The sequence below is a fragment of the Anguilla anguilla genome, chromosome 9 (genome assembly GCF_013347855.1).
Source record: "Anguilla anguilla isolate fAngAng1 chromosome 9, fAngAng1.pri, whole genome shotgun sequence".
Classification (NCBI taxonomy): Eukaryota; Metazoa; Chordata; class Actinopteri; order Anguilliformes; family Anguillidae; genus Anguilla; species Anguilla anguilla.
The window spans coordinates 38,430,860-38,719,217 of NC_049209.1; the positions used below are offsets into that span (position 1 = coordinate 38,430,860).

At 40.0% G+C, this 288,358-nt stretch overlaps 2 protein-coding genes across 3 annotated transcripts; one reads left to right on the top strand and one right to left on the bottom strand.

Moving 5' to 3' along the window:
• Positions 1–1,951: 1,951 nt before the first annotated feature.
• On the top strand, positions 1,952–222,961 carry LOC118235584 (rho GTPase-activating protein 31-like). 2 transcript variants are annotated; one of them, XM_035433061.1, is made up of 13 exons: positions 1,952–2,427; positions 41,191–41,293; positions 58,103–58,247; positions 97,755–97,837; positions 118,800–118,907; positions 132,142–132,284; positions 140,994–141,201; positions 147,848–147,969; positions 157,406–157,465; positions 158,467–159,108; positions 174,208–174,473; positions 219,608–219,719; positions 220,648–222,961. In XM_035433061.1, the coding sequence occupies exons 1-13, from the start codon at positions 2,328–2,330 to the stop codon at positions 222,135–222,137; spliced, it is 3,582 nt and encodes a 1,193-aa protein (XP_035288952.1). In that variant the 5' UTR covers positions 1,952–2,327; the 3' UTR covers positions 222,138–222,961. The 2 variants fall into 2 exon arrangements, with proteins under 2 accessions (XP_035288952.1, XP_035288953.1); XM_035433062.1 differs by lacking the exons at positions 219,608–219,719; positions 220,648–222,961 and adding an exon at positions 177,648–178,535.
• A 41,729-nt stretch (positions 222,962–264,690) lies between these two features.
• ckma (creatine kinase, muscle a) lies at positions 264,691–273,357 on the bottom strand. The gene is made up of 8 exons (XM_035433101.1): positions 273,250–273,357; positions 271,305–271,516; positions 270,793–270,947; positions 270,565–270,697; positions 266,114–266,285; positions 265,883–266,006; positions 265,336–265,525; positions 264,691–265,167 (listed from the first exon to the last, which is right to left on the bottom strand). The coding sequence occupies exons 2-8, from the start codon at positions 271,495–271,497 to the stop codon at positions 264,989–264,991; spliced, it is 1,146 nt and encodes a 381-aa protein (XP_035288992.1). The 5' UTR covers positions 271,498–271,516; positions 273,250–273,357; the 3' UTR covers positions 264,691–264,988.
• Positions 273,358–288,358: the final 15,001 nt, after the last annotated feature.

The following is a 288,358-nucleotide window of genomic DNA, read 5'->3' on the forward strand; positions in this document are numbered from 1 at the left end:
CTACAGGAGGAGTCTACTGGGATAACAGGGTAAAGTCATCTGGGTAAAATCTGTTATTTCATTTGGAAAACATTCCACCTGAAATCATAATTACAAAGCACTGAATGTCATTTCAGTGTCATTTGCTGTAAATAATGTTTCATAAATGTTCTTGTATTTGTTAAACAAGACAAATGAGAAAATATTTTAAAAGCTAAATGTGTAGCTATAGGCTAAATAATTAATTTACATTTAAATTCATTATGCAGCTTGGATGTGTCAATGACTACGGTCCGGAGAAGACTTCATAATCTGAACTACAGAGGCTACACTGTAAATCAATAGTTAGCCACAAAATGGGATGGCTAGGTTGCAGTTTGTTAAGAAGTACCTAAAAGAGCCTGCACAGTTCTGGAAAAAGGACTTGTGGACCAGAGGTAGAAAGTCCAGGGGTCAGAAAGTAAAAGTTCTGTGATGTGTTTATCCCACCCATGACCGCAGTCAGCTGATTTCACTAATTAGTTCTACCTCCTGGCTGATGCTAATGAGAAAATCCAGGTGATCAACAAAATACTGGGGAGGGGGGGACTTTCACATTCTGAACCTGGATTTTCCACCTCTGTTATGGACAGTTGAGACCAAGATTCACTTATATCAGTGTGATGTCAAGAACAGTGTGGAGGCCAAAAGGAACTGCCAAACATCCAAAGTATCCCCCCCCCCCTTATCTTATCTATAGCAAGACAATGATACCAAACATACTGCTAAAGTTAAAAAAAAAAGCCAAAAACAACAAAATCATTGACTGGTTGACTGGCTAAGTCATTCACCTGATCTGAATCCAAAGTAACATTCTTTTTTTTCATTTCCTGAGGATAAAACATAAGGTAACTAGCCCCTGAAACAAACAGCAGCTGAAGATGGCTGCAGTACAGGCCTGGCAGAGCATCACCAAATAAGATACTTAGCATCTGATGATGTCTGTGGGCCACAGATTTCAAGCAGTCACTGCATGCAAAGGGTATGTGACAAAGTAGTAAAAATAACTACATTCATTTACAAAACATTAATTTGTCCCAAACATTATTGTACCCTGGTCGAGATGGGGGGGGGGGGGGTGTTCTACATGGTGAAACCAATGTGTATAATCACACAAAGTGTGATTACAAATCTGAAATTGTGGAGTACAAAGAAAAAATGTCTTTTCCCAAACATGGAGCTCATTCTATTTTCATAATACATAAACACGAATAAATGATCATTATAATTGTCATTTATGTAAAAGCCATATGCCAGGTTTGAAAAATATTTGTTGCATGGCTTTCATTGACACATTTGAACAAATTTTGCATACACACACAAGTACTTGAATTGGGTATGCCAATCAGTCTCAATCCCAAACCAGCCATGTTTCCTCCAGAGACACAGAACTCACAGAAAATAAAGTATAGTGAACTACTTCCCAGTTTTATCTCTTCAACCTGCTACATGTCTTTCTCTTATGTCTTTTCTGCCTTAACTTTTATGTATTTTAAGCACTTTGTTTAAGCAATGTGGCATCATCAAGCTTGGATGGGTATAGAATTTCTGTTAGTAATAATGAAGTAAAATTAATTTTTAAAAGGGAAATATTTGCAGGTATATCTTCACCAGAAGAGTAGCTGCATTTATATGTCCCCCTACCCTTTTATACTACCCCTTCCTACCACACCCAAACGCACTGCACTCGTTCAGACTAGCTTGTGTACGAAACCATAACTGTTGTTTCAACATTCAGTTGGTTGAAGTCAAGAAAAAATAAGTAAAGAAAAAAAATAAAAAATACATTTCAGTCCCTAATTCCTATACTTTCTCAAACACAAGATCAGACTACAGAAACTGAAGAGAGGAAAAAGGGGCGGAGAAAAAAAACAGTTGGGGAAAAAACAGGAAACAGTTATGTTTTTATTTTTTTGCTGCGTTTTGTGGTATTTCTTCCAACACACATCTTTCTCAAGGACTTTCATGCTTCTCAATCCACATTTGTGGTAACTCTATAGAGCTAAAAGAGTAGAAGAAAACATATAGCCTAAAATGACTCAAAAGATTATTTAAAGGAAAACAGGATGGGAAACTGACGTCAGCAGTGTTGGGTCACTTGGTAGAGGACACTCTGTTTTCCTGGCAGTGTGTCAGACAGGATGTGAACAACTGGATAATTTTTTGGAATTTAAGAAGATTTTCTGTTTTATATACAGTACTTTCTGTTGAATTAAATATTTATTCCTCCCTTAAGAATGTTCTGATCAGTGGTTTTAAATTAAGGGATTTATTTTACTTGTAATATTGGGAGAACACAGGGAGTCCAAATGAAGAACAAGGCTGCTAAGCAGAAATCTAAGAGGAAACTAAATGTGGGTGCTTTCGGCTGTGACTTGACAGAGCATCTTCAAAACTCAGGAAAGGATGGTAAAAACATTTTTCAGATACCTTTTTCTCATTTTCTCCATTAGTATTGGCATGTTATTTTTTAATTCACACATTAAAAATATCCAATATATCCACTGACCATATTGGTCAGTGCAGCACAATAGTCAAGATCAGTATACACACTATAAACTAGAAATCCATGTATTCCTTAGTAAAGATCAAACTAGAATTGAATGCTAAACTAGATTTAGAGTATACTTCCTTTAAAAAGACATGACCTGGTCTAGTCCTGAGAGGGAATGTTTACATTTTCTCTGAAATTGTTTGATAACTGTTTTCCATTACACAAAGCCTAACAGAGGTTATCAGAGAATTTGTTTTCCATGAACACACCACTTTATTTTTAGTCTCAATTGTGGTTTATTTTTTTTAATATGTGATTTCTGACCAACAGGTTGCAAATATGAAAACATATATTTGATTATTCTGCTAAAATATCTAAAAACATATTCAATAAGTAATCTGTGACTTGTGGATGTACACTACTGGTCAAAATCTTTATGAACTGCACTTTTACTGTACTGTGCTTTTGTTTTGAGTGAACTTTAAGCAATCTAACTGCTGTAAATTACCTGAAATGGTACAAGGTATGAAGTGAATATTCAGAAGTCAAAAAGAATCTTTTACTTCACTGGATAGTGACCTAAAATAGTGGAGTTAAAAAATAAATAAACAGGTGAACAAATTCTTTCAATCTTTAAACAAGTGAAGTAAAATCAAACAAGTTTGAGATGAATTGGACAGAAAGGTGTGAAGATATTATTGGAGCAAAACAACTGAGCACCTGTGACAGTGGAATTTGTAGTCACAGAGAAAAATGCTTTAGGAGTTGCAAATTTGTAGAATTTTTTTCTTTCCCACAAACACAACACAACAGTTATACCTTCTCAAATTCTTCATTTCAGGCGCACAAATCCTATTCTATGAATCACAATCTAGAAACTCATACGCTCACATTTTTGCTACAGTTGCTGCAGTGAATATGGTGCAAAACAGATTCACACACCCGTATCAAAAATGTGAAGTCATGGACAAAATCTGCACATCCGCAAATCAGTATGTGAATTCATGCAATGAGAGTTGCACACCTGTAGAATATTTTCTCACAAATACATTTTTTAAATCTTGGATATTTGTCTAGCACAAACACAAGTCAATAACTACAACAAAAAGTCTGTAAATTACCCACTCTTTTACCTAAAATCTAACGATGTGTGATCTCGATAGAGGCTAACGTTAGCGATAACATGTTTGTCGTTAAATTCGGTTTGCTGGTTAACTTGCCGTTTATTTCTCACATAAGAAAAGAAAAGCTGTTTATGGGGGTAGTGTCAAATGACTTACGTTGAGCTTCTTTCATGTGTTTCTCGAATTCAATTTAAACTACTAGTTTATTCCTCTTCATTTAAATATCTTCCCGTCATAGTCAGTTTAAATGGTAACTAAAACTGAACCAGGTTAAAACCTAGTATATGGCTGGACTGAACCAGCCGATGTCACAGACATGCACGGTGTAACTTTATCACTCAGTCAGTCAGTCAGTCAGTCAGTCACAGACATTTGCGTTTGTAGGGCTGGCCCCGATGTTGCGGTCCAGCCAAAAATTCTACAAGTTTGCAACTCCTAAAGCATTTTTCTCTGTGACTACAAATTCCAATGTCATAAGTGCTCAGTTGTTTTGCTCCAATAATACCTTCATAGAAAGGTCAAGGGAAACAACCCACAAGTGCAGCACATCTATGGGAAACTTCTACAGGTCTGTTAGTGTGAACTTTCTGAACTACTGTATGTGACTGCCCTTGTAGAAAAAAGGAAAAACAAATATGCTCAGCAGTTATTACTGCAAAAGGTGACGTTAGATAAAAAGATATAGATAATAGCATACACACACACACACACACACACACACATATATATATACTCACCGGCCACTTTATTAGGTACACCTTGTTAGTACCGGGTTGGCTTCTGCTGCTGTAGCCCATCTGCTTTATATATATATATATATATATATATATATATATATATATATATATATAGATTTTTGCCTCTGGTTGCTTGAAAATTATGGGTGTACTAAAACGTTTTACTGGTAGTGTATGTTACTCCTGTTCAGGAATTTCCAAAGCAGTTTCCAGTTTCCAAAGCAGTGATGCTGTATTTGAATTATGTGTTAAGCTCGGGACGACACGACTGATGCTCAATGAATTACTACAGCAAATTAAAGCCGCAAGCGGCGTTGGGAGGGGTCCAAGCATTGGCGCTATTGCGCCCCCTATGGAGCGATTTTAAAATGGCTTTGTCCTCATGATCATATGCCTTCACCAAACATATCTACTGAATATCATGATGATCGTATAAAATAGTTACGTCGCCATGGATGTGTCTTGGCCGCTTCCCGTAAAGGCCTTTACTATGTCGTAACACTTAGATGGCATGTCGTAACACTTAGATGGTCCGGTGTGTATGCACAGCTGCAGTGTTTCTGCGCCGCAACTAAAAAAGGCGCCACACTAGTGTTGTCACGATACCGAAATTTTGACTTTGATACTGATACCAGGTTTAGTATTATGCTACTCAATACTGAAATGATACTTGAAACTTAAACAATGCTAATTCGATACTCGGTACCTAACGATACTGAAATTACCTTAATAGATCAGAAACGTAATGTCCACAAGGGTTGACCTCATTTTCTAATTCATGGTTTATTAACAACCTGGTTCATTAACAACCTTTAAGTTGAAGCCTCTTCAACATATTAATATGCATAGGCCTATAGTGTTACAACACTGAACAATAGAAAAATATGTTAAATATATTTCAAAAATTAAACAGTTGTAAAACTAAATAATATTTAAAACAGGTCTTTCACCTTTAAATAGATCTAAAAACAGCATATTTTAATAACAATACAGCATCTATCTATAATAAAATATTTCCAAATTGGAACACCTATTGCTACTGAAGTGAACTGAGTCAAAGCTTGCGCTGTATCAAAGAGCTGAGTACACAAGCGCAAGTCACCTCACTTGGCAACCTTAGTTGCTACTGCCTTCTAGCGAAGATTCTGACAAATTACACTTTTCATCCTCTCAATCAGTAATGCGGGAGACAATTTCCCCTGGGTTTTACATTTGACTCAAAACTACCGAACGTCTGAATATTCTAATACCGAACCGTTTATTTTTTTTATTTTTTATTTTTTTTAAGTACCGAGAAAGTGCTGAAGTTTTGGTATACCGTGCAACACTACGTCAGACACATACTCCAATCCATTGCTCAGCTTAGCAGAGAATGCACATTTCAGAGCGCCACAGAGACAGATAGAATAATAACACATAAATGCACATTTCAAATAATAAATACGACATTGAGAAAAATCGGAAATAAAAGACATAATATCAACTCGCGATCTGCGTGCTGCGCGCAAAGTAGCCTACCGTTTATTTAGACATTGGCAGATAAGAAAAATTTTGGTTACGCTGACCTATAAAACGCTATTCCAAAAGCAAAATCAGACATGTTATACATCGTTAAAAAGCTTATACTCTCACCTACTGAATAAATGAATTGTCAATCAAGCCAAATTGCACTAAAAAGGGCGACAACGCCGTAAGCAACAGGTGTGGTATTACGCACAGCTATTATTTAAGATAGCAGACCCAGGCGTCACAGATGCACGTATGTTTCGCAAACGGATTGTCCAAGACAATATATGACCACTCATTCGCAAAAGGGACATCTCTACGCGTAAAACCAATGGTAAGATTGTATATTTATTCAATGTTTAGTCCCAGATATTGACTGTAGAATGACATGGTATAATTTTTTAAAAAGTTAGTCTCGCTTATTTCGTTATTCAGTGAGCAGCGTTTTCACTGCTGTATTGGCATATTTTAGGGCTAATGTCGGATTTATCTTGTTGCTACGGAATATTGCATTACATTACATTACAGGCATTTGGCAGATGCTCTTATCCAGAGCGACGTACAACAAAGTGTTTAACCATAAGCAGGAACAAGTGTGTCGAAAACCCTAGAGGGCAGTAGCCTACCGTTCCGAGTGCAGGGAACAAGCGCATAGTTCAACTTGGACCCTGTAGGTTAAACTGATTAACACTAACACAAACAAGAACAGCAACAACGCAGTCTATGCAAAAATACAAGCAATAGTTAAGACGAGTTAAGTCACCTACGAAACAACTACCTAGTTACAACCCTAAGCTTACAGGCGATTTAGAGATTAAATTGAGAATACGATTTACAGCATAAATTGCGTCTTTTGTTTATATTCAATATTAGTAATTGCAGCGAGAAAAAGCTGTAGGTCGTTATGTTATGGTAGCAACGGAACGAAGCGGACTATATATGTATTAGGCTACCGTCATTGTTTCATTATACCAGCGTGTTTTCGCGCGTTTGCACAGAAACTCAGAACTATAAATAAAATGGTTTAGCTGTTTCTCAGCATAATGACAGATTCAAAGACTAAACGAACTCACCTGATACTGTCTTCAAATGGATGCAGGCTCAAGAACTGTCTTCCATTGCTTCCGCGACGCTCAGACCCTCCCCTCACTGCTAAAAACTAGACCTATGGTGTCGGATTACTTGCGTCGTCATGGATGTCGCTTGCCGTAAAGAAGCTTACTAGATGTCGTAGCACTTAGATTTGGAGCTCCAGCTCTTCTGCACCCCACCTAATGAAAAAGTCCAAATGGCGGGCAAACCATATGGCGGACATAGGTGCTCTCAAAAGCAAAGTTGTAGAGCACATACAGATGCATCGGTCGATGAAGTTTTGTGTTGTTCTGACTAACAGTGTGGGAGTTATGACCTTTTAAACATGACCCTCTGTTATAGCGCCACCATCTGGCTGACATAGGTGATTTTTAATGCCTGAGTAGTGGGGGGCCATAGGAACCCACCTGCCAAATTTGGCTGGTCTACAACCTATGGTTGCTGAGCCTCAGACATTTTAGTGGAGAAAGCTTCCACGCCCCAACGAAACAGTCTAAATGACGGGCAAACAATATGGCGGACATAGGTGTTGCCAATGACAAAGTTGTAGAGCACGTTCAAATGCATAGGTCGATGAAGTTTTGTGTTGATCTAACTTATGGTGTGGGAGTTATGGCCTTTTACGCATGACCCTTTGTTATAGCGCCACCATCTGGCCGACATAGGTGATTTTTAGTGCCTGAGTAGTGGGAGGCCATAGAAACCCACCTGCCAAATTTGGTTGCTCTAGGACTTATGGTTGCTGAGCCTCAGACACTTTTAGCGGAGAAAAATAATAAGAATAATCCTAACAAAAACAATAGGGTTCCACCAGCTTCGCTGCTTGGACCCCTAATAATCCGAACAGATACAATAGGGTTCCACCAGCTTCGCTGCTTGGACCCCTAATAATAATAATAATAATCCTAACAGATACAATAGGGTTCCACCAGCTTCGCTGCTTGGACCCCTAATAATAATCGGAACAGATACAATAGGGTTCCACCAGCTCCGCTGCTTGGACCCCTAATAATAATCCTAACAGATACAATAGGGTTCCACCAGCTTCGCTGCTTGGACCCCTAATAATCCTAACAGATACAATAGGGTTCCACCAGCTTCACTGCTTGGACCCCTAATAATACATTCAACCAAAAGTAGGAGCCATGAAGTGTATACACTAATGCATGTATGTATGGGTGGGACACCAGTTCTGCCCACTAATTTATTGTGGCTGACCAACTTATTTTATTGGTTGTCCACAAGTTTATCCAATTATGTTTCAGGCTGTCTACTTTCCATCTCGTCTGCAATTTTGACCCACATTTGTGGACATGGTTCAGGTGTAAGGTGTGCAAAATATAGAATGGAGTGCCCACTTCCTGCACAAGCACCTCTAGCTCGTCTTTGTGAAAATTTGGCTTGAGTTTTTAACACTCTGTCACCTCTGTCACCTGTAACTTTGAATTAACATATGCTGCTGATGTAGGAAATAAACCTTGAAAAAAAAAAGAAATTGTGACGGAGTCACCTTTGCTTGGACTTAATTAAATTACTGGATTGGCTGTTTATGTATTATAATTAATCTGTTTTCAAGCCCATTTCGGGTTCCCCCTGAGTCTGGTTCTGCTCAAGGTTTCTTCCTGTTATCAGTCAGGGAGTTTTTTCCTTGCCACTGTTGCCCTAGGCTTACTCTTTGGGGGCTGGGGTTCTCTGTAAAGCTGCTTGTGATAAAGCTCTTTTGTTAAAGCCACTATACAAAGAAAAATTGATTGTCTGATTGAAACCCAAGGGAATTTGTGAAACTTTTTATCACCTTTAATATCATTGGATTAAGGTCTCCTTGATTTTCTCACAGTTAAAGCTCATCAAACAATAATTTGTCTATTTCCCCCACTTGTGAAAAATGTGAAGTGGAAAGATATGAACACCTTGCTGAGTGGCCTTACAACATTATCATTTTAAAGCTCTTCATTTCCTCTTCCTTTCCTCTTCATAATGAGGAATTACAAATTAGTAGACCTTCATATAAAATAGTCACTTTGAAGCTGAAAAATATCTGATAAGATAAAAAAAAAAACAGCTTAAAAGAAACAGTAAAACCTTCCTATGTTCAGGTAAGTCTGGGTTTTGGATTTATAAATTAGGATCATTTGAAAAAGTAGCCCATTAAACAAGTGGCAACTGTGTTAGAAATTATCCATTTACAGCGCAGTCCATAAGTTCTTGAGAGACACTTTTTTGTACTGTCTCTGTACAGTTATGTTCTGTGCAAGGACCCAAACGCAAACCAGGGAAATCCAAAAAAAGGTTGTCTTTATTCAGCCCAAAGTTCAAAGCCAGGTAATCAGAGATAGGACGGTACAAAATCGAGTTTCCAAAAGAATAGTGGTAAACGGGCAAAACATCAAAAACCAGGAGATCAGATAGGCGAAGGTACAAAGGAACAGGCAAAAGAGAAATCAAAACAAAGCGAAGGTCAAACCAGTACGCAATCAAACAAAAGGGGCAGGCAAACTCAAAGTCATACGGAAAAGGCGTCTCAGGAATCTCGATAAACAAAGGCTTACAACACATCGGCACAGTGAATACAATCAACGTTCTGACAGGGAGCTGGTGGAAAAGACTGACATTTATACACTGGGGAAGGTAACAATCAAGGAGGGGTTACGTGAGTGATGGTGGAGTAACAAACAACATCCAGGTGAAGAACATTAGGATAACTAATTAAATGACAGGGGACTGACAAAACGCAGACTGGAATCACATAGACAACAATGATAACAGACGGCCTGGGTTTAGCAGGTAAAACACGTGCAGAGAGAGAGAGGTGCAGTTAGAGCAAGAGACAGGTGCAGGAAATTGCAGAACTCAGTGTTAGGGCAGACTAGAAAGAAAAGGGGCGGAGCTACAGCACAGCATGGAAAAGGGGAGAATGGTTAATGTATTAGTACAGTGATTTAAACTTTCAAAAACCCAAAACTAGTGTTTGTTAATCCATTAGTAATATTAACATGTTGGTATATTAATGAGGTTAGTACTTTACAATCTATAAGTTAGTAAGGATTAGTAGAAATGAGTAAAACTAGATATAAGCAGGAAGTAAGTAAAACAAGACTGGAAAGAAGGGGGGAAACCACGAAAACTCGGAACCACCCGAATAGTGAAATCACGCAAATAAAGGGGCGTGAAGCAGCTCAGGGAACACCGAGACGGCAGTGGGCAGACAAGTGACCGGGAGAATGAAAATACTGGGACAGAGGATGTGAAAAATAATAAACTTACAGAAACATAAAATAAACACTAACAGCAAACAGATACTAATACAGACTACAACAACAGTACTCCAGGATACTGGATTTGAAAAGGAAACAATAGAATGTGATGTTAAAGTTCAGACTGTCAGATTTAAGTTGCTAGTATTCACATCAATATCCAGTGAACCATGTAGGAATAGCAGCCATTTTTATACATAGCCCCCCATTCTTGGGGACCAAAAGTAATTGCACAATTGGCTATTCAGCTGATTCTTGGTCAGCTGTGTGTTGTTGTTGCAGCATGACGCAATTATTTCTTGTTTTGGCTCTGTACAGTATTCCAGAACACTGGATTTGAAAAGAAACAATAGAATATGAGGTTAAAATGCAGACTGTCAGGTTTAAGTTGCTGGTATTCACATCAATATCCAGTGAACCATGTAGGAGTAGCAGCCATTTTTATACATAGCCCCCAGTTATTGGGGAGCAAAAGTAATTGCACAATTGGCTATACAGGTGATTCTTGACCAGCTGTGCATTGTTGCAACATTATTTAATGCACAAGAAGCCTAACAAATGGCCTTGAGTTAATTCTAAATATTGAATTTGCATTTTGGCTCTGTTGCTGTTGTCTCTCAACATGAGGGCCAGGGAAGTATGAATAACAGTAAAGCAGGCCACCATGGTGTGGAAAAATCTGAATAATTTGAGCACATAGCCAAAATATTTGAAGCGTCCATGATTCATTTGAAGCAATAAAGCAAGAAGGCATTGGTTTTTCAAACCTACGTTTTTCAAGTGTGGAATTGATCAAGAACACTCTTCAGGATGTAGGCATAAATGTGTCAAAGACTAAAATGGAGAGAAGCCTACACCGGCATAACCTCAGGGGGTTCACTGCAAGATGCACTCATAGGCACTGGTAATTTCTTCCCCCGGTGCCTGCCTTCCAAACAACCCTTCCCCATCCAGATGCACACGTACGCGCACACACACGCACACAGACACACACACACAGCAAACTCAGATTTTTTTTGCTACATGACCTACCCTAGCAGTAGGTTATATATTTTCAACATGAAACTAAACAGCTATCAAAATAACTGAGCTTACAAAATTGTTACTCATATTCAAACAAAATAGACATACATACAGCACCATAATGTTTGGGACAAAGACATACTGCTTTTTGATTTGGCTCTGTACTCCACAATTTTTGATAAGTAATCAAACAATTCACTTGTGATCAAAGTGCAGATTCTCAGCTTTTATTAATGAGTATGTTTATACATTTTGGTTTCACTATGCAAAAATTACAACCACTTTTTAAAAATGTTCCCCCCATTTCAAGGCACCATAATCAATCAATCAATCAGACTTTATTTGTATAGTACTTTTCAAACAAGTAAAATGTAACACAAAGTGCTTCACACTATACAAACCCCCCCTACCCCCCCCCCCCCCCCCATTCCATACTCAAAGCGATAATAATAACAGCATTCAATGAAACAGAAACTGAGGAAATGCTATCAAAAAAACAGATAAATGAATAAAACTCAATTAAAAGCCAGAGTAAAAAGGTAGGTCTTGAGTTTACTTTTAAAAATATCAACATTCTCTGCTGTCCTCAGGTCTTCAGGAAGGCTGTTCCAGAGGTGTGGACCATAGTAATAAAAGGATGCCTCACCGTGGGTTTTTGTTCTGACTTTAGGGATGATTAAAAGGCCACTATCAGAAGACCTGAGGGTTCTAGAGGGTTCATAAGCTAAAAGCAAACAGATGGGACCAAGACCATTAAGAGCTTTATAAACCAATAAAAAGACAGTAAAATCAATTCTGAAGCAAACAGGTAGCCAGTGCAGAGACTTTAAAATGGGTGTAATGTGTGCTGTCTTTCTGGTCCTAGTCAACACACATGCAGCTGAGTTTTGCAGTAATTGTAATTGAGCTGTATTCTTTTTCACATTGAGTTTGTCTCTCTGAGCTTCAGTAGCAATAACCAAGATTTCAGTTTTGTCCTGGTTCAGCTGTAGAAAATTCTCTGCCATCCATAACTTGATATCTGAAATACAGTTAAAAAGGGCATCTATTGGCCCTGAATCATCAGGAGACACAGCAATATAAAGCTGTGTGTCATCAGCATAACTATGGAAATTTATGCCGTGCCTCCTGATGACATTTCCAAGTGGCAGCATGTAAAGGTTAAAAAGTGTAGGACCTAAAATTGACCCTTGGGGAACACCACAATTAATTTTATAGCTTTTAGATGAACATTCATCCATGCTTACAAAACATTATCTATCGGTAAGATAAGACTTGATCCAGTACCAGAGAGGCCAATCAGACTGTGAAGTCTACCTAGAATACTTGAGTGATCTATCATACCAAAGGCAGCGCTTAAGTCAAGTAGTACTAATATAGAATGTTTTTTCATATCCATATTGGACCTGAGGTCATTTACAACCTTGACTAGTGCTGTCTCAGTGCTATGATTGGCCCGAAAACAAGATTGGTATTTTTCAAAAATATCATAGGAGTTCATAAAATCATTTAGCTGATTAAAAACAAGCTTCTCTAAAATTTTACTTAAAAATGAAAGACTGGACACTGGTCTGTAGTTATTAACCTCTTAGCGCAAAGCCCCTGGTGGTCGGCACGCCGGCGTGCCGAGATTACTAAACTCAGACATTCCGTGCTACTGCAACCAAAGTATGAGTTAAAAACAGAAAAGCGTTGTTTTAGTTTCATTAGTAGACGATACACAAGTATGCCAAATACTTGTTTCGCAGCCCCACCATTGTCGCTCTGGTCGTTCATTTAACACGCACCCCCATCCTGCAGTCTCATCTACAAAACACCCCCCACCTTTGACATAATGGACAATAATGTCTATCTTGGCATTCATAAAAATATTCTTTCACCACTAAAAAATCATATTCCGTCATAGCAACAAGATAAACCCGACAATAGCCCTAAGGTATGCCTAATACAGCAGTGAAAACGCTGCTCACAGAATAACGAAATAAACGAGAAAAAGTTTTTAAAAATGATACCATGTCATTCTACAGTCAATATCTGGGACTAAATATTAAATAAATATACAACCTTACTGTTGGTTTTACGTGTAGAGATGTCCCTTTTGAGACTGCGTGGTCATATATTGTCTTGGACAATCCGTTCGGGAAATACAGGCGCGTTTATGACGCCTGGGTATCTTCCAAAATAGCTGTGCGTAATACCACACCTGTTGTTTATGGCATCGTCGCCCTTTTTAGTACAGTCTGGATTGATTGACAATTCATTTATTCAGTAGATGAGTGTATAAGCTTTCTAACGATGTATAACATGTCTAATTCTGCTTTTGGAATAGCGTTTTATAGATCCGCGTAACCAAAAATGTTCTTATCATCGCATTCAATTACACATTCTCTGTGGTAGCAGTAAAACAAAGACGCTGCTAACAAAACGTTGTCAACGATTTTTTGTAAATTCTTTGAAAATACTATTATTATTGAGGACTTCTGAGCATAGCTAAGCCATATGTTTGCTGACAGACCTAGCTGACATCGTTTTCTGGAGCAAAACAGAAGCAAATAGAACAGTATCATTCATTTACTGTCTCGGTCTCCATCTACTGAACATAGATAAGGTTTCATTAATTGCTATGGAAGTATTACTTCTCAAAATACTTTGGTTATATACGTTATTTTTGAAATTGAGTGTCTTTAAATAGGTTAGTGGTATTTTATAATGAGGATATTTCACACTGTAGTGTAAGCGTTAGTTAGGGCTGTAGTGTTTGTGAAGCATGCAACAGTGATGACGTAAGAATTGGAACATTGCCAAAACGTGGTGGACGGTTGAAAATTGTTTTCATGTTGTCCCAACCCCATGCAAGAAAACATACGAGAGCACAGAGTGTAGAAATACATACAAGAGTTTATTATTGCACATTTAGGTACCGTACCGCATTGTGTGACAATATTTTTGCATTATTTTTTAATCTAATGTTTCATCTTAAACCTTCATAAGGGGCTCATTTATATGCTTTATAATAAACAAAAAGCATTTTATTCAATTTTGGAGAGATTTTGGACAACTGTACTGACTGAGAGCTTGTAATTCCCACTTGAAAATTATGCAACAGTGATTTTCTTGAGTCAAAACAGTTGATTTGTAGTGAAATATGTGAATATGTTGTGATTTACAGCAATGCATAATTTATACATTTTGGATAGATTTGGAGATGCTGGGTACACTGCTTAGTTTTTGCTTCATACATCTATAGTAGATATATATGTATTCTACATATCCACCATTAGATTTTATGAACTTGTGGTCAAGAAGTTTTTGATCTAGCACATGTATACTTTAACCTGCTGTATATATGCAATCTCTCAGCATTTCATTGCAAACTTAAAAAGTGCATTTTTGATTTTTTGTCAAAACAATTGCGTTTGTGGCACTTTATTATAAACTAATCTGCGTTAGTATTGTACATTGTACAAATGTCTTGCTTCATTTAAGCCATTTTTCAAGTATCTGTGGTGTTCACATCTGGAGTTATAAAGCTTTAAATAGGGTGCCCCCTAAATGGGCAAGGATTGGCAAGACTTGTGCGCTAAGGGGTTAAGGAGTGAGACATCTAAATCGTTTCACTTCAGCAGAGGTTTAACAATGGCGGTCTTTCGAGCAGTAGGGAAGACACCCATCTGAAGAGAACAGTTTACAATAGCCGCGTTTCCACCAAAATTACCCGGAACTTTCAGTCCCAGGAACTACTTTACCAGGAACTAAAAGGTTCCTTCAGCCAATGGTTGTCTGCGTTTCCACCGGGGTCTAAAGTACCGCGAAGATTAGGCAAATTAGCCCACTGACGTTGTCGTCGGTCCATCTGTCATATGATTTCTTCTGTAACCCCATACTACCACCGACGTAGCCTACATTATTTTCTAATAACCAGGACAGCCCGGAGGGGTTTATTCCACTTATATACAACGGGTTACCAACAATGACTATATATGGTTACTTTTGTATTTATTGATTTTCATATATCCTCTCAAACACATTCATTAACAGCAGAAAACATGCACACGTTGTAAACAATTTGCTGTTTTATTACTTTCTCATCGTCAATTCCATATAGGCTAATCGCAAAATGACAAGAATAGAACGAAAACTCGGACTTGCGTGAAAATGTAAATTAGCAGTGGTACAGCCACCGTTTGCTTTCCTTCGAAGTTACTGCTAGCCGAGCAGCGAAGTGTGCCCTCCAGATGCGAACCATGCACCATAAATGAGTCCATAGTCTTCCTGGTCTTTTCGTGGAATTGAAAAATGGCAGTAAAATTGAGTAAAATTACGGCAGTCTGAAAAAGATAAAGGGAAGATTACTAGAATTAACCTGTTATTTTACCCGGATAAAAAGTGCGGAAGGTGATTTCCAGTTTGCTTGTACTGTATCACCAATGTTAATTATGCAGAACTACCGCATACCTCACATAACTGTATCAAACGTTTTGAGTCAATTACAACGGGCTAACAAAGAAAATCCGGAAGAAAATATTCAGCAACCGAATTAATCCGTTTGAATGTTTTGGTAGCCTACGTAATATGCTGTCCCAGAACGAATGCTTAGCATTGTATAAAACGAATACTAAAGCAAGAAAAGAACAGAAGAGCACACGTTATAATTCCAAGACGTTGACAGGCTATAACCAAAAGTAGGCTACTGCGCCGCATAACATACACGTTTGATTTGAAGTTATTATGAAAATAAATTGGTTTACCGCTGCATATTTTCAAACATGGCGGGTAATGGCGGAAAATAAATACAACACAAATGCTACGAGTACTCGACCAATCAGAAATGTTCAGCGCTGCAAGCTCCACCCAAAAGGTTCCTGTACTTTCGGAAAGTACTACCCCCCGAGCAGGAACGTTTTGGGGGGTAAAACAAAGCCCCCAGAACTAAATTTAGACCCTAGTTCCTGCGGTGGAAACGCACTGAGTTCCTCAAAAGGTTCCTAGTTCCGGGGTATAGTTCCTGCGGTGGAAACGCGGCTATTGTTAAGTAAATCTTCATTAAAAAAGCTATAACCCGTTTTAAAAAAGGATGTGGGAATGGGGTCTAAAAAGCAGGTTGCGGGTTTTAATTGGGAAATAACTTTTCCAAGCATCGCAGCATCAACCAGGACAAATCTCTCCAGCGTTTCCTCACATAAAAACAAGAGTTCTGGGGTATTAAGGTTCATAGGCTGACATTGACATAAATTTGATCTAATAGTTTCTATTTTATCTCTGAAGTGGATTGCAAATTCTTCACATTTGGAGTTGGTAAACATACTGCTAAACTTCCTAAAAACAGGGTTAATTACACGGTCAATGGTTGAAAAGAGGATTTTGGGGTTATTCCGGTTATCGCTTATCAATTTTGAAAAGTGTGCTTGTATTGCATGTTTAATTGCCTTATAAATAGTCAGTTGTTCACAGAAAATTTGATAGTTAACCATTAATTTATTCTTTCTCCATCTTCTTTCTGCTGTTCGACAATTTCTCTTTAATCGATTAGTTTCCTCGTTTCTCCAGGCAGGTGTCAGATTAGAAGTAATCTTTTCCAGTTTTAGTGGGGCCACTGTGTCAAGGGTTGACCTTAATTTACTGTTAAAACTATCTACAATAAAATCACAAGAAGAGGGTAAAATGTCTGCAGGAGTGTCACGTAAAAGATCAATAAAAGTTGCAGCCACTTCAGTAGTAAGATAGTGCTTCCTGACAGTTCGTTCTGGAATATCCCATTGTATAAAACCATTGACAGTAAAAAAAGACACAGAAATGATCATAGATGCCTACATCCACAACTGAAGAGATATTAGCAGACAGGCCGTGGGTTATTACAAGATCTGACATGTGGCCTGTGTTATGAGTAGGCTGAGTAACGTAATGTTGGATAAAATTCATACAGTTCAACAAATTTTAAAATTCCAAAGCAAAAGAGTCTGATTCATTGTCCACGTGCAAGTTAAAATCACCTAAAATAATAATTCTGTCATAATTATATATATTGAGAGTACTTCTGAAAAATATGAAATAAAAGAAGAGCATCCTTGGGTGGCCTATAAACTATCATAAACAATATAGGAGGGCTGCTAAAAATTGATATTCAAAAGATGTGTATTCATCAAATGTAATGTCTTTTAAACCAAGTGGCACTGAGAAGATGGTTACTGTACCCACCTTTTTTACCTTTCCTGAAGGAGTATGAAAAAAACCACTAGTTTAAAAAAAAGAATGGCCAGGTAACCGTTTGATAAGAACTACCTATAATAAATATGTTTTATTACAGGAAAAATTTAAACATCATCAGGCATTTACAGTTACTTTTTTTTCTAAAGATCTTTAAATCTAGTCAGGTCTGTTTAGGAAAAAACACCTCTACAAATTGTAGATCAGTAAGGACAAATAATCCTCACAAAGTATAATCAGCACAGTTAATCACTATCATAAAATTAATTAAATCACAATTATGAATTTCAATATTATATATTAAAACAATAACCAATTATATAACTTGGTAAGTTCTTTGAGGTGGTAGGCTCAAGCATTTATCCGAATAATAATCAGACGGATGGTTTAATGAAATAGAATTTATTAAACAAACAACAATCAATCAAACTAAAATCATTAAAGACCGAACAGAAAATGAAATAAATGCAGTACTAGACTGTTCTGCGCATGTCTAGTCGTGTGTGTTCACCAGCATATGTGGGGCAGGGAACAAAAGCTCCTCTGTTGGAGCGAATTTATGAATCAGTTTAGCATGTGCTGCTAAAAGCTGGCCTGGAATTCAGGGGAACGGCGTGGATAAAAGGCTACTGAAGTTAGCTACGTCCAGCTAATTTCAGCGTACCATTGAATTCTAAATGTACGAGACTATATATAAAAGAAAGACAGACTGTAAGCTAATGTTAGTAAGAGTATACGTTAGCTATGGGGGCTAGGCGGCTGTAGCTAATTAGCAAGAGACGTGATATAATCTTCACACAACATTACAAAGAATCAATGATACAGTTCCTTAAAAGCTAAGAACAAACAGAAGTTTCCTAAGCTAGTTGGTACCTGGATGTTTGTCAGTCTTACTGCTTGAGTGCAGATGGTTCCGTATGTTGCATGCTTGTCCAAGTAAACTCTTGACATAGGCATCTGCTGTAAATCGGTTGCGCTGTAGAAAACCTGGTCCTCGTCCTGGTTCTCTTTGTCCTGGAGCTGGAATTGCACTTTTGCTTTCCGTGGCAGGAAAGTAGGCTACATGGACTACACACGTTCAACTAGTTGCTATGTTGCAGAACGATAGCAAATGTAAAGTTGGTAAACAAATTGATCCCTTGAATGGATCATTTTCATTAGCTTACTTGCAATACAGCTAAAACGTTTACTTTTAGTTATAATCACCGGTCGTTGCTATAACCCGAGAGAGCCAGTGCATCTCTCCATGTGTTCCTTTACAGGCAGGCATTAGCAAGGCTCCAGAGTGCGACCAAAAATCTGTCAAGTGCGACTAAACATTTGCATTGGTCGCACCGGTGCGCCTTACATTTAGCAGTTCTGTCTCTCTGTGTTATGACGGAGTATTATGGCCACAGAGGAAAATTCTGAGATTTCGGGAATAAGGTCATAATATTACGAGAATAAAGTTGTAATTTTGCGAGAAAAAAGTCATAATATTATGAGAATAAAGTCGTAATTTTACGAGAAAAAAAGTCATAATATTACGAGAATAAAGTCGTGATTTTAGGCTACGTGTTATTTTAGAGGGGAAATATCAGAAGAGCAGCCCACCGCCTGCGTTAAAATGAGGAAGGTGGAGCATCTTGTGAAGTTATATTTTAGTATAGGTTTCACAAATAACGAAATACTAAATCTTTTGGCTTATCATTAAGTAGGCTATCAGGACATTGAAAAGATTGTGCAAGAAACTGTGTCTATTCCGAAGAAAGAACCACACGGACTTGGAGGAAATTGCAGGCTCAGGCTGCCATTAGACTGTCCTCTCGCCCGTTGTGTTGGTTGCTAATTATTTTCCGTAAAATTACGACTTTATTCTCAAAATATTATGACTTTCTTCTTGAAATATTATGACTTTATTCTCATTAAATTGCGACTTTATTCTCGTAATATTACGACCTTATTCTCGAAATATAAGAATTTTTACCCCTCAAAGTGGCCGTAATACTTCGTCGTAGTACAGTGTGTGTATGTGTGTAGTGTTTTTCCCCACCCTAATTCTGCAAAGATCCACCCCTATTCTGCCTCGGATTGGCTCTGACTCTGATATTCTTCTTCGCTGAATGCGGGTGGGGAAAAAAATAAGGCGTACGTGAAACCGCGCCCTGTACTCCTTCGGGAGCAGTGCACACTATTGTTTGAGTTATTTGCGTTTGATCTATTTATTTGAGTTTGTCAAGCACTTTAAATATCAGTACTTTTTAAGTTTATTTTTTAAACAGTTGAGGTTATTGCGATTTCTTGTTTGTGCTGTGATTTAAATAAAGAAAAAACATTTATCTGCACCTTTATTCCTGTTTACTATCATTTACATAATGTGTTAAGAAATTACCAATGTGTATTGGAACTGACAAAAAAGGTAACGCTTAAAATGTATTATTGCGGCGCCAAAAGGCACGGTGAAAAATTTTGGGTGCACCTAAATTATGTGCTGGTGCACCTAAATGAAAAAAGTTAGGCACACCAGTGCAACCAATGTAAAACGTTTGTCTGGAGCCCTGCTTAGCTTTCATTAGGCCTATGTCCTTGTCCTATGTTCAGTTCAGCAGCAAAAAGCAGAAGGGACAAGGAGAGACAAAAAGGCACATTTTACAGGCAGCAACAGGAAGTACCCAGTCCATGTGATCAGTATCTGTGATCCTGTGATCATGATGTGACATCATTGCACCAAAATGGCACCCGGTCCTTACACCTGCTTTTTGCCAGCAAGTGATGCCAGCATGTAGTTTTGCTGGGGGAAAGATGTGATTATTACATATAGGACCATAGATTTTTAAAAATGTCAGTTTGAAATTATGCCCGAACTGAGACCAAATCCTGAGAGTTGATATCGCAGAGGTATTTTGGCAATAACAGGGCGGAAAGAGATGTTGAGAAGCAACAGTTTGCTTCCAGTTTACACCAATTTGAGTTTGGGGTCTGTATCCAGTACACTATTTTTTGAGAGTTTGTAGCCTAATAATAATACATTAGGTTGGGCAGTGCCAGTTCCCCCTCTGTGCTATGTCTCTGAAGAAACTCCTTTTGGATTATGCGATTCTTGATGATAATATGAAAATGATAATATCAGATTATCTATGTGTTGAAAAAATTATGTAGGAAGGAAAACCAGAATACAGACATAAAAACCTTGGCAATTATGCTAATTTTAAAACATGTGATCCTACCTGCTTTTTTGATGAAGTCTGCCTTGAGATAATTTATGAGGGGACCAAAATTTGCTTTGTACATATCCTGAAATGTATGAGTAATGTTAATTACCAAATATTTGAATAACGTTTTAGAGGTAGGGAAGGGTAAGTCTGTTTTTAAGTCTGTTTTCACTTTTGGAACGGGACGGAGTGTAGCACAGTGGGTAAGGAACTGGGCTCGTAACCGAAAGGTCGCAGGTTCGATTCCCGGGTAAGGACACTGCCGTTGTACCCTTGAGCAAGATACTTAACCCACATTGCTTCAGTATCTATCCAGCTGTATAAATGGATACAATGTAAATGCTGTGTACAAAGTTGTGTAAGTCGCTCTGGATAAGAGCGTCTGCTAAATGCCTGTAATGTAATGTAATGGAAAAGTTCAATTTATATCCCAAAAAATTGCCAAACCAGTGTAATACGCCTTCAATGTCATGGGTGCATGGCACAGGGTACAATATATAAAATAGAAGGTAATCTGCACATAGAGATACCTTGCATTCAGCACCCTGTCTAAATGATTCCTTTAAAGCACTGTGAGGTTTTAAGCATAATAGAAAGGGGTTCAACAGCTGAGGCAAAAAGCGGGCTAAGAGGACAACCCTGCCGTTTAGCTCTTGACAATGGAAATGACTGAGAGCGCAATTTATTTGTAATTACTGATGCTTTTGGTGATTTGTATAACAGATGGAACAATGAGATGAGCTTTGGACCAAAGAATTGTGAATAAATGTAGCCACTCAACTCAATCTAAAGCTTTCTGCACATTCAAAGAGACCACCACCTCTGGGTTTCCCACAGGATGCAGAGGAAAAAGGTCTTGTGGACAGATGAGACCAAGATTCAGAGCAAAGTGTGGAGGCAAAAGGAAGTGCCCAAGATCCAAAGCAACCATCCCCCTTATCTGTGGTGGGGGTGGTATGGTTTGGGCAAGTAGTGCTGCCAGTACTGGCTCATTTGTCTTCATTGATGATGCAGCAGCAGAAGGAATTCTGAAGTGTAAAAAAATCATCTCATTTGCTCAAGTTCAAACAAATGCATCCAAAGTCTTTGGATGGCAGTAAGACAATGATCCAAAACATACTGCTAAAGCAACAAAGGAGTTTTTCAAAACTTTTTCAAAAAAAAGTTTTTTTTTCAAAGCCAAAATCTGCAAAATTGTTTACTGCCAAGTCATTCACCTGTTGAGTCCAATTGAACATGCATTTCATATGGTGAAAAGAAAAGGCAATTTGCCTCTAAAACAAGCAGGCGCTGAAGACGGCTGCCGTACAGGACTGGCAGAGCACCAAAGAAGATATACAGCACCTGGTGATGTCTATGGGTCACAGACTTCAAGCAGTCATTGCATGCAAAGGATTTAACATGGTGACATGAAATGGGGCTGTGTATAGTGCTATAATTTCTATAATTTCTTTGATGAAACAAAGTGTATAAATACTTAAGTGTATAAAAATAAAATTTCACTTTAATGGAATGTGAAGAGTTTGATTACAATTGTGGAACACAGAACCAAAAAAAAAAAAATCTTTTGAATTTTTATGGAGCTCACTGTAAGTAAAACAAAGACTGTTTGACTTAAAAACTATACTGTGCAGGATTTTATAATATTTTCAAGGTAAAAGCAGTCATGCACACTAAGGCATATGTATGATGTACTGGCAGACTCTGTTTTTATGCACTTTCGCCAAATTTGTGCACCTTCATCTGTATTTATTCTAAAATGTGTTTGGGATGTTTCTGGTTGTGGCATTGTTTTCTGTGTGGGGAGGGGTGGGTGTGGCAGTAAAGCTAGTTAGTGAAGAAGTCCAGATACAGCGAAGCAAAAAGACAACCCGACATGGCTCATTCAAGTACTAGAGTTAACCTTGGAACTGCTTTTCCTCTGTGGTGCCAGCTGAAGTTAGCCAAGGGGATTAAAAGCAACACAGTGTTAGCTTGTTTTCTGTTGGACCTTACTGGCAGAGTGAAGCTGGCAACAATAAGGACTTTCCCAAGGGTCTGACATTTTCAACGTTAGAGTTCCAGAAATAAAACCACCATTACATTCAACATGAAATTAAGCTGTAATCAAATCTGCCTTCTTACTGAGCCACACAATAGGAGTCAACTAAGAATAAACTAGACATGGAGTGGCTATCAGCTGAGGTAGACATGCAAGCAAAGATGAAGACCAAGCACTGAAAGAGGAAACATGGAACTTACAGAAAACAGTACACAGAAAACCAGGTATGCTGCATAAACCAATAAAACTCAAGTGAGACTGATCAAACTAAAATGGCACACTAAGATTGGGGAAATGGTGGCACCTGGTGGAAACAACTCACACACAGGATAATACACCCCTTATTAAAAAAAATGAAGAGTACGTGTGATCAAAAGTAATCCCACTTATAAATTGAGTGGGAAAAGGTAACCTATGCTATTTTAAGTCATATGCTTTACTTTCACAGATGAAAATTGTAGTTCACATCTGAAAATCTAATTCGTGGAATGATCCCATGTAGATCCAATTTTCTTTTCACATGTGAAAATATTACATCTGAAAATACTGATGTTTTCATTAATGTGAAAATTGTTGTTCTGTGCAAGGACCCAAACGCAGACCAGGGAAATCCAAAAAACGTTGTCTTTATTCAGTCCAAAGTTCAAAGCCAGGTAATCAGAGATAGGACGGTACAAAATCGAGTTTCCAAAAGAATAGTCGTAAACGGGCAAAAAAATAAAAAACCAGGAGATCAGATAGGCGAAGGTACAAAGGAACAGGCAAAAGAGAAGTCAAAACAAAGCAAAGGTCACACCAGAAAGCAATCAAACAAAAGGGGCAGGCAAACTCGAAGTCGTACAGAAAGGGTGTCTCAGGAATCTCGATAAAAAAAGGCTTACAACACATCGGCACAGTGAATACGATCAACGTTCTGACAGGGAGCTGGTGGAAAAGACTGACATTTATACACTGGGGAAGGTAACAATCAAGGAGGGGTTACGTGAGTGAGGGCGGAGTAACAAACAACATCCAGGTGAAGAACATTAGGATAACTAATTAAATGACGGGACTGACAAAAAGCGGACTGGAATCACATAGACAACAATGATAACAGACGGCCTGGGTTTAGCAGGTAAAACACGTGCAGAGAGAGAGGTGCAGTTAGAGCAGTGGTGTCAAACTCGTTGCCATGGAGGGCCGTGTGTATGCAGGTTTTAATTCCAACCAATTAATGCTGCCTTAATTGAGTCCAATTACTCATTCAGCCATATGCGTTTAACTGCATTGAAGCACAGAATATAAGAACATTTTTATTTAGACAATGCGGGTCACCATAGACGTCGGGTCACCATTGTGCACAAACCTGCATCCCTAATTCAGCAAATAATTTAACTAATTATATAATCAAGATCTGAGGCTGGAATGAAAACCTGCATACACACGGCCCTCCATGGCAACGAGTTTGACACCACTGCTCTAGGTCATCTTCTATTTCTCCCAGAATGGTAATTATTTGTGGCTGGGTGTTTGTCACAGTCACAGGTGTTACAGATTCTATGATTTTTGCCTTTAAAAAAAAAAAATAATAATTTTAGAAATAAACTTTTAGCATACTCTATTTCTAATAACGTACTGTTACGTTATTAGAAATAGAGCATGCTAAAAGCTAGACGCATCCGTGATGGATAAAAGAGATAATGAGCACCAGCCTGTCAATGCATTTACCTGTATTTTTTACTAGCAGCAACTGCCCACTGATTTTTTTTTTTGTTGAAACTTCAAGCACTTGTTGTTGCTAAAGTGTTATACCATGTTATTTCAATCATTTCCCACTGCAGCATGTAACCAACCATTATTTGTGCAATCCTCCCTTAAATGCAGATGCATTAAAGACAGAAGTACACCTTCCAATGACTCATGTAGTTGGCAGACATACTGTGCTTACATATGACGCATGTTTTTGGGGCAGAATGCATCATATGTGCGCCCGAAACTAGTTGTAAAAGGCTTAGTACATCTTGCCCATTGAGACATATACAGTTTCTTGAGTATTTAGTCTTTTGTTCCTTCCTTTTGACTTTCTTTGGGAGGCATAGAGGCTTTTATTTTTAGCTATCATTGAATTGTTTTTACTGCAAAACCCATTTTGCTTCCTGAAGCATGCTCTCACCAATAAACATTTTTGTACTGTAACCAGAACCAAGCTATGAACCAAACTGTGACACAAAAACAACTGAACCATGAAGTTAGTGAATTGTTACACCCCTATTATGTATATATCGTGGATATGGGTCCCTGTTACGTTTTCAAGACATTTTCAACAAATTGTTACATATAGTCATTAGATCACAATTCACTGCGTACATTCAAAGAAATCATGAAACCCAAAAAAAATTGATATCAACAATGACACCCTTATATTAAATATATTTTAAAATGGAGTGTTATTTCTCAAAATCAGTTTTCTCCACATGAAGATTTCAGTGCAGGAGTAGGCTTGGGTGTGTCAATCTTCCTCTAAAACATACAAACGCTTTCTCACTTCCTGTGAACTTCCTGCACTGTGGAATTCACAGAGGCCAATGGTTAATTTTTTAAGTAAATTTTTTGCAGGGTTTTTAAACAACACATCCTAAGTAGAAACATCTGTTGTCCATATGGTTAATCTAATCATGTATATTACATGACTAGAAAGTATAATTTAATTAACAAATGTTCTATACTTTTGTGTCTAGAATACAAAATAGACACACTCAGACACAATTTAGAATTACAAATTCAAGCAATTTAAGTGCCTGCCATAAATATGAAAATATTATTACAAAAAGAGGGGAACAAAATAAATGTTAAAATTATGAAAAAACAATAAATAGAAGCAAACAAATGTATTCAGAATCAATCAGAATATATATATTTTTTATTGCATTCTCTGATTCACAAGCAGGGCGTCACGGTGGGGCGAGTGGGTAATAATAAATAATAATAATAATATATAAGCTTTATTTATATAGCATCTTTCATACATAAAGTGCTTTACATTCAGCATCCAAAGCAATTACAAAGAATTGAAAAGATAAAAATACAGAATACAGAAATAAAATTTTTTAAAAATGCAGACAAAGAAATCAGTAAAAACAAAAATAAAAACATATAAATATAATTTTTTAAAAATAAAAATAATAAAAACAGTGCTAAAAACAGTGCTGCTCGATATAATCTAGATTAAAAAGGTATGTTTTCAGTTGCCGCTTAAAAATGTCCACAGAGCTAGCCTTTCTGATATGAATTGGCAGGGTGTTCATAGTTTAGGGGCATAATGATTAAAAGCGGCATCCCCAATTTTCTTTTGTGAACTATGGAAACCATTAATAACCCACCTGCAGATGACCTTAGGGCTCGTGATGGGACATAAAACAGCAGGGGAATCTGAAATGTAAGAGGGTCCTAAATCATTAAGAGCTTTGTATACAAGTAAACTATTTTAAAATCAATTCTAAAAGATACAGGGAGCCAGTGTAGTGTAGCTAAAACAGGAGTAATATGCTCTCTCTTCCTTGTTTTTGTTAAAAGTCTAGCGGCAGAGTTCTGAATTAGTTGTAATCTTTCAATTGACTTTTTTGGAAGACCAGTAAAAAGAGAATTACAATAGTCCAACCTACTTGAAATAAATGCGTGGACTAACTTCTCAGAATCCTGTCTTGATAGAAATGGCCGTACCTTGGCAATGTTTCTTAGATGGAAGAAAGCAATCTTTGTCACCTTGTTGATGTGAGGTTTAAAACTTAGATCAGAGTCTAGAATTACACCCAGGCTTGTTACTTCTGTTTTAACCTGGGGAGCCATATTTCCTAACTTATTAAAGAGTGCATCCCTTTTGGCTTTGGGGCCAACTAAAAGTATTTCTGTCTTTCTTAGTTTCATTTAAAGAAATTATTGCTCATCCACTGCAGACAGACAGGTAGTCAGGGAGAATAATGCATTCGGATCATTTGGCTCAACTGCAATGTATAATTGTGTGTCATCAGCATAGCTGTGGAAATTAACATTGTGCTGTCTGATGACATGACCTAAAGGAAGCATAATGAAAAAAAAGGGGACCAAGGCAGCTCCCTTGTGCAACACCAAAAGATATGTTACATTTTTCTGACACGTGATCTCCAAGATAAATATAAAATTGTCTCCCTGTAATGTATGTTCGGAACCAGCGCATTCGGAGAGACCAACCCAGTTTTCAAGACGATTGATTAGGATATTGTGATCAAATATGTCAAAAGCTGCATTCAAATCTAAAAGAATAAGAACTGAAACCTTGTTAGCATCAGCACTAAGTCTAAGATCATTCACTATTTTAGTTAGAGCGGTCTCTGTACTGTGATTCAATTTAAAACCTGACTGGAACTTCTCTAGAGTACTGTTCTCATTTAGAAAGATGTTAAGTGATTAAAGACTACCTTTTCAAGTATCTTGCTCATGAACGATAGGTTGGATATAGGTCTGTAGTTACTTAAAGTAATAATCTCGAAGATTTTCATTAAAATAAATGTTTGTTAAGTCACTATCTATCGCTGAATTGGGTAACACAATGGTGATTGAGCCTATTATTATATTAATTTATATTATTACTATTATAATAATTCATGATTAAAGAACTGGATGTCTGTGGCGACATTCCCGGAAAAAAATCAGAAGCGGCGCATAGATAGTGACGCGTTTTCCATCACCCATCAGTGGTTGGTCCACCAGAGAGGGTAGGCGGAGCTAACGCAACAGGCTTGCTCTTCAACTCACTTGTGTGTGAGCGGCCTACTGTTTTTTCCGGTGTCTCCTAGCATTAAAGGTGGGGGGGGGGGGGGTTATGGAACTCTAATAAGTTTTTGTGTAACATGAGAGGTCATATTATTTGTTGATGTAGATTTCGTATTACATTTGATGACAATGTAACGCTAAATTACTTAGCTATTCGCACAGCTAACGCTAGCTACCGGACCATGTCAATAAAGGCAACATTAGTTTAGACAACGTTGCGCAGAGTATCCATCTCTCATATCAGGTAACGTTGCGTTAGCTAGCTAGCTAATGTAATTAACACAATCTAATGTCAGCTAACAATTAGAAAAAACGCTAGCTAACGCTACCGACCGGTACCGACCTTGCAAACTGTCTCTCGAATGCAATGCTACCTTGTTGCAGTGTTGCAATGTAGCTAACTAAAGACCAGTTCAGATTAATGATTCACAACAAGACTGGATGCAACTTGCAAAATTCCAAGATGTCTGATTGTAAACGTTCTAAAACTGCATTGGCGATTTGACAAGGTGGGTCTTTTGAGACCCTAGGCAACGGCTTCAGAGGCTCTGCAACTAACCAGTTCGCACCGCTGCAATTTTCTCTGCAACATTCTAAAACAGTTTTGTCTCTTTGCGAATCATTGACCTTAACTGACCTTAACGTTACGGTTATTTACATTGCCATCAAGTTCATCAATATATAAGCCGGGGTATAGGTGGAGCAGAGCCAGGTCTGATTTCTGTGTAAAGATGTCAAGCCGGAGAAAACTAAATAACGTCACACAGGCGACACTGGTTGGATCCGGTTGGATCTATGGGAAGTGAGGTCCAAAAACACACCTGCAATTACCGCTTCTCGCCATTGGTACCGCCAAAGAGAACGAAACTGAAATCTTCGAGATTGTAACTTTAAGGCACTTGAATCTAACTTTGATTTCTTCAATAGGGGTTTCACAGCCGCAGTTTTGAAAGCATTGGGAAATATTCCAGTCTCCAGAGATGTGTTAATTATCATTAAATATTATCTTTAGCAGGTGTGGAGACACTCTTAAAAACATTTTTGAAGAATGCAGTAGGAACAGGGTCAAGATGACATGTTGAAGGTTTACTCTGCGCTACTATCTTACAGAGCTCTGCCTCAGAAATGCTTGTAAAGCTTCTCATCAAGGCTGGCTTGTTACAGGGCAGATCATTTAAGTTACCAGTGTTTCTAACAATACCAGCTCTAATGGTTGTTATTTTATTATTTAAAAAATTAGCAAATTCCTCACATTTTGAGGCAGAAGCTTGGTTAAGAAGATTAGAGGCTGGCATGGGATTTAGTAATCGATAAATAGTTGAAAACAGTACCCTAGAGTTACATTACATTACATTACAGGCATTTGGCAGACACTCTTATCCAGAGCGACGTACAACAAAGTAGTACATCAACAAACCATAACCAGGAACAAGTATGATGAAACCCCTAGAGAGAAGTACCGGTCCAAGTGCACTGAACAACCGCATAGTTCAACTTGGACCCTGAAGGTTAAACTGATTAACACTAACACAACGAGAACAGCAACAACGTGGTCTATGGAAAAAATACAAGCAGTAGTTAAGACAGTTAATGCACCTAAGTCACCTACGAAACAGCTGCCTAGTTACAACCCTAAGCTTACAGTCGTTTACAGGGGGGTAGGGAGGGATGGGGAGAGGTGCAGCCTGAAGAGACTGAGTCTTCAGTCGTCGTTTGAAATGGGTCAGTGTCTCAGCTGTTCTGACCTCCACGGGGAGGTCATTCCACCATCGTGGGGCCAGAACAGACAGGAGACGTGTTCTGGAAGTGCAGGTGCGAAGAGGGGGAGGTGCTAGGAGTCCTGAGGTAGCAGAACGGAGGGATCTGGCTGGCATGTAGGGTTTGAATATCTTGTGGAGGTATGCTGGGGCTGATCCCTTGACTGCCTGGTATGCTAGGACCAATGTTTTGATGCGAGCTATAACAGGCAGCCAGTGGAGGGTGGCAGCAGGGGACTGACGTGGGAGTGTCTGGGGAGGTTGAAGACCAGACGAGCCGCAGCATTCTGAATGAGTTGCAGGGGTCTGGTGGCAGATGCCGGTAGTCCAGCCAGAAGAGAGTTGCAGTAGTCCAGACGGGATAGAACCATTGCTTGGACCAGGAGCTGGGTTGAGTTGCTGCCATTCTCTGCAATGACCCTTGAAAAGTGGGCTCTTCTTTCAGTGCGTATGCCATTATTAAATGTATTAATGCATTCATTAAGAATGCTCCGATGAACCTCCAGTCTGGTTGTTCTCCATTTTCTTTCGGCTCTTCTACATAATCACTTAAGCTCACGGATCGTGCTATTTATCCATGGTGCCGCTTTATCACAAAGCTTCTTTTTAACCTTAACTGGAGTGACTTCATTCAACATGTTACCTAACTTGCAATTAAAGGCATCAACCATCTCATTTATCGAGCAATTATCAGTACAGTCATCCAAGGATTTTGCAAGCTTAGAAAACTTACGTTCTACTGTACCATCTAAATATCGCTTTTGAATTCTGATTTCTTTTTTGTTACTGGAGATGTTTAACAGAACATCAAAGTACACACAGTAATGATCAGAAACAGTAATGTCAGACACTGAAACATTGTCGATGCTTATCCCTCGCGATACTACCAAGCCAAGTATATTACCATGCTGATGGGTGGTTTTCACTGACATGTTGAATTAATTCTAAGCTGTCTAATAGATTCATAAATTCCATAGCCTTGGAGTCAGCACTATTATTATTATGAATATTCATGTCTCCATTTAAAATTATTCTGTCATAACTAGTGAGCACAATGGATATAAGCTCAGAAAACTCAGGAAGAAATACTGAGGATTGCTTAGGCGGCCTGTATAATGCTAAAAAAAGCACGACTGAGTCAGCTTTAAGGGTAGCACTGTCGCATCACAGAAAGAAGGCTCTAGGTTTGAATCCGGCCCGGGCTTTTCTGTGTGGAGTTTGCATGTTCTCTCCATGTCCATGTGTATCCCCATGGCTCTCCGGGTCCTCCTGTTTCCTCCCACAGTCCAAAGACATGCAGGTAGGCTAACTGGAAACTCTAAATTGCCCATAGGTATGACTGCGTGAGTGAATGGTGCATGCGCCCTGCAATGGATTGGCAGACTGTCCAGGGTGTATTCCTGCCTCTCACCAAATTTACGCTGGGATAGGCGCCAGCACCCCCCGCTATTCCAAACTATGCATGTCCAGTAAATACACTTGTGAGCAAGTGTGCAAAATCTGAGGGTGATATTCAGACCTACTAAAGATCTATGAAGCCAAATGTAAATAGTGTCAAAATCTATCCAAAATGGCTAAACTGAATTCTGTAAAATATAAAATAATCATATATTTCATTACAAACGACTGGTTTGACTAATACAACTCAGTTTTGCATTCTTTACAAGTGGAAATAATTATTTTTTCATCAGTATAGGGTGATGGATATTTTGAGGTCCAAAATCTATCCAAAACCTCTCAGAAAAAGGAATGAAATGCTTTCTGTCCATTACAATGCATTTAAGTGTATCACTTTTTCACCAGAGCCCCCTTAAAAATGTTAGAATATGAACAAATGGCATAATGCAAAAGGATTATAACACTTTGGTGCACACACCTAAATATGTAATCATACACTCCTGTACTTCAATAAAACGCCACTTTCTCTTGTCCTGTACAGTATGTAATCTTTTGCTGCATGCCCAGGGATGGCATTTCTCTGTATTATGTTTCAGGAAATTTTACATTTATCTAGCACATATCAGTGCACAGTAAATTTGAATAAGTATTTGCCATGCCGATGTAGGCTCTAATGCCCTATCTGTGTACAATGAAAAGATAATATTCCACCATCAGGAAAATTCTGGCAATGTTATAGCTCCACAGCAAATCGGTGCATCAAAAATAAAACATGACTCAGCCACCTACGGATGCTTGTACTACAGCATGTGAAATATCCTCATTAGTGAATAGCGCTAACCTCTTGGACACCTCTTGGCCATTGTGAGTGGCATGAATTCTGACAAAGCTGGCCACAATGAGCTGCGACTAAAACAGTGATTAGCCATCAGCTAGCCCCCAGTACAGATATGCTTAGTATTATTAGCAAAGGCTAACAGTTGTAGATTTTGACCAATGTGAATATCGGGATGGCAGGTATACCATCCAGCCAAGTTATGCCTTGGCGGGGCTTGGCCGATGCCTATACAGCACCGAGAGTCAGGGTTCCCCATAGAAATAACCACAACAGCCACTGACTTTCAGCCCTTAAAACAACATTCATTTCTGTACATTCTGACCCCCTTTCAACACACAGAATTCATTAAAAACTTCACATGTCCAGACAATAAAGCCCCAAACTAAGGGGATTTTGTTCTAATGACCCGACGAGGTCCATGCCAATTCTTTCGAAGGGGACCTCGACCAATAGAAGTGGATGCAAAGGAGCTTTTGGGATGGCCGCTGGATTTACTTTTTGACATTCCGGGCACTCCGCACACCACCGGTGGATGTCATCCCGTATTTCTTGGCCAATAAAATTGAGCCATTATATGGCTGTGTCTTATCCTGCCCCAAATGACCTGCAATCGGATTGTTGTGAGCCACCTGAAAAACCATTTTCCAATGGCTTTTTGGCTGTAAATGTAGTGTGCTATCCTCGTTTGTATGTGGGTCCCGACTCACCCAATACAACTTATCTTAGCGCACATGCCAAATCTGGCCAATCCTTGCCCATTTAGGTACCCTATTTAAAGCTTTATAACTCCAGATGTGAACACCACAGATTTGAAAAATGGCTTTAATGAAGCAAGACATTTGTCCCAATTACAATACTAAATTAGATTAGATTATATTCATAATTTTGGAAAAAATAAAGTGCCACAGATGCAATTGTCTAGGCAAAAAGTCAAAACTGAATTTGATCGTTTTTAGTTTGTAATGAAATACTGAGAGATTGCATACATTTGAGGCCAAAAGTTTACATAAACCTAGGCTAAATACATTCAAACTCAATTTTTCACAACTCCACAGATTTCATGTTACCATATATTTCCTTTGTTAATTCAATTAGGGTACTTCATTTCCATAAGAGGTCATTTCTATATAATAGCTAAGAGACACATTTATTTCAGCTTTTATTTTCTATATCAGATTTTCAGTGGGTCAAAAGTTTACATACACTTTGTTAGTATTTGGTGGCATTACCTTTAGATTGCTTAACTTGAATAAAACACTTTGGGTAGTCTTCAACTAGCTTCTCACAATACTTTGTCTGAATTTTTTCCCATTCCTCCTGACAGAACTGGTGTAACGCAGTCAGGTTTGTGGGCCTCCTTGCTCAGACACGCTTTTTCAGTTCAGTCCACAAATCTTCAATGGGATTCAGGTCAGGGCTTTGTGATTGCCACTCCAATATTTTCACTTTGTTGTCTTTAAGCCATTTAAGCCAACTAATTGGAGGTGTGCTTAGAATCATTGTCCTGCTGGAAGACCCAGTAGCAACTAAGTTTTAACTTTCCAGCTGATGTCTTGAGATGTTCCTACAGTATTTCTAGATAATCCTCCTTCCTCATGATGCTAACTATTTTATGAAGTGCACCAGTCCCTTTTCCAGCAAAACACCCCCCACAACATGATGCATGCTTCACAGTTTGGATGGTGTTCTTTGGATTAAAAGCCTCACCCTTTTTCCTCCATACATAGCGCTGATTATTATGGCCAAACAGTTCATAAAATCATAAAAAACCCAGAACGAAGTTTGCTGTTGATCACCAAGACGAAAACCTAGCCTTTTGGAGGAGTGTTCTCTGGTCAGACAAAACAAAAATTGTACTGTTTGTTTATTTCGTTATTTAGTGTGCAGCATTTTCACTGCTCTGTTGGCATATCTTAGGGCTATTGTTGGGTTTATCTGGTTGCTATGACGGAATATGATTTTTGAGTGGTGAAAGAATATTTTTATGAATGCCCAGATAGACACTATTATCCATTATGTCATGGGTGGGGGGTGTAGTTGCAGATGAAACTGCAGGGAGGGGGTGCTTGTTAAATGAACGACCAGAGTGACAATGGTGACGCTGCAAAACTCCATATTTGGCATAGTTGTCATGTATCATCTACTAATGAATCTAAAACGAATATATTTTCAACTCATACTTTGGTTACAGGAGCAATGAATGTTTGAGTTGAACAATCTAGGCATGTATGGTGCAATTTTGAGTATTCCTGGACTTTCACCACTGCTGAGGACTGGTGAAGCAACACATGCCACAAGTTATATTTGGCAACCAGCAACTGGAAGACCAGGCCATGGACCTACCAGGTGGAGGGGTCAAACATACAGGCAGATAACCCAGCTGGAATACTAGGCTATAGACAATACCAGGCGGTGGGGTCAACAGAGCAGGACAAGACTGGACACTGACAGAAATAATACAACGTTGCAATGTATCAACAGTGCGACAGCACAAGAAATGAGCATGAATGTAGAACAGAATGTGAAAGAGGGGAAGTAAATCTTAGTTTGTAATTTGTTTACAAACAAAGCCCAGACTTAAGCCTAGAATTATTTTTACATTGCTGAAGATATTTTCTGTAGGTTTGTCATCTTTATTATGCTCATTCCGTGGTTTGATATGTTCACATTTTACCTTGTGTTGTAGATTGATATTCATTCGCTGAACGTTTGTTTGCCTTGAATTTTGAACATTTTATCTGCCTGTTTGGATTATACCCATTTTTATATGCCAGAGTGCGGGTCTTCTACATGATTCTACTAAAAAAAAAATCTCACATCTTTAGAAACCTGTGAATAAAGTAACAATTATTGAGACCATACTAGCTAGCTAGAGCTTTCTATCCACAGGACACTTGACTGCCTTTTTTATGTGTGCCGTTGTTTATTTAGATATGAAGCGTTTTATTATTAGCCATGACATCATCTTCCACCCCAACAATCGGCACAATTGGCACAAACCCAGCACAAACAAATGACACCACTTTGGGCCGATTCGGAGCTTGTTGGGGTGGAAGATGACGGCATGGCTAATAGTAAGACGCTTCATATCTAAATAAACATAACGGCACTTAACAAAACAAATACAGCACAAACCAGCACAAATGCAGCACAAACAAACGAGACTACTTTGGAACGATTTGGACAATGATGGGGTAGAAAATGACGTCACTGGTGAAAAAAGTAATGTTTAATATCTAAAGAATAAAAATAGCACATTTGTTTCTTTCAATGGCACAAATGAGCACAAACGTAGAACAAATGACCGAGACTACTTTGAAGCGATTTGGAGTTACTTGGGGTGGGAAGTGACGTCACAGCTCATAAAATAAAGAAACGTATCAAAAACCATACCGGCACAAATTATGATTTTTAAGGCACAAATCAGCACAAACACAGCACAAACAAATGACAATATTTTTATTCATGTTCTGATCACATGGGGTGCCAACTTCACAGAGGTGACAAAAAATCCACTTATGTCTGTGTTTTCTTCCTCCTCACTGATGTAGCAGATATATATATTTACAGTTAAAAAAAAAAAAAATCAGGGTCTCTCTGACTTCCTCTGCACAGCATTCTATGAACTCATTCTGAATCTGGGGACAAAGGTGCATTGCATTTTGGGGGGTGGTCTGCAGATGTTGCTTTAGGGCCAAGTTAAATTCTGCCTTCAAACTAACAAAGTGGTTCTCTTTGTGCTCTTTGATGCCCTGCTGTTGAGTTCTGCTTTGGGACGATACCTCTCTTTTCACCAACAGCATTCTTCTAATCAGTTTAGCCCTTTGTAAGAAAGCCAAAGTTTGAACCCTTAACCTTAATAAGGTGAGGCAATGAGCACAATGCCCAATGGGGATAGCTATGCTGCTCTGTTGCCACCCACCTATTTTGGAGCAAACATGTTTTTTCTTCATCTGTAGTACCTCACCCTGAATGACTTTATTCTTTATTGTCACAGGATGGAAGGGATGTGAAGTGACTCCTGTGTTTTCTTCTGTTTTCTCCTCTCTGACCTGCTCCTCTATATCCTGCTCCTCCCTGTCCTGTTACTCTATGTCCTGTTCCTCGCTGTCCTGCTCCTCTGTTTTCTGTTCCTCTATGCCCTGCTCCTCCCTGTTCATGTATATATTTCACTCATTTTTAGTAGTACCGTAGTGTAGGACTCAATAAAGGCTATTGGTGATAGCTAGCTAGTTAGCTAACTAGCTAAAAGGCAAACACACTAGCTAACAGCAAAGACAGCTGGCTAGTGTTTGCTTGTTCACACTAAGCCATCACCAATAACCTTGAGTCCTAGATGGTTTTTGTTTGGAAGAACACTAACGCAACAAGCATATGGAATGGCACACAATTCTAAACTTGAGCCCTCTAATGTTATATAACGGAAATTGGACAACGAGCATTTGCTAATGTTATGTCCATATTTAGCTAATGTTAGCTAGCTATCATCATCGCTTGAGTCCTACACTACAGTACTAAAATGAGTGAAATACATACATTGGCGTAACTGGTGTTCATATTGTATCTATGTTGTTGATGCTCTAGATAATGTTCTCATGAAAGTTTATTAGCAATAACGTTATGGTGAACTTTTAATGTTACTTTACCACACACAGTAGGCTGCCTACTCGATGCCGAGATAGCCACCTGCCGCTTCTGCATGATACCTGTCAGTTTCATGGAGGTGGGAGGGGCTGCACTAACACGCTCATGACATTCACCACTTTCACACATACACATACACACACAGTGACCCAGCTGGCAGGCAGACTCTCAAAGGAGACGTTTTCAACTCTTGATTATTTATACAGTTGTACAGTTACAATTTTATTTTTGAATATTATATATTTACCGAGGTACGGACCTCGGTGACCTCATAGCTGGGTACAGCTATGGGGAGCATGGTAACATTACTGACATTGTAAACAACCAGGAAGTGGTAGCCACTACACATGGTTATCTGGCTACACATGAATTATGACAATGCAGAAAAGAGTTGAGTTGCCTTATCGATAACTGGAAATAAGCAACATTACTGAATAACTGTCAACATGATCATACTCTAACTCTACTAAGATACTAAGTATTTATCTAACTAGCTGATTTGAAACTACCAAACTGGCTGCTACGTTTCATTCACTTGCGCTATCCACTGGACGACATGTGCTGTCCATTGGACCTATCTCTGGCAAGCCACTTTCAATCGCGCTCCCTATCCACTGGACCACACGCTGTTCATTAGACCTCTCTCACGGGGTTTCAATCTCTCTCGTGGGGTTTCAGTTTCTCTCGCTGGCTTACTGGATCTCTCTCGCTCAAAAATGGTTTGTTTCCTCTCACGTTTTTTTGACTGACTTTTGTCCACAATGGCGCCTCGTACTTTTACTAGCTATTAAGACTGCTAGGTGTACCATGCACCATGTTAGTTTTTACCCAAACCTCAGGATTAAATGTAGCCTCTGATGACAAACACATTTTCAACATTAAAAAATGCTAGTTATTTATATATAGACTACACAGCACTGTCTGTATGTCATTCATTCAAATCTAGGCCTGCCATTAAAAGTATTGATATCAAAATTTTTCCAAGTTACATGAAACAGGGTGCTGGGATATATAGCAACAAGTATTGAGTATAAATACAAGGAAGTTATATCTTATACAATACATTTGTTAGACCATACTTACAAAGTATTGTGTGCAGTACTGGGGACCATACTACAAGAAATATAAAGAGGCTCTGGGAAAAGTTCAAAGAAGAGCAGCCAAATTGATTCCTGGTATTAAAGATTCACCTGATATTTGTAATTACCACTTCCTTTTTTTGTTATTGCCATTTCATTGTTTGTAATTGTTACTTTGTATATCCCAACAAGTATTGAGTATAAATACAAGGAAGTTATATCTTATACAATACATTTGTTAGACCATACTTACAAAGTATTGTGTGCAGTACTGGGGACCATACTACAAGAAATATAAAGAGGCTCTGGGAAAAGTTCAAAGAAGAGCAGCCAAATTGATTCCTGGTATTAAAGATTCACCTGATATTTGTAATTACCACTTCCTTTTTTTGTTATTGCCATTTCATTGTTTGTAATTGTTACTTTGTTTTAACTATCTGTGTGTTTGATTGATTTTGATACACTATATATTATAGTGGTTACTGCCCCCTGTTGGCCCCCTGAGGCTTTATAAGGGGTCACCTGTTTGCCATTAACTATGCCCTGATGAAGACCAGGTGTTTCTGCTCGAAACATGTTGGCGTTTGTGGCGCTTGTGTTCGTACAGTCGTGATGAAATAAAGGCTTTTTAATTCATCTCCTTCGTTTACTATTTTGAGTGCCTGGATCTACATTTCTCTTCAAGATTACTTTGATTCCCTGTGATTCAAGAGCACCTAGTACTCGTGTTTGATAATGTTTTCTCCCGTGTGAGCGCTTGGTTGTCCTCTCCATTGCCTTGTCCTTGCAAGTTGTTGTATTTCTGAGTCAGATAATAACACTATATATTATAGCCTAGACTATTCCATGAATACTCCCATGTACAATAAAACACAAAGGTTTTACATTGATCTCAGTGAAGAAATAAGTCAATTAACTGGTCCATTTTTCTTGGAAAACCTGGCACTCTGTGTTGACTTTTCTCCATTTTGACAGTCACATGTCTCATGTCCCCAAGTGGACAAACCAGGCATAGCAAGGCCTTGTTATATGGAACTTCTCAATACAATGTTAAAGGCATAGCCCACTGTGCAGGAATTGTTTTACCTTGAAAATACTATTAAATAACCATACTAAGGCATATCCATGATACACTAGCAATCTCTGTCTTTATGCACTTTTGCCAAATTTGTGAACCTTTACCTGTATTTGTAATTCCAAAATGTGTTTGGGACCTTTCTGGGTGTGCTGTGGTTTTCTGTGTGGAGACGGGTGGATGTGGCTGCAGAGCTAGCTAGCAAATAAGTCCAGATACAGCAAAGAAAAAAGACAGCTCATTGAAGTACTAGATTTAAAGGCATGTACTGGATGATTTTTATCTGGAAAATATTATAAAATATCCATGCTAAGGCTTATCTATGATCTCTGTCTGGGTGTGTGCTGTTTTTTGTGTTGGGAGGGTTGAGTGTGGCTGCACAACTAGCTGGTGAAGTCCACATACAACGAAGGAAAAAGACCGACACGGCTTGTTCAAGTTAGCTAGTAGATTTTACCTTGGAAATGCTTTTCTTTGGTGTCACCTGAAGTTTGCCAAGGGGATTAAGTGGTGCAGAGTTGGCCTGTTTTCTGTTGGACCTGTAAGTAACATTACTGGTGGTGACAATAAGACTTTCTGGTGGGTCTGAAATTTTCAAATTTAAGGTTCCAACGATATTATGTTCATAATGGAAATAAACTATAATCTAATCTGCCTTCTTACTATCACTCACAGTTGCTTATTATATGGTACTGATGTTACCTTTAGCTATTCAGCTTCCTATGTTAGGTGGGGTAACTTACTCTGTGTGAGTGGGTGGGGTTAAAGGAGACTTCTTTGATTGTAAACACAGGCTAAGAAATCCTGCATAGTATGTCTTTAAAATATTTAAAAAGTATTCCACAGGCCAAATTGAACCCTTTGGCACGTCGTATGTTTGACAGCCCTGATTTAACCGACCTCGGGGTCGGTTGTGGCCATAGGTGGGGTCAGTTGTACCCCTTACTTTAAAATAAAAATAAAAGGAAATGATTAGTGATAAATTGCCACTTTTAAATAATTTTACATGTTCAGAAACGTTTTCTTAGACCTCCAGAAGTAAAAACCATTGAATACAATGTCTAACGACTAATTTCTATTCAAAATACTGTGATGTCAGGTTTCAGTTTCTCCTGTTTTGTCTGCACACAGTTTGTCGGTCTCTCTTTGAATAAAACTATTTGTGACACATCAATATGTTAAAATAATTGTTTATTTCAACAGAACTACTATGGCTTAAACAAGGCCAGTTGGCCAGGACCAATTATGACTATGTCTGGGAATTTAATGCCAGGCATTACATTAGTAGGCTAATAATAAGGAGGCATGAACATCATTTAGTTTCCTTAAAGCTAACTTATGCTAAGTGATAAAGATGTGAAAGCTTTCCATTACTTTTTGGAGTAGAAAAGCACAAGACTTTTAGCTTGTGCTTAAAAAACCTTAACAGTTTAAGTGTATACTCTACCAGTAGTCCCATAGATTTTGGCCCTCACAGATGTCAAATAACCAACTGCACAGACAACTAAAGCTTGTTTATTAAAATAAGACTTTTCCTTTACAAGCATACGAGTAATGTATATACTATGCTTCAGTAACGCAGTTTTTTTGATTTGTACAAATTTGTGATTGATACATAAAACATTAAAACTCTGATCTTTTAGCTTAAATACTTAATAGTTAGCTTAAAAGTTTTTTCTTCACACTGCTGTATTGCAATATTATGTTTTCAGAAAGTGAAAACTTTGGATTGCAATGTGCTTGCTTATGTCAGAAACTGTTGGAGATGGTGAAACACTAACAAATACTGTATGTGTACAAGGGTTCATATTAGGCAAAAATGTATTTCATAAATCTGAGCAGTTACATGAAGCAACCACAAGATATCAGTCTAAGAACAAAAATGATGTATATTCTGCAAAAACAAATGATATTAATTTGTTCTAACATTCTGTGTTCAGACTGAAAATTGATGAATCATACAACATGTAGTTGTACACACACGTTGTTTTCATACCTTAAAGTGGAATAAAACAATTTAACCCTAACTGCAAATAAGTTCTTCAAAGTAATGTATAGCAACATTAAGTTTGGCTTCAAAAATATGATGCAAAGCAATTGATCATAATATATTTGCCCAATATGAATACCAAATGCTAACATCTAAAATGAATGCAATAAATTTAGAATTTACACACGATAGCACTGGCAGGTGGATGTCTGTTATATATATAATATCTATTATATAACCAGACATATATATATGTTAAGTGGCTGTGAGTGCTGGCAATTGTTGCTTGCAGATATATTTTTATATATTTGTCACACTAAACACTGCCCCAATCAAACCACAGACAGGGCCTATAGACCCCAAATTAAAAATGAAATAATAATAATTAAATAATAAATAAAATAATAATAATAATATCAATATCTGGAAAAACACTCATCCATTGTAGAGATTTTAAACCTACTTGAGTGATCAATCTACAAAATTTTCAGAAAATTTGTGTGCCTTAAGGGTTACAATGTTCTTGAAGTGGTGCCCATTGTGGTATATTATTTTCCATTGTCCTTATTCATTTTTAGGTCTAAACACCTGGGTGATTCTCCATTGTGAGGCAATTAGCTCAAGATACTACTTCACAATTCTTCTTCCTCCTGTTCAGTACGATTCTGTTATCTAGATTATCACATTTTTACATAATTTCAAAATGTTTGGCCCCCATATAGCATTGCAAAAACTAGTAGCTGAAAATGAAGCATTGCATATTTCTTATGGATGAGCTGAACTTGGCCTGGAATCTTGCAATTCATAAAATATTAGAAAAGTGCAATTTACTTTTTCTTGATTCATTTCTTGATGTTTATATCAATACATTTAAAGAATAAAGTATGGAGTAGAGGCCACACACCTTTTGAACTAATTTTTTTTTTTTTTTTTGCAGTTCCTCAAGTTCTAAAGACCTGCGCAGAATTTATTGAGAAGCATGGTATCGTGGATGGAATATACAGACTCTCAGGGATCACCTCAAATATCCAGCGTCTCAGGTATCAATCAATCATACAGGAGTATGATGGTTTATAAATAGGGATGTCCTGCTCCGATCCACAAATCAGTATCGGCTCCCGATACCACCATATTTTCAATTGGGTATCAGCTAGGACACGCCCAATCTGATTCTGATCCTGTCTGACACTACAACACTTAATATGCATAGTAATTCTTGCCTGTAACAAAGCTTTGCCTCCAGACTTTCTGTTTACATCAATTGCCTGAATGCGGCGTTACTTCCATGAACAAGCACTATCCATTCAGCATTTGCATTGGAAAATCAAATCCCATCATACCTTCAATAATATGAAAAATATCATGAGTTTGGTCATATCACTTGGCTCTACTTCAGAGTCTGCCGCTTAACATTTGATAATTGTGCACTTGGAGACCAAAGAAAAACAAATACAGCCAGCCGTATTTTATACCTGTATTTAGGCCTATTTATATTCTCAAGCAGAATGATTTATTTATTGGTTGGGTGTTTTGTGTGTAGGCTAGCTGTTTCAATAATTTTAAAAGACAAATCACAAGATCTGTATTTGATCGGTATCAACCGATACTGAATGCTACTGTACTCAGATCGGATCGGGAGACAAAAACCTGGATTGGGACATCACTTGTTTATAAATGTATTTGTTTCATGTGAACCTTTATATGTCATGCAAAATACTGTTGTTTCACCAGAATTTTCTTATTTTAATTAGGAATTCAAGTAGCTAAATTGTTGGAACCCTGTCATTTCTGTTAAAATTCTAATATTACAATAAAAAAAACTATTTTTAGGGGTCCAAGCAACGAGGCTGTACATTGATTTTAATATTAGGGGCCCAAGTACCCAATAATACATTTTTTGTTGACTACTGATCCATGCACCATGGATGCTGGAGCCCAATTGTTTTTGTTAGAATTATTTTCCTTATAATAGGAGGTCCAAGCACCACAGGTTCTGAAACAACATTGATTTAATTAAGATTCCTTTTAGCTGTTCAGGTGCCGCACAAGTCATGAAACCCTATTGTTTTATTTCAGATTCTTATTTTATGGCTATTGACATGAGATTTTTCACTGGTATGTCCAAAGCTTAACACATATTCTAGAGTTATTTGGATGGTTGAACTCTACCACCACACACAGGTTGGACGCCTACTGGCACAATAGTACACATTCTTTTTGACATTCATGAGACCAGCCCCTTATCCTATTTTTCCCTAGAGCCAAAAAATGTGGTACACATAGCCCTTTCCTATGATGCTGATGTTAGCTCCCGATTCGCAGCTCCCAATTAAGTATTTCCAGTCCATCTTAAGTTAGTTGCGTTATACAACTGGATGGCCTTCCTTACGTGTTTGCAAAGGCTATAATGTGCTTTGAAAAGTGAGAAACTGAACAATGGTGGTAATGTGGGGGAAAAAACTAATTTATTTCGGTTACATTCACTTCACATGTCTTTTCAAGGCTGCAATATTAAAAGATCAGATACCCAAGTGTCACATGCATTTTTTCTCCTTACAATCTAATTGACTCAACATTGCATCATGTGTGTACGAGAGAAAAGGAACTAATGTGCATCTCAAATAGTGTGGGTGAAATATTACTGAACCATGTGCAAAGGACACTCCAAATTGTCTATATAAATAAATACAATAATGAAAGACTATTGAAAAATGGACAATGGATGGCAATTCCTCCCAAAAATGTAAAGGTCTCAAACTTTTGACACTTGATTATAAAAGAAAAGATCCTGAAGGTAGCACTGCCCTGATTTGGGTGAAATATTACTGAAGCATTTTCATATAATCCCACTCCAAACTATGTAATCCAATACAGGTAAAGTGAAAAAAGTACCCTTTTGGATTGCAATTTCTACCCAAAATTAAAAGGTCTCAAACTTTTGACACTAGTTCATGACAGAAGGGTTTCCTGATCTACATCCTAGTCCAATTTCTGTTAAATTTTACTGAACAATTTTTGAATAATCCCCAAAACCTTTTATATAATCCAATGCATAGGCCAAATGAGAAGTGAAATTTTGAATTGGAATTTCTCCCCAAATTTAAAAGTTCTCAACTCAGCTTGAGTCCTACCCCATTTCTGTGACATTTACTGTAGTATTGTTGAATGCTACAGTTGGTATTCAGGAATGGCATGGAGTTTCCTTAAAACAGTTTGTTTATATTATTAACAGTGGCATGTATTAATTGAATGGCAATTTTTAAGGACTAACATTACTCACCGCATAATTCCTAATCCTACAGTAAAAATATACAATCATCTTTGCATGCATATCTGGGAAGCAGGACCTAAAAAATCTATTTTTTCTGAAAACAATTTGATTTGATTATTTTGTGGAATTAAAAAAAACATCTGCATTCAACTTAATTGCCATTTTGGAGTATTGAATACTCCATTTTGGAGCATTAATTAATTTATTATTATTATTGTGTGGAGTATCATAATCAGGTTACCATAAAGAGTAATGTAGAACAAGCACTAAAATTTTAAGTGCAGATACAGACGGGTGAAAAATGAACGAAAAAACCAATGTAAAGTTTCTCAGTAAGGTGTTAGGCCAAACTCTCCAATTTGTGTTCATTTGGCTTGAGATCTGGTGACTGTGAAGGCCAAAGCATATTATTCACATTATTCAGTGACCCCTCGTGCCCTGTGGATGGGGGCATTGCTATCCTGGGAGAGACCACTCCCATCAGAATAGAAATGATTCATCATAGAATAATGGTAATTGCTCAGAATATCTTTATACTGATTTGCAGTGACCTTTCCCTCAAAGGGGACAAATGCACCCCACAGCATGACAGAGCCACCAGAACCCCTCAGTGTCGGGGTCAAGCATTCAGGCCTGTATCATTATCATGGTGTATGCCACACATGCAGTTGTCAAGAATATGGTGAAGGATGGCTCACCTGATCTGTGGGGCTTTTCATTAAAGTTTTGAGCGACTTTAACTTAGTTATTGGACATAGCCCAAAACAAAACTTCAAGCACTGTCCTGTTGCTGTGTGCTTAGTTTTATTTTATTGCTATCATTGATTATTTTTTTATCATTTTCTCATTTTCCATGCATCCTCCATTACAGCATACAACCTTTTTCCAGTGAGTGATTCTGATGCCAACTGATCCCTTACTAAAATTCACTATGGTTTACTATGGTTTTTATGAATTAATCATTACATTTATATAGCACTTTTCCAGATGCTCAAAGTTCTTTACAGTGATGAGGAGGAACTCACATCACCCACCTGGGTGATGCATGGCAGCCATTTAGCGCCAGAACGCTCACCATAGAAATTAATGGAGGCGATTATGAAGTTGCTTCTCGACGGAGGATGTGTGGCTTCAACTTTACTCTCGCTCACAGTCGCTCATTTCACACTACTAATGTTACATCTAGCTATCCAGCTAACTACATTAGGTGGGGGAATCGTGAGTGGGTGGGGTTGGAGGAGGAGACTTCTTTGATAGCAAACACAGGATAATAAATCCTGCATAGTATGCCTTTAAGCAAGTAGCTAGCTAACTAGCGAATGTTTCTTAACAACTGAATATAAGAAATTTGCCAGCTATCAATGGGTGTCATTCACGAAATGTGTACAATCACATTTGATCATAAACTGTGTATAAGAACATTTCCAAGAACATATCGGCATTCATAATTTTTTTCTTATCTGTATTTGTTCATGGCTGTTTTTCCTTATGGTAATCACATGAATAGGATTACATGTAAAATGAGCACAATCAGCATTTATATTCTCATTAACCTGGGATATGCACAAAAACAAGATCTGCACATGTGTCATGAATCCCATATTGGTTTTTTGTTGGAAATTTTTGAGAACAATAATAATAATAATTTAAGACATTTTGTGAATGAGGCCCATTGTCTGAACATTCCCTAAAAATAAAATTTAGAAACATGGGGCAGGCATACATAATTTGTATTATATATGTATTCAAAAAATGAAAACCTGGCTCTTCAAGTTTGCTGAGTTTCGCCATTATGCTCGTAGACAAGCGCTGCACATTGCTTCGTAAATCCCCTCCACCACCCCAGCTCCATCCCCATGCGTCAATAATTTGCATTCTCCATTGCTATGTGTTAAGAATTTGTATTGCTCCATCCCCATGTGTTAAGAACTTGCTTTGCTGCTGGATCTGCTCTGTGTGTACCCCTCTAGGGGGGTTTGGCTGCTGGTTTCCCGGCCTTATCCACGCGGGCTGCGTGGTTGGCGGGAGAGCTCCAGAACAGAGCCATACCGCCAAACATAACTGTATTGCCTTTATTGTCAATAAAGTTCTACTTTGATGACAGTGGTCCTGGCAGAAATACCAGTCTATATCAGGCCATACAAGCATCCATGGAGCCACCGCCAGATAAACTACTGAAGGGCTTATCCTCAAATCAAACAACAAATTATTTTACTGTGTCATTCCCTACCTGACCAAAGTTATCCCTCTGATACCTTCCATTCTCCCAGCACTCCTGCAACACTCCTTTTGAGGGGTGAGAATCATTGTGTCCCTGCAGCTTAGCCCAGTAATTTGCCATCAGTTGCATCCTTCTTAATTCTAACGGCATTTCTCCCATTTCTACCTCTAGGGCAGGTACAGGCGATGTTTTAAAAGCCCCACTGCACACTCTCAATGCTTGTGCCTGAATCACATCCAATTTCTTTATAAGAGACCTGGCTGCTGATCCATACGCTCCACTGTCGTAATCCAACACAGATCTTATCAAGGCCACATACATTCTTTTCAATGATGAACAATGTGCTCCCCATTCCCTACCAGACAAACATCTCATCACATTAATTACTTTTTTGCATTTTTCTTCTATTTTCCTTATATGGTCTACGCATGTTAATCGTGAATCACAAAGAACTCCCAAAATTATTTTCCTGGTGAAAAATACTGTTTGAGTTTTTTCTACTGAGAACCTACACCCTCAATCATAATCCCACTCCACCACCTCATCAATTGCTCCTTGTACTATCCTGATTGTATACTCCATGTTCCTTCCTCTCCTCCACAAGGCTCCATCATGCGAAAACAGTGACCTACCTATATCTACTGGTAGCTTTGAGAAGATGTCATTAATCATAATGATGAAAAGTAGTGGGCTTATCACACTGCCTTGAGGTGTGCCATTTTCAACCGTGTACTGATTCTTTCCATGCATTTGGTAATCTACCCTCCTCCCACACTCTGTTATAAAGGTGCAGCAACTTCGAGAATGCTCCTTCCCCAAGATGCTTTAGCATAACTTAGCATATTTGATCTTTCCCTGGAGAGGTTGGTCTTGATCTATTTATTGCTCTCACCATCTCTGCCAATGTAAATGGTACATCTGTTATATCATCTGTTTCTTCCCTCCTATCTAACACACCTGGATACTGACTCATTGTTCTTCCCCTTCTCCTTCTTTCTCTTTCTTTCAAATTTTCTGAACTTTGTATCTTTGTGAATGACTTGGCCATGATCTCTGCCTTATCCCTATTAGAGACTGTTGTTTCCTCCTCAGATGTCATAATTGGATATTCCCATTCCCTTCTGTCTCCTCCCATCCTCTTTATCATTCGCCATACCTCTCCCACAGGTGTTGTTCTTCCTATTTTGTTGCAATAATTTCTCCAACTTGCCCTCTTAGCTTGACATACTGTTCTTTTCACCACTGCCTGTGCCTTCTTATACTGAATCAAATACCGCATGTTATGGGTTCTTTTAACTTGTCTGAATGCTCTATTCCTGTTTCTTACAGCCTGATGACACTCTGTCCACCATGGTACCAATTTTTTATTCGTCCCTTAATCCCTTAATGTTGTGGTGAGGTTTGAGGGAGAAGGTGGAGTGAAGAAAACGGACCCGCTTAGACTCACATATTTAATCAGAGCACAAGTAGGTGAAGTCAAGTTTGCGAGAGTGCTAGGGGATGGTAACTTGCTAATTGGATGTAACTCTGAGAACCAAGTAGAAAAGGCGAGAAAGCTACTGTGTATAGGAAAAGTTAAAGTCGCAAAAACAGTGAAAGTTGGAGAGCAGAGTCTCAATGGGTGTAAGGGGGTGATAACAGGGATCCCCCTTGATTAAGATCAAGGGGATCAAGGTTATTGTCAAAGCAGCTGTGCATCACCTGGGTATAAGAGGGTTAAAATGGGAGGAAGTCAGGGAGGAGTTAAGTGTTCAGGCAAGTCAAGAAACACAATGTATTGGGTTATAGTAGTAGTAATGTTAATTCTCCAATGGAACGCAAGAAGCTTGATTGCTAATGGCCAGGATTTTAAAAAGTTAATTTATAGTCAGAAGGAAAAACCAGACCTGCTGTGTATCCAGGAGTCATGGTTAAAACCAAGTTTAGATTTTATAATAAATGGATACGGGGCAATCAGGCGGGACAGGAAGGATGGGGCAGGAGGGGGTTGTGTCACCTTTGTGAAGGAGGGCATTCCTTATAGAAATATTGATATTGGAAATGAGTTGGAGTGTGTGGTTATTGAAGTGTGGGCAAAAAGGAAGAACCTGGTGGTTATAAATTTCTATAATCCATGCAGGAAATTAGAACTCAGCAGACTGGAAGACATAGAAGGATTAAATAGAGGAAGCATTGTGTGGTGTGGAGACTTCAATGCACATAATACGTTATGGGAGTGATAAAACAGATTACAATGGGCAGGTAGTGGAAGAGTTGTTGGATGGAAAACACCTTGTCTGTATTAATGATGGCAGAAACACAAGGATAGATGTTGTGGCAAGTGAGTGCCACCCCTCCTGGTTAAAAACACACTCACGGGAGACAACCGTTTTCGTAATTAACACTGCCGTGCTATTTTATTCAAACTCTCGTCTTTTTCAGACAATTCTTAAACTCAACACGGTTTCGTAGCCGTCTTGTCATCGGCGCTCCTTCTCTTCTCCGGCTTCCGGTCTCGCTTTTAAAACCCCAGGCTCACTGTTTGAAAGCAATCAGAGGCAACTCAGCGCAATTAAACAATTGACAATTATCGGCGCTGATTACCTCCAGCTGACAGTTGTGACGAAGGATCCGAGAGCCGCTCCTCTCACACTCTCTCTCTCTGCAGCCGAAGCTCAAACCACGCCCACCCCACCACAGATGTGAACACTGGAAAGGAGTCTGTAGTAGATCTGACGTTAGTAACCAATACCTTAGCGCCAGTATGCGAATGGGATGTGTATCAGGAAGGGACCATAGGTAGTGACCATTATCCAATATACAGTAAAATAAATATAGTAATGATACAGAATACAGAGAACACAGGTGGTAAATGGATTTTTGGAAAAGCTAACTGGGGAAATTTCATGACTGAAAGTGATAAACATCTACAGCAGATTAGCGACAATATGAGTATAGAAATGAGTAACTGCAAAATATTGCACAGTATAATGGCAGCTGCAATAAGTTGTATTCCTAAAAGTACAGGTAGGACAAAGAGGAAATTAGTACCTTGGGGGGATGATAAGTGCAAACAAACAGTAAAGAGTAGGAACAAGGCATTTAAACTGTTCAAAAGATCCCATAATTTTCAGCGTTTGGTCCAGTACAAAAAAGCACAGGCAATGGTTAAGAAAACGATAAGACAGTCAAAGAGGTCATATTGGTGGAAGTTCTGTGGGTCAATTGGGAACACCACTCAGATAGGAGAAGTTTGGGGAATGATAAAGAAAATGGGAGGAGATAGGAGGGAATGGAACTACCCTGTCCTGAGCACCGGAAATGAAGTGGCGATAACCAATAAAGAAAAGGCTGAATTACTTTTAAAACCTTTTGTTACAGTAAACAGTTCCTATAATCTGAATGAGGAAGAAAAGCAAGGCAGGGAAAAAACCAAAGCTGGAAACATGGATGCACTAAGGAGAAAGAATACCAGTGGAAATGAACTAGATGTCCCATTTACTGTTGGAGAGATGAAGAGGGCATTAGCCAAAACAGGAATGAGTCCACCGGGAAAAGATGGAATAAGCTATATAATGATTAAACATTTAAGTGAAGGAGGATTAAATAAATTGCTGATGTTATTCAGTAAAGTGTGGAAGGAGGGGCGAGTCCCTATGAGCTGGAAGGAAGCAATTATAATTCCAATCAGAAATCCTGGGAAAGATCCTAGTAAGCCAGGAAACTACAGACCCATTGCTTTAACGTCACATATATGTAAACTAATGGAACAGATGGTTAATGAGAGGTTCATGCACTTTCTGAAGAAAGGGGGACTGATGGCTGCATATCAGAGTGGATTTAGGAGAGGCAGGAACACAATGGATCCAGTTCTGTGTTTAGAGGATGAGATAAGAAAAGCCCAGGTGAATAAAGAGATTATGGCTGCAGAAATGGCTGTGGAAAAAGCTTATGATATGCTATGGAAAGAAGGGTTGTTAATCAAGCTTCATAAAATGGGAATTGAGGGAAACATCTTCAATTGGATTAGGGATTTTCTAAGTGATAGGTCAATTCAGGTCAAGATAGGGTCAGAGGTCTCAGGTAAGCATGTTGTAGAAAATGGTACTCCCCAGGGGAGTGTTGTAAGTCCTACTTTATTTTCAGTCATGATAAATGATAGATTTGAAAGTATACCGTTAGGCATGGGAAGGTCTCTGTTTGCAGATGATGGGGCTTTATGGAAGAGGGGAGGGAACCTAGAACATATAGTTAAGAAATTACAAGAAGGGATAAATCGAGTGGAAAGATGGGGAATAGAATGGGGTTTTAAATTCTCTGTGGAAAAAACTAAAATTATGTTCTTCACAAGTAAGAAAATCAGGGAAGCAAGGAATCTGAAGTTATACGGAAATAACCTAGAGAGAGTAGAATGCATTTGTTTCTTGGGAGTACATTTTGATCCCAGACTAACATGGAAAGAGCATATAAGAAGCATAGTGGAAAAAAGTAAGAAAGTTATTAATTTTATGAGATGTCTTGCTGGGCTGGAATGGAGAGCTGATATAGCATCATTGAAGTATATATATGTAGCGCTAATCCAGGCAAGAATTGATTATGGTAGTGTGGTGTATGGCTCAGCAGCCAAGACTGTGCTGTCAGACTTGGATGTTGTGCTCTGAGGATTTGCCTAGGGTCAGTAAAAACGGCGCCAGTGTGTGCACTGCAAGTTGAGGCAGGAGAAATGCCTCTCTGGATTCGTAGGAAACAGTTTATGGCCAATTACTGGATAAATCTAAGGGGACACACCGAAAGTCATCCAACTAAAGGCGCGTTTCCACCAAAAGTACCCGGAACTTTTAGTCCCAGGAACTACTTTTCAAGGAACTAAAAGGTTCCTTCAGCCCATTGTTGTCTGTGTTTCCACCGCGGTCTAAAGTCCCGCGAAGATTAGGCAAATTAGCCGACTGACGTATGAAAAAGCGACGTTGTCGTCGGTCCATCTGTCCTATGATTTCTTCTGTAACCCCATACTACCACCGAAGTAGCCTACATTACTTTCTAATAACCGGGACAGCCCGGAGGGGCTTATTCCACTTATATACAACGGGTTACCAACAATGACTATATATGGTTACTTTTGTATTTATTGATTTCTATTGATTTAATCACCTGGAATTGAAATATTCTTCTGCAGCCATATTTTAGGGCATATTTTACCGTTGTCAAGCAAACTGTCGTTGGTAGTTGAACTTGGACCGTTGTTATGCAACAAATAGGATATAACAGGCCAATAGTCAGATTGTAACTGTTTTATATATCCTCTCAAACATATTCATTATGTTTTTATGCGAACATTCACTTTCATGTCTTGACATCCGAGGCGACAGAATGCATTCACATTTTCAATATAACTGGCAACAACAGCAGAAAACATGCACACGTTGTAAACAATTTGCTGTTTGATTACTTTCTCATCGTCAATTCCATATAGGCTAATCGCAAAATGACAAGAATAGAACGAAAACTCGGACTTGCATGAAAATTTAAATTAGCAGTGGTACAGCCACCGTTTGCTTTCCTTCGAAGTTACTGCTAGCGGAGTGCCCTCCAGATGCGAACCATGCACCATAAATTAGTCCATAGTCTTCCTGGTCTTTTTGTGGAATTGAAGAATGGCAGAGTAAAATTACGGCAGTCTGAAAAAGCAAAAGGGACGATTACTAGAATTAACCTGTTATTTTACCCTGACAAAAAGTGCGGAAGGTGATTTCCAGTTTGCTTTTACTGTATCACCAATGTGAATTACGCAGAACTACCGCATACCTCACATAACTGTATCAAACGTTTTGAGTCAATTACAACGGGCTAACAAAGAAAATCCGGAAGAAAATATTCAGCAACCGAATTAATCCGTTTGAATGTTTTTGGTACTTAATATGGCTGTCCCCAGCACGAATGCTTAGCATTTTATAAAACGAATACTAAAGCAAGAAAAGAACAGAAGAGCACACGTTATAATTCCAAGACGTTGCCAGGCTATAACCAAAACTAGGCTACTGCGCCGCATAACATACAAGTTTGATTTGAAGTTATTATGAAAATAAATCGATTTGCGGCTGCATATTTTTAAACATGGCAGTTGAAATAAAACACTGCAAGTAGTCGACCAATCAGAAATTTTCAGCGGTTGCGCCCCACCCCAAAGGTTCCCGGTACTTTTGGAAAGTACTACCCCCGAGCAGGAACTTTTTTGGGGGTAAAATAAAGCCCCCGGAACTAAATTTAGACCCTAGTTCCTGCGGTCGAAACGCACTGAGTTCCTCAAAAGGTTCCTAGTTCCGGGGTAAAGTTCCTGCGGTGGAAACGCGGCTTAAGAGAGTATTGGAGGCTAGTTGGGAGAGGGAAAAAGCACAAAAAACAAGCTTTGGATGGGTAGGCAAGGACGTTGCAGAACAAATGCAAATTCATGAAATTGAATTTTGTCCAACTGTGTTGTGGCCTGTGAGACCAGTCTGGATGTTGCAAAATGCTTATGTGGACATGGAACTATTGAATATAAAGCACAGAAATAAAACAGCAGATTTAGTTCAGGAATATTACATGCATAGGGACAGGAAATACAATGACTATTTACAGAATTTTACAGATGGGTCAAAGGATCCAATAACAGAGGTGACAGGGGCTGCAGTGGTGATTCCCAGTCACCAGACTGGAATCAGTAAGAGAACGTCAGATTATTTGAGCATATATGCTGTTGAGCTAATTGCAGTTCTGTTAGGATTAGAGTGGGTGGAAGGAGTGACGGCAAATAATATACTCATCTGTAGTGACTCTCTATCAGCATTGTCAAGCATTAAAACAGGATCAGGAAGTAATCACCAAGACATATTATATGAACTGTTGTTTAATAATTCAAGGATAACTAATCAAGGGAAAAACATAAAGTTCATGTGGGTACCAGCACATTCAGGAATCCAGGGAAATGAAAAAGCAGATAAGTTGGCGATGGAGGCGGTCAGGAGAGAGTATGTGGACCTTAATGTTAAACTTTCAAAATCAGAGGGGAAAAGCATCGTTTGGAGGAGAGTAATCAAACAATGGCAACAACATTGGGATAGTGAAACAAAAGGAAGAGATTTATGTAAAATACAAAATAAAGTAGGAATGGTAAGAAACAGTGGAACCGATAGAAGAGAGCAAGTAATCATAAGTAGATTAAGAATTGGTCACAGCAACTTGAATAGCACACTATTCATTATAGGAAAACATCCAACTGGCTATTGCGATCAGTGCCAGGAATCAGAAACAGTGGAGCATGTCCTGATTGAATGCAGGAAGTATGAGCAAGAAACAAGGGTAATGTTTACAGGATTACAGAGACTAGGAGTGGAGGCAAGGCTTACAGATCTGCTTGAGTGTGGGGACACGGTGGAGGGAAAGAGGGTGATATTTAGTTTTTTGAGGGCAACTGGAATGAGTAACAGGATATAAGAGATCCAGACAGCAGTACATGGTTAGATCCAGAAGGAGGCGGTAATGCAACTAAAAAGGATGCCAACTGCCGTAAAACATCAAAGAAGAAGAAGTTTCGCTCCTCTTTTTTTCTTTCTTCTCCCTTCTCTTTTTCACATTGTTCCGCTCTCGCTTCCATTATCCTCTCCCTGGACTCGCCACCCATCTCCCGTCTCCCTCCCGCGTGAGTCCACACGCCAGGAACAGTTTGCAAGGCCTGCAACGGAGCCAGGCCCGAATATCCTTGGTGGCTGCTGGCGGAACGAGGCGCTACGAAGCTCTATTTTTAGAGGTGGTTGAAGAACCAGGAGAGCCACGCACGACCGATGCATCCTGCAGAGCGAGTCCCAAGAAGCAAGCGGCTAGCGGAGGATCCGGTTGCGTGTTTTGGAAACATTTTAAACAACCAACTTAAAGCAAAGGACACTCAAGTAAGGCTGTAACTCTGGGCTTAGCACAATTAGCGACGGACCGAATTTAGCCATATTTATGATTAGATGTAAGTGGCCGTTATTGTGTTTTAATGATTAATGCAAACATTCCGCTTGTTCGGTTGGCTCTAAACCACCCACCGCGCTGCGTTAGTTTAATATATGTCATGCATAGAAATATGTCTATATTCAAAAACCCCTCCATTCATACTCCATCTTGTTCCTTTGTGCTCCGTGAACACGTGTCCGCTGTACCCAACCCCCACCTAGGAGAACATCCAACATTCCTCACTCACATACTCACACGCACACATACGCACACACAACACCTACACACACATGCACTCATAGTTTGTTATACATCATCATAGAGAATTGTGCTTTGCCTTTTCGGTACTTTGTGTTTAATAAACTCTATTACATTTACACGGTTGTCTGTATTTATATTACCTTGTGTTGAACTGAGTCAGCCGCTGCTAATTCAAAGAACTTAATGAATACCTTCACCCCCTTAGCTAAATCATTTATATTAATTTAGTATTAGCTTAATATTATGATTTGGTTAAGATTATGATTTTGCTTTCACCTACTTGAAGGCATACAAAAACCCTACGTGATGAACCAAAGATTTCTCATTTTGATTCATCAGTCTATAAGACCTTCTTACAGTCTTCAGCATTGCCGGTGCTTCATGGCCCAGGCAAGCCTCTTTTTCTTATTTAGCCATTTTAGCAATGGACTTCTTCTCTTCTGAGAACTGAGACTTGGTTACTTCAACCACTGTTAAGCTGTGCTTGAAGCTGTTGTCCTGTGAGTCACCTATCATGCAAGCTGTAGACTCGCTGAAATTTGTCTTCTGATTCTGTTGTGGATTTGGGTCTGCCAGACTTCTTCACCCTAGCAACCACCTAGAACACCCTAGCAACCGCCTAGAACTTGATAGCAACCACCTAGCAACACTCTAGCAACTACCTAGAACTCCATAGCAACCACCTAGCAACACCCTAGCAACCACCTAGAAAACCCTACCAACTGCCTAGAACTCCATAGCAACCTCCTAGCAACACCCTAGCAACCACCTAGAAAACCCTACCAACTGCCTAGAACTCCATAGCAACCTCCTAGCAACACCGTAGCAACCACCAAAATACCCTAGCAACCACCTAGATCTCCATAGCAACCACCTAGCAACACCTTAGCAACCACCTAGAACATCCTACCAACCGCCTAGAACTCCATGGCAACTTCCTAGCAACACCCTTTCAACAAACTAGGACACCCTAGCAACCACCTAGAACTCCATAGCAACACCCTAGCAACCACTGAAAACACCCTTGCAACTGCCTAGAACTCCATAGCAACCACCTAGAACACCCTAGCCACCGCTTAACCCTCTGGGGTCGAGAGCTCCACCGGCGGAGCTCGACAAGATTAAATTAACTTTCGTTTCTATTTGGATGATTAACTTCACGTGCTGTTATCATACAGACGCAACAAAAACATTGACAGAAACCTTAGAACCTCGCGACTTTCCAATGCGCTCATTGGCAAATAATATAAATTGTTTTAAATGTTCCAAATTTGATTAATTAGATCATGTATGCTTCGCTAAACTTTACTCATTACTATGTGAATTTCGCTCAGCAGGAAGTCCGCCCAAATCGCATTCACATGTTAACAACATTATAATTACTCTCCATAGAAGGAGACTAAAGGAGGGGCGATGCGAGATCCATGTGAGAAATGCCAAGTCTGCGAAAGCGAGATAGAATGTCACAGAGTGTCGCCTAATTCACTTCTTTTGAGGTGAACATTTCGTTTAATTTTGGAAAATGGTCCGTCCGGAAGCCGACACTGATAAAGAGCGGTGTCATTTCGAACAGCGAACTGATCCAGCTGAGGATCAACTTCATGCGTAAGTATATTTCTTATGATCATATTGGTAAATATGTGTACTGTATTGCAACGTATCTGTGTGTTTGTAGGAATATTCAGCAATGTGCGCGTTTGTAAATTCCCACACTACGAATGATTCTAACCATTGCTTCTCAAAATTATAGGCTACCTCTCTGAGTCTGGTTGTGTTTGTTTGGTTCTTTGTTTGTATATGATGTCACATTTCATAAATTTTGTTTTCATTAGTTAGTGGTTTGTCCTTTTTTTGTAAAGCACATTTAATTTTCACCTGTTGAAGGAAATGTGCTATATAAATAAAGTTTGATTTGATTTCACATTTCCTAACAATTTTGTTTTTATTATATTTGCAGAGATGTTGATCAGGAAACACGGCCTAGTTCACCACTAGCTAAGAGGCCAGGCAGACGTTGCAAGAGTACACCAGTCTCATCTCATCTTCCATGCAGTTTACTTCAATAAATGTTCTAAAATCAAAAGTTGTCTTTGTTTCTGTCTTCTAAATGGCTCACTGAGTCTTTGTCTTAGTGGTGGGGAGGCATGCGGCCAGGTGTGAATAGCCTACTTAGCTGGCAGGTATTCCTACCCAATGCATATTCATTACAGAAAGGCTATTTGCCCTCCCATTCTCACCTGGTGTAGTAAAAAAAGTAGTCACAACACTAACTTTTAGCAATTTATTTTATATTTCTCATTGGATTTGCTAAAATATTGTCATCTTTTGATACCCAAGACCTTGAAGAACACATTTCAGTGACCAAAAGTCTTATTCACAATTGTTTACTGTGTTTTATTAACATTCCTGTGCATGTTCAAAACTACTGTTTACAGTTTGTGTGTTTTTAGAGCAGTTTACAATCCACACATTATTATGACCTACTTACTGCTGCCATATTGTTGTAGCTGAGTTTGTGCTGAAAACAAAGATATGAAACACTTTGGAATCACTGTATGTAAAGTTGATGAAATTTACACAAATGTCAGAGCATCGCACAATCACCAGTGTGCCTCATTTTACCCTTAGACCCCAGAGAGTTAAAACTCCATAGCATGCACCTAGCAACACCCTAGCAACCGCCTAGAACTCCATAGCAACCACCTAACAACACTCTAACAACCACCTAGAACACCCTAGCAACCACCTAGAACTCCACAGCAACAGCCTAGCAACCGCCTAGAACTCCATAGCAACCACCTAGCAACACCCTAGCAACTGCCTAGAACTCCATAGCATGCACCTAGCAACACCCTAGCAACTGCCTAGTACTCCATAGCAACCACCTAGAACACCCTAGCCACCGCTTAGAACTCCATAGCAACCACCTAGCAACACCCTAGCAACCAACTAGAACACCCTAGTAACTGCTTAGAGCTCCATAGCAACACCTAGCAACACCCTAGCAACAACCTAGAACTCCATAGCAACCACCTATAACACCCTAGAAACCATCTTCAACTCCATAGCAACCACCTAGCAACACCCTAGCAACCGCCTGGAACTCCATAGCAACCACCTAGCAACACGCTAGCAGCCACCTAGAACACTCTAGAAACTGCCTAGGACTCCATAGCAACAATCTAGCAACACCCTAGCAACCACCTAGAATACCCTAGCAACCACCTAGCAACACCCTAGAGACCGCCTGGAACACCCTGGCAACAGCCTAGAAAACCAAATCAACTACCTAGCAACATTCTAGCAACCCCCTAGAACTCCATAGCAACCACCGAGCAACACCCTAGAAACCACCTAGAACACCCTGGCAACAACCTAGAACACCAAATCAACTACCTAGCAACAGCCTAGCAACCGCCTAGAACTCCATAGCAACCAACTAGCAACACCCCAGCAACCGCTTAGAACATCATATCAACTACCTAGCAACACCCTAGCAACCACCTAAAACACCCTAGCAATCGCTTGCAACAATGTAGCGACTACCTAGCAACACACTAGCAACCATTTAGAACACCCTAGCACCCAAGAAATCAGGGAAATTCATTCTCTTTTTCCATATTCCAAATTGGTATTTTTGGATATCCTCGCTCACCGAATCTGGAGAGGAAAACCGCTGCTCGTGAATACCGCCTTGACAGAACCAGACGTTGGCTAAATGAGGTCATGTTTGGCTTCATGTCAGACACTTTGCATTGGCGGCAACCACACTTCACAATTTCTGCAGGAATTGTCTAGTTTTATTTATTATTCAATATTGTAATATAACCAATGTCCATTATTGTAAGATTCTATAATGATGTATTCCGGTAGGTATTGTAATGCACATTGACTGTCTAAAAAAAAAAAAAAACCGACTGCTCGACTCAAAGAATCTCAGTCAACTGAGAGGTCTCTCACAGATGATTCAAATCGTCAACTTTCAGGGGACAGCCCTACAAAAACCCACACAAAAATGAATGAGTGAGAACTAAATCCGTGGATGGGATGGGGAGTAGTTGAGGCTTTCACACAATTATTTTTCATTATTACTACATTTGCCTTTAGCTGATATAGATGTTGTGTATATGTGTGTATTTGCAGGCAGGAGTTTTGCTCTGAGCTGAGTCCTGAACTGACAAGGGAGATTTATCTACAGGACATTCACTGTGTGGGGTCATTATGCAAGCTCTACTTCAGGGAACTTCCAAATCCCCTTCTAACCTTTGAACTCTACAAGAAATTTATGGTGAGTATGTGCATATCATATCATTACATTACATTTATTTGGCAGATGCTTTTATCCAAAGCAATGTACAATAAATGCATACCGAAGGTTATTGGACTGAGTACAAATACAGGTCCGATAAGGTATAATACTCATTATGTAACAGTTAATCATAGCCATGAACATGTTAAGTCCAGTTCACACTGTAAGCATAGGCTAGGTCAGAGATCAATCAAACTATGAGACAAGACAGCAAGTGACAAAATCAAGATAACAATACAAGTGCAGCATAAGTGCTGGATGGAGGTACATGCATAACATGGAAGTGCTACAGAAACAAAATAGAAGGATACAAGGGATGTATTGGGGGTTCCCTGCAGAGTAGTGATAGTTACTCTAGGTACAGTCTGAAGAGATTAGTCTTCAGACTATGGTGGAAGGTGGACAATGACTGAGTGGTTCATAGAGGAACATGGTAGGGATGAGTGAGAACCAGACACCTGGGTGACAAATTGCCCTGCTGCAGCAGATTGGAGTGGTCGAGCTGGCATGTTGGATTGAATCATGTCCTGTAGGTAGGTGGGGGCTGTCCTGTTGGCTGCAGTGTAGGCCAAGGTCAGGAATTTGAACCTGATACTGATACTAGTAGCTAATGGAGTGACTTTTTCAGCAAGGGGGTGATGTGAGAGAACTTAGTAAGGTTCAAGACAAGTCAGGCAGCATTCTAAATCATCTGTTGAGGCTGTATGGCACAGGCTGGCAGGCTTGCAAGGTGGGAACTGCAGTCATCTAGGACCACTCCCAGGTTTTCTGCAGAGTGAGAGGCAGTCACTGTGGTGCCATCGATAGTGATTGAGAGCTCCCATAGTAGGGAGGTCTTGTAGGGGATGAACAGCAGCTCGGTCTTGTTGAGGTTGAGCTTCAGGTGGTATTCTTTGTGGGCCTGAAACATTTGCGATGATGTAATCGGCAGGAAGAAGAACAAGGAAAAAAAAAAAATCCCCATAAGTTTGGGGATTTATTGTGTGGATATATTTGTTTGTGAATTCTGTCTGTTGACATGAGTCTATGGTAATTGTGGTTATTTTTGTGGGAAACCTTGAAAAGTACTGAACTCTTGGTGCTGTATAGGTATGGGGCATGGCGCATCAGCAAGCCATAACTTGGCAGGATGGCATACTTGTCATCCCAATGTTGGCTTTGCTCAGGTGGTAAGAGCGATTGGTTCGATCCCCCGCCCTGGGTGTGTCGAAGTGTCCCTGAGCAAGACACCTAACCCCTAATTGCTCCCAACGAGCTGACTGGTACCTTGCATGGCAGCCTTTCACCGATGTTGTGTGAGTGTGTGGGTGTGTGTATGAATGGGTGAATGAGAGGCATCAATTGTAAAGCGCTTTGGATAAAAGCGCTATATAAAATGCAGTCCATTTACCATGATGGAAAAGCAGATAAGCTGTCCCAATTCTCTTCACGCCTGCTCGTTCTGTCCTTTCCTCCATACTTCCAGGTAGGAGACCAGTGGTAGTGGGGGGAGTGGAGGAAAGGAGGTGAGGAGTGAAAAGTTATGGGACTTTGAGGGAGACAGAACATTTGATCACCATCTGAAGTAACAGGACGACATGCAATTCAAATTGAAATTTTTAGGCCATTTGTGAAGAATTTAATATTAGTTGTACAGAGATTATTTTATGTTCCTTTTTGGCTCTGCATGTAGAGCAAAATATTTTGGTATTTGTGTTCATACATTTAGGTTAATATAGCCTATTTTTATATCTTTACATTGTCTTCTGAAAGATTCGCAACTATTAAAACTAGCATTTCTTTAATCTACAGAGTTTAATAGATTATTATACACATAGTCAATTTTACATTAGTCAACTTAGAACTTTGCTGGTATTCTAATCTAGATCAAAGGTTTGATAGTGGAACAGTTTGACAGCTTAGGAGTTCAGTTCTGTTTCGATTTTAATTTAATTACAATTAGCCATATCTTTTATTGTTTTTTAAATCAAAGACATTACCAAGATGAACATTTCCAAGTCTCACTTTATCAACACTTAGGGGTCATTCTGAGGGTGATTTTCACAACAATTTTCTCTTTTCTCCACCCCACCCACCCCCCTCATTTCGATAGGGGGAAATTTTCACATTTTTTGGTAGGCAGAGCAAACTGTTGGATCAATCACATGAAATTTAAGAAATGTATTAATTTACGAGTATTAATCTCATCGAAAGATGAACGTTCAACTAAATTAAACAAGGAATGTTACTGACATGGACAGGTTACAGTCATAACAGAAATTAATGAAATAAAATACAAAACCACAAAGTTTGTGTTCGCCTTCATAGAGTCTCTGCGCTTGGAAACAGTTATGCTGCTTGGACCCCGGGATTGCTGTTTGCAGCTATATCTCGGGATCCAAGCAGCAAAGGCCTTGAAAGACACTCAAATTTCATTGTGAGTGGTATGAATTATAACAAAGCTGGCCACTACAAGCTACTACACGATGCTGACATTGGCCAGGGTATGCTAAAACACTCCTATACAAACAGCTTTGCCTGTTATTTAGCCCCCAATACATAAATTTTGAGCATTAGTAGCAAGGCTAACAGTTGTCTCTTGCAACCAATGTGAATATGATAATATCAAAAATATTACACAATATGAAGGATTGACATGTTACAAGTAGTAATACGTATATTTATCCTGGCTAGACTTCATACTTGCTTCTCTTCTGACCCACTCCCCAAAGAATTTGCTTTAGCCATGCTGATGAGTAAGCAAAATTTGGAAAATGTTCAAAAACTTAAAAAAATAATTACTCCTCAACAATTGCTTGTATATTACTGCAAGCTTCTATATTTCTGAATGTTGTGGTTTACAGCACAACGCTGTGATGAAGCAACAGTTCAAGCTGTTGTGCATGGCTTGAAGAATCAAAATTCTTTTAATGAGACAAGCAATACACCGTTCTTAAGCTTGTACTGCCCTATACTGGATAAAAGAGTTATAAATCAAACTAACAGACTGAGCAGAGTTACACCAGTATAAATTGTGAGTGGGGTTTGAATGTGCCCAATTTAATTACCTACCCCCACTTTCTATTTGCTTGTTGATTTCTGAAATGGATTGTTCACAACAGTGAATGACCATTGAATCTTAAAAGGGGCATCTTTACATGTAAAACCAATGGTAAAATAGTATATGTATTCCATATTTAGTTGCATATGTAGTAGAATGACATGGTATGATTCCACAAAAATTTCTCGTTTATTTCAGTATTCAGTGAGCACCGTTTTTCGCCACAGTATTGGCATACCTTTTGGAAATTGTTGAGTTTATCTTGTTGCTATGCCAGGATACAAATTATTGGTATTGAAATTGGCATTTACCCCAGTGTGTCATGTTTGGGGGGTATAGTTGCAGACGACACGTAGATGACATATGTGACAGTGGTGGCTTTAGGAACTCAGATTTTGGAATAGTTGTTGTGTATTGTCCGCTAATAAACCTAAAGTGTTTGTTGTTTCCATTCAGTTTGGTTGCAGGACTGCTGAATGTCTGAATTGAGAAATCTCAGGACACCAGTGTCCTGGCCACTAGGACTCAGAGGTCGACCGATAGATCAGATTAGCAGTCAATATGTTCATGTCATACCATATCAGAATCGGGTACTATGTGCTCCAGTATGGCTTTTTTTAAAGTTAAGGTTGTGCACTCCTGCCGCTCCCTCTGGCATCAATATTATGCTTATTTTCTCTCCCCACAATGACCCCAGTCCATTTGACCTGGAACATTTGCTTGTTTCTACCTCAAGACTATGCTGTTAGCTTGTACCTGAAGATCACTGCTTGCTAGGTTGCAGGTGGAACATGTACCTACAAAAAAGAAAAACAATGTTGAACTTGCTGTAATTTCTTTACCACTTTAATGCAGTTTGATAATTAAAGGCACATTTTACAAATGTTCTAGTCAAATAAGACCTTACAATGTTCCCATTAGTGGCACATGGGTTGACGTTACAGAGCCTCAGTCTGTACATCACTAGCTATGTCATGGGCTAGCGCGACCCTTGTTATTATTAGTCACCTAAGGTTGGCTCATGTTAAGCTGGGCTGACGTCATACGAGTATCATTGGAAGTTGATAATATTGGGATGGCAGGTAAGCCTTGCGGGGCGGCATGCCCCATACCTATACAGCACCAAGAGTTTGGCACTTTTCAGGGTTTCCCACAGAAATAACCACAATGAACACAGATTCTCAGCCCTTAAAAAACATTAATCTCTGTATCTTCTAACCCCATGTGGTAGCAGTTAAAGACACTGCACCTGGTGAAACTTTAGCGCTTAGTTTTATCATTTCTTGGAAAATATTATTTTTGAGAACTTCTCAGCATGGCTATTTTTGCTGATATACTGTTTTCTGGACTGTCAGAACAGGAGAACGGTAGTATTGATTTTCTGTCTCTGTCTCTATCTACTGAACACAGATAAGATTTCATTGTCCATATGTAAGTGTTACTGCTCAAAATATTTAGGTTTATATACATATTATATACAAAAATTTTTTAATTGTGCTACAGCACCACTTCAAAATTTCAATATTCAAATCATTATTGCAGATGTTCGCATACACCAGATTTGGTATGGATGATATCTGAATAGGGTTTGCAGTTCATGACAAAGCATATGTTGCTATTATACATTTTGGCTGAAACACAATGATTTCTCTGATCGAAATTAGTTCAAATACAGACTGAATTCTGTCTCTGTGAGTCCCCCTCCCCTCCGCCACATTGACACTCTGATGGGAGCTGTAATGGTGCATGTCCACTGCAGCGTCAAACATTGCGTGTCGATGCGTTGCTTCACGTCGCCTGGCTGCTTGGGGGCGTGTCAAAAAAAATATGTGGTGGGCGCTGGTGGGTGTTACGAAGTCCTGCTGAAAATGTGTTCCCGTTCATGCAACATGTATAAATATAGGAGCATCACAATATACTTTGTCTAATAAGCTTGCAAAGGAGTGGAATAACCAGAATAAAATTAACATTACTCTCCAAGTATAACTGACTTAATTTTTTTAAATTAAGTTTTTGGGTTAGGGCTAGCGGAGTTAGTGCCAAGTTAACAAGCTAGCTATCTATCGTATAGCAAACCAGATAATTCGCCGCTGATTTTAAATCCAGATAACATCACAATATATCGTAAACCCGCAATGGACCGCAACAAGAAGCTAGTAATAGCTGCTCTATACCTTGTATAACACCGGGAATGCAGATACAGAAATGATCAGTTTTTCCTCCATCCTCAAAATGCGCGGAACTTTTTTTTACCGAACAAGATTTTGGCTAGCCGGCTGAAGAAACAGCAGCACAGCCTTTCACCTGATTGGCTCAATGGAACACGCTCGACGGATTCATTTGCATAAAGTTGAGCTCTGCTCTGCGCTGCTACCTGTCGCTTCAGCGCGCCACTACCAGAGTGCATTGCCGGGCAGATTGACGGTTGTCCCATAGGAAATGAATGGGAGGCGTCAAATCACGCTGCTTTCGACGCTGCAGTGGACATGCACCGTAAGGAGGCCATAAAACCCCCCTACTTCCCCCACCTCCCACACACACAGCTGCATTGTGCAGTTCCTGAGCCTTAACATACAGTGGGGTGCAAAAATTTAGGCACCCCTGGTCAAAATACCTTTTACAATTAATATCTAAGGAAAGAGACACTAACCTGATCTCTAAATGGTGCAAAGTTAAACGTGACAGATTTCTTCTTTCTTTTAAAGCAAGATAACTTTTTATTTTAATTTTTTACAGTTTAAAAATAATTTTAAAAAAGGAAAAGGGCCCTGTGCAAAAATTTGGGAATGCTGTTAGTTATGTAACCCCCCTTCACTGAGTGTAACCCCCTTTATTATTTTATTTACCGTGGGATGAGTATATTGCAATATCCATTACCATAGTAAGCACGGTACCTTTTTTGGCACAGTTAGTTTAATTGGGGAACAAATATATCGAGGAACCAAATTGCCATGTACCACACGTGATGGGGGGGATGGGAATTGGGGCTGCGTCCGAATAGTCTAAAAAATTACGTCCTATGTCTTTTCCTAACCACTTTTCCTTGACCTCGATGGAAAACGTCATGAGGTCAAGGAAAGATGTGAAGGAGGATTCATAAGGCAACCACGGTGCTAAGAGAATCCGTTTCTCTTTCTGGACAACCTGGTGAAAAATATTACTCCATTACCAAGGTTACCGAATGGTGCGTCGTTTTAAATGTTGCTGCTGCAAGGAATTGTGGGACGGCATTATCTCCTTTCCTTTCGTAAAAGATGGCCCAGTGTGCCCTATGCTAAAGGAGATAAGAAAGGAAGCATTGAAGCACCTTTCCTTAGTATTTAGAGAATTCAACCAGCTCTTATCATGGCTGCCATTTCACTCAGTTAGGAACCTTCCTAAGCAAAAAAGACGATACATCAGACCGGCACATCCTGAAACTTTACCAGTTGCAACAGGTCCCCGCCCCTTTTGGAGGAAAACAAATGACACTTGCCATAGACTTCAATGTAAAATAGCAGTACAAACAAAAGCAAAAGAAAACAACCAGAACTAAATTAGTTTATAAATGACCCAAAGACACTATGTCGAGTAAATATATGTCCACTCTGCCTGCCATAGAACGCGAAAGATACATCGAAAAAATTAATTTGATCCGTCTTCAGTCATGCCCCTTCAGTCTCCCAGCATCAAGCTGGTGCAATAACCCCACTCAATGGCCAGAGGTGTCCTACCTGGACATCTACTGTTACCTTATCGAGTCTCCAGGTAAGCAAAGTACCAGTGAAATATTTTACTTTTCAGTCCTGCTCTACAGATAGTATGCTAGCTAGCAATAGCACTGTGCTCTCACAAGTGACCTAGCTATAGCTTATACATTAGCCCGGTCCGTCTAGCCTGAGCCCCAACCGGTAACTGTTAGTAGCCTACAAAGAACGCGGGCCCCACTACAACCTACTCTTGACTTTATATAATGTAGCTTACAGGAGGCTATGAATTTTTATACAATTAGCTACCTTGATTCTGCAAAGTGGATGAGCGCACACAGGCTCCCTGCCACTGTCCTGCCCTTGCAATATATGCTGCGGCTGACAAGCATCTATGCTACTAACATTAGGCTACAGCTGTTAATATTAAATTCATGGAAGTAAAAATGGTTTGTCTTTGCGCCCCTAAGGGTCAAGTAACACAGGTTACTCGTTTTCGCACACTGGCAAATGAGCAGTGCAGCGGCCAACACACAAGCAAATAGAACAGGATAGCATGCCCTACCTTAGGGGCCAAAAGACCTCTCATTAATGCGCTCTTCTCTGCCTTTTTGTCAATAATTCCATCCCAACTGTGTCCAAAGCCATTAGAACATCCCTTTTATTTTCATCAATGCCTGCTTTCTCTTTCTGATTTTGTTAAACTCTTTACCTCACGCACACATCCACTATGGGAGGGGCCACTCCTCACCTTACACCTTGCTCCAGCTAGCCCCAACATCATAGTGACCATTTCCTCAGTAAAACATATGAATACATGTCTGACTACAGCCTATGCTGGGAACTTCCAATTTTTTAAAATGACATGTATCACAGCTTTTGAAGGCTAAAACGCATGTCCTATTGGATTGGAGCCTGGTGAGAGGATGCAGCACAGTGCAAAGTTTTTCTATAATAAAGCAATCAGTTAAATTATGGGCTGTATTAGTTAACATCATGCCAGACAATGTTTAAATAGGGCCTGGGTTTAAATTTTTTTTTTTTAAACCTGTCGTTTAAGTCTATGCAACATGCACATTTCACAGTTCTATTTTTCTTTGTACTCACCTTGCCTTTAGTGTCCTGGAGTATTCAATACGAATCTCAAAGCAGTCAATGATTGATGTAAGATGACAAAATTTTGCTTTCATCTCTGGCGGTACAGTCGTTGAGATACATTCTCTGTCAGACCAGTGGATGAGGAAGGTAATCTTGGCATACATCATGTTTAGCCACCTTGTGAACATGTCCTGTACAGTAGAGTGTCCCATTTTCAGAACTTGGCACAAGAGGGCCATGGATGGATTCTGGCGCAGTTTCAGTAAGGTCAGCAAAAGCTGGTCTTGAGTGATTTGAACACCCTCCTTGGGTTAATGTACTGGACAAGATACTTGTACAAGCACGAAAAAACTGCCCAGCTGAGCCCAGTCATGGCTTTGCATGCAGTATCATCCCCTGTTACTGCATTGGCACTCAGGCACTCTCTTGCCCATCCTTTGCAGCATCTCCCTCTCCTTTTGCTTCATTTCTCTTTTGTCTTAGATTATCCATTGCAGCAATCATCTGAGCCCTCTCACTCTCTGCCAAGGGTCTTTGGAAAACAACTGCGTTGTCTTCAACATTACATTGGGCATCGACGTCAGATCAGTCAGACAAAGCAGAAGCACTTAGCTTACGAAGAGGACCTTCAGACAAAGCAGAATCACTTGGCTCACAAACAGGACCTTGAAACAAAGCAGGGGCACTTGACTCACAAACGGAAGTTCCTCCATCCTCGTTTGATTGCTTGCGGAGTTTCGTACTCTTTCTGGTTGTTAGCACTACATGGGATGCTCGCTTTCTGGCACTGTGAAAGTGGCTGAGTTTTCTTTGAACGGAAAGGGTCTGTCTTCAGTGGGGAAAAATGGTGGGCACGTAATCAGGATGAAGCCTGTCATTTCTTTGGAACCCTGAAATCATGATACATCAAAGTTAGTTAAGGTTAGCATTAACGTGTTAGCCTAACGTAGCGATGGGCTTTCAGTTATCTAAACACAGGGATAGTATTTATAGCTAGCTATCTGGCCATAGCATATAACTGTTAATCAGACATTGCGTTAGCTAAGTTAGCTCTTACCTGATATGAAATGTTCTCCACACACATAAGTGTGTGGAGATGCAGGGTCCCATAGGTTCCCATTGTCTTCCCTTCGTATGGCTTGGAGCAATAAAGCTCTTCTATCGGGATGTTTTTTAGGACATGGCAGGGGAAAAAATCAAATTTAGATTTATTGTTAGGGCAACCAACTACACAGCAACTCTTCAGCATAGAGTTATGTTTCAACTTTCTCTGTTTAGCTGTTGGTGTCTACGCGGGACCCGGTATTGTTTCCCCCAAAAGGGGCGTGGCAATGAGAGAGGCTACTCTGCTTGATGTATTGCCGGTCTGATGTATTCGGACGCAGCCTGGGTTTTATATTGATCATGCAACGGAAGTTAGTCGAGTTTGGGATTGTGAATCATAGACATGTATATATGTCTATGTTGTGAATGGTATGGGACAGACGTATGCTCCGGAGAGGTGGCAACCATGAGCTCCCACGTTGTTAACAGCGGACTGCTGCAACAAGTGTTTATTATTTCAGTTTATTCAGATATTTAATGATATTATCATCCCCAAGTGTGAAGAAAAACCTTCAGAACACACAAAGGAGAGGAAAAAGATCGCTGGATAGGCTTGAACTGAACAAAGTGTTCTAGACGCGGTTTTGTGAGCTAACATTTCATTTGAGCAGTGTGAAAAGTGTTTAGCTACATTCCGGGACTGGGAAATGTCATAGCTAGTGTGTATAACTGCATTTATACTTTTCGAACTTGATTTCTACAAACGCTAACGTTGTTCAGCGTCATTCATTGACCGAGAGGAAATCGTCAGCGATTCAAGGAGTTCATCACAAGACGTGGACCTTGTGTATGTTTCCCAAGGATACCGGGTCGTGCGTAACTTCCTAAAGGAGAGTCGAGACGTTAACTTTGTTTCTGGAAAAGAAAAGAGATTTGTCTCAATTACTGGTGTTGTGCTGGACTCTACTAAAATACTCAATGGAGACACAGTTGATTTTTTTTACCGGTAACGGGAGTGAATGCACTGTGCTGGCGACTCATCAGTTTTAGCACTGGTGCCAGTAACAATTAGTTTCAGCTACATCCTACAATTGGGTCACGTGTTGTTCAACTCTGGTCTGTTAGAGGCTGGATACTGTCCGGGACTGATATTGTTAACATTCTTTTTGCGAATGTAAAGTGTTATTGTACATAATTGAAGTTAAGAACGTGTGCATATTACGTTAAATAAGATGCTGTTTTTCCTGCAGGTAAACTATGTGATTACATGGTAATTTTCATTTTAAAGGTACAGACGAAGGTGTATCTAATTTCATTGTGGTTAAATGCAAAGTGTTGATTTGTAAATGAGTAACTTGTAAATCTAACAAAGCCATTTAATAATTCCAACTGATTGGGTATGTCAAGGTAAACCAATTTACTTTTATACTATTTTTATTTTACAATAATTTCTTGAGTAATAAATCCCGTAGAATTTATCACTTCATACTTGGGTTGTATGGCCTGATTTGTTTGAAATGTAACAAGTGTTATGATATATATATATATTTTCTAATAAGGTAGTTCACTGGGTTTGATCTCTTAGCAGAGCCTTATTAGATGGAGGCACCACGCTATTATCTTGTTGGTTACAGTTGTTTATACAGAGAACATTAGGTAATCATCCCTGTGCAGTCCTAGTTCACCACTATTCCTATCTAAAGCGATCACTCGCACATTAATCTAAACATCATCATCATCGTCATCAGAGGCCGGGCTGTCAATATTCCAATGGGAGCATCAGAATACTCACAAATGAGCGGAACAACACATCAAATATATCCATGACCACAGCAAGTAAGCGTAACAGTTACTATGGTTTACTCTCGTAATTATCTGACTCCAAATGAAATTAGAATTTAAAATTTGGTTTTAACTATACGTGGAGCTTGGAGTGGTTACACTCAACTCTGTCTTGTGCCATCGTTCTTCAATATATGCTCCCGGGATTAGCAATATTGCTAAATCTCATTTCGGTGAAGCCTACAGAGGGTAGAAGGCTGACCACCATAATACATGCATTCATTTTTGCGTAGACAGTTATGAGCCCAGGACAGTGCGCATTTATCGGGCTCCTTAAGGCGAATTTGACAAGAACCAACATATAACGCCCAAGGGTCCTCTTAAGCCAAAAACTCCAGAACCAATACAACACCAATCCCGTTAGCGGGCACTTGAGGACCTCACTAAAGACTTTCGCTGTACTAGACCCCTGATCAGTGGGTCTTAGTCAGAATTGTCCCCTTGAGTATTTAGTCAGAATTTCGGCTGAAAAGAATATAAAATGGATTAGAGTCATGAAGACCATGCAAGTTAAAAATAAGAAGAATTTATTAACAGGCAGGTAGTTCATTAGCTTAGAATTCACAATCAGTTATAAAATACGAAACTTCTAGAACATATATACAGAGTAAAAAGTTCTTACCCAGCCTGTTCAGCTACACATGGAACACAGAGTATGCGCAGCGTAGGAAGTCGATTACAATCTTCCCCGACAGGATTGTCTCCCTTCCTTTTAAGCCAAATCACGCGTTTGATCCAGGCGGCATTGCCATAAATTAACCTGGACGAATGGTAAAATCTGGAATTTAGGCCCCCACCGTTTGGAGGCTGTTGTAAAAACAATTAGTGGGGGGGATGGGAAAAAGAAATGATTACCAGAGAGGACATTCCATTGTGATAGTTTTTCCCTGAGTTTCTGAAACTATGCTTTATTAAATTTTATTTGGTATGAAACATTTCATTCAATTTCTGAATACGTCCACACCAAACATGTTAAAGGGATGTAATATTATGGTGCAGTTGTCATGAAAATACCCTTTTGTTGAACCATTTTACATGCAATCCATGTTATTACTACATAAGATATAATACAGCAATATAATGAAAACATGTGCACGGTTTATAAGGTTTTACGGGGTTTGTCAATATTATAAACAGACGGTTTAGAGTCCAGATCCAGGAAAGAAATAAAAAGTGTAATGACAGAGGGGCCCACATAAGGGTACTGTCAAGAGTAGTTGCCCCACCATTTTGCCAGAGACCTGATGATCTTTTCACCCTTAATGGCCCCAAAACACACACACCCACAACCACAGACAAAGAGACTAGTTCCCCTTATCTCAGTCTTGTCCAGATGGCAACATTCCAGAGAGCCAAAGGCCTGCTCACACAACCATAGACAAATAGTCCACTTCCCCTTATCTCAGTCTTGTCCAGATGGCAACATTCCAGAGAGCCAACGGCATGCTCATCTAGAGGGAGTCCGAGTAACCTATTGTTTTATCACAAGGCTCTCGGGTCCTTTGAAGTATAGGATGAGTCCCAGCCCCCAGGCTCGTTCAAATGTCAGCCTTTTCTGGGTCCCAGTTTGACTCCCCTTTACAATGCTTAGCAGTTGGCAAAGTGTTCTTCTCTACAAATGCTTCAACCTTTTTTCTCCAAACCTACCTTCTTTGATTGTGGTCAAAAAGTTCAATTTTAGTTTTGTCAGTCCAAAGCACATTCTTCCAAAAGGTGCTTCTCAAGGTTTTCTTTTGCATACTTCAGACGCTTAATTTTGTGTTGAGGTCGTAAGGAAGGCTTCTTTCTAGCAACTCTGCCATGTAGGTCTTTGTTGTTTAAAGTATGTTGTATTGTTGTCCTGTGAACAGCTATATCTGTGTAAGTTATTTTTTTGCAGCTCTTTTGCAGTGATGTGCGGGTTGTGCTGAGCATTTCCAACCTGGTTTCAGGCCATTCTATCTGAAATTTTTCTTGGTCTTCCAGGCCTTGCCTTGACTTCAACTGTTCCATTTTATGATGTTTCTAACAGTAGAAATAGGTAGTTTTAAACAATAGCCGCGTTTCCACCGCAGGAACTTTACCCCGGAACTAGGAAGTTCCGGGGACTTTATTTTACCCCCAAAAAAGTTCCTGCTCGGGGGGTAGTACTTTCCAAAAGTACTGGAACCTTTGGGGTGGGGCGCAAGCGCTGAAAATTTCTGATTGGTTGACTACTTGCAATGTTTTATTCTAACCACCATTTTTAAAAATCTGCAGCCGCAAACCAATTTATTTTCATAATAACTTGAAATCAAACTTGTATGTTATGCGGCGCAGTAGCCTACTTTTGGTTATAGCTTGCCAACGTCTTGGAATTATAACATGTGCTCTTCTGTTCTTTTCTTGCTTTTGTATTCGTTTTATAAAATGCTAAGCATTCATGCTGGGACAGCATATTACGTACCAAAACATTCAAACGGATTAATTCGGTTGCTGAATATTTTCTTCCGGATTTTCTTTGTTAGCCCGTTGTAATATAGACTCAAAATGTTTGATACAGTTATGTGAGGTATGCGGTAGGTCTGCGTAATTTACATTGGTGATACAGTAAAAGCAAACTGGAAATCACCTTCCGCACTTTTTGTCAGGGTAAAATAACAGGTTAATTCTAGTAATCGTCCCTTTTGCTTTTTCAGACTGCCGTAATTTTACTCTGCGATTCTTCAATTCCACAAAAAGACCAGGAAGACTATGGACTAATTTATGGTGCATGGTTCACATCTGGAGGGCACACTTCGCTGCTCGGCTAGCAGGAAAGCAAACGGTGGCTGTACCACTGCTAATTTAAATTTTCACGCAAGTCAGAGTTTTCGTTCTATTCTTGTCATTTTGCGATTAGCCTATATGGAATTGACGATGAGAAAGTAATCAATTCAACGTGTGCATGTTTTCTGCTGTTGTTGCCAGTTTTTTGGAGTTTTTTTGTGGAATGTGAATGCATTCTCGGATGTCAAGACATGAAAGTGAATGTTCGCATAACATAATGAATGTGTTTGAGAGGATATATAAAACAGTTACAATCTGACTATTCGCCTGTTATATCCTATTTGTTGCATAACGACGATCCAAGTTCAACTGCCAACGACAGTTTTGCTTGACAACGGTAAAATATGCCCAAACGGCTGCGGAAGAATATTTCAATTTCAGGTGATTAAATCGATAAAAATCAATAAATACAAAAGTAACCATATATAGTCATTGTTGGTAACCCGTTGTATATAAGTGGAATAAACCCCTCCGGGCTGTCCTGGTTATTAGAAAATAATGTAGGCTACTTTGGTGGTAGTATGGGGTTACAGAAGAAATCATGGGACAGATGGACTGACGACAACGTCGCTTTTTCATACGTCAGTGGGCTAATTTGCCTAATCTTCATGGGACTTTAGACTGCGGTGGAAACGCAGGCAACAATAAATCACCTGGGTCGGGGCCTTAGTAATAATCTTTTTAAAAAGTACAGAATAAGAATAGAATAATTCAAAACGGTTCCCAAACCTTTGCACAGGGTCCTTTTTCCTTTTTCATCATTTAAAAACAGTAAAAAATGAAAATAAAATCTGTCTTGCTTTAAAATTTGCAGAAAGGTCTCATATTTAATGTTGTACCATTTAGCGTTCAGGTTTGCTTTTGATCACTCAGAGATTAACTGTAACAGACATTTAACTCAGGGGTGCCCAAATTTTTGCACCCCACTGTATAGCTATATTCTGTTTTCTACTGTATAATGGTCTTGCAGATTGTTCATCCCTGACACCTGGAATACACCAAAACATCAAAATTTACTTTACTTCCATATTCATTCATTCACACTATGACATTTCATAAAACAGTTGCATATAAAGATGACCAGATTTTAAAAGACATTAATTGATTTCCCAGTGGCTGATTAGCTTGGAAACAACTTAATTTCAAGGGGAGCATGTAACTGAAACACTTACTGCAAAAAACTGTTAGATGATTTGCTTTCACTTTCTATGCAGGTTAACTTTTGTAAACATGAAGCGATATTATTCAGAATGTCATTAAAAAAAACTCCTCCCATCAGGACAGCACTGTTTGGGCAGTGGTTCATATTATGGTCCTGATTATGAATGTGTAAAAACAATTTTGAATAAGTTATTCATAGCATCACTGTCACAACTTCACTTCTCTATCTTAAACCAACCTGTGGATGGGAATTATTCTCTATAAACGCTATCACCGTAAGTTGGAGTAAATGCAGGCTACAGCTACATCCCAGCCACACAACTGGTATGAACGCAACAAAATTATTACAAAACTTTATTTATATTTTTCTAGACATTGCAGAAAAGCACAAATTTGCTCAATGCTCTGCAGTTCACCCTGGTGTTTGGCCCCTGGCAATGCTGCGTGCAGCTATGTTTATATTTGAAATGTAAAGGGAGACATGTGGTCAGTAATGAGGTTTTCTCCCTCTCAACCCCTGAGGGGGTTTGTTCAATCAAGGTGACCTAGAATGTTCCCTGATAATTCTCTTTCATCTGAGATGTGTTGGACTACTTTACTAATAATACATGTAGAAGCTTGCCCTCTGAAGAAGTAGACCTCTGCTATGAGGCATTTTGTAACATGCTCTAGAAAAAGATTGATAAGCATTCTCAACCTTTAAACAAAGGTTTTAAGCACCAGTAAAATTTAAATAATACCGGAATAATGAGTTGAAAGTATTATGGACAGATATAAGAAGAGTTGAAAAGAAATTTTTTTATGTAAGGATGACACCATGAAAGGAACTTTAAGAAATGAGTTTGAGGGTTGTCAACACATCTTAAAACGTTATGTAGGCTATGTGGGAAATACTCAATCCTAGCTTAGCTGCTGACCAGCAACCTGCTGATTTTGCTCAAGCAATCAAAGTTGCCGTTAATAATAGCCGGCGTTCGTGGGGGCTGTTTATTCATGTCTCTTTAAAATGTTGCATAGAAGAAATTACATGGTAATGAAATTACCTACCGTGCCCGCTTCCAAACAATCAAAACAATCAACGATATTTTTCTTTCTGTGCCTGTCTATATAAACGACTGTTCCTCCTGAGTTTTTTTTCTTCTGATTTTTGATTGGTTGAGCGAGTAACTGGCTAGAGGGAACACATGTACTGGAGCCTATGAAAACTGGATTGTCACAGTCATTTGTAAAACTGCTGGTCAAAATTATTTATTTATTTACCAAAGGTGGGTGGACACCGTCCACCCGCGTCCAACCCCAATTTAACCCCTGCTCGACATGCTTTTTCATTTTGGACGGCGAGTTTTTGAATGCAGCGATGTAGTTCGTGCGCGGTAAGCAGAGCAAACATTTAAAACAATATCAATGTTTTTGAATTTCACAAATCTCAAACATCGACTTGAGATATGGCCATGGGTGCTCTGGTGGCAAAGAATCATCCTTATCTTCTGCCGTCGCCATCATTACCGTCACTGGTGAAACAAGCAAGCACTTTGAACTTGACCAACAGCAAGTTTTTATAAAATAAAAAAAAGATTAAACTGCTGATTTCAAAGCTATGCTTCAAAGTAACGAGTAACGACAACCTTCATAGAAATGTAGTGGAGTCAAAAGTACAATATTTATCTTTCAAATATAGTGGAGTAAAAGTCATAAGTTTCCAAAAAAATAAATACTCAAGTAAAGTACAGATACTCAAAAAATGTACTTAAGTACAGTACTCAAGTAAATGTACTTCGTTACTGTCCACCCCTGGTTAATAGGGATCTGCTCTTCTGGTTGGCATTGATGGTAAATTTTTATGAAGTAACCAAAGCATATACCATTGCCCTGTAGTTTGTGCAAAAATGAATGAGCTGACAACTGGCTGGTTCCCGACACCCACTAGAGTGAAACTGGGTGATATATGCTTTCACCCAGCCTCTTTGCAATTTTTGTGAATGAGCTAGCCCAGCAGATCAGGTCCCCCGTGTTAAAGTTGCTGACATAATTGTTGGCTGTCTGATTCTGAAGCAGAAAATACTTGATATTTCCAACAAGTGCTGTTCCAAATGAAGACTTAGGATCAACCAAGCAAAACCCAAATTATGCATTTCAGATAAAAGGGGACTGCACAAATGCTGCAGAGTTTTTAATTTGGAGTGTTGCCTCTGGAGCTAACTAATCATTATAAATACTTGGGTTTAACATTGTATGAATATATATCTTTTGAAGAAGGGATTAGTCTATTGGCTAATTCTGCAGGGAGAGGGGTAGGCTGAATAGTGAGAAGTGGCCTAGTGACATATGGACTAAACCAAACCTTAGATCATATGTGACAGGTGCTGGTGTTTTGGTCCTCAAGTAGAGCAAGGTCATTTTTCAGTTTTTTTTTTACAGATTATGAAAGTGCAGATTATAAGCTTTCAAATGATGTGCCATACATTTAAATCTAAAAATAGTTGAAGAAGATATGCTTATTTGAATGTTTTTACTCCTAAAATCAAGTAGCAGAGAAAATCCCCTTGAAAGATCTTGAACTTTTCACACTTCTCACAGGGAGATAATGGGTGGGAACAATAGCTAGTTAACTCCACCCCAACCACTCCCCCACTAGAGTACCTGTCAATGCTTGCCCATTTAGGGGTTACCCTATTTAAAGCTTTATAACTCCAGATGTGAACACCACAGAGACTAGAAAAATGTCTTAAATGAAGCAATACATTTGTACTATTTATAATACTAGCTTAGATTACTTTATATGCCTAATTTTGTAAGAAATAAAGTGCCACAAATGCAATGGTCAAGGCAAAAAATCTAAAATGAATTTGCTCCTTTTTTAGTTCGCAATGAAATACTGGGAGATTGTGGGTTGAAGTATACATGTCCTGGATCAAAAACTTCTTGACCACAAGTTCATAAAATCTAAGGGTGGATATGTAGAACTACTAAAGATCTATGAAGCAAAAACTAAGCAGTGTACCCAGCATCTCCAAATCTACCCAGAATGTCTAAATTATTAACACTGGTCTAAAATAGCTAAGGGTCCAGAAACAAATCCAAAATCTCTCCAAAAAGGAATATAATGCTTTTTGTCCATTGTAAAGCATATGAGCCCCTTATGAAGGTTTAAGATGAAACTTAGATATAATTTAAACATAATGCAAAAATATAGTCACACAATGCTGCACAGTACCTAAATGTGTAATAATTAACTCTTGTATGTATTGTTATACTCTGTACACTCCTATGTTTTCTTGTATGGGAATGGGACGATATGAAAAAATTGTCCAGCCGTCCACCACGTTTTGGCAATGTTTCAACACTCTCCTCATCACTGTTGTATGCGTCACAAAAACTATTACACTACTAACTAACGCTTACATTACAGTGTGAAATATCCACATTACATAATACCACTAACCTATTTAAAGACACTCAATTTCTAAAATAACGTATATAACCGAAATATTTTGAGCAGTAATAATTACATAGCAATGATGAAATCTTATCTATGTTCAGTAGATGGAGACAGAGACAGTAAATCAATGACAGTTCTATCCGCTACTGTTTTGCTCCAGAAAACGATGTCAGATAGGTCTATCAGCAAACATATGGCTTAGCTATGCCCAGAAGTCCTCAATAATAATGGTATTTTCCAAGGAATTACGAAAAATCGTTGACAACGTTTCGTTAGGTGCAACGTCTTTTAATGCTACCGTATATAGAGCGAATGCCATGGTAAGAAAATGTTCGGTTACGCTAACCTATAAAACGCTATTCCAAAAGCAAAATTAGACATGTTATACATCGTTAGAAAGCTTATACTCTCACCTACTGATTGAGCGTCCGCCATTTTAGCAACCTCACACAGTAAGCAAACATAGGCTACTACCACACGGCTTTATTTATGGGCGGTGGCTTGACCGAAACAAAGTGACAATAGCCAACAAAATCAAACATGCTAATTAAACTGCACCCCCATCACGCCTCCAAAACCCGGCTGTAAGAATCACTAAAACAAGCCGACTTTGCTGACAAATTATAAGTATTTAGTGACCCTAAAAATGTTGTTTATTCTATTGAGTGACTTCTTCAACACTCTAACTTTCGTAATATGAAAATTTGGATCTTTTTCCCCACCTCTTTCGTGCAACTCCTCAGAAGTCAAGCACCAAGTTTCTCAATTAGACACACACACCTGCAGAGAGACAGCAAGTGAGAGTTTCTCTTAACACTACTGTGGTAATTTCTACTTTGAAAAAGACCACTCAACAACTTCTTGTCCAAGGATCAACTTTATTTGAAAATGGCCAAAAGCAATATTTACATACAGAGGCTTACACTGCTCATGTTGTAGGGCGGAGGAGCTCTCCCAACACAGCCCGGTAGACCGGAAGTAAAAACCCACAACCCGGAAAACTCCCAAAAACAGCATCCCTAATCAAACAGATACGCCTAGTGGGAGCATGGCTATATTATCATTATCGTAATTAATATGAACTCATTTTTATAATGCTCACATTACAACAACTACATAGGCCAGAGCGATGCCATCATCTTTGGGGACTTCAAAATTAAAATTACTCCAACGTTGTAAATGCTATATATCCTCCTCCTTCCATGACTTTCCTAAATATTTTGGCTTAAAATAACTGCGTTTAAAAAATAAATAAAAACAAAAATAGAGTATAGAAATATAGGCAGTTTTGGCCATTTTCTTCACAAGCCCCCCCCCCCCCCCCCCCTAAATTAATTTCACACATATAGTCACACAAAATTCATTCACTGCAATTGTGCAATGAATTTGATTAAGCCTTCAGGGTGGGGATGAATAATTGTGGATGCTGTAGTTATATAAACGATAGGCTTAGAAATATGTTGGTGCAGATACCACCACCAACATATTTTCAGGTCTTCACTGAAACTGAAACTGAATGAGTTGAATGGAGCAGTTACATGAGAACTGTGTGAAATGTAATTGATTAGTGCACATACAGTCCGAGCAAACATCAAAGAATACAGCGCTTTTTCTGTGGAATTGATAACAGGACAGTGACAGTGTGTAGGCTATGTAAAAGTGCACTCCAAGGAGAAGGAAGGGAGAAATTGAATTTGTTTTGACCAAAGAAATTACTTATATATATATAAAATTGCACTTTGTATTTGTTTAACTACTTTTTCGTGTTTTGTCATGCACATTTTTGCACTTTTCTCAGTGTTCCTATAATATGCTTCTTCACATTTTGCCTCAGCCTATATAAAAAACAGCTTTAATTTAGAAATGCAAACATTGCAATTGATTCAGTTCTTTCCTTTATTTCAAGAAAATATTTTTGCAATATGATTTCATAATCTTTATGAAATTAGGTTGTTGCTGGTGCAGAAATGCTGGATACGTCTGACGCTGCTGGACATCAGTGAAAAATGTGGCCTTTCTAGAGTTAAAACATTATAGACACAGGTTGTTGGCTAATGACACACTCAGTACAGGCTCATGTGGCTCTAAAATATGACCTGCCCTGCAACTAGTGTTCCCTCCAAGCATAGCAGGGGATGTTGTGTCTCTCCATCGCTCTAGACTGCTCCAAGCTCCTGTGCAGTTGGTCTTCACAAAATACAACTTGGGGAAGTTTGAGTAAGAGCAAAATAGCTGAAGATGTATTCTGCCCAGGGAAGCTTTTTTGATTTTTTTCTTTAATTTGTCCAAGCTTATGCAAATCAAACATACAGGTAAAGTGGGGCTTCAAAAAGTATAAACATAAAAAAATCAACAAAACATGTTAGCCTTACATTCTGTAGTTTTTTATTTTATTAGACGTTCATAGCATACCATAGTTCATAATGAAGATGCAAAACTATTTTTTGAAATTATAAAAGCATTTTTTCATCTTATAATTGAATTTGACTGTCAGGTAAGGGTGGTGGTAGGGTTCATGAAGTTTATACAATGCAGTTCAGAATAAGGATGAGTAAATATGTTTTGATTTCTAAAACATTTGCCTATGTTTAAAACTCGATTTGACTTGTTGATCTGTTTACCTTGTTCTAAAAGCCTGTCATGGCTATATAAGTTTTAGGTCATTGTTTGTTGAACAAAGCTTTAAAAAGACAATAATCTGTTGTTAAACTGGATTATTATTGATGAAATTGTAAACCATGACTTTAATGCTTTAATATCCCAACAATAGCAGTCCCATTGAAGTATGCTGCTGTGCCTGAAGAGTATAGGGTATGCACTGTGTGTGATTTAAAAGATGCTGAAAATTAATTTCACTTTGTTTTACTGTGCACTGTATGGTGACCTAAGGACTCCTTTGCTTAAGGTAATGCAGAAAACAAAAACCTAAATTATTCTGGACTGATGGTGGTGAGAAATTACAATGGTTATTCAATAACAAAGTATTTAAGAAGGCCAGCTTTAAAAAGGACTGGAAGAAATGGCAAGCACAGCTCTATGTATAAATAGTAAAGTAGATGTCTGTGTTTATGTCACTGGAGGGTGTACGGCTGCCCAGGCTGCAACAGAGTGTGTATGTGTGTGTGTCTGTTTTGTGTGGGTCAATGCATTGTGTCATGCCTGCACTGTGTCACGCCCAAGAATGACCCTTTATCTCCCTTCTGTTATTTTCTAATCAGGTAACTTTGTTTCCTGTATTATACTGTTGTTATTATTTATAATTTATATCAGTGCCTCTTGGGGAGCATTGTTGGCTAAGTGGTAGAGCTCTCGCCTGCCACACTGGAGGCCCGGGTTCGTTTCCCGGCCAATGCTCCAACCCAGCTACTGAGGCTGCATTCACAGTGCCAGTGCCGGTCCTAAGCCTGGATAAATGGGAGGGTTGCGTCAAGAAGGGCATCTGGCGTAAAACATATGCCAAATCAAATATGCGGCTCGGATGAACCGCTGTGGCGACCCCTAAGGGGAAGAGCCAAGAGAGAGAGATCAGTGACTCTTGGATTGTGTATATCTTTGATTTGTTTTTATTTTAAAATAATGGTGTCTTATAAGCCCATGCAGGCTGGGCATTTTATGATGCATGACATCCAATGAAAAAAAATAAAAATCAATCAATCAAAGACACCATAGCTACCACCTAAGAATGCACTAGCAACACCCTAATACACAATAAAATAAAAATGATATACTGATATCATAGCACAACTAGCAGTTAAAATTGTTTAAACTAAGTAAGTAAACTTATTTTCTTCAGGTAATGTTAACCTTTCCTAGTTATTTAATTCTGGACAGTTTTTTGAGTCCCATCTCCTCCTACAGTTTTTACAGTACCTACTTTATATATCCCAAACAAAATCCCATTTAAATCAATAGTGGAATGCTGACTCTAGTGATGTCACTATGTCCTCTAGCCCTCTCTCAGCTGTATCCCCTGCAGCTGATGATGCAGCCCTCTAGTAGCTTCATATATGTTTATTCCACCCTATGAACTGTATAAGAACTAGAAGGGAAACCTTCTCAAAACTGCACTTTTTAGACGGCCCATAGTTTTTCCTGTGATTGGCCAACATGACATGTCCTTTTTGCACAGTGTAATGGTTGCTGCTGTCATTTGTAGGTTGTGGAAACTGTTCATTTAATAAATTAGCTAGCTAGTTCATGCATAGCATCGTAGCGCAGGGATGTACATCAATTACACTGACAGTCTGTCACACATGCAGTTTTGTTTTATTAATTTTTTTAACTAATTTTTGTATCAATTTCCCATAGGGCTGTTGCAAATTGTAACCATAGGTTTTTTCCATAGTCACTTAAATGAGCCAACCATTTGTGCATGAAGCTAACCACAAACTTTAACGCTAGCTAATGCTAGCCTTTCACAGCTCACTTTAAACAAGTATAAATGAATACCATCAATTTTTAGATGCGCCTACATGCTTGTAAATTTTCATAATCCATCAGCCATCTTTGGTAATCCAGGCAGTAGTTTACCTATAGGTCCCACCATTGTCAGGCTATTCGTGGACCGGCCTTGCACACCTATCTAATAGGCCTAAAGAACGAGAAATCATGATAGAAATGCCCATGGTGAAAAAGAAGCCTATTTCGCAGCCCCGCTATATTGACAGAATAAACTATCATCTTGTAGCTTGATGTAGGCAAGATTGATATCCAAGGTTACCCTATGTTGAGATTTCCTCACTACCCATCCTTAAACACAATTTTGACTGACATACACAATTTTCTGGTAGTCTAACCCTGACATTGACATATTTCGCAAATGAAATGGCCCATTTTTTTTTGGTTATGTAAATGGCCATATGGTGGTTTAGGGTTTCAGTTGATGCATTTACCTCTGTGGTAGAGGTTCTGCCAGGCCATAGGGAAATGCTTGCTGGGTTTTGATAGGAGGGGGTAGCAGTGTTTCCTCATAAGGACAGCTTACATCATTCTGCATTATACTTGATGTCATGTTGCTTTTCATTTTGGGGTGATTCGCTATCTTAAGATGAATTCTTAGCTCTGTGATTTGAAGATAACATTATATTAGTATTTGGGAAAAATAAAGCCCTAATACCAGCTGATATTTGGCTGGTATCAGCATAGAAGCCATTCAAATATTTTTATGGATCCGGTAACTCTCTTATTATAACAGATTGCAAAATAAAACTCATGTAAGACCCTAATAGGGATGCCAAACCTGTTTTGGCGATTTTTCAGAAAGCAAATTTGCCGGTTTATTTTTCACATAAATGTCATAAATGCTACTCAAATCACAACATGTGAATACCTAACTTGTCAGAAAATAATGGTTGTTTTCTTTAATACAATTTATTATCGGCTTCCCTCTCCCTGTGTAATCACTCTAGTTGCAGATGTGACGCTTTCTGCCCGCAATGTATTCATGGGCGTTCGACCCAAAAGCATTAAAACAAAACTGGCATCTGGGCTCACTTTAACAGGTAATTTGACTTGGTTTACGAGGATTTGTGTCCCTGTAGCTAGCGCTGCACCAAAATCAATTCAGTCATTATAAAAAATCTAACCTCATTGAGGGTATTATTAGGCTACACATTTTTCTTACAAGAAACTTGCTGTGAAATTTTTATGTTTTTTGGTTATTATGTATTTATGCTTTCATATATTTAGGTGTCCTAAAATGTTAAGCTGCCAGCGTCCTGAGCAACTTATACAGCAATTTCAGAAGCAAAATGTCACAAAAAAAGAAAAAGAATATGGCATTTGTTATCTTATTCTATAAAACCTCTGAAGGGATTTTTTATTGGTGAAATGAAATTTAATTCAAATTGTAGGCAAGCTCTTTTGTCATCATCCTGGTTGTTCAATTCCGATAAAAAGGGTCTCCCGAGCTGGGGTCTTGCTACCATGAGGAATAAAGCATTTTAGTTTTATGAATGGACATTTTTTAAATTACGGTGAAAAAGGAGATGTGAGCCTGGTTGGTTTGAGTCTCCAACTGCAATGGAATTTTAAAGCCTTGGGGCTGCTATGGTTGAAACTGAGACGTTCTGGCACTTATAGCGGTTTGAGAGTAGGCTACATATTTCTTTAAATGTCACATTTCATAACAATATGAGTAAATGCACACAGTAAATACATTTTATTGAACAAATAACAGCAAATATTGGTTCATGTTGTTGAAGGAAAAATATGAACCAAAAGTTGCACAAACAATGACGCCTTTCCCCCCCAATGATATTATTTACATGCTGAGGGAAGCAGCTCATTTTTAACATCTTATTAAAGGAAACAACTGTTATTTTCTGGAAAGTCAGCAATTGATATATTGTTATTTGATTATACTGTACCATTTATGCCATTATACATGGGAAATAAACAATCAAACTACGTTTTCTGAAAAATCGCCAAAACCGGTTTGACTTCCTGAGGGATATGCATCATCGCACACTGGCAGCAGGTTCGGAACTGGGAATCGAAAAGACTCGTCTCCTTTTCATTGTAATTTTTTTTTTTTAAAACACCCATTTGTAAAAGTAAAATGCTTTCTACCACAGTGTAGACAAGATCTTGGTGAAGCCTAGATAATGAGCACTACACTACATACCTGATTATCTATATCTCTTCAAGCAATCGATAGCATAATGTAACAATTTCTTTGACAGATTGTTCGATTTACACCGCTAATCACTCATTTGTGAAACAAAAGGAACCTGCTTGGTGCAGGGTGAAATGAGATCTCCAAATTAAATTTAGTTAAGATCATTTCACTTGCTTTCTTGAAAATCTTTGAGCAAATAGAACATTAGAAAATGTTTCTATGGGTTTTTATATGAGTATGTATGTGGTTGTTTAACATTAGAAAGGCCGTGTTTTTATTGCTTCCTGTTACCGTCCAAAATTACCGCATAGATTTCTGCTCCCACAGCAACCTAATTTCATACATATTATGAAACAATAGGCTATGTTGCAAAACTAGTTTCTTGAAATAAAGTACGCAGCTGAATCAATTCCAACAGTTGTATTTCTAAATGATAGTTTTTATTATTATTATATTATTATTATTATATATAGGCGATAAGTTATTTATTACCATTTTTAAATCATTGCACACGTTTTCTTTGACCACTGCCCAGTGGCGTAGCATGAGGGCAGGGGGTGCACAGCCAGTTTAGGCAGCCCCTTGACCCAATTATTTTAGAAATATTGCTGTGACTCAACGATGTGCATCCGTTTCGGTATATCGCACTTTGTTACAGAAAGCTACCTCATGACCACAGAAATGCTATATCATAAACACGGTTAGGCTAACAGAAAAAAATGTTTCTGATGCACTAAATTATAGGTATCACCCATAGTCCTTCAATGGTTGAAGATGCAGAACCCTGCCAAGACGGCCACAGACTAAAACACGGCTGGTGACAATAGCCCTGTGCCGTGTGTGTTTTGTGAAAAGAATCACACACTGGAAGAATGTCGCAAGCTCAGAGAAAAACCACATAAGTACAGAGTAGAGTTTCTGAAGAAAAATGGATTTTGCTTTGGCTGACTGGTGAAAGGTCACCTAAGCAAAGAATGTAACTTCTCAAAGCAAGACAAAGGTGCAAAAGAGAAGAAGACTGGAGCATATGAAGCCATCAACGAAAGAAACGCTGCCAGTGTGTATGCACTGCTCTATCAAGAGACAAGTGCTTGCACTGGGGCCGGAGGCAACTGAGTACTTGCTATCGTGCCCGTCAGAGTGAAATCCAAGAAGAGCAACAAAGTTGTGGAAGCCTCCTATGTGTTCATGGACTCGGGCAGCTCTGCAACATTTTGTACTGAGGCACTGGCAAAGCAGCTGAATGTTCAAGGCAGAAGGACAGAGCTTATGTTGAGCACCATCAATTCTAAGAAGCGAGTGGAGAGCTACACCCTTCATCCTTCAACTTCATTGAGCTATCCAAGGTGTTCACACAGAGAAGCATACCCGTTTCCAGGGAGAACGTTCCACTACAAAAGGATGTTGTTGGCCATACCTCGGTGAAGTAAGGTTGCCTCACATTGACGCTGAGGTGGAACTTCTCATTAGAACCAGGGAACACAAAGTCTTAGAGCCGTGGAAAGTGATCCATAGCCAGGCCAATGGACCATATGCGGTAAAGACTGCTCTTGGGTGGATTCTGAACGGTCCACTCGAAGAGCCAACTGACACCACATTGGATGACAATGCACAATCATGTGCTGCAGTCAACAGAATTGCCATTGAGAGCATGGAACAGCTACTCATACAGCAATATAACCATGACTTCTCTGAACGCAATTGAGGTGACAAGTCAGAGATGTCACAAGAGGATCACCGCTCCATGGACTCTGTGTCAGGCTCTGCACGCTTTGTGGATAGACATCGCTACATAGCTCTTCCCATGAAGAAAACAAGTGTCCAAATGCCGAACAACCGAAGTGCTGCAGCGCTAAACCCCAAGAACAAACTGAAGAAGAATCCTGCGTTCCATGGAGAATACACCTGCTTCATAAGTAACATGGTGAACAAAGGATATGCAGCGAAAGTACCGACTGCTGAATTGCCAGGGTGGTAAAGTATGGTACATTCCCCACCACGGAGTATACCATCCACAAAAGAAGAAGCTGCGTATGGTGTTTGACTGTGCCGCCAGCTATCAAGGAGTCCAATTGAACAGTGAGCTTCTACAAGGACCAGACCTAACCAACTCCCTTGTTGGAGTGATGACACGTTTCAGACAGGAAACAATCACCATGATGGCTGATATTGAGGCAATGTACTATCAAGTGCGGGTCCCTGAGGTAGACACTGACCTTCTGCGCTTCCTGTGGTGGCCTGAAGGAGACCTTAGTCAGGACATAGCTGAATTCAAGATGGTTGTTCATCTCTTTGGTGCGACTTTCTCCCCCAGCTGTGCCAATTTCACTCTTTGAAGAACAGCCGAAGAAAACCACTGCAAGTAATCACCTGAGGCTGTAGATACAGTTCTCAAGAACTTATATGTTGATGATCGTCTGAAGTAAGTCGCCAATGACACTCAAGCTGTCGCATTGTGCGAAGACCTCACAGCATTGTGTGCTGGTGGAGGATTTCACCTGACGAAATGGACAAGCAACAGTCGCGCGTTTCTTGCCTCTGTTCCAGTCTGTGAGAGCCAAAGAAGTGAGAGACCTGGATTTGACCCACGATGCCCTTCCTGTGGAAAGGGCTTTAGGAGTGTTGTGGTGCACCGAGTCTGACTCATTCAAATTCATGATCAATCTGAAAGGCTTACACCAACCAAGTTCATTAAGAGCCTGAGCTGGTTTCATGGTCCAGCTTTCCTGCAAGAACCAGAGTGTCATGGCCGGATAGACCTGATGAATTGAAGATTGAAGGAGACGACAGTGAGGTGAGACACTTAGTACATCTCACGCACGCAGCCGAAGACACAAGGGCTGTGAGCAAGCTGATCAACCATTACTCCAGCTGGTACCGATTGAAAAGAGCTGTGGCCTGGGTTCTCAGATTCAAGGATCTACTTCTACAGCGCTGCAGGAAAAAGAATGGAGATTTACAGACAGATCCCAACTGTCAAATGACAACTGCGAACCAGAAAAGACATGATGACAAGTCAACACTGAAGAAGAATGTTCTGACTGTGGAATGTTTGACAAGAGCAGAGATGGAGATTATCAAGTTCAGCCAAAACCAACGATTTCATGAAGAAATCTCCATGCTGAAGAGAGGCAGCAATGTGAAGAGAAGTAGTCATTTGACAAAACTTGATCCAGTGATTCAAGACGGAGTACTGAGAGTTGGAGGCCGTCTCTGCGCGTCTGCGATGCCGGAGCATGTGAAGCATCCAGCCATCATCCCGAAGGACTTGCACGTCACTACGTTGATTCTGCAAGACACTCATGAGAAGATCGGACACTGCGGAAGGAACTATATGCTCTCACAACTGCGTCAGAGATATTGGATCCCCTCAGCGAACTCAATAGTGAGGAAGTTTCTGTCAAGATGTGTGATCTGCAGAAAATTTATAGGCAAGGCTCTAGGACAGAAGATGGCAAGACAGACTGTTACCTGACAAACCACCCTTCACAAACGTAGGGGTTGACTACTTTGGACCATTTGATGTGAAACAGGGTTGCAGCACTGTGAAAAGATATGGTGTACTGTTTACCTGCCTCACGACTAGAGCAGTGCAAGTAGCGCACACACTGGACACTGACTCTTGCCTGAATGCAATCCATTGCTTTGTGTGCAGAAGGGGACAAGTATCCGTTATGTGCTCAGATAATGGAACTAATTTTGTTGCCGCTGAACTTGAGCTGCGAGGAGCCATTCAACAGTGGAACCAGTCGAAAATACAAGATGCACTCATGCAAAGGGGAATACAGTGGGTGTTCAATCCACCTGCCGGTTCTCACTTTGGAGGAATATGGGAGAGACAGATTAGATCCGTGAGGAAGATAATGAAGTCTGTGCTGATGGAACAAACAGTCAGCGATGAATGTCTACAAACATTGCTATTGGAATAAAGTGGAATCAATATTGAATGACAGACCACTTACTACATCAACAGACAATCTTTCAGATCTTGAGGCATTGACTCCTAACCACTTACTACTGATGAAGAAACAGCCGGTCATGCCACTGGGACTGTTCAGGAAGGAGGACTCATACGCACACCGAAGGTAGAAGCAAGTACAATATCTTGCCGACTTGTTTTGGAAGCGATGGGTGTGTGAGTACCTGCCTCTGCTCCAAGAGTGTCAAAAGTGGACTCAGATCAAGAAGAACCTGGCCACAGGAGACATTGTCATGATCATGGACAATTCAGCACCACAGAGCTTGTGGGTGTTGGGAAGAGTCACTCAGATCATTCCTGATGCAAAAGGTCTTGTTCAACATGTGCTGGTCAAGACAAAGACGATCACATTGGAAAGACCTGTGGACAAGCTGTGCCTCATCTGTGAGATAGGCACTTGAGTTTTCATGTTGTAGTGTTTTTCTGTACATGTTCCATACTTCAATAGTGATATTTGCTTAGCTTTGATAAGATAATGCTTTATGTTTGGAGAATTTATTTGGCTCTAGTTTGTTTATTGAGTAATTGTCAGTCTGCATGCCTTCTAATTAGGGGCTGGAAATGTAAGAGCCAATACCAGTGAAAATATATTTTGAATAGATTTCTATTTTTTGTATAATATAATTTAGTATTTTGTCCATAAGTGAATATAGTGAAAGAACAGAGGATTTAAGTTTTTATATATTGATAGTTTGTTGGTTAGTTTAGATATTTATACTGCGCATGTATAGAAACCTAGAACCTAGAGTTAATGATTCAGTGATGAGACAAGGTGCACGCAGTATAGAAGCATACAACTTTTTGACCGTCATCCTAGCCTGTTCTGTTACTGAAAACAAAGACTGTTAGACAAAGAATGATGTACTTACCTACTGAGTCACTGATCCTGTTGGATTGATGATTGCCGAACTTGAAAAATAAAACAACATCAACATTATTCCTGGAGTCCTGAGTAAGTAGCCTGCATCATAGCATGTAGATAATTTGGCGTGTATAGCCTATGGATACGAGTCAGAACCCTTCTACTTCCCACGTTGAGAGAAGTGGCTTAATTAAAAAATGAAACATAGACTGAAAATCTGCCACTACAAGCCCAATCAACTCTTTTGTGAGAGAAGAGTGAAGTCGTAATTGTGCCTTTTGTGCTTTTAGTTGCGTTTTTAGATGCTATGCTTGCATTTAGGTTAGGGAACAACAGGTGCACAATTGTAAAATGTCACACGTCCAACATTTTAATCATGAACCTGAAAATGCGTTCATACCTACGCTGCAATGTCCTTGAACTGACCTGCCAGTTTGGCGTCACTCCATTGAACTCTATAGACCTAATAAAAAGAAACTGGAACTGGTAATGTTGAACCGACCTGGCCGACAACCACTTAGCAAAAAGATGTAGCCAAAACTGTCCATTTGTGATGGATTGGTAGCTCGGAATTACCATCAATGTCGAGCCCTGTAATGCATTTTTATGATGTGATAATATTGCTATGCATTGCATGATGCAGGGTTGTACAACCAGTAAACTTCAAAAGCTAGCAGTGAAGTGATATGCTATCCGTTCAACTAGCCTATCACAAGAAACACTTCTCTGAGTTAGAGTCAGTGAGTCACTTGATCAGTTTTGAGAATTCCTAACCATTCTGAGCCACTGAAGCTGTTTCTAATTATTGTTCTCTGTATTATGAAACGTTCAGCACTTAGTTGCATTGCATTAATGTTAGCCAGTAGCTATGCGACTCAGTGCATTGGGGAGAGTCTGTAACAATGTTTTTCAATCTTCCTAATTTTCTCAGAAAATATTTAGCCTAGCACTGTAAAATTTTATTTCAAACATTGCACAGCATTGCAAAGCGGTGCATTTATCTCATTGACAATAGACCATTCCATTTCGACAAAGATTAGGTTATCTTGCATAAAATAAATGAACATTTTAATTAATTTGTCTATAGCCTATTTATGTATTGAAAACAAACACAAAACTAAATAGCAAAAACAAATAGCCAACTATACAGACCAATGTGTGTGCTTATAAATCAATGCATGTGACCAGTTTCGTTTACATTAATCATTTGGTATAGGGCTACAGTCTTCAAATGGTGACTGTAGCAGCAGTGTACAAACCATTTATACCCTAACACTCTCCCCTGTAAGTGAAACTAAGGGATGACGTTAGACTGTGCTCAAAACTATCTGACTAGGCTATTGTTAAGTTTCACTGACTGACCACAAAGTTAATTGAATAACTGTTTACAGACATACATTTCACTGAAATACACATAAGATTTTACGGTATATGTCCCTATTTACAGCTTATCGCTAAAAATTTACTCTCCTTTCCTGTTAAAATAAGAGCAGCGGTAATTTGACACAAGCCAGTGTTCTAGTTTGCTCGTGAGTCGATTGATGTGTAAATTGTCAGAAATTTTTCAAAGTTTTGAGCGCTCACATTTGCCACCTGGTGGATTTTTGCAAACAACAAAAAAAGGTCCCGTGAAAATACAAAAAAATATATGCAAATTTGCCTCTGCCGGGGAGATCTCTCACCGCGGCAGCGGACTGAATTTGCAACAAGAGAACATTTCCCACTGAGCACAAGCTCAAATATAGATGGAATCTAGATATGTACATTGCATTTAGTTTAGGTCCCCCTGCACATGCTCTGGTGCCAAAATGCCCCATAGTCAAACATGGCAGCATCCATGAATTGGTTTCATGTGTCATTGAGCAGCTTCCATAAGAGTACATGGCACTGAGAAGCGAAAGCTGTCTCCGGTTATTTTTAATCTCAATGGCTGTCTCATACAAATGAACATGTGACGAGAGCAGAATTCTGAGTGAGCTAAAGCCCAAATAGATAGATAGATAGATAGACGGAATCTAGACGTTTTTCATAAAGTTGTGAAACTTTGAACGCACATTGACAGTTAGATCAAGACTCCAGTCATAATGGTTTAGCTCAATCTAACCATATTGGATCTATACAGATCAAAATATATTTTTAAAAATTAATTTAAAAAATCAATTTTTAGTCAGAGATGTCCATAAGTTGATGAACATGGTCCAACCATGTTCATAGAGTCTCTGTGCTTGGCAACTCTTGAGATGCTGCTTGGACCAGGGAGTCACTGCCTGCAGCTATTTTTATGGGTCTGAGCAGAAAAGCTGCTGGAGCCCTATTGTTTTCCTTCTGATTATTATTATTATTATTATCCAAGCAGTGAAGATGACCAATATTTAAACAATCATAAGTTTTGAACCAATTATCGTAGAAAGATGGGGCTAGTGTTTTTGGATTCCTTTCCTCATTCCGAATAAAAAAAGCTATTAAAGTGAGTATGGTTAGATTTTTTGCTATTATGAATTTTCTGAAGTATGCTTAAATGACAACTTCTCTGAAGGTGATCGATTTGCTTGTAACTTGCATTGATATACACTACCAGTCAAAAGTTTTAGAACACCTCCATTTTTCCAGTTTTTATTGAAATTTACACAGTTGTCTCAACGTACTCTGAAATTAAAGCTTAGAACAAATAAACAATTGGAGATTAAAAAGAAATCATGGAATCGTTCTGTTTAACACAATTTATTCAAATTTTTTGACTCATCAAAGTAGCCACCTTTTGCAGATAACAGCTGAACACACTCGTGGCATTCATTCTACAATGGAAATCAAATATTGTTCGGAAAGATCTTCCCAACACTGTTGCAGAAGTTCCCACAAATATGTTGCACTTGTGGGTTGCTTTGCTTTCACCCTTCTGTCCAGTTCAACCCAAGCCAGCTCAATGGGGTTTAAGTCCGGAGACTGTGCTGGCCATGATTTGAAGCCTACCATCTTGTTCTTTTCTTCTTAGATAGTTCTGACATAGCCTGGAGATATATTCTGGGTCATTATCTTGCTGTAGGATGAACCCCTGAACAACTAGGCTTTGACCAGAGGGTATTGCATGGCGCTGCAAAATGCTGTGATAACCCTTTTAGTTCAGGGTGCCAGTCACTCTGTGCAAGTCACCAACTCTGTATCCAGCAAAAAGCCCCAGACCATCATGTTTCCTCCTCCATGTTTGACAGTTGGTGTCACACATTGAGGAACCCTGCTTCCACCTATTTGACGGGGTGTTAAAACCCTGCGTGATGAACCGAAGACTTCAAATTTTGATTCACCGGTCCATAAGACCTTCTTACAGTCTTCAGCACTGCCGGTGCTTCATGGCCCATGTAAGCCTCTTTTTCTTATTTAGCCTGTTTAGCAATGGCTTTCGTACTTCCGCTTGACCTGTCAAACCTGCAGTTCGAAGTCTTCTCTTCCTGTTGAAACTGAGACTTGGTTACTTCGACCACTGTTAAGCTGTCCTTGAAGCTGTTGTCCTGTGAGCTGCCTATCACGCAAGCTGTTGACTCTCAGAAACTTGTCTTCTGATTCTGTTGTGGATTTGGGTCTGCCGGACCGCTTCCTGTCAAAGTTTCCACAAGTTTCCATGTGCCTTTCGATGGTGTAGGAAACTACTCACTAATTTTCAGTGGGCGTGCCTTCTCACAAAAACTATAATTTCAAAACAGTTTGGCAAAAAAGTTATTAAAGTTATTAAAACTTATTATGTCTATTGACATTTAGATCAAGACTGCTACTTAACCGCTTAGTCCAATGCCCCTAGTGGCCAGCACGCTGGCGTGCTGAGATTACTGAACTCAGACATTTGGTGCTATTGCAATAAATGAGTTAAAAACAGAAACGTGTTGTTTTAGTTTAGAGTTTCGCTCTGGTCATTCATTTAACAGGCACCCTCTCCCTGCAGTCTCATTTGCAACTACACCCCCCACCCATGACATAATGGACAATATTGTCTATCTTTGCATTCATAAAAATATTCTTTCACCACTAAAAATTGTATTCCGTCATAGCAACAAGATAAACCCGACAATAGCCCTAAGATATGCCAAGACAGCAGTGAAAACGCTGCTCACTAAATAAGGAAATAAACAAGAAAAAGTTTTTAAAGAATGATACCATGTCATTTTACAGTCAATATCTGGAACTAAATATTGAATAAATATACAACCTTAAAATTGGTTTTACACGTAGAGATGTCCCTTTTGAGACTGAGTGGTCATATATTGTCTTGGACAATCCGTTTGTGAAATATAGGCGCATTTGTGATGCCTGGGTATCTTCCAAATTAGCTGTGCATAATACCACACGTGTTATTTACCGCGTTGTCGCCCTTTTTATTACAGTCTGGCTTGATTGACAATTCATTATAACATGTCTAATTTTGCTTTTGGAATAGGGTTTATAGGTCAGCGTAACCAAACATTTTCTTATCATCGCATTCACTTACACATTCACTCTGTGGTAGCAGTAAAAGATGCTGCACCTAACGAAACATGGTCAACGATTTTTCGCGATTTCTTGGAAAATACTATTATTATTGAGGACTTCTGGGCATAGCTAAGCCATATGTTTACTGATAGACCTATCTGACATAGTTTTCTGGAGGAAAATAGAAGCGAATAGAACAGTATCAATTGATTTACTGTCTCCAACTACTGAACATAGATTTCATCATCGCTATGTAAGTATTACTGCTCAAAATATTTTGGTTATAGACGTTATTTTTGAAATTGAGTGCGTTTAAATAGGTTAGTGGTATTACATAATGTGGATATTTCACACTGTAATGTAAGTGTTAGTTAGTAGTGTAATAGTTTTTGTGAAGCATGCAACAGTGATGAGGTAAGAGTTGGAACATTGCCAAAATGTGGTGGACGGTTGAAAATTGTTTTCATGTTGTTCCAACCCCATAAAAGAAAACATACAGAACAGAGTATAGAAACACATGCAATAGTTAATTATTACACATTTAGGTACTGTACCGCATTGTGTGACAATAGTTTTGGATCTGATAGCAATGTTTCATCTTACACCATCATAAGAACCTCATTTATATGCTTTATAATGGACAAAAGCATTTTATTCAATTTTGGAGAAATTTTGGATATGTTTCTGCACCCCTAGATATTTTAGACCACTGTACTGACTGAAAGCTTGTAATTCCCACGTGAAAATGATGCAATAGTGAGTTTCTTGAGTCAAAACAGTTGATTTGTAGTGAAATACGTGAATATGTTGTGATTTGCAGCAATGCATAATTTAGACATTTTGGATAGATTTGGAGATGCTGCTTAGTTTTTGTTTCATACATCTATAATAGTTCTACATATCCACCCTTAGATTTTATGAACTTGTGGAAAAGAAGTTTTTGATCTAGCACATGTATAGTTTAACCTGCTGTATATATATACAATTTATCAGTATTTCATTGCAATCTAAAAAATTGCTAATTCATTTTTGATTTTTTGTCTAGACAATTGCATTTGTGGCACTTTATGTCTTCCAAAATTATGAATATAAACTAATCTGCATTTGTATTGTAAATTGTACAAATGTCTTGCTTCATTTAAGCCATTTTCAAGTCTCTCTGGCGTTCACATCTGGAGTTATAAAGTTTTAAATAGGGTACCCCCTAAATGGGCAAGGATTGGCAAGATTTGGCTTGTGCGCTAAGGGGTTAATGACTTATTGTATACATGATAGAACTCCTAATTGTTTGTATGTTGGTAGATGATCTCCAGACCTAGCTAAAAATATTTTTTAAATGTGCCGTTTGCAAGGTAGCTACAGTAACTTAAAAAGTAGAACACTAGAACACTGGAAATGGCATAGTGAAACATTTCATTTATATAGTATTTTTTCAGTCGCTCAAAGTGCTTTAAAGTAATCAGGGGGAAACTCATCTCAGCCACCATCAATGTGTGAAAACACATCAGCTGATGTGGAGAGGGTAAGAACAGGAACTGATCTTGTAACCTAAAGGTCACAGGTTGATTCCTAGGGAGGACACTGCCATTGTACCCTTGAGAAAAGTACTTAACCTACATTGCTTCAGTATATCTCGCTGTGTGAATGAATGCAATGTAAAAGTTGTGTAAGTTGCTCTGGATAAGTTTGTCTGCACCAGGGAACCACCTATTCTTTGCAAAGAGTGTCGTGGAATCTGTAGTGACCACAACGAGTCAGGAACTCAGTCCCCATCACTGCACTGGGGCATTGGGTATTTTTTGACCAGAGGGAAAATTGCCCCCTGCTGGCCCACCAACACCACTCCCAGCAGCAACTTAGTTTGCCTTGGAGGTCTCCCTTCCTGGTACTAACCAAGCCCACACTTGCTTAGCTTCAGTCATTAGGCTGGAGCAGGGTCCATGGTGGTATGTCTGCTGACATAATGACAGTGGTCATTATACAAAAAAAAAAAAAATCTATAAATCTGCTGTCATGAAATCCATATGGCTCCCCTTTCGTGAATAAACATACGTATTGAACATTCTGATATGCAATATTGATATTCAAATTATAAGGAAATAAAGTTATAAACAGAATATTAACTTAAATGACTATGGACAGTCAAATTCATTTTTCTTGCTTGTTTGCTTGAGCAACAATAGTACCCAGCTGCAGGTCGGCAGAGCAAGCCTGTGGCTGGGCAAAGCCTGTAATAGTAGCCTGAGAGCCTACCTTGTAGTCATGTAGCTGTCTGAGTCATGCAAACGACAATATGGCAATAACCAAGGATAGGCAGTTTCAACAATGCTAAAAGGTAAGCATTTTATTTACAAAGCAAGATGAACACACACCGAGAGGACTATGTTACCAGGAGAAAAGCAGATCTCAAGTGTTCCTCTGGTATCCCCTTAAATATCCTCCCAGTCAAGCTTTCCACACTCAAGGTCTAACCTGGCCAGTGGTCTGGCCCCCTACTGCCACTAACAGACCCTTCTCCTATAGGAATAGGGGGGCTGCATGGTAATTATACACCCACTCCTCTCCGTGCAGGCGCAGTGGAACTTGTGGAACTCGCAAAACAGCTGACAGCAAAGAATAGACTTAGTATGACTGCATGCTCTTCTGATTGACTCTATTATTTCTGCCTATATTTCATATTCCCCTGTATAAGTCAAAGGCAGTGGCCCCTCTTACTATTATTTTATACTTTCAGATAACCATGAATTTCAAATCCTCTATTCATAATCCACACATTTGGGTACATACATCAACCTTAGAACAAACATGTCCACATATCTCCAACACATAATCTCATTCCTTAAATACACTATATGGCCAAAAGTATGAACATCACACCCATATGTGCTTGTTGAACATCTCATTCCAAAACCATGGGCATTAATATGGAGTTTGTCCCCCTTTCACTGCTATATTAGCCCGCTATAATTCACTTCCACTCAGCCACAAGAGCATAAGTGAGGGAGGGCACTTATGTTGGGCGATAAGGCCTGGCTCATTGTCGGCGTTCCAATTCCTAAAGGTGTTCAATGGGGTTGAGGTTAGGGCTCTTTGCAAGCCAGTCCAGTTTTTCCACACGAACCTCAGCAAACCATTTCTTTATGGACCTTACTTTGTGCACTGGGGCATTGTCATGCTGAAACGAGCACAAGCCTTCCCCAGACTGTTGCCACAAATTCGCCAATCTCAAATTTGTCCATCATACTGCCAGTGAAACGTGATTCATCCCTCCAGAGAACGTGTTTCCACTGCTCCAGCGTCCAATAGTGGTGTGCTTTACATCATTCCAGTCAATGCCTGGCATTGCACATGGTGATTGTTACGTTCGCGTGTGAGACGCGGGCGTGCGTTTTTCTCCCCTCTTTCGTTCTGCTCTCTCTCGGTTGCTGTCATTTCCGCAGGAGTCCGTGTTCCGCCCTTCGTTATTCCCATTGGTCATCCCCGCTGTCAATCATCAGAATTCTCCCGCTCATCCCCCCCCCATCCGCCAATCAACTCCCTCCTGCAATCATGTCTCCTCCAATCATGCCTCAGCTCTCAATTTAAAATATCCCCATTTCGTTCCTGCAGGAGCCTTCCGTTTCCTCATTTGTGCTGTGTGTTTGGGCAAATGCTAGGTTGTGTGTGTTATTTGAGAGAGTTGTGTTGTCTAAAATTTCGTCCGCCCTGGTTCACTTCAGAGACCAGTGTTAGGTAAGTTCCGGGGGCCCCTATACACGTGTTGACACGTAGGGTAAGGGCTCTGTCTAAGCACATTAGTTTAGTGGTGGTGTCGCCCCCTGTATTTATGACTGCTGGTCGCAGTTAGGTTAGTTAGACAAGTTTTGTTTTCTGTATTGTTAATTGGTTAGTTATATTACAAATTCGTAGTTAGGGTATTTGTTTGTTATTTTCGGTACCACTCCCTTTTTTTTTTACTGGTCTCGGTTGTGTGTCTTGGCGTGTTTTATGTTTGGAAATGTCTGTAAATACTTGTAAATAGATCCCCCCACACAGTAAAATCCCCTTCACCGTAGTCCGCCTTGTGTGTCTCTCATTGTTCTCACAAGAAAGCTTATATATTTAGTTACATCTCCCGGTGCCAAACATCATTTAAATATTGCACCCTTAACCCCTAGAAGGGTCGTAACAGTGATCTTAGGCTTCTGTGCGGCTGCTCGGCCATGTAAATTCTTTTCATGAAACTCCTGACAAATTGTTCTTGGGCTGACGTTGCTTCTACAGGCAGTCTGGAACTCGGTAGGGAGTCTTGCAACCGAGGACAGGCAATTTTTAATGCACTACGACCTTCAGTACTTGGCGGTCCCGTTCTGTGAACTTGTGCGGCCTACTGTCTTGTGGCTGAGCTGCTGTTGCTCCTAGACGTTTCCACTAAACAGCACTTACAGTTCATTGTGCCAGCTGGGCAGAAATTTGATGAACTGACTTGTTAGAAAGGTGGCATCCTATGACAGTGCCACTTTGAAAGTCACTACGCTGTTCAGTATGACCATTCTACTGCCAATGTTTGTCTATGGGGATTGCATGGCTGTATGCTTGATTTTATGCACCTGTTAGCAATGGGTGTGCCTGAAGTAGCCAAACCCGCTAATTTGAGGGTGTCCACATACCTTTGGCCTTATAATGTATATATGGACTCTTGCATTGATACACCTATCTAGGAACATACATGCGTACGTACGTACCCATTCCTAACATAAATGTTTTTCTTTCTTTATACATACACAGGCATAATTGGTAGATACAGTCTATAACAACAGATTCAACTTTTTCACACCATGGTAGATCCTGAGGGCAGAGGACACATTGCAAGGTCTGGTTTTCCCAGACAGAGAAGTGTTGGTATTTTGCTCATCATGAAAAGGTCACATGATGGCTCCAAGGATAAAAGTCACCATAGCTGGCCTGGTAATAAAGCCATTTACCAGAAGGCCATCAGTTAATTTGTCTTCATCTTGGTTCTTCCAACTTCTGTCATTTGGGCTGCAGTGAAGTTGAAGTGGTGGAGTGTCCGCTTTGTTGCATGGAGATTGGGAATCCCATTACAATTGCTACTATTGATTGTGACCCTAATGACTTAATAAGCTCTTTCTCTCTTGTCTATATTTCTGTATGCAATTGTGTAAATCAGTCTTTATAAGATTATCTGCTAATTGGCTAAATGGAAGATGTTAATAAAATTAATATTGGAAATATAAACGACTGCACAAGAAACACTGAATCTTTTATTCGGTGGCTCCGTATTCCAATAGTTATTTCAGAATTCAGTCCTGACCAAGTCATCATAGGGTAACTAAATTAACTTTTTTAATGGACTGGTACTTTACTTTAACATTTGTTTTGTCTGAATCCAGGGGCTTGTGACCCTGAATTATAGAATGAAGAAATGTTTGTTCTGTATAGTAAATAATATCTTCTCTAACTTTGTGCAGGATGCAGTCTCAGTTCAAGAGGAGCATGTTCAGTTAGAGCACATTCAGAATGTCATCAATGAACTTCCACCTCCTCACTACAGGTAATACCAGCCAACTGAAACTCCGTACATAAAACCTACTGTTTATTCCAGTGTTAATGCCAAACCATAGCATCTTATGTGTCTTCACTATATTATATTATGGTCCTTATGTTTAGGCTTGCTTTAGCATGTGTTTGCTGAACATTCTCTGAAAACCATTTCTCGATAACAATTTAACTTAAACCTGAACAAAGATCCTTCCAATGCATAATTTTGAGTCCAAGCAGTGATGCTGGCAGAAACTAATAATTTTCCACAAGATTCAATCAAATGTACTTGGTGGTTTCATGGCACATGCAAATGAATCAAACCAGATTTAAATTGTTTTGTATTCAAACAAATAATCCTTAAAATTTTTTAAGAATGAACATTTTTTAAATATTGTACTGTAGCTGGAGGCGGAACCTTTTTATTTTTTACAGAGCAAGTGAACTTAGCCTTTGGAAATAATCAGTGTGCCTGCCGCCAACTTCACAATCATCACTCTTTACCGCAATATTTAAAAAATCATATTAAAAAATAATTGTGATAAAGCAGTATCAGCCAATTCATGTGACTTCTTTCCAATGTGGCTGTTGGATAATATAGTCCTTTCCCACTTTTGCTTTTAATATTTTGGACATTGGTATGTATTAAATTGTTCTGTAAGAAAAAAATAACCGAGGGGCTAGGCAAGATACGCTTTGAATGCCCGATGCGGAGGGCATTCAAACTACTTACTACATGACTTAGTTTAATGCTCAATTCTGCTTGGTCACTTTGGGCATTCTGCAGTAAAATATTTCTGAATACTGACCGTTACTGGGCTCTATTTTAACGATCTAAGCGCACGGTTTATGGCGCAAGTGCATTTAGGGCGTGTCCAAATCCACTTTTGCTAGTTTAACGGCAGATACTCTGAGTGCAAAGTAAGGAGCATGGTTCAAAGGGGTTGTACTTAGTCTCTTAATTAATCATAGGCGTGTTTTGGGCGTAACATGAAATAAACCAATCAGAGTGTCATTTCCCATTCCCTTTAAAAGCCAGGTGCGCTTGCACCTTTGGTGGATTGCTATTATAATGGCGGATTGGCCAAGTAGTAGGAAAGAACGCTTCTCTGCAGAGGAAACGGATCGGCTCGTGCGCAAAGTGAAAGCACGCAAGCAGACCATCTACGGCAACAGCAGGATTCCACCAATAATTATATTATGAATATTATGTTAATATAGGCTATATAATATTATATTAATATTATATTACCAATATTATGACTAACCATTATGACATGTATTTTTAAAAAATATCGCGCGTTGTGCACCCGCCTATGTAGGCGCATATTACTATCTTAATAATGTGCCCTTAAAATAACAGTAAAATACTGCGCCATTGACTTAAGACCAGGTTTTTGTTGGTCAACTGCGCAATCGATTTCCGCTGCCTCAAGATAGCAATGTGCCAACAATGCGCTTGACCACACCTCATTTTAAGACCATGGGCGCTTAGATGGGCACAAGTGCATTTGCTATTTAAACAACGTGGGCGCTGGATGGGAAAATGACAACTGCGTTGGTCTGAAACTAGCAAAGACACTTGCATTGCGCTTGGCGCCACTTTGCGCCGGGTGTAAGATAGAGCACTTTAACTTAGAACACTTTTCCTATCACTCCGCAGTGTTCAATTTGACCATTGTCACTTTTAGAAAATCAATAAATATACTGTATTATGTGCTTTTGTTGCCTAGTAAATGTAATTGTTATTACATTTACAACCTACAGCAATTACAACCTTGAGTCTTCTTTGGTATGACGCTACAAGCTTGGCACAACTGTATTTGGGGTATTTCTCCCATTCTTCTCTGCAGATCCTCTCAAGCTTTGTCAGGTTGGATGGGGAGCATTGCTGCACAGCGATTTTCAGGTCTCTCCAGAGATGTTTGATCGGGTTCAAGTCCAGGCTGTGGCTGGGCTGCTCACAGACATTCACAGACTTGCCCCGAAGCCACACCTGCATTGTCTTGGCTGTGTGCTTAGGATCGTTGTCCTGTTGGAAGGTGAACCTTTGCCCCTGTCTGAGGTCCTGAGTGCTCTGGCACAGGTTTTTATCAAGGATCTCTCTGTACTTTGCTCCGTTCATCTTTTCCTCAATCCCGACTAGTCTCCCAGTTCCTGCCACTGAAAAACATCCCCACAGCATGATGCTGCCACCACCATGTTTCACCGTAGGGATGGTATTGACCTGGTGATGAGCGGTGCCTGGTTTCCTGCAGTCGTGACGCTTGTGGCCAAAGAGTTCAATCTTGGTTTCCTCAGACGAGAGAATCTTGTTTCTCATAGTCTGAGAGTCCTTTAGATGCCTTTTGGCAAACTCCAAGTGGGCTGTCATGTGCTTTTTACTGAGGAGGGTCTTCCGTCTGGCCACTGTACCATAAAGGCCTGATTGGTGGAGCGCTGCAGAGATGGTTGTCCTTCTGGAAGATTCTCCCATCACCACAGAGGAACTCTGGAGCTCTGTCAGAGTGGCCATCGGTTTCTTTGTCACCTCCCTGACTAAGGCCCTTCTCCCCTGATTGCTGAGTTTGGTTGGGTGGCTAGCTCTAGGAAGAGTGGTTCCAAAATTCTTCCATTTAAGAATGATGGAGGCCACTGTCTTCTTCTGGACCTTAAATGCTGGAGAATATTTTTGTACCCTTCCCCAGATCTGTTCCTCGACACAATCCTGTCTCGGAGGTCTACGGACATTTCCTTCGACTTCATGGCTTGGTTTTTGCTCTGTCAACTGTGGGACCTTATATAAACGGGTGTGTGCCTTTCTAAATCATGTCCAATCAATTGAATTTACCACAGGTGGACTCCAACAAGTTGTAGAAACATCTCAAGTATGATCGATGGAAACAGGAGGTACCTGAGATCAATTCTGAGTGTCATAGCAAAGGGTCCGTATACTTATGTAAATGTGATATTTCAGTTTTTTATTTTGAATAAATTTGCAAAAATTTCTAAACCTGTTTTTGCTTTGTCATTATGGGGTATTGTGTGTAGATTGATGAGAATGAGAGCTACATTTACAATAATATTTTTTCTAGCTAGTTTAAGCCATGTGGTCACTAGCCTCCCATGTAGCAAAACTGTGCTAATGGGGCTGGTCGTCACTTGTGACAACCAGCCCCTGACACATGATTGATGTCACAATCTTATGAATTATTCCATTCTATATGTCGGTCATTCTATAGGTCTCTTTAGGTAGAAAGATGGTGAGGACATTCATCAAGAAAACAGAGAAAGGCCAGACAGGGTCAGATGTCATGTTAAGTGCAGCAAGAAAGGTGAAGCTAGAAAATAAAACCATCAGAAGCACAGCTAAGGAATTCAATATAAATTAAAGCTGCAAGCGGCGTTGGGAGGGGTCCAAGCATTGGCACTATCGCGCCCCCAATGGAGCGATTTTAAAATGGCTTTGTCCTCATGATCATATACCTTCACCCAACATATCTACTGAATATCATGATGAGCAATGGATTGGAATATGTGTCTGACGTAGTAAAATATTGATGACTTATGGCCAAATTTGTGCTAAGACAATTTTGTGCTATTTCCAAGTCTGATGACTTAGTTCCGTCACCATGGATGTGTCCTGGCCGCTTCCTGTAAAGGCCTTTACTATGTCGTAACACTTAGATGGCATGTCGTAACAGTTAGATGGCCCGGCGTGTATGTACAGCTGCCAAGCGGCCAAAACCAGACTTCGTTTTTGGAGCTCATTTCCTGGTCTTGTTGTTCCTGGTTGCTCACTAGCGCCACTACAGTTGGCTCCAGTATAGCTGTTTTCATATCCGGTTGCCATGTAAGTCTACGGTACAAATGCGGTCAAAATACAAAGTCAATCATTTTTTCTCATGAATACAAATAGTCACAACATGTGTATTTTATTCGTCTTATGACTGTCCATGGGTCGATTTCATGATTTATTGTGTCATTTGGGCACTGTTATAATATTTGTTGTGGACCAATGAGGTACAGTTTGCGTCACTTTCTGATTACTGCGGAGGACTAAGCTACAGTAGGGGCTACAGTCTATGGTCACTGGGGTGGGAGGTGGCGCCTCTTGGCCTTGACATTGTGGCTCCGACTACGGTCCACCTGTGCGAAGTCAGAAAATGCAGGCATCCCATTTCGTAGTGATTTCATTATGGGGTGTGCTATTTACACCTGCACTAGACGACCATAAAATAATCGTCCTCTGAAGTTTTTCGGTAGCCGAGTCATTTTTACTATTTCCTTTAGCCTACTTAACCAAATAATTAGTTGGCAGAAAGCGTAATCAGCTTGCTATATTTGGTAGTCCAGTAGCCTATGCTAAAACAGTTCGCAACTTCGGCTACCAAGCCATTTGACTAGCTAGCTAACCCTAACCGGCAAATATTCAATCTGTCAAACGTGTTTGACGGCTTGTCAGTCGTGTACATTCTGTAAATGTCTACCTGGGCCATGCTTCACGCATGTGACAAAGCTACTATAATCCCGATTTTGGGATAAACACTGCTAAATTTTCAGTTTCACGAAGCGAATTAAGAGTCTTACGGTTTACTTGGTGGATAACAGGCTACAACACACGATGAAAGCACACACACAGAATTTAACGAAATTAACCATCTTTGTAAGACTGGCATTTAGAAAGGAACATATTCTTAGCATTTAAGAGACCAACAAGAGCATTTAAGACAGTTGTTCTCAGAATCGGTCCTGGGGGCTCCTTGCGTATATTGGCTTTTCTCCATTGGTTTTGATGATCGACAAGAAACAAAAAAAATAATAGCCTAATAATAATTAGAAATTCAATGTACATTATTTTTGTCTTCATGCACCAGGTGGAAAACTTGCTGTACAAAGTGTGTTGTCATATTTACACGCCTGCAGATAAGTTATTAAAATACTTGGTAGATTTGTTAATCACCGCTGACAGTGTTAATTTTTATTCGGTAAAAAGTGATCGGTCAGCTAGCGTCACCCAGTAAGTGAACACCACAAACAGCGATGGAGTAGTAGCAGTTACTGGCTCATTAACTGACTGTGGCGAAAACCTATGACGATAACTTGCTCGGTTAACAGCAGGTCTACCAGACAGTTATACGAAAATTAGCCTAGTCAAATCACCAGTAGCCTACACATCTCTGATTGATTTACCATCAGGGTAGTCGATGTTCTTCCCCTGTGGTTCATATTGCTTATGCGTGAGCTAACCACGGACAGCCTACCTAGCTCACTGGCAAGCTGATATGCTAGCTAAGCATATTCATTTTGCTGAGAAACATAAATTGAAGATAACTGAACATAATTGTATTATTAATGTCATACATATAACGTGATTACATGACACAGTACAGTCACGGATGGAAATTAAACTCCGTAAACAGTTGATAATATATTTCAAAACATAACGGCAGACAGTCAGCTAGCCTCAAGTTCATTCTGCAATCGTTCGTTGAGGTTGATGGGTTTTTCCGCACCGGACTGTCTATCACATTGTAAAATCACAGAACCGCTTAACTCTATGGTTTTGGCTCCAAATCGACAACATGGCCGCGCCCGCCATTGAGCTTCAAAACGTGTTTTAGAGACCCATGGAGAGTCAATGGGTGACGTCACAGTAGCTTTGTCCATATTTTTTTAGAGTCTCTGGCTTCTGCGCCGCAACTAAAAAAGGAGTCACACTAGTGTTGTCACGATACCAAAATTTTGACTTTGATACTGATACCAGGTTTAGTATCACGATACTCAATACTGAAATGATACTTGAAACTTAAATGATGCTGATTCGATACTCGGTACCTAACGATACTGAAATTACCTTAATAGATCAGAAACGTAATGTCCACAAGGGTTGACCTCATTTTCGAATTCATGGTTTATTAACAACCTTTAAGTTGAAGCCTCTTCAACATATTAATAAGCATAGGCCTACAGTGTTACAACACTAAACAATAGAAAAATATATTAAATATATTTCAAAAATTAAACAGTTGTAAACTAAATAATCTTTCAAACAGGTCTTTCACCTTTAAATAGATTTAAAAACAGCATATTTTAATAACAATACAGCATCTATCTATAATCAAATATTTCCAAATTGGAACACCTATTGCTACTGAAGTGAACTGAGTCGAAGCTTGCACTGTATCAAGGAGCTGAGTGCACCAGCGCAAGTCACCTCACTTGGCAACCTTAGTTGCTACTGCCATCTAGCGAAGATTCTGACAAATTACACTTTTCATCCTCTAAATCAGTAGAGACACGTTTCTCTGGCTTTTACATTTGACACAAAAGTACCGAACGTCGGAAAATTGTAATACCGAACCGTTTCTCTTTTTTAAGTACCGAAAAAGTGCTGAAGTTTCGGAATACCGTGCAACACTACGTCAGACACATATTCCAATCCATTGCTCATCTTAGCAGAGAATGCATATTTCAGAGCGCCTCAGAGACAGATAGAATAATAACACATAAATACACATTTCAAATAATAAATACGACATTGAGAAAAAACAAAACAAAAGACGAAATATCAACTCGCGACCTGCGCGCAGAGCAGCCTACCATTATATTTATTTAGACACTGGAATATAAGAAAATTTTTGGTTACGCTGACCTATAAAACGCTATTCCAAAAGAAAAATCAGACATGTTATACATCGTTAGAAAGCTTATACTCTCACCTACTGAATAAATTAATTGTCAATCAAGCCAAATTGTACTAAAAAGGGCGACAACGCCGTAAGCAACAGGTGTGGTATTATGCACAGCTATTTTTGAAGGTAGCCGACCCAGGCATCACAAATGCGCGTATATTTCACAAACGGATTGTCCAAGACAATATATGACCACTCAGTCGCAAAAGGGACATCTCTACGCGTAAAACCAGTGGTAAGATTGTATATTTATTCAACGTTTATTCTCAGATATTGACTGTAGAATGACATGGTATAATTTAAAAAAAACTATGTCTCGTTTATTTCATTATTCAGTGAGCAGCGTTTTCACTGCTGTATTGGCATATTTTAGGGCTAATGTCGGGTTTATCTTGTTGCTACGGAATATTACATTACATTACAGGCATTTGGCAGACGCTCTTATCCAGAGCGACGTACAACAAAGTGTATAATCATAATCAGGAACAAGTGTGTCGAAAACCCGAGAAAGAAGTACCGTTCCAAGTGCAGGGAACAACCGCATAGTTCAACTTGGACCCTGAAGGTTAAACTGATTAACACTAACACAGTTTTGCAGTCTATGCAAAAATACAAGCAATAGTTGAGACGAGTGCGTTAACTAAGTCACCTACGAAACAACTACCTAGTTACAACCCTAAGCTTACAGTCAATTTAGAGATTAAATTGAGAATACAATTTCTCTCAGCATAATGACGGATTCAAAGACTAAACGAACTCACCTGATATCGTCTTCAAATGGATCCATGCCAAAGAAAAGTAATGATTCATCCTCTCAAAAAGCTTTTACTAACAAACTTTTAGTAGCAAATAACGAAATATCAACTCGCCACCCCTGCTATCTGCGCTCGGAGTACCATATTATTTATTTAGACACTGGCAATCTACAGCATAAATTGCGTCTTTTGTTTATATTCGCCATGGATGTCGCTTGCCGTAAAGAAGTTTACTAGATGTCGTAACACTTAAATTTGGAACTCCAGCTCTTCCGCACACCACCTAATAAAAAAGTCCAAATGGCGGGTGTGGCAAGTGAGTGCCACCCCTCCTGCCTTCCAACACACTCACGTGAGACAACCGTTTGGGTTTTTAGCACTTCCGTGCTCTTTTATTAAAGCCCACGGCTTTTTTGGAAACAACGTAACACAGGGTTTTTCTTTTGTTTCTTTTAACACTGTGCACTTCGTTCTTCTCTCCGGCGTCCGCTCCCGAAGACTCCTGGTCTCCGCTGTTAAAAACCCCAGGCTCACTGTTGAAAACAAGCAGAGGCAATCAGCACAATTAAACAATTGATAATTATCGGCGCTGATTACCTCCACCTGACAGTTGTGACGAAGGATCCGAGAGCCGCTCCTCTCACTCTCTCTCTCTCTGCAGCCGACGCTCAAACCACGCCCACCCCACCACAGCGGGCAAACAATATGGCGGACATAGGTGCTCCCATGGCAAGGTTGTAGAGCACATTCAGATGCATCGGTCGATTAAGTTTTGTGTTGATCTGACTTACGGTGTGGGAGTTATGACCTTTTAAACATGACCCTTTTGTTATAGCGCCACCATCTGGCCGACATAGGTGATTTGTAGTGCCTGAGTAGTGGGGGGCCATAGGAACCCACCCACCAAATTTGGTTGGTGTATAACTTATGGTTGCTGAGCCTCAGACATTTTAGTGGAGAAAACTTCCACGCCCCAAATAAAAAGTCAAAATGGCGGGCAAACAATATGGCGGACACAGGTGGTCCCAATGGCAAAGTTGTAGAGCACGTTCAGCTGCATAGGTCGATGAAGTTTTGTGTTGATCTAACTTATGGTGTGGGAGTTATGGCCTTTTACGCATGACCCTTTGTTATAGTGCCACCATCTGGCCGACATAGGTGATTTTTGGTGCCTGAGTAGTGGGGGGCCATAGGAACCCACCTGCCAAATTTGGTTGCTCTAGGACTTATGGTTGCTGAGCCTCAGACACTTTTAGTGGAGAAAAATAAGAATAATAATAATCCTAACAACTTCGCTGCTTGGACCCCTAATAATCCTAACAAATACAATAGGGTTCCACCAGCTTCGCTGCTTGGACCCCTAATTATCGCACACTTGTAAGATACTGCCAAAAGTTCAGTGAGAGAGACATAAAGGGTGTTCATCCTTTTCCCTCCAAGCATGTTGGGTACATAAGAAACAGGCTTATATTTGACAAAAACCAGGAAATGGAATTGGTGAATTATGTAATTAAAGCATCTGACATTTACTTTGGCTTCTCACCCAAAGACGTCCGTGGCCTTGCATATCAGTACGCAGTGGCTCTCAAGCTGCCTGTTCCACAGTCATGGTGTGAGAAGAACCGTGCAGGTCCTGACTGGTTTACCGCTTTTCTCAAACGCCATCCAGCCCTGTCTATCCGCACACCTGAAGCAACCAGTCTGGCACATGCCACTAGCTTTAATAAAGAAAATGTTGAACAATTCTTCAACAACCTGGAGGAAGTCATGAAAAGACATAAATTCCAGCCATATGAAATATGGAATATGGACGAGACTGGCATAACTACTGTGCACAAGCCAAACAAGGTAGTTGCACGCAGAGGTTTCAAGAAGGTTAGGTCAATTACCTCAGCAGAGAGGGGCACCCTTGTCACATTGGCCTGTGCTGTTTCTGCTTCAGGGAACAGTATTCCACCATTTTTCATCTTCCCAAGAGTAAACTTTAAGGATCACTTCCTTAACAACGCTCCAATTGGTAGCAGAGGATCAGCCAATGTAAGTGACTGGATGAAGGAGGAGCATTTGCTGGAATTCTTACAACATTTTGTTTCCCCACACTAAGTGCACTATTCAAAATCCATGCTTGCTTCTTCTGGATAATCATGGGTCTCACCTGTCTATCGAAGGGCTTGATTATGCAAAACGGAATGGCATTGTCCTGCTGTCATTTCCACCACATTGCTCCCATCGTCTGCATCCACTGGACAGGACAGTGTTTGGGCCCTAGAAGAAAAACATCAACACAGCCTCTGCTGCATGGATGATCAATAACCCAGGAAAAACCATGACAATATACGACATCCCTGACCTTGTTGCCACTGCTTACCCACTGTCTGTAACACCAGTAAACAACCAGGCAGGTTCCAGAGTGAGTGGCATTTGTCCTTTTAATAAACAGATTTTTCCTGATTTGGATTTTCTCCCAGCTTTTCATATGTATTGGTCCCTGTTGCATTACACGTGCATGAAAAATGGAGCAACATCTCTCTGGCAAATTCAACATGGGTCTTGCCTTCACCATGCTTCCATGTCCTGAATTTCAAACAATGTGCTTCAGGTACCATTTCATAAATTTTAAGAATTGCATCCTTAACTGTGTTGTATGACAGTGTTTGATCAGGAGTAAGGGCAGAATATGCCACTTGCCCCTTACCGACCAAGGCTGACTGCAACATAATAATATGCTCATCAGGGCCAAGCCCAAGCCTTTATGGGACCCTAAGCAGAATTTGATTTGGGGGCCCCCCACCGCCTCTGCGCTGCCAATACTATTGACTATTGTCAATGCTTGATCATTCGCACACCTACTGTAAATCTAACACACCCATTATCAATTTTATTAGTTGTAGCTGTGTTGCTTACATCATACATATAGTATGAGTACATGGTTGACGGAATAGAATTAGTTTATTTTACCAACATAAATTGTTATACACAGCAGCAAGCAATTTGTACACATAAAACAACAACTCTTAATCTATAACTAGCTAATTAAGGCATAATGATATTGGAATATAAAAGCAAAGACCCCAAAATGGTAATGTAAATTATGTTGTCAGTACCAAGTTTATGGAACAGAAGCTTATTTTCATTACAGAAATATATACCCAGCAACAAGTTATTTTTACACAGAAGAAAAAACCTATATAACTAGCTAATTAAGCCAGATTGATAGTGGAATATTTTACCAATAATCACAAAATGCTAGTGTTAAATAATGTTATGCTGTTATCAGCATTAAGCTCAGTATACAAACACGAAAACGTTAGAATGCTTTTATTTCAAACCAACTATGAATAGCTAGCTATCTACCAGTTAAAATCGAAATTCCTCTGGAGTTTTAATCTAACACATTAGCTAGATTCCCCCCATTAAAATCGAAATTTTTCTAGCTAGCCAGTTAGCTAGCTTGCTATTTAGGCTATGTTGTTAACTAACTAGCTTCTGTTTTCTTCTTTCTTTTCTCTGCTCCAGAAGGATAGCCCATGTCCTTTTTTGCGACATTACTTTTTTGCAGTTTTTTCCATCGACGCAGAGGAGAGGACTGTAACCTAATGTTAGTCTGACTGAGTGTGCTTGCATCAAAATGCAGTGTTGACGTCCTTTACAGTGCGCATGAACGTGACACCAGCTCTGACAGAGGCAGCGGGAATTGATTAAACCAGTAGTATTAGCTAGCCAGCCCGTTAACATAATATTGCATTTTTGTATGATTACCTTTGACATAATATTATATATATATATATATATATATATAAACATTTCAAACTCTCGTGGGACATTTCAAGCGCTCTTGGGGGCCCTCTGGTGGCCACGGGGGCCCTAAGCAGGCGCTTAGTTCGCTTACGTGTCGGGCAGGCCCTGATGCTCATCCTCAGGCTAACTGCGATCATTAGCAAGCTGCTTAAACTGCACAAAAAAAGGTATCTGGGTCCTTTTCAGAGAACTTTGGGACCAGGCGCAGATTATGTGTGTCAAAATGAGAGCCAGAATTCCCATCTAAGGAATTAAGTACAGAAGCATCAAGCCCAGGGCGATCAAGAAAATATTGTCTTAAAGTGCTTTGTTCTTTTAATTTTTCACACTCTAAAGCCAAGTTAGCTATATTCTGTCTAGATCAAGTTTAAAAATTTCAAGTCCAATTTTTGCACTCAAATCCTATTTCTCTTGTTCAATTTTCAATTTTTCTTGTTCAATTTTCTCTTTCAAATCTTGTTCCTTTTACATATTTTTTGACAAGCTGTCTAAAAAAATGAAAAGGGAGCAAGATTTGAAAGAGAAAATTGAATTTGAAAAATTGAAAATTGGCAGGTATGCCATCCAGCCAAATTACGCCTTGGCGGGGCATGCCCCATACCTATACAGCACCGAGAGTTCGGCACTTTTCAGGGTTCCCCACAGAAATAACCGCAACAGCCCCAGACTCACAGCCCTTAAATACATTAATTTCTGTACATTCTGACCCATTACAACAGACAGAGTACATAAACAACTCCACACAATAAAGCCACAAACTAAGGGGATTTTGCAATTTCTCCTTCTCCTTCCTGCCACAAATGCTCCAAGCCCATAAAGAATACGTCGCCCCATTGGTCATTTTACGTATATCAACCCGTAAAAACAACGGATGCAAACACGAAATGATCATATATACAAGTGCGCACTGTCAGCAAGGTGAGGATTAATTGAAATGCGTTTAATTTTCTGAACCCAGCAGTCTTAACCATGAAAATCCTTGCTTGATGTCCAGCACTCTGAATACTGAACACAAGTGCATCAATCGCTAAAAACCTCACTTAAAATATATTGATTTGGTAATTATTATCAAAGATATTAATTATCAATCAAATCGCCAAATTCATTGATAGTGGAGCAAACAGTTTGGATCAACCTTTATCAAAATGTACAACTCACAACAAATGAAAATTAAGAAATTTATTAGGTTACAACAAATATTAACATCTAATCTAAAGGTTCAACTACCTTAAAACAATTAACAAAGGTTACAGACATGGACAGTCACACAAGAAATGAATGAAAGCAGAACTACAGCTTTTGTCCCAAAGTAATCCAAAATCCAGAAACCAAAAGACAGCAGAATAGACCAAAAGACCAAGAGATGAAATGTAAAACAACAGACTGTCACAAACCGGGCCACACGGCCATGACAAAAGAGGGAGACGCACACGACTAAGCCAATTAACAAACAATTTATTAAAGGAAAGAGAAATAACATAAGAACAGAACCTAAACTAACAGTGGCTTGTGTAGAAACACAAGCCAAACGCCAACCAAAAACCAAGGGGTGTCTCAGGGAGGGAAGCACAACAGCAACTGAGGATCTTTTAACCCTCTGGGGTCTAAGGGTAAAATGAGGCACACTGGTGATTGTGCGATGCTCTGACATTTATGTAAATTTCATCAACTTTACATACAGTGATTCCAAAGTGTTTCATATCTTTGTTTTCAGCACAAACTCAGCTACAATAATATGGCAGCAGTAAGTAGGTCATAATCATGTGTGGATTGTAAACTTCTCTAAAAACACACAAACTGTAAACAGTAGTTTTGAACATGCACAGGAATGTTGTAATAAAACACACTAAACAATTGTGACAAAAAGACTTTTGGTCACTGAAATGTGTTCTTCAAGGTCTTGGGTATCAAAAGATGACAAAATATTTTAGCAAATCCAATGAGAAATATAAAATAATTTGCTAAAAGTGTTGTGACTACTATTTTTCAACACCAGGTGCGAATGGGAGGGCAAATGGCCTTTCCGTAATGAATATGCATTGGGTAGGAATACCTGCCAGCTAAGTAGGCTATTCACACCTGGCCGCATGCCTCCCCACCACTAAGACAAAGACTCAGTGAGCCATTTAGAAGACATAAACAAAGACATCTTTTGATTTTAGAACATTTATTAATTATTATTATTATTATTATTATTATTATTATTATTATTATTAATCAAATCAAACTTTATTTATATAGCACATTTCCTTCAGGTGAAAATTAAATGTGCTTTACAAAAAAGGGACAAACCACTAACTAATGAAAACAAAATTTATGAAATGTGACATCATATACAAACAAAGAACCAAACAAACACAACCAGACGCAGAGAGGTAGCCTATAATTTTAAGAAGCAATGGTTAGAATCGTTCGTAGTGTGGGAATTTACACGCGCGCATATTAGTGAATATTCCTACAAACACAGAGAGAATGTAATACAGCACACATTTACACATGATGCAAGCTATCAACAAAACAACATTAGCTAAACTTAATAAACATTGATATTCCTGCTCAACTACACGCAACTCATCAATAACAATGCCTCAATCTAAAGTAGGCTAGGTCTGTTTAGCTAAGTGGTTATTTTATTGCTATTTCCCGAATTTACTTACAGTATGCTAATATCGATTGTGCGAGGACATCAGTTTTAGAATCCTAGCCACGCCACTTCACGCCAGGCATGGGCTATTTACTACCAATATGATCGGAAAAAATACAGTCTACCTGCTACTTCTAACACAACCAGACGCAGAGAGCCTAGCCTATAATTTTGAGATGCAATAGTTTGAATCGTTCGTAGTGTGGGAATTTACAAACGCGCATATTGCTGGATATTCCTACAAACACAGACATACGTTGCAATACAGTACACATATTTACCAATATGATCATAAGAAATATACTTACTCATGAAGTTGATCCTCAGCTGGATCAGTTCACTGAGGGTTAAGGGGAGGTTGGTGTGCTGCATCAGTATCCCATCACTGAGCGTCCCACTCACAAAAATGGCCTTCGGACCCTGTCCTCACTTGTCAGAGGAGTATTCCAGACGTAGACTCTAACAATCACCCATAAGCGCACCCTCACAACAAGCACATAGGTCCATACAGAGAACTTCCTAATGAACATACTGTTCGACACCTTTCTTCGAAGAGGGACAAAAGACAGAGTTACATCCTTAGACTGACACCTTGACACAACACTACATTCAGCTGGAAACAAAACAACTTAATGGACGTAGGTCCTGTGGGTAATGAACCCCTTAGCGCACAAGCCAAATCTTGCCAATCCTTGCCCATTTAGGGGTACCTTATTAAAGCCTTACAACTCCAGATGTGAACACCACAGAGACTTGAAACATGGCTTAAATGAAGCAGGATATTTGTACAATTTACAATATTAACGCAGATTAGTTAATATTCATAATTTTGGAAGAAATAAAGTGCCACAAATGCAATTGTCTAGACAAAAAATCAAAAATGAATTTGCACTTTTTTAGTTTGCAATGAAATACTGAGAGATTGCATATATACAGCAGGTTAAACTATACATGTGCTGGATCAAAAACGTCTTGACCACAAGTTCATAAAATGTAAGGGTGGATATGTAGAACTACTATAGATGTATGAAGCAAAAACTAAGCAGTGTACCCAGCATCTCCAAATCTATCCAAAATGTCTAAATTATGCATTGCTGTAAATCATAACATATTCATGTATTTCACTGCAAATCAACTGTTTTGTCTCAGGAAACTCACTGTTGCATCATTTTCAAGTGGGAATTACAAGCTTTCCATCAGTACAGTGGTCTAAAATATCTATGGGTCCAGAAACGTATCCAAAATCTCTCCAAAAATGAATAAAATGCTTTTTGTCCATTATAAATCATATAAATGAGATGGAACATTGCTATCAGGTTAAAAAATAATACAAAAATATTGTCACACAATGCGGTACAGTACCTACATGTGTAATAATTAACTCTTGTATGTATTTCTATACTTTGTACTCTCGTATGGTTTCTTGTATGGGGATGGGACGACATGAAAACAATTTTCAACCGCCCACCACGTTTTGGCAATGCTCCAGCTCTCACGTCATCATTGTTGCATGCTTCACAAAAACTATTACACTACTAACTAACACTTACATTATAATGTGAAATATCCACATTATATAATACCACTAACCTATTTAAAGACACTCAATTTCAAAAATAACGTATATAACTGAAGTACTTTGTGCAGTAATACTTACATAGCAATGATGAAATTTTATCTGTTTTCAGTAGATAGAGACAGAGACAGGAAATCAATTATATAGTTCTATCCGCTCCTGTCTTGCACCAGAAAACGATGTCAGCTAGGTCTATCAGCAAACATATGGCTTAGCTATGCTCAGAAGTCCTCAACAATAATAGTATTTTCCAAGAAATTCCGAAAAATATGTTTCGTTAGCAGCGTCTTTGTTTTACTGCTACCACTGAGTGAATACGTAATTGAATGCCATGATAAGAAAATTTCCAGTTACGCTGACCTATAAAATGCTATTCCAAAAGCAAAATTAGACATGTTATACATCGTTAGAAAGCTTATACTCTCACCTACTAAATAAATGAATTGTTACTCAAGCCAGACTGTAATAAAACGGGTGACAACGCCGCAAACAACACGTGTGGTATTACGCACAGCTATTTTGGAAGATACCCAGGCATCACAAATGCGCGTATATTTCACAAACGGATTTGTCCAAGACAATTTATGACCACTCAGTCTCAAAAGGGACATCGCAAACCAACCGTATATTTATTCAAGATTTAATCCCAGATATTGACTGTAGAATGACATCATTTTTTAAAACTTTTTTTATTTCGTTATTCATGAGCAGCGTTTTCACTGCTGTCTTGGCATATCTTAGGGCTATTGTCGGGTTTATCTTGTTGCTATGATGGAATACGATTTTTTAGTGGTGAAAGAATATTTTTATGAATGCCAAGATAGACAATGTTGTCCATTATGTCATGGGTGGGGGCTGTAGTTGTAGATGAAACTGCAGGGAGGGGGGCGTGTTAAATGAACGACCAGAGCGACAATGGTGGCGCTGCGAAACTCCGTATTCGGCATAGTTGTAGTGTATCGTCTACTTAAGAAACTAAAATAACGCGTTTCTGTTTTTAACTCGTACTTTGGTTGCAGTAGCACTGAATGTCTGAGTTCAGTAATCTGGGCATGCCGGCGTGCCGACCAATAGGGGCTTTGCGCTAAGAGGTTAAAAGCTGGTGACAAGCAAGGATTAAGTAAAAAATTTTATTTTCTGAATCCAGCGGTTGCTTTTCGGGCTGCAACAACTAATCGATGACGTTGACAATACCGACAATAGAAATTTGTTGGTAACAATTTTCTTTATCGATTAGTTGGATCAATTTTTTTAAGTTCAGTAGGACTGTGTAACCAAAGTATATGGTTGTGTCCTATTTACAGCTTAATAGCCTGAATTGCGCTGGTCTGGACAGATCTATAGACTGTGGAACACATGTCTTGCATGTTGACCGCGTAGTCACTTTGTTACTTCCTCAAGAGAGTGGAAACACACTTGAAAGATGGCGAGGATGGAGGTGGCAGCTCTACTGGCGGAAACTCACGTGCGACCCAAATCTTCAAAGTATCGGAACACTTTACATTGAAGAATTTAAAGAAGACAATTTACAGAAAAATGTTCAAAGCTGAACTTGCGAGGCATGAGAACACAACAGTGATTTTATCACAAATAAAACTAGTTAGCTTCAGTGCTTGAGTTTCGTTTTGAAAACATTTGTGGTTGAATTGCTTGACAGCACCACAATTGCCGGTGGGCGATACTTATGCACATAGTTTGTTTACAGTCTTAACAGTATATTGGATTGATAACCAACCAACGCTCGCTAGAATTCCTGTCTTATCTATGGGCTGTTTCTGTCCCTCCCTACCGATGCACCATGCAATTAATGGCAAAACTGTCTACATATTTATATATTGTATCAACTGATTTTCCCTTTATTCTTAGTGTCCATTTATTGTAGTAGTGATGTAGTGCCAAGGTGTATGCAGATTTTCTTTCCAACCACAATTGAAATCACAGAATTTTAACAAGTTCTTTATTTTTTTTTACTTGGATGCTTACAAAGTGTTACCCTCTTTCAGTTTCTACATCACAGGACAAAGGAAACAAGCTAAAAGTGCTCAACCAAGGAACCAACACCAAAATATAAAGAGGAAAAGTCTTCTTCTCCAAGGCTCTGAAACTAACACAACACAGTGCATCTGCCTTTTCACACTCTGTTTGGTCCAGGGCGGATGGTGCTTTGCCCACTGGAGTCTTTTCTTCTTGTTAACAGCACATAGGAACAGGCTTTTTCCACAGATACACATCCTTTTAGACCAGCAGATCTTAGTTGCTGTTTCACTGTAGTCAGGTGAAGCGGTTTCTCTCTAGTTGTACTGCGTTCCTCCTGTACTTGTGGTCCAGTTTTACAAGGGTTTCTCTTGCTAGACAACACAATATATGGGAGCTCACTGTATATATTGATTTGGCTCTATACTCCACAATTTTAGATTTGTTTTCAAAAGGTTGGTTGAAGTGCACTTTCAGATTTTATTTGATGGTGTTTTATACAGTTTGATTTCATTACAGCACTTCGTATACATAGCCCCCCATTTCAGGGCACCATAATTTTGGAAATAGTAATGTGATGTAAATGTTTTGTGCTTTGTCGCATATCCTTTACATGCATGACTGCTTGAAGTCTGTGACCATTAGACATCACCAGGTGCTGAGTATCTTCCCCGGTGATGCCCTGCCAGGTCTATAATGCAGCTATCTTCAGCTCCTGCTGGTTTTGGGGGATACTTGCCTTAAGTTTTCTTTTCAACATATGAAATGCATGTTCGGTTAGATTCAGATTAGGCGAATGACATGGCCAGTTGAGTTTTTTGCTTTGAAAAACAATCGTGTGTTGCTTCAGCAGTACGTTTGGGATCATTATCTTGCTGTAGGATGAAGCGCCATCCAATGAGTCTGGAGGCATTTAATTGAACTTGAGCAGATTGCTCTTTCCATCACTAATACAAGTGAAACTTGGTCTCATCTGTCAACAATACCTTTTTCCAGGTACTTCTTAGCAAACTGTTACCTTTACATTACATTTAATATTATTATGTGCTGAAAAAAACCTGAGTATGCACATTATAGGGCATTTTTATTTACTGCTGCAGTTATTCCACACCTCTGATTCAATCATACGGACTAGGTGATATGAATGTAACATCAAACTGCATGTACCTAGGTTTTAATTGTATCGGACTCAAATAAATCCAAAAACTGTTACATTTCTCTCCCCTACTCTAACACGCTGCTAATGTCTCCTCTTAAGAATGGCCATTCTGATTTTGTGCTGGAAATGAGTTAACACATGCTTTTCGCAGGCAATAAAAAGCAGACGCAATTACCTTTGCCGCAAGGGCCACCAGCCATGATAAATCATCTGTAGCAGGTCATATGCATAAACTTCCTTTCTGTCCTCCCATATTTTTGCGGTCTTTTCTCTCATTTTACCAGCGCAACCTCCAGTGAGGCCACTTAGTGAATATATTTTACTCGTTAACATTTATAAAAGCCCTGCAAATCCTTAGTAAATATGGACGTAAATATCTAAATATCCAGGACCATGACCCAATTACTACTTATATGAAATAATAACAGGAATCCATCTGGACACTGAAACAAACATCTATCCCAGACAGTCCTGGATCTAGACCGCTGTGATTTGGGGGATGGGGGGGGGGGGGGGGGGGGGGGGGGGGCTTTTTTTATGGGCTTGTGGTCAAGAGGTTAATATCAGACTCAAAGGTCATGTTAATGTAGGATTCTGCATTTTGTACACAAATAAGAAACGGTGGGAAAAATACATTGCGTTCTATAAACGCAGATATTGGTCTGGCATTTGTGTTGCTTATTGATAATAATATTTACACAGCCGTTGTTCAATATCAATGTTATTTGGCTAACAAGCTAATGGCAAATAGAGTGAGGTAATGTTACATGAGTTAGGAGAGCTTGAGCCCAATGTATCATAAAACTTGTGGTGAGTAGTTCAGCGGACTTGGGTCAAAAACTAACCCGTTAATGTGAACTAACCCTTTAAGAAATGCATGTGGATTACGGTTATCCTGATTTGAAATTTAGCACTGCTGTCTTGCCATATAAATTTGAAAATAAAATAATAAAAGCACAGCGGTGGCCCAAATCAAACTATAACTGGCTGGTACCATCAAAAACACTACACAAATCCCCTTGGAAAGCACATTATCTACCCACTCATTTGACGGGTATCCGAGGAGCCTTAATTTCCGAAATTAGCAGCAATTCTCTCCTAGAATTTCAGCTCTCGAACTGTGACGCTCTTGACAGAAAGTAGCCTATAGCCAGCCCATTGATTAATTTTAATTTTAAAATGATTCCTTCATTTAAACAGGGCTCTGGTGTTGCTACTGTGACAGGCAACATCATAACCACAGTATATGCACACCTCACTGAAGGTTGCTGGACAATGTACAATAAGCATTTTCGCAAGTTAGGGGACTGAAGTGTGTGTTCACAATATCAGTTTTAAAACATGCCCTGAATAACAGCAGTTGAGCAAGGAAAGGTTGTTGATATGTCTATGATCCGACAGACTTTTTGGCAATTGCTTTTTTAAAAAGCCATCCAACATTTTCTCTTTTCTCTTCTGAAATCCACTTTTGTGCTTAAGGTATTTTGCTATGCTTATTTGTAGCTAGGGCTCATCTTTACTCTCTTCCTCAGCTAGCTAGCTGATCTTACAATTTGACCACTAAAGCTAGCAGCCTCATTATGGCCTACTTTACTGGTATTGACACTTATTTGGTCCTCGTATTCAGAGACAACAGCAACAGACATAAAATGCAAAGTCTTAGAATCCACTAGCTAGCTTTCTTGTGCATGAACTAATTACGCAAAGCTGGCCACACAGCTGGCCAAAAAACAGCTCAGCAACCAATTGTCCCATTACTTTTGCTCCCCTAAAATGGGACCATATATAAATGATTCACCTGATATGGATGCAAATACCCTCAAATTACAGCTGATAGTCTGCACTTTAACCTACAAAGCCAGAACAACAAAATTTGTTTCACTGTTCCAATATTTTTGTAAGGTCCTTCAGTCAGTTAGTGAATTTCAAGCAAAGATTCATGGAAGACAGGAGCTCACGATGGCTCAGGGATACATTTGAAGAAGGGTGCAACACTACATTGACCAGGCTCTCTAGAACCTCTAGTCTCCAACCCTGGTCCTGGAGAGCTACAGGGTCTTCTGGTTTTCATAGTGACTCTGCACTTCATGAATTAATTAGAGCAGTTGATTACACAGTTAACTCAACTCACCTGGTCTCTTGGGTGTCAATTGGGTGCTGATTTTAAGGTGAAAACAAAAACCAGCAGACCCTGTAGCTCTCCAGGACCAGGGTTGGAGACCACTGCTCTAGAAAAACCGAGTAGCTGGTTAAGATCAAAACTGCTTAGAGAAACCACTGTGAGGCCAATCTTTATCAATCGTGCCAATTATACCGGACCTGAATATTTTTACAATATGTTGGATGCAATTGTATTCTATGGTTATCGAAATGAATGTACTTTCTCTTTTCTCAGGACTCTGGAATATCTCGTCAAACACCTTGTGTACATGGCCACCTTCAGTTCCCAAACTAATATGCATGCTAGGAACCTGGCATTAGTATGGGCACCAAACCTACTGCGGTGAGTAGAAATCATGAAACTACAGCTTTCACTCAGTTTGTGTCTTGCAAGCAAAGAAATAATTGTAAAATAAGTTACTAATAAATAAATTATGTATTACATTACATGTTGGCAGATTTATTTGGCAGCTGCTTTTAACCAAAGCGATGTACAATAAGTGCATACCAAAGGTAGTTGGAACAACTACAGAACACAGGTCTGATAAGGTACAAAATTCATTATGTAACAGTTATTCATAGCCATGAACACATTAAGTCCAGTTCACACAGTAAGCATAGGCTAGATCAGAAGGTTATGGTAAGTAAAACTAGGAGGTATGACGACAAGCTACAACATCAAGGCAACGATCCAAGTGCAATGTAAGTGCTGGGCGGAGATACAAGTGTAACATGAAAGTACTACAGGAACAAATTAGAATTCAAATGATAAGAGCGATCCCAGATTATTCAGCAGCCATACCACCACGCACTCTGCTCCTGCCAACTGGCTGAAGCTAAGCAAGTGTGGGCTTGGTTAGTACTTGGATGGGAGACCACCAGGGAATACTGAGTTGCTGCTGGAAGTGGTGTTGGTGGGCTAGCAGGGGGAAATCTTCCCTCTGGTCAAATAAACCCCAATGCCCCAGTGCAGTGACGGGGACACTGTGCTGTAGGAGATGCCGTCTTTCAGATGAGACGTTAAACCGAAGTCCTGACTCACTGTGGTCATTAAAGACCCCATGACACTATTCGCAAAGAGTAGGGGGTTCCCCGGTGTCCTGGCTGAAATCCCAGATCTGGCTCTCGCAAAAACTTGCCACCTAATCATCCCCTGATTTAATTGGCTAAATAATGTTCTCTCCCTCCAGTGGAGCTGCTCAGTGGCCAACAATAGAGGATTGTGGTTGTACTGGGCAGCTCCCAGGTGTGAATGTGTATGACTGTGAAGCAGGGCGTTGCTGCAAAAGAGCATCCGTGCTCAGCGAACCTACCCTGGGTAAATAAAGGTTAAAAAAAGATTGGGAGTGCCCTGCAGAGTAGGGATAGTTTGTCCAGGTAGTCACAGTGGAAGATGGGCAATGACTAAGTGGTTCGTAGAGGAATGGGGAGTTCAGTCCACCACTGGGGAGCTAGGGTGGAGAAGCTCCATGGTTGGGACAAGGAAGAACAATTCACCCAGATGGCAGGGTGTGCGAGTTGCCCTACTGCAGCAGAGCAGAATGGTTGAGTTGGTTTGTAGGGTTGAATCATGTCCTGTAGGTAGGCGGAGGCTGTCCTGCTGGCTGCAGTGTAGGCCAGGGTCAGGACATTGAACCTGATCCTGGCAGCGCCCGGTAGCCAGTGGAGTTGCCTCAACGGGGAAGTGACTTGTGAGAACTTAGGAAGGCTGACGATAAGGCAGCAGCATTCTGGATGGATCATCTGCAGAGGCTGTATGGCACAGGTGCAGTAAACTAGATGGGAGATGTAAACACCTCACCTAGACCAATGAGGGTTTGTAGCTGGAGGGGAAGGCACCGCGTGTTTTCCCTTGGCTGGTGTGATTCAAAACTGAGATGTTAGTTATTTTTCCTCTGTTCGTAAGAACAGGGCACAATTATAATTAAGAATGCACTGGTTCTGTTGCCACGGGTTAGATATGAAGGCGTTGCTTCATATCCCGCTTAAAACTGGCCTGAAACGGAGCAGTAGCGTTCTGGTTACTCTCCGTTCGCAAACGGGGCTATGCTGTCATCAGAGATATATCTGATCTGTCGCCAGACTGTCAATATTCCAATGGGAGCATCAGAATATTCACAAATGAGCAGAACAACACATCAAATATATCCATGACCACAGCAAGTAAGCGTAACAGTTACTATGGTTTTACCCTCGTGATGATCTGACTCCATATTGAATTATAATTTAAAATTTGGGTTTAACTATACGTGGAACTTGGGAGTGGTTACACTCGACTCTATCTTGTGCCATCATTCCTCAATATATGCTCCCGGGTTTAGCACTATTGTTAAATCTCAGTTTGGTGAAGAATCCAGAGGGTAGGAGGCTGACCACCATAATACATGCCTTCCTTGCATGGATAGTGCATCGATAGTTATGAGCCCAGGACGGTGCGTATCTATCGGGCTCCTTCAGGCGAATTTGACAAGAACCGGCGTATAACGCCCATGGGTCCTCTTAAGCCAAAACACCAGAACCAATACCACCAATCCCGTTAGCGGGCAGATCGTGGTCGCCTATCTAACTTGAAAACCCCACTAAAGACGTTCGCTGTACTAGACCCCTGATCAGTAGGTCCTAGTCCCCCTGAGTATTTAAGCGGAATTTTGGCTGAAAAGAAGATAAAATGGATTAGAGTCATGAAGACCACGCAAGTTAAAAATAAAAAGAATTTATTTAACAGGCAGGTAGGTCATTAGCTTCAAATTCAAAATCAATTATAAGGTTTAAAAACATAAATACAGAGTAAAAAGTTCTTACCCAGCCTGTTTAGCTACACACGAATCACAGAGTCTGCGCAGTGTGGGAAGTCGGTTACGATCTTCCTCGATTGCTTTGTCTCCCTTCCTTTTAAGCCAAATCCCGCGTTTGGTCTAGGCGGCATTGCCATAAATTAACCTGGCCGAATCATAAATCTCGAATTTCGGCCCCCATCATTTGGAGGCTGCTGTTAAAACAATTAGTGGGGAAATGGGGAAAAGGAGATGATTACCAGAGAGGACATTCCATTGTGTTAGTTTTTCCTGAGTTTCTGTAACTATGTTTTATTAAATTCTATTTGGTATGAAACATATTTCATTAACACTCTGGGGTCTAAGGGTAAAATGAGGCACACTGGTGATTGTGCGATGCTCTGACATTTATGTAGATTTCATCAACTTTAGTGATTCCAAAGTGTTTCATATCTTTGTTTTCAGCACAAACTCAGCTACAACAATATGGCAGCAGTAAGTAGGTAATAATGTGTGGATTGTAAACTGCTCTAAAAACACACAAACTGTAAACAGTAGTTTTGAACATGCACAGGAATGTTGTAATAAAACACACTAAACAATTGTGAATAAGACTTTTGATCACTGAAATGTGTTCTTCAAGGTCTTGGGTATCAAAAGATGACAAAATATTTTAGCAAATCCAATGAGAAATATAAAATAAATTGCTAAAAGTTAGTGTTGTGACTACTATTTTTCAACACCAGGTGAGAATGGGAGGGCAAATGGCCTTTCTGTAATGAATATGCATTGGGTAGGAATACCTGCCAGCTAAGTAGGCTATTCACACCTGGCCGCATGCCTCCCCACCACTAAGACAAAGACTCAGTGAGCCATTTAGAAGACAGAAACAAAGACAACTTTTGATTTTAGAACATTTATTGAAGTAAACTGCATGGAAGATGAGATGAGACTGGTGTACTCTTGCAACGTCTGCCTGGCCTCTTAGCTAGTGGTGAACTAGGCCGTGTTTCCTGATCAACATCTCTGCAAATATAATAAAAACAAAATTGTTAGGAAATGTGAAATCAAATCAAACTTTATTTATATAGCATATTTCTTTCAACAGGTGAAAATTAAATGTGCTTTACAAAAAAGGGACAAACCACTAACTAATGAAAACAAAATTTATGAAATGTGACATCATATACAAACAAAGAACCAAACAAACACAACCAGACGCAGAGAGGTAGCCTATAATTTTGAGAAGCAATGGTTAGAATCATTCGTAGTGTGGGAATTTACAAGCGCGCATATTAGTGAATATTCCTACAAACACACAGAGAATGTAATACAGCACACATTTACAAATAATGCAAGCTATCAACGAAAACACATTAGCTTAACTAAATAAACACTGATATTCCAACTAAACTACATGCAACTCATCAACAACAATGCCTCAATCTGAACTAGGCTAGGTCTGTTTAGCTAAGTGGTTATTTTATTGCTATTTCCCGAACTTACTTAGAGTATGCTAATATCGACTGTGCAAGGACATCAGTTTTAGAATCCTAGCCACGCCACTACACGCCAGGCATGAGCTATTTATTACGAATATGATCGAAAAAAATACAGTCTACCTGCTACTTCTAACACACAACCAGACGCAGAGAGCCTAGTCTATAATTCTGAGATGCAATAGTTTGAATCGTTCGTAGTGTGGGAATTTACAAACGCGCATATTGCTGGATATTCGTACAAACACAGAGATTGCAATCCAGTACACATATTTACCAATATGATCATAAGAAATATACTTACTCATGGAGTTGATCCTCAGCTGGATCAGTTCGCTGTTCGAAATGACACCGCTCTTCATCAATGTCGGCTTCCGGACGGACCATTTTCCAAAATTAAACGAAATGTTTACCTCAAAAGAAGTGAATTAGGCTACACTTTGACATTCTATCCTGCTTTCGCAGGCTTGGCATTTCTCACATGGATCTCGCATCGCCCCTCCCCTACTGTCCTTCTATGGAGAGTAGTTATAATGTTGTTAACATGTGAATGCGATTTGGGCGGACTTCCTGATGAACGAAATTCACATAGTAATGAGCAAGGATTAACGAAGCATACATGGTTTAATTAATCAAATTTCGAACTTTTAAAACAATTCATATCATTTGTCAATGGGTGCATTGGAAAGTCAATGTCAAAGGTTTCTGTCAATGTTTGTTGCGTCTGTATGATAACAACTCGTGAAGTTAATCATCCAAATAGGGGGCGGAGCTCTCGACCCCAGAGGGTTAAAGCTCACGCTATTGTAAAAGCTCTGATTAAGTTCTGTTCCACTTTTGGGTTACCAAAATTCATTCAGTCGGATCAGGGTTGTAATTTCATGTCCCGACTGTCACAAAGCAGTTAAACATTAAACATAAAGTTTCTAGCATATATATTATCTGGAGTCTCGTGGAGCGCTGGAAACGTTTAGTCAGACTTTGAAATCCATGCTACAAAACCTACTGCTTAACCCAGGGAAAATATTGGGAGGATGGAATTCCTCTCCCTTCTATATTTTGATCAGAAAACTGTGCTGTTCTCATTGAAATTAGTAGATAAAGTTCTGGTGTTACTGCCTGTCCCAGGGTCAGCGCTACAGGCGAAGTTCTCAGGCACCTGTTATTACTGCAAAGCTTAGTGAGACAGGGTTACTGGTAAGTTCCTTTAACTTCTTGGTGCAATCCCATAGTAGCCATGACACTGGTGTCCTGAGATTGCTCAACTCAGACATTCAGTGCTCGTGCAACCAAACTATGAGTTGAAAAACACAAACTCTATGTCCTAGCTTTATTAGTAGACAACTCAGGACAGCTATGCCGAAGATGGAGTTTCTAATCGCCACCATTATCGTGCTGGTCGTCCATTTACCAAGCACCCCCTCCCTGCAGTCTTATCTGCACACTACACTACACACCCCACTCATGACACACTGGACAATAGGGTCTACCTGGGCATTCATAAAAACATTCTTTCACCACTAAAAATGTGTATTCCGTCATAGCAACAAAATAAAGCCAACAATAGTCGATGTGCCAGTACAGCTGTGAAAAATGATGCTCACTGAACACTAAAATACACATTTTTTCAAAAATGATACCATGTCATTCTGCTGTCAATAACTGGGACTAAATATGGAATAAATATACAAACTTACCATTGGTTACTTACTGAGTGATCATATATTGTCTTGGACAATCCGTTTGTGAAATATACGCTCATTTGTGACACCTGGGTACCTTCCAAAATAGCTGTGCGTAATACCACACGTGCTGTTTACACTAGTGTTGTCGCCCTTTGCAGTACAATCTGGCTTGATTGAGAATTGATGTATCCAATAGGTGACAGAATAAGCTTTCTAACAATGTATAATATGTCTAATTTTACTTTTGGAATAGCGTTTTTTTAGCTCAACGTAACTGAAAGTTGTGAAACATCACTCTGTGGTTGCAGTTAAAGACACTGCACCTGGTGAAACTTTATCGATGTTTCATAATTTTTTGGAAGATATCATTATTCTTGAGAACTTCTGAGCATGGCTATGGCATATGTTTGCTGATAGTCAAGAAAACAGTATATCAGCTAGGTCTAAGTCAGAAGAGGAGAACGACAGCATTGATTATCTGTCTCTGTCCACTGAACACAAATGAGATTTCATTGTCCAGTGTTACTGCGCAAAATATTTCAGTTATATACTTTATTGTTATAATGAGGATATTTCACACTGTCACGTTGGTAGCTTAGTAGGGTTTCATGCACCAAATGTGATGTAAAAGCTGGAACATCAACAAAACGTGGTGGATGGTTGAACATAGTTTTAATGTCCTCCCATCCCCATACAAGAAACATTTTTTTCAAACAAATTTTCATATCGGTGCATCCCTATTTGGCATAACGTGTCTGGAACGTCGATGTTAGGATATTGAGATTACAGTGCCTTCGGAAAGTATTCAGACCCCTTCGCTTTTTCCATATTTTGTTATGTTACAGCCTTATTATAAAATTGATTAAATTCATTTTTATTCTCATCACTCTACACACAGTACCCCAAAATGACAAAGCAAAAAAGGTTTTTAGAAATTTTTGCTAATTTATTAAAAATAATAAAACTGAAATATCACATTTACATAAGTATTCAGACCCTTTACTCAGTACTTGTTGAGGCACCCTTGGCAACGATTACAACCTCGAGTCTTCTTGGGTATGACACTACTTTGGGGTATTTCTCCCATTGTTCTCTGCAGATCCTTTCAAGCTCTGTCAGGTTCGATTGCTGCACAGCTAATTTCACGCCTCTCCAGAGATGTTCGATCAGGTTCAAGTCCAAGCTCTGGCTGGGCCACTGAAGGACATTCACAGACTTGTCCTGAAGCCACTCCTGTGTTGTCTTGGCTGTGTGCTTAGGGTCCTTGTCCTGTTGGAAGGTGAACCTTCACCCTTTGCCTTTTGGCAAACTCCAAGCGGACTGTCATGTGCTTTTTACTGAAGAGGGTCTTCCATCTGGCCACTGTACCATAAATGCCTGATGGGTGGAGTGCTGCAGAGATGGTTGCCCTTCTGGAAGGTTCTCCCATCACCAGCGAGGCATTCTGGAGCTCTGTCAGAGTGGCCATCGGGATCTTAGTCACCTCCCTGACTAAGACCATTCTCCCTCAATTGCTCAGTTTGACTAGCCTTCTTTCATTTAAGAATAATGGAGGCCACTGTGTTTTTTGGGATCTTCAATGCTGCAGAAATTTTTTTGTACCATTTCCCAGATCTGTACCTCGGTCACAGCGACATACTGGGAAGAAAGCACACTTTAAATACCTGGATTAATTATTGATGCACTCCAGGTGCATGTGCCTACTTAACCAGTAGGCGTGGTCCTCCGATTGCCCTGAACCTCTCCCACAAACCGAGCCTTGCCACACTCCTCCACAGCCTGAATTCAGCCCGGTGCTTTCGGCTTGACTGACACCGCCCCCGGGAGAGGAAATCAGCACAAGCGTTAGCAGACCCTGACCTATGTATTGCCCGGAACCGAAACAGCTGGAGAGCCAGGTACCATTGGATAATCCAAGAGTCGCTGTTTCATTTTATGCAACCATTGGAGGGGGGCATGATCTGAATAGAGGGCAAAGAATCAACCCAGGAGGTAGTACCAAAGAGTCAGTACAACCCACTTTATAGCAAGACTTTCTTTTTCTATGGTACTGTACTGACTCTCCCTGGTGTTGAGCTTGTGGCTGATGTAAAGCACCCTTTGCTCCACCCCATCCACCTTTTGGGACAACACTGCTCCTAGTCCTTAATCCAAGGCATCGGTCTGCAGGAGGAAAGATTCATCAGTCAGGGCTAATCAACAGTGGATTGCCACACAAGCACACTTTGATTTTCAAAAACGCCACCTGGCACTGCTTCCTCCACTGACCAGATCAGGAGCTAGAGGAACCCCAGATACCGTACCTCCCTCGGCCCAATTGCACACTTCCTGGAGTTTTCCATGAGTCCCGCCCTCCGCAACGTCTTTAGGATAGTTTGTATATGCCTTTTCCCATTATTACTATATGTGACAATGTCATCTAAATGCTAAAAGCTGTAGTCTTAAAAGCCGGTCCCTTAGTCGTGGCAAGTTAGCATGTGCCCCATGCAAACCGAACGAGAGGGTGACAAATTGGAATGGAGAAAGCCGATTTTTCTTTTGACCCTGGAGACAAGGGAATCTTCCAGTAGTTCTTGATTAAATCCAGCGTCGAAAAAAATGAGCAGTGCCTAACTGATCCAGCAGCTCGTCCATGAGGCATCAAATTTCAAAACTGTGTTTACCTTTCGGTAATCCATGCAGAAACAAACCCACCCATCTGGCTTGGGAACTAGCACGATGGGGCTGCACCAATCATTGTGCCTCAGTCACTCCCATCTCTAGCATTTTGTGCAATTCCTCCTTTCATTTTATGTTCAGGCAGTTGATACGGGAGACTTCTAACCACAGTGCCTGGGGGGTATGTATGTGGTGTTCCATAAGGTCAGTTCTTCCTGGTTGGGGTGAAAACACATCAGCGAACTCTCGCTGCAACCAAGCTACCTCTGTTTGCTGCTACAGAGTCAGATGGCTGTCAATTGGAACCAGGCAGGTTTTTCCCAATTTAGGAATTTCTGGTCCCAGCTCATCTGACCTGACTTTCATTGTAGCAAGCAAAGCAGGGTCTACCTCACTCCACAGTTTTAACAAATTGAGATGGTAGATCTGACGTGCTCCACCCGTCAGAACGAATAATCTCATAATCTACATCCACAATTCGATGTGTGACCTCAAAAGGTCCTTGCTACTGAGCGAGTAATTTCTATGCTGATGATGGGGATTAGACTAGGACTTTGTCTTGCAGTTTAAATATTTGCAATCAAACTCCCCTGTTATATTGCTGTCTCAGCTATTCCTGTGCCTTGAGCAAATACTTGCGTGCAATTTGTCCTAGTGAGTGTAGCTTTGCTTGCAGGTCCAGTACGTATTGAATTTTATTTTTACTTTGGCTTGGACCCTCCTCCCAAATTCCTTTTAACAGGTCCAAAATGCCACAAGGCCTTCAAGAGCTCAAATGGGGAACACCCTGAGGAAGCCTTTCTCACAGCAAATAACATGGGGGGGCAAATTAATTTGTCCCAATTTCGAATGTCAGTGCTGGCAAACTTAAAAATGCTTGTCAACAATTTGCAGTTCCTTTAGTGTTTGTGACATCAATGACACGCCCTGGACCGTGATAATCTCTTTTGGGATTCCCACTCAGGAGAACATCTTCTGCAATAGTCTTAGTCAATATATTGCGAAGGGCTACTACCTCTGGGTATCGTGTTGCATAGTCCGCTAAGACTATGAGGAGGACCATACCAATTCTTTCAAAGGGGACCTCTATTAAAGGAAACAGCTGCAATGGAGCTTTTGGAATGATCGCTGGATTTACTTTCTGGCATTTTGGGCACTCAACACACCACCTACAGCCATCACCCGATATACGTGGCCAGTAAAATCGGACCATTATACAACTGAGTGTTTTATCCTGCCCCAAGTGACCTGCCATTGGATTGTTATGAGGTGCCTGATAAACCATTTTCCGGCGGCTTTTTGTTACTAAAAGCTGTGTATATTCCTCCTGAGTATACGGGTCCCGACATACTTGATATATTTTGTCTTTAATCATACAGAAGTAGGGGTATGTCACTGCCCTCTGCTGGTCGAGAAGCCTACCATCAATTTTAATCACTTGGTCAGCTACTCGAATAAGCGTTTCATCCTGAGCTTCTCGAGGGAGAAGTCAGTCACTCGGGAGAGCTAGGGAGGTCCACTAGTAGTTTCCCCCGGCTCTATGTCAGACATTTCTGCCTCACCAAGATCCGGGTTTTGCCCACCAGACTGCCCCTCCCCCGGATCTCCGTCATTTGTGTGCGCCTAATTAATCAGTAGACGTGGTCCTCTGATTGCCCTGAACCTCTCCCACAAACCAAGCCCTGCCACAGTGACCATAGTGTATGAAATAAATATTCTGAAAATGTTCTCTGCTTATTTGGTGGTATTATTTATTTATCTGTTTGGTCCTGGAGACCAGACCACCCACATCCAATGAACCCACAATCATAATAACAGTGTTACATCTTTCATTTTCATAATTGATCTTACAGCAATTTTTTAGATGGACGTCCAGCACTGTAGCCAGGATGTGTTCATTGATATTATTTCATTGTTAATGCCCTTCATGTTATTATATTATAAAAAGAAAAAGAAAGCCGCACACTACTAATGCTCCAAAATATCATTTATTTACCAAATATTGACCAACGTTTTGGCACACAGTGCCTTCGTCTGTGTGTGGTAAAGCCACACATCTTCCGATCAAATCACCTGGCATCAGTCTTGCTTTATACAATTAGCTGCTTGTGGGCTTTTTTAAAACAATGTTGCTTAAACATATATCCATCATATATTTTGTCCCATATATAGTCCTCCTTAACAGAACCGTGTGGAATGGGAAAATTTTTAAAATCTAAAAATTGTTTACACATTGGATCTTTAATCTGATTGGTTATCGCACCATGTTCCCTGTCCAGGCTCAACTCCCATTTGCCTTGCATCACCAGCTATCCCAGCATGCCCTGCGGACACGAAAATTCGGCTCCCATTAAAATGAATGGAGGCAATTAAGTCGCTTTTCATTGGAGGATGTGTGGCTTTACTCTTACCCTTAGTTCAGACAGCTATGATTTTTCTGCCACCAAGGACAGTTTTTGACGCAATCTGACGAAGGATACTTATCTGATTCTCCATCATCGAGGTGAAATAGGGCTATCATAAGCATTTTTTATGTTTTTTGCCAAGCCAATCAAAGATCTTACACGTGATCATCCATCCATCCATCCATCCATCCATTATCTATACCCGCTTATCCTATCCCAGTGTGCATTGGGCGAGAGGCAGGACAGGCTGCCAATCTATCGCAGGGCACACACACCATTCACTCACACACTCATACCTACGGGAAATTTAGAGTCTCCAATTAGCCTACCTGCATGTCTTTGGACTATGGGAGGAAACCGGAGTACCCGGAGTAAACCCACACGGATACGGGGAGAACATACAAACTCCACACAGAGAGGCCCCAAGCCGAGATTCGAACCCACGACCTTCTTGCTGTGAGGCGACAGTGCTACCCACTGCATCACCGTTCCGCCTGCTACACATTTAGCCTGTAGCCTACAAACATGAACCTGACACTGCAGTTCATTTCAAGACATTAATTAATAGCCTCTGTAATCAGAAACATAAGAAAGTAAATATCTCATAGTATACAAACATAATGATTTACTGTAATTCCTGAATCTTAATGTGTGCGATGTTTAAAGATACAGTTCTTTGGTTTCACATCATATTGGCCTTCTGTAGCTATACTGTTACAGCCTACATACTGTTACCAGTACTTTGCATCTCACATGTGCTAATTTCTCATTTCTACTTTCACGAGCTAATTACAGAAACATTTCTGTAGATTAGTGAAATGGCTGTCACTTCATATTATCTCAGTTATTGTTTCCCCATGTTCAGTGATTAAAAACAATTATTTCCCACTGTAACATTATTTCCCACTGAAATCAAATTTGCTGGTAATAAATACGTCCTTTGGAAATGGTTGCTTGACTAAATTCATTCATGCATATTCACATACTGAAATAATTGTAGCTGCCATGTTTATTTATGTTTAGAGTCATGTTTGTTTTAGCAGCTTTAATGTATAAACAAATTAATAAACCTGCTTGCCCATCTTAAATTTCCAAATTTGTCTGTAGGATATGAGTCCCAATAATAAACTGACATTTTATTATCCAATCTTTCCTTCGGGTAGGACGCGATACATGCTAATAAATTACTGAACCACACACACATTTGGCTAAATATCATAATCAAGGAAATTCAAGATCTCTACCATCTCCACTTTCCTGAATTTGGATAAAAGTCAGATTTTAAGCCGCTTTGTAGACTTTAAAATGTAAGTGCTTATCATCATAGGCTAACTTATATCTTTAAAAGTACTGTCCCGCCAGAAGTTTATTTAAGAAAATAAGTTGCACATACGCAATTGCAGTGTTATTGCTTTGGCCTGCACTCCACCAGGTTCTATGCCAGATATCCTCGATTCACTGTGCCAGTTAACACTCAACACGCCCCACGCCACTAACTCCTCAACAGACTCTACCAGTTACCTTTGACAGACTCACCAGGTAACACTCGACATGCCCCTCACCTCAAACTTCTTGAAAGACTCCACCAGTTATCCTCAGTCCACTGTGCCAGTTAACACTCAACATGCCCCTCCCCGCTAACCCTTCGACAGACTCCATCAGTTACCCATGGTCCCTTGAGCTACTTACACTCGACGAGCCCTACACTGTTCTCAACAGACTTTTGAATGAATGTGCCTCATAATATGGAAATTGGAGTACAGCTTGGCCTTGCCATGTCTGCCTGTGAGGCTCACCGCACCTTCTATTTTACCTTCATGCTCTGAAGTAGTAACTTTTATTTAAGAGAAGGTTAGGCTATGTAAAGAAAGCATTCTTTTGTCACTTCAAAATTTCTTATTGGGAGGAACAGAAACAGGAGTGCATTCCAGGAACTACCGAGATTCCCGATAGTTCAAGGTATTGATGGTTTTTGAAATGTTTACAATAATTGTAGCTTGCCCTAGTTGTTTGTGCTTTTCGTGTCAATAGCGCAGTTATAATAATTTTTTTCTCTCCTTCAAATTACTTTTATTTAGTATAGACCTAGATCACCATGGGGTATTTCTTGAAGCAGGATTGCTGAGTTTGCAGGAAAACTGCTCTGAGTAAATCCCAGAACAGCTCTTTTTACTTCAGTCCATGTTCCAGATTTGGTAGAATTTTATTCAGTGCACTTATCCAGTTAAGTCAATAATCCTGCTTTGTGAAACAGGGCCCAGGATTGGTAGGCTAATTTGGATGCCTGGACCATTGACCCTGTTAAATAATTGTATGGATTTCCAACCTGTTGCCACTGTAGTGCCAATCACAAATTCTGACATTCCCTGATATGACTATATCCTACTTCTATGCACTTTTCTGGTTGATATGTCAGTGCATAGCTTAATAACAAGACAATGAACTAAAAGATGGAACACATAACAGGGCCTTGGGAATTACAGCTTGCAGTCATATGTATTATTGTTCTTTTACCTCTTGTTTGTATACATTATATGTGTCTGTTTTATGTTTAAGATCTAAAGAAACTGAGTTGCACGCTTGCAATGGGGACACTGCTTTTCTGGAGGTCAGAGTGCAGCAGATAGTGGTGGAGTTCATCTTGAATCACGTGGAACAGATCTTCAACTGTGGAGTTTTTTCATCCTTACAGACCGAAGGTAAATAGAATTTTTTCACATTTTCCTGTATAAGTGGGAAGAAAACTAATAATATTTTATTTATATGCAGTGCCCTCCAAAATTATTTATATCCTTGATAAAGCTGAGGAAATAAAACTATAGGTAATGAGCTTTACTGCCAGCTCAAAAACAACCAGCAATCGTATTATTTTATATTACAATTATTCTGAGAAAAAATATCTTAAGTCATATTTTGCACAAAAACGTCACAATTATTCACTTCCCTGTTTTCGGTACTTGATGGACCCTTCTTTCTCAAAGGCATAAGTCATCATGTACAGTGTTTTTTCGAAAGTGGTAAACAAATTGGGGGGGATTTTTAAGCATTCCTTCTTACAGAATCACTTAAAATCTTTCTGATTCTTCAGTACTTTTGGGCTGGCCTCTCCAATTCAAACCAAACACTTTTGATTGTATTCAAATGACTGAGTGACTGAGATAGTATTGCAAATAAAAATTTTGTGGCCAGTTCATTATTTCTTGGTAGATTATGAAGTGTGCTTGGGTTCATTGTCCTGCTGAAAGATCAATTTGTGGGCAAATTTGAGCTTCCTGGAAGAAGGAACCAGGTGTTTTGCCAAAATGTCTGGGTAATTGTTGCTCTCAACAAGAGCCTCAGACCAACATTGATCTCAACAAGATCCTCAGAACCAGGAGATGCAAAGGTCCACCACCATATTTCACCATAGTTATGACCCTCAGTAGAGGATTTATTTCTGCCAACCTTTCCAAAAAACCTGTTATCACGAAAGTGATGTCTCATGGTTGATTTGGCGATTTTGTATTTTGTTGATTGCACAAAAGTTTTGTTGCACTAATGCATTTTGCCTTCCATACCATCTGCTTCATTATGTATGAGGACTAGATGCTCTTGTATTCTGGGGACTAGATGCACTTGTATTCTGTATGCAGCAGGTTTCTTGTGCTTTAAAACTGATTTATTATTGACCAAATAGCAGAAAATGTTATCTTTAGTTTTGTGTTTGTAAAATCTCCTCACATCTGAAAGACAACAACCTTTTGCATAGACTTCTTTGCCTTATGTGGATGTAAACATGAGCTCAGTCAGAAAGTTGTGATTAGTCAAATTAGGAGGTATGACAAGCTACAACATAAAGATAATGATACAAGTGCAATATAAGTGCTGGATGGGTATACAAGTGTAACATGAAAGTGCTACAGAAACAAATTGGAAGCATTCAAGTGATAACAGCGATTCTAGATTGGGAGTGCCCTGAGTAGTGATAGTTAGTCCAAGTACGGTCTGAAGAGATGTGTCTTTAAACCACAGTGGAAGATGGGCAATGACCGAGTGGTTCAGAGAGGAATGGGGAGTTAATTCCACCACTGGGAAACTCGGGTGGAGAAGCTCCACGGTTGGGATGAGCGAGAACCATTCACACAGGTGGCATGGAGTGCAAGTGACCCTGCTGCTATCTCATTACCTCTTACCTGAGTGAAACAGGAAGCAAATGGACATTAAAATATGGTTCTTTAAGGCTGAGATGAACTCAAAAATAGTATGTTAATATGCACTTATTTTTGTTGAATTTTTTTTTTTTTTTTGTATAAGGCTGTGAATAATTCTGACAAATCTTTTTTGGGAAAGAAAAGCGTGTAGCTTTAGCAAACCATATAGCCCATTAAGTTTTTGTTCATTTTATATTGCCTTAGCTCATCTTTATCAAGTTGTGAATAATTTAATAATTTGAGGGGACTGTAGTAATAACTATTTATTTTGTGGTTTTCTGCACATGGTTCTCAAAGCTCTAAAAAACTAAAATAAGACTAAGTGAACAACACAATACAGGGAAATAGCACAGCAACAAACAATGATGAAACAAGAATGAATGTGGATATTTAAATTATTATCCAAAAAAACAAACAATATAATGAAATGAATTAAATAAAAACTTTATCTGAAAATATAACTGCCAGCAGCAGTTGCTTGGGTCCAAGCCCCTGTTTGTCCTTCCATGTTTTCTTACTGACCATCACATCAAGTGTAAGGAAAACTAGAGGAATTTATCTCTAAGAGATTGGAGCTGCTACCAGCATCTCAGTCTTATCGGAATTCAGCATTTATCTTCGATACTACTATTATTTCAGTCTTATTTGAATTCAATTAGGGGAAATTTTGGGCCATCCATGTACAGAGAAAAGAGAAAGGGACCAAGAACTGTCCCTTGTGGCATTTCAAAGTTTACCCCTACATAATCTAAGGACTCATTATTTACCCTCACAAACTGATGTCTGTCAGAGAGATAGGATTTAAACCAGAAAATAGCTTGCCCAATGAGACCAACAGATCTCTCTAGCCTGCAGACAATATGGTAGCCTGTTATATCAATGGCATCACTTCAGTTAAGTCATACAGAGATACAGCCACATTCTAGGGAGAAGAAAAAATCATTAATTACAAAGGCAAAGGCTGTCTCTGTGCTGTGGTGCCTCCTAAACCAAGACTGAAACCTATATTACTCACTGTTAGTCTGTAGAAAAGAAGTTGTTGACCTACACATTTCTGTAGGAGGTTTGAAATGAGTTCCAATGTTACTAATGTCTTTGCTAGTTTCAGACCGACGCAGTTGTTATTTTCCTGTCCAGCGCCCACGTTGTTTAAATAGCAAATGTACTTGCACCCATCTGAGCGCCCATGGACGTGTTGGTCTTAAAATGAGGTGTGGTCAAGCGCATTGTTGGCGCATTGCTATCTTGAGGCAGCGGAAAGCGATTGCATGATTGACCAACAAAAACCTGGTCTTAAATCAATGGTGCAGTATTTTACTGTTATTTTAAGGGTGCATTATTAAGATAGTCATATGCGCCTACATAGGTGGGTGGTCAACGCGCGATATTCAAAAAAAAAATACATGTCATAATATCGGTAATATAATATTAATATTATATTAACATAATATTCATAATATAATATTTGGTGGAATCCTGCTGTTGTCAGAGATGGTCTGCTCGTGCGCTTTCACTTCGCGCACGTGCCATTCCGTTTCCTCTGCAGAGAAGCGTTCTTTCCTACTATTTGGCAAATCCGCCATTATAATAGCAATCTGCCAAGGTGCAAGTGCACATGGCTTTTAAAGGGAATGGGAGATGACACCCTGATTGGTTTATTTCATGTTACGTCCAAAACACGCCTATGATTAAGAGACTAAGTACAACCCCTTTGAACCATCCGCCTTATTTTGCGCTCAGATTATCCGCCATTAAACTAGCAAAAGTGGATTTGGACATGCCCTAAATGCACTTGCACCATGCACTTTAAACCATGTGCTTAGATTGTTAAAATAGAGCCCTATATATCAAAATTAAGAAAATGTGAAGAATTATTCATGGTATACACTTAAATAAAAATAATAATAAAATCTGCACTATTGACACAAAAAGCACAAACAACTAGGGCAAGCTACAAGTCAGACTGGGTACTGTAGGTCTTGCTGAAAATCTGTTGGAGGAGCAGCGTACAGAATCAGTGAACTTACATGCCCACCAGTGGGGATATAGCATTGTCTGGCACCCCCTCTTTGAGCGAATCTCTACTTTATAAATATGAAAATAAAGCCTCTACTTGAGATCCACTTTTTCAAGCTCTTCACTTACTTCAGTCACAGTCTAAAAGCATTTTCTCCAATCAGCCATAATTATAAATACATTTTATAGAACAATGCTAAGTTCTTTTGAGAACTAGCTTGCTTCAGTGTGTGCACAATCTATGCTTGTCAGCACAATCTATGTTACATTACATTTATTTGACAGAAGCTTTTTATCCAGAGCGACGTACAATATATGTTACCTAAGCCCCCAAGCAGATACACAGCCCAATTACTTGGGAGCCACTGACACCTATGAGGGCTCATTTGAAGTTAGTCTTTAATTTGTTCTGTGACTTGAATTACTTAAAAATAAACCTATGGGTGCCTGCTGAACAAAATATGCCATCCTTGTTCTAAATGGACGCTTGTTGGACTGAGTTGAAAATAACACCTGACCTAGCTAACATCTTTAGCTTGAATTTGGGCAGATGCATTTTGGATCACAGAAACAATTACATTGACAAAAGAGCCATAAATACGCAAATGTTCGATATACCGAAAGTAAATTCAAAGTAAGTACATTACACATGGACATTTTAAATTTTTTCCTGCATGATTTATTCTGTGGTCTGATGTGCTATTCTGAAAGCTGAAAGCTTAGAAAGTTCAAAAAAATTATATTGTGATGTGGATTTGTGTGTAATAAATGACAGGGTGATCAGCAGGACCGTGATGTTACCAGGATGTGCTCCTTGAAGGTTGGAAAGAATAATTTTTGTAACAGTTAGAAGTGGGCATCTGAATCATGCATCTAGATCTGGCGTACTACCTTTCATCACTGAATCTTTTGTAATATTCTGTGGTCTTTTGGTTTTTGCATTTTGGATTACTTTGAGAGGAGTAAGCTGTGGTTTGGTATCTTTCTGTCAGGACTCGTGGGGGGTACGGACCCAAAAGCAGAGGGACAAAACTCACAACTCTAAAATGGGAGGGGAACAAAAGACTTTACTAACAAAAAAGGCAAACAAGCAGGGAACAGAAAAGGCCACGATGGGCAAAAACACAAACTCAAAAAATATCTAATAAAACAGAAAACAAGAGGAACTCAAAAACACGGGCAGGGCAGAACACAGGCAGGCAGAGTACAAGGGCAGGTACAAATGGTCAGAGCAAACATACGTAGGAAACAAACACAAGGAACCAGCACCCGAGTCAAGGGGACAAAGAAATTAAATAGACAGGGGGTAACAAGACACAGGTGAACTCAAAAAACAATCAAACCAGAAAAGGAGGGGATAACAAGACACAGGTGGGAACAATGATAGAATAAGGAGACAACAATAATACAATTAACAGGGGGGAGCAGGACACAAAACGGAAGTTCCGCCATCTGGCGGCCCAACAAGGGAAACACAGACAGGAAAACACAGAACCATGACATCTTTCATTCATTTCTTGTGTGACTGTTCATGGTCATGTAACCTTTGTTAATTGTTTTGAGGTAGTTGAACCTTGTCTTTAGATTAGACATGAATATTTGTTGCAATTTAATAAATTTCTTAATTTTAATCTGGTTTCGAGTTTTACATTTTGATAAAGGTTGATCGAAACAGTTTGCTCTGCCTGTCAATGAATTTACCGATTGAATTGATACTTGATCTTTGATAATAAATATATTTTACATGTTGGGTAAGTGAGGTGTTTTAACTATTGATACACTTGTGTTCGGTATTCAGAGTTCAACGAGGGTTTTAAATGGTTAAAACTGCTGGGTTCAGAAAATTATGCAATCTATGCTCACCTTGCTGACAGGGTCTAGCTTTATCCCCATTCTATGGGTGTCAGCACCCACATCACTTGGGGGCAGGAGGTGAAGGGTTTTAAACTGTTTGTTTCATGTCCCCACTTTGAGGATGGTGGTGGGGTTCAGTGTCCATATTTCACCATAACAGTTATTTTTGTTCACAACATGAAGGTCAGGCTATTATTTGTTGTTCTGCTTATTATACCTCAATTTCATTGACATACTTCATTGCAAGAAGATGTGTTTAAAGTCATACTACATGAAGGACATAAATTGATATTTAGCTAGATGTGTGTTCCTCTTGAACGATGTCATTTACAGTTTAAATCCTGTTTATATTCAAATACAAATACTTTTTTCCATTTAACAGACAGCAACAAATAGTGGTATCTCTGCACACCCCTACAACAATAGTGTTACGCCCTGGTCTAGGGTCAGACCGTAACAGGGTAAATGATAAGGGTAATGGGTATTGAAACGTACTGAAAACCAACAAGTAACTCCGGTCCCTATCTGCCTATCCAAATCAAACTGAGTGCTGGCTAGTCTTTGAAGGTTACTGGGCACGGGGTGGCTTTGAACGCTGAACTTCGGACAATTAGCTCATAGGTGGAAACTAAAAGTTCAAATAGTGTACCCCCTACGGGTCGTTAAATCTCCACCCAGAGTCGCTTCAAAAACAATAAATGAAAAATAACGAAATGAGGTGAAATGACTGGAGCTACAAAGGGACTGGACTGAGAGGTTTGCAGATGTATGTTTACATATCTGCTGTCTTTAGGATGGGAAGTGAACAGGTTGTCAATCTCATCAAAGAACCCTTCTCAGATGCCCTGGTGGACAATAAAGCCAAACATTGGACAATGCTGGGTTAAGGAATAGTAACAGTAGTTACAATAGTTGCGTGTGTTCGAATCCTGGCCTGGAATGTTTTGTGTCCATGTGGGTTTCCTCTGGATATTCTGGTTTCCTCCCATAGTCCAAAGACATGCAGGTAGGCTAATTGGATACTCTAAATTGCCCATAGGTATGAGTGTGTGAGTGAATGTTGTGTGTGTCCTGCTATAAAATGGCGACCTGTCCAGGGTGTATGCATGCTGGGATAGGCTCTAACATCCTCCGTGACCCTGGCCAGGACAAATGAGTATAGATAAGATGGATGGATGAAAATAGAGAGATGAGAGAAATGATAGACAGCTGCCACTGCATCATTAAACTGAGACTAAATTGGAAACTACAGTACAATCACTATCTGCTTGAAAAAGGCTAAGGACTAGGCTTCTCCACGGGAAAAGACCATACCTGACTAATACGCATTTGAATGACTGACAATGCAAACACAAGGAAAGAATGAAAAGAAAATGAAAAAAAAATGCCTATTTTGGAGTTGCTGCATCTCAAGCACAGTTGAAGTCAATGCTCAGATTTTTCTATTTTACTTTTGTTTTGTTCCTTTCTTTTATCTTGGAAAAGCTTTGAGTGCCATGTATGTACAGTACTCAAGAAATACAATTTTATTTTTATTATTCTTATGGAATGTTGTATCCTCATTCAAGAAACTTCACTAGCCTGAGACTCATTTATTGTACTTAATGTTACAGTGACCACCATAATTTATTGGACAGTGACACATTTTTTGTTATTTTGGTTCTGTACTCTAGCACTTTGAGTTTGAAAGGATACAATGACAATCTGGTTGAAGTGCAGACTGTCATCTTTAAATTGAGGGTATTCATACATATCAGATGAACCTTTTTGAAATTATAGAACCTTTTGTACATAGTCCCCCCCATTTTCGGGCATCAAAAAATATTGGACAGTTTAACATAATGTAGAATAAAGTAATGATTTTTAATATTTGGTCGCATATCCTTTGCATGCAATGACTGCTTGAAGTCTGCGACACATAGACATCACCAGACGCTGGGTATCTTCCTGGTGATGCTCTGCCAGGCCTGTACTGCAGCCGTCTTCAGTTCTTGCTTGTCTTTTTGCCTTCAGTCTCCTCTTCAGCATGTAAAAAACCCCTTCATTGCTCTAGCAGTATGTTTCGGGTCATTGTCTTGTTACATGATGAAGTGCCGTCCAATGAGTTTGGAGGCATTTGGTTTTATCTGAGCAGATAAAATATTTCTGCAGACTTCAGAATTCATTGTTCTGCTTCTGTCTAGTCACATCATCGATGGAGACAATTGAGGTGTTCCACTGGCAGCCATACAGGCCCAAGCCATAACACCCCCTCCACCATGTTTCATGGATGAGGTGGTATGCTTTGGATCATGGGCATTTTCTTTTTTTCTCCATACTTTCCTCTTTCCATCACTCTGGTACATGTTAATCTTTGTCTCATCTGTCCACAAGACTTTGTTCCAGAACTCTTGGAGCTCTTTTAGGTGCTTTTTTGCAAACTGTAATCTCGCCTTTCTGTTCCTCAGGCTTATCAGTGGTTTGCATCTTGTAGTGTACCCTCTGTAGTCCTGCTGGTGTAGTCTTCTATGTATGGTAGACTTTGACACATCTACACCTGCATCCAGGAGAGTGTTTTTCAGCTGTTGGGCTGTTGTCAAGGGGGTTTTCTTCACCATAGAGAGTATTCTCCGGTCATCCACTACAGTGGTCTTCCTCGGTCTACCGGGTCTTTTGACATAATTGAGTTCACCAGTTGTTTTTTTCTTGTTAATGATGAACCAAATTGTTGACTTGGGCATGCCCAGGGTTTTTGCAATGTTCCTGATTGATTGATTGATTTTCATTTCTGAGCCTTATGACGGCCAGCTTAATTTGCATCGACACTGCTGTCTTCCTCATGTTGTCACACCCCAACAACAATCTCCAAAGGCAATTGCAAAGTCTAGAATCAAGACTAGACATCAACAGCTCTCTTCTGCATTCACTAACGACACAAATGAATACACCTGCCTAACAAAACACATCTGTGAAGCCAATTCAACAAATACTTGTAGTACCTTAAAATGGGGGCATCATGTAAAAAAAGGTGCTGTCATTTCTAAACGATTCATCCAGTATAGATAAAAATACCCTCAAATTAAAGCTGACAGTCTGCACTTCAACCTCATTGTCATTGTATCCTTTCAAACTCAAAGTGCTAGAGTACAGAAGTAAAATAACAAAAAATGTGTCACTGTCCAATGAATTATGGTGCTCACTGTATGTCTGTCAATCTCCTTGAGTCAAATGTGAATGAAATAAATATTGCAATATTTGGATATTATTCATTATTTCCCCTTTTAATTTTCATTAGTAAAATGACATTCTATTGTTTATGAATAAAAGTGTGCGTCACTTCATTAAAATAATTGTAATACTGCATTACAGGGCTGAGCTTAGTGTGTGAAGCAAAGTGTGCCACCCTCCCTACCAGCAGCCAATGTACTTCCATGAAGCTGATGAGCCTGGAAGAGGCCCAGGCCCGTTCCATTGACCAGAGACACCCAGCCCACAGGGATCATCAGTTGGAGAACAGTGCACCTGACACAAGCAATGCAGCCCTTTATCACACAATCATTGACCTGCCTGACAGCCGGTAAGATCATTTTATGATAGATCACATTGGTTGCAATTGGGACAATATTCACAGGCTGGTGTAATACCTTAAATTATAAAAAGCATAAATGATACAGATCAAAAATTGGGTCCAGTTTCCAATACAACTGGTAAAAGCAGTTCTTTCAGTCTGATGTATGTGAGTTGGAACCTTGTAAAATGTTCTGGCTTGGCTCTTAAATTTTTGTTCGCTTTGGCTGCCAATTTCAAATATGTTTTTGGCTTAGTTTCCATTACCCAAAGGGATTTTACATAATTTTGTGGAGCCTACACTATTGTATTTCCATGGCGTGAATACTAGTTATAGCTCCTGCCCCTGCTCACACCCAATTCACTCACATTCATTTTTGGGGCCTCACCAAAATTAATAGTTTTAAAGAACAAACTAACTATGGAGGATACTACATCAGTGTAATGTTTTTTTCTGAAAGGTATGTTATTGTGAGCTGAGAAGCTATTTTCAGGTTTAGGTTAGCTATATATAAAGGAACTATTTTCAGGCTATGGCATAGAAATACAACAACCCATAGATTCATTTTTACTATGAGTTAGGCCTACAGCATGTCACATACCTATACAGCACCGAGAGCTTTCCACTTTTTTTTCCACTTTTTAGGGTTCCCTACAGAAATAGCCACAATGACCACAGACTCTCAGCCCTTAAAATCATTCATTTCTCCACCTTCTTATCCAATTTCAACAGAATTCACAAACAACTTCACACGTCCACACAATAAAGCCCCAAAAACTGCGTTTTTTTCTCCTCTTCTTCTTTTTCCTGGCTGATTACATCAAATGCTCTAGGTTCACAAAGAATATGTCTCCCCATTGGACATTTAGGTAAATTCAGCTAATAAAAACTTTGTATGCAGTGCAATTGTTTAAAAGAACAAAACTTTACGGCTGTGACTTCTGTTTTCCTCATAGCTCACTGGGTAGAATATGTGCTTATGGAACTGTACGAGTGACAGAACTGGGCTCAAATCCCCCCTCGAACTGAAGCAAACCACTAATTCATTAGACTGGCTAGATGGCTAACTAAAAATAAAACATTTAAACTATTGCTTTTACATCTGTAAAATCTTTGCAGGAAACTCATTTATATTTATGAAATCCAAATAAAATACACACATGCAACTCCACTTTCAGAATTTTCGCTGAGTTTAATGTTAGCTGCCTTGCTAAGGAGATGACAGACCAAGTGTATAATGTGATACCTGATGAAAAACATGTTTTCAACATACAAAAATGCTTCACATACACTGTACAAAATACACCATATCTACTCAATAAAATTATGGCAACAGATTACAAGTAATATTATTAATTAAATATAACTATGTTTGGTATTGAGTTAATATCAATTAAATGAGACCTTTTAAAGTTACCCATTCAATATGAGTAAATGCAAATAGAAAACACAAAGGAATGAATTAAAACTTAAACAAAAATATTGAGTTGATATGAAAGAGAAACTACCAAGTTTATAAATAGTACTAATAAAAAATAATTAAATGATACACATGTGAAACATAATTGAGTAATAATTATCTATATTAAATCAGTGCATTATTTGAATTCACTCAGTACAGTTAATTAAATCTAAATATTTCTGAACACAAACTCAAGAATTAACGATGAACAACTCTTCAGTTTATTATGGCGAGCAGCATGGCAGACATATGACAGAATCAAACTAGCTTTCAAACTGTTTATTGGCACTTAACAACAAGGTACAATAAGAAAAAGACTTAGTTTACAATGGGGAACATCACTGAAGCCATGAAACACAACGCGCGTCTCACTCACGGTATAACAATAAAAGAACAGTTACACAGAAACCTAATATAAAAAGAACACTAAACGACACCTACACATAATGAAACACAAAAATAACAACAGTTTAATCATGAAAACAACAATAAACAGTCTCTTTTAGAGAAGTTGCAAGGCATGCTGGGAAACCAAACCAGGAAGTACATGCAGCGTCTCTCTGACGCTACATTATTATACAAGAAAGAACCCTGTGTTGTCTTATCCCAAAACATAAGGACAAAGTAAAGTCTGAAGCAAAAAATGACCATAATTCTACAAAATGGCCTCCACCTGTATACTGTAATCACATAAAATTACAAAAATAGTCATACATGTTACTTGCAAATGTTGAGAATCTTGAGTGCTTTAATGATAAATGGAGAAAATGTAAACAGAGATTAATCCATTATACCCTTGCCAAAAATATTACAAGGGTGGCAATATTGTTTTGGCTCAAAATAGTTTGAATGTCACAAGCAGGTACAATTAGGTTATAATTAGACTGTCACTTGTAGAAGCTCCCTCCTTCAAGATCACAATTGCCATTGTGTGCTGTTCAAGTTCCTCCAAACCCTCAGTATCCTGCAACACAAAATTTTTACAAGTTCAAATGAAAATGACAAGACATTAAGTTTGTTGGTCTCATATCATGTAACATAACTAATTTACGGTACATTTTCCAGGTATAAATTACCTTAGTCAACCAGTATTTGCGAGGAGGTGAAACGGGGAAGAACCATCAAGATAGACACAGTCACAGTGCCAGCTTGTCTGCAAATGAGCTGTAACGCAAATGCGTGCGCACAGGAAATGCTTGTAAATTGAAAACTACTCATTTACATTACAGTGGATTCACTCAATATTTTATCTATTTGGAATTACACAAACAGAATGCATTAGTTTTAAACAATAAGAATAAAATGATTTTATTTCAACAATTTTTAGTTTATATTAACACAAATCATTGCAACAAAATCAAGTACACAATTCAGTTGAATATATTTTACACAATACATTTTTGTAAAATCTACATGACCACAGAATCATTTTTTACAGTGTACAAAGCACTGTCTACAAAGCTAAGTCATTAATTCAAACTCTAGGCCTGCTATTAAAAGTATTGATATCAAAATACCAAGTTACCAGAAACACTATTGGCTATCTTACCTCACCTCACACAAATTAAGCAAGCTGTATTCCAAAGCAATGCTACCCAATGTTTCCTAAATTGTTTCAAATAACTTGACCCTGTGTCTACGAGCATACAGTACTTTAATGGGCCAAACATATGTTTGGATAGGTTTGTAACTGTTAAGATTGTTTTAACAGGCCTCAATAAATCAAATTTTTTTTCTCTGTGTATGTATTTATTCTTCCGGCCTTTCTGTAGTGTGAATGATTGTATGTATGTATGTACAGTATCTATATTACAATAGTATTTATTTTAAGTTGCAAATAAATAAGAACTTTTACATTTTGCAAAATGAACTTGACAACCAAGTATAAAAATATCCTTTCTGGAGAAATATGCTTTGTGTAGGTATTCACCAGCAGTTTCATACATTCATTTAAATGTCTTGCATGAGGCAGCAATTTTTTTTATTTATTTGACACTTGACAGGTTTTTTTTTTTTTTTTACAATTTAGGAAATGTATGTAGCTTTGGAATACAGCTTGTTTAATTTGTGTGAGGTTAGATACAGAGGTGGGTAACCCGGCTTCAAAGAGTAAAAAGACTGACCATGTATTTGCTCCACCACCATACACTAAACCAGCTGATCATAATAATTAGTTCTCCTATCATGCTGAAAAGCTATGCTAATTAGAGTCAGCTGGTTTAGTGCATGGTGGTGGAGCAAATACATTGTCAGTCTTTTTACTCTTTGAAGCCGGGTTACCCACCTCTGGTTAGATACCAGTAACAATATTGGCTATCTGGGCTGAATTTTGATATCAATTCTTTTAATGGCAGGCCTAGATTTTGCCAGCTTGAATTAATTACTTATAGACAGTGCTTTGTATGTGTGAGTGAGTAACTTGGCATTTTTATACGTTAAAAATTTGTTTTTCATCAGATATAGGTTTATTCTATATTCTGTATGTGACTAGCTCACTAAAGATTTGTACCAAGTAGCTCATTATACTACCTGGGGAGCTGCACCAAGATAATAGTTTGGAACACTTTATTTTATACAGGTAAATCCCTCAGAGATAAGTATGGAGTGAAAAGCAGAGACATGGCTTCAAGTTAGAAGCCAAATATGTATTGCTACAATGAAATATTAAAGGCCTACTGTACAGGATTACCTTGAAAATATTATAAAAGAGCCATGTTAAGGCATATCTATGATGCACTGGCAATCTCTGTCTTTATGCACTTTTGCCCAATTTGTGCACCATTACTTGTATTTATTCTAAAATGTGTTCAGGATGTTTCTGGACGTGGCACTCTTTTTGTATGGGGATAGGTGGGTGTGGCTACAGAGCCTGTGCTTTGGGATCATATTTCAGTGGAGTGTTTGTTGCTAGCTAGCTAAAGAAGAAGCAGTTACTGGCAGTGTGAAGCTGGCGACAATAACATTTCTGTTGGGGGTCTGAAATTTTCTAAATAAAAGTCCCAATGATGAAACCACTATTACATTCAACATAATGAAATTAATTAATCTATACTTTCAACATAATGTAATTAATTGATAATAGAATTAGCTTTCTTACTGTTGCTCATAGTCGCTAATTTCACAGTACTTATGTTACATCTGGTTTTCCAGCTTGCTACGTCAGGTGCAGAACTTTGGGTGAGTGACAGAGGAGGAGACTTCTTTGATTGTAAACACGGACCACAGCAAGGCTACAAATTCCTGCATAGTATGCCTTTTAAATACAAAAAATTTTGAAATGATGAATTATCATTTGTTGGGAACATCATTTAGTGATAAAAAGTTTTGGCTTCTGCCACATCTCAGTTGAGCATAGCAGGTCAAGACTATTGTCCATGATGAATTCCAGTAGCACAAGCTCTTTATCATTTAGAGACCTTGTATTGAACAATGCACTTTTACTGAGGTGGTGTAGCAGTGAGAACTCCACCCCTCTGGTATCCTAAAGACAAGCAAATCAGTGAGAATTTGACCAGATGGACACGATCTTGTTTCTATTTGCAGTAGGTTTACGATCTGAGCCCCTGTTTATGCATCTGGGGCAAAACAAACAAGATTTACAAATTTTGTCCAGATCTCATAATTCAGGATGTACAGTATGTTTGAGTGCAAGAAGTTCAGCTCCAGAATACCTGGTTGCTCAAATGCCCAATGAAGCTGATGAGACAGAGTAACCGGGGCAAAATCCACTAAGAGCAGCACATTGATTACACAGTAACAGTTATTTAGGGGAAATACAAGGCCGATGAGTAGACAGGAGAAACATCTGAAAGTCAGACAGCACTGAATCCAGGAACCGAGAAGCAGCTGAATCCGGGATCCACAGGCTATGCAGCTACAGATTATACAGCTACAGGTACCGGTCTGACAACCTAGGGAAGCATCACAGGTGGCTGATGCTGTGTTGTAATGTTCCACCTGATTTATCCAAACATCTGATACAAACATTTCCAGCACTCTAAACATCCTCTCTATTACAGTGCATTCACACACAGTTGTTGTATTGAACACATGAATACATGTGAAACATTACTCGTAGCATTGCAAATACCTGTATTTTGATGGAGTTGGCTGCCTTACAGTTCACATATATAAAAGAATTCTACACAGTTGTACATGTATTCAATCTATGTCACCGAGAACCCCAGGGAAGCCAAAGTTTGCCAATGTTGGCAGGTGTTATGGGGAATTTGATGTGTTCATTGGCATGTCAGACAAGGCTTGAGCTAACTGGATGTATGTACAAATTTATGGAAAATTCGGATATGCCCCCAATCAAACTTAGGGAATGCTGGGGATCCCACTTGCAAAAATATGTAGCACAGCCGTGACTTCATTTCATAGCAATGGGAGTGTATAGGGACAGCAGGCTTTTGTCTCCAGCTCGCCAGGAGATTAAAAATATTTCTTTCAGTTGTTTTTTTTTGTTTGAATACATGCTATATTTGGACTAATATTTTGAACTAAGTAGGCTACCAATAATTAAAGAAAAAACCATCCTGATGTACTTCCTTAGTAAGATCTCTCTTACTTTATCAAAACTATAATCAATAAGTAACCAATTAGTGTAGCTATCCTAACCTGGCAAAACTTTAATGGTAAATTCTAATGTTAGCTGCTGAAATAACATTTACTCTAACATCTACTCTTTAATTTATTTTAACTTACCAATATGTTAATTTCCCTGGTATTCATCATTACATAAAATGTATTTACCACATACCATATTCCCTGAATTTTAGAGACAATAATGGGAAATAGCAACACCATTCAACAGCTTTATTTCTAGAATGTTGGATAAATCCAGTATGCCATTCTTTATTTCAGCTAATTAGGCAAAGAAGCAAACTGACTTTTTTTTCAAAGGGCTCATTTGCAGAATAACTTTAACCATTTTAAGCCAACATCTTTTCCAGTTTCATGGGCTTTTCTAACTTTTAAGCTTTGTTGAATCCAGAAAAACTGAACTTTTGTTCAATTAAATTACATACACCCTTAAATTGGTTTGATCGAGGAATTTCGATTTGTTTTAAAAATATTCTGTAATATTCTTTATGTAATCAAGCTCAAGTAATGCAATCAGTATGATTTCCAAAGCTACCAACTTCTTTACCAAGAGATGTGAAAATAATGTAATGTCTTTCTTTCTACAAGGATGTTTTCTGGAAAGTCAAAAAAGTGGAAGTCCATCTTTAACCTGGGCAGATCTGTGACTGATTCAAAGGGAAAACAGAGTCGAAGTGCCAGTGTGTTTGTGAAGGCACAGACAATATCAGGTAACTACGCTGCCCTTTGATTATGATTATGGTATCTGTTGATATTTTTGTACAGCAAAGTAAAGCACAGACCTGGATTATTCGGCACAAGTGTTGAATGAGAGATTAAACTGTTTTATACCTGCACTAAGGAAGAAACAGCAGGGGAGCCTTATTATGATACCCTGGAATGGGGTGGGGGGAGGGGTCTATGTATAAGTGCTGTAATTTCTACAATTGAGGCCAAAAGTTTACATACACCTAGGCTAAAGACATCCGACCCAATTTTTCACAACTCACATTTCATATTACCATACATTTCCAGTGTTAAGTCAATTAGGGTAACTACTTTATTTCCATAAGAGGTCATTTGAAAATAATAGCTAAGCTAATAGTACATAAAAGCTGAAAGCTATCAGATTTTCTTTTTTTTGCCATTTTTGTCCCATTTTCTCCCCAATTCAGTCGTTATACCAATTCCCCGTGTGGACCAGCCATAGTCCTGGTCGATGCGCTATCCTCTGTTGGTCTGGGGAGGGTGTAGACTGCCACATGCCTCCTCCGATACATGTGGAGTCGCCAGCTGCTTCTTTTCACCTGACAGCGAGGAGTTTCACTGGGAGAGTGTAACGCGTTCGGAGGTACACGCTATCTCCCCTGGATCCCCTCCCTGCTGGACAGGCGCCCCGACCAACCAGTAGGAGTCGCTAGTGCAGTGATCAGGACTCATACCCTCACCAGGTTCCCACCCACGAACGCTACCAATTGTGTTCGTGGGAACGTCTGACCAAGCCGAAAGTACCGCTGCTGGGGATTGAACCTGGGTCTCTGCGGTGGTAGGCGAGTGCTTATACACTACCCAGATGGCCCCTATATCAGATTTTCTGTGGGTCAAAAGTTTGTGTACACTTTGTTAGTATTTGGTGGCATTGCCTTTTAATTGCTTAACTTCAAATCAAATGCTTGGGGTAGCATTCCACAAGCTTCTCACAATACTTTGCTGGAATTTTTGCCCATTCCTCCTGACAGAACTGGTGTAACTCAGTCATGTTTGTGGGCCTCCTTACTCGGACATGCTTTTTCAGTTCAGTCCACAAATTTTATATGGGATTCAGGTCAGGGCTTTGTGATGGTCACTCCATACTTTCACTTTGTTGTCTTTAAGCCCTTTTGTTACAACTTTGGAGATATGCTTAGGATCATTGTCCTGATGGAAGACCCAGTTAGGACCAAGGTTTAACTTTCTAGGTGATGTCTTGAGGTGTTGCTTCAGTATTTCCAGATAATCCTTTTTCCTCATGATGCCATCTATTTTCTGAAGTGCACCAGTCCCTTTTTCACCAAAAAACCCCCACAACATGATGCTGCCATCCCCATGCTTCACAGTTGGGATAGTGTTCTTCGGATTAAAAGCCTCACCCTTTTTCCTCCATACATAGCGCTGATCATTATGGCCAAACAGTTAAACTTTTGTTTTATCTGAACAGACAACAGTTCTCCAAAGGACTAGGTCTTCGTCCTGATGATCACCATCAAACTTCATTCTGGCTTTTTTATGCCCGTCTTGGAGTAGGAGCCTCTTCCTTGTGCAACAGCCTTTCAGGCCATGGCAATGTAGGATCCTCTTAATGGTGGATGTAGATACTTTGGTACCTGATGCCTCCAACTCCTTCACTATTTCCTTTGTTGTTGTCTTGGGGTTCAATTGAACTTTTCGGACCAAATTTCGTTCAGCCCTGGGACTTAATTTGTACTTCCTGAACGATGAAGTGTCTCTGTGGTCCCAAGATTTTTATATTTGTATACAATTGTTTGTACAGATGCTCCTGGTACCTTCAGTTGTTTGTTAATAAAGGAAAAACTTGGCACACTGAGTATATTGCAAATCTAGTTTAATTAGCTGCGCTTTCGGTAAAAAAGACCTTCTTCAGAGCATACATGGATATAAAAGACAAGTGTTTTATATGCACACAGACACCTGCAAACAATTAGTGACGTGTAACAATTAGTAACTGTTAACAGCAAGTATGTAACCACCGGACCAATTGAAGGAGTGTATATATATATATACAGAGGTAATATAGACAATTTGGAAGGCAGACAGTTATACAAGTGACAATATAGATGATTATATACAAAGGTTCAAATATACATATAATGAAATCACAGAGGGTAAAAAAACTACAATTATAACCTCAGTCTCCAAAGGAGTATACAACAAACTGAAGGGAGGCCAGGGTGTGCCTGTAATGTGTATCAGGACTAGGCGGTATAAATACAGGTGCAGCTGTGGCCTAAAAAAATAGAGAGGAACAAAATACACAAGATTAAAGTACAAGATTAAAGCATTACTTTTAAGTCAAACTCGTCATTAAGATCCTGATTATGACAGTCTAAAGTGTGGATCCAATAGAGTTCTCTCTGGAGGAGAATTCTATTAGTGTCACCACCTCTGGCAGGAATGTTAATTTTCTCAATGCCAAAAAAAGCGCAGGGAGGCAACATTATGGGAAAATTTGTTAAAATGAACGGCTACTGGGTAATTGGGATCATTGCGCCTGATGCTACTCTTATGTTCGCTTATCCGTTGCTTCAAACATCTCGTAGATTTATCCACATAGTAGAGGTCACACGGGCACTGGATAGCGTAAATTATATTTTTAGTATGGCACGTAATGACGCCTTTTATAGGGATCCGTTTACCAGACCTGGGGTGACAAAAATCAAAAGTTTTAAAGGTATGATGACATTGGGCGCAGTTGCCACATTTTTAATTACCATCCCTCAGGGGAGCAAGGAGGGATTGTAAGGGGCCGGTTCTCAGGTAGGCACGAACAAGTTTGTTGCACAGATAGGGAGCCCTCTAGTAGACAAACAGGGGAGGATGCATGAATTGCTGGTTAAGGGCCGGGTCAGAGGTAAGGAGATGCCAATGTTTCATGATAGTATTTCTAAACATAAAAGGCTTCGGTGAAAAAGTAGTGATACATGTCACAGAAAAATCTCACTCTTTTTTTGGGCTTTTCTAGTAACTCGGACCTAGGCTTGGCGAGTGCCAGATTGTGAGCATCATTAATGCATGTTGGTGAATAGCCGCGGTCAAAGAACCGGTCTTTCACGGCAGAGGCCTTATTGATAAAGTCGTCAGTCGAGTGACAAATGCGTCGGAGACGATAAAACTGGCTCTTAGGGAGACCGTTTTTAAGAGTGTTAGGGTGTGCACTACTAGCATGGAGGAGTGTGTTCCTATCCGTCTCCTTCTGATATAAAGTGGTGGTGAGACTACCACCTTCAGTTGTTTGGAAATTTCTCCTGAGGAGGAACCGGGCATGTGGAGGACCACAATTTGTTTTCTGAGGTCTTGGCTGAGTTGCTTGGATTTTCCCATAGTATCAAGGGCAAAAAGGCAGTGGTTCTAAAGGTTGGCCCTTAAATACAGCAACAGGTGCCAATTACCTCCCAATTAACTCCTGATTATGACAATTGGCCAATCAGAAACTTCTAAAAATTCATTACATCAATTTTTGGAATCTTCTAGACTGTTAAAGAGACAGTCAACTTGGTGTATGTAAACTTTTGACCCACTGGAATTATTATAGTGAATTAAAGCTGAAATAAATTTGTCTCTAATCAATTGTTTTGAAAATACCTCTGATGTGAACAAAGTAGATACCCTAATTGACTTGCCAAAAGAAATGTATGGTAACATGAAATGTGCGGAGTTGTGAAAAACTGAGTTTGAATATCTTTTAGTAATCTTTTGGCCTCAACTCTACGTGATGAAACTAAAATGTATAAAATACCCTTTAATAAAAGCTGAGAGTCTGCACTTTAACCACAAAATACAGAGCCAAAGTACAGAGCCAAATCAAGAAAATTATGTCTTTGTCCCAAACATTATGGGTGGAGAAACATAAGAAATGCAGATGGTTCCATACAGGTGTACTGTATGATAAAATTAAATTTATTAATCGTGCTGTACAAAACTAATAAAGTGTCAAATATTTACAAAAAAAATCAAAAATAAATAAGCATAAGGCAATTAGTCCTCTCTGTACTTGGCTTTCAGCTAGGTGTTCTCTCACCCACACCCTCTCCTGGAATGAACTGACTGGGGAGCTTAAATAAGCTCTTCCCCCCTCAGATCGTACCATTTTAAAAAAACAATCAATTAAGACAATAATGGCAATAACTGCATTCATCATCTTATCATGCATATGAGGAACATGGAAATAAACAATAATACTAGCTGGCAAACATAGTTGTTACAGTACAAACATAATAATTAATCAAACAATCATCGCGTGTCCTCCCCCATGCGAACCCGAGCGAAAAACTGCATTACCCACAATGCATAACTGTGCAGCGCGTACCTTTGACCCCCAACACTGTGACAGACAATGAGGTGAGAGGAATTGAACAGATGTAAATGGTTGTTTGTTAACCGAAAGATTACCCTGGCTCACTGAATAGTCTACAAGTTAGAGTGTGCACCCGCTAAAATGTAACTAGACAGTTCACAAATGTTAACAGTAAGTATGAAATGTTTGAATATATGTAAACCGACACGAAGCTAGCGCCTCCGATAACATCCTTGTTCTTGTGATAAGTGGGTAGACAGCTGTATTACTTTGCTCATGAATCAATACACAAACGGAAACAAGAAACATATTTTGTGGACATTGAAATTGAAATTAATACTTGAAATGTGTGCTTCCTCATAGCGAGGTGGGACGCAACATTGGGGCGGAGAATCAAAGGAGACTTATTTCTCCGTCACAGGCATGTATACAAACATCTCAGTTGACCTCAATTTTGGATCAAGATGGCAAGAGGAAAAGATCTAAGTGACTTTGAAAGAGGGTTCATTATTGGGGCACAGGTGGTCTGACATCAAATGGTTTGACATAAATTCATAAGATTTGGCAGTAATATTGGTGTTCACAACCAGAGCCAAACCCTAACATATTGGCCCAATTGAATCACATGGTAACACTATAGAGAACAGTAATAAATTCATGAAAATCACTGTTGTTGTGGAGATCAGTTTCCTCATCTGGAACATACACTATATGGCCAAAAGTATGTGCACACCCTTTCTAATGTGTGTTCAGCCACACCCTTTGCTAGCTGGTGCATAAAATCAAGCATGCAGCCATACAATCTCCATAAACACTGGCAGTAAAATGGTTTCTACTAAAGAGCACAGTCACTTTTAGTGTGGCACAGTCATACGATGCCACCTTTCCAAGTCAGTTTCCAAATCAAATTTCTGCTCTGCCCCGGTAAGTGCTGTAAGTGCGGTAAGTCAACGGTAAGTGCTGTTATTGTGAAGTGGAAATGCCTTGGAGCAACAACAGCCATGAAGCGGTTGGACACGCAAGCTCATAAAACGGGCCTCTCTAGTGCTAAAGTGGATAGCGCGTAAAAATAGTCTTTCCTTGGTTGCAACACTAACTACCGAGTTCTGAGTACCTCTGGAAGCAACGTCAACACAAGAACTGTTCATCAGGAGCTTCGTGAAATGGGTTTACATGACCGAGCAGCCACAAACAAGCCTAAGATCACCATGCGGAATGCCAAGCATCAGTTGGAATGGTGGAAAGCTCACCGCCATTGGACACTGGAGCAGTGGAAACACGTTTTCTGGAGTGATGAAGCTTCGCTATCTGGTAGGCTGACGGATGAATCTAGTTTCAGGAGAACAGTACTTGGCCAAATGCATAGTGTCAACTGTAAAGTTCGGTGGAGGAGGAATAATGGTCTGGGGCTGTTCTTTAGGGTTTGGTCTGGGCCCCTTAGTTCTAGTGAAGGAAGATCTTAATGCTACAGCATACAATGCCATTCTAGAGAATTATGTACATAAAACTTTGTGGGGAAGGCTCTTTCCTCTTTCAGCATGAAAATACCCCTTGTGCATAAAGCAAGGTTCATAAAGAAATGGTTTTTCAAGTTTGGTGTGAAAGAACATACACAGAGGCATACACAGAGCCCTGACCTCAATCCCATCAAACACGTTTCAGATGAACTAGAACACTGACTGTGAGCCAGAGCTTATCGCAAAACATCACTAATGTTCTTGTGGCTGACGGGAACCAAATCCCCGCAGCCATGTTCCAAAATCTCTCATTAGCCATTGTGTGATTTTGGCACTGATTAGCCATTTGTTAAATGGAATAATATTGGCTGTGTGTGCCCTTGCAGCTATATTTTAAATTAAATTTGACAGAAATTTATGAGATATGTTTCCTAGTTCATGATGTTTTAGTCGTAAATTAATAAGAATAGCTTCTATCTCTGTGGATGTATATTTGGTGAGCTTGTGTCTTGCATGTAAAAGGTACTTATGGGTATCATTGGTTTGGGTGGCTTTAAAATGGTTTCACAATTATTTTACCTCTTTCTCAAGTTCACTTATTTTTTCGACCTGAATTGGGGTACGGTGCGTTTTTGAGTTCAGTTAATTCCACTGTGATAAAAAACTGTTGAATTCAGAGTTGCATAGAAGTGTAGAATCAGATTTCCATCATTTATTCTGTAGTGAATCTTTCAGTGTTCTATCCCTAGTGCCAAAATGCAGGTATTGTAGATTAACTGACTGCATTTGGCATGCTTTCGACATGTAACTTTATTATTATCTGAGACTAATGTAACCACAAGCCCATGGCACATACTCTGTCTAAACTGTTTTGCAGAATGGACTGTCCTGCCATTGATATAATCATACATTTTATTTCAACTGAAAATAATGTTGGTACCAAAATTGACCCTTGAGGGACCTAACAATGTCATAAAGTGCCACAAGCAAAATAATTGCTAACATTGATTTCCTAGTTCTCATTACCCATTGGGCTGAATTGCAAAAAAGTCTGCATACAAGTGATTTTTAATGCATTTGTTATTTTCATGCACTGCTATAAATCATGTGTACTACAAATCTGCTAAACAAACATAATATAAATTAGTAAATAAATAAAATGTTAGCAGCTACTGAATTTGTAAAAACAATACTTGTTTCTTAAAACTTTATATATACATACACATATATATATATATATATATATATATATATATATGTGTATATATAAAGTTGGACTGGACCGCAGAGGTGGGGGAGACCAGATGACTCTCGAAGCACTCTCGAAGGTTGGGGCAAGAGTCCCGCCGGCAGCGTGGGGAAGAGGGTAGAAACAGCAATTAGGGAATTTGCAATATAGCAGACAGTGGGTAAAGTGGCAGTAGTATGTATTGGGGGGACCCCGCCAGAGATTTCAGTTTTAGATGTTTAATAAATTTGCAAAAAATTTCTAAAAACATGTTTTCACTTTGTGGGTTATTGAGTGTAGATTTGTGGGCAAAAACAAAACTTGCAATTTTATCCATTTAAAATTAAATCTACAACACAATAAAGTGTGCAAAAAGTGAAGGGGTCTGAATACTTTCTGAAGCCACTGTATATACAGTGGGCTCCAAATTTACTGGCACCCCTGACTGGCAATGCACAAACAATACTTTAAAAAATATAAACAATATAATTATAGAGATAAACTCAAAATACCAACATGTGAGAAATATTGTACTTTATTAATGTTCCAATGGAACCAACCAAAATCATTTATTGATTTAATTAAAAATTAATTTCCTCCAAATCAAGGTTTTACAATTAATGGCACCCTTAAAGATTATTGTTAATAACATCTACCAAAATTAAACCAGAAATTAAATTACACTTATTTAAGTGTATCTAAGTCTTAAGGAACTATATTGAGCCATTACATCACTTCCTGTTTCACTAGGGTATAAAAATGAGGTAACATGCAATATCCATTTGTCATCCAACACCATGAAGAAAACAAAAGAACTGGCAGTTCAAAAGAGACAGATGGTTGTAGACCTTCATAAATCTGGTAATGGCTACAAGAAGATCCACAAACGATTGAATATACCACTGAGCACTGTCAGGGCAATTATTAAAAAATTCAAAAGATATGGAATAGTTGAAAACCTCACGGGTAGAGGACGCAAATGCATTTTGCCCACCAGGATAGGGAGGAGGATGGTGAGAGAAGCATCAAAATCCCCAAGAATCACTGTGAAAGAATTGCAGGCCTTGGTGGCATCTCGGGGTCACCAGGTTTAAAAAAAACCATCAGATGCCACCTCCACAACCACAGGCTCTTTGGAAGGGTTGCCAGAAGAAAGCCTTTTCTGACGCTAAGACACAGAAGCAAGCGCTTGGAGTTTGCCAAACATCATTTAAATTATAACTGGAAGAGGGTGCTCTGGTCAGATGAGACCAAAATTGAACGTTTTGGTCAGATACACCATCGGTATATTTGGCGTCGAAACAGAGATGCATACAAGGAGAGGCACCTCATACCCACGGTGAAATATGGTGGTGGGTCAGTGATGTTTTGGGGATGTTTTAATTCAGGGGCACTGGTTAAGATTGATAGCATAATGAATTCCACCAAGTATCAGGCAATTTTGGCTGACAATCTGGTTGCCTCTGCCAGAAGGCTGAGACTTGGCCGTAGGTGGACTTTCCAACAAGACAATGACCCAAAACGTACCTCAATATCCACACAGAAATTTTTCTGTGACAACAAAATCAATGTTCTGCAATGGCCATCTCAGTCGCCGGACCTCAATCCAATCGAAACCCTGTGGGCTGAGTTAAAGAGGGCAGTTCATAAGCGCAAACCCAAGAATGTGAAAGATCTTGAAAGGATCTGCCTAGAGGAATGGTCCAAAATCCCTCCAAATGCATTCCTTATCCTTGTCAAACATTATAGGAAAAGGCTCCATGCTGTTATCCTTGCCAGAGGTGGTTGCACTAAGTACTAAATGAGGAGTACCAATAATTATGAAACCTTGATTTGGAGGAAATAGATTTTTAATTAAATCAATAAATGATTTTGGTTGGTTCCATTGGAACATTAATAAAGTACAGTATTTCTCACATGTTGGTATTTTGAGTTTCTCTATAATTATATTGCTTATATTTTTTTAAGTATCGTTTGTGCATTACCAGTCAGTGGTGCCAGTAATTTTGGAGCCCACTGAATATATATATATATATATATAACAATATATATAAAATGCTAAATTTAAGGTGCCAAATGGTATATAAACAATATATATAAAATGCTGAATTTTAAAGTTGCCAAATAGTTTCATTGACATTGACATTGAAATTATGTGCAAAACTGGATTCACAAATTGTATTTCTCTTTCAAAAATTACCTTGTCTACCTTCTACTATTTTGCCTTCATCAGATAAATCATCAGCCATCTTTACTTTTTTATAGTTCATTTCCCAAACCAATATTAATTAATCTGCTTATTGAGAACCTCTCAGTCTGCATGGTGTGAAAATGTTGTTCTCCATATTCTGTTAATGCGTATGCTTTTTAAAATATATTGAGATGTAATCAAGTGTGCCTCTCACTGACAGAGAGAGATCCTTTTCGGACAAGGAAAAGTATGGACTCCCTCTGTTCATTTTCTGTGGAAGGTAAGATTAAATAATCAAAGACACTTTCTTTGTATCACATAGTTAAAATGATCTATCCCAATGAATGATTGAAAAAGTATTTACACCCTTCTCTCATTGGTGATACACAGAATGTTTACAGAGCACCACCTTTCCTTTACAGAATTTTTCTGCAATCCTACTAATATCTAAAAACATAAAAATGTGCAAGCTAACCTAACTGACAAATTATACCAATCATGTCAAACAATATGTATGTAACAGAACAATCATCATGCTTGTTGCCACTGTTACTTCAAATTTGATTTCTCCACAAAATCATGTTTTCCCTGGACAATGCTATAGCAAATCATTTTGCCACTCATGAGACCATCAACACAAATACATGATGGCTCATTTGGCTGAGGCACCATGCTGTAGTGCATGTCGAATCGAATCCAGATCATGCTTGTGCTGGCTGTGGCTAGTAATTGAGATTGCCTTATCTAGAGTATGGGAAGGTTCAGATGGCTAGGGGTGCACATTGCATCACTCTCTAGTGAACCCCACTGAAATATTAGTTTGCATTTGGGATTTGCATTGCTTTCTAGCAGTCTGAAAATAAAGCATAACTATATTGTGCAACTTTATAATAAGTGTGAACTTAGAACTAGACAGGGGTGGTTCAGGTTTCAGTAGTGTAAGGGGAGGTTCATTTGTGTTGACTACAGTAGCATGTACATCTGAAGTATGCTGTAGCGCACAATGTAAGCTTACGTCCAAACCTAAAGTAACATCAAAAAATGAAATGTGAAATGAAAGCTTTCACAACTCATTTACTATGCACTTCTAGGGGACCTGCCACCTGCTTTTTACACTGTTGCTTTGCATTTCAATGTTATAGCGGATCAGTGATTACACTTCAGTTAGATAGTGAATAATTTTTTTTGTCTTTTAAAAAAATCTGATTTAATTGTTCTGTTAAATTCATATGGTGTGAAATATCAGGTGAGACTAAACTTTTGCCCTCTTTCATACAACAGACACTGATCATGAAGTGAAACAACCAAGTGGAGGAAATGACTTATTTATGCCAGTCTTCAAATCCTGTACACTGGGCTCTTCTGGGACGACCTACAAACTAAATGAGAAGGACCATGAATTTGGGGTAACAGGGGGCAGCCCTTGCACAAGCAGAGCAGCCAGAAAGAGTGGTGGACCCCCACTACATAAAGCTCTGCCAGAACAAATGAAAGTTTTCAAAGGTGATGACAGCAACTGCCAGCCAACTTCTCCAGTAAATGGAAGGATGCTGTATACCAGCAGCACTAACAATTCCTCTAAGCTGGCCTTCCCGGGTAGCCTTTTCCCACCAGAATCTTCCCCTCGGCATTACCACAAAGCCCTAAACATCTCAGAACCTTTTGCTGTGTCTGTTCCCCTGAGAGTGTCGGCTGTCATAAATAGCAACAGCACCCCCTGTAGGGCACAAGACAAAGATGAGGCTGCTTTGCTTTTCCAAAAACCTAACAGGAAAGCCTCTGTGACACGGCAGGACAACAATGGAAGAAACAGGAGTGTATGCAGTAATGCCAGTTCTCTCAACTATATCACATTGGGACAATATGACTTACAGGCAACAGCAAAGAGCACCAGATCTGGCACCAGTCTTGAGCCAACAGAAGGTAACCCATTTATGCGCCCACTCTCTCTCACTCTTCCTCTCTGGACATCCTCATCCACAGTGACGAATATAGTTTACAGTTAACATGCTTTCAGCTGTATACATTTTTCTGCTTGTGCATACAGTTGAAGATTCAGGAAATTAAAGTAGGTTACCTTTTAAACAGTGTCTGTCCTTTAAGATACATACACACACACACATACAGTTGCAAGAAAAGGTTTGTGACTCTTAGAATTTCTGGATTTCTGCATTAATTACTCATTAAATGAAGTCTGATCTTCATTTAAGTCACAGTAATAGACACACATTAAAACATTCTGCTTTAACTAATAACACAATCAATTGCACTTTTCATGTCTTTATTGAACACATTGTCTAAACATTCACTGTTCAGGCTGGAAAAAGTATGTGAACCCTTGAATCTAGTAACTGGTAGGACCTCTTTAGCAGCAATATCTTCCAACAAATGTTTCCTATAGCAGCCAATCAGACTTGGTCGATGGTTAGGAGGAATTTTAGACCATTCCTCCTTACAAAACTGCTACAGTTCATTGATATTTCTTGCATGAACAGCCCTCTTCAGGCCATGCCACCACATCTCAATTGGGTTAGGTCTGACTTAGCCATTCCAAAACATGAATTTTCTTCTATTTAAACAATTCTGTTGTTGATTTACTTATGGGTCATTGGGCCACATTCACAAACCTTTGTCTTGTGGCATCACCCAACTTCTGTTAAGCTTCAGTTGACGGGCCACTACCCTGACATTCTCCTGTAAAATGTATTGTTACAATTTTGAATTCTTTGTTCCCTAAATTATTGCAAGCTGTTCAGACCCTGAGGCATTAAAGCAGCCCCAAGCTGTGGTGTTCCCTCCACAATGCTTCACAGTTGGGATAAGGTTTTGGTGTTGGTGAGCAGTGATCCCCCCCCCCCCCCCAAACATAGGGTTGTGCATTTCTGCAAAGAAGTTCAACTTTTGTCTCAGCCATGCAAAGATCATTGTCCCAGAAACGTTGAGGAACATCCAGGTGGTCTTTTGCAAACTTAACACATGCAGCAATGTTTTTTGGAGAGCAATGGTTTCCTCCATGGTGTTCTCCCATGAATACCATTCTTGTTCAGTGTTTTTCTTGACACATGAACAGAGACTTCTTCAGCTCTTTTGCTATTACTCAAGGGTTTTTTTTTTTTTTTTTTACTTCCTTCAGCATTGTACACTGCACTCTTGACATGATCTTTGCAGGATGTCCACTCCTAGGGAAAGTATCAAAAGTACAGAATTTCCTCTATTTGTAGAAAACTAGTCTTATAGTGGATTGGTGAACACACTGGCTATTGGGATGGCGGGTATGCCATCCCGCCAAGTTACGCCTATCTATACAGCACCGAGAGTTTGGCACTTTTCAGGGTTCCCCACAGAAATAACCACAACAGCCACAGACACTCAGCCCTTAAAAACAAAACCCCATTTCAACAAAAAGAATTCATAAACAACTTCACATGTCCACACAATAAAACCCCAAACTAAGGGGATTTTGTGTTTTCTCCTTCTCGTTCTTCCTGCTGCCTAGCACACAAACAAAATGTCTCCCCGTTGAACATTTTACCGACACCGGGAAATCCTTCACCTACACGAGCCAATCAAAATCTTGCATACAAACACAAAATAGGCATATCTTTTTACTCTGAAACATTTCCTGTCTCAACAGCTAGTCTGTTCATGGCTAAGTGGTCAATGTCACAGTCTATGGATCATAGGCTCCCATGTTCAAGCCCCGCATGAAACAACTTTCTTTAACGCATCTACCCAGCGTTCACCGAACGTACATACTGCATTATGTCATACCATCTGCACATTCACTTAACCGGCTACAATATCGCCAGGCCATATGGATTCAACCGGAGCTCAGCTGTGCTTACTGTCCTGTGTTCTTCTTTAAAACCATGGACACATTTCACCAAGACATTTCACATGTAGAATAGCTATGTCACGGTGGCGCACTGCCAAAGTTACAGACTGGAAAGCCAGAGGCCGAAGGATCGAATCCCGCCTTGCCCTGGGGCAGATATTTTCATATTTTACACTAATGTTTTCTTACACTTATATGTGCTTTACCAAAAGTCACTCACGGCCAGCCATATGCATTTTATGACGTCAAATGTATTGATTTTCTTAAAAAGTTACACCAGCTGACCACTGTGCCATTTCTACTAACTATATTTCTTCACTTGGCTACTGTAGAAAACGTACTTATCAGCAAACGCCACGTTTCTACATTCATGTTACCTCGTCCTGTTCTCTATCTACCCACATACAAACAATTACTACACGTGTACTGTCTGCAACTCCCCATTAAAACATTACATTTAAAATCATGACTCAATAATAATTATAACTACTAGTACTGAACATGAGAAAAGTACATTTGTGCAATAGATTTCCTACACTATACCACACGTTACTTCAGCCACTACTTTAACGAGTGATCCCTTATGCCGTCTGTTATATATACCGTTCAATAAAGAAACTCATCTCGCTCATGGTCACTTCATTCACTTTGCACTATAGTCTCTGATTATGTCAAACTTCACCTACATTCCAATTATGCTAAAAACATATTGTTTCAACTACTCAATTTCATAATTTCTCCTCATTTCTCTCGTACTATTACTATTTTATAATATGCAAAGATTGCTGGGTCATATGCGTCTGCTCCTATTCTCCACTATCAAGTGTTCTAGTTGTACTACTTCCAGTCCTCACGTAAGAACAGTGATCTACCTAAGCAAAACAGCGAAGAGGACTCCTACCCGCATATAAACGTATCAAAATGCCTTATAAACCTTACAAACACTAAAACTGCATCGCCACGAAATAACAGAAAACAGAGCAGGACAGAAGGGTACACAAGTTAGGGAGCTCTAATTCTACGAGCTTGCTGATAATTCAATCAGAGCTCGTTGGATGGCTGTCAAATTCGTGAGTACATACACTGGGCATATTTCAGCTGCGTTTCTGATGCGTTTATACTTACAACACCGCACCCTTTGTCACAGCCACTGTTTTACATATATAGCAAATTGAAAGTGGTAAAGGTACACGCTCATCAGACTGTACAAATTCACACAAGGATAGCCATAATCCACAACCGTTTCTTATAGGGTCACTTCGCATTTCTCACTTTCTCATAACAAACACTTTGCAAAAAGAAATGATATCTCATAATAAACACGTTTTCAACATACAGAAATGCCAAGTTACTCACACATACAAAGCACTGTCTATAACTCATTCATTCAAACTGGCAAAATCTACACCTGCCATTAAAAGTATTGATATCAAAATGATGCCAAATTACTGTACTACAAACAATATAGGCTCTTGTCTCACTGAAATAATATAAGCTGTATTCCAAAGCAATGCTACCCAATGCTTCCTCAATTGTTTCAAGTCACTTGGCCCTGTGTTTTTTAATCTTACCATTTCACAATGTCATCCAAACTTTGTGTCACATCAAAGTGTCAAATACCTCTAATTGCCTCGTGCAACACATTTAAATTAATGTACAAAACTTCTGGTGAATACCTACAGGAAGCATATTCCTCCACAAAACATGTTTATACTTGCTTGTCAACTTCCTTTTATTAAATGTACAAATTCTTGCAGTATTTATTATAAGTAGCAAATATACATGTAAAATACATATTGTACATACATACATACTTCTGTATCCCCATGGGGACATTTCCCTCGCAGTATGTTACATTCACATTTACGAACAAACATTTATACCAAGAAACATAAAATCATTCACGCAACAGAAAGGCTGGCCAGCCAAATACATACATACCCATACAAATTGGACATATTGACACCTATTCAATCAATCTTGACTCTTACAAACCCATCCACACATATGTTTGGCCTGTCCATGTACTGTATGCTTTTACACACAGGGCCAAGTGACTTGAAACAATCAAGGAATACAGCCTATATTGTTTGTAATACAGTAATTTTGGCTTCATTTTGATATCAATATGTTTAATGGCAGGCGTAGATTTTGCCAGTTTGAATGAATGAGTTAAAGACAGTGCTTTGTATGTGTGAGTAACTTGCCATTTTTGTACATTGAAAAAAGTGTTTTTTGTGAGATTAGAACTCTGGTAGCCTTTTGAAGCTTTATGCACCTCTACAGTTCTTCTATGTTTTGAAGCATGGTTCACATGAACAGATGTTCCTTGAGAGGAGCAGACTGTCAGCAACCAAACCTTGTCTGCCTTTTTTATAGGGCAGGGCACCTCCAACCCACATCTCCAATCTCATCTCATTGATTGGAACACCTGAGTCCAATTAACTTTCAGAGATGTAATTAGCCTAGAAGTTCACATACTTTCCAACCTGGACTGTGAATGTTTAAATCAGTGGTTCTCAACTTGGGCCAGAAAGGGCCGGTGTGGGTGCAGGCTTTTGTTCCAACCAAGCAGTTACACACCTGATTCTACTAATCAAGGTCCTTAGTAAAGACTCCAAAGATTGATTAGTAGAATCAGGTGTGTAACTGCTTGGTTGGAACAAAAGCCTGCACCCACACTGGCCCTTTCTGGCCCGAGTTGAGAACCACTGGTTTAAATGATGCATTCAGTATTGACAAAAAGTAGTAAAAATTATATTATTAGTTTAAGCAGATTGTGTTTGTCTATTAATCAGGCCACATTTAATGAGTAATTAATGCAGAAATGCAAGTAATTCCAAAGGGTCCACAAACTTTATCTTGCAACACTCGATTGTGCTGCAAAAATTTGCCACACAAATTTTATTTGAAGTATTGAAATGATCATTTTTTCACTCCTGCCTCCAGCTTGTGCACCACAAATTTACCAAGACATTTCATGTTTCACACTTAGGGCCAGATTCAATCAAGGGCATAAGAAATTCAAAACCCTCAGAATTAGTCAATGCTGTATCTAAAAAAACTGAACAATTATTGAGCTATGATGAATGGACGTAATAGTTTCATGCCACGAAAAAAAGAGTTTTTATTGAATGATTGACACTCCTGGTTCTGACTGGTCAAATCACTTTTAAAGTAACAAGTAAAAATTCATGCAACTGAGTTTCTTTGATTTAGAAATTCACAAAATATACGCATGACAAGACACCAACAAAGTCTGGATCATTTGGTTATACATTGAGCTCCATAATCTGGGACAAAGACATATTTTTTTATTTCGTACTCCACATTTTAAAATTTTAAATCAAACCATTTGCATTTGGTTAAAATGCACATTCTTATTATTAAAGGGTATTTTCATATATTTTGATTTCACCATGCAGGAATTACAGCACTTAATAATTTATACATAGCCCCTTCCCCCCCCCCCCCCCCCCCCACCCACCACATTTCAGGGCACCATCATTTTTGGGACAAATCACTTCCCAGTTGTTTCTTATTAGTTAGGTGTGTTCAATTGCTTCCGTATTGAAGTTATAAAAGAGCTTTCAATATCTAGTCTTGATTCTAGGATTTTGCTTGCCTTATGGAATCTGTTTTGGTAAGTATCTGCTGAAATAGCAAGGTGTGATAAAAATTCCCTTAAAAAATCTGAATAAGGCCCGGGTGGCCTGTAAACAGACACAAGAAAAAAGGACTGCCCTCTGGCACTATTATTAGCTAGATCAGGCTGTACACAGTTAGTAATAAGAACTTTGAAAGAGGAGAACATGTATCCATGCTTAGGCGCTAGACTCAATATGGACAGATAAATAGCTGCAACGCCCCCCCCCCCCCCCCCCCTCTGACGTGACACCTGAGTACCTATAAATCCCACAGGAGACGCTTCATGAATTGCAACATATTCATCAGGTCTTAACCAAGTTTCGGTCAGACACATTACATTGAGATTATGGTCTATTATCAATTTGTTGACAAGATCTGCTTTTGGAGCGAGTGATCTAACATTTAATAGTCCGATTTTTAAGGATGGTTTGCTATGGTTAGTATCAAGACCACGGTAAGCTTTACGTTTGGCATAGACGCGTGGAACAGATACAGTCTCGATATAACAGATAGTAGATTCTAGTTCAGAAGTATTAATTTAAGGGGCTTTTGGATAAATACTATTTCTGTTGGCTAGCTCTGAAACGCACCTTGCAGACAAAGGCGTAGGGCCATATGTCTGGGACACAGGTATAAAGAAACAAGCAGGCAAACATGTAGGGTTAGAAGCCTGCGGCCTGGCCGGCGCCCTGATGGAGTGTCAGGATCTGGCCTTACTAAAACTAGCAGCTATGTTGTTCGATAGGACACAAGAACCTCTCCAGCTCGGGTGGAGTCCGTCTCTCTTCAGTAGGCTAGGCCTTTCCCAGAAATCAGACCAATTATTAATGAAGCCTATGTCACTAGATGAGCACCACTCCGACAGCCAGAGATTTAGCGAACATAGCCTACTGTAGACCTCGTCGCTCCTACGAGCTGGAAGCGGGCCAGAGCAAACCACTTCCAGACACATCTTTTTGCAACTGCACACACCGATATAAAATTATTTTTGGTGATCTCCGATTGCCTCAATCGGTTCTCGTTTGTGCCAACGTGGATAACAATCCTAGAGTATTTACGTTTACTTTTAGCCAGCACTTTTAAATTTGCCTCAATGTCGGTAGCTCTGGCACCAGGAATACACTGTACTATCGTCTCTGGTGTCTCTAATCTCATGTTTCTCAAAATACTATTCCGTATGATCAGGGCTTTCTCAGTAGGTGTGTTACTGAGTGGGGAATAGCGGTTGGAAACGCAAGTTGGGTGGTGCTCGGCGGCCCTGGGCCAGCATCTATGTTTCTTTGGTACCGTGATAAAATCGTCCTGCAGCGAGGACACTAGTGGCGAAGAAACACTCGCATTTAACTAGCGTCCGGCTCGGGTAAAAGGGAGTCTAAGAAAGTCTCGCTGTCCTGAATCTGATATAATGTCCGGATGCGGGTCTCTAACTCAGCTATTTTCTGTGCCAATTCTAAATTAAGCTGACAGTACAAATACCATTACTCTTAAAATTGTCAGCAGAGCTAAGGCTAAACATGCAACAAACGGTGCAGGGAATGGAAGCCATGATGCGCTCTTGCCGTATTTTCTTTAGTTGTTCGCTTCTTTCGATTTACAATTAACTTTGGCGAGTAATTCGGAGAAAGTAGTATATGATGCTTACTTGTAATATGGGGGTTTTGTTTAAACAAAAGCCCAAAATAGTGTCAATACGCGCTTGAAAGCATGATATTAGCCTGTAACAAACTTTTTCAAACTCCTCACTCTTTCCACCACTGTTTGGAACATCATTAAGAATCAAGAGAGCACTGGTGAGCTCCGTAATCACAAAGGGACTGGGAGGCCAAGCAAGATCTCTACAGTTCTACAGTTCATGACCGAAGAATTCTTCGCATAATTATCAGAAAAACCTCGAAACCCCTTTCCAACAAATCAGAAACACTCTTCAGGAGGCAGGTATGGATGTGTGTGTGACTACTGTCCACCAAAGCCACAAATACAACCACAGAGGCTACACTGCAAGATACATTACATTACATTACAGGCATTTAGCAGACGCTCTTATCCAGAGCGACTTACACAACTTTTTACATAGCATTTTACATTGTATCCATTTATACAGCTGGATATATACTGAAGCAATTTCGGTTAAGTACCTTGCTCAAGGGTACAACGGCAGTGTCCTACCCGGGAATCGAACCTGCGACTTTTTGGTTACAAGTCTAGTTCCTTACCCACTGTGCTACACTCCGTCTCTACTCCGTCTCTAAGATACAAACTACTAGTAGGCCACAAAAACAGGATGGAGAAGAAGTGCCTCTAAAGCCTGCAGAATTCTTGAGTAATGTCTTATGGACACATAAAAACAAGATTAACATGTATCAGAGTGATGGCAAGAGCAAATTGTTGAGGCTAAAAGGAGCTGCCGAAGATCCAAAGCACCCCCCTCATCTGTGAAACATGTATGGCATGTATGGCTGCCACAGGTACTGGCTTACCTGTCTGCATTTAGCAGCAGTAGAATTCACTCTGAAGTATACAGTAACATCTTATCTGCTCAGGTTCAAACAAAACTCATTGCATGGTGGTTCATCCTACAGCAAGACAGTGATCCCAAACATACTGCTAAAGCAACAAAGGAGTTTTTCAAAGCCAAAAACTGGAAAATCTTTGCCTGGCCTAGTCATTCACCAGATCTTAACCCAATTCAATATAAGTTTCACATGTTGAAGAGAAAACTTAAGGCAACTAGCCCCTGAAACAAGCAGGAGCTGAAGATGGCTGCAGTACATGCCTGGCAGAACATCACCAGAGAACATATTTCGTCTATGGGCTATATTTTAACGATCTAAGCGCACGGTCTAAAGCACATGGCGCAAGTGCATTCAGGGAGTGTCCAAATCCACTTTTGCTAGTTCAACGGAGGATAGTCAGGGCAAAGTAAGATGCATGGTTCAAAGGGGTTGTACTTAGTCTCTTTATTAATCATAGGTGTGTTTTGGGCGTAACATGAAATAAACCAATCAGAGTGTCATCCCCCATTCCCTTTATAAACCAGATGCGCTTGCACCTTGGCGGATTGGGTGGATAATTCTGATAAATATTATGACTAACCATTATGACATGTTTTGTGCACCCGCCTATGTAGGCTCATATTACTATCTTAATAATGTGCCCTTAAAATAACAGTAAAATACCACGCCATTGACTTAAGACCAGGTTTTTGTTGGTCAAACGCGCAATCGCTTTCTGCTGCCTCAAGATAGCAATGTGCGAACAATGCGCCTGACCACACCTCATTTTAAGACCAACACATCCATGGGCACTCAGATAGGCGGAAGTACATTTGCTATTTAAACAACGTGGGCGCCGGACGGGAAAATGACAACTGCGTCGGTCTGAAACTAGCAAAGACACTTGTGTTGCGCTTGCCACCGCTTTGCACCGGGTGTAAGATAGAGCCCTATGAGTCATAGTCTTCAAGCATGCAAAGGATATGCAACAAATATGACTAAACATGACTACTTTCACTTACATTACAGTAGTATGTCCCAAACATTATGGTGCCCTGACATGGGGGGCTATGTATACAAACTTCTGTAATTTCTACATGGTAAAACCATGCAGAAAAATTCCCTCAAATAAAAGCTGAGAATTTAACCACACATTAACTGTTTGATTGCAAATTTAAAATTGTTGAGTACAGAACCAAATCAAGACAGAATATGATTTTGTTCCAAACAGTATGGGGCTCACTGATTATGTTTTTCATATTGCAGTAGGTGCCTTCGTTTTTTAACTATTTGTAATCTTTCATGTAGTTGAATCTATGCACTGAAGTTTCCATTGTGTTCCTCACGTTAGCTTGCTATGATGAAACTGCATCATGAGGGTGTCCTGTCATTGCAGTATTATATAGTGTAAACACCTCACAGCTAGACCAATGAGGGTTTGTAGCTGGAGGGGAAGGCACCGCGTGTTTTCCTTTGGCTGGTGTGAGTCAAAACGGAGATGTTGGTTATTTTTCCTCTGTTCGTAAGAACAGGGCACAATTACACTTAAGAATGCACTGGTTCCGTCGCCGCGGGTCAGAAATGAAGGCGCTGCTTCATATTCCGCTTAAGACTGGCCTGAAACGGACCAGTCGGATTCTGGTTACTCTTCGTTCGCAAACGGGGCTATGCTGTCATCAGAGATATATCTGATCTGTCGCCGGACTGTCAATATTCCAATGGGAGCATCAGAATATTCAAAAATGCGCGGAACAACACATCAAATATATCCATGACCACAGCAAGTAAGCGTAACAGTTACTAGGTTTTACCCTCGTGATAATCTGACTCCAAATGAAATTATAATTTAAAATTTGGGTTTAACTATACGTGGAACTTGGGAGTGGTTACACTCGACTCTATCTTGTGCCATCATTCCTCAATATATGCTCCCGGGTTTAGCACTATTGTTAAATCTCAGTTCGGTGAAGGACCCAGAGGGTAGGAGGCTGACCACCATAATACATGCCTTCCTTTGTGCATAGATAGTTATGAGCCCAGGACAGTGTGTATCTATCGGGCTCCTTAAGGCGAAGTTGACAAGAACCGGCGTATAACGCCCATGGGTCCTCTTAAGCCAAAACACCAGAACCAATACCACCAATCCAAGTTAGCGGGCAGATCGTGGTCGCCTATCTAACTTGAAGACCTCACTAAAGATGTTCGCTGTACTAGACCCCTGATAAGTAGGTCCTAGTCATAATTGTCCCCCTGAGTATTTAATCAGAATTTTGGCTGAAAAGAAGATAAAATGGATTAGAGTCATGAAGACCACGCAAGTTAAAAATAAGAAGAATTTATTTAACAGGCAGGTAGGTCATTAGCTTCAAATTCACAATCAATTATAAATATGGAAGGTTTAAAAACATAAATACAGAGTAAAAAGTTCTTACCCAGCCTGTTCAGCTACACACGAAATCACAGAGCATGCGCAGTGTGGGAAGTCGATTACGATCTTCCTTGTCTAGCTACACACAGAGCACAGAGTATGTGCAATGTGGGAAGTCGATTACGATCTTCCTTGTGCATCTACACACAGAGCACAGAGTATGTGCAATGTGGGAAGTCGATTACGATCTTCCTAGATTGCTTTGTCTCCCTTCCTTTTAAGCCAAATCCCGCGTTTGGTTTAGGCAGCATTGCCATAAATTAACCTGGACGAATGATAAAATCTGGAATTTCGGCCCCCACCATTTGGAGGCTGCTGTTAAAACAATTAGTGGGGAAATTGGGAAAAGGAGATGATTACCAGAGAGGACATCCATTGTGATAGTTTTTCCCTGAGTTTCTGAAACTATGTTTTTTCAAATTCTATTTGGTATGAAACATATTTCATTCAGTTGTTTGAATTTCCCTGAATACGTCTATACCAAACATGTCAAGTGGAGGTAATATTATGGCGCAGTTGTCATGAAAATACCCTTTTGTTGAACCATTTTACATGCAATCCATGTTATTACTACATAAGGCATAATACAGTAATATAATGAAAACATGTGCATGGTTTGTAAGGTTTTACGGGGTTTTTGAATATGACAAACAGATGGTTTAGAGTCCAGATCCAGAAAAGAAATAAAAAGTGTAATGGCAGAGGGGCCCACATAAGGGCACTGTGGTACTGTTAAGAGCAGTTGCCCCACCATTTTGCCAGAGGCCTGATGATCTTTTCACCCTTTATGGCCCCAAAACACACACACCCACAACCACAGACAAAGAGACTAGTTCCCCTTATCTTAGTTGTGTCCAGATGGCAAAATTCCAGAGAGCCAAATGGCCTGCTCATCCATAGGAAGTCTGAGTAACTTATTGTTTTACCACACGGCTCTCGGGTTCTTTGAAGTATAGGATGAGTCCCAGCCTGCAGGCTCGTTCAAATGCCAGCCTTTTCTGGGTCCCAGTTTGAATCCCCTCTTACAATAGAAATGAAAGTTCAATCATATATCAGTTTTCTAGCAATTGCTGCTCCAAAGTCACTGATGTAAGGCTTTCTTTGTTTTAATATGATATGGAAATGAAGCAAGCGACTTATGTATATTTGGTGGAAGAAATTAAAGTTTATTAGTTGCACACAGGCAAGAAAGACCAGAATAAACACTTGTCTAAATTAGGGAATTTATGATCCAGTGTGCCTGTCATCTTCAGGAGGAAGAGGTATGTGGCTAGTTTTTTTAACCAGGTGTGAGCCACAGTACATGTACTGTAGATATGATGTTAGCTTAAAAGAACTCAATAAACTCCTTAAACATCATTCAACACATCAGAACACCACCAAAAAAACAGCTATTAATGTATTGTGTGGAATACTACACTGCCTGGCCAAAAAAAAATTGCGCACACTAATATTTCGTTAGACTGCCTTTAGCTTTGATTACGGCGCGCATTCGTCGCGGCATTGTTTCATCAACCTTATGCAACGTCCTAACATTTATTTCCGTCCAGAATTGCATTATCTTGTATTGATGACGGGAGAGTCAGACCACTCCGTAAAGTCTCCTCCAGCACATCCCAAAGACTTTCAATGGGGTTAAGGTCAGGACTCTGTGGTGGCCAATTCATGTGTGAAAAATGATTCCTCATGCTCCCAGAACCACTCTTTCACAATTTGAGCCGGTGAATCTTGGCATTGTCGTCCTGGAATATGTCCGTGCCGTCAGGGAAGAAAAAATCCATTGATGGGATAACCTGGTCATTCAGTACATCCAGGGACTCAGCTGACTTCATTTTATTGCTGCATAACGTTGCTGAGCCTAGACCTGATCAATTGAAGCAACCCCAGATCATAACACTGCCTCCAGAGGCTTGTACAGTGGGCACTGTCCATTTTCCAAATGGAAACTTTTTTTTTGGTCAGGCAGTGTATATCCTAGGGCTGGGTACTGGCATATTTAGTAATATTTACTTCAGACTAAAATTTGCAGAGAATTGCTTTAACAAACTATATAGTCTGCCAAGTTACAGTATGTGATATGACATAATCCAGTGCACTTAAGTAAAAACACATACAAACTGTAATGTACATCAGTGTGCCTTTGGGAAAATTTAGGTCTAAATATATACACAGCAAAAACTGCGCTGAAATAAAATATATACGCGTGTTGCCACATTTTAGTTTCTGCTAAGAGCAAACGGGAGCTCTGAATGCAAGGTTTTCTTTAAATAAAAGAAACAGAAACAGAAATGCATCACAAACAATGTATTCTTTTAAAAGACTATATTCTTTTAAAAGATGTCAAAAACTGATTGGAGAGCAATTGCCATATACCCATAAATATTTACTAAAGGTAAGGCCACTCGGGTAGTTACGAGAATACCATATTTCATTGGTCTCAGCCATGTGGTTAAGCCAAAATGGAGTGCAGAGGCTAATAGCATTTCTAAAATGGTAGTAATCTAAGATGGCTTCAACAAAAAAAGTTGATCACTACAGCAAGTCTTAAACATCTATAACACAACAATGATTTTTCATCCTTCCATAATCTATACCGATTTACCCTGAGCAGAGTCGCAGGGGGTGCTGGAGCCTATCCCAACGTGAATTGGGCGAGTGGCAGGAATATACCCTGGATAGGCTGCCAATCTATCGCAGGGCACACACCAATTACTCACCGTTCACTCACACTCATACCTATGGGCAATTTAGAGTCTCCAACTAGCATGTCTTTGGACTGTAGGAGGAAACCGAAGTACCCATGCAGACATGGGGAGAACATGCAAACTCCACACAGAAAGGCCAAAGCTGAGATTTGAACCCCAATTTTTCTTGCTGTGAGGCGACAATGCTACCCACTGCACCGCCATGCCGCCCTGATTTTTCAGGTATTTATTAATTAAAAAAGAATAAAAGTTGTGTTCTATAGCACCACCAATTGCCTCAATTGTGACAGTACTGTATGGTTTCAGTCTGTTTTTTGGAGTATCAACTTTATTTATAATAAAGAGCACCATGTCGTGCACAAATTGATGCAAGTTTCATGTAGATACATAAAACAGTCTAGGAGGAGATTTTTTTAACCCCTTTGCGCACATGCCAAATCTGGCTAATCCCTGCCTATTTAGGGGGTACCCTATTTAAAGCTTTATAACTCCAGATGTAAGCATCACAGATACTTGAAAAATGACGTAAATGAACCAAGACATTTGTAAAATTTACAACATAAATCAGTTTATATTCATAATTTAGGAAGAAATAAAGTGCCACAAATGCAATTGTCTAGGTAAAAAAGCAAAAATGAATTTGCTACTTTTTAGTTTGCAATTAAATGCTGAGAGATCCCGTATATACAACAGGTTAAACTATACATGCCCTGGATCAAAAACCCCTTGACCACAAGTTCATGAAATTTAATGGTAGATATGTAGAACTACTAAAGATCTATGAAGCAAAAACTAAGCAGTGTCTCCAAATTATGGTAAAATGTCTAAATTATGCATTTTTGTAAATCACAACATAATCATGTGTTTCATAACAAATCAAATGTTTTGACTCAAGAAACTAACTGTTGCATCATTTTCAAGTGGGAAATACAAGCTTTTCGGCAGTACAGTGGTCTAAAATAACTAGGGGTCCTGAAAAATATCCAAAATCTCTCCAAAAATGAATAAAATGCCTTTTGTCCATGATAAAGAATATAAATATGCACCTTACGGAGGTTTAAGATGAAAAATTGATATCAGATTTTAAAAGAATGCAAAAACATTATCAGACAATGTGGTATCCATAATTGTGTAATAATGAACACAATTATGTTTTCTGTACTCTACAGTATGTAATGCTTTCTTGTATGGGGATGGGATGGCGTGCTGTCCACAAGGGGCATTGCGTTAAATGTTTTTCAAAAAATTAAAAATGGCAAAAAATCCAATATCGTGGACTTTAATGATCTTTGAGGCAAATTTGTTTGTTATGAGCCAGGGAATCTGAGGGAAATAGTTTTTGACAGTAGGTCAAAATGGTTCAAAAGGTATTTCACTTTCTTCCTGTAGCGCCACCATCAGGCCAATTTGTGTACATTTTCTTACCTGAGTAATGGGTGGAAATGAGAACCTACGTACCTGCCAAATTTGTTTGGGAATGGGAACCTACCTGCCAATTGCTTTGCTTTATGATGTGTGAACACTTTTATGGCGGATAATAAGAAAAAGAAGAAGAAGAAGAAGAAGAACAATCGGGTTCCAGCAGCTTCTCTGCTTGGACCCCTAATAATAAAAATAAAAAAACAATAGGGCTCTAAGCAGCTTTGCTGATTGCATCCATAATAATAATAATAATAATAATAATAATAATAATCATAAAACATGGAACAAAAACAATACGGTTCCAGCATCTTCGCTGCTTGGATCCCTAACTAGCCATTTTACAAAAAAGTATAATACGTTTGAAATCCTGCCTCAGTGGTCAAATATAGAAATGTTTTTATCAGCTTTTAAGGTAACCAGTTTGCTTCATGAGAAATTGCTCATGACCTTGTGTAATGCACTTAACTTGTTTGCCATCTTTCCTATATGCAGGTCATGATACAGAGCAAAAAGAATGCATTGGCACAGTGTTGCTCAACTCTGAGGAGGAACTTAATGAACTTTCTGGACCTCTACCTACCCCATACCTGCACTTTGTGCAACCAGCCTCGACAACAACATCTGGAGACCCAGAAACAAGACAGAGTACCCTGACACCCATACAGCTTAGGACTCCACATGCAATGCAGTCTTCAATGCCTCTGACACAACTGCAGAACCAGCTGAAACAACACCAAGATCTTGAAGAATTGACTCAGGTAATAAGAGTGACAAAGTTTGCAGTTGGTTTCTATTCACAGCGTATATCCATAAATGTATTTAATACAAGAACAGTTGGGTTTTATTTGTTATTAATCAAATGTTGATGTGAAAGGTACAGTACAACCTTAGAGATGCAACCCCAGAGCAACAGACTGGCAGGTCAACCAAACAGGGGAAGGGCCCAGAAATAGTATATACAATTATGCTGTTTCATGCCCCTTATTTTAACCCCTTAGCTAGTTACTAATGGTTACTATTCTCAAACCCTTTTGACTGCAGGCTTAATTGTGGTCTCTTCTTAAAGGTAATCCTTGGGAGTTTGCCTACAGTGGAAGTCAAAGTTTTTGTTGCACCTAAAATATAAAATAGTTTTTTGTGGATGTAGATGCTTGTGACTGTGCCTGGTGGGCTTAAGGCTTCAGGATGCTTCAAACGAACTGGTTCATATGGCGCATTGTCTGACCACATCACACAGTGTTTTGTTCATGCCTTTTCCAAAGTAGCTAAACTTGAAGGTGGGGCAAGAAACTGTTCACCATAGAGAGGGGTGGGATTTTACCCAAGAGTTCATCGACTTCTGTGTCTGTAATCGCGATGCAAAGTAGAAATGTGAATATTGGTGAATACACAGACAGTTTTCCTTAAAAGGTGTTTATGTTAGCGGTCTTCTTCTCTTCATCCTCCTCCTCCATCTTTTTCTGATGTTTACTGGTAGTTGGCAAACAACAAAAACAATGGTGGGTTGTTCACGATTGAGTTGGTTCTTCTTTAGGTGAAAGTTGGTAGCTGACTTTATTACAGTGCCTTCGGAAATATTCAGACTGCTTCACTTTTTCCACATTTTGTTACATTACAGCCTTATTCTAAAATTGATTAAATTCATTTTTATTCTCATCAATTTACGCAGAATACCCCATAATGACAAAGCGAAAACAAGTTTTTAGAGATTTTGGCAAATTTATTAAAGATAAAAAACTGAAATATTACATTTACATAAGTATTCAGACCCTTTCCTATGACACTCAAAATTGAGCACAGGTGAATCCTGTTTCCGGCAGTGTAGCACAGTGGGTAAGTAATTGGGCTTGTAACCGAAAGGTCATAGGTTCGATTCCTGGGTAGGACACTGCCATTGTACCCTTGAGCAAGGTACTTAACCTGAATTGCCTCTGTATATATCCAGCTGTATAAATGGATACAATGCAAAAAGTTGTGTAAGTCGCTCTGGATAAGAGCGTCTGCTAAATGCCTGTAATGTAATGTTTCCATTGATCATACTTGAGATGTTCCTACAACATGACTGGAGTCCACCTGTGATAAATTCAATTGATTGGACATGATTTGGAAAGGCACACACCTGTTAGTATAAGGTCCCACAGTTGATAGTGCATGTCAGAGCAAAAACTAAGCCATGAAGTAGAAGGACTTGTATGTAGACGTCCAAAACGGGATTGTGTCAAGGTACAAATCTGGGGAAGGGTACAAAAAAAGTCTGCAGCTTTAAAGGTCCCGAAGAACACAGTGGCCTCCATAATTCTTAAATGGAATAAGTTTGGAACCACCAGGACTCTTCCTAGAGCTGGCTGCCCGACTAAACTGAGCAATCGAGGGAGAAGTGCCTAGGTCAGGGTGGTGACCAAGAACCAGATGACCACTCTGACAGAGCTCCAGAGTTCCTCTGTGGTGATGGGAGAACCTTCCAGAAGGACTCAAGCCACTCCTCAGTAAAAGGCACATGACAGCCTGCTTGGAGTTTGCCAAAAAGCACCTAAAGAACTCTCAGACCATGAGAAACAAGATTCTCTGGTCTGATGAAACCAAGATTGAACTTTGGCCACAATGCCAAGCATCATGTCTGGAGGAAACCAGGCACCGCTTATGACCTGGCTAATACCATCCCTACAGTGAAGCATGGCGGTGGCAGCATCATGCTGTGGGGATGTTTTTCAGAGGCAGGAACTGGAACACTAGTCAGGATCTAGGGAAAGATGATTGGAGCAGAGTACAGATCCTTGATGAAAACCTGCGCCAGAGTGCTTAGGACCTCAGACTGGGGCGAAGATTGACCTTCCAACAGGACAACAACCCTAAGAACACAGCCAAGACAATGCAGGAGTGGCTTCGGGACAAATCTGTGAATGTCCTTGAGTGGTCCAGCCAGAGCCTGGCATTGAACCCGATCGAACATCTCTGGAGAGACCTGAAAATAGCTGTGCAGCAATACTTCCCATCCAACCTGACAGAGCTTGATAGGATCAGCAGAGAAGAATGGGAGAAATACTCAAAATACAGTTGTGCCAAGCTTGTAGCATCATACCCAAGAAGACTCAAGGCTACAATCGCCGCCAAAGGTGCCTCAACAAAGTACTGAGTAAAGGGTTTGAATATGTAAATATGATATTTCAGTTTTTTATTTTTAATAAATTAGCAAAAATTTCTGAAAACCTGTTTTCACTTTGTCCTTATGGGGTATTGTGTGTAGATTGATGAGAATAAAAATTAATTAAATCAATTTTATAATAAGGCTGTAACGTAACAAAATGTGGAAAAAGTGAAGGGGTCTGAATACTTTCCTAAGGCACTGTATTTAATAGCTGTTGTAACAATATATAACTATACACAGGAATTTGGGGGCCTCTGGCTCCCTGACCAGGGGACTGGCTCTAATGAGTCATGTCCATTATTAACTTTTTTGATCAACTAAGGAATAAGGATATGCCTGTCCCCTTCCTCTTGTTACCCTGCAATAAACTCTCTGCCTAAACACCTAAACACAGAGCTTAAGGCAAGGAACACCCCCTTTTTGAAGAAATGGGGAGCCTGATTTAACAAGCTTAAACATTAACGCAGAAATCAGTGGTCTATCTATCCATGTTTCATTGACCACTCCAATACCACAAGCCAATCAAATGTTTGTGAGACCAAAATAATAAACCAATCACATTACAGAGCTCACACGTGAGGTTCCATCGCATCAGTGACTTTTGAGCATAAAACTAATCAATAAACCTAACAACTTATGCTCTGAGGTGAGGCATTGTCTAACCGACCAGACACATCTCCTTAAGGACATTGCTGTGCTTCCCAACTTGTACCTCGCTGGAGACTTGCCTGAGTTAGCCTGCCACCGTCTGTGAAATTAACCAAGCTAGTCTATTTACCATTGACAGCTGTTTCCGGAAAAGTATCTTCAGACTTTTCCTCCGTATCTCAGAAGATTAGTGCACATCCCAGGTCGTCTTGACTGGAACCCATCTTGACTCCGACTTCACAGAAGAAATTTCCCAAGCTCTGTGCTCCTGCTACGGACCCTGGGACCAGTTGACGAGCTGACCAAGCCTAATGAATTAGGGACTGGCCTCCCTTATTATCACCATTAAGTATTGAAACACATTTTATTTAACACTGACCTCAAACTATAGGATAAAATGAAATAGGTTATTTTAGTGCTGTTTGTTGTTGTGTTTTGTTTGTTGTGGATATGTTGGTCGGGAATACCAAATTCCCTGACCTTGTAGTTTTACGTTGTTAAAACTATATGATTCTGATTAGATACATTAACCACGTAACATAGAGTAGTGTGTCAAATTAACCTTTGTTAAATGGGAGTACTGCTAACCTCTAAGTTTAGCCGTCGCAGAATTATCATTCCTCATAAGAATAATATTATTCTTCCTATTATGCAAATCATTTGTATTCAGTTAGTCTATCCACATATTCATTATCATAACCAATAAATGTATGTCCTTTATTTCCAAACGATTGTCCTGTCTATGTTATTTCAGTTGGGCTCTAATGACATACCGAATTCTGATTGGATGTTGAACTCCATTCATCTGAATAAACCTCACTACACCATATTAAGAGAATTCACATGAAGTCAACCGTGATAAAGATAAACAGGCCAAAAATAAATAAAACCACTATGAGAAAATAACATAATAATAGTAATAATACTTGAAGAAGAAAGAAAAAGGTGGCCAGTTCTCAGTTCAGATTTTGCAGACCACCTGAAACACTGCCCATTGCACTCCCGGCCAATCACCAGTGGTGGCTGGTGAAAGTTTTTTTGGGGGGAGCGCAGTTTTAGGGGGGACAAACAAACTGAAGCAGAACTTCATAGCTCAGCTAAAAAATAAATAAATAAATCTAAAAACAACACAACACACTGTAATGTTGCCTAAACACTGGTCAGTAGCACTACTTGAACATATTTTGCCCTCCTTAATAATATAAAATAATATGTAGAGATGACAAAAAGCCATTTCACCAACATCACCTAAAGTTACCAACAGGCAACAGCTCAGCTACTAAAGTCATTTTTACTGCCACTGCTACATTCTATGAAGTCATAAAAAGAATAGGAAAACATTAGCTAACTCCAAGGTCATTTAGAGAGCCTTCTGCTGCCATCTGCTGGACAAAATGTGAATATGTGAATGCTGAAGTTTAAAGGAAGTAACAAAATTCACCAATCCATGGAATATCCCGGGATTATCGGAGCTCTCACTCTCATCATGGCCATGCAAAGCCGACTCAAAGGCTCTACAAAATTTCACACAGTCTATTATTCTGGCCAGGATGTGTCGATTTTGTCACCTCTTCGTTGTGCCTTCTAATTCCAATCCTGTAGCCTTCATCTAGCTGTTCAGCAATGCTAAACCTGCCAAAGAAATCTAGTCTCATACTATTGTCTAGATGGCTGCGGCTACTTTCGTACCGTTTGCATTTTTCAGAAAGATGTTATAGGTCTTGTACCCCCGTCGTTGTCCACAACGCTTCGGTGCCGACACTTTGAAATAGCAAACAGGGAAAGCAATGAAAGGCATTCCTTACACCACATCCAGCTAGCCAACTCCGTTTGTCATAACAAGAGCAGGAGAAGCCCCGGGTGTAGGCTCATCCTCGTCTTTGTGATCACCCCTAAGTCTCCATTCACTAAACTTGAAGAGATTAAGCATCTTAAGTCTTTCCTCATAGCCTTTATCTTTCAAACCAGGAATTAATTTGGTTGTCCTTCTGTCCTATTTCCAGAGTCTTATTGAATATTGGCTATATTGAATTTAATTTGCACCTGGCACCCACTTCTGGAGTTTGTTTAAATCTTCTTGGATTACTTTAGTACATTCCAAATTATTAGCAGGGTGTCCCAGTTTTGTATCATCTACAAATTTGACTAATGTACTTTCTATGTTCCTGTGAAGGTCATTGATATAAATGGGCCCCACACCAATTTGTATGGGACTCCACTTACCACAGTTCCTTGCTCAGATAATATCCCTCCTACTACCCTTTGTGTTCTTTCTACCCTGTAGCCAGTTCCAAATCCACAAAAAATTCTTCCTCACTTTTTCCTTATCCTGACATCAAAAATTAAAGAAGCTGTATTCCAAAGCAGTGCTACCCAATGTTTCCTAAATTGTTTCAAGTCACTTGGCCCTGTGTTTTTTAATCTTACCATTTTACGTCATTCAATCTTTGTGTCACATCAAAGTGTCAAATACATCTAATTGCCTCATGCAGATTTTAACTTGGCATTTTTGTATGTTGTTTTTATGAAATATAATTTGTTTTTGCAAAGTGTTTGTTATGAGAAAGTGAGAACAGTAATGCATATAAATATAGACTATGAGAAGTATGCATATACATACATACATGCAAACTCGCATACAGCGTAGGCAATCCCGGATGTAGACTGGTTTGATTGCGAGGCAGAGTGAGATTTTGGGGGGGGGGGGGGGGTTGAGGACAGGATTTGTGATGAGCAGCGAAGCGGATCTGGGTGTAAAAATACGAAGTAACTCTTTATGAAAGGGTTGTGCATTATGGCTATCCTTGTGTAAATTTGTACGGTTTGATGAACATGTACTGTTTATCACTTTTGCTTTGCTATGCAGTTGAAGTCGGAAGTTAACATACACTTAGGTTGAAGTCATTAAAACTCATTTTTAACCACTCCACAGATTTCATGTTAGCATATTAACTATAGTGTTGGAAAGTCATTTAGGACATCGACTGTGTGCATGACACAAGTAATTTCTCCAACAATTGTTCACTTTTAATTCACTATATCACAATTCCAGTGGGTCAGAAGTTTACATACACTAAGTTGACTGTGCCTTTAAACAGGTTGGAAAATTCCAGAAAATTATGTCATGGCTTTAGAAACTCCTGATAGGCTAATTGACATTATTTGAGTGAATTGGAGGTGTACCTGTGAATGTATTTTAAGGCCTACCTTCAAACTCAGTGTCTGTTTGCTTGACATCATAAGAAAATCAAAAGAAATCAGCCAAGACCTCAGAAAGAAAATTGAGGACCTCCACAAGTCTGGTTCATCCTTGGGAGCAATTTCCAAAGGCTTTGAAGGTACCACGTTCATTTGTACAAACAATAGTATGCGAGTATAAACACCATTGGACCACGCAGCCGTAATACCACTCAGGAAGGAGACGCGTTCTGTCTCATAGAGATGAACGTGCTTTGGTACGAAAAGTGCAAATCAATCCCAGAACAACAGCAAAGGACCTTGTGAAGATGCTGGAGAGAACAGGTACAAAAGTATCTATATACACAGTAAAACGTGTCTTATATTGACATAACCTGAAAGGCTGCTCAGCGAGGAAGTAGCCACTACTCCAAAACCACCATAAAAAACTACGGGGGACTACAGGGACAAAGATATTACTTTTTGGAGAAATGTCCTCGTTACGACCATCGTTACGTTTGGAGGAAAAAGGGTGAGGCTTGCAAGCCGAAGAACACCATCCCAACCGTGAAGCACGGGGGTGGCAGCATCATGTTGTGGGGGTGCTTTGCTGCAGGAGGGACTGGTGCACTTCATAAAATAGATGGCATCATGAGGAAGGAAAATTATGTGGATATATTGAAGCAACATCTAAAGACATCAGCCAGGAAGTTAAAGCTTGGTCGCAAATGGCTCTTCCAAATGGTCAATGACCCAAAGCATACTTCCAAAGTTGTGGCAAAATGGCTTAAGGACAACAAAGTCAAGGTATTGGAGTGGCCATCACAAATCCTGACCTCAATCCAATCGAAAATTTGTGGGCAGAACTGAAAAAGCGTGTGCGAGCAAGGAGGCCTACAAACGTGACTCAGTTACACCAGTTTTGTCAGGAGGAATGGGCCAAAATTCCAGAAACTTATTGTGAGAAGTTTGTGGAAGGCTACCCGAAACATTTGACCCAAGTTAAACAATTTAAAGGCAATGCTACCAAATAATAACAGAGTGTATGTAAACTTCTGACCCACTGGGAATGTGATGAAAGAAATACAAGCTGAAATAAGTAATTCTCTCTACTATTATTCTGACATTTCACATTCTTAAAATAAAGTTGTGATCCTAACTGACCTAAGACAGGGAATGTTTACTAGGATTAAATGTCAGGAATTGTGAAAAACTGAGTTCAAATGGATTTGGCTAAGGTGTATGTAATCTTTCGACTTCAACTGTATATGTAAAACAATGGCTGTGACAAAGGGTGCGGTGGCTTAAGTATAAAAGAGGCTTGCACCATTCGAAAACAACAGAGATGTCCCCGGTGTATGTACCTACTGATTTGACGGCCATCCAACGAGCCTTGATTGACAAAATTATCCGCAAGCTCATAGAATTTGAGCTCCGTAGGTCGCAACTTGTGTACCCTTCTGTTATTTTGTCAAGATGCACTTTTAGTGTTCCTAAGGTTTATAAGGTATTTTGATACACTTATCTATAGGTGGGGTTCCTCCTTGCTGTTTTGCTGAGCTAGATAACTGACCTTACGTGAGAATTTGTGAAGTAGAACGGAACAGTGGAGAATAGCAGCACAGACATATTTACCAGCAATCTTTACATATCAGACAATAACAGTAGTACAAGAGAAATGAGGACAAATGATGAAATCGAGCAGTTGAAACAATGTGTTTTTAGCAGAATGGGCATGTAGGAAAAGTTTGACATGATCACAGACTATAGTGCAAAGAAAATAAAGTGACCATGAGCAAGATGAGTTTCCTTATTGAACGATACATAAAACAGACGGTATTAAATATTATTCATTAAAATGTTTGAAGTAACGCGTGATATTGCGTAGGAAAACTGTTTTTCTCATGTTCACTACTAGTAGTTATAATTATGATTGAGTCATGATTTTAAATGTAATGTGTTAATGGGGTGGTGCAGACAGTACACATGTAGTAATTGTTTGTATGTGTGTAGATAGAGAACAGGGTGAGGTAACATGAATGTAGAAACATGGTGTTTGCTGATAAGTATGTTTTCTACAGTAGCCAAGTGAAGAAATACAGTTAATGGAAATGACACAGTGCTCAGCTGGTGTAACTTTTGCCATCATGAAATGCAAATGGCTGGCCATGAGTGACTTGGTAAGCATATGCATTGAAGATTCTGATATTCTTTTGAAGTGCAAAAGCAATAGTTCAAAAGCAATAGGCAATTATTAGTTAGCAAATATAAGTGTAAGAAAATCTTAGTGTAAGACATCAAAAGATCTACCTGAGGGCAAGGCAGGATTTGATCATCAGACCTTGTACTTCCCAGTCAGTAACATTGGCAACTGTAACTGTCCAAAGGTGTGAATTGTCTTGGTGAAATGTGTCCGTGGTTTTAAAGAAGACAGGCTAGTAAGGACAGCTGAGCTCCAGTTGGATCCATATGACCTGGCGATATTGTAGCCGGTCAACTGAACATGTAGATGGTATGTCATAATGCAGTCTATACGTTCAGTGAATGCGGGGTAGATGTGGTGCAAAAACAATAGTTGAGAAGTAATAGACAATTATTAGTGACAAAAAAACGTTTTAGAAATTTGCTTTAGGCGGGATTTGACTTTGTGACTCAATGATCCATAGATAGCGACATTTACCACTGAGCCACAAATGGACTAGCTGTTGAGACTGGACATTTTTTTTTGGGTAAAAAGACATTTCTATTTTGTGTATGTATGTGAGATTTTTATTGGCTGGTGTAGGTGAAGGATTGGCTGGTGTCGGTAAAATGTCCAATGGGGAGACATATTCTTTGAGGGCTAGGAGCATTTCTGGCAAGAAAAAGACAAAGGAGAAAATGCAAAATCCCCTTAGTTTGGGGCTTTATTGTGTAGACATGTGAAGTTGTTTAGGAATTCTGTCTGTTGAAATGGGGTCAGAATGTACAGAAATTAATGTTTTTAAGGACTGAGTGTCTGTGGCTGTTGCAGTTATTTCTGTGGGGAACCCTGAAAAGTGCCAAACTCTCGGTACTGTATAGGTATGAGGCCAAACAGTTGCCAAACTCTTTATATAGATTGGAAATTCAGTCATCCAATTCATCTGACCTCAGTACTGGTGACGTCACAGTAAGAAAATTGGGGGCATTTCTAGTTTGTGGTAAGAAAGGAAAATTGTATATTTACGTTTGGAATGCATATGTGGGTGTGTGATCATGGGATATATGTTAGTATCATTTATGTTTTGTATTCATTATAGCAATATGTGAAATTTAAGTTACGATATCTCAGCCACTTTTTTTCGCTTGCCAGTGTAGCTAGAAAATATTATTTTGCTCATAAATAAATGTTGCAGATGAAATAAGGAGACACCTGACAGTGATATCATATTTACATTTCAGTACTGCTACAGCCGTTGCTTTGCGGTTTAATTCTATTCACTCATTTAATATACTCCTTAACAAAAAATAAAGCAGTGTTTCCTGTGGGAATCCAGGTTTTTTCAGAGTAAAAACAGCACGAACGCAGTGATGTCAGAAGTTGGAAATTTCCTACTTAGAATATCCGAGTTTTGAGTTGTCTTGTATGCAGCATAAGTCAAACTAGGAGGCATAACAATGAGTTACAACATTAAGATAATGATACAAGTGCAATATAAGTGCTGGATGGAGGTACAAGTGTAACGTGAAAGTGCTACGGGGAACAAATTAGAATGATACAAGTGATAAGAGCCGTTCTAGAGGAGTGCTCGGCAGAGTAGTGATAGTTAGTCTATGTACAGCCTGAAGAGATGCATCTTTAGGCCACGGCAGAAGATGGACAATGACTGAGTAGTTCATAGAGGAACAGGGAATTTGTTCCAGCACTGGGGAGCTAGGGTAGAGACGAGCAAGAACCGTTCACCTGGATTGCAGGGAGTGCGAGTCGCCCTGCTTTAGCAGAGTTGAATGATTGAGCTGGCATGTAGGATTGAATCGTGCCCTGTCAGTAGGCGGGGGCTGTTCTGCGTGGCTGCAGTGTAGGTGAGGGTCAGGACTTTGAACCTGATCCTTGCGACAACCAGTAGCCAATGGAGTGACCTTAGCAGGGGAGTGGCGTGTGAAAATTTAGGAAGGTTGAAGACAAGTCAGGCAGCAGCATTCTGAATCATCTGTAGTGGCTGTATGGCATAGGCTTACAGACATGCAAGGAGGAAGTTGCAGTAGTAAAGACAGAAGATCACCATAGCCTGGACAAGTAGCTTGGTGGAGTACGTGGTCAGGTATTGTCGAATCCTCCTGATGTTATACTGAAGGAATCTGCAGAACCATGATGTTGCCTTGATGTAAATGGACTGCATTTATATAGCGCTTTTATCCAAAGCGCTTTACAATTGATGCCTCTCATTCGCCAGAGCAGTTAGGGATTAGGTGTCTTGCTCAAGGACACTTTGACACGCCCAGGGCGGGGTTTGAACCAGCAACCCTCCGACTGCCAGACAATCGGTCTTACCTCCTGAGCTATGTCGCCCCTATGATGTACTCCTTGAGGTCCAGCTGGTCATCCAGAACCACCCGCAGGCTCTTTGTAGAGTAAGAGGCAGTCACTGTGGTGCCTTCAACAGTTTGAGAGCTCCGGTAGTTGGGAGGTCTTTTAAAGGATGAACAGCAGCTTGTTCTTGTTGAGGTTGAGCTTCAGGTGATGCCTGGTCATGCATGTTGAGATGTCAGCCAGGCAGGCAGATCATTGATGTGTTTGGCAGAGGGAGGGAAAGAGAAGAAGAGTTGTGTAACACCTGCACAACAGTGTTAAGAGAAGCCGTGTGAATTAATGACTGAACCAAGAGGTTTTGTTCAAATGGAGAACAGCAAAGGCCCCAGTACAGATCCCTGTGACACTCCTGTAACAAGTGGATGAGGTGCAGAGACAGACCCCATCCAAGTGACTTGGTAGGACCTATTTGCAAGATAGGAAGAAAACCAAGAAAGGCAGTCCCAGAAATGCCCATCTCAGACAAAGTGGATAGATTGTGGTTGACCATGTTAAATGCTGCAGACAGGTCAAGAAGGATCAGGACAGAGGAGAATGCAAGTGCCTCAGTCACAGCCAGGAGGGCAGTCTTTGTTGAGTGCCAAGATCAAAAACTAGACTGGTGAGGGTCAAGCAGGTTGTTCTGATGGAGCAAAGATGACTGACTGGTCAATCAAGGGTTTTGGACAGAAAAGGCAGGAGCGATACAGGTCAATAATTCTTGACATCAGAGGGGTCTATGATTGGGCTAACATGAGTGATTTTAAAGTCTGAGGAAACATAGCCACAGGCAAAGGCCAAGTTAGGCATTGATGATGGAGCATAGGTAAGGAAGGATCTCACCGGATATAGACAGGAGGACTGTTGACAAGTGATTGCAACGATGAGTAGTCACAAGTCCATCAGAGTCCTCCAGAATACATATGAAGATGGCAAAGATGCACATATTACTGCTTGTAATATTTCAATTATTTACATTATATATTTTATATTGTTATATTCACGTTGGTTGTAAGAGACAATTGTTAGCCTTTTAATTTTTGCTAATAATGCACAGCATATTTGTCTTAGGGGCTATTCGTGTTGTCAAATCAAATTAAATCTATATTATTTGTATCGCGCTTACAGGAAACTGTGCCAAAGATGGTTTACAGAGTAGCAGATAAAGACAATTCCAGGCCTGAACCCCAGATAGCAAGCATGTGAGGTAAAAAAAAAAAAATCCCTCAAATGGTGGTGAGAAAAATCTCAGCGATGGGATAAAATATTGAGGGGAACCCGGCTCTAGAGGGGGAACTCGTTGTATATATGTACATATTTATACATTTTTGCTTTTTTACCAAGATAATTGCATTTTTGGTATTTTATTTTTATCTAGATTATGAATATAAACTAATCATAAATGGGACATTGGTCTTGCTTCATTTAAGCCATTTTCCGGTGTTATTATCTGGAGTTATAAAGCCTTAAATAGAACACTACCTAAATTGGTGAGCATTGGCCAGATCTGGCATCTGTGCAAAGGGGTTAAGCAGTATGGGGTCATTGGTCCGATGCAAGGTGAAGTGCTGTTTAATGAGTTTTGAGGCATTTAGTTGGATCGGAGCAGATTTGGTTGGATCTGAGCAGATGTATCTGTACACTTCAGAATTCGTCCTGCTGATGTCAGCAGTTACATCATCAGTAAAGACAGGTGAGTCAGTTCCAGTGGTAGCCATACATAACCATGTTTAACAGATGAGGGGGGTGCTTTGGATCATGAGCGGTTCCAGAACTCTACAGTCTTTTAATGTACTTTTTAGCAAACTCTAACCTGGCCATTCTGTTCTTGAGGTTTAAGATTAGTCTGCATCATGCAGTGAACCCTCTGAGATTGAGATTGTTGTAGTCTTCTCTTTATGGTACTCTGTTTGACAGGATTTTTTCAATTAAAAGTATTCTTCAGTCGCGCACTACAGTGGTCATCCGTGGTTTATGAGGTTGGTTGCTATTGCTGAGCTCTCCAGTGTATTCTTGCTTCTTAGCAATGTACCAGAGTTTATTTTGACATACCCTATATTTGACACACCCTTGGGTCTGAGTGATTTATTCTGATTTGTCAGCCATCATGCTTTGCTGATATTGGTACTTGTATAGCAACAAGCAACAAAATGCAAATTCCACACCTAGAATCAACTCTAGAGCAGCCAATTTTTCCATTAATTTGCCTCCCTAAAACTATGCATAAAAAGGGCTGTAATTCCTACATGGATTGCCTAATGTGGGTGTAAATACCCTGAAATATAGGAAATCAGAGCCAAAACAACAGAAATTGTGTCACTGTCCAAGTACATTTGCATTGAATCCTACTACCTGCCCCCTGGATATTGTTCCCTTATGTCTCCTTAGAGAAGTGTTGGACACTACTGGTCCCAGTGTTTTGTCAGTAATAAATAGCCGCCGAGTAAATGGCTTTGTTCTATCCTGTGTGGCACCGCACTGGGCGTGACGGTGCAGGCGGGGCGGCACAGAAATACACAGACCGGAGGTTTGGGGAAAAATAGCCCAACAGGGCCTTTTATTTAACAAAAATTATAGACAAAACAAAACCGTTCGCAACAACTAATGTTTCTTGTCTAAATTCAATAAAAGTAACTGAAATTAGGGTTAACGATGACCGGGAGACAGCTGAGAAAATCCCTCTTCAAAGCAGGAAGAGGGATGTGGTCCTGCTTCTCCACCGGACTCTGAAATATAAACAAAATCACAAACAGGTATTAAAAAGCTCCGCTGCAAACCCAAAACCCTCCTTTCAAGGGAGACAAGGGCCTCCTTTTAAGCACCCAGCTAATTTCCCTGGAGTGGCAGCAGCTGTGTCTCCTCATTGCTTTCAGGTGTCTTGAGTGCAGAGGAGGGAGTTGGGGAATTTCCAGGTTGCCGCTCTCCAGGGTCCTGTGGCTGGGCTTCATAGAGTGGCGCTGTCCCAGGTCCTGAACAGCTGGCCTGGTGGCAGGTTTGAGCTGATGCATATAAGGCTGGGAGGGGCACTGCGGGGGCATGCCCCGATCCACGCCACACCTGTTTTAAACATGCAGTGGTCCACCCTCATTAAAAAGCCCAACCTAGATCCAGCGGTTTTTAACTATTTCTGACCCATCTCTAAATTTTTATTAAAGGTTCTGGAAAAGGTTGTTTTTTCCCAGCTCTCTTCCCATTTAAATGACAATTACATTTTGGAAAAATTTCAGTCAGGATTTAGGCCACACCATAGCACTGAGTCGGCTCTCCTTAAGGATCTGGAGATTGTCTTACATGCCTTTATTTCCTCCCGTATTGATTACCGTATTACTGATTACTCCCTTTACATGGGAGTCAGTCAGTCATCCCTATCTTGGCTGCAGGTCGTTCAAAATGCAGCTGCTAGCCTCCTGACTGGCACTAGGAAGAGGGACCACATCTTCCCTATACCGGCCTCTCTTCACTGGCTGCCTGTCAAATACATAATCGAGTTGAAGTTTTTATTATTTGTTTTTAAAGCGCTACACGGTTTGGCACCACATTATATTTCTGACCTCCTTTGCCCCTATTTCACCTCCAGGCCGCTTAAGCCACTTTTCCACCACATGGTACCGGCTCAACTCAACTCGCCTCTACTTGACTCTACTCACTTTTTGTACCAGGTACTTCGTTTTCCACTTCCACCCATCAATGTAGCTGGTCGTCATAGCGACGCCGCATGAAAAGCCTTGCTCTGACTGGTAAGTGTTTTCACGTTACTTTTTGGTATTGCCTCAGCTCGCTTGGAACCTCGACGGGGGTGATACCAAAAAAAGTGCCAGATACTATCCACAACTTTTGCCCGATGGAAAACCAAAAAAGTCGAGTAGAGTCGAGTCGAGTTGAGCCGGTACCATGCAGTGGTAAAGTGACTTTAGATCCTCTGACCAATTGCTCCTGTCTGTTCCTCGGGTCCCGGTTAAAAACTAAGGGCGACCGTGCCTTCTCCAATGCTGCCCCAAGGCTCTGGAATAATCTACCATTTTCTATTAGGTCTTCCCCCCCCCATTGACTCTTTAAAATCCCGTATTAAGACACACCTTTTTTACATTGGCGTATGAGTCTTAATGCTTGGCATGTGTTGTGAATTTGTGTATTGTATTTTATACTTTTTATTTAATTTATTTATTTTATGCATCTTTTTATTTTTCATTGTACAGCACTTTGGTCAACTCTTGTTGTTTTTAAATGTGCTTTATAAATAAACTTGACTTGACTTAAATATATTCACATTCTGTAAAATGTCATCAACTGGCAACTGCCTAGGAACTGTGTCTGCTGACAAGGAGCAGTCATACTGCATTATCCTCCGGAACTGCACCCCTCTTGTTATTATTAAAACATTGTTAAAATTACAAAATAATACCTGCACAAAAGTCTGATGATGAAAGAACAATGAGCAGATTTTAGCATAATTTGCCAAATGGTAGTCAATTGAAAATTTCAAATGAAACATTAAATCAATGTCATTAAATACCGCTGTCCACAAAGAACAACTTATATTGACCAAAAAAGTGCAAACATTTTCCGCCATTTACAATTTTTTGAAAAATCTTTGAAAGACATCCCAGTTTCACATAGCAAATTGTAATTTTTCTCTATTTGTTCATTTGACGATCCTCTGAACAGTTAGTATTAAGAAAGCTGATACTCCCAAAAACATGGCCGAAGTCAGCCAATGAACATTCATGTGCACACGGGTTATCACGAAAATGCTCATAAATCCTAAATGGCTTGACTGAACATGAACATGATGAAGTTAAGTAGCCTACATATATTCTCAATTGTAATAATACTTAATATATCTACTCCATCAAACCACATGGTAGGAGTATAGAGAATATGATATCAGACCTGCAAACTCATCAGGGGTGAAAAAGGTGACAAAGATGCGAACCCCCTAGGGGGGTCTGGGGGCATGCCCCCCCAGGATTAAATTTTTTTAAATATCAGCTTTAAAATGTGGATTTACAGTAGATTTTAGCATGAGGATATAGAGAAAAACTCAGCCTAGAATTAATTTAATCTTACTGCTAATGTCCCCCTTACATTACAAAAGTAAGGTAAGCGGGACATCAGTTCAGGGCACTTAAAAAAAAAAAAGGTCAAGAGAGTGCAGAGCAAAAAATTGTATTAAAATGCATTGCATCCACTATACAATAAAGTTGATCAAACAAAACAAAAACACAATATGCACAACAACTGACAAAACAAATGGAAAATACAGCTTATGTTACATTTTGGTAGAGGGAGAGAGAGAAAAAGAGAGAGTTTTTATAGTGGCAATATGGTGTCGCAAGGTGTGTTCTATTACACACATTATTTAACTGACTAGTACTGATAGTTTAACTTAAAGTAATAATCTCAAAGATTTTCATTAAAATAAATGTCTGTTAAGTCACTATCTATCGCCGAATTAGGTAATACAATGGTGATTGAGCCTATTATTATATTAATTTATATTATTATTATTATAAAAATTTATGATTAAAGAACTGGGTGTCTGTGGCAACATTCCCGGGAAAAATTCACAAGCGGCGCATAGTTAGTGATGCGTTTTCCATCACCCATCAGTGGTTGTTCCGCCAAAGAGGGTAGGCGGAGCTAACGCAACAGGCTCGCTCTTCAACTCACTTGAATGGGAGCGGCGTACTGTTTTTTTACGGTGCCTGCTAGCGTTAAAGGGGGGCGGGGGTTTATGGAACCCTAAAACGTTTTTGTGTAACATGAGAGGTCGTATTATTTGTTGATGTAGATTTCGTATTACATTTGATGACAATGTAACGTTACTAAATTACATAGCTATTTGCACAGCTAATGCTAGCTACCGGACCATGTCAAGAAAGACAACATTAGTTTAGACAATGTTGCGCACAGTATCCATCTCTCATATCAGGTAACGTTGCGTTAGCTAGCTAGCTAATGTAATTAACACAATCTAATGTCAGCTAACAATTAGAAAAAACGCTAGCTAACGCTACCGACCGGTACCGACCTCGCAAACCGTCTCTCGAATGCAATGCTACCTTGTTGCAACGTTGCAATGTAGCTAACTAAAGGCCACTTCAGATCAATGATTTGCAACGAGACTGGATGCAACTTGCAAAATTCCAAGACGTCTGATTGTAAACATTCTAAAACTGCACTTGGCGATTTGACAAGGTTGCGAATCTTTGATCTGAATAGGCCTTAACGTTACCGTTATTTAAATTGCCATCAAGTTCATCAATATATTGTTCGGAATAAATCCGGGGTATAGGTGGAGCAGAGTCCGGGTCTGATTTCTGTGTAAAGATGTCAAGTCGGAGAAAACTAAATAAAAGAATACGGCAGAATACGGATTAGCGTTATTATTTTATTACGCATCCTCATATGTTCCTTCAGCCTTGATGCCATTTTTTGATGAAATTTCCTTTGTTTTTGTTTTATTCTTCTTGTTCTGATTGCTAATTTAACACCCAGCTCAGCTTTATTCTTGAACAGTTTAGCTAGCAAAACCAGAAACACCAGGGGTAACATTTTGCAAGGCAGTTGTTTCAAAAATATCACACAACAATCATTCACGAAAAAGACTGTTTATTGTGCGCGAGATGCTGATTGCACGAGCCACAGCGAATGTCGCGGATTCTTCTCTGCAGTGTAAAGATGTTCATACCGGGCAAAACGTGGATAAAGAATGTTTGTGGAAATTGATAATCTCTCATTTTACCCCAGGTCTGCTACAGCATTTTAACCCATCTCGGCAGTGTAAAGACAGCTTAAGTTAGCCTAATGTTAGACAATGAATGAGTATGTACATAACGTTACTTTTATAACAACCATTTTTTATTCAGTAAATAGTAAGTGTTGTAGATGGCGTGGCCCAGGTGCCAACTGATTGACGTCACACAGGCGACACTGGTTGGATCCGGTTGGATCTATGGGAAGTGAGGTCCAAAAACACACCTGCAATTACTCCTTCTCGCCATTGGTACCGCCAAAGAGAATGAAACAGAAATCTTTGAGATTGTAACTTCAAGGCACAGTGGTGGCTGCGGAGCAGAAAATCGAGGAGGCAGAAAACTTCCCGATTATTAGTCTTGACTTTCAATCATTTTCCTTGACTAACAAGTCTGCCCAAGATCTGAATAATTCAATTGTAGATAAACACAGTTTCCTTCGTCACGCTATGCTATGAAGATCAAATAAATTCAAAATAAATTATAAACTCAAAAATGCCATTTAACCTGTGCTTGTTCAAATGACAAAATCTGTGTATTCCAGATCTTTGCCATGAACATTTTCGGAACGTGTACGTTTATCCAGTTTTTAATATGCTAACGTCGACTGAAATGTGCACAATTTTGCGACGCAAAATAGAATCTTTTTCTCGTCTAAACTAATTGAGGAGAACTGTCTCTATCATATTTAGTAATATGTCATTTCTAATCAAGCACAATAATTAAAAACAAGTTGACACCAATAATAACGTTAATCAGTTTAAGGCATTTTCTGCCTGCTCATTTTTCAGCTCAGCATCCGTCACTAGGGCACCCAGTGGTTTACTTTCACTTTAAAAACAAGACCAGGTCAAAACCTAGTAGGTTTTGAGGACTGCCCCGCTATTGCGTTCCAGCCAAAAATAGCACTTTGCTGTAAGCGGTGGGTACAGACAATTTGACAATTAGGACGTTGGCTCTTCTCCATTGCTCTTAATGGTCTACAAGAATACAAATAATTTGAAATCCACGCCTGCAAATCCATAATTAAAATACTTGGCAGAGATGATTCCGTTAATTTCTACTTGTTTAACATGACTTTCGAAAGGTTAGGTAAAATTTTGTGTTAACACATTAGGCTACTATGGTTGTGGGTCAGGCACTCTTCACAGTAAGAAGAAATTTTAGGACAGCGCTTCCAATATTGCTTGTGTCAAAAGTGCTGTGACGGAAACAGCGATAGATTTACCCACGAGCCACATCTGTCCAAAATGTAAACAAGTAAGGCAGTCTTCACGGTCGGGGAAAATTTTATGACAGCGTCACCCAGCGAGTGAACACCACCAACGGCGGTGGTGTAACAGTTACTGGCTCATTACTAGTAACTGATTGTGGCGAAAACCTTCGGTGGCAAACCCCCCCCCCCATTTCAAAAACTCATCAGATCTACACGAATCACACAAATTACCTATTTTGGATTCAAAACGGCGAATTTCGCCAAAAAACTATTAGTTTGCAGGCCTGGATATTAAAAAACTACTGAAAAAATGGCTTTTGTTCATAAACTTGTGCTACAATAATCAATCACCTCATTAGGAACATGTGCCTAATGGTTCACCACTATCTTAAATTGGTGGTGACCAATCTTTATTAGGAACACAAATGTGACCCATTTTATCACTATCAGTCAGAAGTCACCTTGGCTAATCGACCCTTTGTCAAGCCCCACCCAAGTCTCGCTCTCCTTAGTTATTGTTGCTAATTCCATCAAGCATTGGCTTCAGAAAGTAAGTTTTCAAAGAAAACCCATTCAGGGAACCCATCAGTTATATTAACCTGTATGTATGCATACTTTATCAAATTGTACACAGAATCGTCATTGTTAATTAAGTTCATCGCTTGTTAAGTGATAGTTTGTGGGGAAAAAGTGGCCAAAGCTATGTGGGCGTTGCAGGATGATGCGTTTCTGGAAAGTGATTTTCAGGGCAAGTTCATCTTCCACCATTGCCGACTGGTTGAGCACCTCAGGAGCAAGATTCTTGATGTTGAGGGCCAGATTGCAGGACTCCACAGTTCGCAATTCATAGGGTTCCAGGAACTGAGTAGCTTTTCCTTTAAGAAACTGATGTGCCTGCCACAACTAGGAAGGGGGGAGAATCCAGAACAAGCAGGGAGAGAGAGTTTGGTGACAGTGGGGCACATCACACAGAGGCGACATCTCCAGAGGTTAAATTCAATTCAGTTTTATTTGTATAGTGCTTTTTACAGAGAACTGTCACAAAGATGCTTTACAGAGTAGCAAGGCAAGAAAAAGAGCAAAGAGACAAACACCAGACCTGAACCCCAAAATAACAAGTAAAGTACATAAGATAAAAACTCGCATTGGGGAGAAAACCCTCTGTGGTGACCTGAATATACCACTAGGGAATTATGGTCTACACCAACTATGCCACCTTATGTTCAATGAAGAGAAGGAACTCAACTCTAAAACCACCAATTTTATGTAACCCACGATGCAAGTTCAATTACCAGATGAGGCATGAATTTAGAAAAGTACAAAATTATCTTTATTACAATATTTGTTTTACAAGGGATACAAGATATTTCAGTTTGTTATCTACTAATTTTAAAACAACCTTGGGCTACCACACCGTTTGCACCCAGGAAACACGTGACCTTCTGGCCGCCAAGCCTCGCCTCCACTACGAGTGCCTGAGGAAGAGATAGTGACGTGGACAGAGAAGCAAGGAAAAGATATACATCGCACAGCAAAATAAAACAATAAGGGAGAAACCGAATTACCACTGCAACTCAAATGGATAGATGTGCACCAATCAAAGTAACACTACAGCACCGCATTAGTGTAGGAAAATCCCCCCCACCAACACACCGAAGCAAAGAGCCGCAGGCAAGGATTTCAGGGGTACACTCAGCTCCCAAAGGCAGTGTGGTGGCGCACTGAAATGCTACTATAAAATAAAACACACAAATGTGCAGTTATATCATTGTGCAATATAAAAACCCTTATGCATCACAAGGAGATTTCATATGGAATTCAGCTCACTCTTGCTTCACGGTAGTCAACTCGCACAGGTGAGGGGCGGTAGCCGCGCTGTTCTATAAGCAATCACAGGCCATGACTCGGCATTCAGCTGTTACATTCAGAGTACTTGGGTAATTAGAAAACGTGGCTGATAACTTGTGGTGGGTACACACCTTAAAAGAGCCGAACATTAATTGATTAGTGTTAAAATCACAAGGAGTTATACAGCAAGTTCTCACATACTTCGCGCGCGCCGTCTTAATGCATCAGCTGCATAGGCTCGCATAAGGAGTTCAACGGTCTGTAAACAAATAAGCAACCTGAAGCACATGTACATCAGAGCACACAAACACAGTATAATAAAAAGAATAATAAAACTAGTTACCCAGATAAAATGAATTAAGGCTTCAGACTTCCAGCAGTAACTCAACAGCTAATCTTCATAGCCGTCAGTAGCATGCAAAGGGTGAACTGCCTGGCATTGCACGGGTCCTGAATTAATGGATACCTCCGTAGCCTAGGAGCGATATCAAAATATTATAGCCAGAGAAAACATGAGTGTTTTAACATACCAATATATAGACATAACGTAAAAACCAGGGAACAGCCCCAGCAGCAACAGCATGAGCCTTCACGCTCAAGCCAGAGAACAAAGAAAAGAAAATTTAAAAGAAAATGCTCCCGGTTTGTCCGTTCACGCCTCCATTCACACCTGTGGGTATTTTGCCCTAATTAATCTTGTGAGGGGACTAGGAGGTGTGTGAGCAGGAGATGGCAGCAGTGAGTAACCCATATACAAAAATTGGTGTGCATCAAGCTATGGGTTACCACACCTGAAATGGTGGTGGAAAAAACTCCCCAATGGGAAAAATCTTGAGAGGAACCCAGCTATAGAGGGGGAGTCCATCCTCCACTGGCCAGCCTTGTGTAAAGTAGCAGTAGAATGGAATGTATCAGAAATGCTACGAGGGTTCTATCACAATAAATAGAATGGGTTAAGCAGGTAATAGCTGAGGTCAAAACAAACAGGAATAATATAAAATCAAATGTTGGACCAAGAGGTGTTGGTGTTCAACCGATTCCAACCCTTTTAGGAATTGAATCTGGCTCTTGACCTTGTCAGTGGGAAGACTGATGAGCCACAAGGCACCCAGATGGCCACATCCTCCTGGAAAAGGGAGTTGGTGATGGTGGGGGACTCAAATCATTAGGGGGGTAGACAGCATAATCAGTTTGCACAAAAAGGAATCCCATATGGTGCCCAGGTAGGAGATCTCCTGGAGAATGCTGACAAGCTCCAGGCCAGTGCAGGGAGGAATCCAGTGAGCATGCTTCACGTAGGAACCAATGACATAGGTTAGGGTAGGTTTGAGGTTCTGCAGAACAGATTTGTGGAGCAAGCAGAAAAGATTAGGAGCAGAACCTCCAGGGTAGTTTTTTCTGGAATACTACCAGTATCATGTGCAAGCGGAGGGAAGCAAAGTTTTATTTGGAGGTTTAATACTACCTGGTGTGGGAAAGAGAGGTACAGGTTTATGGGGCACTAGGACTGCTGGGACAGGGGTGACCTTTACAAGCATGACAGGCTGCACCTGCACTGGGCCAACATATGCTTCGGCTAGCATAGGGTTATTTAAACTAAGGACTTAGGGGACAGGGAGGTCAGAGAGTGTAAAGGGATCGGGAGGTGCAGACGGTCTGGATGGAAGCTGTCAAGACTTCCTATAATAGTGTGAGCACCAATGAAATCTTTTTAAAGCAAAATTGTGGTAAAGGTGGCTTGAAATGGTGGGGGGTGAGGGAATGGGAGAGTATGTGTAGTTGTAATAATCTGAAATGTCTTTGTATAAATGCTAGAAGTATAAAAAAATACATTTTTGGAACTTGAGGCTACTATGAATAGTGGGCGCTATGACATAGTTAGGATTACAGAGACATGGCTTGTGGATCTCTTATCCAGATGTCAACAGCAGGGATTCCAGTATGCAGTCTGGGGTTATATACATGATATAACATAATATGTTAAATATATGTAAGAGCAATAACATTTCGCACCAGTATTTAAAATACTGGTGCAAAATGTTATTGCTCTCAGTTTACAAGGGAAGCCTCATCTGAAGGTAGTGGAAGTGACAACACGTGCATTCCAGTTAGGGTTGAGCCGAATACTCGGATGAAACAAGTATCCGGTACGGATAATGTACTTTTTAGGAGCACGAGTACCATCCCAGTAAAATGTGTCAATATCCGTACTCGTGATGAAGGAAAATCCTCATTGGGTAGCTGTGTCCAGTGACCACATCATGCCGTGATAGGCCAGCCACACATAGAGCTCCTCCTCTACACAGAGCATATACAAAGTTCACTGCTGCTGCGCCACACAATACGATCTTGCCATCGTCACACAGCCATTCTGTCCACAGGGATCTATTGTCATATATTCTCAATAAAATATAGTTTGCAATTCTCATATTCCGCTCAACACATTATTCTCACCATAGCTAAACACACATTTACTGGACATTCACACGTAAGTACTGATTAAAAATGGACATTTCTAGCTTCTAGCTTGCTACAGTGGAGCTAACCATAGACGTATATATGTCTGTGGGGCTGTGTGGCTAACTAGCCAGTTAACTAGCTGCTACAGTGGGGATAACTAGCCAGTTAGCTAGCGACTACATGATATAAGCATGTACTTGTATTTCCTTTAGCGATCTCATACACACACTCTACTAGCATCATTGACATCCTAGCATTCTTATACATCCACTGTACTAATGCAATATCACGTTTGTGCACATTTAGACGTCGTCGCTCACCTGAAATCACAAGACATGATACAGTACATCTTGGTTAGCCAACTGTAACCTGGCGCGCTCTGTCTACTACTGTCTTCACACCGTCAGTTCATTTAAAAAAAATAAAATAAAACCAGAGTAACGATAACAGCGTATTTTACAGCTACCACCGAGTGAATGCGATGATAAGAAACTTTACGGTTACGCTGACCTATAAAACGCTATTCCAAAAGCAAATTTAGACATGATATACATCGTTAGAAAGCTTATACTCTCACCTACGGAATAAATGAATTGTCGATCAAGCCAGTCTGTACTAAAAAGGGCGACAACGCCGTAAACGACACGAGTGGTATTAAGCACAGCTATTTTGGAAGGTACCCAAACATCACAAATGCGGGTATATTTCACAAACGAATTGTCCAAGACAATATATGACCACTCAATCTTAAAAGGGACATCTCTACACGTAAAACCAACAGTAAGGTTGTATATTTATTCAATATTTAGTCCCAGATACTGACTGTAGAATGACATGGTATCATTTAAAAAAAAAACTTTTTCTCGTTTATTCCGTTATTCAGTGAGCAGCGTTTTCACTGCTGTATTGGCATATCTTAGGGCCATTGTTGTGTATATCTTGTTGCTATAACGGAATACGATTTTTGAGTGGTGAAAGAATATTTTTTATGAATGCCCAGGTAGACTATATTGTCCATTATGTCATGGGTGGGGGGTGTAGTTCCAGATGAGACTGCAGGGAGGGGGTGCGTGTTAAATGAACGACCAGAGCGACAATGGTGGTGCGGCGAAACTCCGTATTTGGCATAGTTGTCATGTAATGTCTACTAATGAAACTAAAACAAAGCGTTTCTGTTTTTAACTCATACTTTGGCTGCAGTGGCACTGAATGTCTGAGTTTAGTAATCTCGGCACGCCGGCGTGCTGACCACTAGGGTCTTTGCGCCAAGAGGTTAAAATACCAACTTCCGGTTATGCCCCATCCACTTTCGGTTTAAGCCCAGCCCATTCCGAGTACGGATACGGATACAGATTATTTTGTTGGTTGAACAGATACAGATACAGATAATGGTGTACTCGCTCATCCCTAATTCCAGTTTGTGAAACTTTAAGAGTTTAGCTTGCATGCAAACTTTACTTTTTGGAGCAAAACTACATCAAGGGTTTTATGTAGAGCACTAGCCAGTCCCTCTGCCAGATCATCAGGAGCTAGCTGAAATGTGTAAATCAAAGAATTCCAGTGGTACATCAATAAAGCTTGTAGTAGTGGAGGCAGTGATACTGCGACCTGTGTATGTTTTATATTCAGATGGTGCAGGGTAGGCCAACAGTAGATGCAAAGTAATAAGAAAATTGGCAGACAGAACAATATTTTGTGAGTGAATTTCAACATCACCAATATCAATATCAAAGCTTAGACTAAATCTAAAGTATGACCACAATAATGTGTGAGGCCGACAATGTTTTGAGTAAAACCAATTGATTTGAAAATATTCATGAAGGAAGATGTAAAAGGATCATCTGCATTTTCAAAGACTAGGATAAAGTCACCTGACATCACCATTTTGTCATAGCATACAGCTAAGTGAGAAATAAATTCTGCAAATTCTTGAATAAAGCCAGAGTATAGGCCAGGGGGCCTAGAGACTGCCATCAGAGAAATAGGCTGAGATAAGAGGTGGCTCATACCAACATCTTTCTGAGAGGTTCAAGACTAGTACTTTCCTTGCCACTGTTGCCTTAGGCTTACTCTTTGGGGGCTGGTTCTCTGTAAAGCTGCTTTGTGACAAAGCTCCTTTGTTAAAAGCGCAATACAAATAAAAATTGATTGATTGCTTGATTGATTGATTGATTGATTGACTAGTACTTCAAATGCATCAAATTTATACTCTGGTTTTGGGACTGAGTGAATAAGCAACAGCAACACCACCCTGTCTTCTTTTGACTGCACATGAAATCAGGCGGAGAGGATTCATTTAATGTTGTTCTCATCCACTTTCACCCATGTTTCAGTGAGACATAGTACTGTATATCAGGACAATAATCAGTGATTAGATCACTGCCTTAGAGTTAAGGGATCTTATATTTAGTAATCAAAATTTCAGAGTAGTCTTATTTCTGGAGTTAATAGCACTATGTTTGGTTTTGATAATGATTAAGTTTTTTATGGCAACTTCAAGGTTTTTGGATTTTTAATTATTCGGAATTTGGGGGACAGACACAGTCTGTGTAGGATAAAATGTCCGCAGCCTGGCCTTACCTCTCTCTGAGTAGTCAATTTCAAGAATTCTGACTATAGCCTATGTTTCTAGATAAAAGAGTGTATGGGTGAACACAATTTATTTTAAAAAGACTAGTCCTGCCCCAGAAACTTCTCCAATTCTCTATAAAATCCACATTGTTTGATGCACATCTCTCAGATAACCAGCGATTTAGTAACAATAATCTGCTGTAGATTTTGCCGCCACACCAAATAGGGTTTGGACCAGAGCATGTGACTGACTGAGACATTGTCCTTACCATCAAACAAACTTACTCAAAATTACTCTTTGTGACCTCTGATTGTTGCAATCGAATGTGGTTAGTGTCAATGTGAATAACAATGGTTAAATATATCAATTTCGGAATATGTACATTTACATTATATTACATGTATTTGCCAGATGCTTTTATCCAATACGACATACAATAAGTGCATACCGAAGGTCATTGGAACAACAAAAAACAAAGGTGCAGTAGGGGACAATAGTCATTATGTAAATCAAATCAAATCAGAATTTATGAATATAGCGCTTTTCACAAACAATTGTCACAATACGGTTCACAGACAACCCTGGCCTTAACCCCCACCGGAGCAAGCCTAAGGCAAGAGTGGCAAGGAAAAACTGCCTGTAACATCCATCCATCCATTATCTATACCCGCTTATCCTGGGCAGAGCACTCCCTGTAAGAGATAGGAAGAAACCTCAGAAGGAACCAGGCTCTAGGGGGGAACCCATCCTCCTCCACCTTGGCTCAAGGTGTAGCTTTGTGACCAACATGATCAGTCAGTCAATGTTCACGTTGATCAAATTAGTGGAAGCTAAGTGGCAATCCTCTGGTGGCTGCTCATGATGGTCGGGGCTGGGTGGCGATGGTGGGGAGTGGCAGGCGCCAACGGAAGTGGGCAGTAATCTATGGCTGCATAGCTATTAGGACAGGGATTGAAAACCCATGCAGTAATGAGGAGGACACAACTATACTCGCCTATTAAGAGCCAGCCCATGTGAAGTGGAGTCACAGCTGACTGACAGGTGAAAGTAAGGAAATGATGCCCCCCCCCTCCCCCCAGAATACTCTATGGCGACTGGCTTCTCCCACCCTTTCTCCAGTCTATAACTGATTATAAGCTTGAGCATAGAGGTGCATTTTTAATCTAGATTTAAATATTGAGACTGTGTCTGACTCCTTATAGATTTTGGAAGGGTGTTCAACAGTAGTGGGGCTCTGTAGGAGAAAGTTCTACCACCCTTCAGGTTTTTAGATATCTTTGGGACTACCAAGTATCCTGCATATTGAGAACAGAGTGACCTTGTGGGCCTATAGGGTAGAAGCAGGTTAGTTATGTACACTGGTGCACACCCATGTAGAGCTTTAGAAGTCAGGAGCAAAACCTTGAAATCTATTTTATACTTAATGGGTTGCCAGTGAAGCGATGCTAGCACTGGGGCAATACGCTCATACTTCTAAGTTCTAGTCAAGATGCGAGCAGCTGCTTTCTGCACAAGCTGGAGATTCTTTAACGAGGTATTAGGGCAGCCAGATAGCAGGGCATTACAGTAATCTAGCCTAGACGTAACAAAAGCGTGGATCAATGTCTCTGTATTCGATACTGATAGGAAGTGCCTTATTTTAGCTATGATCTATAACTCAAAGAAAGCAACTGGATATGTTTTTTTAAGTGTATGTCAAAGGTTAAATCTGGGTCTATGGTAACACCAAGGTTTTTCACAGCTGTATTTGGAACAGCCAAACAATTTATAGTAAGAGAATATATTTTCTCCCTTAGTATTTTGTGTCCTAAAACCAACATTTTGGTCTTATCTGAGTTCAAGAGCAGTAAATTAGAAAGCCTCCAAACCTTGATATCTACAATACAGGCCTCTAACCGTGAAAGCGGCAGTGCTTCGCTGGGTTTCATTGAACTATATATCTGTGTATCATCTGCATAACAGTGGAACTCTACACCATGTGCCCAGATAATATTGGCAAGGAGTAGCATATATAATGAGAAGAGTACTGGTCCAAGCACTGATTCTTGTGGAATTGATAGATATCTATTAGTCCTTTCGGAAATTCATCTTGTGCCATACAGCAATCGTCAGACAAACAAACAGACAACTACAATACCAACAACCACAACGACAACAGCACCAACAACAAACAACAACAGAACACCTCAACATAATCACAGACCTATACACAACATCACCAAAGTGCTCTACATATAAGGTGCAACATCCTAACACACAGAGATTCAGTTATTTTGTTTCACAATTTGTCCAGCAAAGCCATACTGGTAGGCAAGAATGATCTGCGAGCCCGGTTGGTTCGGAGGGATGGCACCCTATACTGTCTGCCTGATGGTAACGGCTCGTATACGCTAAATAGGGGATGTGATACATCTCTAATAATCGCCTGCCCTTTCCTCACCACTCGGGACTCACAGGTCATCGTCATGTAATTTTGCTGTTGTCCAGCAATCTTACTGAACATAGTGACTATCTTATGCAGTTTGTTTTTATTATTAACTGATAATGAAAAATAACAGGCAATGGAACAAAAAGTTAAAATGCTCTCCACAAAGGAGTGATAGAAGAGGACCAATATATCTCTGTCCACTCTAAACTGTCTCAGTTTACGCATGAAATATAGACGCTGCAGACCTTTCTTATAGATAACATGTGTGTTAGAATTCCATGACAGTTTAGCATCTATTATTGTTCATAAGTATTTGTAGTCATCTACCACTTCAATACCCTCCCCATCAATAGTCATTTGTTGGTGGGTGTTGTTACCATTCCTAAAATCAAAAATGATTTCTTTAGTTTTCTTGGTGTTCAAATGAAGAAAACTGGACCTGCACCAAACAACAAACTGACCTACCCACACCTGGTAGCTGGTTTCATCATCATCTTGAATCAAACCCACGATTGCAGTGTCATCAGCAAATTTAATAGTAACATGATCAGATGTGTTGCTTCTACATTCATTTGTATAGAGGGTAAATGAAACTAGGGAAATAGTGCTTGCTGCCTTGAGGAGCCCCAGTATTAGTAGTAATAGGAGAAGACATTGCCCCATTTACTCTGACACACTGTAATCGGTCAGTCAGAAAGGACTCTACCCATCTGATGATGTTACTATTTACTCCTAACTGCAGTAGTCTCTCCATCATAATATGGGGTCTGATAGTATTAAATTCCGACAAAAAATCTACAAAAAGAACAGGAGCATATCGTTTGGGCCGATCAAGATGACAATAAATATTATGCAGCATATACAAAAGAGCATCCTCTGTACTCCTCCCATTCCTGTATGCAAATTGTAAGGGGTCAAGTTCATGTTGCACTTCCCTAAGGATATGGTTTAAAACAATCCTCTCGAGGCTCTTCATTACAATTGATGTTAAAGCAACTGGTAGATAATAATTTAAAACAGCCGGTTTTGACATTTTTAGTACCGGCACTGAGTGAAGTTTTCCATGCCCTAGGGATATGGTGTGTATCAAGTAACATTTGAAAAAGCTGTCCAAAAACAGGGCTAAGTTGTTCCCTACACTCCTTCAGGACCCTACCTCTGATCCTGTCAGGACCAACTGCCTTTCTTGGATTGATCTTTTTAAAGGTTCTACAAACCTCCTCAGCTGTTATGACCAAGGGCTGGCCACAGTCAAGTTGTTGCCTAATTAAGTTACGTTCAGTGGAGAAATCCGATGTATTAAACCTAGCATAGAATGTATTTAAGTCATTAGCAAAGGTCAGATCATCCCCATTGTTACTAACATCTTTTCTTCTCCTCCTTCCCTATCATTGTGTACACCCCCTGCCATTCCTGCCTTAACCCTCTGGGGTCGAGAGCTCCGCCGGCGGAGCTCGACAAGATGAAATTAACTTTCGTTTCTATTTGGATGATTAACTTCACGTGCTGTTATCATACACACGCAACAAAAACATTGACAGAAGCCTTAGAATTGCGACTTTCCAATGCGCCCATTGGCAAATAATATGAATTGTTTTAAATGTTCTAAATTTGATTAATTAGATCATGTATGCTTCGTTAAACTTTACTCATTACTATGTGAATTTCTCTCAGCAGGAAGTCCGCCCAAATCACATTCACATGTTAACAACATTATAATTACTCTCCATAGAAGGAGACTAAACGAGGGGCGATGCGAGATCCATGTGAGAAATGCCAAGTCTGCGAAAGCGGGATAGAATGTCAACGTGTCACCTAATTCACTTCTTTTGAGGTGAACATTTCGTTTAATTTTGGAAAATGGTCCGTCCGGAAGCCGACACTGATGAAGAGCGGTGTCATTTCGAACAGCGAACTGATCCAGCTGAGGATCAACTTCATGCGTAAGTATATTTCTTATGATCATATTGGTAAATATGTGTACTGCATTGCAACGTATCTGTGTGTTTGTAGGAATATCCAGCAATATGTGCATTTGTAAATTCCCACACTACGAACGATTCAAACTATTGCATCTCAAAATTATAGGCTAGGCTCTCTGCGTCTGGTTGTGTTAGACGTATCAGGTAGACTGTATGTTTTTCGATCATATTGGTAATAAATAGCCCGTGGCGTGGCTAAGATTCTAAAGCTGATGTCCTCGCACAATCGATATTAGCATACTGTAAGTAAATTCAGGAAATAGCAATATAATAACCACTTAGCTAAATAGACCTAGCCTACTTCAGATTGAGGCATTGTTATTGATGAGTTGCGTGTAGTTGAGCTAGAATATCAATGTTCATTTAGTTTAGCTAATGTTGTTTCGTTGATAGCTTGCATTATTTGTAAATGTGTCCTGTATTACATTCTCTGTGTGTTTGTAGGAATATTCACTAATATGCGCGCTTGTAAATTCCCACACTACGAACGATTCTAACCATTGCTTCTCAAAATTATAGGCTACCTCTCTGCGTCTGGTTGTGTTTGTTTGGTTCTTTGTTTGTATATGATGTAACCATGTCACATTTCCTAAGTTTTGTTTTCATTAGTTAGTGGTTTGCCCCTTTTTTGTAAAGCACATTTAATTTTCACCTGTTGAAGGAAATGTGCTATATAAATAAAGTTTGATTTGATGTCACATTTCCTAACAATTTTGTTTTTATCATATTTACAGAGATGCTGATCAGGAAACACGGCCTAGTTCACCACTAGCTAAGAGGCCACGCAAGCGTTGCAAGAGTACACCAGTCTCATCTCATCTTCCATGCGTATAGTTTGCTTCAATAATGGTTCTGAAAATCAAAAGATGTCTTTGTTTCTGTCTTCTAAATGGCTCACTGAGTCTTTGTCTTAGTGGTGGGGAGGCATGCGGCCAGGTGTGAATAGCCTACTTAGCTGGCAGGTCGTCCTACCCAATGCATATTCATTACAGAAAGGCCATTTGCCCTCCCATTCTCCCCTGATGTTGAAAAATAGTAGTCACAACACTAACTTTTAGCAATGTATTTTATATTTCTCAATGGATTTGCTAAAATATTTTGTCATCTTTTGATACCCAAGACCTTGATGAACACACTTCAGTGACCAAAAGTCTTATTCACAATTGTTCAGTGTGCTTTATTACAACATTCCTGTGCATGTTCAAAACTACTGTTTACAGTTTGTGTGTTTTTAGAGCAGTTTACAATCCACACATGATTATGACCTACTTACTGCTGCCATATTATTGTAGCTGAGTCTGTGCTGAAAACAAAGATATGAAACACTTTGAAATCACTGTATATAAAGTTGATAAAATTTACACAAATGTCAGAGCATCGCACAATCACCAGTGTGCCTCATTTTACCCTTAGACCCCAGAGGATTAAATTATTACCCCTCATCTTCCCCTCAATCTTCAATTTGTATTTCTGCTTGCAATCATTGGTTATTTGCTTATTTCCTTTTGTATGGCTTTCATTTGGGACACATCCCCCTGTTCAAAAGCCCACCTTTTCTTTTTCAGTGCTACTTTGAGTTCCCTATTTACCCATGGTTTATCACAGGGGTCCTCAATCTTATCCAGAAAGGGCCGGTGTGGGCACAGGCTTTCATTCCAACCAAGCAGTTACACACCTGATTCCACTAATCAAGGTCCTTAGCAAAGACTCCAGTGTTTGATTAGTAGCATCAGGTGTGTAACTGCTTGGTTGGAATGAAAGCCTGTGCCCACACCGGCCCTTTCTGGATAAGATTGAGGACCCCTGGTTTATCATTTGGAAAAACCTTAATGATTTTTTCTGGGATTACACAGTCCACTCAAAATTGTATATAGTCCGTCACCACAGAGTTGAGTTCTTCCAGGTCCCTGCCAATGCAAATAAAGGTATTCCATGTTGTACAGTCAAAACAACCTTTAAGTCACTCCATTGACTCCTCACTCCACTTCTTAATAGTTCTTGACTCAGGCTTGCTGGATTTTAGCCTCTGTTTGTAGTGAGGAGCCAGGTGGACCATATTGTGATCCGAGTCCCCAAGGGGCTGTGGTGGACAAAGTACACAAATCCTGTACTTGAGTGAAAGTACAGATACCCTTGCTAAATATTACTAAAAGTAGAAGTCTTCAATTTACATTTGTACTTGAGTCAAAGTACAAAAGTACCTACTTTTAAAAATACTTAAATCAAAAGTAAAAAGTACTATTATTTAGTATGGTTGTGTTTGTCAGGGGTTGCTGACATGACAAACAATTTTAAAATACAGTAAGAAAACTAAATTGTTCACCTCCTAACATACTGTATGTAAGAGTGAAAACTATGGTATAAATACAAATTCACAGTTTAATTTGGAACAAAGTCACCATCAAATCAAATATCAAAATACATTGAGGTTTCCTGGCGACTTAGCCACCAGAAAGGATATAGCACAGACAACAGGTCATAGCTTAAAGCGGAAGTGAATGCGATAAAAACGCTATTCCAAATGCAAAATTACAAATGAAAACAATGTCAGCTAGGTATATCAACAAACATATGGCTTAGGCATACCCAGAAGTCCTCAATAATAATCGTATTTCCCAAGAAATTACGAAAAATCATTGACAACGTTTCGCCAGGTGCAGCGTCTTTGACTGATAACACAGAGTGAATGAAAAACTTTTGGTTGACCTATAAAACTATATTCCAAAACCGAATTTTAGATGTGTTATACATGGTAAGAAAGCTTATACGCTCACCTACTGAATAAATGAATTCTCAATGAAGCCAGACTGCACTAAAAAGGGCAACAATGCTGTCAACAACACGTGTGCAGCAGCTTCTGGTCCGGTCTTACTCCAGAAAACGACGTCAGCTTGTAATACCACACATGTTGCTTTCGGTGTTGTCCTTTGTAGTACAATCTGGTTTGATCTACAGTTAATCGATCCAATAGGTGACAGAAAAAGCTTTCTAACGATTTATAATATGTCTAATTTTACTTTTGTAATACCGTTTTATATCCCAGCGTATTCAAAGGTTTTGTCTTATTATAGCTGCATTACGCATTTAGTCTGTGGTAGCAGTGAAATCAACTCTTTACCCCAACTCGTAGGTAAAAGACACTGCACCTGGTGAAATTTTATCAATGACTTTCGTCGTTTCTTGGAAAATACTATTATTCTTGAGAAATTCTGAGCGTGGCTGAGGCATATGTTTGCTGATAGACCGAGCTGATATGCTGTTTTAAGATGTACTTGGATGGTTAAGCTGTCTCTCTGTGTTCCAAATCGCCTGTCTCTACTTGCCTTCCCGCCTAGCTAACGTCTTTGGTTCAAAGTGTCATGAGCCGATCGAAATGTGCGCTGCGCCCTGATTGGTAGGCTTCAGTATGAAAGTGATGTTGTATTATTATTCTATAGGATCTTTTAGACAATCCATTTTCTCCACATCAAAGTAACGAGTAACAGACAGATTTGGCACAAAAGAAGTGGAGTAAAAAGTAGGATATTTCGTTTGAAATGTAGTGGAGTGAATGTAACAATTCTCCCAAAATGGAAATACTTGAGTAAAGTACAGATACTTTAAAAAGGTACTTGTACATGTACTTTGTTACTGTCCACCACTGCCAAGGGGTGGTTTTGGATAGCCCCTGTAAGCATCCTTTATATTAACAAAGCACAAGTCAAATGACCTCTCCCCTCTTGTGGGGCAATTAGCATATTGATAAAAGTTAGGCAGTACATTTTTTATGGAACAGCCATTGAAGTCCCCGAGTATAAGCTTAGGGGCATCGGGTGCAATGTTTTCTAACTTAGCCACTGTGTCATATATTACACCTGCCACGGTCTTGGTGTTAGCACGGGAGTGAATATATACAACATTGACAAACACTTGCCCAAACCCCCTGGGCAGGTAGAAAGGCCTAAATGACAGGGATAAAAGCTCAGTGTCCTCCGAACAGTTTCACCATATTTCATTGTTGAGTAGCTAGACTCTTCTTCTTTTAATTTAACAAACTGTTTCCTGTCACATAATCACACACAATCCATTATAAGTCATTACCACTTGCAAAATCTGGGCCTGCCATTAAAAGTACTGATATCAAAATTACGCCAAGTTACAATTAACAATATTGCATCTTACCTAACACAAATTAAACATGCTGTCTTCCAAAGCAACGCTTCCTAAATTATTTCAAGTAACCTGGTCCTGGGTTTTTTTGTCTTACTATGTGAAGACAATATGGTCATTCAAAGCATATGCATCATATGGAAGTGTGAAATGGCAATCATTTATAGTGGGAATAATCTTGCAGAATATGTTCAACTGTTTTACACCAATATATATTTTTTGTAATGAATATACAATATGTTTAAACTGCCTGCATGTAGTGCTTTGGGTGTATGGGAATATTTCATGGATGCCATTTTTGGCTAAGGTATGCGCTAAGTTGCTTAGCAACGGTGTTCTACTATAATTTAGATACAAATGTAAGGGTTGAAATAGGTCTATAGTTTTCCATTTTGTCAGATTTGAGATTTGGTTTCTTCAGTATTGGCTTAATAACAGCCACTTTTAGTGCAGGGCTGCTGCACACTTTTTGAAATAAAATTTTATGCTTTTAAGACCTTTTTAAGACCTCGACAGAGAACATTTAATACCCTTTCCACAGCAAAACAAATGCACATTAGGACTGAGCTTCATGTTTGAAATCAATTTGACAATATTAGTAGGGATATTTTTCTGGATAATTTTGTATCTCCATATAACAATCATATGTAAAATCACATAAAGTAATCAAATTAATGGCAAAAACTGTGTCCCACTGTTACGCTTTACATTAGATAAAACTCTGTGTTAAAAAAAACATTTTAATTTAAAATCTTAATTTTAATTACAGTTTGCTTGGAATTGTTAATTTTGACAACACTCTGTAAAACAATAAGGCTGTTCTGGCCGTTCTCGCACCCAGAGTCGGCTATAGTTAATTCTCCACATTAAGACACATACATGTTATCGTATATCTACCTTTCATCCACTTTAACAGTCCATTAAATCTGTAAACTCCAGCTAACTGGTCACCAAATTAAAAGTCCGCTCCTCTCCTTCATGTCGCATGTTGGCCGTTGCGGCTCTGCACTACAAACATTATTATCCAGATTCTAGCAACTATCAGAAATAACAGAGGGCTTTGTGTCTCCTCTGAACCCCCCTGGCCAACTGTCTTTAGCTGAGCATCATCTGTACTGTTTTGTGTACTTCTTTAATCCTGCTACCTTCGTGAGAGCCTGTGGAGAACCAATCAAAAATTTACCAAAAAAAGAAAAGAGCTGGACTGAGTCGCGACCGAAGACCAAACCATATTTAAATTAGTGAATCCTGCGGGGAGATGTATCTCACGCAACTAGGCATCACCTCAAAATTTAAGACCTACCATAATTAAAAATAAGACTTTTTAAGACATTTTATGACCTTAAATTCTGAAAATATTATTTAAGACTTTTTAAGGATCCATGGAAGCCCTGTAGTGACTCAGGTATGTGTCCTCTTACTAAGGATGTGTTAATGATTTTTAGCATGTGCTGGCCTAGTACAGGAAAGAGTTCTTTAACCAAATTAGAAGATATCGGATGGAACGGTTGGTTTTGCGGACATAACTAGTTTAGATAGCTCATCCATGTTAAGTAAGGTAAAACAGTTCACTGTTTGTACATCTTCCTGTTGTAGCCAAGCACTGGGATGTTTATTTATACTGGCAGGATTAATGTATGAAGGAGGAGACTATTTGGAAATATGGTCTCTAAAAGCCTCAATCGTCTGATTTAATTTTTTTTTTTTTTTAAATCATTGCTGCTATGATCAGAAGGATAAGTCGCAAATTGTGATGATTGTTTTTTAATTGCTAATTTGTCCACAGTGTAATACACAATTTTGCGTTATATTTCTTGAGAGAAAAAGGCAGATCTAGCAGATGCAAGAGCTTGCTTGTTCTGAAGGAGGCTATCTTTCCATGCAAGATGAAATACTTGATGACCTATACGTTATGTAGCCATAACGGGCTTTTATAACACTGAGGTAAACAAAGTCAAATCAAGTTTCAAACATAGGCTAAATGTTTTTATAAATCAAAACATAGTTACTCATCCTTACTGTGAACTGCATAGTATGAACTGCATGAACACTATCACCACCTCTACATGAGGTACACTGAAGTCAATTATAAACTGAAAAAAATTATTTTATAATTTAAAAAATTCCTCATCTTCATTATGAACTTGCAATGCTTGCAATGAACCCCAAATTAAATAAAAAATAGAACTCTACAGAATTTAAGGCTAAAATGTTTTGTTGATTTTGTTTGTTAATAATTTTTCTTCCCTCTTTGTTGAAGCCCCACTTTACCTGTATGTTTAATTTGCATAAGCTTGGGTAAATTAAAGAAAACATCTAACAGCTTCCTTGGGTGGAATACTTATTCAGCTATTATGCTTTTACTCAAACTTCCATGAGTTGTATTTTGTAAAGACAAGCTACTGCACAACAGCTGAGAGCAGCCTACAGCAGTATAACATCCCTTGCTATACTGAAAAGTTGCTTGGAGGAAAACCTCTTAGGGGCAGGTCAGATGTTTTACAGCCACATGAGCCAGTGCTGGTTGTGTCATTAGCCAACAACCTGTGTCTGTAATGTTTTAACTCTAGAAAGGCCGTGTTTTTTTACTACGTACTACCGCTACGCTGATGGCCAGCAGCGTCAGATGTATCCAGCATTACAGCATTGATTTCTGCACCAGTAGTGGCCTAATTTCATAAAGATTACGAAACCATATATTGCAAAACTAATTTCTAAATAAAGGACACAACTGAATCTATTTCAACATTTGTATTTCTACATTATAGCAGTTTTCTGAAATAGACTAAGGGAAAATGTATTGAGGCACATTATGAGAACACTGAGAAAAGTGCTAAAATGTGTATGACAAGACAAAATGGAAAAGTGGTTAAAGAAATACAAAGTGCAGATTTTTTAAGTAAATTCTTCGGTCATCCAGCACATTTCTTCTGCCCTTCTCCTTGAAGTGTGCTAGCTTTTACATAGCTTATGCACCATCGCTCCTCTTATCAATTCCACAGAGAACACACAGCTTTGGTGGTTTACTGGGATCACATTCACACAAGTTGGTTATATTTCATGCGGTTGTTGTGTAGCTCTAATATTCAGTTTGTTCAAAGTATCAGTTTCAATGAAAACCCGAAAATATGTTTGTAGCGTTATCTCTGCAGAGTTCTATGCCTATCATTTCTATAACTACAGCATCCACAATTATTCATCCCCACCCTAATGGCTTCATCAACTTCATCACAATTGCAGTAAATACATTTTGTGTGATTGTTACGACCCAGATGGGGTCTAGGGAACGAGACGTAACACAACACTGATGGAATAGTGCAAAAGTGAATTTATTGGAGCGTGCATTACACTATATAGTTGGAGCTCCAAAGGACACACAAAAGACAGGATGGACGAGAGCAGTGCCAAAACAAAGAAATAAGTAAAACAAAAATGTACTAAACTGACAGCTCAGTATTAAAACTAAAATACCTGGTCCTGATACCAAAATAAGAAGAGACCAAATAATAAACCTAACCTATCTGTCTATGCTAATCTAACCTACTCAAACTAAACCTACACAAAGTGGCACCTGCTCCTTACCTAATGTTTCTATACACAGTGAGAACCTACATGAATGTAATCAATCACCCACCCAATCTTACCCTTCTCCTACCCTCATCCCACGGTGCCCAATATACACACAGCAATCAACAACACTAAGGCAGGCCACACAAGGAGGTAACTAGTATAAACAGGATTCTTAACAAGCTATACAAAGTTCAGTATCTAACAACAGCGGTCTAACAGCATGGGCAGGCTAAAGGAGCAAAAACCATCAAACACAGGCAACCACAAGGCTATTACAGTGGCAGCAGCTTCCTGGTTGGTCCACAGCACGGGGAAGAAAGGAGCCAATCAGATACCGCAGAGGCCTTGATGGGCACAATCCATTGAATCCCTTCAGTCAATTATCTTACGGGACTGGCACATCTGTCCAGCCAATCATCTCATGGGACTGGCACATCAAAGCTCTGTAGGAATAGATACACAGAAAAAGTACCCAGAACATCGCAGGACGTAACAGTGATCATTTGGGCAAAATTAGTTTCAATAGTGCTTTATAAGTAAATTTGTATCTGAAGATTCAATTACTGAATTACTGAACATTACTGAGTAGACAGTGACACATTTGCTCCTGGGTAAAATAACCTGTTGTTGTTTATTGTCTGATGGGGGGTTTTGAACAAAGCCATGAACATCAAGTCCAGTTCACACAGTAATCATAGGCTAGGTCAGAAAGTTATGGTAAGTCAAACTAGAAAGAGACATGATGATGAGCTACAACATCAAGATAACGATACAAGTGCAATATAAGTGCTAGATGGAGATACAAGTGTAAAACGGAAGTGCTAGAGTAACAAGATAGAAGAATACAAGTGATGAGAGTGATCCTAGATTGCGAGTGCCCTTGCCCGATAGTTATAGTTAGTCCAGGTACAGTCTGAAGATATCTGTCTGCAGACCACTGCAGAAAATGGGAAGGGACCAAACAGAACAGGGAGTTTGTTCCACCACTGTAGAGCTAGAGTGGAGAAGCTCCGTGTTTGGGACAAGAAAGAACCATTCACCCGAATGGCAGGGAATGCAAGTCACCCTGCTTGAGTAGAGCGGAGTGGTCAAGCTGGCAGTTGGGGTTGAATTATGTCTTTTAGGTAGGCGGGTGCTGTCCTGTCAGCTGCCGTGTAGGCCAGGGTCAGGACATGATCCTGGCAGTGACTGGTAGCCAGTGGAGTGAACTTAGCAGGGGAGTGACGTGAGAACGTATGTTGGAGACAAGTTGAGCCGCAGTGTTCTGGATAAGTTGTAGTGGCTTCATGGCACAGCAGGCATGGAAGGAGGGAGTTGCGGTAATCTAGACTGGAGATGAGTTGGCTGTGGTTAAACCGCTTTCACATGACAATCATCAAACGTTCAATGGGGGTGTTAAGGAGGTGACTACACATGCGAAGAATGGAGTGCCGCCAGCTGTTGAAACTTGTCATCATCCATCCTGGAAAACAATTTTATTTTGGCTGTGTGCTAAACCCGTGCACCCTCTGAGGCCACGCACTGACAGTCTAGTATTTGAAAAAAAAATATATATATTGGCCTCAAGTTCAGCTGACCGTCCGCTGACAAATGCTCAACAGCGGAACAAGAACAAATCATATACACAATACTACAACAACGCCACCAGTAATTTTACTCTGGACAAAATACCAACAAAAGCCAGAATCGGCAATTTAGTCATAAACTTTGCTGAGCGCTCTGTCCCACACAATACCTAACCCTCGAAACCTGCTCCATCTAACAGTGGTGCTAATACATGCGAGGGAAATTGCAGAATTTCAAATTACCCAACAAACAAATTTAGGCAAAATCCTCAACAGTTGAAGGATTGAGAGACCATATATATGTCCCTTCCAGAGCAACAACAAACCTGTCCCCCGTCCCAGTTAACACTGTCTAACTTCACTGACTGGAACAACACTCAATTAATCACCAGCCTCGAACATCAGAAGGTACTACTCACCCGGTATAGATTAGCAGGACAAAACAGCCGCAGAACCCAGCGGACTGAAATTCCCAGAGCGTTACACTTCCTCCTCCTCCGGAGACGATTAACAAAATAAAAAACAACAAAGAAAACAAAACCTTGCATGTCTCCCTGTCTCCCAAACGTTACAGTAGAGTGAAGGCCATGCAACAGGCTATAAACACACTCCAGCTTGCAATGCAACTACGGAACTCAATCCGCCAAATTATCAGTCGCAGACACACAAAGGATAAACCGTGAAATCTATCCCTCCGCTGCTACCATTTTGTTATGACTCAAGCTATAGTCGTGACAGAAAGGGAGACAACACAACAAGGTATACTTTTAACCCTCTGGGGTCTAAGGGTAAAATGAGGCACACTGGTGATTGTGCGATGCTCTGACATTTGTGTAAATTTCATCAACTTTATATACAGTGATTCCAAAGTGTTTCATATCTTTGTTTTCAGCACAAACTCAGCGACAATAATATGGCAGCAGTAAGTTGGTCATAATCATGTGTGGATTGTAAACTGCTCTAAAAACACACAAACTGTAAACAGTAGTTTTGAACATGCACAGGAATGTTGTAATAAAACACACTAAACAATTGTGACTAAGACTTTTGGTCACTGAAATGTGTTCTTCAAGGTCTTGGGTATCAAAAGATGACAAAATATTTTAGCAAATCCAATGAGAAATATAAAATAAATTGCTAAAAGTTAGTGTTGTGACTACTATTTTTCAACACCAGGTGAGAATGGGAGGGCAAATGGCCTTTCCGTAATGAATATGCATTGGGTAGGAATACCTGCCAGCTAAGTAGGCTATTCACACCTGGCCGCATGCCTCCCCACCACTAACACAAAGACTCAGTGAGCCATTTAGAAGACAGAAACAAAGACATCTTTTGATTTTAGAACATTTATTGAAGTAAACTGCATGGAAGATGAGATGAGACTGGTGTACTCTTGCAACGCCTGCCTGGCCTCTTAGCTAGTGGTGAACTAGGCCGTGTTTCCTGATCAACATCTCTGCAAATATAATAAAAACAAAATTGTTAGGAAATGTGAAATCAAATCAAACTTTATTTATATAGCACATTTCCTTCAACAGGTGAAAATTAAATGTGCTTTACAAAAAAGGGACAAACCACTAACTAATGAAAACAAAATTTATGAAATGTGACATCATATACAAACAAAGAACCAAACAAACACAACCAGACGCAGAGAGGTAGCCTATAATTTTGAGAAGCAATGGTTAGAATCGTTCGTAGTGTGGGAATTTACAAGCGCGCATATTAGTGAACATTCCTACAAACACACAGAGAATGTAATACAGCGCACATTTACAAATAATGCAAGCTATCAATGAAACAACATTAGCTAAACTAAATAAACACTGATATTCCAACTAAACTACATGCAACTCATCAATAACAATGCCTCAGTCTGAAGTAGGCTAGGTCTGTTTAGCTAAATGGTTATTTTATTGCTATTTCCCAAACTTACTTAGAGTATGCTAATATCGACTGTGCAAGGACAGTTTTAGAATCCTAGCCACGCCACTACACGCCAGGCATGAGCTATTTATTACGAATATGATCGAAAAACATACAGTCTACCTGATACTTCTAACACAACCAGACGCAGAGAACCTAGCCTATAATTTTGAGATGCAATAGTTCGAATCGTTTGTAGTGTGGGAATTTACAAACGCGCATATTGCTGGATATTCCTACAAACACACAGATACGTTGCAATACAGTACACATATTTACCAATATGATCATAAGAAATATACTTACGCATGAAGTTGATCCTCAGCTGGATCAGTTCGCTGTTCGAAATGACACCGCTCTTCATCAGTGTCGGCTTCCGGACAGACCATTTTCCAAAATTAAGCGAAATGTTCACCTCAAAAGATGTGAATTAGGCGACACTTTGACATTCTATCCCGCTTTCGCAGACTTGGCATTTCTCACATGGATCTCGCATCGCCCCTCCTTTAGTCTCCTTCTATGGAGAGTAATTATAATGTTGTTAACATGTGAATGCAATTTGGGCGGACTTCCTGCTGAGCGAAATTCACATAGTAATGAGTAAAGTTTAACGAAGCATACATGGTCTAATTGATCAAATTTAAAACTTTTAAAATGATTCATATTATTTGCCAATGGGCGCATTGGAAAGTCGCGATTCTAAGGTTTCTGTCAATGTTTTTGTTGCGTCTGTATGATAACAGCATGTGAAGTTAATCATCCAAATAGAAACGAAAGTTAATTTCATCTTGTCGAGCTCCGCCGGCGAAGCTCTCGACCCCAGAGGGTTAAACAAAGGAATGATGTATTAAGAAGACAATGATGCATGTATGAGTGAAATGTAGGGTATTTATATTAAATGTGTATGGATGCACGTGTGCAACAATGGGATGTGAATTTGCAACGCAAAACCTCTGAAGAATGGAAGGTGAAGGAAAAAACCCGCAGGCCGTCCAACCGCCCAACCTGGTGCAGGATTACCTAGAACTGAGTGAGAAAGAGAGAAAGCACTGGGGCTTCCTTATTATAGTGTTTCCCCCCAGGTGCTCTCAATTAGAAAAAGGGGCACCCCATACACTGGCCAACTCCTGTAACTACAACAAAAATAAAAACAATATTAGACACAAAGTCGTCACAGTAAGGAACTCTTCATTTTGATGCAGTGTGTTATTAAACCTCCACCTAGAGAATTTACTACGTAAATGTAAGGGTAATTTAAAATGCTCCAAGATTGCAAAGATAGTGTTATAGAAAATACACATTCCTCACGTTAGGCAACACTGGAGATGATAAGATGTAAGCAATTCTGGAAAACATTTGATAGTGTGATAAGTAATAAGTATAGTCTCTTGCGGTCGGGTTTTGCATATACCAGATATCAATTATATTCAAATGTTTGTGAATATTCTAAATGCTTTGGATAATAAAGCTTGCTCGTTCAAAATAGACTGGTTTGAACAGTCCAAATTACTGTCCTAGTATGTACTTCTGTCTGATCCAATGATGAATAAATATTCACAGTGTGCTAATGTTTTTCTGACTTCTGTCCATCAAAGATGGCCGGAGCATATACCCTGAAAAATACAATGGGCCTCATTCACCAACCGTTCTTAAGAAGAATGGGCCTCATTCACCAATCGTTCTTAAGAAGAATTTTCTTCTTAAAACCCACTTATGCAGTTTTTACGAAGCTTCTGACATTCACCAATGTTTTCTTATTTGGGATTTGTTCTTAGGTAAGAACAGAATCTGCACACACTCAAGAGCACACTTACGCACAAGTGCTGACATGTTTGTGCAAAATAACTGGTTATTGCATTTTCTTCAATTCTACAGTTGTATAATGTTATAGGATTTAAATTACAATAATATTTTTATCATTTAAAATATTTTTAAATAATTATTTTCATTATTTTACAAAGCATTAAGGTGCCAGGTTCCACCTCAGAGGGTGGTTGCCTCAGCGGGAGTTCATCTGTAAATAAATGATAAAAAACAAACCATTGTAGTGACCTTTTATTTTTGGGGGTTTCAATTATGCAATGATTAGTCTATACTGAAAAAGCAAATGTTTAAATTTTGAATACAAACTAAGCACTTAGGTAACACTTTTTAAACACATGGACATGTTGAAGAAGAGAACAGTTATTCAGAGGCGTCACCAAAATGACTGGCAATACATTTTTTGTGCAGTGTTTTGTGCAGCGACGGGTTTACTCCGATGCAGTTTACTGCCGGTTGATTTAATTAGCGGTATTAATGTGACGAGAAGCGCTTTGTCGTTTGAATGCATAACACGCAAATCCTTGCACCCACTCCCACCAGAATTTTTTTTTTTTTGCCTCAGATTTGACACTAACCTTTTTTTTTTTTTTTTACTTCATCAGTTGTACGCCCTTCTTCGGATATAGCATTCACTGAACAAGTAATAGCATCCCATGCATCTTTTTTGTGTTATTTTATATCCACTACTGACGCTACTAAATATGACAGGTCGTTTGCTGTTCACTTTCTGCAGCAATACCGCCGCTTCAGAACTACTGAAGTTTTTCTTAAGTTTGGAGTCCGGTGCTCCACCGTCTTTAGATTTTCGTTTGGGCACTAATGACTTCGCTCTCAACTTTTCTTTTCGATTTCTGTGTGCACACAGCCCTGCAGTCTCATGCCCTTTTATGGGGACTGGTGGGGCTTTTACCTATGCTAATTAGGAACAACTGGCACGTGCTTTCCATTTACGAGGACAATGGGATTCACCATTTTAAGAACACATGTGCGAACAATTCTGCGGTTTAAGAACACGTTGTGAATCTGACTTAGACTTTTCTTAGGACCTTTCTCAAGAACAAATTTAAGAAAAAACTTAGGAAGATTTTGGTGAGTGAGGCCCAATGTTCTTACCCTCGATCCACATACAGGAAAATGCAATTCTGCTTTTAATATTGGAACCAGTCTTCTCAAAATTAAACTTACGATTCTTTCTAATTAAAATGGCAACGCCATTTTTTCCTGGAATTATCTCCTGATACTACATTTGCTATATGTCTATTTTGTAATCTTGGAACATATTTAGGAAGGTAAATTAGTTTCTTGTAATAACACCATATTAACTTTCTTTCAATGTAAAACATACATCCTTCTGAGCGAAGCGCAATTTGTTGATGTTGAGATAATACAGTAATTGGGCTAGCCATTGTTTTAGCAACTTTCACACCTCAAGATGAACACTAAAATCTGTGTACATGGTAAACTGAGAACAAATATTTTATGTTAAAAAATGATTGTATGTATATTTTTCACTTAAAAAATGAATAAAAATAAGAAATTCCATGTACTTAGATGTGCACTTTTGTGCCCCCTCACACTCCCTCCATCCCCACCAACTTTCTGTCCCTTGGGGAAAAAATCACGTGTTAAAAAAACACATTTGAACACCCAACATGTGAAGAGTACACATGTGAACTATAAAAATAATCACACTTTTAAGATGAGAACGGGAAACGGCAACCTATGCTATTTGAAGTCAAATGTGAAAATTGTAGTTCACATTTGAAAAGGTCAGTCACATCTGAAAATGTGGCATTTCTGGTGATTTTCCTTTTCACCCCCCAACGGTAACTATCCACCCCCCCACCCCGACGTCCATGATTGTAATCTCTCTTTAAGTTATGATGACTACACACTCTCTGCAGTCATAGCTGTTGCTGTGAAGTTGACTTGACAAAGATGAATTTTTTTTCCACTTTAATCCCTGTCACTAGGTCATGAACAGGCAATGGAAATATCTATGAAAGCAACAAGTTTGTCCGGTCAAATTTAAATTTTAACACTAGTGTTAAAACAGATGTGTATCTCAGTGGAATAAAAACCTCTTTTTTCCACAGGGCAAGAAATGTATCGAGGAAGAAAATGGGCCTTGGCCCATTCTTCACCTTGTTCCGAAAATCATTGAGCCTGACATTACAAAGGATAAAACTGAGTCTACCTACAAAGCTGGTAAATATGTTCACCTTAAGACACCTACTGTACAAGAAAAAGTGATTTACTCATGTACCTTGTATTAAACAGAGAAAATTACATTAACAGCCCTTAAAGGAATAGTCTGACTTTTTGGGGGAATTTGCTTTTTGCCTAACTTACGTATAGTTAGACAATAAGATTGATATCAATTTCATCCCTATGTGTCCAGTACAAAAATATTAGACAATATGGGCAGCATGCTAACTGTGTTAGTTATATCAGTGGCTGCAAATGGAAGCCGTTAACTCTGTGAAGTGATGAAAATACACCTTCCAGAAACTCCAGAGTTATTTACACAGTGCATCTTGCATGTCTATGATGCGTAAAAATAAGAGGAGAAAAAATTGATTTTAGATTTAGCGGAAGCGAAATTCAGAACTATAATTGACAATAATTGACAAATAGCCATGTATGCATCCACTGGGTGCATGGGTGCAGTGATTAGTTGCTGATTAGATGAGAAACAATTCTCTGAAAGTAGACTGTTGCTACATGGAGTAAAATTACAGTACATACAGACACAAAAAGAGCTTTCCTTAGCCATATAATCGGTCTATACATCTTACATACAGGGAAGGAAATGGGCTTCAACCAAGTCTCAATTAAAAGTGATTCAGAAAGTATAGCCGGAGGAGTGTAGCACAGTGGGTAAGGAACTGGGCTTGTAACCGAAAGGTCGTAGGTTCGATTCCCGGGTAAGGACACTGCCATTGTACCCTTGAGCAAGGTACTTAACCGGAATTGCTTCAGTATATATCCAGCTGTATAAATGGATACAATGTAAAATGCTATGTAAAAGTTGTGTAAGTCGCTCTGGATAAGAGCGTCTGCTAAATGCCTGTAATGTAATGTAATGTATAAAATGTGCTTCAGTCATAATAAAGTAACTGTGGTTCTATTTCAGGGGAACTAACAAAAACAACTGGAAACCATGGCAAGCAAAAGTGCACAGGAGCTATCTTCAGTGGTGAAAAGAATGACCTCAGGAATATCGTTGTCACAAAGCCAATGGAAGAAAGACAAAAATCCCTGGATCTACCAGATAAAGTTGACGAGAACACTTGGCAGAGAAATTCAGAGGATTCAGAGCAGGTAGAGCCCTGGGAAGACTGCAGTACCACAAAACAATGGGTGACTAGCCCACTCCATTCCCTTAAAACATTTGATTTTTTATTAAAATCAGAAGAACTGACTTTATGTTTAATGGGAGACATCAACAAAGGAAAAGATATTGTTGACAGCTTCAATACTAGTATGAGAACTGTGCCATCTGTTAGAAAAATTGTTCATAAATGTCCGAACTTAAAAGGGCAAAGTGTGGAAAATCTACAGAACCCGGAAAACAGAGCTGAAGCAAAATCTGTAGGAAGACTGACAAAAACTCTAGAACAAAAAAGTAATCATTCTTTTCTAAAGCCCAAAAAACAAAAATCTCAAGATACATTAGATTTTGAAAAAATTAAAGAAACAACTCCTCTAAAGCACAAGAGACCCTATTCCCTGAACTTGGATCAGGGAATGTCACACATAGAAAAGTTAGGTCAGCATGCATTTCCAGATATTTTTTTGAACAAAAGAGCGTCAATAGCGATAGTTGAGACCAAATACAACCGTTCATCTTTTGAGCTAGAAATGTTTCTGACTGATCGTCAAACTGCCATGCGTCGCAACTCTGCTCCCATCAGTGTGTCCTCTATTAGAACATCTTTCATAGTTAAGACTTGCCAGGCTAAATCAGTTCCAGTGATAGCTCCAAAGATGCAGTACTGCCAAATACCTCAAGCCCTTCAGTTGAAAAAGCCAGAGTCATCGCAGGAGAATGAACAAGAAAACTTGTTTGCAGGCAGCAGAATGGGAGTGCTACACTCTCGCCCAGCTTTAACCTCTAATGAGATGGAATTTGATAAACCATTGTCCAAGATACACAGGCATGTAAAAACATGCAATTCCTTTGAGATGTGTAAGGCCACATTCCCAGCAGATAAACCTGTGTTAAGATGGAAACCTGATTCCAAAGAGGAGGCCTCCAACAACTCTGCTAGATTTGAAAAATCCACAACACTACAGAGACAATCCCTCAGGACTAGGCCAAATAGACCACAAAGTCTCATTCTGTTCAGCGCTCTCTTTCCCTTCACAGATCACCCACCATTAGGAGATAGTGATAAGCTTCCCCTGTCATCAATCAAAAATAACTCTGAGACCACAGCATCTCAATGTTCCTTTAACAAAGAAGCAGATGGCAACGTCAAAAACCCAGATGTTGTGACACTGCACAGTAAACTGACGATGCCTAAGAGTGGGCAGAGGTTAGAGACTTCAATGAGTTGTTTTTATCAGCCACACAGGAGGTCTATGATATCTGATAGCAAAAGTAACAGGCAGATTGATTGATCTGCTGACGATACGAATAGCACTTTTGAGAAATTTCCAAGGGACAATATCATCCATATAATCTTGTTTTGTTCGTCTCACTCTCAGTTAAGGTTTCGTCAAGACGGAACCTTGAAATGAAAGCAGATTTCAGAACAGTATAAAAAGTAACTTAAACGTCAGATTTTTTTAGTAAAAAAAAGTTATATCATGGAAGTGACTGTATGATGCTAATTATATATGTCATAATTTACTTGTTAATATATTCAAATTTCTATGCACATACACACACAAACACAGAAACACACACACACACACACACATATACATATTCTTGTGAGAGGTCTCGATTGTTTGAAATTTAAAATAAAGGCCTGTTATGAAGCCATTTTAGGAGAAATGTAATGTAAATGGTGTTGCTTCCTGATTACTGGTGTTATTTGTTTAAGTTCTTCTATGTGAGCTTGTTTGTTTTACAACAAAATTGATGCCCTTTATTGTATACAAAACAACAAAGACCTTTCAACCTAGAATATTTCATGCTTAAGCAAAACATTTTAACAAGGTTTGCTATCACTGCTGACTATCAACTACAATGTTTAATAGCATGTTATGAATGTAGGTAATTAACCATTGTGCTTGAGAATCAACAATTGCTTATTCTTCACTTGCTCTCTTGATTTTATCATCTCCTACAAGTTAATAAATTACTTTGTAATGAAAACAGTTCAGTGTTTCAAAGTGGAATTTACCTTCAAGTAATCTCCACGTGGAGCCCTTTGTTCTAATGACATGCATCTGTAATCTCATATTGAATTTGAATAAATGTACAAATCTCAATTAAATGCCTCTAAAGTGCATCTATGCTTTGAACAACAAAATGATTCACACCATAATATGCCACCTGTCTTCAACTACTGACACAAGGCTCAGGGTCAGGATCCAGTAGCAGAGACTGACACAGGAGGTAAGTAAAATAAATGAATACATTTTTACAAAAGCCACAGTACTTGATGAATAATAACAGAGCAAACACTGGGTACCATGGGGGTTGCAGTGTGCCTTCACTTTTTAGTATGCAGTTGCATTTTAATATGGATTTACAAAGTACCATACTAACACAGGATGTGCTTCTTATTAAGTTTAGGGAGGAAATGGAGCGTGGAAAATGTAGTTCCGTATTAGCATGGAAATGGATTTCTGCACCAGGTGATTCTCAGAAAGTCCTCTGCTAGTCCTTAAGTTTACTCTATGATTTTTCATTATGTGCATGCTCCTGAGTGTAATTTAGAGAGATTTAACGGTGTATGTGTCAGGGGAGGCGAGGGAATGGACCCAGAGTCAAAAAACACTCAAAATCCACAGGGAAAATCCAAACTGAGAAAGTTGCTTTAAATAAGAACAAAAAACAAAAGGGAACAAAAACAAAGCCTCGCAGGGCAGTCAAAAAAAGGACTAAGATCTTAATGCGCAAAACCAGAGAAAATGCAGAAATTCAAAAAACAATGCAAAAACAGAACACGGGCAGGGAGGAAAACACTCACGGCAAAACACTGAGTAACAAGAACAAGAAGGAGCACAAAACCGAAACACAATCCAATATGCACACAAGAAAAAGGATCCAGCACCCGAGTCAGGGAAGACAAGCACTTAAATAGGCAAGACACTGACGAGACACAGCAGGGCATAATGCACAATCAGGCCACAGAGAGGGAAGGGAAAACGAGACAACCAAAAAACAATAATTGAATAATAGAAAACAATAATACAATTAGACAGGGTAAATGAACAGAACTAAAAACCGAAGTTCCGCCATCTGGCGGCCAAAAAAGAGAAACGCAGACAAACCACAGAACCATGACAGTATGCACCAGTACGAAAAGCGGAGCAAAAATAGCGAAAGTAGACATTGGAAAAGTTTCAACCTTTGACGTGAGATAATTGTTTTAAATTCCTGAAATATCTGCCATTGTAGTGAAGACAATACAGAGCCAATAAAAACAACAAAATGCCTTAAATCCACTTTTTAAAAATATGCCTTCTAAAATTTCTTCTTAATAAACTGTTAGAAAATTAACACTTTCTTTTCTTACATCAGGATTTGAGTCCTAACTCAATAGCTAATGTAAATGTTGTGATTATTTGCCTCTCTATTGGCATTAGAATAGCAGAAACACCTCTATGCACACATTAATTGCGATATTTAATACTGGTGAATTATGGCATAATATAATGATTCAATTATCAGAATACCCAGATAACTGGTACCCAGTTAATACCCAATGCACGCACTGCAATGATCACATGTTGAATGGACTGAATTTATATAGCGCTTTTTTACCCAAAGCGTTAAGGAAATTACTTGCAAACCTGAAAGGTGTAAGTCATTGTGCCTCAATCAACAAAATAATTAATAAAAAGCTGTTGAGCCATGGCAAATTGAATTACCATGAACGTATTCATTGTTTCAGTCTCTTGAATGACTTATGTCTTTGGCTGGTGGTCGGACTGAATTAGAATTATAGGCCAACATTTTAATATATATGGCTTCTAGCTGACAAGGGTACCTTTTATTAGAATATTACAAATGGCAAATGTTAACTTTAGTATAGGGTATAGGCTATATTAGGTTTACTGTGGAGATGTAATAGCTCAAATAAAATCTACACTTTATAGTAAGGGTAGGCATTTTGCTATTTGTAATATTCAAATTAGACTTACCAACTGTCATCCAGAAGCCAGCATCCATAACTATGTCACTGGTCACAGTTGCTCCAAATGTAGCTGTTTTGTGTTCTCCCCGGGTATCTACCCACAGCATCTAATACCCTACTTTGTAAGTGGCACTGTAAGGGTAACTCCGATAGCCGGAAGAAAACAAACGTGGCAAAGCAGCAGTGAGGTCAAAGAACCCGGTGAATTTTTTTTTTTTTTTTTTTACAGTGCTAGTTCTCAAATGAGTGCAAAAATATATACAGTGAACAAAAATACTAGAAGATAAAAACTGTACCTAACAAAAGGAAAAAATAATGAAATAGAAGAAACGCAGTACTTTACTAAATTTGGCTATGCCTTGTGGCCCAAAGTCTGCTATGCATGTTGAGTCAGCACTGCCAGGAGGAACTCAGTGCTTTATACAAGCAGCTCCTCCCCTGGCATGAACCACCATATATTAAATACATTAGCTTAGAACAGCCACCTACAATAAATGAACAATACAAAAACATGAAACCAATTTCATAAATAATCTACAACCCTGAGAAAAGAAAATAAAGGCATAAAAGAAAATATCTACACACCAATTTTAAGTAAATACAAAAATTCCTCCCTGTAAACTGAGACTGCAGTGGTAGCTGCCATCTACCCCCATCTACATTAAGTCTGTTCTGTAGCTCCGTTTGGCAGTGCTTTGAGCTCAGACACAGAATTGAGTACATTTAACATGGTCAGTGAAAATAGCAGTGATATGTGTTATTCAACCAATCATTTAAACAGAAATATTTACACGCTAGACATTTGACACAAACAGTAAAAATAACACATTGTTACAAGTACATGAGACATTCGCACACACACATACAATCCCACATATAATATTTCCATTTCTTTTTATAATTGGTGGCTGGCATCAAGTGATGTGAACCAGGTGGTCCTGGGGGTGGGATTACACCCATGTGATTTCTTTATAAGCTCAGGGAAATGCACATGGCGTGGTGGAAGACAGGTGAAATGGCGGGCTGATGCAAATGGGTTTGCGCAACTGGTTGCATATTCTGCTGAAAGACAGTGATTGTGAGCTTGTGAGAACCTGTTTGAAATGTGAATAGGACGTTGGAGCACTGGTGGCTTAAATTTTCGACTACGTTCCCGAATTGTAATCCACCCGCCTTGCTGCAAAGGCTCAGCCGGGGTGCTAACTGTAGACAGACTAACTGGTGCATCCGGAACCGAGAAGGATTCTATAAACTTCTCACTATCTAGAATTTCATGTAAGGTACGGATGCAAGTTTCCAATTCAGCAATCTTCTCCGTCAGCCTAGCATTTAACCTACACTTATCACAGGTAAAGCTATCGTTAATGGCGGAGAAGGAGTAACTAAACATATCGCACAGAGCAGGAGACAGCCCAAGAGGGAGAGAGAGGTTGAGAAAGAGGGGATACCGGAGGGCAGAAAACCATTAGACCTCGTAAATTACTTGCGTTTTATCTGGCTGATTAGGTAGAGTTAGCCGAATAAACATGGTGCTCACAGATATCAATCCTCTTCACTTTTCAACTTACTTGTAATATGGGGGTTTTGTTTGAACAAAAAGGCCAAAATAATATCAAATATACACTTGAAAGCACAATACAATCCAGTAACAAACTTTTTCAAACACTCCTCATTCTCTCCACCACAAAACCAAGTTGCTAGTGCAATTGGCGCAAGGAAATCGTGTTGGTGACACGATGTGGTCCATTTTAGGTTTTGCTTTCAATATCCGATGGAAAACTTGGTTTTAAATGTAAAGTGGGATTTTCATAGTCAATAAATGATGCTGGTCTAACGAACGTACTTTTATGTCAATACAGCTATCCTACAATTGTAGGTACTTAATCTCAGAAATATAAAGTACAGACATGGTAATGGAAAACGTTGGCTAGTTAAGCTAGTAGCTCTGCCCAAATATGTGCAAACTCTAAAATAATTTCTTATCAGCATCTAACACTGTCCCTTGCTCTTTGGAGGCTAATATAAATACCTTAAGTCTTGAACATTGTATGCATGACTGCCTCTTTCTGATTTTACAATCTTTTGTTGTATGGCCCGAGTCCATTCCCAGTCCTGGTGTCTCTAATAATGATATGCCTAGTGCTAGGGTTTCACGATCGAGACTTCTAATTGTTCTTTTACTTTTAATTTCTGGGAATATTCAGCCAAACCCTGGACCTGCCATCGATCTTAGTTTTACCACACCTGCAGATTGTAAGTTAAGAAATGGTATTGGTCTTTTGCACATGAATGCGAGAAGTCTCATTCCTAAACTGGATCTTATAAATGTGTGGGTCCTTACTACTGATCTTGATGTAATTGTCCTGTCTGAATCATGGCTCAACAAGTCTATCCCCAACGGGGTTATTGCCATAGACGGTTATAATATCTTTAGATCAGACAGACCCAAAAAGGGAGGAGGAGTTGCTATATATGTAAAATCTAAATTTAATTCTGTGGTTATAAAATCTATGTCGATTCCAAAGCAGTTCGAGTTTCTTGCTGTTAAAATTAATTTATCTAATGATTCTCATTTCACTGTGTTAGGCTGTTATAAGACTCCTTCAGCTTCAAGAGATGCTATTGCTCCTTGCGCGATCATTTGGCAGTTTGGAATTTAACGACAAAGAGTTTGTTTTAATGGGGGATTTAAATTGGGATTGGTTAACTCCTGTTTCTGACCCTTTCAAATGCATTTGTAACGCTCTTAATCTCTCTCAACTTGTCAGTTTTCCTACACAACCCAATACGAAATCACCTGATAAATCTACTCTTATTGATTTGATTCTTACCAACACACCTCAGAAATACCAGGCGGCTTCTGTATTCCCAAATGACGTCAGTGATCATTGTGTCATAGCGTGTGTCAGGAGTACGAAAATATCTAAAACTAAACCCCACTTTATTTTTAAAAGAAATTTTAAGAACTTTTGCGAACAGGCATTTCTTCATGATTTACACACGTGTGACTTTCATTTAATTGATTTTATTCCTGACGTTCATACTGCTTGGGATTATTTTAAAACACACTTTCAAGCAGTTACAGACAACATTGCTCCATTAAAAAGGTACAAGGTGAAAGGGAGAGATAACCCCTGGCTTTCCGCTGATCTTTTAGATATGTTTCATCAGAGAAATATTGCTTGGGCCAAAGCTAGACAGTCAGACTCTCAAGCTGACTGGTCCAATTTTCGGTTCTTAAGGAACAAATGCACTGCTCTGGCTAGGAAATTTAAAGCAGAGTTTTATATGAGCTCTCTTACTAATAATCAAAACAAATCTGCCAAATTCTGGAAGACCATCAAGTCATTAGCTGCAAACGCCTCCACTTCTCTCCCTCAGAAAATTATGTTGGATACTCAGCCAGTGACAAATAAGGCTGATATTGTCAATCTTTTTAACAAACATTTTATATCTGTGGGTTATATTTTTAACCATCTAAGCATGGGGTCACCAGGAATTATTAAGCCTAAAGTTTCACTGTCTTCAGCTGGAACTGAGCCTTTTGCTTTTCACTCAATTCCTTCTGCTCATGTTCTTGAAGCATTAAGGAAAATAGATCCTAGAAAATCAGTTGGTCCTGATCTATTAGTCCCAAGGCTTCTAAAGCTTGCTGCTGCTCTTATTGCAGAACCCCTCACCCACATCTTTAATTTGTCTCTTTTAACGCACAATCTGCCCAATGATTGGAAAGCAGCCTATGTGCTCCCCTTGTTTAAAAGTGGTGATCCCTCTGACCTCAACAGTTACCGTCCCATTTCAAAACTCTCTATGCTGGCAAAAATATTTGAATCCCTGGTAAATTCTCAGATCAAGCAGTTCTTACATGATAGCAATATACCTAGTAATATGCAATCTGGTTTCAGGTCTGGTCATGGTACAATCACTGCAGCCTCCGTAGTAATCAATGACATAGTCCAAGCCCTTGACAATAAACAATACTGTGCTTCCCTTTTTCTTGACCTTTCTAAGGCTTTCGATACAGTTGACCACTCCATCTTGGGTCTAATGCAGTTAATTGGTTTTCAAATTATCTTTCCAGTAGAACCCAATGTGTATTTGTGGATGGCCATAAGTCCTCCATTCTGGAAGTGATTAAAGGAGTCCCTCAAGGCTCTATCCTGGGTCCTGTATTATTTTGTATTGATATTAATAACCTTTCGCATGTTTTAACCAACTCTGATTGTAATATCCATTCATATGCTGATGATACGATTCTTTATTGCTGTGCCCCCATCCTTGTTCAAGCTTTCCAAATACTTCAGAATGTTTTTAATTATATTCAGTCTGCACTTTTGGATCTGCAGCTGGTTCTTAATGCAGACAAAACCAAATGTCTAGCGATTTCAAGGACTCATTCCCGATCCTTGGATAAATTGAAAAACAGCACTGTTGATGGCAAGTGTATTAAAAGAGTTTCTTGCTATAAATACCTTGGAATCTGGCTTGATGATAAGCTTAGTTTTAAATTGCATATCGATAAATTAATTAAGAAACTGAGAACAGTTGGGGTTCTATTTTAGGAATAAATCTTGTTTTAGTTACAAAGTTAAGAGGAGACTCATCACAGCTACTTTTTATTTTACCTGTTTTAGATTATGGAGATGTACTTTATATGCATGCTTCATCTTCTGCATGACATACCTTACGTTTCATTACAGGTGCGAAATATTTAACCCATCATTGTCTCCTATATGAATAGTCTGGGTTAACTTCTTTACTTCTGCGCAGATTGACCCACTGGTACATATTCATCCACAAAACAATAATTGGTCTATTCCCTTTCTACCTCAGTTGTCTGCTAATTAGAAATTCACATAGTTATCACCTCTGCTCTAGGGACGTGATACTCTTTAAAGTCCCTCGTCCCCCTACTGAATTCGGTAAGATGAGTTTCAGATATTTTGCACCTTACAGTTGGAACAATCTGCAAAAGAATTTTAAACTTGATAAATTAATTTCAATTCTGGACTTTAAACATACAATTCATGACTCTGTGACCAAAGTATGCTCCTGCTTTTAACCTCTTCTCTACTTTTAATTATTGTTACACCTCTGTCTCATTCCACATTTGATGTTTGTACATTTTGTTAGGTGTAAGTCTTGTTGGGCAACTTTGTATTTCATGTCAGGTCCCCCTTGCAAAAGAGATTTCAATCTCAATGGGGGTTTCCTGGTTAAATAATGGTTAAATAAAAATAAAATAAAAAACACTAGCCTACATATAGAAGTGTAGTACACACACACACACACACACACACAAAATATTGGCTAGTGGTTGTACGCAGTAATATTAAGTAGACTGAAGAAAGAAATTGTTGGATTTAGTAAATCAATACAATTGTTGGATTTGCAGAATAAAACTGTAGGCATGTTGCACGCAATGAAGTAGCCTATATGTGACGTGCAACTTCATCAGTTAGTCCTACCGTTCTTCTGAATAACATTGCGTGCAGCCACTGTCAAAACTTTTTGTCTTATTTTTGTGGTTACAGTACCACCCCAGAACCCCTGCGACATACCTGCCATGAGAAAATAATTATCTTGCACCAGTTTTTATACGACCAGTAACATTACCTACCGGACCAAAGTGCAAGGCTGATTTTAGTGCTCATTATTCTCACAGCCATCTGCACTACTAATACAGTCAGTCTGTCGTGTCATAAGCAAGGTAGCTAACGTTAAACTTGGTGAAAATGGCGAAAGCAGAACTGTGTAAACTGTGGGTGTATTTTGTGTATTTAAGAAATATAAATGAGATTCCCACAGAGATTATACAGATGCAAAAGCAAAAGTGTTAATGTTTTATTTTGAGTTACCCAGCAAGGCAGTGTAATGAGTGAAAGGTTTTCATGAGTCCGAGGGGGGCTCGAACCTCGCCTATCAGTCATCCAAAAGTGTCAAAGTCAGACACTGTACCCGGTGAGCTAACAGTGAAGGAGATATACAGTAGGAATAGCAAAATGTAGCTGTTTTAAATGAGTGCAGTAGTGTAGATGTCATTGTGCGTGTGCATTCAATGTGTTTATTTGCTGATATACCTTAAATGTCCAATGGGGAAACATTATTTGTGGGCTTGGTACATTGATGATGTAATCAGGCAGGAAAAAGAAGGAGGAGAAAAACTGAAATCCCCTAAATTTGGAGCTTTATTGTGTGGACATGTGAAGTTGTCTGTGAATTCTGTCTGTAGAAATGGGGTCAGAAGGTACAGAAATTAATGTTTTTAAGGGCTGAGAGTCTGTGGTCATTGCAGTTATTTCTGTGGGGAATCCTGAAAAGTGCCGAATTCTCTGTGCTGTATAGGTATGGGGCATGCCGCCCCACCAAGGCGTAAAATTAGGATTCCTTAACGTATACACACAATAGGCTACAGTAGCCAGAAAACACTGCTGGAAGACAATTCACGTGAATATGACCAAAACAAACTTTTGCCAATAATCCTGAAATATTTATTGAAATATTTAGGAAAATAGTGGGAGACACTGGTCATTGGAGACATAGAGAGGGTAATGTTTTACCTGAATGTTGGGTATGTTTAACCTGAAATACAGTATGTAAGAGAGAAATATGAGGCACCTATTGTCAAAAAATGATTGATTGATGCCCCGCCCCCTTAATATTTTGCCCTCTGATATGGTCCGGTTTTCTATGATGTACATATTGTCAAGATTTGATTGATCAGTTTGACCTTTTGACCTCTGATATGGTTTGGTTGGTGAGGGATAAGGGTATGGGGAAAGGGTGGGGTTGTGGCTGCCAGATGGTGGGGATAAAATATAGAAAAAAAAAAAAAATTTTAATAAATAAATAAATAAAAATAAAATAAAAAATTTAAATGTTCAGAATGCTTGGTGTAACTACACTCCTTGTGGGGCAAAGTGTTTGTGCAACTTGAAACTTAAAAAAAAAAAACGTTTTATCCTTTACCAGTAAAACAGGCAATATGTGAGAATATGTAAGTAACTAAGTTTTAAAGCAGTGCTTTGGACGTTAGTTTAAAGAAAACAAGCCCAGGCATGTATGCATAGTCTTAACAAGCCGAATCGGAGAGTGTTAAATCGGTATAAGAGAGGTTTTTAAGAAAGTAGAAAAAAGGACAAGCGTTAGTTACTTAGCTGATTTCCTGCGACAAAACAGAAGCGGAGGGTCTCTAGGTAGATGTTCACAGCTGAGTAGCGAGGATCAAAATGGCCACAGCGAGCCGGTAAGCATGGACAGAGTTAGGGAGGAGCCACTGTAGCTTTAGAGCAATGCCCCCCACACAAAGTTTCGAAGAGCCCCATCAATCAATAGTCGGCGACGTTTTGTACGCCGGGAGATGCAGAAGACACGTCCGTGACGCAAAGTGGGGATGTATCGGAACAGGTGGGGTGTCCGTGTGAAGCGCGGGCCCTATGGTAAACATCAATTCAAATTTCCCGCGAGGAGAATGTTTTATGCCTTTTCTTTTTCTGAATGCAGACACAGACCTAAACTTAAGTTTTTCAACAACCATGTAAGAAAGAAAACATTTCTTACAAACAACTTGATTAGAGTCTAAGAAAAAAGGTTTTCATAATATTACTCACATTTTTAAGCCTTTAAAAAGGGGTTTAAGTGGAGATTGCACACGTTAGATACCATATAAGGGTGTATAAAACATATTGAATAATTACACTGATCTTCATAAAATGTTGTATTAAAAATATTTTTAGCTAAAGCCTACATTGACATCATGTGTTGGTACAAATGGATGTTTATGGTATTTTCTAGCCTCTGTGAATCCATGCACATGGCAAAGGCATCCTTGCTTTTCCAATGGGGCAAGTGCGTTGAGGGTTTTATAAATGAATAAAGATAATAGAGATAATAGGGGTTTTTATACACCCCATGTCAGAAAGAAAACATGGGGATGCTAGCTACTTCATTTTTAAGTCTTTAAAAAGGGTTTAAAATTAAAATTGTGCACGTTAGGAGCCATATAGATGTGTTTGGTAGCTATAGGCAGCAAAATGTTTGAATGGGTTCAAAATCGTGTTGAATAATTATACAGGATTTTGTAAAACAGTGTAATTCAAACTACTGTTTATAACAAAATATTTTATCAGCTGAGGTCCCCTGTTAAGCACGGGGGGAGTACACAGGCACACAGACACGTCCGTGACGCAAAGTGGGGATGTATCGGAACAGGTGGGGTGCCCTGTGAAGCGCGGGCCATGTGGTAAACATCAATTCAAATTTCCCGCGAGGAGAATGTTTTATGCCTTCTCTTTTTCTGAATACAGACACAGACCTAAACTTAAGTTTTTCAACAACCATATAAGAAAGAAAACATTTCTTACAAACAACTTGATTAGAGTCTAAGAAAAAAAGGTTTTCAGGCAACAACCAGATCAGTTAGGCCGGGCACACAGCACAGAGAACATGAACTCACAAATTTTACATGCAATTAATGCTATAACTCAAAACAACACCCCACAAGCTGCTGAAAACATTCCAAATGTTTTTATAAACCCAAATCTGCTACAACTTGTTAATAATATTAACCACGACACTAACGACATGCATGAAATGGCTGGAGATTACTTTGATCGGTTGAACGAGGCTTTGGCAAACCTTACCGCTGGTGATGGTGCACTAACCCCTGCAGCAGACTCTTTTGGTTTTCTGAATGATGCTTTAGATCGACTAAACCAGGAAGGGGGGAATCTTAATGAATTACCACTAACGCCTACAGCTGATAACCCACAAGGTTCTGGTGATGTGCATGCTGCTGCTGCTAATAGTAATGATGATGTTGGTGTGGTGACTTGTGGTCCTGACATGGTAGTGGTGCAAAGGCCCTCCTTTAATTGTGTCGAAATTAGGCAACGGTTTAACTTTGCATCCTTACACGACGTGAACAGCTATGAGGACTTCTATAATGTGCTGCTAAACTTACTAGATCATTTATTGCGTAGAGCTATGCAGTTGGCTAGACCCAATGATGTGATTCAGCTGGAGTTGCGTGGTGACTCCCTGTCTGAGGGTGTGTCCATAATTGCTAATGGCGGTAGTGTCGATCTGGACACATTTTTGGGAATAGTTGAAGAGCTGGTTCAGAGCAATTTTGAAATCCTTTCTGATGATACATTGGAACTGGTGGTTCAGATAGTTCAAAACCCAAATGGTGGTGCCCGTAGAAAAATAGCCACATGTCTCAGAAATGAGATTTTAAGAAAAAAAACTACGTCATCTATTTGTAAGTCACAACGCTGAGAATAACCTCTGCTTTGCCATTTGCTTGTCTCAAATGTTAAACCCGGAATTTACGAGCGGGTGGAGCAAGACGCCATACATTTACAGACATCTCTAGGCCTGGGCATGCAGGATATGGTGTCTTTTTCAGACATACAAAAGTTTGAACAACCGTTAAAGGTCAAAATTGTTGTGTGGTACCATAATGCTCAGAATGTCTTTTGCAAATTTCAAACAAACCCAGCACTAGGTAGCTACACTTTAGTTGTAGGAAAATGGCGAGCATTGTTGAACTGAATGGCCTCTTCTCGTTATGGTGTTACGTTACGTTATAAATGTCAGTTTTGTATGCTACAACCAGATTTAAATTTTGACAGCATCCTACATTTAACTTGTTAACTGCCATACATCGTGTTTTTATTTCAATTTGCAATATGTCATACAAAAATGCAATTACAATAACGTAATGTTGCATCTTTTTCAAGCAGACAAGTACAGGTGGATTTAATGAAATAAGAAAAAATAGGAAACAGAATGAGAAAGCAAATAAAGAAGATTGTCACGACGCGGGTAGGGACTCAATCGCAGACCAAGGCAGAATACTGTTCCAAACAGTTTATTCAGGTTCAGTTCCAAATCAGCAGGCAAAGACAAAATCCAGGGACAGGCAGAGATCAAGCACGGGTAAAGACAAATCAGGCCAGCAAACAATCCAAAAGTCCGTAAGGCAAAAACAAGGTCAGAACAATCAGGCAGGAGTCATACACGAAAAACACTATCATACAAACAGGCAGGGAAAAAACACAGGAGCAGTCTGAGACGAACTGACAAACTAAAGTGAGGCATGCAGTCTTAAATAGGCAGAGGGTAATGAGGGAAGAAGGAACAGGTGAGTGGAATAAGGGGTAACAGGTGGGGGGCGGGGTCCAGAGCACAAGGAAGAAAACAAGCCAAACCACAATGTGACAATACACACTGACAGATAGGGGGAGACAAAAACACAAAAACACAAAGTCCATGAGGGAGTACTGACAGTACCCCCTCCTCTACAGATGCCTCCTGGCGTCAACTGTAGGCGGCACAGGATGTCGACGGCGAAAGTCAGTGATGAGGGAGGGATCCAGAATGTCCCGGGCAGGAACCCAGCACCTCTCCTCGGGGCCATAGCCCTCCCAGTCCACCAGGTACTGGAGACCACGACCCCGAAGGCAGACATCGAGCAGGCGCTGCACAGTGTAAGCCTCAGATCCATCAATGAGTCGGGGGGGTGGAGGAGGCCTTGGGGTGGGACCAGAGGGCCTACAGATGAATGGTTTGATGCAAGATACATGGAATGTGGGATGGATGCGACGAAGGGACAGGGGGAGTTTCAGACGGACTGCAGAGGGGTTGATGACCTGGGAGATGGGAAAGGGGCCAATGAAGCGTGGAGCCATCTTGGGGGAAGTCACTTTGAGAGGGATGTCACGGGTGGAGAGCCACACCCGCTGCCCCTGAATGTAGCGAGGGGCCTTGGAACGGTGGCGATCCGCCTGCTGCTTTATCTTGACCCGGGAACGGAGAAGAGCAGACCTGGTACGCCTCCAAGTCCGACGGCAGCGGCGGATGAAGGTCTGTGCGGAGGGAACACCAACCTCTTCTTCCTGGGCTGGGAACAGAGGAGGCTGGTAGCTGAGGCAGCACTGGAACGGTGACAGGCCGGTGGAGGAGGATGTCAGGGAGTTCATGGAGTACTCCACCCAGGGAAGCTGCTGACTCCAGGAGGAGGGGTCCTGAGACGTCAGACAACGCAGGACCGTCTCCATCTGTTGGTTGGCCCGTTCTGACTGCCCATTGGACTGCGAGTGAAAGCCTGAGGAGAGACTGACCTGGGCACCCAGAAGTCTGCAGAATGCATACCAAAAATGAGAGGTGAATTGCGGACCCCTGTCAGACACTACGTCCACAGGTAGTCCGTGTAACCTGAAGACATGTTGGATAAGTAATTCAGCGGTCTCCTTAGCCGTGGGCAACTTGGGTAGGGGAACCAGGTGAACGGACTTAGAAAAACGGTCAACAATAGTGAGAACAGTGGTGTTACCATGAGAGGGAGGCAGACCCGTCACAAAGTCCAGAGCTATGTGGGACCACGGCCTCTTGGGAACAGGTAGTGGTCGTAACAGGCCAGCAGGAGGTTGACTGGAGGTCTTATTCCGGGCACACACCGGGCAGGTCATCACAAAGCGGCGGACATCGTCCTTCATGGAGGGCCACCAGAACCGTTGCCTGATGAGCGCCGCCGTCCGTCTGGCGCCAGGGTGACAGGACAGCTTGGAGGAATGGCCCCACTGCAGGACCTGTGGACGTACTGACTGGGGCACAAAAAGGCAGTTAGTGGGGCAGGCACTGGGACCTGACTCCTCAGATTGAGCAGTGCGGACGATGGACTCAATTTCCCATCTAGCAGCTGCGACAAGACACTGTGTGGGTAGGATGGTGCTAGGTGCTGAAGCAGGATCAGAAAGCGAGAACAGACGAGAGAGGGCGTGCAGTTTAACGTTCTTGGAACCAGGGCGGTAGGAAAGAGTGAAATTAAAACGGGAAAAAAACAGAGACCAGCGAGCCTGTCTGGAGTTTAGGCGTTTAGCTGAGCGGATGTATTCCAAATTCTTGTGGTCCGTCCAAACTAAGAATGGCATATTAGCCCCCTCCAGCCAATGTCTCCACTCCTCAAGCGCTAGTTTAACCGCCAGCAGCTCCCTGTCACCAATATCATAATTGCGCTCGGTGGGAGTGAGTCTGTGAGAGAAGAATGCGCAGGGATGGAGTTTCTCATCTTCAGACGAGCGCTGGGAAAGAACCGCACCCACCCCTACATCCGAGGCATCCACTTCGACGACGAACTGGCGTGCAGGGTCAGGCCGGCTCAGGATAGGAGCTGAGGTGAAGCGTTTCTTCAACTCTGTGAAGGCCTCTTCAGCAGCAGACGACCAGGAAAACTTCACCTTATCAGAGGTCAGAGAGGTGAGGGGAGCAGCCACAGTACCATAATTACGAATGAAGCGCCGGTAGAAATTAGCAAAGCCAAGGAACCGTTGCAGTTCACGACGAGAGGTAGGCGGGGGCCAATCAGCAACTACCTTAACCTTCTGATTGTCCATTTGTATGCCCCCCGTCGTGATGACATAGCCCAGGAAAGATACGGTTTCCCTGTGAAACTCACATTTCTCTGCCTTCACGTAGAGCTGGTTCTCCAGGAGGCGCTGGAGGACTCTGTGTACCTGCTGCATGTGCTCAGAAACAGACCGGGAGAAGATTAAAATGTCATCAAGGTAGACAAATACAAACTTATTCAGCATATCTCTCAGGACATCATTAATCAAACCTTGAAACACAGCGGGACTGTTAGTGAGGCCGAAAGGCATGACCAAGTATTCGTAGTGGCCAGAGGGGGTGTTAAAGGCCGTTTTCCACTCATCCCCTTCTCTCATACGGACTAGATGGTAGGCATTGCGGAGATTGAGCTTGGTGAACACCTTGGCCCCCTGCAGTAGTTCGAAGGCGGAGGACATCAGAGGAAGAGGGTAGCGGTTCTTTACCATGATGTCGTTAAGACCCCGATAGTCTATGCAGGGACGAAGGGATCCATCCTTCTTGGCCACAAAGAAGAATCCTGCGCTAGCCGGTGAGGAGGAGGGACGAATGATACCTGCCGCCAGAGACTCCTGAATGTATTTATTCATGGCCTCAGTTTCAGGAGGAGACAGGGAGAAAAGACGACCTCGAGGGGGCGATGTGCCAGGCAGAAGGTCTATGGCGCAGTCATAGGGGCGGTGCGGAGGCAGGGAGGTGGCCCGGGACTTGCTGAACACCGCCTTGAGGTCCAGGTAGTCAGGGGGAACCCCAGGCAGATCCAGAGGCTCCTCTGGAGCGGCAGAGCCTGTAGGCAGGGCCACCAGGGCGTCGCGGAGGCAGTGGGTCAGGCAGAATGGACTCCAGCCTAGGATGCTGTTTTTGGTCCAATCTATGTGCGGGTTGTGCTTAACCAGCCAGGGGTGCCCCAGAACGATAGGGGCTTGGGGTGACTCCAACAGGTGAAACACGATGGTCTCCTGGTGGTTACCAGAAATAAGTAGAATCAGTGGTGGAGTGGCGTGTGTGATGCGGGCGAGCTTCGCTCCTGTTAGAGCATTGGCCTCCAGGGGGTGCTGCAACAAGATGGGGGAAAGATGCAGTTTGGAGGCCAAATTAATGTCCATGAAGTTCCTATCAGCCCCCGAGTCGACGAGAACCGACACCGTATGATGGCGATTATTGGTAATAAGGGTAGCTGGGACAAGGGTGCGGACAGTGGGGGAAGGACAAAGAGGAGTGACGCTCACCAGTACTCCCCCCTTCACAGGTGAGCGTTGCCTTTTACTGGGCACTCGGCAATGTAATGGCCACGCTGACCACAATACAGGCAGGAGTTGGTGTCTCTTCTTCTTTGTCTCTCTGCAGTGGACAGATGGGCACGGTTAACTTGCATAGGCTCAGGGGGGCTGACAGATGCAGGTGCTGGCAGGGCCAGAAGGGGAGTCTCATTGGGGAACCGTGGTCGTCTGCTGAGACCTCGCTCTCGGAGACGCTGTGTCCGACGTCTGTCTATACGAATGGCTAAGTCCACCAGGGCGTCAAAGGTGGCAGGTAGATCGCAGGTGGAGAGCTCATCCTTGATGGAGTCAGACAGCCCGTTGAGGAAGGCGTCATACTGAGCCTCCTGATTCCAGCCACTGGTGGTGGCGAGGGTGCGGAAGTCTATGGCGAAGTCCGAGACAGACCTACTCCCCTGGCGGGTCTGCAACATCTCCCGGGCAGCCTCTCTCCCGTGCACAGAGTGGTCGAAGACTGTCCTCATCTCCGCAGTGAAGGTGGCATATGTACTGCAGGCCGGAGAACCCGCATCCCAGATAGCGGTTCCCCACTCTCTCGCACGACCGGTCAACAGGGTTATGACGTAGGCGACCCGGGCCCGGTCAGTGGGAAAAGTGGCGGGCTGGAGCTCAAACGCCAAGGAGCACTGGGAGAGAAAAGATCTGCAGGTTCCCGGTTCTCCTGCGTATGGTTCGGGAGGAGGTAGACGAGGTTCTCGGACGGGCAAAGCTGGCTGGACAGGTTGGGGGGGTGCAGTCAGAAGAGCCAGGCTTCCATGAACCAACTGAAGTTGCTGCAGCTGTGCCGCCATTTCCGTTAAACTGGCTGCAAAAGCCCCCAGGGACTGGTTAACAGAGTCCAGTTGGCCTTGCTGCCTGCCGAGCAGTGTTCCCTGGTGGTCTAGGATGGTCCTGACCTGGTCCAGATCTGCTGAGTCCATTGTTGGTCAGTTCGTACTGTCACGACGCGGGTAGGGACTCAATCGCAGACCAAGGCAGAATACTGTTCCAAACAGTTTATTCAGGTTCAGTTCCAAATCAGCAGGCAAAGACAAAATCCAGGGACAGGCAGAGATCAAGCACGGGTAAAGACAAATCAGGCCAGCAAACAATCCAAAAGTCCGTAAGGCAAAAACAAGGTCAGAACAATCAGGCAGGAGTCATACACGAAAAACACTATCATACAAACAGGCAGGGAAAAAACACAGGAGCAGTCTGAGACGAACTGACAAACTAAAGTGAGGCATGCAGTCTTAAATAGGCAGAGGGTAATGAGGGAAGAAGGAACAGGTGAGTGGAATAAGGGGTAACAGGTGGGGGGCGGGGTCCAGAGCACAAGGAAGAAAACAAGCCAAACCACAATGTGACAATACACACTGACAGATAGGGGGAGACAAAAACACAAAAACACAAAGTCCATGAGGGAGTACTGACAGTACCCCCTCCTCTACAGATGCCTCCTGGCGTCAACTGTAGGCGGCACAGGATGTCGACGGCGAAAGTCAGTGATGAGGGAGGGATCCAGAATGTCCCGGGCAGGAACCCAGCACCTCTCCTCGGGGCCATAGCCCTCCCAGTCCACCAGGTACTGGAGACCACGACCCCGAAGGCAGACATCGAGCAGGCGCTGCACAGTGTAAGCCTCAGATCCATCAATGAGTCGGGGGGGTGGAGGAGGCCTTGGGGTGGGACCAGAGGGCCTACAGATGAATGGTTTGATGCAAGATACATGGAATGTGGGATGGATGCGACGAAGGGACAGGGGGAGTTTCAGACGGACTGCAGAGGGGTTGATGACCTGGGAGATGGGAAAGGGGCCAATGAAGCGTGGAGCCATCTTGGGGGAAGTCACTTTGAGAGGGATGTCACGGGTGGAGAGCCACACCCGCTGCCCCTGAATGTAGCGAGGGGCCTTGGAACGGTGGCGATCCGCCTGCTGCTTTATCTTGACCCGGGAACGGAGAAGAGCAGACCTGGTACGCCTCCAAGTCCGACGGCAGCGGCGGATGAAGGTCTGTGCGGAGGGAACACCAACCTCTTCTTCCTGGGCTGGGAACAGAGGAGGCTGGTAGCTGAGGCAGCACTGGAACGGTGACAGGCCGGTGGAGGAGGATGTCAGGGAGTTCATGGAGTACTCCACCCAGGGAAGCTGCTGACTCCAGGAGGAGGGGTCCTGAGACGTCAGACAACGCAGGACCGTCTCCATCTGTTGGTTGGCCCGTTCTGACTGCCCATTGGACTGCGAGTGAAAGCCTGAGGAGAGACTGACCTGGGCACCCAGAAGTCTGCAGAATGCATACCAAAAATGAGAGGTGAATTGCGGACCCCTGTCAGACACTACGTCCACAGGTAGTCCGTGTAACCTGAAGACATGTTGGATAAGTAATTCAGCGGTCTCCTTAGCCGTGGGCAACTTGGGTAGGGGAACCAGGTGAACGGACTTAGAAAAACGGTCAACAATAGTGAGAACAGTGGTGTTACCATGAGAGGGAGGCAGACCCGTCACAAAGTCCAGAGCTATGTGGGACCACGGCCTCTTGGGAACAGGTAGTGGTCGTAACAGGCCAGCAGGAGGTTGACTGGAGGTCTTATTCCGGGCACACACCGGGCAGGTCATCACAAAGCGGCGGACATCGTCCTTCATGGAGGGCCACCAGAACCGTTGCCTGATGAGCGCCGCCGTCCGTCTGGCGCCAGGGTGACAGGACAGCTTGGAGGAATGGCCCCACTGCAGGACCTGTGGACGTACTGACTGGGGCACAAAAAGGCAGTTAGTGGGGCAGGCACTGGGACCTGACTCCTCAGATTGAGCAGTGCGGACGATGGACTCAATTTCCCATCTAGCAGCTGCGACAAGACACTGTGTGGGTAGGATGGTGCTAGGTGCTGAAGCAGGATCAGAAAGCGAGAACAGACGAGAGAGGGCGTGCAGTTTAACGTTCTTGGAACCAGGGCGGTAGGAAAGAGTGAAATTAAAACGGGAAAAAAACAGAGACCAGCGAGCCTGTCTGGAGTTTAGGCGTTTAGCTGAGCGGATGTATTCCAAATTCTTGTGGTCCGTCCAAACTAAGAATGGCATATTAGCCCCCTCCAGCCAATGTCTCCACTCCTCAAGCGCTAGTTTAACCGCCAGCAGCTCCCTGTCACCAATATCATAATTGCGCTCGGTGGGAGTGAGTCTGTGAGAGAAGAATGCGCAGGGATGGAGTTTCTCATCTTCAGACGAGCGCTGGGAAAGAACCGCACCCACCCCTACATCCGAGGCATCCACTTCGACGACGAACTGGCGTGCAGGGTCAGGCCGGCTCAGGATAGGAGCTGAGGTGAAGCGTTTCTTCAACTCTGTGAAGGCCTCTTCAGCAGCAGACGACCAGGAAAACTTAACCTTATCAGAGGTCAGAGAGGTGAGGGGAGCAGCCACAGTACCATAATTACGAATGAAGCGCCGGTAGAAATTAGCAAAGCCAAGGAACCGTTGCAGTTCACGACGAGAGGTAGGCGGGGGCCAATCAGCAACTACCTTAACCTTCTGATTGTCCATTTGTATGCCCCCCGTCGTGATGACATAGCCCAGGAAAGATACGGTTTCCCTGTGAAACTCACATTTCTCTGCCTTCACGTAGAGCTGGTTCTCCAGGAGGCGCTGGAGGACTCTGTGTACCTGCTGCATGTGCTCAGAAACAGACCGGGAGAAGATTAAAATGTCATCAAGGTAGACAAATACAAACTTATTCAGCATATCTCTCAGGACATCATTAATCAAACCTTGAAACACAGCGGGACTGTTAGTGAGGCCGAAAGGCATGACCAAGTATTCGTAGTGGCCAGAGGGGGTGTTAAAGGCCGTTTTCCACTCATCCCCTTCTCTCATACGGACTAGATGGTAGGCATTGCGGAGATTGAGCTTGGTGAACACCTTGGCCCCCTGCAGTAGTTCGAAGGCGGAGGACATCAGAGGAAGAGGGTAGCGGTTCTTTACCATGATGTCGTTAAGACCCCGATAGTCTATGCAGGGACGAAGGGATCCATCCTTCTTGGCCACAAAGAAGAATCCTGCGCTAGCCGGTGAGGAGGAGGGACGAATGATACCTGCCGCCAGAGACTCCTGAATGTATTTATTCATGGCCTCAGTTTCAGGAGGAGACAGGGAGAAAAGACGACCTCGAGGGGGCGATGTGCCAGGCAGAAGGTCTATGGCGCAGTCATAGGGGCGGTGCGGAGGCAGGGAGGTGGCCCGGGACTTGCTGAACACCGCCTTGAGGTCCAGGTAGTCAGGGGGAACCCCAGGCAGATCCAGAGGCTCCTCTGGAGCGGCAGAGCCTGTAGGCAGGGCCACCAGGGCGTCGCGGAGGCAGTGGGTCAGGCAGAATGGACTCCAGCCTAGGATGCTGTTTTTGGTCCAATCTATGTGCGGGTTGTGCTTAACCAGCCAGGGGTGCCCCAGAACGATAGGGGCTTGGGGTGACTCCAACAGGTGAAACACGATGGTCTCCTGGTGGTTACCAGAAATAAGTAGAATCAGTGGTGGAGTGGCGTGTGTGATGCGGGCGAGCTTCGCTCCTGTTAGAGCATTGGCCTCCAGGGGGTGCTGCAACAAGATGGGGGAAAGATGCAGTTTGGAGGCCAAATTAATGTCCATGAAGTTCCTATCAGCCCCCGAGTCGACGAGAACCGACACCGTATGATGGCGATTATTGGTAATAAGGGTAGCTGGGACAAGGGTGCGGACAGTGGGGGAAGGACAAAGAGGAGTGACGCTCACCAGTACTCCCCCCTTCACAGGTGAGCGTTGCCTTTTACTGGGCACTCGGCAATGTAATGGCCACGCTGACCACAATACAGGCAGGAGTTGGTGTCTCTTCTTCTTTGTCTCTCTGCAGTGGACAGATGGGCACGGTTAACTTGCATAGGCTCAGGGGGGCTGACAGATGCAGGTGCTGGCAGGGCCAGAAGGGGAGTCTCATTGGGGAACCGTGGTCGTCTGCTGAGACCTCGCTCTCGGAGACGCTGTGTCCGACGTCTGTCTATACGAATGGCTAAGTCCACCAGGGCGTCAAAGGTGGCAGGTAGATCGCAGGTGGAGAGCTCATCCTTGATGGAGTCAGACAGCCCGTTGAGGAAGGCGTCATACTGAGCCTCCTGATTCCAGCCACTGGTGGTGGCGAGGGTGCGGAAGTCTATGGCGAAGTCCGAGACAGACCTACTCCCCTGGCGGGTCTGCAACATCTCCCGGGCAGCCTCTCTCCCGTGCACAGAGTGGTCGAAGACTGTCCTCATCTCCGCAGTGAAGGTGGCATATGTACTGCAGGCCGGAGAACCCGCATCCCAGATAGCGGTTCCCCACTCTCTCGCACGACCGGTCAACAGGGTTATGACGTAGGCGACCCGGGCCCGGTCAGTGGGAAAAGTGGCGGGCTGGAGCTCAAACGCCAAGGAGCACTGGGAGAGAAAAGATCTGCAGGTTCCCGGTTCTCCTGCGTATGGTTCGGGAGGAGGTAGACGAGGTTCTCGGACGGGCAAAGCTGGCTGGACAGGTTGGGGGGGTGCAGTCAGAAGAGCCAGGCTTCCATGAACCAACTGAAGTTGCTGCAGCTGTGCCGCCATTTCCGTTAAACTGGCTGCAAAAGCCCCCAGGGACTGGTTAACAGAGTCCAGTTGGCCTTGCTGCCTGCCGAGCAGTGTTCCCTGGTGGTCTAGGATGGTCCTGACCTGGTCCAGATCTGCTGAGTCCATTGTTGGTCAGTTCGTACTGTCACGACGCGGGTAGGGACTCAATCGCAGACCAAGGCAGAATACTGTTCCAAACAGTTTATTCAGGTTCAGTTCCAAATCAGCAGGCAAAGACAAAATCCAGGGACAGGCAGAGATCAAGCACGGGTAAAGACAAATCAGGCCAGCAAACAATCCAAAAGTCCGTAAGGCAAAAACAAGGTCAGAACAATCAGGCAGGAGTCATACACGAAAAACACTATCATACAAACAGGCAGGGAAAAAACACAGGAGCAGTCTGAGACGAACTGACAAACTAAAGTGAGGCATGCAGTCTTAAATAGGCAGAGGGTAATGAGGGAAGAAGGAACAGGTGAGTGGAATAAGGGGTAACAGGTGGGGGGCGGGGTCCAGAGCACAAGGAAGAAAACAAGCCAAACCACAATGTGACAATACACACTGACAGATAGGGGGAGACAAAAACACAAAAACACAAAGTCCATGAGGGAGTACTGACAAAGATTTAAATGTGGTTGTAGCATACAAAACTGACATTTATAACGTAACATAACACCATAACGAGAAGAGGCCATTCAGTTCAACAATGCTCGCCATTTTCCTACAACTAAAGTGTAGCTACCTAGTGCTGGGTTAACCTACAAACTATAGTATAGCTATAGCATCTAGCACCATATTAATCCTGGTCTTGGCCTTCTACGTGAAATGGCAAGCTACGTAGCTGAAAATGAATATGCAACTGTGCAATAAACATACAATCTAACTGAGCACATTTCTAAGATTTCCACTGATTAAATTAATTTAGCGCATAACCAAAAAAGTCCCTTCATGGTCATGCCATTGCAGATAACGCTGGGCCTATTTTGCAACATCTTCAATTTGCTGCAATCTTATCGACTAGCTACTGTAGAGGGGAGTCAAACTGGGACCCAGAAAAGGCTGGCATTTGAATGAACCTGCAGGCTGAGACTCATATCCTGGACTTCAAAGAACCCAGAGCCGTGTGCTAAAACAATAAGTTACTCGGACTTCCTCGGGATGAGCAGGCCATTGGGCCTCTGGAATGTTGCCATCTGGACACAACTAAGATAAGGGGAACTGGTCTCTTTGTCTATGATTGTGTGGGTGTGTGTAGGGGGTCATTAAGAGTGAACAGACCATCAGGCCTCTGGCCAAATGGTGGGGCAACTACACGGGACAGTACCACAGTGCCCTTATGTGGGCCCTTCTGCCATTACACTTTTTATTTCTTTTCTGGATCTGGACTTTAAACCATCTGTTTATCCTATTTAAAACCCCGGAAAACCGTGCAAACCATGCACATGTTTTCATTATATTAATGTATTATGCCTTATGTAGTAATAACATTTTGACATGTGATTTGGTGTGTAGCTAAACAGGCTGGGTAAGAACTTTTTACCCTGTATTTATGTTTTTAAACCTTATAATTGATTTTGAATTTGAAGCTAATGAATTTGAAGCTATTTGAAGCGAACGTCTTTAGTGAGGTCTTCAAGTTAGATAGACGACCACGATCTGCCCGCTAACGGGATTGGTGGTATTGGTTCTGGTGTTTTGGCTTAAGAGGACCCATGGGCGTTATACGCCGGTTCTTGTCAAATTCGCCTTAAGGAGCCCGATAGATATGCACTGTCCTGGGCTCATAACTATCTATGCACAAAGGAAGGCATGTATTATGGTGGTCAGTCTCCTACCCTCTGGGTTCTTCACCGAACTGAGATTTAACAATAGTGCTAAACCCGGGAGCATATATTGAGGAATGATGGCACAAGATAGAGTCGAGTGTAACCACTCCCACGTTCCACGTATAGTTAAACCCAAATTTTAAAATTATAATTCAACATGGAGTCAGATTATCACGAGGGTAAAACCTAGTAACTGTTACGCCTCCTTGCTGTGGTCATGGATATATTTGATGTGTTGTTCCGCGCATTTGTGAATATTCTGATGCTCCCATTGGAATATTGACAGTCCGGCGACAGATCAGATATATCTCTGATGACAGCATAGCCCCGTTTGCGAATGGAGAGTAAACAGAATGCTACTGATCCGTTTCAGGCCAGTCTTAAGCGGGATATGAAGCAGCGCCTTCATATCTGACCCGCGGCGACGGAACCCGTGCATTAAGTGTAATTGTGCCCTGTTCTTACGAACAGAGGAAAAATAACCAATATCTCCGTTTTGACTCACACCAGCCAAAGGAAAACACGCGGTGCCTTCCCCTCCAGCTACAAACCCTCATTGGTCTAGCTGTGAGGTGTTTACACTACCTCCTACAAAAGCGACCAGTTTTCAAAACCTAAAATGAATTCTCCAATTTGCACATTAGAAAATGCATAGCTCCTGTTGTAAAAACAACCACCAGGAAACTTGCTTGTAAACAAAACAGAACTGTAACCTTACCGATAACATTAAAAAAAAAAAAAACTTACCGCCATTCGTTGATTAATCTTTTATTTTAAATCAATGAAATCAATGTAGCTGATTTAATTCTGGATGAATGATCCCACCTGCATGTTAAAACTGTTTGAAACGCTAACCGCACGAATGCACTAGACGACAAGGAAATTACTTCAGCTAGCCATAAGGGCGGACCGTTTTAAAATAAAAGCCAAGACTATAGTGGCAAGTTATGATTTTGTAATATTGAACAAAGATGAACCATATCAGCACAAATTATGATGCAAATATAACATTAATTAATTATTAGTATGCTTGCAAGCCTATAGACTACATCACTTTTGTCAACTGTTCTTGTTATTGCCATATTTGAGCTGTGTATTTCCTCTCCTGAGAAAAAATGTGATAAAATGAACTCATCTGAAGGTAAATTAAGAGAATCATATGTCCACCATAATTTATATATTACTGAATATTGTAAATATTCATGTAAACTGTATATTATTATAGGTACAGAACTTACATAAGCCCCTTAGGGTTTCTTGTCACTATTACACGATTTTCTGCTAACTAGTTTCTTTTCCTTTGTTGATTTTAAATTTGTGCAAATAAACAGTGAACTAAAAAAAAGAACTGTTATCTGAGGTATGTTTTTTTTTTTAAACAACAACTATACATGTTTGGACAAAATGAAATAAAATAAAATGGTTAAATCCAGACCCCCTGTAAGGTAGCACGGGTAGGTAAAGATCCCTAGGTGGGTATATTTTGGCTTTGATCAGACCAAAATAGTTTTCGATCGGTTCAAAGTCACGGAAGATGATGGTGGGTTGATCTGTAGGTTAGACTTTAGTCTTGTTCACAAAAGGGTAGAGACTGGTAAAATCATAGTAATATATCTGCTCATCTTCTTGCACCTTATATTTAAGCCGAAGAGCATTAGTTCTACCTCCAAACAGAGCATCACGTGGCTCCAGACATTCTGGATAATCAGAACAACGCCGGAATGTCTGTACCTCGGGACTCTCCTTTTTTAGTCTTACTCATTCGTGCTCCCACCAAACAACCACATGTAGATTGTAGGTGTTACGCAGAATATCAATTTTTTCTTGAGATTTTCGATACATGGAGCCAAAATCTTGTTTTGTGAGCGGATTAAAGGTGTTTGCATCAAAACACTGAGGACAACCATGGAACAGACAACCGAGGAACTCAAAGGCTGTACGTACACCCCCCACCTCTGAATACCCGTCTAAAAAGTACGGCCCAAATTTAACCTCCCCCCGGTTCAAAGCATGTTGTATGAAAACATTGTCACGATGGCTCAGATATTCTAACCACTGAATTGTCGGTGTTGAAAAAGACTTTTGCTTGAGAATGTAATTGTCAGGCGTAGTGATAGCCAGTGTGTCTTTGGGCAAAAAAATTGTTTCATACATACAGAAGCTATTGTAACACCCTGAAAAGGGTCAAGACCGGTGCAGATGAGTACCTCGCGTCTAAATCTCAGACACCCTTCCCGCAAAATGACCACGTCATTAATACAATACTCAGACATCTCCTTGCGAAAGTCAAACACCCTTCCAGATACAGTTGCGTTCCATTGCATAAACTCAGACCTCTCCTTTTCTGACATGGTATTGTAACCATAGTATAAAGGCGGTGGGTACGGGCCTGTATAATTCTGATTTGCGACTGTGTTCCATAAGTGTGGAAAGTAGCCCTTTTTGGCATTTTCAAAGCCTAAAGCCGATGGCATGGCGCTCAGCTTCATTGTGAGGAAGCTGAGGGAATCTATGTAACGCTGTTCAAATGCATCATCGGTGATACAAAGCAGTTTGCTGCCTTGAGCTATAATGGATGGTGTGACGCCTTGTTTAATTAAGTGTTGCATGATTAGGTAGCCATCATAACCCTTCGAATTGTGTGCAATAAATGTGTACCCTTTGTATTTCGGGGTACGGAACCGACGGGAAAAGGCCTCCACACAACCGTCACCTGCTGCTGTCCAACGCACCCCATTAAAATCAATACAGCATATAAAATTAGCGACATGTACACCGTCATCCTGTCGGCACTCAAAATCGTAAAACACATAGCGCTCGCTCGGCTGTTCAGGTTTGACTTGCTGAATGTAACAATCATGTCTACTATCAGCAACCAGCTCATCATTACAGTTGACGCAACGCCGCACACTACAACGATGTGGTACAGGTTTTTTTAGCACTGACGATGTACATCCTGCCACACTGTTCGCAATACTTGTGTGTGTCGCATGGGGCGCTCATTTTACATGTAGCATTATTCAGTTTGGCGACTTTATGCGCTGTGTAACAAAAGGCTGACCGACATATACGTCCACAGTCTTTACACTTTACCGATTTTAAAAGGTGCGAAGAACATTCAGCACTAAAACAAACATTACAGTAGTATTTACATCGGTGGTTAGCTTTTGCTGTAAAAGGCGCGTAGCAGTAATCACACACGTACGTACTGCCTAAGAAACCTTTCAACGACTTTATACCAAAGTAATGTTCGTTTTCTAGGTACAAAAACACGGTTTTTGGATGCGGCTCTGGGTTTGTTTGAAATTTGCAAAAGACATTCTGAGCATTACGGTACCACACAACAATTTTGACCTTTAACAGTTGTTCAAACTTTTGTATGTCTGAAAAAGACACCATATCCTGCACGCCCAGGCCTACAGATGTCTGTAAATATATGGCGTCTTGCTCCACCCGCTCGTAAATTCCGGGTTTAACATTTGAGACAAGCAAATGGCAAAGTAGAGGTTATTCTCAGCGTTGTGACTTACAAATAGATGACGTAGTTTTTTTCTTAAAATCTCATTTCTGAGACGTGGCTATTTTTCTACGGGCACCACCATTTGGGTTTTGAACTATCTGAACCACCAGTTCCAATGTATCATCAGAAAGGATTTCAAAATTGCTCTGAACCAGCTCTTCAACCATTCCCAAAAATGTGTCCAGATCGACACTACCGCCATTAGCAATTATGGACACACCCTCAGACAGGGAGTCACCACGCAACTCCAGCTGAATCACATCATTGGGTCTAGCCAACTGCATAGCTCTACGCAATAAATGATCTAGTAAGTTTAGCAGCACATTATAGAAGTCCTCATAGCTGTTCACGTCGTGTAAGGATGCAAAGTTAAACCGTTGTCTAATTTCGACACAATTAAAGGAGGGCCTTTTCACCACTACCATGTCAGGACCACAAGTCACCACACCAACATCATCATTACTATTAGCAGCAGCAGCATGCACATCACCAGAACCTTGTGGGTTATCAGCTGTAGGCGTTAGTGGTAATTCATTAAGATTCCCCCCTTCCTGGTTTAGTCGATCTAAAGCATCATTCAGAAAACCAAAAGAGTCTGCTGCAGGGGTTAGTGCACCATCACCAGCGGTAAGGTTTGCCAAAGCCTCGTTCAACCGATCAAAGTAATCTCCAGCCATTTCATGCATGTCGTTAGTGTCGTGGTTAATATTATTAACAAGTAGCAGATTTGGGTTTATAAAAACATTTGGAATGTTTTCAGCAGCTTGTGGGGTGTTGTTTTGAGTTATAGCATTAATTGCATGTAAAATTTGTGAGTTCATGTTCTCTGTGCTGTGTGCCCGGCCTAACTGATCTGGTTGTTGCCTGAAAACCTTTTTTTCTTAGACTCTAATCCAGTTGTTTGTAAGAAATGTTTTCTTTCTTATATGGTTGTTGAAAAACTTAAGTTTAGGTCTGTGTCTGTATTCAGAAAAAGAAAAGGCATAAAACATTCTCCTCGCGGGAAATTTGAATTGATGTTTACCATATGGCCCGCGCTTCACAGGGCACCTCACCTGTTCCGATACATCCCCACTTTGCGTCACGGACGTGTCTGTGTGCCTGTGTACTCCCCCCGTGCTTAACAGGGGACCTCAGCTGATAAAATATTTCGTTATAAACAGTAGTTTGAATTACACTGTTTTACAAAATCCTGTATAATTATTCAACACGATTTTGAACCCATTCAAACATTTTGCTGCCTATAGCTACCAAACACATCTATATGGCTCCTAACGTGCACAATTTTAATTTTAAACCCTTTTTAAAGACTTAAAAATGAAGTAGCTAGCATCCCCATGTTTTCTTTCTGACATGGGGTGTATAAAAACCCCTATTATCTCTATTATCTTTATTCGTTTATAAAACCCTCAACGCACTCATCCCATTGGAAAAGCAGGGATGCCTTTGCCATGTGCATGGATTCACAGAGGCTAGAGCATACCATAAACATCCATTTGTACCAACACGTGATGTCAATGTAGGCTTTAGCTAAAAATATTTTTAATACAACATTTTATGAAGATCAGTGTAATTATTCAATATGTTTTATACACCCTTATATGGTATCTAACGTGTGCAATCTCCACTTAAACCGCTTTTTAAAGGCTTAAAAATGTGAGTAATATTATGAAAACCTTTTTTCTTAGACTCTAATCAAGTTGTTTGTAAGAAATGTTTTCTTTCTTACATGGTTGTTGAAAAACTTAAGTTTAGGTCTGTGTCTGTATTCAGAAAAAGAAAAGGCATAAAACATTCTGCTCGCGGGAAATTTGAATTGATGTTTACCATAGGGCCCGCGCTTCACAGGGCACCCCACCTGTTCCGATACATGCCCACTTTGCGTCACGGACGTGTCTGTGCCTTCTGCATGCATCTCCCGGCGTACAAAACGTCGCCGACTATTGATTGATGGGGCTCTTCGAAACTTTGTGTGGGGGGCATTGCTCTAAAGATACAGTGGCTCCTCCCTAACTCTGTCCATGCTTACCGGCTCGCTGTGGCCATTTTGATCCTCGCTACTCAGCTGTGAACATCTACCTAGAGACCCTTCGCTTCTGTTTTGTCGCAGGAAATCAGCTAAGTAACTAACGCGTGTGCTTTTTTCTACTTTAGCTTTCTTAAAAACCTCTCTTATACCGCTTTAACACTCCCCGATTCGGCTTGTTAAGACTATGCATACATGCCTGGGCTTGTTTTCTTTAAACTAACATCCAAAGAACTGCTTTAAAACTTAGTTACTTACATATTCTCACATATTGTCTGTTTTACTGGTAAAGGATAAAACATTTTTTTTTTTTTAAGTTTCAAGTTGCACAAACACTTTGCCCCACAAGGAGTGTAGTTACACCAAGCATTCTGAACATTTAAATTTTTTATTTTATTTTTATTTATTTATAAAAAAAAAAATTTTTTTCTTCTATATTTTATCCTCACCATCTGGCAGCGAAATATTAAGGGGGCGGGGCATCAATCAATCATTTTTTGACAATAGGTGCCTCATATTTCTCTCTTATGTAGTTCAAGCTTGATGCATCTACCTAAAAAGTGTTACATTTTGCCCCACGTTACATTTGGCTCTGCTCTTCCCTAAGCTTCCCTGAGGCATACGATGCATGATCCTACACAGGTGTAGTTATTTTCTCACCGCCAATTTTGCAATTTCGATTTAAAACTAATGTAAAAGTAAAAAAATAAAAGTACATCAAACATTGACATTATTAAATGAATATAAGCACATTATATCACACATCACACAATGCTCAGTACTTTCAGATATAGCCAGTTCTCCTCAATTTGGCTGTAAGCGAGTAATACAATAATTTTTATTTGCATTGCAAAATTGTAAATTTCATCACTATTATTTAAAATTGTGGATGCATGTACTCTTCGTTTTCTACGCTGACGTGGAGAATATGCATTGCAAAGATCTGCAATACACAGATTCATTAAGTAAAACAATCTTGAAGTGCATGTTGTAAAAGATAACCTTTGCACTTTCATTGAGTGTAGGTGTGATTAAAAATGATTGTCTACTGTAGTGAATGGACTGCATTTGTATAGCACTTTTATCCAAAGATGCCTCTCATTCACCAGAGCAATTAGGGGTTAGGTGTCTTGCTCAGGGACACTTCGACACGCCCAGGGCGGGGGGATCGAACCGGCAACCCTCCGACTGCCAGATAACCGCTCTTACCTCCTGAGCTATGTCGCCCCGATGTAGCTATGTAGTGTGAATACAATCCTCTTTGAAAATATAAAACAAGCTTGCAGAGCAGGTGAGACTATTATCATGGGTGACTTCAATTACCCCAGTATTAATTGGGAATTGGTGACAGGACAAGGAAAAAGGGAGGAGGAATGTTTAGATGTTATAAATGACCTGTTTTTAGCACAGTATGTCAGACAGCCTACAAGAGGGAAATCAATTCTAGATCTGGTGTTTTGTAATGACTCTGACAGAATTTGTAGTATAGAGGTAATGGAACCACTTGGGAAAGTGACCATTCCACAATTAGGTTTGATGTATTTTGGCAAACTAAGAGGGCCCCATCTAACTCCAGGATTTTAAATTTTAGGTGTGCCAACTTTAAAAAGATGCGATCAGAATTAAGTAAGGACTGTGTATGAAAAGTGGGGCAGGTTCAAAAGGGTTATACTTGATGCACAGTGTAAATTCATTCCAAAAGTGCGGAACAGTAAGTTGAAAAAGCAGTTTCCACAGTGGATGAATAAAGCTATACGGAAGAGTTTGAGGAACTGTGAGAATAAACTGTTTAAGATATACAAAAATGACAGTACTGAAAGTAATAAGGCTGAATATTGTAGTATGCGTGCTAAAGTTAAAAAAGAACTAAGGGTAGCCAAAAGACTCTATGAAAGGCAAATTACAGAAGATGCTAAAAGTAATCCTAAACATTTCTTTCAATACTTTTCAATTTCTTTCATTTCTTTTGGCCCTGTGTGTATAAGCATGCACTACATGGACAGGCCAAACATATGTGTGGATGGCTCTCTCACAGTCAAGATTGATTGAATAGGCGTGTATGGATGCTGAGATACATAGCCAGGAGTATTGAGTATAAATCTAAGGAGATCATACTCACCCTATACAATACCCTTGTCAGACCACACTTAGAGTATTGTGTGCAGTTCTGGGGACCGTAGTACAAGTAAGATATAGAGGCACTGGAAAAGGTCCAAAGGCGGGCAACCAGATTGATTCCAGGTATAAAAGATAAGTGTTATGAGGAAAGGCTTAAGATGCTTGGACTTTTCAAGCTTAGTAAAAGGAGACTTAGGGGAGATTTGATCGAGGCTTTTAAATTTATTAAAGGGACAATGACAATGAGGTTGAAGTGCAGACTGTCAGCTTTAATTTGAGGGTATTTTCATCCATATCGGATGAACCGTTTAGAAATGACAGCACCTTTTGTACATGGTCCCCCCATTTTAAGGTACTACAAGCATTTTTTGAATTGGCTTCACAGATGTGTTTCGTTAGGCAGGTGTATTCATTTGTGTCGTTAGTGAATGCAGAAGAGAGCTGTTGATGTCTAGTCTTGATTCTAGACTTTGCAATTGCCTTTGGAGATTGTTGTTGGGGTGTGACAACATGAGGAAGACAGCAGTGTCGATGCAAATTATGCTGGCCTTCATAAGGCTCAGAAATGAAAATCAATCAATCAGGAACACTGCAAAAACCCTGGGCATACCCAAGTCAACAGTTTGGTTCATCAGTAACAAGAAAAAAACATTTGGTCAACTCAATTATGTCAAAAGACCCAGTAGACCGAGGAAGACCACTGTAGTGGATGACCGGAGAATACTCTCTATGGTGAAGAAAACCCCCCTGACAACAGCCCAACAGATCAAAAACACTCTCCTGGATGCAGGTGTAGATGTGTCAAAGTCTACCATACGTAGAAGACTACACCAGCAGGACTACAGATGGTACACTACAAGATGCAAACCACTGATAAGCCTGAAAAACAGAAAGGCGAGATTACAGTTTGCTAAAAAGCACCTCAAAGAGCCCCAAGAGTTCTGGAACAAAGTCTTGTGGACAGATGAGACAAAGATTAACATGTACCAGAGTGATGGAAAGAGGAAAGTGTGGAGAAAAAAGGAAATGCCCATGATCCAAAGCATACCACCTCATCCGTGAAACATGGTGGAGGGGGTGTTATGGCTTGGGCCTGTATGGCTGCCAGTGGAACGGGCTCACTTGTCTTCATCGATGGTGTGACTGCAGACAGAAGTAGAACAATGAATTCTGAAGTCTACAGAAATATTTTATCTGCTCAGATAAAACCAAATGCCTCCAAACTCATTGGACGGCACTTCATCATGCAACAAGACAATGACCCGAAACATACTGCTAGAGCAACGAAGGGGTTTTTGACGCCCAAAAAATGGAAAATCATTGACTGGCCGAGTCAATCACCGGATCTGAATCCAATTGAACATGCATTTTACATGCTGAAGAGGAGACTGAAGGCAATAAGTCCCCAAAACAAGCAGGAACTGAAGATGGCTGCAGTACAGGCCTGGCAGAACATCACCAGGAAAGATGCCCAGCGTCTGGTGATGTCTATGTGTCGCAGACTTCAAGCAGTCATTGCATGCAAAGGATATGCGACCAAATATTAAAAATGATTACTTTATTCTACATTATGTTAAACTGTCCAAAATTTTTTTGATAACTGAAAATGGGGGGGGGACTATGTACAAAAGGCTCTATAATTTTCTAAACGGTTCATCTGGGGCGACATAGCTCAGGAGGTAAGACCGATTGTCTGGCAGTCGGAGGGTTGTCGGTTCAAACCTCGCCCTGGGCGTGTCGAAGTGTCCTTGAGCAAGACACCTAACCCCTAACCCCTAACTGCTCTGGCGAATGAGAGGCATCAATTGTAAAGCGCTTTGGATAAAAGCGCTATATAAATGCAGTCCATTTACCATCTGATATGTATGAAAATACCCTCAAATTAAAGCTGACAGTCTGCACTTCAACCTCATTGTCATTGTATCCTTTCAAACTCAAAGTGCTGGAGTACAGAATAACAAAAAATGTGTCACTGTCCAATGAATTATGGTGCTCTCTGTATTTATTACTTTTTTTTTGGGGGGGGGGGGGGGGAATGCTGAGGGGCTAGTGACTTTGGAAAATCAGCCACAGTGACTGGTGAGTCAAAAAGTTGCAATGTCAAGCCCTGGCTATCTTGCCTCACTGAAATTAAATAAGATGTATTCCAAAGCAATGCTACCCAATATTTCAATTCTTTCAAATCACTTGGCCCTGTGTGTATAAGCATGCAGTACATGGACAGGCCCAACATATGTGTGGATGGCTTTCTCACAGTCAAGATTGATTGAATAGGCGTCTATATGTCGAATTTGTATTGGTATGTATGTATTTTGCTGCCCAGCCTTTCTGTTGCGTGAATGATTGTATGTTTTTCTTGGTATAAATGTCTGTTCGTAAATGTGAATGTAACATGCTGCGAGGGAAATGTCCCCATGGGGATAAAGAAGTTCTCTATGTATGTATTTTACATGCAGTATGTATTGTACGTAGCAAATATACAATCACTTTTACTCAAATTCAGTTCAGAAGCAAGTATAAACATATGTTTTCTGGAGAAATATGCTTCCTGTAGTTACTCACCAGCAGTTTTCTACATGAATTTCAATGTGTTCCATGAGGCAAATCGAAATATTTGACACTTCGATCTGACACAAAGTTTGCATGACATTGTAAAATGGTAAGATTACAAAACACAGGGCCAAGTGACTTGAAAGAATTGAGGAAATATTGGGTAGCATTGCTTTGGAATACATCTTATTTAATTTCGGTGAGGCAAGATAGCCTATATTGTTTGTAGTACCGTAACTTGGCGTCATTTTTATATCAATACTTTTAATGGCAGGCCTGGATTTTGGCAGTCTGAATGAATGAGTTATAGACGGTATATGTCTTGTATGTGAGAGTAACTTGGCATTTTTGTACGTTGAAAACGTGTTTTTTATGAGATATCATTTCTTTTTGCAAAGCGTTTTATTATGAGAGTGAGAAATGTGAAGTGACCCTGTAAGAAACAGTTGTGGATTATGGCTATCAGCAAGCCCGTAGAATTAGAGCTCTCTAGGTCGCAACTTGTGTAGCCTTCTGTCCTGCTCTGTTGTCTGTTATTTCATGGAGATGCACTTTTAGTGCTTGTAAGGTTTATAAGGCAATAAGGAATCCTCTTCGCTATTTTGCTAAGGTAGAACCGGAAAATTTGATAGTGGAGAATAGGAGCAGACGCATATGTCCCAGCAGGCTTTGCATATGAGAAAATAACAACAGTGTGAGAGAAATTAGGATGAAATGATGAAATTGCGTAGTTGAAACAATATGTTTTTAGCAGAATGGGCATGTAGGTGAAGGTTGACATGATCACAGACTATAGTGCGGAGTAAATAAAGTGACCATGAGCGAGCTTAGTTTCCTTATGGAATGGTATATATAACCGTCGGTATAAAGCATTTGCTGTTAAAGTGGAGGGTTAAGTAACGTGTGAAATCTATTGCACTAATGTGCTTTTCTCATGTTCAGTACTAGTAGTTATACTTACGAGTGACTCGTGATTTTAAATGTAATGTTTTAATGGGGAGTTGCAGAACGTACATTCGTAGTAATTGTTTGTATGTGGCTAGATAGAGAACAGGGCGAGGTAACATGAATGTAGAAACGTGGCGTTTGCTGATAAGAAGGTTTTGTACGGTAGCCAAGTGAAGAAATATAGTTAGTAGAAATGGCACAGTGGTGAACTGGTGTAACTTTTTAATAAAAGGAATACATTTGCCGTCTTGAAATGCATATGAGTGGCCGTGAGTGAGTTTTGGTAAAGCAAATATGAAAGCGTAAGAAAACGTTCGTGTAAAAGAGGAAATTATCTGCCTGAGGGCGAGGCGGGATTCAATCCTTCAACCGGAGGTTTACCAGTCTGTGACTTTGTTAGTGCAGCACCATGACATAGCTATGCAATGCGCGAAATATCATTAGCAAACCTGTCCGAGGTTTTAAAGAAGAACACAGGCCAGTAAGCACAGAAGAGCTCCCGTTGAATCCATATGGCTTTGCAATATTGTAGCCGGTTAATAACTGAACGTGCAGACGGTACGTCATAATGCAGTGTATACGTTCGGTGAACGGCTGGTAGATATGGTGCAAAAGCAATAAGTGAGAAGTAGTAGACAATTATTAGTGAGGGTAAAAGCAGGTTCAAGAAACATGTTCCTAGCTGGGCTTGAACCTAGGACCCCATGTTCCCAAGACTGTAACACCTTGCCCACTAGGCCACAGGCAGACTAGCTGTTTAAACCGGAAAAAAAAAGGTAAAAAGGTATGGGTATTTTGCGTGTGTATGCAAGTTTTTGATTGGGTCGTGTAGGTGAAGTTTTGGCTGGTGTCGGTAAAATGTCCAATGGGGAGACATGTTGTTAGTGGGATAGGCGGCAGAAAAAATAAGAATGAGAAGAAGAAGGAGAAAACGCAAAATCCCCTTAGTTTGGGGCTTTATTGTGAGGACATGTGAAGTTGTTTATGAAATCTGTCTGTTGAAATGAGGTCAGAATGTACAGAATTTTATGTTTTTAAGGGCTGAGTGTCTGTGGCTGTTGTGGTTATTTCTGTGGGGAACCCTGAAAAGTGCCAAACTCTCGGTGCTGTATAGGTATGGGGCATGCCCCCGCCAAGGCGTAACTTGGCGGGATGGCATACCTGCCATCCCAATTAATTACGGATTCCCCAACTCACCACTGGGCTAGAGTTCACCTGCCTCGAGGCAAGTATTGCTGCAGCTATAACCTGCATAAAGCTTAACCATTCTAGCTAGCTAAAAATGTACAATAAAATCCACCAGTTACCACCTTTTGCTCTCCTCAAAATCTCAAAAACTATATTCATTCATTGTGGGCAATACACAATGAATATCACCAATCTACAACACCACTGCCCTTAATAGCCAATGGAATGCTGTGTCTGTGGAACACAGGACATTTCAAAGTCTACATTTTAGACTGATGGTCCAAAGGGGGTACAACTGAAATACAGGTTTTTTTTCTTCCCTATACTGTCACATTTGATTACAAGATATGTATTTCTGCAAAATAAACATATAACAGTGTTCAAGTTGTATTTTATAAATGATTCTCAGCCCCCATTAAATCAATATTATTTAGCTAACAAAGCTGACAGCAAACAGAGAGTGAGCTGTGCATACACGAGTTAGCCCCCCAATTCATCCCATAATTTATGGTGAGTAGCTCAGCAGTCTTTGGCTTAAAAGTGTGAACTCTATCCCTTTAAGAAATGCATATGGATTATGGTTATCCATTTCCAAAATTTTATGATCACTGCAGGTTTGCTAGCTAGCTATATAACCAAAGATGCAGTTTGCCCAGCATCTCCAGACTACAGCCTCTCCTCCTATTGGTTTATCTGCCAAGGAATCTGTCTCCCACTACAACAAGCTTCTGGGTAACACACTCAACCTGTTCGCTCCCCTCAAATCACGCACTGTATCCTTCTCTCTGTACCCCCTGGTACACCCCTGAACTACGAAAAATGAAGTCGGCTGGACGTAAGCTTGAATGCCTATGTTGGTCTACATGTCTCACAGTTCACAAGATCGCCTTCCATGAACATCAGAGGGCATACTCGCTAGCACTAAAAACGGCACGCTGTCATCTTTCCTCTCCAACCTCATGGACCGTGATGCTGGCAACCCCAGGTACCTTTTCTCTACAATTAACCACCTCCTAAAACCAGCATCTCAATCCCCTATTGAAGCATCTGAGTCACAGTGCAACAATTTCATTAAGTTCTTCAAGAACAAAATAAACAATATTAGAGCTCTCATATCCTCATCGCCCGTCCTCTCACCCCCCCTTCCTACCCCTCCCCCGCCATCTACATCCTCAACTTTCACTTCTTTCTCAGACATCACCCCCCATGATATTGAAGAAATCATTACCAAAATGAAACCTTCTACCTGCCCACTCGACCCCATTCCCACTACTCTGCTGAAAACCTCCACCCCTGCCCTCTGTCCTCTCATCGCAAGCTTAATTAACATCTCTCTCTGCAATGGTAGTGTTCCTTCCTCACTAAAAACTGCAGTCATCACCCCCCACCTAAAAAATCCCAACCTCGACCCCGAAGTCCTCCTGAACTATAGACCCATCTCCAACCTCCCGTTCCTGTCCAAAGTCCTGGAAAAAGTGGTTGCTGCCCAGCTTCAACTCCATCTCACCTCCAACAGTTTATATGAAACATTTCAATCTGGTTTTCGACCTGGTCACAGTACAGAAACTGCCTTAGTTAAGGTCACAAATGACCTGCTAATGGCCGCTGACTCTGGCTCGCCAAGTCTGCTGATACTGCTTGACTTGAGCGCCACCTTTGACACTGTTGACCATTCCCTCCTCCTCGAATGGCTCAACAGTTATGTCGGCCTCTCCGGACTAGTTCTAAACTGGATTAGGTCCTACCTCACTGACAGAGCAGAATATGTCACTCTGGGGGACTTTAAATCTGAAACCCACCCAGTCACATGCGGTGTCCCGCAAGGATCAGTCCTACGTCCCATTTTATTTATTCTGTACCTCCTTCCGCTTGGCCGCATCATCAGTCGCCATGATATATCTTTTCACTGCTATGCGGACGACACACAAATCTACCTTAACACCCTCCCTAGCCTCTGTTGCCATCACACGCCTGAACATCTGTTTGGAGGAGAGAAGGGCATGGATGTCCCACAACTTTTTACAACTTAACAGCAGCAAAACTGAGGCCCTCCTGATTGGCACACCCCACCAGACCATGCACTCAGACACACTTCAGCTCACCATTGCAGGGCAAACCATTCCCCTCTCCACCTCCGTCACCAACCTTGGCATTAAGGTTGATCCATCCCTCACCTTCGACAGTCACATCAAAAATATATATAAAATGTCCTTCCACCATCTGAGAAATATTTCTAAACTTCGCCCCTCACTTAATCACTCTGACGCTGTGAAACTAGTCCATGCCTTTATCTCCTCCAGATTGGACTACTGTAACTCCCTCTACACAGGAATCCCAGCCAAAAGCCTTCAAAAACTACAATACATTCAAAACAGTGCAGCCCGGATTATCATGCAAGTTCGCAAACACGAACACATCACCCCCATATTGGCATCTCTTCACTGGCTCCCCATAACCCAAAGAATCCATTACAAAGTCCTCCTCCTCACATTCAAATGCATTCACTCACATGCCCCCACCTATCTGAAGGCCCTGCTACATCCCCAAACCTCCACCCGCAGTCTCAGGTCCAAGGCCATCCACCAACTCCACATTCCTAGGACCAGACTCCGCACCATGGGTGATCGCTCCTTCAGTGCTGTTGCCCCTCGCCTCTGGAACTCACTGCCAAACCACCTTCAGCTCCCTCAAACACTCTCCTCATTTAAAACTGGTCTCAAAACCCACCTGTACCCCATTGCCTTCAAATAACTTCCTCCTTGACTTCTTTACTTGTTGTTTTAACCTTTAACCTTGTACTATTTTGTCTGTGTTCCTGGTACTGGTCGTTTTATTTTATTTTTCTTTCTTTTAAAAAGTGTACTACTGTTTTGTTGTGTATTGACCTCACAATATGTACAGCCCTTTGAGATACTGCTTGAAAAGTGCTTTATAAATAAAATGTATTATTATTATTATTATTATTATTATTATAAAGAACTATTATTGAGACACACGGCAGGGGCTAAATTCAAACTATAGCTAACAGGCTGGCAACATCACAAACCCAACACCAATCCCTCTGAAAATAACTGTAGCTACACCCTCATTTGAAGGGCATCCCATGAGCCTACACTTACAAGATCATGCTGATCTTCTTCAAATTAAGCTCCCGAGCTCTGATGCTCATGACAGAAAGTAGCCTAGAGCCAGTCTATTCAGTCTCTTCTGCCTGATGCTGCTCCTCAGGTAGTTATTGATCAATTGTAATTTCAAGAAATAATTCATTTATTTAAACTGCACTCTGCTGTTGCGACTGTGTCAGGTGATATCGTCATAACCGCAGTAGCCTACACACTTTTAAAATTATTGGATGATGTTCCAAAATAAGCATTTTCGCAAGTAAGGAGACTGAGCCATGTGTTGGCGATCTTAGTTTTACAACATGTCCTGAATGACAGTAGTTGAGCAAGTAATTGCTTTTTTTAATCTTTTTATCTTTTATCATCTGAGATTTTGTAAGATATTTTGATATGCTTAGTTGAAGCTAGGACTCTTCTTTGCTGTCCTCCTCAGCTATGGGTAGCTAACCTTTGAAATTCTCTGCCAAAACTATGGTGGGTGGATAAGTTCAAAAATAAGGAGAAGCCAAACAATAAGGAAAGACCTAAGGGTAAAGAGAAGGACACACCTTAGGAAATGGAGAAACCTAAGGATAAGGAGAAGGATATGCCTGAGGAAAAGCCTATGGATAAACAGAAGGACAAGCCTAAGAATAAGGGAGAAGAAATACAGATAATAGCCTTTGTAAAACTACAGAATTGATGTACGCTTTGGCTACGCCCTCTGGTTCACAAGTTGGAATCACTTCACTTGCAATGTCTAGAAGAGGGAACTAGCAAGCTAACCACTGTTTTTTATACTGACCACTTGGTAATCTAGGTTATGCATTTTTATAAAAAAAGGAAATTTGCAGTGCTGGAACAGTAATTGACAATGAGATAGAAGATACATGTGCAAAACAGGCATTGAAATCATGGGAAAAACAGATTAAGGTTTTAGTAAATCAGAGGCAAAATGGTTAATAAAGAGTCATATTAAAAACTGATGCCCAGAGGAATAGAATAGAGGAAGTAAAGTTTGACGTTTATTTGCCATTTTCCAGGTCTGGAGATGGAAACAAGAAAGAGGAGAATGTTATTTCTTGATTAAGACTTTATTACTAGTCACCTGTGTATTGTAAAGAACCATGAATCAGGTAGGCATGATTTTTGTGGTGAGCAAGATATTTCACATCATTAATAATTGTGGTAAACATTACTGGCGAAAAAAGGCATAAACATTTGTATGAAAACAATGGTTGCTTTTTATTTTTTATCTGTAATAAATGCATAATGGCTCTGTCTTCTATTTCAAGAAAAAAATGACAAAACACAAATATAAATTCACAGATGAATTGCAAAAGATATTAATGTGTTTTGTCCTCTTTTTTCAAAACTGATTTGGGAACAGCTTACCTGCTTCTTCGTCATCAAAGGTAGGGGAGACTATTGATGAAATAGCCCCATCACGATCATTATGTTTTGCCGAGCCTGTAAAAATAGTTCCATTTAAATGTGAATATTCATATATAAATATCACTAATTTGATTTGCGAAGCATCCAACAACCGACAACCCCTCATCAAAAAATTCAACCCGCAGCAACACTTCAAAAGTATTCCAATTCTGCGGGAAAACCACTGAGTTGGCAGCATTGAATGGCAGGGACCTGAACCTGGATGGTACTTAGTAACCATTTCTTTATTCCACCTTCTGTTAGTTCACAGGTTCTGCTGTGGCCCCACAACTCTAAATTCTCAAGTCCAGCACACACTCAAATTCATTCAGAGGTGGTTCTGGTGGATGTCCAAGGAGTCTGATGTGTGCTCCTTTGTCACAGCTTGTCCCACCTGCGTATTGAGTAAAAATGTGTGCCTGCCAGCACACCATTCCTATCCCAAGTCACTCTTGGTTGCACATTGCAATGGACTTTGTCATGGGGTTGCCACCTTCTGATGGGTCTGGTTGTTAGTCATTCAGCAAGTCATTTAAGCTACGCGTGTTACATTTTCTGACCGAGGGCAAGATTTTGCAGTCTCCTTAGCTGGTCTCCCAGTTTGTCCCCTGAAGACCTTTTCGATGTGTTTTTCAGCAGGCAGCCCTGCCCCAAGTTTTTACCATGGGCTGAGTTATATACACAATACTCTTATGAATTACTTTACTGACCTGTCTCCCTTTCAATGTAAGTGTGGGTTCCAGCTACCCTTGTTTCCCATGTAGGAGAAGGAGGTGGGTGTGCCTTCAGCCCAGGAATTCATTCAGTATTCTAAACTTCTTGCCCCTTTTCTGTCCTTTGCTCTCTGAGCAACTGTTTTGCTTCTATAAATCAATGTATGAGGGGCATTTTTTTTATTAAATGAGGAAAAAACTGAAATACTTTTAATTGGACCCAAATCTAAATGAAGCTTTTTTTAAATAGACTCAGAGGCCTGGCTCAAATCAGAGGTTAAAAGCCCTGGAGTAATTTTAGACTCTGATTCCTGAGTCCAGGAAAAGAGAGCAAATTACTCCTGTTTTAGCTACCCTGCATTGGCTTCCAGTTAATTATTATTATTATTTTTTATTTGTATACAAAGCTCTTAATGGTATAGCCCCTTCTTATATCTCAGACTCACTAACATTTTGTCACCCACTATGCCCCATACTGTGGAACTCCATACATAAGGACAAAATATTTTTACTTGTGCTATTTTAGGTATTTTTATTTTCACATGGTATTTTATTTAATTTATTTTTATTTATTTAATAATTTTTAATTCACTGTACTGTGTAAAACACTTTTTGAGCTGCATCTCTGTATGAAGGGTGCTATACAAATAAAGTTTATTATTAGTATTATTATTATTACTATTTTTATTATTATTATCAAACTGCTATTACACCCCTGTTACACTCAGAATACATTGTATGTCATTTCTTGACATGTGATATTATTGTACTGTGGCATGAGTATTACTTGTATTACTGAAATTATACTCATAATACACTGTTATGACACTTATGACAAAATGTTAAATTTTAAACATGATCTTGGAATGACATAATAGTGATTATAAGAGTTATTTTGCAGTTCAACCAGACAAATTAGCAGCCTCACTTGTTGAACTACTTCAGTTAAGCAAGTTAACATTAGCTACTCAGACTAATAATGTATGTGTATTTATCTCCATGCACACAAGGAAACATGATGCTATATTATGAGGAGTGTGGCTGGGCCAGTTGTCATCAATTTCTTTAACTGTCACCACTAGTATTTATAAACTCACTTCTAGTAAAGTAATGATGTCATAAACAAAACATTCTTCACATACAAAATTAATACAAAAACAAAGCATAGATCATAGCCAAATGAAGACCAGATCATCTTTATTGATTGTGTCATGGGGCTAGTTTTATTGAATTGTTTCCTGATTCTTAAACCAATAAAAATGTTGGTGATGTCACAATTTCAGGAATGCCTGGTGGTGGAGGCGTGATCCCAGGATTTTACCAATAGCACAGGAAATATGGAAAAAGACAGAATGGAAAAAGGAGGAAGAGAAGAGAAAAAAGAATAGGGATGAAAGAATGGAGTCAAGAGTCTCTAGAAAGGCCATGTCGGCATGTGTGTTGTTGGCTTTCACAATATAAAAAGTGCAACTCCCTCTTTACTTCTGAGCTGGAATCATGCTTTCAATGGCTTCTCCCTTCTCCAGCTTCTTCTCCATCTCAACCATAAGTTTCACACCATCAACTACCAGCTGGACCTGCTCAACCTCAGAGGAGCCCAGACGGTCAGCATTGGAGATGTCAAAAACACCCCCCACAGACGCAGTGTCCACACCACCTGGAGAAAACAGGAAAGAGGTCCTCATCTAAGAGCTCATCTGCCATTTTATGCTATCATATTGAAAAGATGCAAAGGAGTTCACATGTCTATTCATGTTCCATGTCTGTCCACATGTACATATCAACTGTTTTCAGACAGAATATGCAGTGTATAGAAGAAGCGCACCTGTGCCACGTTTCTGCAGGCGCAACCTGGTAAGGATCTCATCAAACTTGGCGTGTGTGCTCAGCTTGGGCAACTTGACATGCACACCACCACGCAGGCCGGTGCCAAGGTTGGAGGGGCAGGTCAGCACATAGCCCAGATGCTCATTCCACATAAAGCCATGGTTGTGCTTCTTGAAGATCTCCTCAATCTGTCACAGATGAAGAGTAATAGGAATGGAATTCCAGATAAGCTACTCCCACAAGGTGCAACCATTTCAATTATTATGCATATGATTATGAACACTATACTTTGTTTATGGATGCATATAAAACTGGGTGAATATATGAGTATCTGCAGGACATATGATAACTGCAAATTGTATGGTTCTGGGTAAAATAGCTTGTATCAAATAAATAGATAATTTTCTGTTAGCATGAAAGGTCTGATATGGATGAAGGAGTGACAGGTGAGGTAGATTACTGAGGGCATTGTGAGCTTTGGCAGGGCTAAGGTTAGGGTAATGCTTAGTGTTAGGGTGATGGGGCATTTGAATCCTGATGCACACCTTCTGCAGGCCCACGCAGAAACGTCTGAACACCTCTCTCATGTTGCCACCTTGCTGCATGGAAATGACACGCAGATGATCCTCTTCATTCACCCAGACGAGGAAGGTCTTGTTGTCATTGTGCCTTTATAAAACAGCTCAGTCATCAATACAAATATTAGTCCATCCAATATGGACTAATAAACATTATTTTTAAATAAATTAGTTCTTTGTAAAAAGTCTCATACTCACCAAATGCCTCTTGCATCAGGCCAATCACGAGCCATACCAGCAGCCAGCAGCAGGGGGGAGACAGGCTTGTCAAACAGGAAGTGGTCAGCAATCAGCTGCTCCTGTTCCTTGTCGGTCATGCTCTTAAGGGGGTAGTACTTTCCCTTGAACTCTCCATCCAGGCTGTTCAAAGCTTTTAAGCCAGACAAGTAAAACTCAGCAATAGCCTGCAGGTGCAGACATTTCATGAAATGCCACAAATTGCAAAGTCAGTCACATAACTTAATTTAGAAAATTGTTATTCTGTGATATTATTAGTATTTCAGGCCACAATGCTGAAACCCTACGGTTTTTGTATTTTATTATTAGAATTGTTGTTGTTGTTATTGTTATTATGCTATTATTGTTATCTTCTCCCACACTTTTGCAATTTTCTGTGAGATGGTAAACAATAGAGACATGAGCTTTGGCATAGTGGTCAGGTTACTTGAGGCTATATGGCCATGCAATATAAGCACAATTGGCCTCTGGGTGGTGCAACAATTAAAGAACAAAATGTTTTTGCCTTTAAACAGTAGTAACTCCCACACCATATGTCTGATTTTCATGATACTTCGTTTACATAATAATGTGATTGAGCCCCACAAATTTCCAAATGAAACCAGTAAACTCTGTCATAGATTTTCTGCCAATTTTTATTTTTTGAAAATTGTTTATTCCTGAAGGCTTTTTTGTTTGTCAACCAATCTTCACTAATATTTCTGTGCATGTTTATTGGACTAGATATACAAATGCTTTTGTAAACCAGCCCAATCGGGCAAACAACATAGCCTCATTGGTTAAACAACATTAACCAATGAACTTGAAAATTGGCAGGGCCTTCAACAAAATTGGATATAATTACATAATGGTTTGACATGTCATAATGGAATTATCCTTTAGGTTCCTCAATATATATCTACAGGTATATTTAATTTGACAAATATGGGGTGCTACAAATCACAAAACAATACCTCGAAAACCTAGTGATGGAATTAGACAAAATCAAGTACTCAGGATGTGAGACATATTTGTCCAAATGTGAAGTCTGGCAGGAATTTGTCTAAGTGGGTACAGCCTATTACTTAAAGGAGTAACATGGTGGTTTTCACACTTTCTCGGTTTTATGTGTTATTTGTACAAGAGGCATTGTAGAAACACGATGAGTAAAGTATTGAATATGTCCGTTGTTTATTTTTGGAGAAATAAGCGTTTTAAATTTATCGTCCTATTTTCAACCGGTTGAGAATGTTATCGACTTAGTGCGTCACAAGTACAGTAACCACTCCTCTTTCCACGCCCCGTAAAGAAATCTGACTGGACACACCGTCCTGCTACAAGTGTGCTCTGAAGTTTAGGTAGCAAACAACAAGGCTGACGTAATTTACATAAACATTCACTCACTGTGGCCAAGCGGAATCGATAACGTTTCAGAAAATATATAACTTTAAAAGGTTTAATTCAATCTTCTACTGGGAATTTTGCCGTTTATTGAGGTTGTGAAAGAAATGTTCAGTGCCGCTGACTATAATCGAATGTTTTTGAGATTTACCGTTTGATTGAGCAAGTATCATTCAAAGTACATTTTTATGGGTTAGTGCTGTCCGATTATGTTAGCTACTTCACATTAACCTTGTATGGCGATCAATAAAGGCTAACAGCACAGTACCACTTAATTATTGTCACTTCTATAACCACTGTAATGAGCTAAAAAACGGTGACAAACTACTTTTCCCATGAGAAATGTATTGTCGAGCTCACGCGCATACACTGCTGGCGACATTCTAAAGCTCCATTTTGCCCTCCCTATTGTCAGTCAGGTTGCTGTGATAGCTCATTCTAAATCATATTTGGGGACCCAGCTAGCTAGTTTGCTTTCATAAGGACATTATAGTTGTGGTTTTAACTTGGCTAGCTAGCTAGCAAAAATTATTATTGGATATAAGTCAACGTCCTTAGCTATCGATACTTGATATACTAAGTTAGCTAGCTTGTGAAAAGCTAGCTAAGCAGTTTCCCAAGATGAGCGCGTAGCATGGTGGTAGCTATGGTAACGGGGTACGGTCTGTCAATCATAGCTAACTGACAGTTTTCATTACCACGCCCAGACAGTTCAGATGAACTTTTATAGTGGGAAGTTTAGGCTTAGAAAAATAAGTTTTAAAATACATTTAAATGACTGAATAATAAAAAAAATTATGAACATTTGTCTTGTTGTTGCCTAAAGACTACTGGCAAGTGTCACGTTCACCCACCATGTTACTCCTTTAATGGCTTATAAGTCAGAGGGGGTGTGGCCTATTCATTTGGAATGTATATATCATATTTCATATGAATTCAAGAATGGTGGACAATGAGTTCTTATTTGCTGTATACTGAGGAAAATAAAACAGCATATCAGTGTACCATTGACTGTGTTGTGCATCAAATACCTAGGTGTCATAATTGACAAGAAATTCAGTTGGAGAGAAAATTCGAGTTATAATTTCAAGAGAGCTCAGTCAACATTGTAATTCCTACGAAAGCTCATATCCTTAGATTTTTGTATTACTGTGGTTCAGATGTTCTACAATATTGTTGTGAGTAATGTATAAACATTTGCAGTTGTTTACTAGTGGGTAACCTGACTAAGGAGGATGTGAACAAACAGAAGACAATTAAGAGAGAAAACTCAGACACATGACATGACAAATGGCTCTCTCAAATTGTCCTCTACCTACTGACACCCCAATCTTGCACTAGGCACTGGCACTAACCACTTACAGCTGTTGTTAGCTGCAAACGTTGTAAAAAAACGTCAAAAGAAACCACAGGTTTTGAGTCTCCACCAAGGGAATAATTTTTAAACATATAAAATTGTATGGAGAGTGAGAGGACATTACACTGCCATTAACACTTTAAATTACCATCAAACCCTCTCTTGTTTTACCATTTCCATCATCTCTTCTTTCTTGAAATCCATAAAATAATCCTGTTACTTTAAGACTTGGAACCCACTCATTGCTGCTTGTGGCTATTTTTTCATTTATTTGATATTGTTGTAGTAATACCTACAGTAATGTAATACCTACAGTACTGAAACAACATAATACAATAAAATAAAATAGCGATTAAGATAGAAGCAACTTGTGGAAAGCTGCTGCTGCTCACCTGATCTACAATTTTCCCAGGCCCAGCCATGTCATTCCCCTACTCATATCCCTCCGCTGGTTACCAAAATTGTTTAGCATCAAATTCAAAACCTTGCTAGCCTACTGAGCAGCTGAAGGGACAGGTCCATTATATCAATAAAAGACCATCAAGCTCCACACACCTACCAGACCTCTCAATTCTGCTACCTGTGGGCATCTGAACCCCCCCCCCCCCTCCACCACATATCGTATTCCTGCACTTGCTGATCATTTTTACTGTCTGTTCTAACCCCCTGGGGGTGGAATAAGCTTCCTACAGCAGTCAAAACAGAAGAAATCCCACGCATCTTCCAAACCAAATTGGCCTGCCTGTTCAGACTGCACAATGCCCTGACCCTCTTTAGCTATTCTATTTTTTTCTTTTCAGTATAGTTGTGTAAATATAGGCAAGCTCTGTGGTTTTTTTAAATTAAAATACCAATTGTGGGTTTGTTTGACTAACTATACACTTACTGATTTTAAATTGTATTCTTGAGACTACAGCCTGATTTATACTTCCTCCCATGACCTTTTCGACAAGTGTCGTTTTACAAAAATGACAATTTTTCAACTGAAAAAAAGAATTCACCTCTAGAATTCTGTTACATTGCAGACATCATACTTTGTCGCCTTGTATGAATGAACAGCCAGATTGAAAACCAAAATTCATTGTGGTGGATACCTTAGTTTATTTTATAGTCTATTATTCTGGTTTTGACTGGTGTTAATAAAAATGCAGGGGATAGAGGAAAATCTGTGAGAATAAATAGCTTAATAAAGTAGTGCGTGTACGATGTGGGGATGGATGCTGTGAATTACATCATTGAACCAGTTAGATGACATACTAAAATAGTTGAAATGCCAGCATATGACGCATCCGCTTTACTAGGTTAGAATATATTCACCTTTTTTCGCGTTATGTGGTTTATATGACTGACAGACCACCTTTTTTTCCATTCACATCATATTTTTTAACAAAAGTATTTATAAAAAGTTTTTAAAAAGTATATATAAAAGTAAATTTCAACATCAGCAGTTTGGCAGTCTTGTTACCATAGAGACAACAGAATCCTGCCGGCAGGCCTTTGCCGAAGTACAAATGCGACACCTTCATTTTTGTTGCACAACACTTACAAAAGGGCATATGCGTATAAATCAGGTATAACAGTGATGCTCTAGATATACATGTCTGCTAAGTGATTATTAAGTAATCTAATGAAGGAATAGTGGTACACTAGGTGCACAATGGGGGCCACTACTTACCCTCAACAGACAGCTTTTCAACAGCTCTGCGCTCACCACGGCTGTTGTGAGGGGGCAGGGTGTATCCTTTGATGCTGCGCCCAGTACGCACACGTGAGCTCAGAACATAGTTGGGGTCAAGATCATCACCGCCCTGTAGAGGCACACTCATCATATCATTTACTGACATATTCTTTATATTATAATAACATTTACAGCTGTTTTGATACCTGAGCCTTGGCAGTGTACCTTCAGGTTCTCAAAGTTCAGGTCAGTCTTGTGCTTGTCTGTGGACTTGTAGCCGCCATGACGGTCAGAGATGATAGGGTCCAGCAGATCCTTGAAAACCTCATAAGATTCCTCATCACCAGCAACACAGCCAACGGTCATGATGAAGGGGTGGCCTGAGGACAGAGTGGAATCAAGAATCCGGGCATTCTTTGCATATTCACAATCAAGGCCAAGATGATAGCTGATAACCCAGAAATCTGAACTGAATGACTTGTGTAAAAGGATAAGGTTGCAACCTTATGATAGGGTGTTGTTGTCCATCCATGCTTGGACAGTTTACATTAATGTGTGTGGATTCTTAAGTTTTAAGTTTAAAAACACGGGTTGTTATTCTGTGATTTAAATCCTTTAATTGTCTAGAAGCTCATCAAACAGCACGTTTTTGAAAATAATAGAATATCATGTTGGTTTGGATTTCAGAAATACATCAAAGCACTATTTGATATTGGCCCTTTCATTGCAACCCTTACCTGGATTGTCCACTCCAGTCTGGATGACATCATCCAGAGTGTAGCCGCTGGGGGTCTGTTTGTCCCTCAGCTTGCCGTAAATCTCCTTGGTCAGGGCTTTGGCCATGTGGTTGTTGTGTTGACTGAGGTCTGGGTACTCTTCCTCAACGGTGAAGTTCAGTTTGAAGTTGTTGTGAGTGTTTCCGAAAGGCATGATTGCTTTCTTACGTGGTCTGGAAAAGATATATTTGTATTGCTGTTACAGAACAGTGACTAATCTCTCAACCAATCAAAAACAGTTTCAGTTCCCCATGTATGAGTGGTGGGAAACAATCACAAAAACAAAAAAATAGGGGGCACAAGTATGTTTTCTGATCTGTGAGGCAGAGAAACCAAGAACAACTTTTGTAGCCAGTAATCATTAAGACTATGAGGGAGTGTCTGCTTAACAACAATTCAAAGGTTGTGAAAACCATGGTCCCTTTACTAGTTATAGATGTCATCAGCCAACTCATGGAACAGCCTATCAATAGCACTTATAGCTGTAGCACTTGTATGCACCTAGCAGCTGAACATTTTTAACACCTCCCCCCCCCAAAAAAAATAAAAATAAAATAAATACAATAAAAATAACATGCATATTTAGACTCACTAGCTTCTTTACATGACATTCCTGCAGAGCTCTTTACATTTGGAACTGTCTAAATATAAGTTGAATTGTTGGTTCAGTCTACAAGGCAACGTGTGAAGCAGCCAATAAACTGTACCAGTAACCACTCTTACAAATCCATTATCTTTGCACTCAGATCTTGTCTGTAGTGGGATATACTTACTTTTCTTTATCTACCACAGGATTAGAAAACACCAGAATATTCCAGGTGGTCATACTATCAATGATTAGCTGTCAAACAGTGGTCTATTTCAGAATTGAGGGACAGCTGTGGGTTATAAATGTCCAAAATGGGTGCTGGGTTTTGTTACCTACATTCTGAGGCATATCCCATTACCAGAGTATTGCATCACACAGATATACACATGGCTTTACACAATCCTCACCAGAACATTCCTGCTGAGGCAGTACTAGGTGATATGCACCTACCACTGGACAATGCTGAACTCCAACCTCTACCAACCAATGAAGCCACACATCAATGTATGCACAAAGCCCATCACTGGAAAAATACTCCCCCAATCAGAAGCGAAGTGCTTTGAAGTATAAGAAATATAAATCATCATTAAAAAATTATGCCCATAACATGCAAAACTCTTATGTGGAAAATTACAGTCAAGCAGTAGTTCATAAACCAGATGCCACAAGTAAGAAAGTTTTTTTTTGTGTGAAAATAGGGGCGTGAAACAGATTTTTAAAAATTTATTTCTACCCAGTCTCGATTAGTCAAATTGTCAAATGGCTGGCTTAGTGTGGGAAGCTCATGTATTCATCTGCAATATTTCTATGTACTATGAAATTTAAGATATAATAACCTGACACATATCTGTTGTATAAAGTACTGTTAATCCTAACAAATTGTATAGGAATGCAACTTAGTTCCATCTTCCATTCAACAAATGCAACAATTTGTCACTGAGTAAGCCCTCTAGTTATTACACGGTAACATTCTTTTATATTCTTATTGGCAGTGATATCTCAGCTGTATCTGTCTTAGATGCATCATATCGCCCTACTTTGTCCAATGCACATATGCAAAATGCAGATAAACAGGGTGCAAGTTGGGCTGCCCTTCTGGAAAACAGTAGCTTATAGCCCTCATAGCATAACATGCCAAGATATGAAATAAAATCTTCAAACCCATACATCTAAGAGACAGAGGAGGTGCTCTTATGAATTCAAATATTTATTTTAAGTACCAACATGAGCTACATGTTTAAATTCACCTTATAAATATTATAACAACCTAATTCCCTCCCACTTCCACTCAATCCTGCAAGACAAATTGGGTTTTACCTGCACAAAAGAAAGAGGTAACAGTCCTTGGGATCAGATCCTGTTCACCAAAGCCAATATTAGGGGTTGCCCAAGTTTGAAGGTTTTAGCCCTTAGCTTATATACCCCGCAGGCTTGCACCCATTGGTTGGGACATTTTATTCTTCCTAATTCCTCATTGGCTGGGTTCGCTGTCTCATACCCTGTTTAGTTTCTGAAAGGCAATAACTTACATCACAGTCGCCCAAGTTGGGACAACAGCTGTATCCCCCATCTCAGCCCCTACCCCATACATAGCTGACAGAGAAGGGGGGAGGGTAAAGACGGGAATGCTAGAGTGGAGTGACATAAATTCAAAAAAGCTGAGCCACACTTTTGCCAGACATGCCAGAGATGCTTACACTTAGCTTATGGGTTGGAAAAAATAACTAGTATTTCTTCTGTTATCACATGGCTTAATTTCCATGCTAACTCCCTAGGTTCCAAAGGTCATATCCATGTTGAGTCCCTTAACTCTTGGTGTCTTCAACTATATGCATTCAGGTCAAGATTTCTTCAGCTTCAGTAACCAGAAAAACATATATATTTGGCCCAGAATGACAGAATCGGAAGTGCCTTATAAAGGGAAGCCTGATCCGGTCTATCAAGGCAACCAAGGAAAACAGTCCAAGGGGAACCTGAGATCTACAAAACTAACTGATGGCTCTCACTGAGGAGTGGAACACAAGAAACTTTTCTCTTGGAAAACAGAATGCATGGAATACAGCAAGGAACTTTGAAGCCTCCTTCTAGAATTTGTCAGACCTCATAGTCCCATTTCTGGCACCAAATTTATGCATAGAGTGTAATTATTTTCAATCATACACTGAGGCACAAGCATATGGTGCTTTTTGATAGACGGTGACATTTTGGACAATTTTTGTTTGTAGGATGGATTAAACAGGGTGTGTTTTCAGCTTTTGGAATTAGAGAACTTTGCAAATGGTTAGTGTACCATGATGTTTAACTGTATGCAATAGAATATATGTGGCAGAGTGTGAAGCAGTCAATGTGGTTATCCTTGAGAAATGCAATCCAACAGTCTGGTCAGTCATTGCGTGCAGATTCTACTTTGGCATTTATTATCTCTGTTGCTGTGTCTCTATCTTTCTCTGTTTTCCCTTTTTCACCATTGCCATCCTTGACAACTAAAATCAACCACACTTCCTACATATAATTTTCACATTGGCCAAACAATCACAATGGAACAGGGTGTCATACTCACAGTCATCACAGAACAAAAAAAGTGCCAAAAGGCAAAGCATAAGCCATCACTACTGTACACCTTCTAGAGGATTTTACTTTTTTTTATTTAAGACATTTTCTGGCATGGAATTGCAGGATTTTGGTGAATGCAAATTGATCAATTTGCTTGATTTGTTGAATGGACATGCCACATGCACCTCATGTTATTGAGTTGGTCATATTGCATTTCATATAGACATACATACATACCTCACTTAAAGACAGGACTATGATGATATTGCCATTCCATTAATATATGTTAGAGCTTGCAGGTGCTTTATAGTGTATGATCTGCATTATGTTTCCCCAGTAATGGAATATCTAATGCAATATGCAACTAATGGTTGTTAAATTTAAAAAAGCAGAAGTGATTAACCCTTGGGAAATTAGAGGGAGAAGCCCCTGCGCAGACATTGGGAGGACAACACAGGAAGTCTTGCCAATCCGATGCCCGGATGCCCAAGTTTCCTGTTGCAAGATATGTAAACCTTGTAGCAATGAATATCCTGTTCCCAGAACTGGCAAAAAGCAAATGAATGGGAGGTGAAAGAAAATAGAGTGAAATCTGGAGGAAAGGTAGAATAAACAGGAGGAATAGAAAGACAGAGAGAGCGAGGAGAATGCAATAGGAAAGAAGGGTCAGTGGAGCTGGATTTGACAGTGTGTGGGAGAGGTTGTCAGGGTGCCCTTGCCCTAAATTCATACCAAGTGTCCTGTTTCACAGCTGTCAGCCACCCGTTCATCCTTGACATGACTTACCAAATTTGTCTCTATCCTGGCTCCTGCTGCCCCTCCTGTTGTTCCCATCCCACACAACCCTACCCTATTCCCTTCCACATGCAGCCCCTCTTGCCTGTTGCCAGGGCTTTATATTCTGATCATTATACTGAAACATACAGCAAATCACTGTGTAAGTACAAAAATACATTTTACTCACAGTCGGAGAGGCAAGAGTGAAAGTCTTTTATTTTTGCATAAAGCTGAAGAATAAGCAAGACTATGATTTCTCTTTTAGGTATTTTGTACCCATCATATCCATGTTAATAATGTATTATGTATTTTCAACCATTTGGCTAACCCACACTTGCACTCATTCAATGAATAATGAGTCATCTTTAATGTAAATATGCATTAGTAAATGACTGAATACATGTTGCAGTCAACCCCTCCCCCCAGAATTATGGATTCTACTGAGAGGAGGGGGTATCTAAATTATTTTTTAAAACATCTTGCAAATTGTTGTTATCAAATGCCTAAATGAAATCAGTGCTGAGCAACTCTGGAATTATGTATTGTTTCAATGACAAACCCCTCATCCACTCCACATGAACATGCTACTGGCTTCTCAAGCAATATGCACCTACTATCTCTCACGCTGATGTCACATTATGAAATGAGATTTCAGTTCCAGCATTCTCCATCTCTTCAGTGATATTCATTCATATTCTGCTCAGAAGCAGTAAATTATAGACAGTTCTGTTTTATTTAAGCTGTATCTGTATTATACAAAACAATAATTTTACAAAAAATAATTCTTTAAATGTAATGGTTTGTACCTAATTATAATATTCAATTAGATCTTACTTTCTTCAGAAGCTTTTATTGTCCAAAAATTTGTGTCTATGATGTGCAGTTTAGCAAGACAGCTAGCTATTGAACCCACAAGGGATCATGCACACATCAGATTTAGATTGTAAAGCTGATTCACATTTGTTTTGTTCATAATAAGTCACTGAATGCACATCCCAACACTGCAAAACCCATCTTTGTGGGTCAAGGTTAGGGTCAGCTACAGTAAGACAGTAGGAGTCACGCATATAACATCAAACATAGAACATGCACTTTTTTTCACAGTGGAGATATGTTTTTACAAGAAGGGAAAATGTAGTTCCTATTTAACACTTGAGCTCCAAATGTGCACATTTTCTTCTCAAACAAATCAAAGGGCTCAATGCTGAATGAGGGCACATTAGCCTGCTTTTAAAAGCTTTTATTTGGTTCAAGAAACAGCCTGCTGCTCTTGCTGTGCAATGCAATACATAAAATGTTATATGGATAAAATGACCACTGCATGGATTAGGCTTAGTGCAATGAATTATTTTATGATCAGTTGCATTAGCCTTGGAGCAGTACTAAAATAGAATTAGTTCATAATAAGGCCAACCAGGTACTGATGACAATGCATATAAAACTATGTTGGTCTGATGTGAGAATCTGTGTGCAGGTCGAATTTGCACATTCTGGGGGTTAGAGATAAACGTCATTGTAGGGTAGACATACAGTATTAGGCCTGTAGTGAAGTGAAGAATTAGTTAATATATGCTCATTTATTGAATAACAAACAAAGCACAAACTTTAAAAAAAATTTAACACAAAAGGATTACTACTACTTTAAAATATCTGATATAACTTCCCTCAAAATGGCCTCCATTGGCTTTAATTACAATTAAAGTAATTATTGGAACAATATCCAAACATGTTGCAAAATGAGAGGTGGAGGAGTGGGAGGGATGAGGAGGCGTAATTAAATGTGAAATCTGGGGTGTTTCTCAATACCAAGGATGTGAAGTCCGGGCATTCTTGTGTAGTGTGTTCTTGTGGGAGACCACGCAATCCGTGCTTGTGACGTGCGGTTAAGCTACCACTACAAATGTCAGCCTTTCCTGATAGTCCTGCTCTCTGGTGTATTGTAGTTTCTTTCAAAGGCTGCTTTACATTAGTTTTGGGTATAGTTTTATTTTAATTGTACACTAAGATTAATTGTGGCCTACTTAAAATGTCAACAAAACATCTCTTATCCGCTGTTCTCTAGCTAGCTAATATATCGGTTAGTCGGTTGCTTCATTCACAATTTATTTCTATACCAACAGAAATCTACCGACAACAACAAGAAGGGCAGGCTTGGTTAACTCAATGCAGCCCAGCTGGTGCCAACAACAAGTTAGCCGAGCCATTCCGATCATTTAAACTTTCTCTCTGTACCAGCTAACATCTAGCCAGCGTTCACAACAGCACACAACTCTGCTTGCCTTTGTTGATGCACCCAACATTACAACAGAGGTACTAGTACTGGCTATGAGCCGATACTTTTTTAGTTATTCACAGCAGATATTTAAAATGAGTTAAAATTCAGCTATTTTAACATATATCTCTAACTTCATGTTTGTTCTTAGAATATTTTAGACACATTTATTGGTGAAATTAGATTTTTAAAAGTTTAATTTTGATTGGCACATGATACTATCCTCTGGCTACGAGTTGGTCTCTAAGGTAACCTCTTAGAGAAGACTCTTTATTGGTGAAATAAGAAAACTAAAAAAAATTATGGCCCGTCTCGTCTGCCATAGCGCAATGAATGATGGGATATTAGGTCCATTCTCGTTGGGCAAGGCTGCATTGGATGCATCCTCAATATTTCAGGGGAATCGAGACCAATTCGAGACTACTTTTTAACCGTTCTTGCTTCTTTGCGCTCTTGCTTTTGGAATAGGACTTGGTCCATTAAGTATGATGTCACATGAGTTCACAAGACCGCAAGGTAGCACAAGTACAGACATTGAGAAACACCCCTTATCTATCAGAATTTTTTATTTTTGGCTGGACCGCAACAGCGGGGCCAGCCCTACAAACGCAAATGTCTGTGACTGACTGAGTGACTGACTGAGTGAGTGATGAAGTTACACCATTGGTCAGCTGAGTTATGATGTCACACCATTGGTCGGCCGGTCCAGCCATATACTAGGTTTTGACCTGGTCTTGTTTGTTCACATTGGGGACATCAAGACCAGCATTGTAAAGAGCTGATTTGGTGCAATGTTTTCATGGAAAAAAGGGTGTTTAGTCCTAGAAATAACGAAGTTGAACTCAAAAGCCAACTGTTACGTCATTTGAAAACAGATGTTCTAATCATGTGTTCTAATCACACTGGTGGGACCGCACCCTTCAGGAACCACTCTAGCGCTGTGATACCAGTGTGGCCATGCGCATCAAAGAGTTAAGAACCGTCACATTCATCATTAGCTGGACCTATACAGCGCTGACCATCTGGTGTGCATCAAGGAAGGAGTTAACTGGAAGACTGCCTTCAACACTGCCACTGGACACAGTAAGTAGCAGGTCATACCATTTGGCCCTACAAACACCCCAGCAATTTTCAAGCCTTTGTTAACTATGTACTTAAAGTAATAATCTCGAAGATTTTCATTAAAATAAATGTCTTCTAAGTCACTATCTGTCGCTGCATTGGGTAACACAATGGTGATTGAGCCTATTTTTATATTAATTTATACTATTATTATTATCATAATTCATGATTAAAAAACTTGGTGTCTGTGGCGACATTCCCGGGAAAAAATCACAAGCGGCGCACAGGTAGTGACGCGTTTTTCATCACCCATCAGTGGTTGGTCCACCAGAGAGGGTAGGCGGAACTAACGCAACAGGCTCGCTCTTCAACTCACTTGTGTGTGAGCGGCGTACCGTTTTTTCCGGTGTCTGCATGCTTTACAATAACAGAGAAAGGGGGGGTTGGGGGAGTTATGGAACCCTAAAAAGTTTTTGTGTAACATGAGAGATCATAGTATTTGTTGATGTAGATTTCGTATTACATTTAATGACAATGTAACTTTATTAAATGACATAGCTATTTGCACAGCTAACTCTAGCTACCGGACCATGTCAAGAAAGACAACATTAGTTTAGAAAACGTTGCGCACAGTATCCATCTCTCATATCAGGTAATTTTGCGTTAGCTAGCTAGCTAATGTAATTAACACAATCTAATGTCGGCTAACAATTAGAAAAAAACGCTAGCTAACGCTACCGACCGGTACCGACCTCGCAAATCGTCTCTCGAATGCAATGCTACCTTGTTGCAACGTTGCAGTGTAGCTAACTTAAGGCCAGTTCAGATCAATGATTCGCAACGAGACTGGGTGCAACTTGCAAAATTCCAAGACGTCTGATTGTAAATGTTCTAAAACTGCACTTGGCGATTTGACAAGGACGGTCTTTTAAAACCTCAGGGCAGGCAACGGCTCTGCTACTAGCCAGTTCACACCGCTGCAATTTTCTCTGCAAAATTCTAAAACTGTTTCGCCGTTTATATTTTTTCGCCGTTTATATTATTGACCTACTTGAAGATCCAAACTTGACCTCCTGGCAGACACAGCCATATTTTGGTATAAAATCTCCTGGTACTTCACATGTACTCTTGTCAATGATACCATGTTGCCGCAACAACAGCAGCCTCTATGAGAGTGAAAAAGCCAAATATTTCCAAATATTTAGCGCTGAATAAGTACCATGAGTAGGTTACATGAGCCGTGTAGAAATAGTAGGCATACACATGTGTAACTTATAGCCTACTATAGTAGGAGTTGATTGAAATCAGGAATACAATTTTACAGCATCCCAGCCATATAGATGTAGTGTTCGACCCAAGAGATAGGTCAGGGAGCAGCTAGGCAGCCTCAGAAGGATCGATACAATATATAACAGGGTTTTTATATCTGTGATCCCAGCTTTGCGAAAACAGAAGGAGAAAAAGACAGAAGAACCACAAGCACAGACTACTACAGCACAACATAGTCAGAAATGACAGAGAGAATCAGTGTACAATGTAGCACTCCATCACAAATAACCTAATTACATACATAGGTAGTCGTGGGTGTTCCAGTTCCTTTCAGGGACACAAATCATTTGACTCAGTTCCCTAAAAGGATGAATTCACGGACTCGTTCACCGATTGCTTCGCAGCTCTCATCCTGAGTCCTGCAAATGAGAACGAGTGTTATGCAGTGACTGGTTCCGACTTCAGACCCTTCCTTCACTACTGACTCTAGTTCCTAGTGAACAAAAACGAGAGTCCTGCAGTGACTGATTTCGACTTCAGACTAGCAGTTCCTAACCAAAATGACATCCTACATTAATCTTGCACAAGTCAAAATTGTTATTCACAGATATTTTCAAAAATTTTGCTGATTTACAAATGATATGGGCATTTTTTCTTGCAATTTACTCAAGTAGCATTTACTGTTTGCTTGCAAATAATTGGCACAAGTTAGCCTATCACATAATTTGCAAACAACAGAAGGGTTTATGATAACAATATAAAGTATAAGATATTTTATTTTATTAAAAACAGCACATTAATTAGCAGTGTGGGACAATTTCTTATGAATTTGTAGCTTACTGGTGCATTTCGTGCCTAAAATGACAGCAAACTCCATAGGTCAGAATTTCTATTGAAGGCTGGCTTTTTTTTAAATAACTGAAATCTTTTGTGTGATTTTTACAACATATTTCCATAGTTGAGGGCATTTACAACATATTAAGTCAAGTCTTAACTTTAAATAATAATTTGTGCCCAACACAGTATGTCGAATTCCCACCCCTAACTTGGAATGCCCAACTGTCTCCTAACCACGTTCATGGAGCACCCCCAGTGCAGGGTATCAGTTTGACTTCACAGGAAATCATATGGTGCACATCCATTGCTTTTGTGATACACAACTAATGTTTGATTCCAGCACTAGCTACCAAGTGTGTGTGTGTGTGTACAAAAATGCAGCAAAAGCACAGATGCCTCAGTGAACTATTCTGGAGTCTTTGCAAGTTGCAACCCATCATATCAGTTTTTGTGTGCCTGTGTCTGTGCATGCGTTTTTTTATATGACCAAGTATTACTCACGTTGCACACTGCATCTTCTGTAGAAAATTGAACATGAATAGATTTAGCAGTAATTTGAATTCAAAATTTTGAAGTTTTGTGGTTTTGGGGCTGCATGAAGGTTGCCCGCCTCAATTCCATTATAACTTGTGGCTCACTAGCAGAATCTATGATCCGGTATGATGCGAAGGCTGGACTATCAATTGACAACATCATGGATGAGTTGGAAATCAGGCTGGATATCAAAAATTCCTAACTATCCCTTTAAAAGCTAGATGGTACTGCTGTCGTTGTTTAATTAGAAATGATTCCTTGCAATCACACCAAATGATTTGTTTGGAAAATTCTGTCGTACAGGTAGTATGGAGTTTCTAACACAGCCATAATATACATCCGGGAATTTTTTGCATACACAAAACAAACATACTGTGCAATGTAAACACACTAAATTCTCATTTTATGTCACAGGTAGTATGATAAGTACGAATAATATGTGGTTTCGAACACAGCTTTAGTTTCATTTCATTTGTGTGTACACTGACCTTCCCCATGTTGATGGCACATGTTTCACATATTATACCACTGAATCAGGAAATCATGCATGAACACTAAAGACTTCCTAAAGATGAAAAAATTTAAATATAAATAGCAAGATACTCCAAGATAATAGCAAGATTATATATTGTTCAAAATATTTTCTAGGGGTACTAATAACTGTGACACACATGTTTTTTATGTCTTAAAATTGTTTTATTCATGTTAGAACAATTGTACCTCATTTAAAGATTTTTTTTTAAATCATATTTTGATTGCAAGATCAAACTGAAAAACAGCAATTACATTTTTTCACAGCCTTTTTTGCTTGTCTTTACCAAGGCTGCCAATTATGAAGGGCACTGTAGGTGCATGGTCAGAATGACCCGGACTCTAAATTTAGCATGTAGTATGCAGCAAGGACAGTTATGCAACTGTGTTGGAGGCCAGGCATGGTTGTACTGTCAGCAGACTGACAAGACCTCCTGGTCAAAGTGTAGGCTTGGGGTGGTTTGGGGGGCGGGGGGGGGGGGGGGGGGGGGGGGGGGGGGTGGTGTTCAGTGTCAATTACAAATGCTACTGTATGCATTGTCAATAAATCCCAGATATTCCATTGAATACCTATTTACTTCAAATACAGGGAAATTTGGTATTTTTCCCATTGATAGCATAAGTGCTATCACAGTTGATGCACGCATAATAATTTGCGTACAAATTATTGGTGGCATCAGGTCAGCAGTCATCACACTGGAAAAGTGGCATTGTTGTTATGGATTTTGATGCAGCTTAGCCTTTTTGGTCATTTGTTGACCGACCATGCGCGGAAGTGGAAGGACAGACACAGCTGATGGTGTGTCAGTGAAGAACAAACTATTTTGGTGCAATGCATTTTTGTGTCAGTGTAGTCTGCCATTTGTGCTTGTGACTGATCAGACTACGTCTATGGCACAAGTTGCAAGTGCTTTTTTTTGGGGTTTTCCCAAGCAATGTGCGCGTGATCATAACCTGTTCAAAAGCCCCTCAACAGTTTTTGTAGATCATGTCCTATCCAAATTTGACTTTGATGTAAATCACCCTAGCAGGAAAAATGCATAGTTTGCATTTATTGTTCATTGTTTTCTTTTTTTATAATGTTATTTCCTGTATTTATTTCTGTTCATAATTTTGTTTATGGCTGTGCTTATACAGCAATGTGGTCCCAGGCGTACAGGGCACCATAATGTTTTGAAAAAAAATAGCTTCACAGGTGTTTCTGATGAGTAAGTGTTTTCAACTCCTTCCTTTTCAAAGTGCAGCTATTAGAGAGCTTTCAGTATCTAGTTTATTCTAGGCTTTTGATAGCGATTGGACTTAATTGGTGTCTGTGTCAACATGGGGACCAGAGTTCTGCCAATGAAAATTAAGGAAGTCATTATGAGGCTGAGAAATAAAAAAAATCAGTCAGAGACATAAGCCAAATGTCACACTTACCAACATCAACTATTTGTTACATCATTAAGATGAAACAGCACTGGTGAGCTCAGTAATCACAAAGGCCCGGTATGCTAAGCAAGACATCTACGGTTGATGACCAATTAATTCTTGCCATAATGAAGAAAAACACCCAGATATCTGTCCAATGTAACAGAAACACTCTTCAGCGTGGATGTGATTACTGTCCACAGAAGACTTCACAAACAGAACAACTGAGGCCACACTGAAAGATGCAACCCACTAGTTAGCCACAAAAACAGGATGGCTAGGTTACAGTTTGCTAAGAAGTACTTAAAAGAGCCAGCAGATTTTTGAAAAAATGTCTTGTGGACAGTTGAGACCAAGATTCAATTGTATCAGAGTAATGGCAAGAACAAAGTGCTGAGGCCAAAATCATACCACCTCATCTGTGAAACATGGTGGCAGGGGTTTTATTATTAAAACGGTGAGAATATTGGGCTGAATGGCCTGTTCTCATCATTATGCTATGCTATATTATTGTTTTGGCATGTATATATAAAAAGTGCTGTAATTTCTGCATTACAAGCCAAAATTTATAACAATGCCCTTTAATAAAAGCTGTTAAACTTTAACCACATGTTAATATTAACCACATGTGCATTGCTTGATTACAAATCTGAAATTGTGGAGTACAGAGCCAAATCAAGAAAAAATATGTCTTTGTCCCAGATATTATGGAAGGCGCTATATACTGAGTATTTTTGCGTAAATTCTATATAGATTTAAAATCCCAATAATGTCCTGGATATATTTGACTAATATCCATAGACTTTGATCGTGCTATTATCTCTGGAGATTTTAACTTACACATCGATAATCTGACTCAAAAGCTAAAGATTTTAGCAATCTTTTAGATTCCTTTGACTTTACCCAACATGTCTCTGTACCTACTCATAAACAAGGCCACACTCTGGACCTGGTCATTACCAAGGGCCTGGGTATTAGCATTACCTCTGTCCTTGATGTAGCTATGTCTGACCATTTTTGCATATTCTTTGATGTCATATTTGCTATTAAGCATGTAAACATGAAGCATGTAATCAAAAGGCGCTACCTAAATCTGGGGCTGTTGAAACTTTCATGAATTATGTAGCAAATTCATCTATCCCTGTTTTGTCTTCCTCCTGTGATGATTTAGTGAACAATTTCAATTCTATACTAAGGGAAATTATTGATATTACTGCCCCATTGAAGACAAAGATAGTGTCTGGCAAACAGAAAGCTCCATGGAGGAACGGTGAAAAAATAAGACGGCTAGAAAGAGAATGTCGCAAGGCAGGGCGTCAATGGAGAAAAACAAAACTGCAGTCACACTTGGATATCTATAAAGATAAACTCAGTAGCTACAACAGCGAAACGAAATATGCCAGGCAATCCTTTTTCTCAGAAATGATCAACAATCACAAAGATAATGCAAAAATTATTTTTTCTACTATAGATAGCTTCGAAATGCGAGGAGTTTGCTGCTTTTTTTTTTTAGAGATAAGATAACTAACATTAGACTGCTCATCACTCAGATGAAGGTCAGATGAAGTCGAATTCCATTCTTCACCATATGAGGGCAGTATGGAGCATTTTAATATGGTTGATTCTGACTTGCTTGGGAAAGTACTATCTCAGCTCAAATCTTCAACCTGCCCCCTTGACCCCATTCCAACTACTTTTTAAGAACTGTTTTTAGCTGCCTAACAGATGAAGTGCAGACTATTGTTAACTGTTCTTTACAAACTGTCACTTTCCCATGTGCACTTAAAACTGCTATGGTAAAGCCACTTCTGAAGAAGAGTAAATTTGATTCTTCAGAAATAAGTAATTATAGCCCCATTTCAAACCTTCCTTTTCTCAGCAAAATCCTTGAAAACGTGATTTTTAAGCAACTAAACGATTATCTTAATGCAAATTGTATTTTAAAGAATTTCCAGTCTGGTTTTTGTGCCCACCATAGTACAGAGACAGCACTTTTTAAGGTGGTAAATGACCTAAGAATGTATACTGACTCAAATAAGCTCTCTGTTCTCGTGCTCTTGGATTTGAGCGCAGCTTGTGATAGTGTTGACTATGAAATTCTCATAGATAGACTTCAAAATTTGGGTACAGTTCTAAACTGGTTTAGGACATATCTAACCGGGCGCAACTTTTTTACTGCACTAGGTGATCATACCTTGGAGAAAGTTGACCTACTGTGTGGTATTCCTCAGGGGTCAATTCTAGGGCCAGTCCTCTTCAATTTGTACATGCTCCCTCTTGGGAATGTCATTAGAAAACATGACATACATTTTCACAGCTATGCGGACGACACACAACTTTATATCTGCATATCACCTGGGGACATGAGCCTTATGAACTCCTTGATCAGGAGTTAATGATATAAATTTGTGGATGTCCCAAAAGTTTTTACAATTAAATAAAGAAAAAACAGAGATACTTATTATAGGAGCAAAGGCTCAAAGAGAAAAAAAATCTCATTCTATCTAGAATCTCTGTCACTGAAGAGCAAACACCAAGTTACAAACCTGGGAGTAATCATGGATGCCGATCCTAATTTTGTAGGCCATGTTATAAATGTCACTAAATCAGCTTTCTATCATCTATCAAAAAACATTGATAAGGTGCAGGGTTTTATTTCACAGTCTGATTCAGAGAAACTAGTACATGCTTTTATTAATAGCAGGCTTGATTATAGTAATGCTCTTTTTTCTGGTCTCCCCCAAAAAACTATTGGTCAATTACAACTTATATAAAATGCAGCAGCACAAAGTTCTGACCAGGACCAGGAAGAGAGCTCATATTACACCTATTTGAAAAATTGATTTTAAAATTATTTTATTAGTTTACAAATCCCTAAATGGTTCAGCACCTAAGTACATGTCTGACATGCTTCAAAGGTATGAACCCACCAGGTCCCTTAGATCCTCTGGTACCAGCCTTTTGGTTGTTCCAGGAGTGAGGACTAAAAAGGCTGGGGAGGCAGCTTTTAGCTTCTATGCCCCCAGCCGTTGGAACACCCTGCCAGAGGATCTGAGGGACACAGAAACAGTAGATGGTTTAGAAAGGAAATTAAAAACATACCTCTTTAGCATGGCCTTTACCTAGAATGCTCTTATTTCTCAATTTATACTACATTTATCTCAAATTAGTGTTCTTCTCTCCACCGTGCCCGAGTTTTCCTTTTTTTTTTTTTTGCCCTCTCGGTATCATGTTTTTGGTATCTCTCTACCATTTGTATTGTTTTCTATTTTCTCCTCTGTAATATTTTTAAATTTCTTCTTTTTTATTTTTATGTACAGCATATTGAGCTGCATAACTTGTGTATGAAATGTGCTCTATAAATAAAATTCTGATTTGAAAAATTTGAAGTAAACAGAACAGAAGGGTTAACAAAATAACCGCTCTTTTGTTTTGTTCAGTGCATATGAATTTGCAGTCACATGAAATCTTTTTACCTCTGCTATCTTCATACAAACTCAAGGTCTGGACTACAATTAAGATAGTAACGAAAGTACTCACATAAAATAGCCCACCTGACAAGTCTCCAGGCAGGTGACCACTGAGATAAAGAGCAATTTTGTATGATGAGGTTTTTTAAAAATCAATTACTAATGGACAATGTCACACATTTTGTCTTTGCCAAATATACAATTTCTGAAGAACTTTTGCCAGAAAACCTGCAACCCTCATCATCAGCAACTAAACAGGGCAGTGAGAGGTACAAAGGCAGCCAGACACACACATGGCCTTGATCTGCTACTTACAGCATCTATCCAAACCAATTCCACAGGAGTGATTCCTGTGCAGCTCATGATAGAATGACAAATTAGAACAACTACTCTTCTCAGACTGAATCCTAATGCCCACAGCCTCTCAAATGTAGAGAGATATGTTTATAAAAAGGTGCATGCCATAGTTAGGTCTGATGGGGAGAGAAGATAGAGATGGGGAGCCCACCTATATCCACCCTTTGTGATACAAGAGCATGCAATCAGAATGCTGTTGTCCAAACAGAACAGCCAAAAAGCTGCTGACCCTGATCTGTCCTCCATAGCCACTCTCAAAGAATGTGGTGACAAGTATGCTTCTGTATTTGTAGACATTTTTCCTGGTCTTTCGAGCTTGGTAAGATTCTTGCATGTTTTACATCAGCAGGGTTGATCCCTTTAATTCAAACAGCAGAAAAGAGTGTCATTAGTATCTTCATGCAAGAGAAATATTGTTGAAAGAATGGTTTCTACCATGTGAACTGTGTAGTCCTCAGCCAAGTGAAACATTATACCCTGTAATATGATACAAACTTGAGGTTCCCCTCTCATTCAATGTATCTCCAATTGCTCTGTCACAGTGAGTCAATAGAAAATACAGAAGTGAAATTTATATAATACACACAATCAGGGAGCTCAGTCCATATCCTACGGGCTTTTACATTTAAAACATTATAGTGACCTTGGTAAACCTCATGATTCTCTACACTTTTTTGATAACTAATCATAATTGATAACTCTGTAAAATGTGTCTATAATTTGGTTTATTATATTTTCAATTTTCCACCAATTTCCGGTTAGAGTCTTCATAATTTGAATTTAAATATATAAATAAGGACTGTTGGCTTTGCAGCTGCAATTATTTTCAGTTACTGTGTAGCATTCTCCATGTGCCTTTTCTGCTGGCCATCTGTTTGGTAGTGCAGCATTTGTATGATACGCTTAATAATATATTGTTTGAGTTTGAGAGAGAGCATGAGTCTGTGACAGGAATTGTCTTTTATTGAAACTAGAGCCTGCTCAGTCAGTCAAAATCTATCTATGCAGTCAGTAAATGTGGGCCATAGGCTATTTACTGCTGTCCTTCCTTACCAGCTCTGCTGATTAAATTGCACTGAGTCAGCTGTGTGTCCATCGTCAAGATTCGCACTGACTTGTCTTGCTGCAGAACTGTTTCAGTTGAGTAACAGAGTCAACACTTGCAACACAGTCTAGGTTTGACTCAGAGCTAGTATGCATACAAAAAAAAATATATATATATATATATATTTTTTTTAAATGGCCATGCTTTGAACGAAATGGTGACTTCCTGACATGCCACCTTTTCCAGGAGAGACTGATGCCATCTGGGCACCAGTGTGGTAGTGTTGCCTTGCACAGAGGAACTCTACTG

What these genes read in the sequence shown, in the direction of transcription:
- ckma (XM_035433101.1), bottom strand. Translation starts at nt 271,497, where the DNA reads ATGCCTTTCGGAAACACTCACAACAACTTCAAACTGAACTTCACCGTT. An exon ending in TGAACTTTGAGAACCTGAAG is followed by an intron (nt 270,698 to 270,792) that starts GTACACTGCCAA and finishes GTGCCTCTACAG; the next exon opens with GGCGGTGATGATCTTGACCC. An exon ending in CCTGCAGAAACGTGGCACAG is followed by an intron (nt 265,168 to 265,335) that starts GTGCGCTTCTTC and finishes TGTTTTCTCCAG; the next exon opens with GTGGTGTGGACACTGCGTCT.
- LOC118235584 (XM_035433061.1), top strand. Translation starts at nt 2,328, where the DNA reads ATGAAGAACAAGGCTGCTAAGCAGAAATCTAAGAGGAAACTAAATGTG. An exon ending in TGGGCACCAAACCTACTGCG is followed by an intron (nt 118,908 to 132,141) that starts GTGAGTAGAAAT and finishes TTTATGTTTAAG; the next exon opens with ATCTAAAGAAACTGAGTTGC. An exon ending in CAGTCTTGAGCCAACAGAAG is followed by an intron (nt 159,109 to 174,207) that starts GTAACCCATTTA and finishes TCCTATATGCAG; the next exon opens with GTCATGATACAGAGCAAAAA.